At 42.2% G+C, this 288,358-nt stretch overlaps 2 protein-coding genes across 3 annotated transcripts; both read right to left on the reverse strand.

Annotated features, from left to right (window-relative positions):
- Window positions 1-3,626: 3,626 nt before the first annotated feature.
- On the reverse strand, window positions 3,627-29,244 carry ACOT12 (acyl-CoA thioesterase 12). The gene is made up of 15 exons (XM_069962866.1): window positions 28,833-29,244; window positions 26,879-26,948; window positions 23,641-23,701; window positions 22,998-23,099; window positions 21,682-21,817; window positions 20,201-20,357; window positions 19,882-20,001; window positions 19,528-19,678; window positions 15,801-15,856; window positions 10,219-10,282; window positions 9,759-9,842; window positions 7,675-7,808; window positions 6,826-6,954; window positions 6,166-6,292; window positions 3,627-4,430 (listed from the first exon to the last, which is right to left on the reverse strand). Exons 1-15 carry the CDS (start codon window positions 29,170-29,172, stop codon window positions 4,287-4,289), a joined length of 1,875 nt encoding a protein of 624 aa, XP_069818967.1. The 5' UTR covers window positions 29,173-29,244; the 3' UTR covers window positions 3,627-4,286.
- A 31,880-nt stretch (window positions 29,245-61,124) lies between these two features.
- On the reverse strand, window positions 61,125-214,156 carry SSBP2 (single stranded DNA binding protein 2). Of its 2 annotated transcripts, XM_069962867.1 has the most exons (18): window positions 214,029-214,156; window positions 165,985-166,057; window positions 154,599-154,660; window positions 149,623-149,707; window positions 86,577-86,666; window positions 76,417-76,497; window positions 72,718-72,777; window positions 72,573-72,639; window positions 71,910-71,980; window positions 69,928-69,995; window positions 69,102-69,150; window positions 68,232-68,267; window positions 66,316-66,370; window positions 66,099-66,169; window positions 65,824-65,902; window positions 65,194-65,222; window positions 62,738-62,836; window positions 61,125-61,847 (listed from the first exon to the last, which is right to left on the reverse strand). In XM_069962867.1, the coding sequence occupies exons 1-18, from the start codon at window positions 214,082-214,084 to the stop codon at window positions 61,818-61,820; spliced, it is 1,161 nt and encodes a 386-aa protein (XP_069818968.1). In that variant the 5' UTR covers window positions 214,085-214,156; the 3' UTR covers window positions 61,125-61,817. The 2 variants fall into 2 exon arrangements, with proteins under 2 accessions (XP_069818968.1, XP_069818970.1); XM_069962869.1 differs by lacking the exon at window positions 76,417-76,497.
- Between the last annotated feature and the right edge of the window lie 74,202 nt (window positions 214,157-288,358).

A 288,358-nucleotide genomic window follows, 5' to 3' on the forward strand; every position in this document is an offset into this window, starting at 1 on the left:
CTGATTTGGTTCTTTCATGCAAACAACCTGACTTCTATTATGTATCACCATGTGATTCAGATACTCTTGGTGGTCACTTGATCAGGTAAGGATGCCTTCATATAATGTTTTTAGGTCAGTACATCGGTAAAATGTTGAAAAGTATGCTGACATAGCCCAGCGTGTTAGCAAGGGGCCTATTGAGTCTTTCAGTAAATATGCATACAATTAGATATTTGGCCTATTAAAGTCTATAGGCCCATGGGGAATACTAGACATGAGTCAATGTACAGTAATGTAGCATTATTTATATTTAGTTATATTTGCAATCCGCTCATCAGCCAGCTGCCTTTAACTTACTGCCACTCCTCCCAGTGTGCTGGATCCAGTCCTGGATCTCCCAGTTTCCCAGGACTGGATGCAGCTTCTCTCAATACCCAGGGAGGAGTGTCATCGAGCCTTTCATAATCAAGTGACTGCCAAGAGTATCTGTTGTTTGCATGAAAGAACCGAATCAGTTTCAAGTATGTGTATTACAAGTATTACTGTAAATTTGCTCATCTCTAGGAAACAGGTATGCACTGTATGTCAGCATTCCTTGTGTTATCACAGCTCCTCCACTCCCTCTTGCTGTAGACGCATCATCCTCTAATGTCCGAAGAGGTTTGGCAAGATATTCTGTCTGAGCTGTAGCCTCTCTCTTATATTTAGTGAGCATGTGGTGTGTTTAGAGTACGCTGCCGAGTGATGCTACAGAAGGAGCAGACTGAGTAAATGCAACAGGTGCTGCAATAGTCTGCAGTAAAATGAGATGTCCTGGAATAGCCTTGGGTGAGGAACTTGTAGAAGTGTTGCAGGAAAATGAGGGAAAACAATGCATTTGGGAGAGTCAGTACTGAGCAATTGCTCAACCAGGAGCTCAGTCTGGTGCGTTTACACAGATTTTAGAAGCCAAAGCTAGAAATGGATTTAAAAAAAGGAGAAATCTCAGTATTTCCTTTATGACCTGATACCTGTTTATAGTCTGTTCCTGGCTTTGGCTTCAATAATCTGTCAGGTAAATCTGTGTGAACACACCATAAGGCCTTTTCACAGCAGCAGGTATTTGCTCTTGCTGCTAACCAGGCCAACTCAGTGGATCACCCTCTGACCCACTGTTACCAGCGGCTAGCAATGCTTAGTTGTTGCTAAAGCTGCCTCCTTAGCCAGTAGATGCAGTGATATCACTGAGTGACTGACTTACTGTGGTGACATCATAGGAGCCAGGACAGTTTAGACTGCTATGTGTTCACCACCCCCTGCTGGCCTTCAATTTTTCATTTTGATTGGACGACTTCTTTAAAAAAAATGTACATTTATTCCATGTTGATGTGGCTACATTTTATGTTTTGAATAAATCAATACTTCAACCCCCTTGAAAGCATTAATATAGGGGAATTAGTAAGTTATATGACAATGAAGATTCCAACTCATCCTGCAAAAAATAAAAAAAACCCAATAGGGCTGTCAGCAGAGAAAGTTCTGTCTTTCAGAGTGCAATGAAGAGAAAAAAAACTTCTCCTGAAGGTGTATAGATGTTGTTTTGGTACTCATAAACCTACAAAAACGTAACATGCCACCATACTATATTCTGCAAACTAGATGTAATATTAATAAAAGCACAGATTGTATTCACTATTGCCTGCAGAAGACAGATTATTGAAATCAAAGAGACAGAATTCTGTCCAAAAAGTGGGCAAGGACATTGTGTATATAAAGTAAGTAGCAACAATATCATAGATAACCTCACACTGTACCATGGCTTCCTCCGAATGGCTGTTCCACTTTAGAAGTACAGCTGTAGTTCTGGCTGTGAATAGAGCTCCCTTATTAGTTACAGTCCTCATTTCTTTCTGTTTGCTGCTTCAGCTACACAGGTGACAGATACCCTATAGAAAGAGAAGTCTAAGGATTTGAACATTTTTTTCATCTGGCAGAAGCACAGGGGGGGAACATAATGACCAATCACTACTCACCTTTCTCCGTGCCATTGCAGCGGTGTATTGCCACTTCAGGACCCCCACCAAGCTCCGGGTTTTCTTTCACAGCCGAAGTCATGACCCCATTGATTGGCTGCTTAGCCAGTCAGTAACTTGAGTGGGACACTGATGCAGTCACTGATTGGCTGAGCGGGCAAGCCATCCGCCAGGTGGAGCATTCCCCCACCAGAACTCGGAGGAAAATGCCCTATGGCGGGGTCCTTGTAGCCTGTGAAATGGCACTGCACAGGGAGAGGTAAGTCATGATCGTTTTGTATGTTCCCCCTGCAGTCTGAAATTGTTTAAAATCACTGGACTTCTCCTTTATAAAAAGGCATTGAGCTTTATATACAAATTTTTGCAGCTCATGATTTTTGCGCTTAAACTTTTATCTTCCACATCATAGAGTGTGTAACCAGGGCAACTGTGTGCCTAGCAGCTGCTGCCACCCCTGGCACGGTTGTGGTGCCGGTATTCCAGTCCCTGGGATAATACTATTGTCTGTCTCACAACGGGGCAGCGTTTACCTCTGGGGATGCTCAGTGTCCTGGCTACTGCCTCTATCTCCCTGCTGTAAAACTTTTGGGGGGCAATACAGTACTTAAAGGCAAAGTCCACCAGATATTTTTATAAAAGAGAACTGGGATGCCATGCCTCAGCAAATAATAAGTTGATTTGTGAACAGCATGAGGCCTTTTCAAACTTATTGGTGCTGAAGGGCACAATGACTTTGTTTGTGTTTACCCATCACTGGTTCAATAACTAAGACGAGAAAATCACCATTGCAACATCAGTGTAACGGGAACTTTTTAAGTTTATTTTAACCCACAAGCCAAAATATTCCTAACTTTTTGTGATAAGTGTATGATGTTTAATTAGAATATACTTCAGATCAACAGTGTCCACTGTGCCCCCCATATAGTAGCTAGGCCCATCTGTGCTCCCACATAGTAGATAGGCCCCCCCCATCAGGTAGTATCCACCGGATTCATTTAACGTAATGCATCAGTATAGCCCTAGTTTTCTTCATGACAATAGAGTTTGTAGGAGAACATGAGGGGGGAAAAAAAAACACTAACAAATTATGCTGTATCCGATCTGTTTGGGTAACCCTATATCTGTGATTTTCTGATATGTACTGGCATGTTATATATACGCTATAAAAAAAAAAACAAAAAAACAAAAACACTAACAAAGTTATGCAAAATCAGTAGGGTAAAAAAAAAAAAAAAATCACATGTTAAGATTCTTCAGACGCTCCGAGTCTTTGCTAACACAGGAGAACCTCCAGCAGCTGATACAACGCCATGACACTTTAGGTTATCAGATGTTAGCACTAGCGTTAACTGAATCTACAATGTGACTCACTTAACATGAGTCCGCCTTTGTTTTACAGGTACTGTGTGCAGCATCTTGTCCCATACGGTTTTATTTTACAGCCAGTATTCATCGCAGTATATCAGTTCAAAGTAATGGTTTGAAGATAAACCTATTTCTATTGACGTATTAGAATGTTTTTCTCTAAACCACTAAATAAACCCATCTTGCATTTACATTGCCATGTTTCAGTACAGTTTCTCTCTTTTCTATAGCTACTTTGGCATCACATACTAAGACATGAGGCGAAGGTATAGCAAGATTATTTTAATTACATATTACATTTTTAGAAAAATATACACAGAGCATAAGTAGGAGTGATCATGGCTGTACAAAATGCCTTGTGATCTACCAAGTCTGTACTACAGGTAATAAAGTGCATGTCTATATACATCAGTCAGACGTTCAGTGACTAATCCACAGTAATACAAGGTACATCTCTAGTCCACGCCTGTATCATGTCACATCTTTTATCTTTAAAACTTGTTTAGACACCATTACATACAGTTAGACATTTACATGGTTAAATTACAGTTTAAATCTTAATTCTATACAAGCCTTATTATACAGTAAATTCATTGTTGGTAAGTAGTGTCACTTAGTTGACATGAATAATAAAAATTAGCCTTTAAAAAGGGTTCTCTGTTCATTAATATACAGGGGAGAAGGATCAGCACCAGAGAAGTGATAGAAGTGTTTGGTGAGGGAAACAATAGTGCAAAGAGGTTGGGACATAAGTGCAATACTAGGAAACATACAAGAATATGTATGATATGGGGGGCCTCAGGATTACATATGAGCTGAGTAGGAGAAGAGTCTTCTTTGTGGATTCAGGTTATTTTCAGCTTTCGAACTTTAAATTTAGAGATTTACAATAATGAGCAATGTCTAGTTTAAGATCATGGTAGAAATTTACAATAGTGTGGTGCACACCTTGGCAGTCTCTAGAAAATGTATACATGAGGATGCAGTCTCCTGTATGGAATTGGACCAGCCAGTGAGATTCTCTTCAATGTACGGCATTATGCCAGACGTCAGCTGGTTCACATAGGTCACCTGTAAATAAAAAGTACAACATAATATAGGCGCAGGTCTAAGTTAATATGAAAAGGATTGTAAACATTGGTAATGTTGGTCTTATACTTTATATGGCACATACAGGTTCATCTAGATTACTGCATAGATTATAGTCTTTGCAATGTACAAGGATGCTTTTAGACCTCCACGGCCACAAACTAGCACCGATCAGCAAGATTTGCGGTGCCTTTATACGGCGAAGTCACATTTTTTAGAGGTTAGAGGTGTCAATCGAGACTAAACACAGATCCCTAAGGCACAAGGCCACCGATGTGTGTATAAGGCCTAAGCCACCAGACTAACTATACTAATATTTTAATGGTCTGAATATAAGTAATGTTTCAGTTGGGTACCTAAAGGGGACCTCTACTCCCTGAGGCTTTGTGCCCTAGGCATCTGTATCCATCCTTTACACAACACAATACAGCAGCCAGGCCACACAAATAATCCCTGTATCGTTTATGAGGCCATTTAAAAACGTTTTTTCGGACAGACATCTCCTGTTTACACAGGGAGATGTGCGGCGGTTAAACAATGATTTATAGGGCTGCACAAAAGATATGATTAGCTGACGAGCGTGCGTTTTTCTGCTCCTCGGCTGAGCAGTGACACTCTTACATGGGCCATTTATTGCCCGAATAAGCATTTCTAGCAATGCTCATCGCTGATAATCAGACCATGCAAAAGGGCCCTAATACAAGGATATCCTGATAGAGATGACCAGAGGGACGGGACTTTTGAGTCTTTCATAAAATGATGTATTTGGTGACAGGCTTTAGATTCCCTCTCAGCTTTGTCACCAATAACCGAAGTTTAGACTTGTGACTGGTTATACATTGGTCAATTAGTATAAAGAACCTCCTACAAGTGAATAGTACATTTTTACTAGTCCACATAATAGGAAAAATGTGTTTTATGTCTATGGACATGTGCTTTTTGTTCTACCCAAAATTGGTCCTGATCTATGTGTAGATAATACTGAACAAAATTTAGTCTACAAGCCAGATAGGAATGATTCACATAATTATCAGAGAACAGGTGCTGAGCAAGGTGGTTTAATTATTGTGGCTTCAGCAAGGAGGATCGTGGAATAGTCCAGGGTGATTTGGGGTAGTAGTCCCTTGGCAAGGTTTATAGTGATGTCACAAGTGGCTAATTCTTGTACTACTTCTGGTAAAGATTATATGATCAAATTGAAGGGTAGAGTACACCAAAGGCAGCTAGGACTAGACAGTTAAGGGCCTTTTACACAAACCAATTAATGGGCAGGAGCATTGCAAATCGCCAAAAAATCTTCCCATGTTATACCACCCTAAGTCTCCTTTGGCCAAAAATCAGCCTGTGTGAAAGGCAGAGAAATTCTTCTATCTAAAAGGACCATTACATTTTATGACTGGTTTTACAGTGATGTGACGGTCATAGTGATTAGAGATGAGTGAATTTACAGTGCATCTGCATTCTGCTCATGAGGCTGTGGGGCTCTGAAGTCTGCTCCGCTCCTTGACACTCCTCCCTTGATGCTGGGAAAAGATTGATCCAGTCCTGGGAAACTGGGAGAAATTTCCCAGGACTGGATCCAGCTTCCCCCAGCACCAGGGGAGGAGTGTCAAGGAGCGGAGCAGACTTCAAAGGCTGCAGCACTTCACTTTGTTCCTACTGTAAATTTCCTCATCTCTAATAGTGGTAATTAGGCTTTGAAGACATTGTAGATTACCTTGCATTCATCCTTGTTCTGACTGTGTATAAGAAACCCTGCACACTGCGCCTCACTTCTCAGGTACTGTACAGATGGTGGGCAGGATGCCAGCGTTACTGATCTCATTGCTATCACATAAGGATCGCTGTAGGAAAAAAATATTGCAAATATCAAACATAACTACCTATGTAACTAGAAGTATTCCTTACAGCAATAAGGCTTGGCTCTGTTCACTTCTGCTTCATAGGTTTATAATTGAAACTATAGCATTATTAATGGTGCCTGATGGAAGTGTCTGACATGTCGTAATGTTTGTCTTTTAATCATGTGTGCAGCACTGGATCTTTCTGTAAAATCTGACAAGCCTAAAGGTGGCCATATAACTTTCTCTCCCATCTGGCCCCCATCCCGCTCATACACAGAAACGGCATAGCTGAGGGTCACTTTGTTCTCTATGGAAGGGGAAAGCTGAAATTAAAAGGCCTCTGACTATGGCTTATATTTTCCAATCACGCCCAACCCCTAATCTCCACTGACATCTCTGACATGACCCTGCTCATGTCAGTATGGCATCTTCTTCTGCACTGCAGCCTTTAGTGATCATATACTAGCCTAGATAACCCCTTTTTAAAGTCCCTACTTTTTTCACATATCAATGTACAAGTCAATTTCACTCACCCATTCTTGCAGGGATACCTCCGTGACATTAGCACCACAAAATCTCTGGTCTTGCTTTGCTTTACAGGCGGACAGGTTACATAAAATATTTTATCATCATCACTGGCAGATTCAACAATCTCGCAGCTTCTACAATCAGAACATAAAAACCCTCTAAATATCAGAGCAGAAATCCATAAAATGTGGATGCTTGTGAGCTGGGTTCACATCTAGTATTGTGGTGGACCCATCTATACTGGGCCATCAACGTGGTCACAGTCAGGCAAATTAATGAATCTGGACCTGAGTTTTTCAGCCTTTGGCAAGCAAGGTCATTTATAGCCCCACATGGTGGGGGTGGATGTAGTTGCAGCTGCTTGAAGTGCCGACATAATGCACGCTGTGGGACACCTCCGTCATGTGGCAATTTAGCAGAGGCACCCCTACCAGAAATCTTTTATTTTTTCAAATGCAAGGAAAGATGTCCTTGCACTTTACAGCTGCCTGGAGAGTGTCCAGGATTTGGTAGGGGTACTAGAAATACTATCTCCAGGGGGCACCTACCTCATCGGGGATATTACCTACCGGGGGCAACTTTCATCTACTCAATTGACCTACCTTATTTGGGGAGGGGACCCCTTTTTCCCCCAGCCCACAGACCAATTGGTAGGTTCATTAGGGTACACATAATTAATATAGACTGCATTACTTGCATGGCACTTTATTCATATACAATATAGGAGACACCAACTATTGATGGGACTGATCTAGTACAGTATATTTTTCACTATGAATAAAACAACAACCTATCACTTAATTACAAGCATCTATCACTTTTGAGGACACCACAATACATTCTATTTTCCTTACAAGTAATGCATATCCCAGCGCGGTCGCAGCCCAAGGTCAGATAGCAGCAGGTAAGCCTGGCTGGCTTGAATCTTCACTTGCATCTCAATTTTTATTGTCAAGATGTCATTTTCTTCATGTGTAAATACCCTGATCTGAAAAGAGCGGGGAAAAAAGTAATGAGATTAACGATTCAATCATACAACGATTAGCCATAATGTTATCACCACTGACAAGTTAAGCGAACAACATTGATCATCCTTTCAAGGTGCAACTGTAATGAAGTGAAGTGGTAAAGAGATTAAGCCAAAACTAGGTAGGGATCATATGGAAGAAATAAAGAGCACTTTTTTAATCCACTTCTGCTTGTTAGAGTAGATGTAGCATCCATTTAATAGTTTAAAATGTTACTCATTGTGAATTCCACTTGGTTTTGGCTTCACCCGAGGGTGCTCTAACACAGTGCAGTTTTGAAGCCAAGTGAGGGTTATAATGAATTAGTTAAAACAACAGATGCTACTTCTGTTAACCATCTACTTTTTAGAATTTGTTCTTTATTTTACCTAATTCCTTATAAACCCCACTTGGTTTTGCTTCAAATATGTGGGAGCATCCCCCAGGGTGCTCTTATACCATGCATGCAGTTTTGAAGTCAAAACTAATAGCCCTATTTCACGGAATGATTACCTTTCATTCTCGCTCCAACGACCGCTCGTTAACGAGCACTTAACTAATTTTTTAAGCAAACGATAACACAATACGTGTGGGAACGTGAACGATATCTGTAGTGTAACGATTTTTTTGCGGTCGTTACATCGTTGTTTAAAACGTGGGGAAATGTAGGTAGACATTTCAAGAACGACTGAAAGATTTTTTATTCAACGAAAAGATTAGCGAATTATTGTTGAAAGACCAACGATTTTTTTTTCGACATGTTGAAAAAAAATTGTGAATGACTCATCGAACGATAATCGTTCAAAAAAGTTCCGTGGAATAGGGCCTTAAGTGAGGTTAATAATTAGAGATGAGCGAACTGGGTTTGGGTTAGAGTCCATCGGAACCCGAACGATCAGCATTTGATTAGCGGGGGCTGCTGAAAAGCTCTAAGGTTGTCTGGAAAACATGGATACAGCCAATGACTATATCCATGATTTCCACATAGCCTTAGGGTTTTATCCAACTTCAGCAGCCACCGCTAATCAAATGCCGAAAGTTCGGGTTCGGATGGACTCGAGCATGCTCCAGGTTCGCTCATCTCTATTAATAATGAATTATGCAAAATAAAAAGATGCTGAAGGTGGATAAAGCCCTAAGACTATGTAGAAAACATGGATACAGCCAATGACTATATCCATGTTTTCCAGACAACTTTAGGGCTTTATCCAACTTCTGCAGCCACCGCTTATCAAATGCCAAACGATTGGGTTCGGATGGACTTGAGCATGCTCAATATTCGCTCATCTCTAATAAGGATTTATTAGACAGTGTCCACTTTCTGAAGTAGTGTTTGATGTAGAAATCATGGAAAAGTATATCAATCTGAGAGGCTAGGAAATAAAAAATAAAAAAATTCATTTGCATCCTTATCCTTCCTCTATCTTTACTTTTGTGTCCCAATTTTAAATCAGATGCACACAAAGGGCAACTCTGCTGGGGGATCTATAGGTGTTTTTGGATAAATGCATGAGGAAGAGCACTCCTATGAACACTAGAGGGCACTGTGGAACTTTGGAATGACAATATTGACACTATCTGCTTCTTAGGCGTGAACACTTTTTCATAAATCAACCCTAAAAATGGTGAACAATAAACTTGTATTCTAGAAAGTGCAAAATGTTTAACACAATAAAGGAATAATCCAGGCAATGATGATACATGGTGCTATATGTAGAGCAGGGTCTGAGGAGGTGGTACTGGACTCGTCTCTATAGTATTCGTTGAATCACTGTTATTTTTCATTGGTTTAGTTATGAAATCTCCATTGACATAGGGATTCTGCAATGCTTGCAATGTCCTTTAGTTTAGCTTGTTGGTAAAGGAATTCACTAAATAGTGGTTATTTAGCAGAAGGACAGCAGCCATTAAAGAATATTCTGGAAGCTTACATTTTTTTTGGTGCTGGTCAATTCCCATCCATCGCTGGAGGCCAGGACAGTCAGGGTGGCAACATTATCATAACTGAGATAAGCCTGAAGTAGCACAAGAGCGGGATAGAAACAGTCAGCCAATATCCTCATTCTAGGTATAGCACAATAAAGAGGCAGGAAAAAAGTCATGTTCACACACTTTCTGGACATTTCACTTTAGAGTCCCACCAAAAAATGTTTTCAATTGATTTTAATGGAGCAGCGTCACAAAGGGGAGGGGGTTTCATCACACTGGGGGCTGGCGTGCCGCCCGGCTTCAGTGCTTCAGGCTGGGCCTGTTCCTGGTAATAGACCAACGCCGGTCTATTCATGTAAAAATATGTATCATATTTAAAAAGTCACATGGCCAAAAACCACAATACAAAACTGAGATGATTTTATGGTAAATGTGAACACTGCCTTAGTCAAAGAAACTTACCTGGTTGCATCTGTCCCAAGGAATAGAGATTGGCTTTTCTGGTTTGTTGGACAGGATGTATTTTCTATACGGGAAAAAAGCAGAAGAGGGAAAAAGTTTAAAGGGCTTTACCATAAACCATCAGAAGCAAACACATTTACAGGGCTTGTCTGGAATTATTTTCCATGGTGCTGCTGTTCTGACGCTTAGCAGGTCCCTAATGATCACTAGTGATGAGCGACTATCCCAATGTTTGGTTCAGATCCAGAACACAAAAAAATTGATCGTGTCTGGTTTGTGTCTCTCAAACAAATAACAAACGTGCAGTAAATGCGTACGTTTCAGTCTTTGCACAAGCGTACAGATCAGGTGCTAAAGCTTAAAGTACGTAATAGTGGAGCAATTACGAGGTGTGTAGCATTAGTGTCTTTTATTCGCCCGTGCGTATATAATGGCAATCACTGTTACACTGCAGAGCCAGACAGAAAGATTAATGAAAACACATACATATATACACTCACCGGCCACTTTATTAGGTACACCATGCTAGTAACGGGTTGGACCCCCTTTTGCCTTCAGAACTGCCTTAATTCTTTGTGGCATAGATACAACAAGGTGCTGGAAGCATTCCTCAGAGATTTTGGTCCATATTGACATGATGGCATCACACAGTTGCCGCAGATTTGTCGGCTGCACATCCATGATGCGAATCTCCCGTTCCACCACATCCCAAAGATGCTCTATTGGATTGAGATCTGGTGACTGTGGAGGCCATTTGAGTACAGTGAACTCATTGTCATGTTCAAGAAACCAGTCTGAGATTATTCTAGCTTTATGACATGGCGCATTATCCTGCTGAAAGTAGCCATCAGATGTTGGGTACATTGTGATCATAAAGGGATAGACATGGTCAGCAACAATACTCAGGTAGGCTGTGGCGTTGTAACGATGCTCAATTGGTACCAAGGGGCCCAAAGAGTGCCAAGAAAATATTCCCCACACCATGACACCACCACCACCAGCCTGAACCGTTGATACAAGGCAGGATGGATCCATGCTTTCGTGTTGTTGACGCCAAATTCTGACCCTACCATCCGAATGTCGCAGCAGAAATCGAGACTCATCAGACCAGGCAACGTTTTTCCAATCTTCTACTGTCCAATTTCGATGACCTTGTGCAAATTGTAGCCTCAGTTTCCTGTTCTTAGCTGAAAGGAGTGGCACCCGGTGTGGTCTTCTGCTGCTGTAGCCCATCTGCCTCAAAGTTGGACGTACTGTGCGTTCAGAGATGCTCTTCTGCCTACCTTGGTTGTAACGGTTGGCTATTTAAGTCACTGTTGCCTTTCTATCAGCTCGAACCAGTCTGGCCATTCTCCTCTGACCTCTGGCATCAACAAGGCATTTCCGCCCACAGAACTGCCGCTCACTGGATGTTTTTTCTTTTTCGGACCATTCTCTGTAAACCCTAGAGATGGATGTGCGTGAGAATCCCAGTAGATCAGCAGTTTCTGAAATACTCAGACCAGCCCTTCTGGCACCAACAACCATGCCACATTCAAAGGCACTCAAATCATCTTTCTTCCCCATACTGATGCTCGGTTTGAACTGCAGGAGATTGTCTTGACCATGTCTACATGCCTAAATGCACTGAGTTGCCGCCATGTGATCGGCTGATTAGAAATTAAGTGGTAACGTGCAGTTGGACAGGTGTACCTAATAAAGTGGCCGGTGAGTGAGTGAGTGAGTGAGTGAGTGTGTATGTATGTATAATATATATATATATATATATATATATATATATATATATATATATATATATATATATATATATATATATATATATATATACATACATACATACATACACACACACATACACACATACATACACATATACATATGTATATGTATTAGCCTTAAAAAGGCCTGTTCTTACGTTTTTTCCTAGACAACGCTTGGTCACTACAGGGTTAAGAAATGAATCCTTATATTGCTTAATGCATAATTCTGTCACCCTCCCTACACTGACAATTTCACAACGTTCTAAGCCCTATTTGGCCAGCTCTCCCTCCGTACGCTGACTAACTACCACTGGGAATACAGTGATACAGCCAATCACAGTAATGGCAGTAGTGAACATGGCTACTACATTACCTGATGTGCCCTTCCCCACACAGTTATTGGCTCTTTAAGATTGGTGGGAAGAAATTTGCCCAGTTGCGTACATCGCAAGAAACGTTCACATGTTCATGTTCGACAATCACAAACAATTAGCATCGCGTTCGTACGAACATGTTCAGTCATCACTACTGATCACCAGTTCCTGGTCCCTACTTGACACAAGGAAAATGTCTTTGTAAGCCCTGGGGACTAGTGATTGGGCATTTCCTGTGAGTGCGAGATGCCTTTATAAATGGTCAATTGAAAACTTGGCAGCACCTAAAGGAGGAGTTTGGATTGGGGGAGAGAGTGGTACGAATATGCCCAATTAAAACATGCTTTTGTAAGTCCTTCATAGTTGGAAGCGAAAACGGGTGTAGGGTGAAGTGGGAGAAAGAATTTGGAAAAATCTCAGATGTGCAATGGGAGAGAATATTAAAAAATTTAAAAATAGCGTCGGTAAATCAGAACGATCAAATGATACAACTGCACATTTTATACCGGCTATATTATACCCCACTTTTTCTGGAAAAAATAGGTAAAAGGAACACAGCAGAGTTTGTAAGATGTGGGGAGACAGTAGGCGACTGGTTACACATTTTTTGGACATGCCCGTCCCTGCGAGATCTCTGGAGGGAAGTAATGATGGCAATAGAGAAAGAACTTGAGCTAGTAATAGTACCATACCCATCGCTGATAATTTTGTGGGATGACTCCCAGTTAGTGGGAATAAACCGCAAAAAGAAAAAAATATTGGTTAAGAGATTGTTTATGGCAAGTTTGGTTAACAATTTGTAAAATATACTAAACATATAGATACACCCAGCGCAGATAATTAGTGGGTCAGTCAGAATAAGGAGGGTCAAGATTATATAGGTGACAAATACCTGTATAGAAATCCAGCTGGAAAGGTTAATATAACACTTGCCCAGATGCCGATATCAATGGAGTTCAGCCAAAGTCCACATCCAGCTTTTATGCAGTGTAGAGAAGTTGATCAATGGGAAGAAATCTTCTGAACTGGGCAGATGCTCCGGCCGGCAGCACTGCACATAAATTCACACAGTCAAGTTTTCCGTGGCAAAAAAGTGGGATCCTGAGTGACGTCACTCTCCTTAGGCATGGATTCTAGTGCAAGCCAGAAGTTATCCTATGCATTTCAGTGTACACGGACACCTTCATCAGGGATCTTCCCATTGATCAACTTCTCTACACTGCATAAAAGCTGGATGTGGACTTCGGCCGAACTCAATTGATATCGGCATCTGGGCAAGTGTTATATTCACCTTTCCAGCTGGATTTCTATACAGGTATTTGTCACTTATATAATCTTGACCCTCCTTATTCTGACTGACCCACTAATTATCTGCGCTGTGTGTATCTATATGTTTAGTTTATGATCTGTATAATTGAAAGAATATAGGGTGTCCCCCATACACCTAGCAGCATATATATATTTTTGTATACAGCGCTAGTTAGCATATCAACACATGGTGTATACTAACACAGTAAGTTGACTGCATTATCAATAATTTAAAAAATATCAAAGTGTGGTTAGATGGGAAAGATTAGGATATCAATTCAAACGACCAAAAAATTGTGAGGGTTCCTGTTCTCCCCCTCCCCCCCCCCCCCCCCCCGTATGTTTTGACCACCTGTGGGAGGGGGGGGGGTATGAAAATGCTAAAGGATTAAGTTGTTGGGGTGTGTAAACGCTAAACTATTATGATGTTATTGATTATAAAATGAATTTGTAATAAAGATTATTTAAAAAAAAAATTGTATTCAGTCAGATTTCTAGTAATAACAGATGAATGGCACAACCCACAGCTATCCCAAAGCTATAAAAATAGGTGATCCTGTAGGGGAATTTTTTTTTTCTTGGGCACTACATGTATTTACTTAAAGGGAATCTTTCACTAGGTTTATGCTGCCTTAAATGAGAGCAGCATAAACTAGTCATAAAAATACATCATTTTGTTCAGCTGTTCTCCTAATATGCAGGAGAATAGGATTCTTGATGCACCCCTCCCCCCACCTGCTGATTGACAGTTATCTACCCATGCTGTGTATAGACTGCCAATCTTCCAATCTGCAGCTAATAGGCGGAGTTTTCGGCTTCTCATGAATAGTGAGGACTACTGCATGCACATAATGGAGAGGACTACTTATTGTCCATGTTATTCAGGAGGATATTCCTGGATCAGCTGCACAGAACAATGTAAGAGATACATAATTATGTTCAACTTCTCTGTCACTAGTTTATGCTACCCTGACATAGGACACCATAAACCTACTGACAGTCTCTAAACACACAGGCCAGGAGTGGTGATAGGTCCTTTCTAAGCGCAGAATTCTCCACCTAAGACAACATTGTATTAAAGAGACTAATACTTTGTGAGAAAAGAAGTGTTGAAAGTGCAAGTTGTCATCTTTGGACATCTTCATTCTTAAAGGGGTTGTCCGGCGATAAAAATTATTCACAGAATAACACACATTACAAAGTTATACAACTTTGTAACGTATGTTATGTCTGTGAATGGCCCCCTTCCCCGTGTCCCACCACCCCCACCCGTGTACCCGGAAGTGTGGTGCGCTATACATTACCTGTCACGTGCCGACCACGGTCTCCGATCCTCAGCAGTGACGTCTTCTTTGGGAGGCCAGCGGCTCTTCCCGAGTGCCGGCCGCCCTCTGCAGCGTCATCCGAAGCTCAGCCGCGATTGGCTGAGCATAACTGTGCTCAGCCAATCGCGGCTGAGCAGCTGATGACGTGGCCGCGTCATCAGCCGCTCAGCCGCGATTGGCTGAGCACAGTTATGCTCAGCCAATCGCGGCTGAGCTTCGGATGACGCTGCAGAGGGTGGCCGGCACTCGGGAAGATCCGCCGGCCTCCCGAAGAAGACGTCACTGCTGACAATCGGAGACCGTGGACGACACGAGATGCGGTGAGTATAATGCACCACACTTCCGGGTCTAGCGTGGGTGGGGGGAAACACGGGGAAGGGGGCCATTCACAGACATAACATACATTACAAAGTTGTATAACTTTGTAATGTGTGTTATTCTGTGAATAATTTTTTTATCGCCGGACAACCCCTTTAAAAGGGACTGTCCATTGAATGCTCATATTACAGCAAAATATCCTTATGCATACTCCACACACATTTTGTTGCATTTTTCAGCTTAAACGCCACCATTTTTCTTCCTGTGCCTCTTTTTTACTGTCATTTTGTGGCATTTTCCAAATAAGTGCATTTCAGTACATACAGTTTTAGTTGGATTGTAAATTTACATCTTATATCTTCCTATTGACTACCGCTAATACTTCTTCTCAGTCTTCTTATATCAAAAACACTTCTTCTCAGTCTTCTTATATCAAAAACTCTAAGTGATAAATGGGTTTCTAAAGCAAATAGTTAAGGATAGTCTGTATACAGTACCTGGCTACGCGTATTTTCCTCCGTGCCATGGCTCCACAAAACCTTCTGATACTGTCCTGAGGTAAAGTAAACATGTTTGTAAAGTAAGGTTTGTAATAAAAGCATAAGGTGCAATAAATCCACCTTAAAAGTGCCCCCCTCTTACACACTGTGTCTGGCTTTCAATCATACAGGGAAGGTTTGGGGGACAAGGGGCATGAACCCAGACAAATAGTTAGGCCATTTTTTAAATGGCTCAGAATGGTGGAAAATACAAGACTTCGCTCAACAATCCTAGGAGTCAATGGCGTAGCTACCATGAAGGCAGGGAAGGCAGTTGCTATGGGGCCCCGCACTGCAGGGGGCCCGCCTGGCCCGTCTCCCCTGTCTTCAACGTAGCTACGCTACTGATAATAAAGCACCCTGCCAGAGACGCAGAAGGGAGCGTCTGCGATCCCCTCTGTAACACCTTCGCACCTCCCCCTGACACAAGCTCAGAGCATCCTGCACCAGTGTCCCCCTCTCCACAAGTGGAACAGTCCCGGGACGTTCCGCTAAGCCCCACCCCTATCGCGGCAAGCCCCGCCCCCAGCGCCCACCGCGGGTGGGATATTCGCTCATGGCAGAATGCACAGGGCCTGGGGAGGAGACACAGCAGGAGGATGGTAACTATCACTGCCAGCTGGAAGTAACCAGCTTCCCTGGCATCCTGTATAATGGGGTCACCAGCTTCCCTGGCATCCTGTATAATGGGGTCACCAGCTTTCCTGGCATCCTGTATAATGGGGGTCACTCAGGCTCAGCTTTCCTGGCATCCTGTATAATGGGGGTCACTCAGGCTTAGCTTCCCTGGCATCCTGTATAATGGGGGTCACTCAGGCTTAGCTTCCCTGGCATCCTGTATAATGGGGGTCACTCAGGCTTAGCTTCCCTGGTATCCTGTATAATGGGGGTCACTCAGGCTTAGCTTCCCTGGCATCCTGTATAATGGGGGTCACTCAGGCTCAGCTTTCTTGGCATCCTGTATAATGGGGGTCACTCAGCTTCCCTGGCATCCTGTATAATGGGGGTCACTCAGGCTCAGCTTCCCTAGCATCCTGTATAATGGGGGTCACTCAGGCTCAGCTTCCCTGGCATCCTGTATAATGGGGGTCACTCAGGCTCAGCTTCCCTGGCATCCTGTATAATGGGGGTCACTCAGGCTCAGCTTCCCTGGCATCCTGTATAATGGGGGTCACTCAGGCTCAGCTTCCCTGGCATCCTGTATAATGGGAGTCACTCAGGCTCAGCTTCCCTGGCATCCTGTATAATGGGGGTCACTCAGGCTCAGCTTCCCTGGCATCCTGTATAATGGGGGTCACTCAGGCTTAGCTTCCCTGGCATCCTGTATAATGGGGGTCACTCAGGCTCAGCTTCCCTGGCATCCTGTATAATGGGGGTCACTCAGGCTTAGCTTCCCTGGCATCCTGTATAATGGGGGTCACTCAGGCTCAGCTTCCCTGGCATCCTGTATAATGGGGGTCACTCAGGCTCAGCTTCCCTGGCATCCTGTATAATGGGGGTCACTCAGGCTCAGCTTCCCTGGCATCCTGTATAATGGGGGTCACTCAGGCTCAGCTTCCCTGGCATCCTGTATAATGGGGGTCACTCAGGCTCAGCTTCCCTGGCATCCTGTATAATGGGGGTGACCAGCTTCCCTAGCATCCTGTATAATGGGGGTCACCAGCTTCCCTGGTATCCTGTATAATGGGGTCACTCAGCCTCCCTGGCATCCTGTATAATGGGGTCACCCTGCTTCCCTGGTATCCTGTATAATGGGGTCACACTGCTTCCCTGGTATCCTGTATAATGGGGGTCACTCAGGCTCAGCCTCCCTGGTATCCTGTATAATGGGGTCAGTCAGCTTCCCTAGCATCCTGTATAATGGGGTCACTCAGCTTCCCTGGTATCTTGTATAATGGGGTCACCAGCTTCCCTGGCATCCTGTATAATGGGGTCACCCAGCTTCCCAGCATTCTGTATAATGGGGGTCACACAGCTTCCCTAGCATCCTGTATAATGGGGTCACTCAGCTTCCCTGGCATCCTGTATAATGGGGTCACTCAGCTTCCCTGGCATCCTGTATAATGGGGTCACATAGCTTCCCTGCATCCTTTATAATGGGGTCCCCAGCTTCCCTAACATCCTGTATAATGGGGTCACCAGCTTCCCTGGCATCCTTTTAATGGGGTCACTCAGCCTCCCTGGCATCCTGTATAATGGGGTCACCAGCTTCCCTGGCATCCTGTATAATGGGGTCACTCAGCTTTCCTGGCATCCTGTATAATGGGGTCACTCAGCTTTCCCTGCATCCTGTATAATGGGGTCACCAGCTTCCCTGGCATCCTGTATAATGGGGTTACCCAGCTTCCCTGGCATCCTATATAATGGGGTCACCAGCTTTCCTGGAATCCTGTATAATGGGGTCACTCAGCTCCCTGGCATCCTGTATAATGGGGTCACTCAGCCTCCCTAGCATCCTGTATAATGGGGTCACTCAGCTTCCATGCATCCTGAATAATGGGGTCACTCAGCCTCCCTGGCATCCTGTATAATAAGGTCACTCAGCCTCCCTGGCATCCTGTATAATAAGGTCACTCAGCCTCCCTGGCATCCTGTATAATGGGGTCACTCAGCCTCCCTGGCATCCTGTATAATGGTGGTCACTCAGCATCCCTGCATCCTGTATAATGGGGTCATCCCGCTTCCCTAGCATCCTGTATAATAGTCAGTATAATGGAGGTCACCCACCTGGACTCAGAGCTGCCCCAACCAGCAGGGACTCCGAGCGGCCTGCTACCCCCCCCCCCCCCCTTCAGCGTCTCAGAGCTGCCAAAGACAGCTCCATATCGCCGATACAGGTAATATGTTGGGGGGCCCCATACACTTTTTTGCTATGGGGCCCCATGAATCCTAGTTACGCCCCTGCTAGGAGTCTCCCTTTCCAACACTTCCCACTGGCTGCAACAGTGACCCACTATAGGATTGGCTGAAGGGATCACGTCTGCACTAAGGGCAAAGGCTGCAAGAGGCCAGAAATAATTATAAAGGCAGGCGATGGATGGGATGGTTTTCACTTTTCTTTTTGACCATTCAAAGCTTAAAAAAAAAAAATCTATTGCGCTAGATGAATGAACTCATCCTAATAAAGGAGTGTTTTTAGCATCTTAAGACCGTTTCAAGGTAGAGCTAGACACAAGTTCTCAGCAGACATCTTTATCAGTCTTGGAAGAACATTGGATTCATATCTTTACCTTTCGGAGCAAAGGTCTTAGTTCAAATGGAATAAGAAAGTTCAGATTACTTAGTATTGGGATATATTGGTGCTCAAGATCTTCCTCTGATACATAGTTGTGTATTTGCTCACAGTTATAGGTTGCATGAAGTAACAAAAAAAGCCCATCTAGTTCAACTGAGAAGATATTCTGGTCCATGGGGAGGCATGTTGATCTACCAAAATCTGTGATACATCTTCCACCCCCACCAGCACAGGGTTAGTGCCTCCTATGGACTCTGCCGCAGTAGGCTTTCTGGAGTGGGGACATGTCAAAGGCCAGCCCAGACAATCGGTGGTTGATCGGGACACTGCTGCAGCCACTGATTGGCTGAGGTTGCCTGTGATGGGACATCCAAAGCCCTGGGCCCTATAACAAAAATTAACGTTGCCTGGACAACCCCTTTAATAATTTAAGTATAAATAACTTTTTACCTTAGTAGTAGCTTTGACTCTGGGGAACATTATGTACTCTTTGTTGGCATCGAGTGCTTGGTAAATCAGGAAAGCACTATTGATGTGGCGTGGCTTTCCTTCTGTCCACTCCTCACAGTTATAGGCTTCCACGCGGACGCCGACCTCTACACTGCAAGAAAGTAACCATTATAAATGAGATATAGTACTATTGCATACCAATGTATGCCAATTGTGGGCATGATTTAATACAGTACAAGTCAATATGGACTGTCAGAGAGCCCAGAACACTTGATTTGGATGAGGTTGGATAAAGAGAAACTTCAAGTATCACTTGAGCGTTTCTTATCTGCAGCATTAAAGTGGTAGCGTTACCTTTTTTGAAACGTGTTATTCACAATCGCCCGAAACACCAGCCTGTCCCCCACAGTGGATGGACCTCTGAACTTGAACATGTCTACAGACTTCAGAATTGCATGTGTACGGCAAAGCCGGCTGTGGATGTGGAGAAAATACAAGTGCTGCTCAGAGCTGTACACTTTACTGTAAATTCTGCTGGGCTTTTACGTTAAATGGCACACACACTTAAACTATGACCTTTAACTTGAACTTTATAGAACTGTTTTAGCTAAAATGCCACACTCTTTCTAGATTTTAAGAAGTCCTACAGATCCCAAACTTTGCAGCAATTCACCTTGCAGAGATGTTGGCTACAGTTTCCATCCAGGCCATGATGTGCCCTCCAAATGTGTTTCCTTGATGGTTTGCATGGGGAGGAAGAACCAGTTCTATACTTTCTACACGAGTGCAGTCTGTAGAGATCTTGTTATTGTCATTTTCCCAATCTGCATCTGGAAATTAAAGTACAATCTTTTGACATATAAGATAAGGCAAATATATTTGAGACAGGTCTTATATTCTCATTGTCAACTGGCACACCAATTCTATGTACTGTAACTATGCACCAATCCTTCTGTAGTCTGGTCACCGTTAGATCACTTCTAGAGATGAGCGAACCTGGAGCATGCTCGAGTCCATCCGAACCTTCAGCATTTGATTAGCGGTGGCTGCTGAAGTTGGATAAAGCCCTAAGGCTATGTGGAAATCATGGATATAGTCATTGGTTGTATCCATGTTTTCCAGACAACCTTAGAGCTTTATCCAAGTTCAGCAGCCACCGCTAACAAATGCCGAACGATCGGGTTCGGATGGACTCGAACCTGGTTCGCTCATCTCTAATCACTTCTCCTGTTGGGTCATGTGACAACCCTCAACCCCAGGGTTTTCTTCATTACGTAAGTAAATTATAGAAATGTAAGTAAATTATACAAATGCATCCACTGGTCAGCTATTTAATGCCCAGGTAGCCAAACAGTCTGGACTGCAGAAGGCACCAGAGCATTCAAGCAAAACCGATATATTGCAACAGTGTCAGATTTGAGCAGCTATTTTGATGACCAAAGGGCACTGCCTGGACTGAATACAACTGCATTCTCTCCTCTCTTCATTAATAGTGATTAAGAATTTGAACAAAACCAGAACTCCCCTTAAGCTTGCATAGGGGCGGTATAATTTAATAGCACCCCCTCCACCCATGCTAACCACATACCCCATCAGCCCCTTCCCAGCTGCATCCTTCGTAGACGCCCAATGCACACAGTGTATTAAATAATGGACGTCATTTGTGCCAATGTCAAAATAACATTCATGGCAAATTTTTGCAGATTGTCTTTTGCAAACAACGGGCGCTATTCTTTTCTTTTTCCACCGTCTTTACTATCAAATTCAATGGACTTTTCAATTAAAGACACACCCAAAGGGCAATCAGTCCACCTGAACTAGAGTACCGTTCTAGCGGCTAGAATTACACTGGAACATTGTATCAAACAAAGGATAGAAAAAAAAAGTCATGTGAACTCAGCCTTAGTAGGGAGTAAGAGCCCACAAGGGATGACTGCACAGACACCCTCTGCAGCATCTTGTGTGCCCTGAGAAGTAGATAAAATATAAAATACAACTGCTCTAAGTAATTCTTCTACACTATGGTAAATAAGGTAGTGTCATTTTTGTGGTAAAACAATGGAGAACATCCATCATGCCTATCTAGACTTGGTCTCACAGGAAGCTTCATTCCTCCCCCCCCCCCCCCCCCCCAAGATACGTATTTTCACAAACCATAATGGGCAGAGGCATCTTCCATCAGATTGTTATACGCATCTTCATGATAAAGTCGTATCCGCCTCCTCTCAGCCGCCAGACTGTACTCCAGGTGATCCTGCGCAGACTGCAGCCTCACAGGTTTAAGATTAACCTGTTAAAAAAAAAAGAAATAAAAATGTGATAATTTGTGTCCTAGAACTGCAATAAAATCTACACTGATAACTAATAACTTGTTGCCTAAGGGCTTGCTGGTGCTGGTTGTTATGTGGTAGGAAGGTATGTGCTGCTGATCTCCATCCCCAGAGCAGAGTGTGTGCATACTGTATGGAGGCACTCCTTTATACCACTGAGAATACAATTATACATGATATAAATGCATCCAGCTTCTTTAACCACCGGTCATCAAATGCTGAGACTTCAAAGTTTGAATGGACTCTGGCATGCTCTAATAGCTCTCATCTCTAGTGCTAAGATGTGACAGCTAGTCAAGCAAAAGGTTAAAATTGTGCAGCTAAAAAAGTAGACTAGTTTCAAGAACAAAGCTCGTAAATGGGTTATCCAGGATAAAAAAAAGCACAGCTACTTTCTTGCAAAAACAGCATCACCCCTGTCCTCTGGTTGTGTGTGGGATTACAATTCAGCTCCATTCCCTTCCATGAACTGAGCTGCAAAATCCAAACGGAGAACATGAGTGGTGCTGTTTCTAGAAAAAAAGCAGCCATGTTTTTCTTTGCTCAGACAACCCCTTTAACCATGGCTACGACTAAGAGCTTAGGGTCCTACCCTTAAATTGTCGGCCAACGACTGCGCATCCCTACATGCAATAGCGATGCATGGCCAACGGCTGACAGTTGTGTAAAAAAAATAAATGTATACATTACCCTTTAAGCTTCTGGTATTCTTCTGCCCTCTGCCCTCTGCCCTCTGTACTGTGTCTTACATCTAACCAGGTTTGAGAATCTGTTCTAGTAGCATATAACAAGTTTTCATTGTTCACCTCAGCATCTATGACCAGGTACACATTGCATAAGACTTTGGATTTCTTCACAACCTAAGTGTCACAGTTAATGATTACAGCTCTTGTCCCTTAATAACACTTTGTAACTTTGAACACAAACTATAAAGTGAAGATGACCAGATGATAGCAAATCTCATTGACTGACCTTTACCATACTGAGATAATAGTCTAATAGGGGACTTTGGCTATTAGCCTTTTCAGACGACTATATCCTCTGAAGCAACTAATGTCAGAATGAAAAGGAGAATCTTTATGGGATCATTTTTAGAAACTTTAGATATAATTAGTTCACCCCTTATATACTGTACGCTACCTTTTTTGCTCCAAGGGGTCTGACCACATATGTTGAGAATGCAGCGCAAACATGTTTCTGGATATTTGTGAATGGATCTTCTACTGCAACCTTGATGCCAACCTGCAAATACATAATACAATGACTGATGTTTGCAGAATATGTAGCACATTCACAGATTCAGTATTACCTATTTGGGCTATGTTCTCAATTTTTTTGCTCAGTATTTTGCAGCCAAAACCAGGAGTGGATTGAAAACACAGACTATGTTGACACACTGTTAAAATTCAGTGGATGACCATCATAAAATGGGAAATTGCCATTATTTTAAAACAATGGTCGTTGTTTTAAAATAAGGTCCGCTATTTCCATTAAATGACGGCCATCCACTCATTTTCAATAGTGTGTGAACATAGTCTGTTTTCAATCCACTCCTGGTTTTGGTTGAAAAATACTGAGCAAAAATACTGTGTGGTAGCCTTGGGGATAATCAGTGAGAGACTTGTAAGTACAATGCACCAGGATTCTGGCTCTAATAGTGCTATATTGCTCATTTTTCCATCTGCAGAGCTGTATGAGTGTAATAGTTTCCTCCTAATACCACATACTGTGTGCCATGGGGTGTTAAGTGTAAAAGCCATAAACACAGAAAGCAAAAGTTTACCTCCATGCTTGTGTTGAATGCTCGGTTAACTTTTGCCCTAATGCAGATTTGCTGTCCAATTCTAAGAACAAAAAAATAAAATAAAAATCATGAATTAAAGCAGACTATACTGTACATAGAGTTACATGTATTGATATTGCATAAGATGTTTTTTGCTTAAATGCATCTACTTGGTGCATATGCTGCTATGCAGAATTAGGTCACTATGGTTGTACACTACAAATAACCCAGTGTAATTTAATATTGCAGCCAAGGTTTATTCCCAGCCCATCTGCAGTTTCCAATGGACTGCTGGTTAGGGAGGGATTGCTGCTACCCAGATCTATTAATCTTCCTAAAACCATAACAGTCTGCTTTTGACCAATCATGTCTTAGTTCCTATATCCTAAGATATGAAAGCTGAGCTGTGATTGGCTTCAGGTGGGCAAAACCAGATCTTTTTGGTTTCAGGCAGGTTGATAAATTTGGGCCCATGAATACATTATAGACATATTGGGCCTATAGAAAAATTGCAAATATCCTTTGAAGTGTACCTATCATTTCAACAAATGTATGATCTCAGTGTATGGGACTCCCGGCAATTCCATATAGCAATCGCTTTAGCTGTGTAGAGTGGAGATGAAGGGGCACGGCGCACGCACCATGATCTTTTGCCCCTCCATTCTACCAAAACAACGTTTGTGTAAAGTTCTTCCCACCACCAGCATTATAAATGACACAGGGTATGCAGGGGCCCTATCATAGATTGTGTATAAGGACCCAGGAGCTCAGTCAGAACAGTGGCCTATAACAAAGCATCCCTGGTCCACACCGGTCCATCCATACACAGTACTACACATCAGTCATTGTGCATTACACCAGCAGGTCGCAGTTCTGAGAAGAACACAGAAAACAAAGATGGAAACAAATGAACTGGGATTGTAAAGGGAATGAAGGCACCGGACCTGGAGAGACCACACGAGCTAAAGACCCTGTGAGCGCTTTATGTAATTGGCCTAGATTGGATGGTACAACGGTACTCCCTGCTAAGCCGCACAATCCATCTTAATAAAAGGAAGGCTTTTGTGCTGGAAATGTCCCTGAACATCTATTGAAGCCATTTACTTATTCCGGCTTCCATCCATTTCAAGTATTTAGCTTGTAACCCAGAACAATTCTTGTCAGGAAGATAGAGAAGGTTCCTGGACTGAAAATAGGCCAGTGCCAGGAGGAGAAGTCAGGCTGAAGTTTTCCACTCTCCCCTGCCAGGGTCCTTTAATCCCGCAGCCAAAGGACCAATGGCAGGAGGGGAGGAAACTTCATATGATCTCCTATTGAAATTCCTGACAGCATCACAGAGAAGTCTGCCAACTAAATATAGACAATAGTGACGTGACGGGAAAATGACATGACAGCTCCGTGCGACAGGAACACCTTAAGACGACCTTATAACCAAGTGTCTAGAAAGTAATAAAACGTTACCAGTGCTGGGGTATTAATATAATGCAGGGTGGCCAGCAAGGATACATACTGCCCCAAAATAAAGGCCACAGAGCGCACCTCCAGGGAAGTGACAGTCTGAACAGGGCGACTCACCTCCAAATTTAAAGGGGTGAGATGGGTATTTGGAGGTGGATTATTGATACTGCAGCTTTCTAATGGAATATGTAGAAAAGAGCTTCACTTTAAAGCCAATATACCTTTAACATGATAATTACATGGCTGCAGTTAAAGGGGTTATCCAGGATTAGAATAAGCATGGCTACTTTGTTGCAAAAACAGCGCCACCCGTTTCCAGGTTGTGTTTTGGTATTACAATTTAGCTCCATTTATGTCAATGGAACCGAGCCGCACTACCACAGAGTGGTGCTGTTTCTAAAAGAAAGCGGCCATGTTTCAAGCCTTTATATTAAATATCACACCATGACCATGATGTGAACAAGTGCCTATATGGCCCAGTGGATTGCCTGTTTTCAAAGAAAATATTACTCTAAAGTAGGAGCTCCATTCCAAATCTTGCACTGGGTGTAGGAAACCCGCACCTTTGTGTGACGTAAAGCTGTAGATAGTCTGCATGTAAAAACAAAACAAAAAAAAAAACAAAAACAGCAGTAACTAGGTTAAAAACAAACTTGCCAAAGGACCTCCCAAAGTGGGTAATAGTGGATAACATGACAAGACTAGACAAGCAACCTGGTGAGCAACAGCAGTTGACGTGTATAAAGTATAGGAGAGGCTGTTATGATCGTATGAATGGCAGATGTGCTGGTTATGCACTGAATATGGTTACCAATAACTAAACTAGAATAATTTAGTTGGCAGCACAAAATCCATATGAAAGTGTAGATTACATACAAATGTGTATCTATGGTACATAAGCAATGTGTTTAATTGGTACATACCCTCATCAGCAGTGATTTGCACTGTATAATAGGTCATCGCTCCCTCAACAAAAAATATTTAAATAGAAGGTATCTCAACGCCATTTACTGGGGTATTCCACTCAAACATAAAAGTTTCATATGTTGCTGCCCATAGCAAGACTTAACAATTCATTCCATACTTGTTATGATCTATTCAGTCTCCTTCCCCCAGTTCTCATCTGCTGCTTTCTGCTGTAGACACAAAAAAAATTGTATCTCAGTCTTCCCCTCCCATCCCAGAGTGTTCATGTAAACAATCTGCAACTTTGTAATGTCAAATATCAATCACAGCTAGTTCATCGGCAACTTGACCTTAGATTACCCTCCCAGCATCCCCAAAAAGCTTTAAAGTTGCACATACAGCCTGCCAGAGACTTGTGTACATCAGCATTCTCTGAAGGGAGGGGAGAGAGAAAGAGAAAAGCTCACACACAGTTTTTTTGTCTCTTCAGGAGAAAGCAGCAGCTCAAAACTGGGGGAAGGAGACTGAATAGATAATAAGTATGGAACAAATTGTTAAACTCACCATGAGCAGCAACATATGAAAAGTTACGTTTGAGCGGAATCAGAATCGCCTTTTTTAATACATCCAATTTTATTTTTCCAGCATTAGAATTAGCAGTGTGTGTGCAGTCAATTATAGGGTAGATGTCGCCATCTGATCCATCATTTAATAAGTTTATCAGCAGGGATTACATGGTGTCATTATATACAGTCCATTGAACAAGCATTTAACTAATTTTTTTTCAAACGAACATTGAACTTTACAGTAATAAAAGATCTAATGACAATCGCTAGGATTATAAAGTAGAGGCTTTTTCTGATAGAACCAGTACCTGGCTGTCTCTTCAATCTGTATATCATCCACAGACGCTGTAACACAGGCAACACCGGCATGTCTCTCCGCTTGAAAATCAAACATACAAACATAGTAAAATTACTAGTTTATGATAGTATGGATTATTATGAGCATTTTGAGTATATTTATTAATTTTTTTTATACAAGACAAACATCACTTTCCCTTCCATCTCCTATAGTTCCGTAGTTTTGCAGACAATTTGTCACCATGGTAACAGACTACAAACAAACCCTATATAGTGTGATCTTTTAGTTATTCTTCTGTCTGCTACTTCTCACTGAGGTTCAAGCTCAAGGAGTAGAGCCACATGAAACACAGTAGAAAATAAGGATCAGACTACACACCGTAGTTTGCAGTCTGTAACCATGGAAACACATAGGCCTGTATAGATGCAATAGACACACAGTGGTAAAGAACTTATAACTAGTTTTGATCGGATCTGTCAAAATGTTCATGTTTGGCAACATTATCCAAACCCAAATGCTCAATGTTTAATTCCCCGAGTTGGATGCCGCCCTAGGGAGTCTTGAAAAAGATGGATACAGCCATAGGCCGTGTATGGTCCGTTATTCAAACATTCGGGTTCAGATAATGCTTTCAAACCTGAACATTTTGACAGATCTACTTAACACTATTTATAACCAAATCCATTTGCAAGTTTTCATACTTTAGATTTAATGGACAGTAAAACTATTACATACATAGCCTCCAACCAGTTACCATTTTACCAACTCTAGGTTAGGTAGACATTTGGTCACTCAAATGTAACCAAGTTTATATCTGCCAGTCCGACTATGCAGCACATCCAGGATCTGGCCCAGTAAATGCAACTGCTTGCTCGGCCACAGTGGTGTCCCGCACCAGCTACTTATTGGCTGAGTGGGCAATTGTATGGACTAACCACAATCTAGAAAGTTCTGCAGAGGGTGCCTGGAACATTGATGAAAATGGCCTTGAGGTTTATCATTTTTCCATTAAGCCCCAGCCTAGGCAAAAAAAAAATATTTCCTATTGTTTATACTGAGACAGACCTTTATGAGGGTCGATGACAGAGTCTTGGGTCATTTTATAGACTTGTGCATGGACAGTCTGGTACTGTAGGAATCACTTGAATTATGGGGAGCAGCAATACCATATACAGTCCATAGACTAAGGTGGTACTGTTTCTAGAAAGAAAACCACCACTTTCCCTAATACTAGACAACCCCTTTAAGTTTAGTTTAGTACACAATCATTATTGGTTCAGAGCACAAGGCAGAACAGTTGAACAAAAATATATTTTTATAAACCCCACACCGTGAAACAGGACATTGCCCCAGTTCTACTTTACATATGAATAGAGATGAGTGAACCGGGTTCGGGTTCGAGTCGATTCGAACCCAAATGATCAGCATTTGATTGGCGGTGGCTGCTGAACTTGGATAAAGCTCTAAGTTTGTCTGGAAAACATGGATACAGCCAATGACTATATCCATGTTTTCCACATAGCCTTAGGGCTTTATCCAACTTCAGCAGCCACCACTAATCAAATGCCGAAAGTTCGGGTTCGGATCGACTCGAGCATGCTCCAGGTTCGCTCATCCCTACATATGAACTATAAAAGAAAGTAGACTTAAAGGGGTATTCCGATCTCAACTTACATAGTTAAACCTCTTGGGCACCTGCAGTTAAAGTCAGTCCAACCACTGCTTTTAGAGCAGAGTGGTTTTCGGTAACCTAGACAACAAGCTTTTAAACAGTAGGAAAAGAGCAGCATATCAGCAGCATATCAGAGTTTCCCAAAATAAAAAAATATTTACCTCGATAAACCCTACAAGCTTAACTATATTAGTCAAGTGTGTGACTATTTTAAGAAGAATTCTGCTTTTCTAATCCTCGATAAAACGTTACATTTTTTAAGAAATAATTGAGGGTAGTGATCCAGTCCTACCTGCCAGACAGGCGGTGGTGTCAATCCAGGTAAGGAGCTGTCCAGCACTCAGCTCCCCGCAGTGGTTGGAGTGCCAGGGGTACACTGTGTGGCACATCTGTACGTCACCCATCTCATATCCAGATGTCAGGGCTGTAGCCTCTCTACGTGTGTCACCTGCTGCATCAGCCAAATCTCCAGACAGCAGCATGCGGGTCACTCTCACAAACTTCTGCAGGAACTGCCTGGGGGCTGGGAGACGAGTCCTGGATCTGCGACTAGCAAGGAGATATAATGCCAAGTGTGCAGAGAACAGGAGGAGTGAGGGCAGGACCAGGCTTTGTGGGCTGATGAGTGGCATGTAATCTAATAAGATGGGAGGATACAGACACTTGTGGAGCAGGTACTGGCAGTGCACACTTTCCAGCAGGTGCCTCTCATGTCTCAGCTGATACAAAGTACACCCAGTGCGCAGCTAGGTCAGGTCACATGTGTGGACCACAGTACCAGGGTCATTATAGTTGACTGGCAGCTTTCCTGAATGGCATCTAGCCATATCTCGCCTTCAATTCTCACACCTCTGAGTCAAACCAGGCGAAGTTATTATGTCACCAAATAAAGGTATATTGTGCAAGGTCAGAGCATACTATGACAATAATACACAGCATTAGTGCAAGGTACAATATACTAGAGATAAATACTAAACTGCAACAGTGCAGTATAGACTATACAAATCCTAAACTGCAACAGAGCATTGTATAATATATAAAGCCTAAACTGCAACAGAGCATTGTATAATATATAAAGCCTAAACTGCAACAGAGCATTGTATAATATATAAAGCCTAAACTGCAACAGAGCATTGTATAATATATAAAGCCTAAACTGCAACAGAGCATTGTATAATATATAAAGCCTAAACTGCAACAGAGCATTGTATAATATATTAAGCCTAAACTGCAACAGAGCATTGTATAATATATAAAGCCTAAGATGCAGCAGTGCAGTGTATAATATATAAAGCCTAAGCTGCAACAGAGCATTGTATAATATATCAAACCTAAACTACAACAGTGCATTGTATAATATATAAAGCCTTAGCTGCAACAGGGCAGTGTATAATATACAAAGCCTAAGCTGCAACAGTGCAGTGTATAATATATAAAGCCTAAGCTGCAACAGAGCATTGTATAATATATAAAGCCTAAGCTGCAACAGAGCATTGTATAATATATAAAGCCTAAGCTGCAACAGAGCATTGTATAATATATCAAACCTAAACTGCAACAGTGCATTGTATAATATATAAAGCCTAAACTGCAACAGAGCATTGTATAATATACAAAGCCTAAACTGCAACAGTGCATTGTATAATATATAAAGCCTAAACTGCAACAGAGCATTGTATAATATATAAAGCCTAAACTGCAACAGAGCATTGTATAATATATAAAGCCTAAGATGCAGCAGTGCAGTGTATAATATATAAAGCCTAAGCTGCAACAGAGCAGTATATAATATATCAAACCTAAACTACAACAGTGCATTGTATAATATATAAAGCCTTAGCTGCAACAGTGCATTGTATAATATATAAAGCCTAAACTGCAACAGAGCATTGTATAATATATAAAGCCTAAACTGCAACAGAGCATTGTATAATATATAAAGCCTTAGCTGCAACAGGGCAGTGTATAATATATAAAGCCTAAGCTGCAACAGTGCAGTGTATAATATATAAAGCCTAAGCTGCAACAGAGCATTGTATAATATATAAAGCCCAAGCTGCAACAGAGCATTGTATAATATATCAAACCTAAACTGCAACAGTGCATAATATATAAAGCCTAAACTGCAACAGTGCATTGTATAATATATAAAGCCTAAGCTGCAACAGAGCATTGTATAATATATAAAGCCTAAGATGCAGCAGTGCAGTGTATAATATATAAAGCCTAAGCTGCAACAGAGCATTGTATATCAAACCTAAACTACAACAGTGCATTGTATAATATATAAAGCCTTAGCTGCAACAGGGCATTGTATAATATATAAAGCCTTAGCTGCAACAGTGCATTGTATAATATATAAAGCCTAAGCTGCAACAGAGCATTGTATAATATATAAAGCCTAAGCTGCAACAGAGCATTGTATAATATATAAAGCCTAAGCTGCAACAGAGCATTGTATAATATATAAAGCCTAAGCTGCAACAGTGCAGTGTATAATATATAAAGCCTAAGCTGCAACAGAGCATTGTATAATATATAAAGCCTAAGCTGCAACAGTGCAGTGTATAATATACAAAGCCTAAGCTGCAACAGAGCATTGTATAATATATAAAGCCTAAGCTGCAACAGAGCATTGTATAATATATAAAGCCTAAGCTGCAACAGAGCATTGTAAAATTTATAAATCCTAAACAGTGACAGCATTGTAGAATATACAAATCCTAAACTGCAACAGTGCAGTGTATAATATACAAAGGCTAAAATAAAAGTGTACAGTCTATACTTAGATTAAAAGATTCCTAAGGACTGCAGTGTATCCTATGTAAACCCAAAAACATGTAGTGTATGCTACAAATCTCCTAGGCTACAAGAGGGCAGGTATACCATATAAATTGTTAAATCGTATATACATACTAAACTACAAGAGTGCCTTGTAAACAATGCTGAACAGTAAATGTAAAGGGGTACTCCGGGGAAATGAAATATTTCAAATTAGCGTCAGAAAGTTATACAGGTTTGTAAATTCCTTCCATTTAAAAAAACAAACAAACATTTGAAGTCTTCTTAATATGATGTAATTGAATATGATCCTGGTTTTGGCTCCAGAACTGCACTGTGTAAGAGCAGCCACCATTATATAATGCATATTTCATGTAGCATTCATGTTTATGCCACGATTTATTCAATGTCAAGTATATATTGTTATTAGGGATGGTCCGAACCTGCCGAGGTTCGAGTTCGTACGAACCCGGACTCTCGGCAATGATTCCCGCTGTCTTAAACCTCCGTGGAAAGGGTGGATACAGCGGGAGGACCGCCTGGAAAACCGGGATACAGCCACAGCCATAGGCTGTATCCCAGTTTTCCAGGCGGTCCTCCCGCTTTATCCACCCTCTCCATTGAGGTTTAAGACAACGGGAATCATTGCCAAGAGTTCAGGTTCGTATGAACTCGAACCTCGGCAGGTTCGGACCATCCCTAATTGTTAAACATAAATCGAACAACAGTGCACTGTGTGATAAGATGTGTCATACTTAAGTATGTTGCATGATTTAGAGGTAATAATAAAACAGTACAGGTACAATTAATCCAATTCACTATTTTTTTGTATAGAGCAGACGTTTGCCCCAAGAGCTGGCACTTATCTGATGAATCCCCGGTTCTTAGATAACCAGTGTCAATTTGAAAGTATTAAGCCAGTGATTTTCAACCTTTTTTGAGCTGCGGCACACTTTTTCTACTTAAAAAATCCCGGGGCACACCACCAACCAAAATGGCACAAAAGGACACTAAAACAGTACATATTATACATATAGTTAATAATATAGATTCTAAATGTATTTATACACACTCAGTGTGAAACCTGGGCCTGTTTTCTTCTCCCCCTGTGCTTCTCTCCATAATACTTCTCCCCCCTACTTCTCTCCTGTGCTTCTCTCCCCCATGCTTCTCCCCCCTGCTTCTCTCCTGTGCTTCTCTCCCCCCTACTTCTCCCCTCTGCTTCTCTCCACCATACTTCTCTTCTGTGCTTCTCTCCCCCATGCTTCTCTCCTGTGATTCTCTCCACCATGCTTCTCTCCTGTGATTCTCTCCACCATACTTCTCCCCCGTACTTCTCTCCTGTGCTTCTCTCCCCCATACTTCTCCCCTCTGCTTCTCTCCACCATACTTCTCCCCCCATGCTTCTCTCCTGTGCTTCTCTCCACCATGCTACTCCCCCCTGATTCTCTCCTGTGCTTCTCTCCACCATACTTCTCCCCCCTGCTTCTCTCCTGTGCTTCTCTCCCCCCTACTTCTCCCCTCTGCTTCTCTCCACCATACTTCTCTTCTGTGCTTCTCTCCCCCATGCTTCTCTCCTGTGATTCTCTCCACCATGCTTCTCTCCTGTGATTCTCTCCACCATACTTCTCCCCCCCTGCTTCTCTCCCCCATACTTCTCCCCTCTGCTTCTCTCCACCATACTTCTCCCCCCTGCTTCTCTTCTGTGCTTCTCTCCCCCATGCTTCTCTCCTGTGCTTCTCTCCTCCATACTTCTCCCCCCATGCTTCTCTCCTGTGCTTCTCTCCACCATGCTACTCCCCCCTGATTCTCTCCTGTGCTTCTCTCCACCATACTTCTCCCCCCTGCTTCTCTCCTGTGCTTCTCTCCCCCCTACTTCTCCCCTCTGCTTCTCTCCACCATACTTCTCTTCTGTGCTTCTCTCCCCCATGCTTATCTCCTGTGATTCTCTCCATCATGCTTCTCTCCACCATACTTCTCCCCCCTACTTCTCCCCTCTGCTTCTCTCCACCATACTTCTCCCCCCTGCTTCTCTTCTGTGCTTCTCTCTCCCATGCTTCTCTCCCCCATGCTTCTCTCCACCATGCTACTCCCCCCTGATTCTCTCCTGTGCTTCTCTCCACCATACTTCTCCCCCCTGCGCTTCTCTCCACCATGCTTCTCTCCACCATGCTTCTCTCCACCATGCTTCTCTCCACCATGCTTCTCTCCACCATGCTTCTCTTCTGTGCTTCTCTCCCCCATACTACTCCCCCCTGATTCTCTCCTGTGCTTCTCTCCACCATACTTCTCCCCCATGCTTCTCTCCCTGCGGCACACCCGACCATGTGTCGCGGCACACTGGTTGAAAATCACTGTATTAAGCAATGCATACCTGTCACTGGCTAGCAAGATTTTTCTTGATGAACATATCTAAAAAGCAACAATAACACCTACAGGCAGGACTGTGTACTGCATCTGTGCAATACTTTAAGGAAATTAAGATTTTCATGATTTCTAGGTTAGGTAACATCAATGGAGACCCCACTTTATTGTCCAAGATGAATAGATTATTAACTGCAGCTTCATACTTTAATAGGCTGGCCTGCCATCCACTGAAATCAGTTCAACCCCCTTATAGCTGAACTCATACGAGTTTATTTAAAAAAAAAACAAAAAACAAAAAAAAACACCACAATATCCAATGGGGGTTTCTGGGTTTGTTTGTTTTTTTGTTTGTTTGTTTTTTCAGGGATGGGACAGTTTTCAGCTTTTTTAAAAAAAAAAACCAGAAAAAAAGTGTTTAGTGAAAGAGGAGAAATCTCAGTCTTTGCTTTATGACCTGATCTCCATTTATAGTCTGTTCCTGGCTTTGGCTTCAATAATCTGTCAGATAAATCTGTCTGTGTAAGCACATTATTAGGCAAATGTAGTGGTGCAGGGTGTAAATGACTATTAGTGGTGGCCCCCACCTTTCCAAAACAGATGAGAGGCGCAGGGTATGGGGCAGGTCAAGTCACAAGCCAGAAAAGTCAGGTACTTGTAAGTGATTTTGCATGAGGGAACTGCAGAGAAAATAGCAACAAAAGGGCAAATGCAGTAACCCAGCCTTAGAGTATGTGCACACAGGGAGGATATGCTGTAGTGAGGAATCTGTGGCAGGTTATTTGCTGCCCTTCTGCATTAAGACAGGAGAAGTTTTTTAATGCATTAAAAAATGCAGATTTTGGCCCTGTGTGAATGTAACCTGCCCTAAGAACAATCCAGCATTTTGGCAGAAAGTCCATAGATTGTCTATTGATTTGCCTTTTAAAAAAAACACATCCAAACATGGAAATAAAGGAACATCTAATGTGTAGAAGAACAAAACAAAAATCCACATGACCCCATGTATGTCTAACTATACATGAACATGGCTCTCCTTACCTCTCTCCCATCTGGGAATGCCTCCAGTCCATGGTCTTGTCCTCTTTTTTTTCTTTAGTTGCCACCTATTGTAGGACATGGAGAATGAGGCTGCACCATTACATAGAGATATATGCTACTTCTTCCTTTGTCATAGCGCCTCAGTTCCCACAGCAGGCCATGGTTTGGCGGTTACTCAGAGTAGAGCAACACAACCTACCAGGTATCTGAAGAGAACGCTGCAAAGCCCAAGTATGGGCCACAAGGGATCAAACCCCTGCTAGCTTCTCTGCACAGACTTATACACTTCTACCAATGCATGTGGGATAACCCAGGCCACCTGTGCGGAGCTGAGAGCCACAAGACCTGGACTAGAGTGTATGGTGGATTATACACAGCAGATTATAGGGGTTTCCCAGGCTCATTCTGGGTCTGCACTTGTGTCAGTGGTTTTGTTCAGAGCCTCTGTCACACAGTCTGTTCAGCATCTACTTTTGCCTATCCAGCACCTAGAGGAGCCTTCCTGGGGGTGGTCAGGCAGCGCATCAGTAAATATGGATGCCACACAAATGGCACACTTTAATTTTTCTTTTAAACTGACCCATTGACTTCTATGGGAGCATCTATGATGCAAAATCAGACCATAGAAGTGTTTTTTTTTTTTTTGTTTTTTTTTCATGAATCTGTTTTACAAGCAGTTGTGTAGATGACCTTATCTATGGGTCCTTTTTTTATTATTGATGTGTGGATGAAGCCATATTGTCTTAGATGGGAATACTATTTTAAATTGAAGTCAATTGATTCTCCAGTACAAGCTGCATGGCCAAAAACATTGCTGGTAAAGTTGAGCCAAGCTGTCAAAATGTGTGGTATATGGTCAGTGGGTTACATGATTTTTTAATAGGAAAAACACATCTAAAAAGTGCATTTACTAAATGCACAAAAAATTTAAAAAAAAAACACAAGAAGAGTTTAAAAAAAAAAAAATACTAGCAAGGACTGATGAGACAGGAGGCTAGTAACATGCAGAGAACTCGACATGCGACATTGACCAAGAAAAAAGAGATCTTACAGGCAAGGGACACTTCAGGATGCTGACAGTGAAAAGGTTTTGCTCTTAGGGTCCATTTACACAGAAAGATTATCTGACAGATTATCTGCCAAAGAGTTGAAGCCAAAGCCAGAAACAGACTATAAACAGAGAACAGGAAAGCCTGAGATTTCTCCTTTTTTCAAATCCATTTCTGGCTTTGGCTTCAAATCTTTGTCAGATAATCTGTCAGATAATCTTTCTGTGTAAATGGACCCTAATGGTGCGTTTACACAGACAGATTTATCTGACAGATCTTTGAAGCCAAAACCAGGAACAGACTATAAACAGGTCAGGTTCAGGTCAGACTGGGATAGACTGGGATCTATACTCTTTTCAAATCCATTCCTGGCTTTGGCTTCCAAAATCTGTCAGATAAATCTTTCCGTGTAAATGCACCCTAAAGGCCCTTTTACACAGAAAGATTATCTGACAGATTATCTGCCAAAGATTTGAAGCCAAAGCCTGAAATGGACTATAAACAGAGATCAAGTCATAAAGGAAAGCCTGAGATTTCTCCCCTTTTCAAATCCATTCCTGGTTTTGGCTTCAAATCTTTGGCAGATAATCTGTCAGATAATCTTTCTGTGTAAAAGGGCCCTTAGACTGCAGGCTGCTTTAAGGGTGTGTTCACTGCAATTTATTTAAAGTCAAGCCAGAAAAAAACACATCAGAAATGGAGGAAACGTACAAAAGAAACACTATGATTTCTCTTCTTTACAAATCAATACCTGCAATTAAAAATCTGAACATGTGAACACACCCTAAGGCGTCATTCACATGTCTGTGATATATACTGCCTGTAAGCAAGATGTGTATTATGGACTGGAACATCACCTCTTAGGTGAATCCCTGCATCATAATTCACTATGACACAGTGAAAGCACTACCCTACTGAATGGATATTGCATTGCTATACATCCAGCTTACAGACTATATATCACCTGTATTTCACAGACAAGTGAATACCGCCTAAGGGTAGCTTCACACACACCGCATCGAAGCAGATTTTCTGATTTGATCTAAATAACTGAACATCAAATCTGCACCATCAAATCTGCTGTGGATCTGCTGCAGATCCGGTGTGTGTGAAGGCACCCTAAAGGTGTGCTCACATGGAAGATGTGCTACAGACCGGAATCACAGAACTCCTGGCATCATAATTTCTTATGATGCCAGGAGCTCAGAAACAGTTGGCTATGTTTCCACTACGTACTGAGAAGTGCTAACAACAACAGCTGGAACTAATGTTCATGATCATTAATTCAGGCCGTTGTTTTACGTTGGTTTAGCGTTAAACAACAGCTGGTAAGTAAAGAGTGGTCGTTGTTGGTACGCAGTGGGAACATAGCCTTTCTGTGTTTATAATCCACGCCTGGTTTTGGATGCAAAATACTGATTAAAATACTGACCAAAAATACTGTGTGTGAACATAGCCTAAATGTTTGCGCTATTGTACTTACAACTACAAGCCTGCAAACTACAATGGATTGGGTGGAACTGTGGATGTATTTTTTTTCTTTTTGCCACTAATACAGGCATTAACAATTGGTGTTAAAAGGGTTATCCTGTTAGGTAAAATACATGTTGAATCATACCCCTCCTAGAGACTAACAATTTGTTTCATACTTCATATCTTCTCAGTCTCCTGCTCCCAGTTCTGAGCTGCTGCTTTCTGCTGAAGACACAGAAAACTGTGTGAGCTGTTCACTCCATTTCCACTCTGAACCCCCTCTGTTCCGAGATGGCTTATGTAAATAGCATCTTTTGCTGTCTTTGCACTCTGTGATGCTGGGAGGGTTAATTACAGTGAGATCACCATCAACCTGACCTCTGATTAACCTTTCCTGCATTACAGAGAGCAGAAACAGCTGGCCAGGGACACTTTTTACATGAGCCATCTTGAGGGTTTGCTGTGTTTTCAGCAGAAAGCAGCAGCTCAGAACGAGGGGAAAGAACACTTACAAGATAATAATATGAAACGAATTGTTAGTCTCTAGGAGGAGGAATGATTCAACATGTATGACCCCTTTTATTATGGTGTTGGGGCACATTATGGGTAAGTGTAAAGCAGTTTGGGGGCACAGAAGAGGATCAAATAATGTGAGGAGTAATAAAAAAAAAAAATAAGCTAATTACCGTGAGAGGCAATTAGTAATGAAACAATACAGATAGGGAGTGAGGTAAGTTTCTGCAGAGGTGAATTGTGGCTGGAAGAAGTCTTAATGGCAGCCTGGGCTGGCTGGAGAAGATGACAAATGAGGATGACTCCAATCAGAGAAGATATCGGCTGAATGTCACTGGATGTAACTATACTCTATGGTCTGTAGAGATGGATGAGCTGGACATCATTTTCCATGGGAGGACTGAATACTAATGCTCTGGCCATTGACTGGATACAAAGCCTCATGAAACAGAAGCCATAATATGTCCCATTGTCATGTCAGTTTGCTGTTCACTGACTATTACGTTACAGCACACCTTGTCCAGAGAATCCACATTTACATATTGTTCTCCTGTTCTGTAACACAATGATCCTTACTAGCTGGAATCCTATTATCAATTGCTTTAAGAATAGGAGCTGGTGATATCATCCATAGAAGTTAAACTCTTAGGTCACTTTCAGGTTATGGCCACAGGTACCATCAATACTGCAGCAGAAAATCAACAGTGTTTTTACACAGAAGACCATGGCTGTAAATCTGCACCAAGACATATGATTTTTGGTGCTGATTTGCCACCAGGTACATTCACTTTAAGTATTACTGATATATAGAATGGCGCCGGTGCTGCAGTCCTTTTTATAAACCGTGGCCTGGTTCTCTTGTATGGCGCTGTTCTATTTATGGGTACCGGGCCTGGGGTGAAGCACTGGAGGTTGAGCCGGCCCACCCCCAGTGGGAGGCAACACCCTCCCCTCTATGACACGGCTCCATTAGAATCAATGGAGCTGCGTCATTGAGGAGCGGAGGTTTCCCCCAGTGGGGGTGGGCCAGCCCGACCTCCAGTTTTTCACCCCAGACCCGGTACCCATAAATAGAACAGCGCCATACAAGAGAACCAGGCCACGGTTCAAAAAAACCCCACAGGACAGCTTCCCCGATCTGACAGGGGAGGAGGTGGCTGAGGGCAACAACGTCCACTCACCTCCCCTGTTCCGGTGGCGTGTCCCGTATCACGGCGCTCCGGTCCCCACTGCCCGGCCGCTTCCTGGTGTCTGACGTGGGCTCGAGACATGACATTTCAAGGGATCCTGCCTTTGTCAGTGACTGGCTGAGCGGACTTAAAACGTCATGTCTCTAGCCCACGTCAGAGACCAGAAAGTGGCCAGGCAGCATGGACCGGAGCGCCACGATACGGGACCCGCCACTGGAACCAGGGAGGTGAGTGGACGTCATTGCCCTCAGCCACCTCCTCCCTGGCCAGATCGGTAAAAAAACCCCCGCCGGAGTACCCCTTTAAAGCAAATGTACCTGAGAGTACATTCGCTTTAAAGAGGAATCTGCTGGCATGGAAATCTCTGGATACACCTACACTGTCACAATGGAAGTCCTTGGTCGATTCTAACATTCCCCTGTATAGGGTGCTCTACCAAAAGAGGAACTGTCCTAAAAAGTTTGACAAGGTTTCATTGCAGTGGCTGGTGTGGTGTAGCTCCATTGTGAGGCACAACCGGTCACTTGCTAGATGGTGCTGTGTAACTCCACTAGTGTAGTAGGTGGTCGAGATACAGCTTAGCCAGATGTTATGCTGTTGTGACGCCAGTGAAGGTTGGGCACACAGGTATGGAGGCACACCTGCTTTTATTTTAGTGAGGCTGGCTATACCCTTTCCCCTGTGGCTAGTAACCTGCCAGGCTGTTTGGGGGTTACTTGGGCATTTATCACGGTGGTCCGGAGTGGGGTTGTGACCCACCCGGACTATTGGTACCGCCACCCACAGAAAGGGGAGATGAACCAAGAAAAGTGCAATGACTGTGTAGGTGCTTAGATAAGAGTCCTGCTACAATAAATAAACTCTTGTTTACTGCAGGAATACTTGATACAATGATGCACAATAGACTTTTGCCTTGATAACATACTTTGGACTTGACAAACAAGACTTGTGCTGCGCTCTTAAAAGGTAGTCGTGCTGGCTTGGTTGCATGCTGAGAAGTAGAGTAAGTTCAGAGATTTACAGAGGAGGATGTCGAGAGAGTCCCAACCCAAAGTAGTACTGTGCTCTGCCGGAACTTTAGAAGTAGAATAGATAGAATACTTAAGATTAGATAGAATACTTGTGCCTGTGTTTTGACTCCTTGGTCTTTGCACCACCTTTTGCCCACCAGTGCCAGGTGACCCATCCTAGAGGGTGAAACAAGCCCCAGACCTTGTTACCTGGGATGAGCAGAGTGTAACCAGAATTTTCTGGTTACACCCGCGCTGCAACATAGATATGTATGCTTCTAGCAACTTTGCTCTATCCGGATCAGTTCCTCCTTCTTTAGGATACTGTCTTGCACCTTTAGACTTGTTTACGGCATGGGCTGGGCTGATCCCTGACTTTGTCCTCTTTGTGAGTGTTTAGCACTGCATAGTGTGTACAAGTGCTACTTTCAAGAAACGAGTGTCCCCATGTGCGTCTGTTCTATACCACACCTCAGACTACTCTAGACTCTAACAAGGGACCTGGCATAAGCCAGGGCCCAGCTTGACTGCTGTAGGGACCATTCTGGCTTGCCTCCTTCCTCTACAGAAAGCAGAGTAAGGGCCCTATTCCACAGTAACGATATTCGGCCAGATCGGCCCCATTTGGCCCGATTCGGCCGATTATCGTTCAGTGAAATAAAGAGAATGATCAGCTGATGATCGTGTCATCAGCTGATCGTTCACTTAGGGCCAGACCTAAAATTATCGTTCATCGCTACGGTTGAATAGCGGTACGTGGCGGGCGACCGACGATTTGACAAGCAGCAGCATCATACATTACCTGTCCAGGCTTCTTCTCCGCGCTATCTTCATCCCCGGGTCCCGCACGCTCTATCTTCAGAATGGCCGGTCAGCTGACTGAGCGCTCAGCCAATCACAGGCCGAGACCGCCACGGCCTGTGATTGGCTGAGTGTGGCCTGTCAGCTGACCGGCCATTCTGAAGATAGAGAGCGCGGGACCCGGGGATGAAGACAGAAGAAGCCTGGACAGGTAATGTATGATGCTGCAAGGGCTGCAAGGACATCGGTAACGATGTCCTTGCAGCCCTCGCTTAACGATCATCGGGTCGTGGAAGAGGCCCAGTAAACGAGCAGCGATCTAGCAGATCGCCGCTCGTTTACATCATTGATCGGGCCCTCCTCGGCCCGTGGAATAGGACCCTTAAACTCACTTAGTGTGGCTACACTTCATCTCCCCACAACTTCCTACAGCATATGTAACGTGCTGTAAGCTGATCTCGCACGGTAAACGGCGTAAGCGCAAAAAAATACCAAAGTGCAAAATTGCGCATTTTTGGTCGCATCAAATCCAGAAAAATTTTAATAAAAAGCGATCAATAGGGGGCGTGGTCTAGGAATGGCGCTGAGCGGTCCCATGTTCTAAGCACTCCGCTCCCTCTGCCCGACACCAGGCTCATCAGCAGCTCCAAAGCCGCACCACATGTCACAGCGCACCTTCTCCGGCACCGGCAAGCCACGCAGGACAAAGCGGACGGCTGTGATCCCGGCTACAGGGGCTATCCTGCGCTACCTCAGAAGCACAGGGGTGAGTACAACGGTCTCCTCGCCGACATTACGCTGCAGCAGCTTCTCCCCTGTCACAGCCACAGCTGCAGGGTCCGCAAGTGTCCCGGTAGCCTCCACAAGTGTTCGCACGCCCACATCACCGGCTCCCTCTTGTCCCCCGAGCCCGCCGGACACCAGCCACATAAGTGAGGCTCCACTGAGCCGAGCACCTACGTGTCCTCCTACGACCCTGCAGCCGCCATTACAGGTCTCCTCACAACCTGCACACACAGACGCTGGCATACCTGTCTCCACGGTGAGACACAGGGACTCTCCTGCCTCAGGGACTCTTTCCCCTTCCTCACAGGCACAGTGTGCCCCTCTGACCAATCTGTCCCTCTCCGTCTCTGACCCCCACACACCTGTAATAATGGGGGATGATATGAAAGAGCTTAAGCAGCAAATGGCTGCCATGCCTACGAAAGAGGACATGGAAAGATATATAAAGCGCCTGGAATCCACTTACAAATCAGAAATAAAGGCGCTTTCAGCTAATCTTTCTCAACTAACTGATCGAGTGCATAGGATAGAGGAAGACATTGTCACTATATCTGCCACTCAATCCACCCAACAGGTTGTGCAATCAGATCAACAGGACACATTGGCCCGACATACTCAGCAAATTCACTCCCTGTTCAACCTGGTGGACGATCAGGAAAATCGAAACCGCCACAATAACATACAGCTCAGGGGGGTTCCGGAAACAATTGACACCCCGGCATTGCTTCCTAAGTTGCAGTCATTCTTTAATGCTATACTGGAGCGCCCAGATGATGATGAGATAGAAATAGACCGGGCACACCGTGCTCTCGGGCCTCGCAATCCTGATGTGGATAAACCACGCGACGTGATCTGTCGCATTCACTTCTATCGGATAAAAGAGGAGATAATGCGCAGAGCCCGGGATAAAGAGACCCTGGTCATAGATGGTCACCGTGTACAACTGCTAGCTGATCTCTCCCGCTTCACTCTAGCAAAGAGACATGCCCTTAAGCCACTCCTGGATTCACTCCGTGCCAAGAATATTGTTTACTCATGGGGTCACCCATTTCAACTTCAAGTGCGCAAACATGGCCGTCTTTACTCGCTATTGACACCGGCTGATGTTGACTCATTCTGCGAATCCCTGGACATTCTAATAGCTCAGGTCACTGATTGGCCGTACGCCACCCCTCCTCTCCCGCATCGCCAACCTCGTCGCAGAGATCGGAGGAATCGCGCCCCGCCAGGAGATGTGGAACACCCGCAGGAGGCAGTGGTGGATTGAATGACTCAACGGACTTGAAGTGATGAGTACTTCTTCACAACAGTTATGTCTCTGGTTTCCTGTTTTGCATAAGTTCGGCCCTATGAGACACCTGTCCTTTACATCCCTAGTGAACAGTTTTTGCCATAGGACAGTTGTTGGTTTATTAAGAGGCTAAATGTCTGTATGTTTTAAGTGTATAATGCCCAATGTTAAGTGCTCCACCTTACAAGCCTGTATAGGCAAGTTATGAAGGTTTGCTGTTACTTTGCCATATATCATATTCAGAGTTATTGAGGCCATTGACCCGAGGCTTCGGTAAGTTACTGCCATTACCATCTTACGTTATGTTTGGGGCCAGTTATAAGTAGCCTTTGCCCCCAGATGCAGACAGACTAATCTCGATTAGTGGCAATAAGTAACAATGTTATACTCGGTTATTGTGGTTTTTTGGTTAAACCGTTTATTGTATAAGACTACCTGGTGCCGGGTGAGAGGGTTCGTTGGCCCTAACTAGGCAACTCTCCCACCTTAGGTCTGACCGCTCTAATAGTGGTCCTTACTGTTACTCTTCTCTACCTCCCAGTTTAGTTGCTGGGAGGTCAGCCGAAAGGCACGCTTTTCTTTTTTTACCTACTCCTCTCCTTTCCTTGTCCCATTCCCTCCCTTCCCTCTCTCCCCCTCCCCTTTTTTTTAATTTTTTTTTTATTTTTACTTTTGTGCTGTCTTTAATCTTTCATCCAGTCTCTCTTCTGCTTCCCTATCCTTCCCCTCCCTGTCCAGGATGGCGGCATCTCTTAAACTATGTACCCTAAACGTTAGAGGTTTCAACACCCCTGAAAAAAGGTCGCAAATCTGCTATAACATGCCTCTTTTTGCAGGAGACCCATTTTAAAACACATCACATACCCCAGTTCTCCAATAGGTACTACCCCACGTGGCACCATAGCTCTAATTCTGAATCTAAATCTAGGGGAGCAAGTATAGGTATTCACAGATCACTCCGTCATGAGCTCCTTGACGCTCAGGTCGACACGGAGGGGAGATATGTGTTCTTAAAATTATCTGTCCAGTCAAAGATTTTCACGCTTGCATGTCTCTATCTCTCTAATCAGGACCAAGTAAAAACATGTCAGCGCTACCTGCGTCTGCTGGAGAGCTTTGCGGAGGGCCTTCTGATTGTTGGCGGAGATTTCAACTTCGTCTTTGCTCCAGCATTAGAGTCCTCATCAGGGGGCGGGCAACAGCCGGTATCCCATATGCACCGGCTGACATCCACTCTTCATTCCCTTCAGCTGGTGGACATATGGAGAATCCTACACCCCAATGACCGTGACTACACTCTCTATTCACCTCTACATGCCTCATACAGTCGCATAGACTTCTTTCTGGTAAGTCACCATTTGCTCACATGGCAGCCGCACTCACAGATTGGCTCGGTGGTTTGGTCAGATCACGCACCTGTGTTCTGCACGCTGGCGATTCCTGGCTCGGCCTCCGCTTTTCAGTCATGGAGGCTGAATGAGAATCTCCTAAGAGATCAGCCGTGCCTCTCCGCCGTGCAGAACACCATAACAGATTTCATTACCAACCATACACACGACGACACTGCCCTCCCCTTCCAATGGGAAGCCTTAAAGTGCGTGATCCGTGGCACGCTAATAAAACATGAAACCTGATAGAAAAAGGACCGTGCAGCGACAATATCTCGCCTGCTAACACAGATACACGATCTAGAGATGGCTCATAAGTCCTCTCTAGCTACCCAAATATTGGCCGACTTGACGACAGCGAGAGACAAATTAAAGACCCTATTAAGCCAGACGTACACTAGGTTTAGAGATAGAATGAAACAGTACTCCTGTGAGAATGCAGATAAATGTGGCAGGGCACTGGCGAAGCTGCTCCACCCTCGCAATAATACTGTCTATATTCCCAAGCTCCATACTCCACAGGGACCTCCAATTCATGACCCAAAACTTATCTCAGACGCATTTCAAGACTATTGAAAAGATTTGTATGATATTCGAGGTCACTTCCATGACGCCCAGCCAACAACTCTTCACAATGCCATAAGTGAATATATCTTTGATACTCCCCTGCCCGCTCTCTCTGAGGAGGCGATTAATTCGCTGGAAGCGGACTTTTCGGAAGTTGAGATTTCCGAGGCCATCAAGTGCCTTCCTACGGGAAAGAGCCCTGGCCCGGACGGCTATACTACCCGTTTTTATAAAATCCTTACCCCATTTCTCACCCCATTCCTCACGAAAGTGTTTAATGTTGTCACAGTAAACTCTCCATTCCCACCGCAGGCTATGGAGGCCCACATTACGGTGCTGCCGAAACCTGGGAAGGAGCCGAATGTTTGCCCTAACTTTCGCCCTATTTCCCTAATTAATATCGATATCAAACTGTATTCCAAGCTATTGCAAATCGCCTCTCTCTTCTTCTCCCTTCTATTATTTCCAATGATCAAGTAGGTTTTGTTAAAGCTAGAGAGGCGAGAGATAATACGAATAAAACACTACTCCTTATCTCACTTGCCCAAAAGAGACGGGTACCTATGTGCCTGGTCTCGGTCGATGCCGAAAAGGCATTTGACAGAGTGCACTGGTCCTTTATGGAGCATTCTCTCCGTCAAATTGGAATGGGCCCCCTTATGTTATCGCGGATCATGGCGTTATATTGCAACCCCTCGGCGAAAGTTGGGGCAAACGGGATCTTGTCTGCACCCTTCCCTATTCATAATGGCACCCGACAGGGGTGTCCCTTATCACCTCTCCTTTATACCATAGTCATGGAGCACTTAGCTGTTGCCATACGCAAAAATCCAGACATACACGGTATTACCCTGGGCCCAGACCATTATAAGCTAGCGTTATATGCTGACGATCTTTTATTATATGTCACCAACCCCCATATATCTTTCCCATCCCTCATTTCAGAAATGGATAAATTTGGTAAAGTGAGCAATTTCAAAGTAAATTACACTAAAACTAAGGCGCTCAATATATCGCTCCCTCCCTCCATACTGCAGACTCTGAAATCCAATTTCTCCTTTAAATGGGAATCCACTGCTATTAAATACCTGGGTACTTACATCCCTACCAATCTCTTCTCACTATTTAAACTAAACTATGAACCTCTCCTCCACAAAACGAAAGCATCCCTTCAAGAATATAATCTCAAAATGCTCTCATGGTTCGGGCTTATAAACGTGGTCAAGATGGATATTTTGCCACGTTTTCTATACATATTTCAAGCGCTGCCTATCCAAGTCCCTAATGTATTCTTCACACAACTGAACAAAGCACTGAGCAAATTCATTTGGGGCTCTACGCGACCCCATGTGAGGTTTAAAACCCTTTGCCAATCTAAACAGACTGGAGGAGCGGGTCTCCCGGATTTTAAAGCCTATCATAAAGCATCTATTCTCATGCGAGTGGTGGATTGGCATAGGTCTCGTGACCTTAAACAATGGGTCATGATAGAGGAACACTTGTCCCCTTGGGCTTTACGCTCCCTCCCATGGATTGATAAAAGACATTACGTGGGCTCCCAGGCTCTTCCTTTTCTGACACGGCAGTTTCTTGCTGTGTGGGATAGGACCAGGGCCGGCTCCAGCTTTTTGTGGGCCCTTGGGCGACAGAGCCTCGGCGGGCCCCTTTGAGGAGCAAATCATGGAGAGACAGGCGAGGAAAGATTTGCAGCAGAAGAAACATGCGGCTGCTGCATATCTTTCTCCTCCTGTATCTCCTGATCTCTGCAGTAGTCAGGACTCTGGAGGAGTCAGACACAGTGACAGGAATATATATATATATATCATGCTGGTGCTGCTAGTTCTCTAGTATACAGCTCCTTCTGTGTGTGTGTGTATATACATACACACAGAGCAGGAGCTGTATACTAGAGAACTAGCAGCACCAGCATTATATATATATATATATATATATATATATATATATATATATTTATAATATGAACATGGTGAGACCTCTAGTTCTCCTATATACAGGCCCTGCAGTGATATACAGTGTGTGTGTATATATATATATAGACACACACACACACACACACACACACACACACTGTATATCACTGCAGGGCCTGAATATAGGAGAACTAGAGGTCTCACCATGTTCATATGATAGATAGGAGATAGGGAAATAGATAGATAGATATATAGATAGATAGATAGATAGATAGATAGAGAAATAGATAGATAGATAGGAGATACAGATATCTAGTTGTTTTGTGTATAGAGGTCCTGCTGTAATATATATATATAATATATATATATATGTAATATATATATATATATATATATATATATATATATATCCTGCTGTAATAGATATAGATATATTACAGCAGGACCTCTATACACAAAACAAGTAGAAGAACCAGCACATACAGGACACTTAGTTTGCAGAGCCTACCTGCTGCCCTCTATCAGGTCATGTGTCCGATCACATGACCCGTGACATCATCAAAGGTCCTTCAGACTCAAAGGTCCTCTTTCCTACTCGGCTGTAGGGAAGATTTGTGATGGAAGACAGGTGCTCGGGGGCCCCAGTATGGATCGGCGGGCCCCTAACTGTCACATGCGGCCTCTAGGGGCCCAGTCCCCTTTGTTACTACACTTTTTTTTCTTTTTTACTAACAAAAAAAATGTAGTAACAAACGGGAGTGGGCCCCTAGAGGAGCTGTGGGCCCGGCATTTGCCCTACTTAGCCGGGTGCTGACGCCGGCCCTGGATAGGACGATCTCCTCATGTGACATTTCTCACAACCCGGGACCGCTGACACCTCTGTTTGGTAACCCTGACTTCATCCCAGCATTCCAACAGAGTAGGTTCCTAGCGTGGGACAGAGACTCCTTCCCGAGACTGACACACGCCACAGCAGGCCAGTCCATCATACCTACATTCACACAACTCAAAAATCTTTACCAAGACAGTCACATTTCTTGGATGGGGTATTTCCAGCTGCGGTCTTTCCTGAATTCTTTTTCACAACCACAGGCTCTTGTTAGGAATATGACTTTGCGCTCCTCGGTCCGTGCCGGGCGGTCGAGGAAGCGCTGAGTTTGTCTGTGTTTTTCTTTTTACTCTGTCTGAATTGTGTTGTATTTGCCAGCCACACCCGCTTTTCCTGGCAGACTCCTGGCAGTGCAGGGGTTACTGCTCTGCTTGATCTTCTCAGCTGAACTTGCTGCTGGGATCAGGGCTGGTCCAATCATCTGCTGGACTTAGTCTCTGATCTCAGATAAAAAGCAGCAAGTTTCTCCCTTCCCTGCTGACTATTAGAGTTCACTCACCTGCTCAGCTCCCTGTTTAGTTACACTGATCTCTGTATTCTGGACCTTCTGCATTTGACCTCGACTATTCTCCTGTTTGCTGTTTTTGTACTTCGCCGCTCGACTGTTGCTGACCTGGTTTGTCTGACACCTCTTATTGTGTTTTGTTTGTCTGTCCGTGCTCTGTGTGTCGCACCTATTCAGTGTAGGGACCGACTCCGTGGTTGTCCGGGCCGTTTAGGGCCGTCCGTGGCAATTAGGCAGGGTCAGTGGGTGGGGTCAGCTCAGGACTCACTGTCCGTGTCTTGTCAGACTGCCTTTGCCATACTGACCATAACAGCTCTACATCAGGATCTCACTGATTTTGAAGCGTTGATAACGCAGTTGGGCCCTCCGCAGAGACTCCTCTCAGACGTATACATTATCCTAGGCTCCCTCACACGGTCTACTTCCTTATGCTTCATGCAGGCATGGGAAAGGGAACTTGGGATCCAAATCAGTGTTACTGACTGGGACAAATGTTTCTTGTTTACGCACAAACTACCGATGGCGTGTCATGCTCAGGGAAAAAAACTACAAAATCTTGACACGGTGGTACCGCTATCCAACTTTCCTGCACTCTATTTTCCCCTCTGTGTCGGACCTGTGCTGGTGATGCTCCTCTGCATCCGGGACTATGCTACACATTTGGTGGAGCTGCCCATCACTGAATGGATACTGGCCCAAAATCTTCGCTGTATACAACACTTTGACAGTTGCCTCGGTACCGATTACCCCTCAGATTGGCCTCCTCTCCATGATCCCTGGCTCCATCTCCTCAGCTAAGAAGGACCTTCTCAGGCACTTTCTGACTGCTGCTAGAGTGGTGCTTCCCCGTCATTGGAGGTCCTCCACAGCTCCTTCTTTCGCAGAATGGGTAACCGAGGTCAATTATCTCATGCGAATGGAGGAGATGATGGCGGAGGATGCCAATCGTAATGCTCAGTTCAATCGCACTTGGATGACCTGGCTGACGTTTCGCGATGGTCCTGATCTGGGCTCCTGGCTAGCCACCCCCTAGATTTCGACCTCACCTTTAGCCTCTGACTTATGGTTGCCACCCTCTGCCCCTCTTCCCCTACTCCCTTGGTTTCATGTCACATTTTGTTTTCTCTCTTTCCTTCTTCTTTTCCATTTAAATCTTAAATAATTTCCTTGCCTTATACCAATGGCAGTCCGCTTATAGAATTACTTCAATGTTCATTTATTTTTCTGCTATCGGATTATAGGTCAATACAATAGCGGAATATTTATGCTGACAACACTTTACTTCAGGCTGTAAACATTATTATTGATGTTCTTTCTATGTTCTCTTGGATGGACGCTCTTACCACACTGTATGTTGTGACTTCCAGGTTTCATGATGTGCACAACTCTGTGAGCGAGCTTTGTACTTCATGCAATGATGTGGAGAATGCTACTCTATTATGTGTTGTTCAGTTCTTTCTTTCAATAAAAACTTTATAATGAAAAAAAAAAGCGATCAATAAGTCGCATATGCGCAATCAAGGTACCGATAAAAAAAGAACACATCATGGCCCAAAAAATGACACCTCACACAGCCCCATAGACCAAAGGATAAAAGCGCTATAAGCCTGGGAATAGAGCGATTTTAAGGAACATATATTTGTTAACAATGGTTTGAATTTTTTTACAAGCCATCAAATAAAATAAAAGTTATACATGTTACATATTGTTGTAATCGTACCAACTTGAGGAACATATATAACATGTCAGTTTTTCCATAGGACACACGGCGTACAAACCAATCCCCCCCCAAAAAAGAATTGCGTTTTTTATTCAATTTCACTGCGCATAAGCCTGTCATTGCAAAGTACAATTTGTGACGCAAAAAATAAGGGCTCATGTGGGTCTGTAGGTGTAAAAATACAAGTGCTATGGCCTTTTAAGCACAAGGAGGAAAAAAAACGAAAACGCAAAAACGAAAATTAGCCTGGTCCCGAAAAGTCTGTAGTTACTAAGGCCTCCTATCTGGGGGCCCAGGCATCAGGTTGCTGCTAATGTCCTATAGTCCTTCCTGCTAGGTGTTAGTTGCCAGGTGTTAGTTAGAGTAGGGCCACCAAATTGTTGACTCTATGTTGGCGTTCATATGGACTTTTGGGACTCATGTTTTCTTACCCTAAGTACACTTACTGATTGGATTGGATCTACCAACTGGCCTACTATTATGTAACTTGATGTCTGTGTGATTCTTTGTTTGTTTTGTTGTGGTTTGACTTGAAATGAAAAAATTGCATAAATAAAACATTTTTTTTTTTTTTTAAAGGGGGAATCTGCCAATATTGTTTAAAATCTGAAGTTGCATATTTGTCTGCAGATCCACTACAGCTTTGGATGTAATAAGAGTAGAGATGAGCGAGCCTCTAGCATGCTCGAGTCTATCCGAAGCCGATTGTTCGGCATTTGATTAGCGGTGGCTGCTGAACTTGGATAAAGCCCTAAGGCTACGTGGAAATCATGGATATAGTCACTGGCTGTATCCATGTTTTCCAGAGCTTTATCCAACTTCAGCAGCCACCGCTAATCAAATGCCGAATGATCGGGTTCGGATGGACTCGAGCATGCTCCAGGTTCGCTCACCTCTAATTGTGAGCCATGTCTGACTATTAACACATTGGGCCCAAACATTTATTTATTTTGTGATACTAAATAACGTGGCTGTCTGTGTTTTTCAGTCCTGCAAAATATGCATATAGACTGAGAAAATAGGCGCTGTGTGTCACTACTACTGGGCCATGTTTGGCCAATTAACCTGAACAGCCCATTGTCCATATGCTGTAGTATATGACATTGTGACTTTTTTGACATGGTGTTGACTTCCAACAGGGAAAACACAATGTGAATTTGCGCCAGCAGTTTCAGGCACATTAGCAGCTAAAGTAGGAATATGAATGATCTGTTTAGCTCGGAGATAAGGGAAACTTGCTGGTTGTGGGTTAATGCACATTGGCCCTGATATATTAATCTGCCAGGAATTTATGGTGCGTTTACACAAAGAGATTTATCTGACAGATTTTTGAAGCCAAAGCCAGGAATGGATTTTAAATAGGAGAAATCCCAGTTTTTCCTTTATGACAGGAATGGGAGGCCCTCGGTCCTCCAGCTGTTGCAAAACTACAATTCCCATCATGCTTGGCCAGCCATTTGCAACAGCTGGAGGGCCGAAGGTTCCCCATCACTGCTTTATCACCTGATCTCTGTTTATAGTCTGTTCCTGGCTTTGGCTTTAAAAATATGTAAAATAAATCTGTGTAAATGTACCATTACACAGCTCTGAAGAGACTAATAAATCTTGGCCAGTGTCCTGTTATTATAGAAGCCTCAACATACTTTCCATAGAAACAATGCTTGTATTGACATGGCTGCTTGTTCTGCAGAGGAAAAATGTTCCAGAGTTTTATCCACGTAATACACCAAGGTGACCTCCTGCATCATAAGAAAACTTTCCACGCAGATCAGATTTCATTGCCTCCTCAGCCTTTGAGATTGTGAAATCTAAGCTTATTCAATATGCTATGTACTTTGAGATACAAGTAAAGTGGTTTACATGTAATCTGGTTGATGGGTTAAATAATCCTCACCCTATTGGGTTATCATTGTATGTTATGCAGCTGGATGATATGTGACCAAAGAGTAGTCAAAACCTATAAGACATCTGCACCAGGTCAGAGTATATACCATGATTCAGAGGAGATACAGTGCTAAGGTGATTCATTGTATAAATTATATCTCCTTAAAGGGGTTATCCTATTAGGGACATCATGGCAGCTAACATTGCTGCTGGCATATGCAGACCTTGGCACACATGCTCATGATCAGCGTAAATCTCGAGATGTGAATATAAGGCATTAAAGGAAAAGTCCCATGAAACTGAAAAAAAAATGACAGAGGCAGAAGAGTGCAAAAATATAATAAACAAAGTATACTTACCTATCCTTGTGCCCTGTAGTGTGCTCCAGGGTCTCGCTGACAGCTGCCAGCCTCCTGCAGCTCCTCCAGCTGCAGAGTCAAATACACAGCTGGTGAACTGCCAGCTCAGCCAGTCATTGACTGGGCAGGACACCGCCTCAGTCACTGACTGGCCATGCGGGCAATCAATCAGCTGGGCTGTGACATTTCAGCTGAAAGAGTGGGGTATGTGACGTATCAAGATACCGTCCGAAAATGACATCTGGCGGCATAAGTATACTTTGTTGTCATCCGGCAGAACAAAAGGGTTAATAGCTCCTCCTAATTACTGAAAGGCCGAACATTAACCAATGCAGAAGAAGTACATGTCATCAATATGCAAACAGTCTTTGTGGGGGTTTTTAAGTGAGAAATTCCCACTTGCCTTTGCCTCCCTTTAGCATGTTTATTTATGTATTTTTCTATTTGTTTCAGGATGGGCAAGTGCATGACCCTGCCAACAACATGACCAGCTTTATGGCTAGGTCCTTGAGAGCGTTGTGTTGTTGGTTTAAGGAAGCGGACTTCTCATAGGCATCGGTCACCCGGGGTCCTGATCATGCTGGCGAGGTCCACCATGAGCAGGTAACCATCTCTGATGGTTTGTAGCTGAAATCTTGAAGATTGGAAGGATCATATGAAGACTTGTCTTCTTCCAATACTACTTCTGATTCCTCAGATTCAAATGAACCTGTTACGGAGGGCTACTATCTCTTAAAAAAAAGAAAGAAAAAAAAAAAAAAAAAGAGTATGCTGAAAAGTTTATTACATCTGTAAAGGAAATTATGGAAGTTAAGAAGGATAAACCTTCCTCTCAGGATAAAGAAAGCCTTTACTACTTCCCCCCCAAAAGTCAAGATTTCTGCCAGGACAGAGCAGTAATCGAAGAAACCCGACAAATGTCTTGAGCTATAGGGAACCCGATTAAGGGTACAAACCCACTTGACGTATTTGCTGCGTGAATCAGTCTTAAAAATAAGCAGGCAAAACACAGGTTGGCTTTATACAATTGTTCTGCGTTAAAATACGCAATTGTTGTTAGCAAAGCATCAGTTGTTAACAACCTGTGCAAAAAACGCATGTAGCTTCACGCTTCAAAAATATGCAATTGCGTATTTTAACGCAGAACAATTGTATAAAGCCAACCTGCGTTTTGCCTGCTTATTTTTAAGACTGATTCACGCAGCAAATACGTCAAGTGGTTTTGTACCCTTAAAGACGTTTATAAAGCATCTTATTTTCTTTTGATGACTCCTGATACCTCTGATGCCATGAACAGAAAATCTGTTATGCTATTAAAAAGGGCATATTCTGCAGTAAGTGTTGGGAGTACTCTTCTTGAGCTTTTTTAAGAGGGTGGAGAAAGCGATCAGTGGTGTTTACCTGGTACTGTTCTTGAGCTAACTCTACTCGCAGCTTCAGCTCCATTTCCTCCCGTACAAATTTTTTCTTAGTATATGCAATTTCCCTGATAAGCAATCCTCTCACAAAGGCAGAGGCAGAACCGCGGTTTCGTTCCCAGAATTCCTTAATCTCAACACCCAACCTATTATCCTTATCAGTAAGCGTCAGCCAATGTGCGTTGAGGTTAAAATTATTTCTATTATTTCCGGGTCCAACCCCACCACCGCAATTTATGGAAAGTATTACCGGGGCGTGATCGGATAGTGCTCTAGGTTCATAAACCATATTCCGAACCCTAGCAAGACCAGATCTATTTGCCAGAGCTATATCTATCCGGGATGCAGTTGAATAGGAAGTGCTAAAACATGAAAAGCAGCGCTTACTTGGATGAATAGACCTCCACACATCCTCCCAACCGACCTCCTGGGCAAAATTCGCCAGGGGGGACGGAGAGGAGGCCGTACCCCCAGACCTATCCAACCCAGCGTTCATTACTGCATTGAAGTCCCCAACTACATAGACCGGTATATCCATCTTATCCTTGACAAATGATAACAGTTTGATCAAGACAGCCTGTGAGAAAGGAGGGGGGATGTAGACTGCAGCAATAATTAGTTCTAAGTCATAAAAGCGCCCATGTAGGAAGATATACCTCCCCCTATGGTCTATCTCCTCCCGTAAACAAGTAAATTTAATATTTTTATGGATCAGCACCGATACTCCAGCAGTGTAATTTGAAAATACCGTATGTGATTCATATTGTGCCCATTGTTTCTTGAGCCTACCAACAGTCTCCTCTACCAGGTGCGTCTCAGTCAGGCAGACCACTGCAGGGAGATGTCTTCCGATCAAATCAAACATAGCTTTTCTTTTAATTCTGTCTGCAGTCCCCCTCACATTAAAAAAGGCAACCTCTCCCCCCCCACCCCCCCACTCCTTGGCCTATACACATGATACAGGCCTCTACCACGGATCCCACAACACCCCCCAACCCCACTGCGTCCATGAACCCAAACCCAACAGAATATTAGTAAACAGATATACACTCCCCTTTACTATCTGTAAGTCAGCAGGTTAACCACCCTTAGCCAGCAGGATCATCAACTATTATGGAAGGCCCTGTTGCTCTAGCCATTTATTAATCTCCGGAGCTGACTGGAAAAAGTAAGATTTATCCTTGTATACCACTCGCATCTTAGAGGGGAACAAGAGGGAGAATGGTATGTTCAGTGTATGTAGCCTCTTTTTAACTTCCTTAAATGACTCCCTTTTCTTCTGCGTGGCCCGTGAATAGTCAGGAAAAAAGGCTATTCTGGCCCCATTATACATAATGTCCCCTTTAACCCTAGCTGCCTGCAGGATTTTATCTCTATCTCCAGACAGCAGAGTTTTAAAAAGAAAAGTTCTAGGTGGAGCTCCAGGCTGGGGTTTCTTAAATGGAACACGGTGAGCCCTTTCAATTGCAAAGTTAGAGGATACATTATCTGCTCCCAGTATTTGTGTGACCCAATCTGTACAGAACTGTGTAGGGTGGTCCCCCTCTGTGCCCTCAGGCAAGCCCACCACCCTGACATTGGCACGACGCAAGCGATCCTCCATGTCCGTCAATCTATACTCTAGTAACGCATAATTTTTCTTATACGAACCCAATTCTAGTGAAACTGATTTCCTCTGGGTTTCCAGCTGAGGGACAGTTTTCTCCATCTCCCTCATCCTGGTGCGTATCTTATTAATGTCCTCTCGAATAAGGGAAACATCTGTAGCGAGGCCTCCCATCTGAGCCTTTACTTCTGAGAGACCGGCATTGCATTTTTGCACCTCTTGAAGGATCTGACTGAGAGTCAAGCTAAATGTCTCTTCCCCCTCCTCCTCCTCATCAGCGGAGCCTGGCTCTGTATCCTGCACAGTCTGTTTAGTGGCTTTTGTGCGCTCCTTGGTCTTACTCTGCGCGGGGCTCTTATTCGATTTTGGTTTATTAGCTGCCATAGGTGACTTCAAAAATCTCTCTATTTTAGACGCTTGTGACAGATCTTGCGCACCCCCAGACTTCCTTGAAGATAGTTTAGGTGGCATTAATATAGTTTAATCTGGCAGGGTACTGAGGCGGTTCGCTGTGGCCTCCGAACCTTCAATATAGATAGTAGAAAATAGAGACAGGAGGTCCCAGAGAAAACCTGCAACCAAAACGGGGGGAGAGTTACCTCTAGTTCCAGATCGGCAGTGTACAGTGCATAAACTGACCATGGCTCATATCAAACACAGCAGCTACCTGAGCAGGAGAGGAATAGCAATCAACGAGTGCAGCCCAGCGTGGTTGTTCAACTCACTGGAGCCAGGGGCTGAAATTAATCAACAATAAAGTGTCATGCGCAGAGTACAGAGATTCATGGCACTTGCATAGGCTGCAAAGGCAGCTGTATATAACCCCCACTCTCCACCTTGTGTTACGAGGACGTAACTGCAATTAGTTCAGCCTGCCAGGTGCAATCGCTTATATGCAGGGTGCAACACAAATATCCATAGCCCATACCTGGGCCTAAGTCCTTGGGAGGGATCCGGCCGCTTAGGAGGGGAAGCCCCAGGGGTCCACATAGTATACCACAGCGCCTGGCACCAAGAAGCCCAAAGTCACTGGAGCATTCCCCACAGAGACAAACAGCACCCAGATTACTTCATACCTTCAACCTCCATGAGTGGCCCAAATGTCCAGTGCTGTGTTACGGCTGCCGCCTCGCCGGCGTGCCTCAGCAGTCTCATCCGATACCAGCCGGAGAAAGAAGTTCAGGAGGAGGAGGGTTCTTGAGCAGTCGGCGGAGGGATACGGCAAAATGCTTCAGTGCCGCGAGATCCAGCCACTCCGCGCAGACCGCACAGGCTAGGTGGGCGCTCACGCTCCGGCCATATCCCCGGGTGCCCTGACCATCCCGGACCGTGCTCCAAACGGGGAAGCAGACGTCTATCAGGTCACCAGGTCCACGCTTAACCCGCAGCTCCTCCATCTTCCGCTGTAACCTGCCGCGTCCACCACTCACAGACCCGCCCGGTCACGTGGAAGCATGCCTGGGGAGAGTCAATCTAATGGGTCCCTGGACGCCATGGAGCTAGGAGGTGCGAGAGCAGCAGCTAGCACATGCTGCTACGTGAAGTCTTTGTAGAACTGTACCACCTTTTCTACCTAAAGTAGCAGTCTCTGGAATCAGTCAATGCTCTGACATGTTAGGTAGAGTTAAGGACTTTTGCCAAGAAGAAAATATTTTGCTCCAGTTCTCTAGTGCAGGTAAAGGGAAGTCAGCAAGGCTAACAGCCACCTTTTCCACTCAAGGATCATTCTTTGTCATGGACAAAGAGAACACACGTACCCCTGCAAGATATCTGTAATGCTGTCTCATGGTCCTCGAGTTCTACATTCATAAAACATTATAGGCCTGACATCCAAAACAGGGATCCAGCCTTCAGCACTGGAGTTTTAAGTACTGCAGTTTAACTCCCTCCTCTTTTTTGTTGCTATTAAGCTCCCTTCTGTGCTGCCAGGCGACTATGTGGAAAGCAAAAAGTTTCACTTACCATAATTTTGCTTTCCCTAAGTAAAACAGCAGCTCCACGGACCCCTTTTTTTGCATATTTAAATATAATGGTGAGCAATGTATAAATGGAGATTGAGGTGAGTACTTCATTGGAATTTTTTCACTGATCTCCCTGAGCTAAGTGATTGCTGTGTTTTCTTTGTCTACTTTTCATTGTCCCCATTAGCAAGAATCCTGCTCCACATTGACGAGGGACAAATACCCCGAAACAGCTGTAATTCCATTCCTGGCTTTTGACTTCAAATCTTTAGCAGACAATCTGTCAGATAATCTTTCTGTGTAAATGGATCCTTAGACTTTGATGCAAAAGGGGCCATCCTGGTATTTCCCTATTTATGTTTCAATACTCACTGAGTGGGACTTAAGGGGCTATGTATCAGGGTGGTTTGGTGATCTCCCCACTGGGAGGCACCTTGGCAACAGGCTTTCCTTCCCTGGAGGGATATCTGGCTATTCCTGTGTTTTGAGACTAGCAACTGAGGCTGCAAGGTCCCCTTTTTTGAATTTATAGTGGGCAATGTATCAATGGAGACTCTTGGGTGGGTACTTTTTTCACTGATCTCCCTGAGCTCAGTGATTGCTGTGTTTTGTACATATATGACCTCCCCAAAAAATTTTTTTCTTTAGGCATCAGTTAAATCTTTTCATTCTACACAAAGGCTGCTGTTTCTGATGCATATTCATGATATGCACTTGCTTTGCATTGTTTCATCAGTAGCTGCCTTCTGACTTGAGAAAAGCATTTTTTTTTTTGCTACAAAAATGGCTGAAAAAAATAATGTATCAACATAGCCCTTCATTTCTCTGTAAAAAGGTTTATGTTGGATCCTATGGCCGCCAGGGCCTGCAGCTCCCCTACTCTCTTGGCAGATATCTTTATTTGTAAGCTTAATTTTAAGGAGAGAAAATTTGGTCTTTTTGACTCGTATCACACACAGCAGTTTTTTTTATTCTTTAGAAAATTGCCACTGCAGTTTTTGTGCCTAAACCAGAAGAGGATCCAACTGTCAGTACTAAAAAAACAAACAAAAAAAAACCAGTAGTGTGTGTTTCCAGCCTTCTAGAAATTCAATGAAAGGAGCAGAACATTGTACTTAGAGCAAAACCTAGAGACAGTGACCACAAACATCAATGGCCTGGTTCTGTAGAAGACGGATCTCCAGGAACACAGATACCTCTGAGTCGCTCTGATTTTAATTGGCAATCATGAAGATGTAAGGATCATTCGGGCAGCTCCCCTGCTCGCTGTCTGCGTGTGAAAGCCCCATATTGCTTTGTGCTTTGGCCTTCAACCAAACTTCTTTGCCCTCAGTGCACAAACACTAATTCTCATAGCTGAAATTGGACTGATCTGGTTGCCTGCCCAAGAATTCATATTAAAGGGGTTATCCAGCGCTAAAAAAAAACATGTCCACTTTCCCCCTGTCGTTGTCTCCAGATTGGGTGGGGTTTTGAAGCTCAGTTCCATTAAAGTAAATGTAGCTTAATTGCAAACCGCACCTGAACTATGGACAACAGTAGGGGGAAAAGAGGCAATGTTTTTGTAGCATTGGATAACCCCTTTAAAAAAAAGGCATAGACAGTCACCATTCTAGTGCAGAACTCCACTCCCACCCACAAAGCCATACAGACAACTGGGATCAGCAGTGGAGTCACATGTCATGCAGAAAAAAGTGAAGTTTGGTGGCAGGAACAGTTTTATAGGAGATTAACTTACTTTTTTAAATTTATTTTCATAAAAACATTTCTCAAAAGACAAAATCAATAAATTATGGCCTGTTTGAGTATGCAAAAAATTTATTAAAACCAATCGAAACTAAGATTTATCAAACATGGTGTAAAGTGAAACTGGCTCAGTTGCCCCTAGCAACCAATCAGATTCCACCTTTCATTCCTCATAAACTCTTTGGAAAATGAAAGGTGGAATCTGATTGGTTGCTAGGGGCAACTGAGCCAGTTTCACTTTACACCATGTTTGATAATTCCCCCTATGACTAAAGCGAATTAGGCCTATGCCGAAACATGCAAAGACATTAAACATGAAATTTGGCTGGTGTCTAAATGATAATGCAGATGGTAAGGTATTCAAGATTTATAGCTAAACTTTTTCACAACTGTCCCATTCATCAAAACATAGCAAAATTCTGCTCTGTATGGAGATATGTTAATAGCGCTAACAGAAATCCAGCCACTATAGGATGTATTTAGCAAGCAAGGTTCTTATGTATGTTCAGTGTTGTCCTAGTAGAGACTCCAAATCCCCATTCAGTATTTTATGTCTTAAAATTACAATCCAGGTGAAGGGAATGAGATAGTTTGCGGCATGACTGTGTCCCTGCAGACATCATACTTCTTTACTATGGATTATAATGACTCTGCAGTGTCGCAGTAATGAGCCACAAAGCGCTCAGAGGAGGAGGAGGAAAGCACAAAATGTGCCATAGATGCTTCACGCGGGTTTCCAGGTTTGGTGCTGTTGCCAAGTCGATAAGTTTATACAACTGGAATCCAACTGTTATAGGTTCACATTCTATGTACTAGACAAATGCTGGTGTGTTGTGCCAAGTGTGAGTTAATGGAAGGACATCATTTCCATTTGGCCACATTTACCAGAGTGGATGCTATCAGGTTATTCACTGCAGCAAAAATATGTTAAAATACCTTATGTAGGTATACGGTCTGTGTTTAGAGGCTACTCGTGATGTCTCTAAGGCAGGGTTCACACTACGTTATTGCAATCAGTCTTCTTTCATTAGTTTTTGCAAAAAAAACATCAAAAGACGGATACAAGATATTAACACAGTTATGTGTCTGTTTTCATTATTAATAGGAGTCCCGGCACTCACAAAGTTAAATTAAGGGTACAAACACACTTGACTTATTTGCTGCGTGAATCAGTCTTAAAAATAAGCAGGCAAAACGCAGGTTGGCTTTATACAATTGTTCTGCGTTAAAATACGCAATTGCGTATTTTTGAAGCGTGAAGCTACATGCATTTTTTGCACAGGTTGTTAACAACTGATGCTTTGCTAACAACAAGCTTCACGCTTCAAAAATACGCAATTGCGTATTTTAACGCAGAACAATCGTATAAAGCCAACCTGCGTTTTGCCTGCTTATTTTTAAGACTGATTCACGCAGCAAATACGTCAAGTGGGTTTGTACCCTAAGCCTGTTTACTCAGCTCTGAAGGCTGATGAAGGCTATATGCCGAAACGCGTCCTCCTGTATCTTATGATTAGAGATGAGCGAACTGGGTTCGGGTTTGAGTCGATCCGAACCCGAACGTTCGGTATTTGATTAGCGGGGGCTGCTGAACTTGGATAAAGCTCTAAGGTTGTCTGGAAAACATGGATACAGCCAATAACTAAATCCATGATTTCCACATAGCCTTAGGGCTTTATCCAAGTTCAGCAGCCACCGCTAATCAAATGCCGAATTCGGATCAACTCGAGCATGCTCCAGGTTCGCTCATCTCTACTTATGATGTTTTTGCACTGAACAAACAAGGGTAATTTAATTTGGTGAGGGACGGGACTCCTATTGCTATTTTTGGATTAACCACTCCTTTTCTCCGCCCAACATCATCTGTAAGGGTAGAGTCTGGAGGCCACATACACATTAGATCAGGGATGGCGAACCTTTAGCCCTCCAGCTGTTGCAAAACTACAATTCCCATCATGCCTGGACAGCTGAAGCTAAAAGCTTCGGCTGTCCAGGCATTATGAGAATTGTAGTTTTGCAGCAGCTGGAGGGCCGAAGGTTCCCCATTCCTGCATTAGATGGTCAGCTGGCCCTGCTAAAGTAGGGATTTGATAAATAATTTGCATGGTTCTTTGTATATAAATAAAAAATATTTTAGGTTTTTAAATATTTAGGTATCCATGGCCAGTATAGGTTTTACACTGTAATAAGAAAATAAGTTGCTTTATTTGTGTTTGTTATAACTGAAATATTAACAACCGAGAACAACTCCGAGAATGGAAAAAAATTTAAAATGGCTTCAAAGCACTAAAATAATCAAGTCCTTGTGTCATTCTTGGTTTTCATTTTTTATATACAAAATTGCACCTTTACACAAGTCTCTCAAATGACATAATTGAATTTCCCAGACCCATCAGTCAGTTATTCATAGGATAACTTGTATCAAAAGCAATTTAATAAAAGCACTCATAAGCATTTTATTCCTATCCATGATTGCAGACATTTACAAAAACCAGAACAACATTTGAGTTTACCTTAAAAAATAACTTATTAAGCAGTGATATACACAGCACAAAATAGTTCAGGGAGAAAATGCGACAATTTAGAAGTCAAAAATGTAAACGTGAAAATAAAAACGAAAAAAAAAAAAAAAAATGGAACAGAAGTCTCTATGTCTCGCTACTTAAAATGGCATGTGATAATATCCTTTTACAATGTCCTGTGGGAATATATATATATTTATATATATATATTTATATATATGTACAGATGATAAATTGCAGTTCTGTTTAGGGCAATTTTTTTTTTTTTACATATGCCGCTCTTTACAGACGCTTGAGTTTACGCTTGGACCCGCTTCTTCACAAACAGGGTAAATGGCAAGATATAGAAAAAAAAAAAAGTTTTGTGTGACGGGGACCAGGATCCTTAAGTTAAATGGCATGGTGATGAATGGTTCTTCTCAAGGGCAGATCTGTGAAGAGGGCTAACTCACTGCAGTCTTCATGACGAGACATATGATGACTCACACACTCATTGTCATGCTAGGCGAATACTGCACAGAGAGAAAAAATAAATAAATGAAGAGTTAGCATTACATGTTATTTATATAGGACATTATGCACTGTATGATATACAGGGCATTGTTCTCTCCGGAGGAGAACACTGTGGTGCAGGAAGGGGTTAACCCCTTCATGACCGAGGTCATTGGTGTCAGGATGTCCGTTTTTTTTGCACTATGATCTCTAGTTTTTATTAGTATGATGCTGGTGTAAAAGAAAAATTTGGATTGCTTTTTATTAATTTTTTTTCTGATATATAAATAAAAAAAAAAATCAGCAATCCTGGTGGGTTTACACCGTTCACAGTGCGGGAGCAATAATGTTATATTTTAAAAGAGCAGACAATTCCGCAAGCTTCAATATGTAATGTTTATATGTTACATATTTTATATTTTTAATGGGCACGGAGGTATTTTACCCCCGCCCGTCATTACAAGCGAATGGGACCCCTGCAGCCAGTGACAGGTACTTAACCTGTCACTGACTTCCTTAAATGCTGTGATCGCTATACATCCCAACGTTTAAGAGGCTAATGGCAGGCAGTTGCGGGATGGCAGCTGCCTGTCATTATCTCCGGCCCCAGCCACACTGCAGCATCAAAAGCTCCTTAGATCTCAAACTTTTTATTAGAAAGACAGAGCTCCATAATGCATACCCACAAATGGACTTTAGGGATGGTAACATGTCCCTACATAAAAAATGTCTTCATATGTGATATATATAATTTTTTTTATAATTTCCACTATCATTCAAGACCTCAATCAGGGGAATAATTTAGAAACCAGTGGTTAACAATCATGAGGCTTTTATGGGTGATCTACAGTCATTTTCATATATCTATAAAGTAGTCAGAATTATCCGAAATGGGGCATAAGACACTTACGCTTTCGCTCTGAAAGGGGTTTAAGAAGTTTCCACCCATCTCTCCGTCATCTCGTGGTGTGCCTGGCTGGTTACTCAGGCTCATGTTGTTCGGAGAGTTCTGTGTGTGGGATTGAAATATAAAAGTTATGTAAGGCAGCAGATCCATGTATAGGCATATGTGCGATGGAGGAAGGGAAACAATTACCAGTCTCCAGCTAATCCGTATGAGTCAGTTATGTATACTAATGCTTCATCGGAATCGAATGGTACCATAATATTCACATTTCTATAGGATCTATTATAAGGGTGGGTTCACACTACGGAATTCTCGCCAGCTGTCCGCCTTTCCACCGGCCCCATAGACACCATTCTATGGGCCGGCGTATTCCGCTAAACGCTGAAAGAAGTGTCATGTCACTTCATTCAGCGGATCGCGGAATACGCCGGCCCATAGAATGGTGTCTATGGGGCCGGTTGAAAGGCGCGCGCCCGTGCGCGCGGACACACGACGGAATTCCGCGGACATTGTCCGCGAGAATTCCGTAGTGTGAACCCACCCTAAGTGTCTTCTAGGTGGGGCCCCACCTCTGGGAGTCAAATCTATCAGCTCCTATTCTGCCAGTCAAGGTGGTTGTAAACAAAAGTAATAACTCCTTATGTTACAGAAATATTATTTTGTTAGAAAAAGAATATGCAAAAAAAGTTTTCCCATATTTTAACCCCATGGTCACTATACCTGTGTCAGGGATTAAACATAACAGGTAAAAAGTGGAAGTCCACAGCTCCAAGTAAAATGTAAAGTCTTTATTTAGAAATCCTCTTAAAATCCAAACATAACAATAAAAAACACGCCGACGCGTTTCAGGACACTGGTCCCTTAATCATGGCAAATTTATACTGAATATTACAAGCTTTTATAAGAGGATATGACCAGTATGTTACAAGGGATACGCCCCCCAAAAGGGAGGAGATTTTTTTTAAAAAAAAAATTTTGAAATTTTTTTTATTTTTTTTTTTGCATTTGTAAATTTTTTTTTTTTTTTTAAATTTTTTTTTTTTTTTTGCATTTGTAAATTTTTTTTTTTTTTTTTTTTTTGGGCATTTGTAATTTACTCTTGTATATATTTATATTGTATATAAGTTGTATAAATATGTTTAATTCAACTATTAGCACACACCTGTTAGCATCATGTGATGTTTTTCTTCTCCTCCCTTTTGGGGGGCGTATCCCTTGTAACATACTGGTCATATCCTCTTATAAAAGCTTGTAATATTCAGTATAAATTTGCCATGATTAAGGGACCAGTGTCCTGAAACGTGTCGGCGTGTTTTTTATTGTTATGTTTGGATTTTAAGAGGATTTCTAAATAAAGACTTTACATTTTACTTGGAGCTGTGGACTTCCACTTTTTACCTATTGCCACCGGAAAATGGCCCGGATCTCTGTTTCCTTCCACCTGCTCCAGACGTAATTGAGGACCAGCACCACTGACTATTGCACACATGGTGAGCTGATTTGCCTTTCTACATTCCCATTAAACATAACACTGTATTGGTCTTAAAGGGGTCCCTGTAAAACTGTGTGTGTGTTTTTGTGTGGTGTCACCCTACTGGTCATACACCCACAATCTCTTCGTTAAGTCCTAGTTAGAGCATAGCTCCTTCACATGGGAAAACCCCTTTAACTGATTCTTTCAAATCAACTGGTACCAGAAAGTACCAAAGATTTGTTATTTACTTCTATTAAAAATCTAGACTTCCAGTACGTATCAGATGCTGTATGTCCTGCTGGAAGTGATGTATTCTTTTCAGTCTGGAGTGTAGGAGAGGTTTTCTATGGGGATTTGCTGCTTCTCTGGACAGTTCCTGTCACGGACAGAGGTGGCAGCAGAGAGCACTGTGTCAGACTGGAAGGAATAAAAGGGGCAGCGATCAGCAAACCCCCGCGCTTTGGCTGAACTGATCTTTTGTGCGGCCTTAAAAATCATTGTCGGACAGCACAACTCTCTGCGTAAACAGGAGATGTGCGGCCCATAACAATGCATTTTGATGGCTGTATGAACAATTCAGCTATTGTTTGTGCACGCTGGCCTTGCAATTACTTGTGACTTGTAAAGGTACTGTAAGCGAGAGTCAATGTCACTGAACGTACACGGCTGCATATCTGGCCGTGTGAAAGGGAGCCTCAAAGAGGCCATGCCTCACGATTTATAGGATTTTTTGCTAAAGTGTTAAAGCCATATACCCCAGGAGCCCAGGCTTTGATAGGTATTTTGGTGGCACAAGGTGGATCTACACAATATTATGAACGTAATGTTAATGTTACAGTTGATAGATGTATAATAATACAGATGTTCTCTTTGGCTTAGGGCCAATAGATTATGTGATATTTGTTTTCCATCGGTTATAACGTTTACACGTAAGAGAACAGGTCTCATCATTGGACATTCCATGGCATTTAGCACATGGACTTACCTTGGAAATACTGTCCATGTCCCCTGAACCTATAAAACATGACAACAATTAGTTATATTTCAAACAAAGAGAGACAACAGAGGTAACATCAGCCTTCAACAATACTTGAAGCAATAGAATTTACATTTACCGTCATGTATAAGTGGCCATTGCTCTCAGATCTGATAAATGGTACTTTATAATAATGCAACCACAGGGTATTAGAGGGATGTAGTATTAAACAGGCTACAACTAAATCCATGCACGGAGTACACCTTTACACATGTGCAATAAAACACATGAGTCAAATAACTAGTTATTTATTCATGTAAATCTCTGCCTATACTGTAGATAAGTAGCCATGTGGGAGGTCCTAATCAGTGATTGATAGCTTTCCACAAACACACTTATAGTAAGACCACCCACTTGACTATCTAGCCCAAAATAAGTAACACAGTCAAGGTGGGAGTCCCACTCAGTAACTGATAGCTATCTGTGTGTGCAAGTGTTCTAGTAGAGAGCGGTCAATTATAAGTAGCGGTCAATCCACAAACGGCAGTTCTCTGAATGGACACTCAAGTCATGTGGGTACAGTAAGCTGGCTGTCAATAGCTATTATATGTTTATATCATAGATAAATACAAAACATACCTAAGGAGCCATTTATATGGTGTGGTTCCATCCCGCCTAATCCACTCATTGGGCCATCTGATCCAGGCCCCATAGGAAACTGGTAGAAGAAACAAAAAAAACAAAAAACAAAAACAAACTGTACTGTTAGTCTTCATTGCTGTAACAATCCCTTGCTATTTCTAATTACACTGCTTAGGAATTAAGTACATCCAAAATGCAACTTTTACACTCAAAGCTGAATACTATGTTTCAAGCTAAACATCTAATAACCCCCTGTATTCATCCCAACTTACGTTAGGTCTGTTGGCGCCAGGAGGTACTGCATTCATTAATGTGTACATATTGTCTCCAGAGTTTGTTGAATCTGAAACAGAGGGATACAAATAAAGTATAACATGTGGGTATGGTCTTCTATACAACAGACATCAAATGAGTGCATATTACTAGACATACAACACCCATGGAAAACACTGAATGCAGCTTTATATCAACTAATTTATACAAACCTACCTGCTGGACTGGGCATAATTGGTGTGCCCGGGGGTCCGCCACCACCAGGAGGACCCTGTAGAGATAAATGTATGAAATGGTTCATACTGACTGACAAAACGGTATAAAGACTTTACGGTCAGCACAACTATTTAGGCCTGAAGACACAACTGCATAGTAAACAGCCTGGTTAATAGATACAGTGCAAATGCGGCTTCTTTAGCCAAGGGAGCAAAAGCTTGGTTCTGTATTGAAACCAATCAGTGGAAGCATTCAGAGCATACCTTTAATACTTGTTTCTTTGTTTTTAATTTATGTGAATAGTGTCAAAGAGTTGGAGCCTATTATTTCCTGGGCCATAGCACCACTATTCCTCACTGTGCTGTATGCACTGTGTATGTTGCTGATTATGTAAGGGGCGGACATACAGCACAGTGAGGAGTAGCAGTGGTAGGGTCCAGGGAATAACAGGCTCCACCTCTTTGACACCAGAGAATCTGTCACCTAAACTTTCTCTTACTGATGCTATCTACCTACTGGTGTCACAAGACAGTGTAAAGCTGTACAGATCCCTTTAAAGCAGACTCCTCTTATCACTACAGACACAACAGCAAGTCTCAGCTTAAGGCCCTATTTCATGGGCCGACAGTGAGGAGCAAACGAGCGATATCACCGCTCACTTGCTCCTCGTTCCCCGCTCGCTGCCGCCGCTATTCCGCGCGGCGGCAGAGAGCGGGTAAGTGCGGGAGGGGCCTCGGGGAGCTGCCCGGGTGATCGCTAGATCATCCGGGCAGCCCATAGAGGATAGTGGCGGTCTGCCGACGCCGCTCCTGTTCCACAGAGCGACGGCAGCAGATCGTTGCTATTTTGGTCGTTTGTTTTTCAACATGTTTGAAAAACGAAGGACGCAACGATCAGCCAACATGAACGATGCCGGCTGATCATTGCCTTCTATTCCACGGGACGATTATTGCCCGATAATAGTTCAGTGGAATAGGTCCTTCAGTTTTAGCCTCGGTGGTATGAAAAAAAAAAAAAAACACTGCAAGATTTACGGATTATTTTAAAATGTAGATAGAAAAATGGAAAATTTGAAAACATTTTAATAAAAAAATCTTAAAAAATATGTTTAGCATAAAAACATTATTTAAAGCAGAATTCATTTTCTGAGGACACATTCCTTTTAAAGAAAATAAAAACAAAGACACAGGCACCAAAGATTTGTACTGAATGATAGCTCTCCAGCGGTGCTGGCAGCTCAGTGGCCAGTCAGGGAGCTACTGTAAATGCTAATGCAGAAATTCCACATGGAAAATTTGCAGCCTATATGCCATACATGTTCGTCCCCCCTACCAAATTTCATAAAATACATTGGAAAAGTTATTCTTGAAGGTTCCGTGAAACTTTCATCACCTTATTTGATGGTAAAAAGTTGCTATAGCACTTCCAACAACTAATCTCTTATGAAACAATTGGTTAAATGCTACTTTAAAAAAAGGAGACATTCAAGTTATACAAGCGGAACGTATACTGTTGCTTTGTGTGGTTTCTACGCCAGCAGTTTTACGGCTTCTCCATAAACTGACCACATTAGCGTAGATACCTCTCCTGCAAACGGCAGAGATAATCAATGGATTCTGATATCCTCATCGCTGCAAACGATTGCGAAGCAGCTTTTAAGAGTCACATGCCTGGGCTGGATGTGGTTATGGAGGGAAGCCTGGCTCTCCCTGCATCTGTGCGCAGATTGGTAACGGTTCTTCAAACGAATATCAACATATGCACATTAAACGTCAGACAAAACACTGGAACACGGCTCAGATGTTCACTCCGCACACAATACTCAAGGGCTCCTCTTAACATCTGGATAACTATTTCTTTGACTAAATAAAATGTAACATCAATTCCAATGAGCAAACAAAACCAGATGAACTTACAACATAATTCCCGGGAGACGCGGACGAGTAGGGTATCTAAAAGCAAATAAAAATCAAAGTTACTCTTATTGTTCAGAGAGAACATCTATTGATTGCCTTCCTTGTTGGGGAAATTCTGCCTGCAGGACAAATTGTTCTCTTTAGTTAGATTAGTCCGGCTTGTGCCACACAGATCCTACATAACAGGGAGGTGGACACCTGTCACTCATACGAGCAGCGTACAAATAGAGAGAAGAATGGCAGGAACGGTCTACAATGTAATGTGTATGCGGGTGTGCAGAGCAGGATCTGGTAAGTTCAATATCAATATTCTGATCCATCATCTTCATGGGAGATATGCCAGTGACAGAAGTGTCTGGCAGCGGCCTATTCCTCTATTCCTACAGAGAACATATGCATGTTCTGCTGAGTTTGTATGAGCGAATTGGAGGGAACAGCTAATAAAGGCAAATGGGCCCTATAAAGAGGTAAGCAAGGCATTTACATTTTTTTTTTGCATATTGAAAATAAACATCCTATTCTTACTTAATCTCAGTATAAATGGCCGGACTACACCTTTAAATTTAAACTGGCAAGTATAATTATGCAGGTAGTAGAACAGAAACAGGTGAAAGAACTATCTACTAGGATCATGTATTATGGCTTCTATTTTGCTATAATGGATCTAAAAAATTCCAATAAAGGAGTCTGAAAGAAGTGCATGCTGTATTATATAGGTCTGTCTGTATAATGATGGTCTTGTGTGAACCCAGTTTCCAGTAGAGTATTGCTGCACTTCTTAGGTAAGAAGACCGTATTAATTCTTAAGCTCCTACTTTTAAGTTGTCAAAAGTAAATAGCAAAAATAATTATTATCCAATATATACTTACTGAATTTGCACTGCCAGGGTTAGGCCATGGTCTTCCACCACCCGGACCCCTAAGTAGTGAAATAATCATGATCATCAAACCCATCTAAACTAAATATATCAGTACATAGAACAACACCAAAAGGTTAAAACAATGTGCAAGGTCTACGAGATCCCCACTGATCATAAGAATAAAGGAAAAAGAGTCTCCAAAGGAGTGTTTGGTGCACACACATGCATTTGGGGGACAATTTTCCCTTGTTCCTTTGATCAGTGGGGGAGTTCTTGTGGTCAGACCCCACCGATCATCAGCTTGTTACCCCCGATCCTGTGGATTGTGGATAACTTTGCGAGTTGGGAATACCCCAATAAACTGCAGTGTCATGTCATTTGCACAAGCAGCTCTGTTCTGCAATAGTTACATTTACCACAAGATGGAATCAAAAACTTCAAGAGGGAAGTTTTCAAACTAGACTAGCCCCACTGCTTAAATTATCGGTTCTGAAAGTAAAATTTTTCTAAGAATACATATATGTTCCCAAATGTTCCATTTATGCAATTAAAAATAGGGAACTCCAATGGAGAGGGTTGGGTAGGCAAGCAACCACATTTATCTCAAGAACAATTGGATCCAATTTTGTAGCTGCTGAACTACTACAGAATTTTATTGGCAGATTTAATCAACATGCAAATTGTTGGAAAACCACTATTATTAGGTAATGCTGTTCACATTCAATCAGGAAAGGCCTGGAAACAACCCCACTGGAGCTGTGATAAGCCATGACCAGCACATTACCACATTAATGGGATGGTTGCCCAGCTCTGATATACTCCTAAAGTCCACTTACATATTCATGCCAGGCATCCCCGGACCACCAAGTGCGTTCAGTGGCGGTCGCATCCCACCTCCGTAGCTCTGTAATGATAACCAAGGGTCAGACTACCACAAAACAAAAAAACAAAACCAAAGAGGAAAGGAGAAAGAAAGGACAGCACATTAATGGCAGCCCTACAGATGTCTGCTGACAGTGCCTGAACACACAACAAACAGCAACAAAAGGCTGTCAAAAACTATACAAGAGTATCAATAGAGTGGCGAATCCTTGGGTTAAACTGTCCACTCTTCTTGTTTATCTCAATATTTAGAGGGGTAGTACAAAGTTAGGGGTTAAAAAACAAACTTATATTACATTTGACCTCTTTTACAATAAAGCTAGAATGAAAGTTGTCCAGGTGCAAAAAATACATTTCTATATGTATAGGAACAGTGTAAAAATAATTAATCTTCATACTCCCAGTTCCTGGTGATGTGTTGTCCCGGGAGGAAATGCCCTGATCAGCCAATCACTGGCCACAGCAGTGTTCCACCTCAGTCAGTGATTGGCCGAATGAGCAGTCCTTGCGGGTCATCAGGAACCAGGAAGTACCTGTGAGGAGCAGGGACTGGGAGTGTTGGTGCAGCAGCTGTGGGGGAAGGGGTGGCAAAATATCAAGTCCTTATTTTTACACTACCCCATGCCATATATAAATTTGTTTAACACCCAGACAACTCCTAATAATTTGTGAATGAAGATCTTCTGTGGGCTGTTATATCCACTTTCTTCTGCAAGCCCTTCTGGTAGATATTCATATCCTGGGACATCACTACATGGACCATCTGCAGAGCTACACATTAAAACCTCCTAGGAATACTCAGAAAAAGTCAACTTAGCAGATCTATATTTCTATTACTAGCTTATTGACTTGCAATTCATACTGGACTTTTGGGGTATTTGCAAAACCAATATGTTGATTTCTTCAATCGATTTGCCAATAGGGACTATTTAAGGGGTTGGAAGAGAGCTTTGTGAGGATTATTGAATGACATTGCTGCTTTCTGTATGGCAAGGTGAGAACCAGTATCACATCAGAGGTTGTTGCGATGGGGAAATCTAAATTATGGAACCAAAAACACAAGACATTTGCAACTTTAACTATTTTGTTGTATTTTAATCTATATATTATTATTAGAAAAAAAATGATGATGTGATCATAAAAACATAATCAGTATCACCAATATCAATCTATTTCATGGCGGAGATCCTGTATAACAATTATTTTACATTTACAGATACATTTGCAGTTAGTTTTATTTGTTGAGAAATGTAAGAGCATGATCAGATTGGTCATTTGCTTTTGTACATTAGCCAATAATCCTACAGCAAAGGTATCATAGCTCTGAGATAAACTAAAGAACAAGCCAATAAAATCCTGACCCTGGAAGACCTTACAAATTGCAGCTTACAACCTAAAAGATTGTAAAGCTGGAAAAAAACTTTTAAAAGGGGTCAGCCAAATTAGCTTCCACTCAGATCCTCCCATAAACATGCACACTTGGCTTGGCAGCTGCCAGCTTGTTTGCCCCAAAATCTGCCATCAAGGAGGAAGTCAGGAGTAGTGTTGAAATGACCTGTCAAACTGTTATGGTTCGGCAATGTTCTTCAAACCCTACCGCTCAATATCTGTATGCAGCTCTAGGGCTGCCACGAAAACATTGATACAACGTATGGCTGTATCCATGTTTTCCAGGACTCCCAAGCATGGCATCCATCTTCTTTAGCCATGAGAAATGAAATGCAGAGCGTTCAGGTTCAGAAGAGTATAGCCAAACCCAAAGAGTTTGACATGTCCGCTCAACACTAGTCAGGAGGTCACCCTGGTTGGCAGGGTGGGGAGCCATATGTATGTCTATCTTAAGGAGATCACATAGAACCTGCCCTAAGGTTCACACAACCAGATCCATCCTACAGCCAGATCCAGAAATACAACTAGTAAAACATAGGTTACATACCTGTGGGCCAAGAGGAACCATTCCGCGGGGACCGCTCATTCTCTGCATTGGCCCACCCATGTTTGGATGCCCTATAGAGAAAAGAAAAAAATATATAACATATGATACAACAAGAAGCCAGACTTCATAATGATGGAGACAGGTCAGACCGGTCAAAATGTATGCTAGCAGTGGTTGGCAGAATCATCACTTTGGATGAAGAAGAACCAGCAAAGTGGTGACGGTATGATGATGTGATTTACATACTGCACCGCCAGCAATGATAAAAGACAAAAATTCCCTTCTTATAACCATTCATTTCCTGGAAGCTGGCACAACAAGAGCAAGCGGCACCAGCGTATTTATGATAAATCACCACCTAAGTTACTTCTCATGAACATTTTACTAAATGTCACCATTGTAACTTTGAATTATTACGCTAATTTTTATTACGCTAAGTTTCACTGGCATGGTGAGAAAAGAATACAGATGTTTCTACATATGTGGTCAGAATGTCTTCTAAATACATTGCAATTTGATGGTACCTGGACCTGCCATGTCACATGAGGTGTAACTAGAGAACATCTGGGACAATAATTCCATACAAATGCTGTATGGAAAAAAAAACCAGTGCTGTGCCAAATGACAAACCCAGCTCAGCTAAATCAAACAAAGTTCTATTACCTTGTTGTCTTGAAGGATCCATGCCACTGGGAAGTAATGTCTGGCTTCCAGGAACGCCCCCAAGTCCCTAGAGAAACAAACACCTTTTTTACAGACGGATGGCAACAGAGATAGGAGACAATATCAGTCACAGTAAATAGGTTACCTGATTGGGTATTCTTAATGGAGGCCGCGGACCACCTGGATATCGAGGGGACATGAAAGGCTGGAAAGGCAAAAACATATATATATATATATATATATATATATATATATATATATATATATATATATATATATATATATATATATATATATTATAGCGTGCAGGTAGAACATCTTTGTTAATAAACTATCATTTTTAAACAAGGTGGATCCAGGTTTAATAAAATAAAATAAAAAGTAGATTTAAACAACACGTCATTTTCTAATGACACTTTCCCTTAAAGGGGTACTCTGGTGATTTTTTTTTTTCTTTCAAATGAACGGATTTGTAATTTATTCTATTTAAAAATTCTCAAGTCTTCCAGTACTTATCAGCTGCTGTATCTCCTGTAGGAAGTGGTGTATTCTTTCCAGTCCGACACAGTGCTCACTGCTGCCACCTCTGTCCATGACAGGAACTGTCCAGAGCAGCAGCAAATCCCCATAGAAAACCTCTAATTTTATATCTATATAACATACCGAATGTTATTCCTGTTGTTTCTAAACATTAACTATACTGTTGGCACTAAAGTCAGTGCTTATAGATTTTCTCTTTTGTAATTTGTTCTTAAAAAACCTAATAAAAACATAGAACTAGAAAACCTCTACTGCTCTCAGCAGTTCCTGATATGGACAGGGGTGGCAGCAGAGAGCACTGTGTCAGACTGGAAAGAAAACACTTCCTGCATGACATACAGCAGCTGAGACTTGAGATTTTTTTAACAGAAGTAAATTACAAATTTATATAACTTTCTGACACCAGTTGATCTGAAAGAAAAACATTTCTGTCAAAGTCCCCCTTCTTCAAAGAGTCATAAAACATATTGTACAGTTATCGTATAACAGCAGCTCTGTATAGTGTATAGCAGATTTTACATATTGTGGCCAGAGGTTTTTGTTTTTTTCAGCTTTTTTAACATTGTCAAGACAAACACAAAACAGACTTGAGATCTAGCACTGCAGAAGACTGGGGTGTCCATTCTGCGGCCCTACAGCTCTTTCAAAAATACAATTCTCATCACTGTCCAGGCTTGATAGGAACTGCAGTTTTGCAACAGCTGGAGAGCTGCAGGTTTGACATTTATCCCCAAGTGTAATATGTGATATGACTTTAGGAACCATGTTTTAGCTTTTCACATGACACAAAGCACATAGACACCTTTCATGTAACATAAACTTCAATGGCACTAAAAGGAGTTCAGCAGATAGAAGTAGAATAAACAACTGTATTGATTTCATAAAGTATAGGAGGTTTCTACAGTGACTTTCTAGTGGCAATGTTATAACTGTAGACACATAAGGCCAGAAGCGGCTCCCCTGACTATCATATATATTTAGTATCCCCATATCATATGCAGCAGAGGTACCCTTTATCCCCCTTCAGGATCCAGGACCACGTGTGAACTGTACAAAGGTTGCTTGGACGTGAATTACTATGCTACAAAATGATGTTTTAGACTTTTACATGATTCTGGGACAAGGGAGATGACTTCTAAATGACTAGTTATTACAAAAAAGAATGTTGAGGAAGAAATATTCACCAGAGGACATCTCTAATATAATTATCATTTTACAACTTCAAACCTGCTGTCTACAGATGGGCAACTTTGCCTTATGGGAAACATTCTGGCTTGGCTATTAAAGGGGTTATCCAGTGCTACAAAAACATGGCCACTTTCTTTCAGAGACAACACGACTCTTGTCTCCAGTTCAGGTGCAGTTTGCAATTAAACTCCATTCATTTCAATGGAACTGAGCAGCTAAACAGCATGGGAGACAAGCGTGGGGCTGTCTCCGGAAGAAAGTGGCCATGTTTTTGTAGTGCTGGATAAACCCTTTAAAGGAGAAGTAAGGCGAAAATTTTTATTAAGGTATTGTATTGCCCCCAAAAGTTATGCAAATCACCAATATACACTTATTACGGGAAATGCTTATAAAGTGCTTTTTTCCCTGCACTTACTACTGCATCAAGGCTTCACTTCCTGGATAAAATGGTGATGTCACGACCCGACTCCCAGAGCTGTGCGGGCTGTGGCTGCTGGAGAGGATGATGGCAGAGGGATGCTCAGTGTTCCTTCAGTGCCCTGTTTCCCTCAGTGTCCCCCTGCCATCATCCTCTCCAGCAGCCACAGCCCTGGGAGTCGGGTCGTGACATCACCATGTTATCCAGGAAGTGAAGCCTTGGTGCAGTAGTAAGTGCAGGGAAAAAAGCACTTTATAAGCATTTCCTGTAATAGTCTATATTGGTGACTTGTATAACTTTAGGGGGACAATACAATACTTTATTAAAAATTTGCGCTAGACTTCTCCTTTAAGTCAAACACTGACTTGCAGGAATGTGACCTCCAATAAGTGCACCAGAGAGCTACTTTGCATATCAATACAATAAATATGTGATGTTACCTAATAGATGGCTAACATTACAGGACAATATTTTTAGCCTATGCACAGTGGCAGATTACATTATGTCAGTGCTGAGCAGCCAGCCAGAACCCTAATAAAATGGACATATACTTTGTGTGCTGCTAGGTATCTCAGTTGTGATTTTGAGGAGGCAGTGTATCAAAGGAATGGGGGATTTTTAGCCTGATCTGGGGTGCGAATACCTTTTGGGGTATAATGTCTGTATTTAGTAGCTGAGGTCTGAAGTAATTTTGTGGTTTGATTTGGGAAGGTGCATTATTTTATACTAATCCCTTAGTGATACACCAAGGACTAAAGATATGTAGTTAAAAAAAAGCCTTTTTTCTCACAGAACCTTTTACATAATTTTTTTTTACTCAATTGGTATGACTGCATGTGGAAACATCTGAACTATGTACATATATTGGCATTTATCCTGCACGGTGAATGGCACTTTAGTGCTGCTATAGTAATAGTTGGGGCCCATATTTTGTGGACGGCCTGGGGCCTATGGTACATATAACTGATGGCTGCCTATGCATCATGAATTTATTTAAGAGCTGTATTGAATCTTCCATAAAGTGAACACAAAGACACCCCAGCAATATATGTATTCAGTGTTGAATAGAAAATGACTACTTTTAATGTTTTTCCTATGCTCTCTCTCCTAAAATCTTTTCCCCCTGTGGGGGGTAATGGGCGCCCAGCAGCTCTCAGCATGTCCTGTAATAGCAGCCAGATAACTGCCTCCACAAGGACATTCTCTGGAATAGAGAGGTGCAGTCTGGCCCTGGGATCCCTGACCCTCCGCAAGGCTCACACAGATGGTGTGACCTACTAATGTTCGGTCCCCATTCCTTTATCGTTTCGTCTAGCAATCTCCACTTCTCCTTCCTCTGTCCTATAAATCTCTCCTATTCCAATAACTCAGCTGCTATCAGATGTGGAGGTAAATAACTTTTACTATATCACGTTATATGTATTATTCTAAGATTGTTATCCCAACATGACTCTGCACTGAAGTATACATTGTGAATTTATAGATTTCTTAATCAATTCTTTAACAACTGCTATAGAAGAAAAGGATGAAGGAGACTATAGGAGTCAAGTCAACCACTCCAGGGGCCAGCTATAAGAATAACCATAGAAAAGAAAAGCACAAAGTAAAAAGTTTAAATCTGCAACAAAAAGTTTGAGGGCACTGGCCACCCAGTAGCATGTCCTTCCAATCCAAGAGAAATGCTATGTGACCTCCTACCTGACCGTGGGGTCCTATCATGGCACTGCTGAGGTTGTGAGGTAGGTGATGTGCGTGTGGTGATGACTGTGAACCTGGACCCTAGAGGGTAATAAGATCACGGACACAATTAGACAGGGACTTTATTATTGGTAACAGGAAAACAGGAACGATGACAATTACATGTATTCAGCCCAGTTATAGGCTCTAAGTTTTTTCCCCATGTACAGTTACATTGAATAGGGCATAAGTATATGATCACAGGAGGGCTGACTGCTGGGACCCTGTCATTCTGAGAACAGGACATGGAGAGCCTGTGTCTGAATGAAACGGCAGTGTGCATACTCCACTGATTGTCTATGGGAGCAATAATAGCATTGTCTGCAGCATTATATTTCCTGTCCATCAATGCTCTCTCCCAGGTGAACGGGTTTTGTATTATACAAAGCACAGTATAAATAGCAACTTGTCAATTAAACCACTGCTCACAAAATTAGACAAAAATAAATACTTTTTTAAAACATCCCTTACTGGCTTTTTGTGTAATTTGATTAATTTCATGTCCTTTTCCCGTTCTCATTTTTCTCATATATACAAGACCTACGTTACCACCCATACTCCTGAATAATTGGAAAGCAACAGAATTGAAAACTTAAAAGGGAATCTATCACTTGGCTGAAAATGAAGGCAACATAAATTAGTGTCAGAAATGCTAAACAAAACCGTGTATTACTCATAGCATTCTCTACAGCCATTTTCCTACAGGCAGTCACTAACTCCGCCCCCAGATGCTGAATGACAGCTGTCAACCTATACAGAGTATAGATAAACAACTGCCAGAATGTGCTGGTGCTCATGAATATCCAGGACTACAAAGCACATATAGTGAAGAGGACTAATTATTGTCCTTGTTATTCATTCAGGAGGATATTGCCGAATCAGATGAACAGAACAATGTAAGTGATACATCATTCCGTTCAGCTTCTCTGTCACTAGTTTATGGTACCCTTACCAATAGATAGTCTCTTCAATTAAAAAAAAAATAAAACATATCTGTCACTAAAATGAACTTTTACCATGTCATCAGACATGTCAAAAGTTATTGAACAGAGTGGGTCTCACTGCTGAGACCAGCTCTGAGCAGAAGATATAGCTGGGGAAAGATCACGGCAAAGCAATGCAATCTCCGGCAGGCGTCACAGTCCATTAATATTCAAAATGGAAGTCTATGGGAAATTATAGACAGACTGAGCAGTTGGCTGGGGAGAGGATTACGCTACTGTGATCTTTTCCCAGCTATATCTTCTGATCAGAGCGGGTCTCAGCAGTGGGACCTGATGTGATCAATAACTTTTGACATGTCTGATCACATGTCAAAAGTACATTTTTTACTGTATTTCTTTAAAAAACAAACAAAACAAAAAACCACAACTGCACAAGATCACAATATCTTGCATTGTCTTGTAGATCAACAAAGTCACATTTAGGGTACAAACACACTTGCCGGATCCGCAGCCAGAGAGACTTGCTGCGGATCCCGGCCCTATACTTTCAATGCCAGACAAACTCGCAGCAGGGATGTACATCCCTGCTGCGAGTTTGTCCGCAGACCGCCCCGTTAACCCCCCGCCGGCTGGACACTGTACATTACCGGGTCCTCGCTCCTGCTTGCTTCGGGGCTCCAGGTGTCTGCACATCCCGCTGGGCCAATCCGTGTGCTGCGGCGGGGCAGCGCACTGATTGGCCGGGCGGGACGTGCCGGGAACCAAGCAGGAGCGGGGACCCGGTAATGTATAGTGTCCAGCCAGCGGGGGGTTAACGGGGCGGGCTGCGGACAAACTCGCAGCAGGGATGTACATCCCTGCTGCGAGTTTGTCTGGCATTGAAAGTATAGGGCCGGGATCCGCAGCAAGTCTCGCTGCAAATACGCAGCCAGGGGACTCGCTGCAGATCCGGCAAGTGTGTTTGTACCCTTAACAAAGATACATAATATATGCATAACATACATACAGTACACACAATTTTTACCACTCCTCCCCCCTCTCCGCCCCAATATCTACCCCCACCCTTTTTCAAGGTCGCAAAAAGAAAGAAAAAAAACTTCAACATTACCAATTATTCTACTTTTTCTTACATTTTTTCTTCCTTTTTTAAATTTCCCTTTGCTGAAATCCATTCATATTTCCTGATCAAGTTGACCGGGTTCACCCAATCCTCCACCACAATAGTTGAAGTACCCATCCATTTTCTAAGAATTACCAATCTGGCACAAAACACTTTGCTTGCCAAAATAAACCCCAATATTGCCCTCTCCAATGTGAGGGGCAAAAGTTAACTTATTGACAGTGCCCATTTAAGGCAATGTTTACACCTGTCAGATTTGGGACACTGGGGGAGATTTATCAAACATGGTGTAAAGTGAAACTAGCTCAAATGCCCCTAGCAACCAGATTCCACCTTTCATTTTCCAGAGAGTCTGTGAGGAATGAAAAGTGGAATCTGATTGGTTGCTAGGGGCAACTGAGCAAGTTTCACTTTACACCATGTTTGATAAATCTCCCCCACTGTGTCGAATCTGACACAAGTCCTGTTGACAGGCATCAGAAAAGATCATTGGGCAGATTCTCGCTTCTAGGATAAAAAAAAAACATTGTGGAAATAAGGGTCACTTATTTTTAAAGGAAAAAAAGGATTAGATCCACTGAGAATCTGCAGCACCTTGGAGAACGCTGATGTGTGAACATACCCTACAATAGATAACCTTTTCTTTTATGATCAGGTCATGCCAATCATGGCATACAGATGACTAAATGTAAGGTTTCTAGAAGTCTGGATACTACTAAAAGCATGAAATACTTCAACTTCACCAATGATCTGAAACAGCATATAGAAAAGGTAGTCAAAATCTATGAAGCATCCCTAAATTTAAAATAGATGAGTCTTGTCAAGCCAAGGGAAGAACACTTTGTTCAAAGCAATTTCCTTATGAATACAAAAATTTTAGTCATAAAATATAAACCACTCACACAAATCTAATCTTTGACAGTAGGGAATGTTCCCTGTTCCATATTACAATAATGACTATTACTACTTGATTTGACTTTTACTAATTTATTTTTGCATATTTGCTGTGCCGCAATTACCAATTCATTCCACTAGATGGCAATGTAGACACAGATAAAATAAAAACATTGCTCTACTTCCCGTTCTTTTTAACCTTGTCGCTTATTTTTCAGTTTGAAATATAGTGTTTAATTTTTTTTTTTAGGTTATAAAGTCCTCTTTTTATAAACACCAGGTCAAGTGCTGTGTTTCTCAGCTGAGATTATTTAACGAAAACGGATCACTTTAAAATGGACTTAAAAGAATGAGAGCCTCCGTATCATTTTAAGATACTTACAGAATTTTTCTATATAAAAACCTAAATTAAGGACGGATGTCTACTGTCTAGCCTTATGACTTAACAAAACCATGTCAAATGTTGTTGGGGAAATGAATGCTGAATTTACAGTTCAGGTAAGTCCTAGCCTGTCCTAGCATGCCACATTTGGCTAGGCACAGTGCAGCACATGCAATTTCTGTGGCACCAGAATACTGGTCCTTTAAATCCCTGTGTCATGCATGCTCCCTACCCAGGATCCTGCACAAAGCACAATACAATGAATCACTGTTGACCAGAAGGTTTTAGGTCTCTGCAATGAATTTCGACCATTGCAGAATTGCAGTGTAGAGTCTACAGAGTAGGATACCATCTTAGTGAATAGGGTTGTAACAAAACCCAAGCATACACAGTGGGGGAAAAAGGTACAGATTCTAGGCATAATGCAGATGAACACAAAAGGGTTTCATTTTGGATTGCAAGATCCTTTCAACATTTAATTATTTTTTTAACACTTTTTTTTTTAAGGTGTTATCCAGTGCTACAAAAACATGGCCACTTTTCCCCCTACTGTTGTCTCCAGTTCAGGTGCAGTTTGCAATTAAGCTCCATTTACTTCAATGGAACTGAGTTTCAAAACCCCACCCAAACTGGAGACAACAGTAGGGGGAAAGTGGCCATGTTTTTGTAGCGCTGGATAACCCCTTTAGGTCTTCAACTTTTTGTGCCTTAAAGGGGTTGTCTGGGAAGCAGAGAAGGTCATACCTGATCTGCTCCAGTCACTCCCAGCTTAGAGGAGGGTGGCGGCACATTGCAAGCATTGTGTGTGGGCAAAACCACATCCACCGATGGTGTGGCAACTAGCTATCAGACACCCTCTGTGGGGGCGGTTTAACCTGCATACAATTTTGACGACATGCGTCTTCTCTGCCTCTCGGACAACTCCTTGTTAAAGTAAAGAATTAAGAGAGAAACAAGAAGAAAAAAAAAGAGCAAATGATGTAAGAAAATAAAATAATGAATAAACAAACAAAACAGATATAGAAACTAAATAAAACGTCTCTCTCTCTAAAAATGCACTGCCAATCCAGCACAGCAGTCTTTGTTTACAAGCTGCCAGCAATGAGATGCTGAGCTGTCATGTGACCTCTGTTATCCACCAATCGGTGGTCTCAATGGTCATGTCTGTAACCAAAGGCCATATTACATGGCCCAATTCTCAGTGTAAGCGAGGGCCAAGCTGCTAGATGAGCCTAATAGATGGCTCGATAATCATGCAGCTGAGGCTTTGGGAACATGGTTAGCAATGTCTGTGCAGGCCTTGCTTTCATGAGCAGTCATCATGCATCACCTACTATATGAAGCCATGCATGATTGATCTTTAAACATGTTGAAAGACAGCGATCAGCCGGCGAGCAAATGATTGTTGGCTCCTCGGCTGATTGTTGCCTTTATTACATGGGGAGATATCTGCCTGATTCGGCATCTTATCGCTCCGTGTAATAGGCCTTTACTTATCACTCACTGAACTCGGGGATTGGAAAGGTGAGGGGTCACAACAGACATATAAAAAGGTATGAAATCCAAGCTGCGATTGGCTGCTATGGGAAAACCAGTTTATTTTTCAAATGTTTTTACTTTTACTTTCAAAAGTATTTAAAAAGAACCTGAATGGTGACTAGGGGGTTTTGGACCTTTTCGGCCCCTCCATGGTGCACAGCTATTTTTCAGGGAATGGGACCAGAGCTCAGCTGTTTTTCAGCAGTACTAAGCAGTTACTATCTTCCCCTAACTTGTCTGGCCAGTTACATGAAAGAACCTACTTGTAATCCCTCCTTCTCTGGTATGCCATGATGGAAAAACCGGCTGGCACTGGGCTGGATGATTAACAGAATAGTACTGTATATGGCCAAAGAGGGGGAAATTTGATATACTGGGCTTGCAAAGTGCTAAGTAAGCAGAAAGTAACCGAACAGTAGCAGCAGGGTCATAGCAAGGAAAGGGTTACATCAGAAAAGCAGCTCTGGTCTAAGCAGCAATAAGCTGCAGCTGACCATGATGATGGTGACAAATTAAACTGATGGGGAGGTAGTTTTTCAGGACCATATACTAGGTCTGCAATCCGCACAAAATGTATCTGTATTGCTTCCGTAGTCCGTATTTTTTTAATTTTGGTGAAAATTAAATTAAGGTGATACATATTTTTGGCAGACCTTGCTTCTGTAAAATTTACGGATCCGTAAGAATTACGGATCTGTAAAAATTACATACGCTACCATAGACTATGGGTGAATCAGGATTGCGGATAAGTAAAACTACAGACATTGTGAATAGCAGATCCGCATTTAGGGTAGCTTCCCACGTACCATATCGCAGCGGATCCGCAGCAGATTTGATCTGAATAACTGAACACAGTATCAAATCTGCACCATCAAATCTGCTGCGGATCCTGGATGTGTAAACGCACCCTTAAAAGATAAACTCATTTTTAACATGTGACCAAGGCCCTTAGGCACAGCACAAAGACTCTAGAAAAGGAAAATAAGCTGAGGATGCATACACTTAGGGGCCTATTCCACGGAGTGATAATTGGCCGATTCGGCCGATTATCACTCTGTGGAATAGAGAGAACGTTCAGCAGATGATCGTGTCATCAGCTGATCGTTCATTTATGTTCATACCTAAAATCATCGGTCGCCACCCGCGCATTGCTACATGGAATAGTGGGCGCGAAAGGCGACCGACGATTACACATACATCATACATTACCTGTCCAGGCGCAGGTCTTCTCCCGTTCTCGCGCGGCAGCATCAGCTTCGTAGCAGCCTGTCTGAACTGACCAGTGATTGGCTGAGCGTTCTGTCAGTTCAGACAGACTGCTCCAAAGCCGATGCTGCGCCTGGACAGGTAATGTATGAAACAAGGGCTGCAAGGACAATGGTAACGATGTCCCTGCAGCCCTTGCTAACGATTGTCGGGCCATAGAATAGGCCCAGTAAACGAGCGCCGATCTGGCAGATCGGCGCTCGCTTACATTGTTGATCGGGCCCCCATCGGCCCGTGGAATAGGACCCTTAGTCCAGACTCTCTTATGGTGCGTTTACACAGTGTTTCCTTTGTGACCTGTTCTTTGTTTATAGTCTGTTCCTGGTTTTGACTTAAAAAATCTGTCTGAGATTTCTCCTCTTTTCTAATCCATTCCTGGCTTTGGCTTAAAAAAATCTGTCAGATAAATCTGTCTGTGTAAACGCACCATCACATCCATAACACTATCTAGACCCTGCCCCCACTTCCTGTGTTCTGTCTTGGTCTTTCTGTTGCACAGAATCATGACTCCTAGTGGTCAGGAGCTTTTTATTTGTAAATTAGGGGTACTATAACAAGAATCAATTATCGTCCGTACTTGGCTGATTACTGGTCATTCCAAGGGATAATCGTTTTGTGTAATAGCTCATGCAGAAAGGCAACAAGATGGTTGCCTTTCTGCCTGAAGCAAAATCCCGGCCATCGCTGCGTGTAATAGGAGCGGCGGCAACAGACCGTCGCTAACCTTTATAGGCTACCCAGACAATCTACACATCATCCAGGAAGCCCCTTCTGCATCTCCAGGTCGGTGCTTGCTTGCTCCTAAATATTTTTAGCATAAGAAGTGGTTTACAGGCATGTTGGAATTCACATAGGCTTCACAGTCACATCAGATGGAGGCAAGTTATTTGACACAACAGTGGCCATTTAAAAAATACAAGCACTACAACCACAGTGGTGGTAGATGGCAGTAAAGTCCAAAGGAAAAAATATAATCCATTATAAATATCTATTTTGACAGATGGTGGTGATAAACTCTTCCCAGTTTCTGCTGATGAGCATCTTGCATGTAACGTTCATATTACACAGCAGAGCAAAACACAATTGTTCTGTGCCTGTAGAAAAGTGCTGAGTCTTGAAATACGATTTATGCAACTCTTCAATTACTATATGAAGTTCCCCATGGAGAATATGTGACTCCCATTAAATTTTCCATTAGGTGGCGTTCCAACTGCATACATAAAACACAAACCAGGAACGGATATTTTGGGAAACGTCAGAGGAGGAGACATCAATTATTGTACGAGAGTAAACACCCTTATGATGGTGCACACCCATGTGCTGCAATACACTCCACCAAGTGGCCAAGGAGCCAGACATGATGGCATGGAAGTGGTACTGCTATAGTATAGTATAGTAATGAGCATAAAATACAATGTGTACTATGCTGAACATTTGATAACTTGTGAATATAACCATGCCAGGACATGAGTCATGGGTCAGGAGAAGAAGGAGTTCAGTACTTTAGGTTATGTAGGTACCTCCTTTAAGCTTTCTAGCATGTAAGCGCAGCATGTTCGGAAATAGCTGTCACTAAATGAAGAACTGTCAATCACGTCTGTGAGAGATGATATGTTAATTGCAGCGTAGTCTGAATTGGCTCATAAAAATGTAATAACTGAAGCTCCTGTCATGCCAAGCAGAGGAGGTAACAGTGACACCTAAACACTTAAACACTAGTTATGTGCTAAACTAAGAGAATGACTATAATCGAGGAGGGAATGGAACTAATGTAGCAACCATGGCTCTGAATAAAGTCAGTTTTTTGTAACCCAGTCTGCTCTTGTTAAGTCAGTCACATCTAGGTATGCACTAGCCATAGAGATAAATAGAGAACTGCAGGCTATAGGGCAACGGGTCAATACAAGATTGCAAGAACATATCTGACATAGCCAACAGGGAGTGTTCACATACGAATGTAGACAAAAAACACAAACACACACTACTAGCACAATCATCATATATGTTCAGGGATGGCCATACTGTGTGCAGCTGGTTCAGCAGAGGTGGGAGAAGCCTGCCAGTCAATAGAAAGTTTAGGGATAGGCGGGACATGTCAGCGTTGCTCCCACAAAATTGAAAAAAAAGGCAGGCAGGGGGGTGAGGGGGAAAAAACAAAGTAAACTTACCTGTCCTCATGCCTACGTTGCGCTGCTCCCGGGTGCTGTTGACGGCTGCAGGCTGTCTTCTTCGGCTGGAATCTGAGTACATAACGTACCTCCTCTTTAAGCTGTAACGTCATGGAGGCTCAGCTCAGCGATGGCCCACTCAGCCAGTCAGTAACTTGGGCAGTGTTTCGTCTCAGTAACTGATTGGCTGATCGGGCAATCACTAAGCCGAGTATGTGATGTTGCAGTTGTATGTGATGTTGAAGAGCTGCAGGACACAGTCGGCTGTCAATGTACCCGGGAGCGGTGCTATAGGGCATAAGCACAGCTAAGTTTACTTTTATTATTTTCCCACACCCCCTTGCTGGCCTTTTTAAAGTTTTGTGGGACTTTACCAATCACGCCATGGCCAGGGCTTTTAAGAGAAGGAGTGTTTTAGGTCATGTCATGCTTCCCAAGCCTCATCTGTCTACAAAGAAAGCTTGAGGTTTGTAGTTTGGGTGTATAGTATATGTATCAGTTATGTCTGTATGAAGCATGTTTCCAGTATTTAGTAGCATGTGCTCAGTTTGTTAGATGCTGGTGCACAGAAAACGCTGGAAACTGTGTGTGTTTAATGTGTTGGTGGCATGTGTGAAGTGTGGTTGAATGTTTCACCAAGATACCGCAATTATACACAAACACACATATACAGACACACACACTATATATATATATATATATATATATATATATATATATATATATATATATATGTGGAGGCCATCCCCTCCAGGAACACTGAGCAAGGACATCGGTGGGGTTCTGAACAACCTGACACAAACATGTCAAAAGTTTATTAAAATCAATAGAAGAAACAGATACGGCACTCACCAATACAGCTGTCTTTATTCAGGCACTATACACACTTGGGGTAGCGTGCGCCCGCACCTCCACCTGTCCTTCCTTCCCCGCTGTGAATATTGCCTGAATAAAGACTTCGTCTGTATTGGTGAGTGCCTGTCTCTGTTTCTTTTATTGCTACTGCATTCATCCATCTTACTTACGGAGCACCCCATTGGATCTATTCAGTTGTCGTTGCTTCATTTGCTTGCACAGCGCTTGTGGTGCCGACCACTACCTTGCTTTTGAGATTATTAAAATCAATATTTAGTATGTCCATGCACTCAGGATGTTGGTGCTGGTTGAATATTAGTCAAATGGATTTTCCCTTATGTATCTCGAGGCCACTTGTTGTCCTATAAAGAAGCCCCCTAAGGTGATGTCAAGTTTTCATCCCAGATGATGACGTAGTTGATACATCTCTGTTGTGGCCAGTGGCTGGTCACTGGACCAATAATAAAAGAAGCCTATGGCATCAGCCAAGTGATGGCAAACACAGACAGAGTGTCATTTTTATTTGCTATTTGCAACCTATGGCGATTGAGAAATATTGCGTCCATAATACGTGTAATTCTATAGTGAGATACCAGCCAAAGCTGTACAAGTACACAGCTACCCATCGATATGCTACGAATTTTGCTGCAAAAAATGACAACAAACAGCTATTCTACTGAACAGAATGTATAACCTTAATATATAGAATTTATTGCTCCGCTGACTTCCTGCTGAGACGGCCTGTAAATCACGTCGGCGTATGCTTTATGAGTAATGTAATATGAGGTGGATGAGGTGAACTTCCCACGTTAGACGTATTATTAGGCATCACAATAGAGACGCTCCATGAGAGGTTCTCCTGGCAGCTTCTAACAAGAGATTGTGTTGTATGCAGAATGAAATGAAGGATCTGCAGTCAGCGGCCTTCGTGTTGATGTTTAGTCTGTGCATACCTGAAAGAATCCAGGAGGAACTGGACCCACTGGCATTCCATCCCCTGGGGGCATGTTTCCTAGAACAGGACTGGGTGCAGCTGCAGCGCTCTGCAAGGAAAGAAAACGCTGCCATTAATGTCACTCTTATCTATATCGCATGACACCAGAATAAACACACATGGGGGGCTCCATCCCATCGTCTATACAGAGGGCACATATACTACACGTTTCACATATGTCACTGCAAACAGGTTATCAGAGGGGATCAATGTGATAGATAAAGAGGCTCCATGATTCGCCAAAACTTGGACTCTTCTGCTATTTGAACTCTAAGTCCATACACATTAGATAAAAGTAGGTTGATGGCTGGACAAACAATTGCCTGGCAGACGATTGTATCGCAAGTGCAGAGTTTCAGATTGGACACATATGGCCAATGACCCTGGGTGAAAACAAATGATCTTTCTGGGATGTAAATCTTGTGGAGGGTGTTAATGATACAGGTGGGTAATCTAGCAATGACAACCTCCATAAACTGTATATATGGGCTGTGATATAGAGTTATCGATAAATATAAGAGTTCTCATTGAAAGTCACATTTGACTACTAACAAATATTTCAGTAGATCCCATTAAAGAGGCTCCAGGATCTTCCAGGACCCCCCCCCCCCCCCCCCATCTTATAGTTGATTGGGGGGGTAGTGCAGTTCTTGGCCAATCAGCGATTAAATGACGTGGTTGTGGTGCCCTGGAGATCGATGTAGTCGTTTTATTTCCTATTAGGGACAGCACTGTACATTCAGTAGTGGCGGTACCTGGTATTGCATGCTGCTTATTCTATTCACTTCAACTGGACAAACTCCAGCACCAGGTACAGCCCCTTCTGAAAATAAAGAGCTGTGCCTGGTAGGAAATGATGAGGCTGCAGCACTTCCAAGAATACCAAGGGCCGTTCAAACAGCTTATGTGGGGAGAGCTGAGCCCCACATATTGCATATTGATGTCCTATTCTAAGAATAGGCCATTGAAAAAACTAACAAAAAAACTAAACTAAACAAACTAAAAACTAAACAAAAAACAAACATCTTTCATATACTTAATGCTAAAGTAACTCTCCACTGGTAGGACTGCTATAGAGAAGAATAACTCTGCTAAAGAGAGAAACCTGTTCTCACTTCCATGCTGCCTCAACCATGAGGATGGTGTCTGGTGGCTTCTCCCCATCCCATCAGCCTAGACTGAGAGATCGCTCTCTGTTTGGTAATAGATCTCTTCCAATCAATCGAGGCTGGTGCAGTTAGGAGAAGCCCCCGAGGACCACCCCCATAGAGAATAATGATAATACTAGGGCCGGGTTCATGCTGTGTTTTGTATGTACATTTACCATCCACTTTTATAGTATTTCCATTTGTCTATCTTACTCCCACTGGTTTCGGTTTCACTATTTATTTTTTACTGTATATTGTACTATTGTGTCCAGCAAACATATGCTGTATGTTGCATTGCATTTTTTTGACAATGTAGGAAATGGATTCCTCTGCCTGGTATATAGAAGAATCAGTTTGTAGCATCCACTTAACGTACATGTTTTTATCCTTTCAAACGGTATAAAAACCCTGTACGTTAAACATAAAAAAGCTTCTGCCTTATAATAAATCTATCAATGAAATCTGTAATTCTGAAGCCTGCTCTGCAGATGTCAGCAGACTCCCGACTGCTCTACAGCAGCCAAACTCTGCTACTTGATCTTACAGGGCGACCCATGAACGTGTCAAATGTTCGGCATTTTTATTACCAGAGTTTCTATTTATGCAGTTCGCCAATACAGTCCATAAATCCCTTTACATAAATAGAGAAAATTACATGTATCCCAATAGCCCTATAATTTTAGTCATCACCAAGAACTTTTCTAAGTAGCATAAAGTTCTGGAATATGTCAAGGAGAAATGATGCATTGCACTGGATTATTAACCCTTCGGTCTCCCCTTGCTGTATATAGATGCATCTGTATCTAAAGCGGAGGTCTTCTATCTCCATACATTCCTATATTGACAGGTAGGCATTATGTCATGGGTATGTTACACCAGAGCTTTGCATTCCACAGAGAGAACGCATGGAGGAAAAAAAGAGAAATCATTGATCCCTCTGGGGCTTTTCTCAAGAACATGTGGGCTTATGCTGCGTAGAAGAAAAGCCGCATGGATCATGGTTCTATTAACTGGCACAGCGGGCTGGATGTTGTCGCTGGCTAACAACTGGAGAGCCACAGGTTAACAGCACACAGAGTTTAATGTGCCAACAAACAGGCAATAAGGCTGAAAGTATGCCAACAAGTTCTAAATAAAGCCAAGTCATTAACACGTAGGGGAAACGGATTCCGACGTCTTCCAGATACAACACTACGACGGCATAAAAACAGAGAATAACACGTAATGCTTGCCTAGACTAACATTAATATTCAGATGAGATTACAGGGAGGTTTCAATAAACAGATCGAGAACAATATACTTAATATTTTATTACACATATTAAAATATTCATCAGCAGTTATGGGGTCTTCCATTACGGAAGGATGACAGGACGACAGCATCCGCATCTGTTGACAAATACACATCCTGATTAGAGAATATACGTGGTGGCCAAGGCATTCTGCATCTATAGGGAAAGGGACGAAAATGGTCACAAGAGATGCTCTACCTAAGAAGAGGGGTAAACTGGAACTTCTTATATATATCACTACCGTTGTTATTAGATATTCTTATGGCTTATGACTTTTATGCCTGACCCGGTCACTCAGTAAGGTGCTAATTCTCACACAGGCCCCATTATGCACTCAACTGGTAAGACAGACAGCTAAGTATAACAGATCTGCCAACAGCAGCTTGTTGATGGTTTCCAGGTAGTACTGGCATAAGACCTTATTCAAATGTTCTGTAAAATTATGGACACATTTAGGCCACATTGATTTAAATTGGGCTGTTCACATCGCCTGTAGTTTACAATCTACAATCTGTAGCGCAAAAAGGTTGAACATGGGCCATAACTACGGCACAGATTAAACCATAGAAGTCTATATGCGAGTCTGCAATTTTTGCAGAAGAAAAGAGAGGAAAAAAATTATATCTATCTATCTATCTATCTATCTCTTATATATATTTAAGCTATCACCTTCCCGTTTTTTGCAGATACGGACTGCGGATGTACTAATATAAATAATATGCGTCCTAAAAAACTACTGAACCTGTAATCAAGGCCTACATTTCTAAGGTGAATATGCACAAAGAATAAAAACAACAAATCAATTAATACCCTGAAAAAGGAAAAGGTGATGTATTACAAAGATGAAGACTACACAGAGGAAACAAAACAGAACATACAAGAACAACTCAAGGTTGATCGGTGTAATGCCATACTCTGCACACAATGCGACTGTCAAGAACAGAAAGCATTAGTTTATATAAAGATTATTCTGCTAGTTCACATGTATTATCATACCCTTTGTCAAACGGCACCCCACTTTAATAGGGTTAACCAGGAATAGAAAAACAAAGCTACTTCTTCCAAAAACATCAGCGCCACTCCTGCCCTTAGCTTGGGTGAGGTATTTCAGGACAATAGAGTATAATCCAGCAACCAATTGGTTAAAAGCTTGAGCTTTATTTAATAAAATCCATAAAATACAAAAGATTCAGTCTCACAAAGGTTTGCTTGACGCATTTCGGACGGTGTGCGGCCTTGATCCCAGCAAGCTTTTAACCGATTGGTTGCTGGATTATCCTTCCTTTTATCCTGCATTGAAGATCCCTGACCTGTCTCAGGTGACTATACCTTGCAATGCTCAGTGGACTCACAAACCCAAGGTACTTTATTCTGTGCATAATTACAGTTAAAGCAGCTTATCACCTTTTGTGAACCTTCTTTGCTAGTATGGTATTGCAGCTCAGTTCCATTGAAGTGAATGGAGCAGTGTAGTAATACCAGGTATAACCTGACGACAGGTGGGGCCCTGTTTTTCAGGGGTGCGCAGCTTTTTGTGCGCTGTATAACCTTCTTTAAGAAATGCTTATAACCTGTTTATATGTCTTTCATCCAAAGGCTAGCAGGGCATGATGGGAGCTAGGGTTTTGCAATAGCTGGAAAGTGAAAGGTTGCAGAATACTGCTATACTGTAACTTGACTAAATATAACAGCAAAGGCCGACACAGTGCTTTCCAGCCACCTCTGTCTCCGGGCATTTCCTGACATGGACAGAGGTGGCAGCAGAGAGCACTGTGTCAGACTGGAAAGAATACACCACTTCCTGCAGGACATACAGCAGCTGATAAGTACTGGGGTTTTTTAAAGTAATTCATACATCTGTATAACTTTCTGGCACCAGCTGAAATTTTGTTTCCCCAGAGTACCCCTTTAATATAGTGGGCATGTATTGTTACATTTACTCTGTTGCCGACCACCGGGAGTAGCTGAATTTGCTTCTCTCTGCACATACAAGACACATTGATGGATGTTAATAGCTGCCAAGTATATTATGCGCTGATACAAGTGACCGATCCTCCAGGTGATCACATATCATAGCAAAGCACTGGTCTGGTCCGTGTCTTACTCATCCAGAAGTTTAGTGTAGACCGCCGCAGTCACTGTAACGGCTCCGTGAAGATGGAGGGGGCTCCAGATAAATAAGTACAAAACCTTGCAATATATTAGCAATGACATTACTTGCACAGCGTGAGCGGTAATGGCAGGCGCGGCATATCTCTTCCGCACAGAGCAGGGGACCTAAAATTTATTGATGCAATTATCAATGGTTTTGTTTGCTACACCTGTAATTTCGCGGCTTCCCTCCTTCTCTTTTATACTATAGACAATTTAATTTGCTCAATATTTTATAAATAAAGCACATTGATGTAGCATCAAGAAGTCATTATACTAATGGGGTTTCAATAGGTGAGTGGCACTGCAATGTGAGCACTGATGTCTCTCCATTGTCTGGTGATTGTTTTAGAGAATACAACTCATTAACCGTGCCGACAAAAACAACTCTGCTATTTACACTTTAATATACTTCTAGCACTGTAAAAAGACCGCCATTGTCTCTTTTAAGTGCCACCCAGTTAGACAACTTAAGATGCATGGGTGTATTTCATTCCATATGGATTCTTACTGCCCAGTGCTCAACGTCACAAGGCATTCTGGATGATTTCAGCACTGTGTTACCACGTGCTTTACTAGACTCTCAGAAACACTATATGTAGCATTGCATTTGTTTTTTAAGAGCAGCTCACTGGTTTATCTCAGCATTACAGACAACAATGCCTCCTACCCCACCATGACATTAACTAGACATTAAAACGACTCTGTACCCACTGTGCAGCCCCCCCAAAAAACTACTTATACCTTTGTGTAGCTGCAGTGAAGTCCTTTCTGATGGTCTTTTCAAAAATGCTGGTGCTGCTTCAGTAGGCCAAAAATCCAATTTTTGTTGGGGTCTAGCCGTGTCGAAGAGGCGGCGCCTAAAGTGCTCATGCCCTAAGCCAGCACTGCCTATGTGGCATTGCTCTCCGCCCCCCCTGCCGACGGCACTGTGTAAGCCGTCACTGCGCTTGCGCCACTGTTCTCCCCCAGCGTGCATCTGCAGTGACGTTGCCAGTCCCACGCTGCCTATGTGGTGTCCCCCGCCCCATGGCAGTAACGCGCCTGGCCATGCACCGCCTCTCTCACCGCACCCCTGCATACCATAGTGACTGGCTGGATCTGCATCATCTCTCCTTTACACATATGCCGTTGTGACCCGATCCGGCGCAGGCGCAGTAATGCGGCGGGCCTTCTCCTTCTAGTGTCACTGCGTGCGTCACTGCGCCTGCGCCGGATCGGGTCGCAACGGTGTATGTGTAAAGGAGAAAGGACGCAGATCCAGCCAGAGGGTGTCACTATGGTATGCGGGGGCGCGGCAACAGGCGGTGCTGTCCTAGGGTATGAGCGCTCTAGGCCCTGCCTCTTTGACACAGCTAGACCCCAATAAAAGTTGGATTTTTGGCTTCACTAAAGCAGCACCAGCGTTTTTGAAAAGACCACCAGAAAGGACTTCACTGCAGCTACACAAAGGTATGAATAGTTTTGGGGGGGGGGGGGGGGGGGCTGCACAGTGGGTACAGAGTCGCTTTAAATATATAGACAGAAGGAAATTTAAGAGACTGTCAGTGGTAATTCATGTTCCAAACTGCTGACACTGCTAGGTCAAGGTGACACAAAATACTTCTCATACATCTGTCTGTGCTTCCATAATGGAGTTTTTCCAAGCTACTGAGTATTGGGGGCTGGGGCTCCTCTCTCCCCCTCCCGCCCTTATCTCTGCTTGATTGACAGTGGGCCTCCTTTTCAACGCTCCTTCCTGTGTATACAAATCGTGTGGAGATGTGAGAACTGGATGCAGGGCTCGGCTGCCAGTTGACAGTCAAGCAGGTATGGCGGGAGCGAGAAAGGGTTACTGCCCTCAGCAGTTTAGGGGATAAGCCTTTTTGACACTTAGAAAAATACTTTAATTCTCTGGTTCCATGTCAAGGAAGCACATATGGATATATGACAAGGGACCATCTGTCTCCTTGCCCTATCAGTGTCAGTCCACCAAATGTTTATTATTGGCTGTAAATTATGCAAAGATATTATTGTTTGTTTATTGAATTTGTTTACTGCATGGGCTCCGTATAGGCCCATTGTTGTTAAAAATTGTTAAAATGCAATAAAATTTAAATTTAAAAAAAAAGAACAAGAACTGCAGATGACAGAGTCACGATTTTCAAAGGCCGTTGATCGATACTCAAAGTAACGGCCGTTGTTCTGAGTTCCAAACAACAGCCGTGGTTCAGCATGTTCTAACGACCGTCATTGCAATAACGGCTGTTGGAACATTATTCTAGTTCAAAGTCAAGGGTGGCCCTTTTAGGAGTGTCTTTAATTAAAAGATCCAATGATTTTAATACAAACCATGGTGAAAAAAAAAGTACTATGTGTGAATAACTTAAAATAACGGCCCCTGTTTGCACAATACCAGATACAAACTACAAACATTCAATTTAATGGTCACCGTGAACAGCAGACGTTAATTTTATACATTGTATGTACCAACACTCGTCGATTCCATAGATTTCAATAAAAATCATTGAAGAAAGAAAACACTGGCCGTTATTTTAAATTGAAATGGCGACTGTTATTTTACAATATGTGAAAGGTGAAATACCCTACTAGATAATGGTCAGCCTTGAGTCATGGATGGGTCTAATTTTACTACCATAGCGTCAATGTTTATCAGATTCTTAATATCCTAAACCTCACTAACTATAGATCAAGTAAGACAATACCCTTTTTTTTTTTTTTTTTACAATTCACTATCATTGCCACTCATCTTGGACCCAACTGTGAACCCCAAAATATACCTGTTATAACTTGTACACATTTATATTTCCTAATGGGGCTTGAAACTTGTCAGGTGTCAATCACAGCTGCACCATACAAGGTTAACATTAGAGAGCTGAAGCCCACTCTCAAACTCAGCCCATATGTGCTTCACCAGACCATTCTAATGGATAGGTACACTTACATGTCTTACATTTACAAGGCTATGTCCACACACTGGTTTTGGCTTTTGATCAATTTTTTTTAGCAGGTTACAGTTCAGAATGAGGATAAAAAAATGGTGCTTCATACACAGGATTTTGGTCAGTATTTTAAGCCAAAAACGCTGAAAAAGGTGCAAATTTTTCCATGACAGATTTTCTCTGCGTCAGTTCCACTCCTGGTTTCGGATAACCATTCTGACCAATATACTATGGGTTAAACCAGCCTTTTACAGTAAGGTTTAGATTTTCCAGCTTACATGGAAATGAAGCCAAGCAGACTGTATTAGGAATTGGCTGTCCTCCTTGGCCCAGGGGTGGTACGCTTTAGCTAAATGACATAACGAATGACATAACTGATGACATACGATAATAGTATAAAGCGTACAAGAGCTCCTTAAGTTGGACGACACCTATAAAGTGTACAATAATAATATATTATTATGAATATATAATAGAATAATGTATAAATATATAATAAAATAACATTTGTGTATATTACCAAACCAAGAAGAGTTATCTGGGCACAACAGATAACCATGCTACTACGTTACAATACAACACGAAAGCTGGACTGTTCTTAAAGAAACCCACAAATTAGAGCGACTTATGGCTTGTTCTCAGGGCATTCGCATCATCCAAGATGATGATGATGATACTAACAACAACAAAAACTATCAAGACTGGTTCTAGTAATATACAAGCATCGTACAAGTTTTCATCCAATAAGACCAGAAGTATTGGTGATTTGTACATACAAGCAATGATCATTGTACGAAACAATGGTATCTGCATACACATATAATTACAAAGAGGTTCCCACAAGATTTATACTTTTAGCAGGACCCCATGTATCACAGCTAGTTCACCCAATGTATCTTTATAACCCATATTATATGACAATATAAAAGGGGCATGACCACCTATACCTATGACCTATATTATACCTGTACCAATAGTTCAGCGCTGTATGACTTTCATTACTTAAGTATGGAATAGTGTGACAGATGAAGTTGTAGCCACTGGAGAAAAATTAATCAACCTGCAAATGCTATGTTGACTATGCAGATCTTATAAAATAGTATACTCTTCAAACTCTCCCAACATATGATTAATGTACAGAATATCCATCATCATGATTACATAAAATACCATACACATAGGTGAGCCGTGCCTTCCCTGTGTTCAGTCCATGTGTATGAAAATGACGTCCAATTCCCATAATCTCCAATAGGGGTCACTCTCAATCTCCGTATTAATGCATATTATGAAAGCGGTCAAAAGAAAAAAATAAAATAAAATACTTTTGTTGTCAAAGGGACAGGGAATAAACTCTGCTGGAGACTAACTGACATATTCCTACTTTTCTCGGAAACCGCAAGACACAGTTTATCTACTTTGGGTTAGCTGGAAAATAACATCTGCAACAAAGGGCTAGGTTAGACGAGAGCGAGTCTCCTGAATATTTCTAGCCGTAACTGGCTTGTCCTTGGCACAGCTCTGAGCAATAGCACCAGCAGGCTGCATTACCTGGTGACCGGACGTCATTTATATATAAACAACCAATATCTGAAAAACACTAAATATGAAAAAGAAAATAAAAATGTAAATGTAAATTAACAATAGAAGCTTCACTAAAAAAAAAAAAAAAAAACATGTTCATCTTTTGTGGCTACAATGTGGCAATAGACAGGGAACCATTCTATGTAGAATGTAACCATTAGGTGTAACTTTATTAATCTGAAGTAAAGAAATAAGGATAACATAAAATTATAATAACTGGAGTTCTAGAGCATTAAACTCAACAATAATTTAGATAAGCTTTGGTGAATAGGGAATAGGTAATATAGGAACTGCTTAATATATCCAGAATTTCTGACCTCCCTAGTGATACCTTCCACCATCAGACTACAGACCAACATAGCCACGTTGTCCTTACTGATCAGCAGACAACGCCCTTCAGAGGACAATGCCACCACAATCTAATACATAAAGAACAAGAAAAAAAACAATGATGAAAACAATGTAAGGCCATGTTCGTACACAGTATGAGGGCAGTCTCAACGGCCGGTCTCCGAAAAGATCATCCCGGCAGGTACTGCAGTACCGGCCGGATGATCTTTAGGGCCGCAGAGTTCTGATGCAGGCGCATCCGTGTGCACCCTCATTAGAACTCTCTGTTGCGCACTATGGAGCGAGCTGCCGGAGCTGCTTGCTCCACAGTGTGCACTGACTGGGTTTCCTGTGGACGCTATTCAATGAATAGTGGCCACAGAAAACTGACATGTCAGTTGTTTTCTGCGCCGCTAGGGATACCGGCCAGAGTGTATACCATGTGTATACACTCCGGCCGCAATTCTATAGGTGGCAACGGCACATATATTTTCGTATTAATCACGGCCGTTGTTGCAATCGGCAACAATAGCTAGCTCTAGTTATGCGAAAATATACGTTGTGTGAACATAGCCTAAAAATGTATATACTCTCAAAATCCAGGTAGCCATACTGGTGAGAGTGCTATCTACTCCTTGGGTGCCCTACTAGAGCAGCACAGAGTGCTCTACTGCTTGAATTACACAGCCCGATCAGTATAGTAAACGAATGCTGATCTGCTAGATCGGCACTCATTTAACTAAGCCTATTAGATTGCTCGATTATCGAGCAGCAAGGACTGCACAGAGATACTTTAAGGCTGTGTTCACACTACGTATATTTCAGTCAGTATATGTATATTTCAGTCAGTATTGCAACCAAAACCAGGAGTGGATTAAAAACACAAAAAGGATCTGTTCACACAATGTTGAAATTGAGTGGATGGCCGCCATTTAATGGCAAATATTTGCTGTTATTTTAGAACAACGGCTCTTATATTGAAATAATGGCCGTTATTTACTGTTATATGGCGGCCATCCACTCAATTTCAACATTGTGTGAACAGATCCTTTCTGTGTTTTTAATCCACTCCTGGTTTTGGTTGCAATACTGACTGAAATATACTGACTAAAATATACGTAGTGTGAACATAGCCTTTAAAGGTGTAATGAGCGGCTTGTCATTTTAGAGATGGCACTGAAGTTTCACCGGGGAACCTGGAGAAGACAGGAAGGGATTGATAATGTATGAACTTTATTTTTTATTTATATTTCTTTTCTTTACACTATCAGCAGCCGATAGTGATATCACTATCAGCTGTGCATCACTATCACACGTAGTGATTCGTGCCCAACAACGGATGATTTTAGGTCAAGACCTAAAGACACGATCAGCCGATGATCACTGTCTTTACTTCAGGTAGCGATAATCTGCCAAATCGGCCTGATTCGTCAGATTATCGCTCCGTGTAATAGGGCCCTAACAAAAAGTAATATAGTAACTGTTCATACAGGCGTTTAATGACAGTTATTGGCCCATTTGAAGGGTCTATTAATTGAACCTGTATATAGTCCATAAGCCCTCATATTGGGCAGCCACCTACCTCTCTATATGGCTGCCCGTTTTAGATTTACAGATAAGTAGCAATCTAAAGAATGGGAATGGACCAATCTATGGTCTGTATAGCTGGGCTTACACACACAAATGTCTATTGCATGGACTGATTATCAGGCAAATAAACATTAGTAGGGATAAGTGTTGCTGATAACTGGCCTATGTAAAAGGGAGATGAGCGAGAAAACACTTGTTTATTGGCTGATGGCATCCTCTGCACAGCCACATATTGGCAGCTCATTGCCCTGTATAAGTGTATGTCCTACAATAGAAGAGAAACAGACTGAACTCCTTCAGCTCTCATAAAATCTTTAAACTTTATTTCTGCAATTTCATAAAAAACAGCCAGTTGTATGTCCTACAATGTGTGGCTGCAAGAAAGATCCAGCACTTGTTTTTGGGGGGGTGGCTGCACATTCATCAAACCTTATAGGGGTTCAGCAAATGAGCGCTGATTCCAGAGATTGGCGCTCATTATTTTAATCTGAGCCATCTACAAGGGCCGTTACACCTACACATATTGTGTCATGAGGTTCGTTCTGTTTCTATCATGGAGTTTTCTATCAGATGCTGCTTACACACTACAAACATCATGCACACAGGTTGTTAAGAATGTCACATCAGGTTTATGGCAGATGAGAGATTGTAATGAGATCAATTGGTTATTTCTATAATTAAAAGAGTAAAGTAATAAACTAGTCAGATATCAATACCCGTAAAGGTAGCCTCAATACAAGCCTAAACTACCTTGGCATTTAGAGTGGAAGCCCACTCCTCCATTCTTGGTCTTGTCTGCCAAATGCTACACTTAAATGTTCTTAGAACTTCCTTCATTCTAGATTCTTACTAACTATATGACGTTACAATTAATTAAGAAATGATTAGGTTTCTATTAACAGAAGAGGATTATTGATTGGAGATCATCTCTCAGTCTTCATTGTGGTCTTTGATGATCTATATACATGCTGAAGCTGCCAATGTCTCACCGCTACGCAGATGTTTCTCCTCTGCCACCATTGCATATCAATACGCAACTGGAACTATTAAATCACACACCTTTAAAGGAGTTGGATAAGATTAGATAAACGTGGCCGCTATTTTTCCAACACAACACTTTACATAGGTTGTGTCTGCATTGTAGTGAATGTAGCGGAGCTAGAATACCACCCAATATGTAGACGGACGCATCACAGCCATGTTTTTGACAACACCTTTACATTACTGTAGATGAGGAGCAGCTAAAGATGGCCATACACTTTCATGTTCAGCCAACAGCTATGTCTCCTGATCTTACTATACACAACGTTCAGCACCGTCAAGCGTCCATGTGTTCTCTCCATAAAGAGAGGAAGGATAAGCTGCTGTCAGAGAGTTCTGACAATGACTTATCTCTCTAAGAACAAAAAGGTCAGGTAGTTGAAATCCAACATGCGTGATCCTCCATTCCTCCCACATTATGTGTCAGGAGAGTCTGGAGGCCGCCATGTTTGACAGTCAGATGACCCCACAAAGTAGGTTTGGCCTAGCGTTGCCTATAAAGCCTCCATTGGGTGAATAACGTCTATGCATATGTTTGCTGTATGCACTAGTAAATTTGGGAGAGTACATGGGATAGTTAGAAGGGATAGCTATTGAAGATGTATGGTCTCCTTAAGCAGCCAGGCAGCTCCAGGGCTATAACAGTTGATAAGTAAATCTATCCATCACTTTTATTCTTAGATCAGCCAACAATGGGAATTCGACAGGGTCCATAGTCATAAAGATTAGAATCATGAGACTCATCTGATGTTCTATAGGTGTAAGATGAGACTTGTACACTGTAATACCAATCCAGGGTACAGAAGCTGAACGGACATTGTCTGAAGCCAAACGAAAAAAAACTTTTACAAATTAGGAAAAAAATAAGGGCTAGTGTTTACATAAAGCCGAAAGACGGGAGCAAGGAACTACGTGTTAAACAGCATTCAGCCTGACTTACAACATTAAGATCAACTAGATTGCACAAATGGAGGAAATGTATTTGCATCTCTGCTCCTGGATAGCTTGATAAATAACTAAATGAAAATGTGATTCAGTTGGCTTCACACGGCAGTAATGATTTAGTACAAGGACCTGAATGAGAAACAAGGCTGTAACAATCTCACGGACCCAGGAAACAAGATGGAATTTGCACTGTGTTTTACTAAAACAAGAAGAAAAAAATAAGTAACTGAAGAAAATATATGCAAGATCCAGAATAGATTAAAGCATGGGGCGTATATTGACCAAGCTATGGGGACTATTGATGCCAAGCTACTGAAAATAAAACTAAATAACATAGAAGTAGAATTAAACTGTATGAGACATTTGCTGCCTCATTTTACAATCTCATCATCTCCTAATGACCACGTTAACATTAGAACCTGCGGAGAAGGCAGAGAATACAAATCTTTTAATCCCTTGGTTGGAGGGAGAGCGCTCTAATGTGGTGACATCCTAGAATGAGGGACGGCTAAACTTTATTGGAATATGTATGACACTGTTTAGAATTCATTTGCAAAGTAATAAAACATGTACGAAATGCAACAATTTATATATATATATATATATATTTATTTATAAAAAAAATTGTATATGATTTTTTTAATACCTGTCTACTAGCCTGGGAAGGTGTAAAAGCAACCTGTGAGATACAACCATTAGGGATCTGGCCTTTAAGTATTTCTTTCATTATGCAAATGAAGCTCAAGTGCCCAGGGGGCGTTCCCCAACATGGCCAGAGCCAGGTGGATGCAAGGCTGGGTGAAAGTGCCCAAGAGGGCATGGGCTGTACTTACCAGGGATTGTGCAATGCTAGGTTACACCCCTTAGGGACGTAAGCCTCATTTGCATACTTACAAAAAGGATGATATATTTCCCCAATGCAAAGCTATTGAAGAAAAAAAAAGGTAAGTCCATCCTCATGATGGCTATTCCTATCCAGCCATGGGCTTAGTTATGCCCAATGCTGATAGGTTCACTTTAATGGCCGTTTTAAGGTGATGAAAATATAGCAATACAAAGACAAAAGCTTATTCTGCAAGTCCTTTAAAAGCCATTATTACACTTCCATAAAATGTCTTGCTTGGGAAATTCTGTTCCATGAAGTCCTTATAACAGATTGCTATAAAACACAGCCTACAGTCTGTAGTTGAATATGCAACACAAACATAGACATAGTCTACAGAGGGATTAATTATGAATAATTATGAGGAGAGACTCTTTCCCAATATCAAAGTGTAATGCCTCCTCGACGTATTAAAGTTGGAGGATGTAGACATGGACTGACTAGGTTTTTTAAACCATGAGAATTATTAAAAAAAAAAAAAAAAAAAGGGTGTCAAAACAACACAAGAGTAAAGGAACTAGCCTCCACCCTGGAAACATCACAGAAAAAGGAATTCCCAACCAATCACATTCACTGTAAAAATCGAGAATAAACCTCCAAAAAGGAAGATGACGCACCTCTCCTACTGTCACCCTCCATGCGATTTATTATATCGATATAAATAAGAAAAAGGTAATATATCTTCACCTTGTAATATGCAGGGAAGCCCTGCTTTATATGGAGCGATACTACTGAAAATCCACAGGAGTGTGAAGCTCAAGTGGTATCATTTGCTGTTGCCAGTGCTTGTAGCTAGGCAGTCGTCCAAACTTATTCAAGTGCCACATAGTAAGGGAAGCTATTGCCAAAATTATTCATTAGAGACTATAATGGATAAACAAAATGAGACGGCAGTTTCCCTTTAAGACACTAAAAATGTTTATGACACTATTTCCTTGGGACACAATGGATAGACAGAAGAATATAATACAGTTTTACTAGTAGATTTTAAATGCCACCTTTGTTATTTGATATCTGCCATGTGGGTAAGTTGTATAATCAAAGAAAAAAAAAAGTCTCTATAAAGATACAAAGATGGTCAAAAAATAAATAAATCACTGTATATATTGCGCATGTTAAATTGTTGAGAAACCATGACATGTCTCAGACAGATGCCATGTCCATTCATAGAATAGAAAGGGAGCATGAAGAAAAAAAAAAAAAGATATTTCCTTATTTTTATCTATTTTCATTAGTGTGTAATATTTATTTTAGCCATTAATAAGGACCAAAACGCGTTGGAGTTTCTCTACTCTTTTAACATGTGCAATAAAGAGTAATACAGGTTATCTGGAGCTAACACTTCTCTTTCTTTAAACATTTGACGGGGCCTTAGGACCCAAAGTTGGTCTTACCTGCTCTATTATATCAAATATATGAACAAAAAGAAGACATAACCTACAAGGTAGCAGTTCTGGGCTTACTAACTATATGGATAGGCTGTCACGCAGTTTGGGGCATGGTATCCTTGCGACTAGAAAATAATAACAGTGCTTTTGTCCCTGTAAGAAACATGACTGCAATTCAAGTCTTTATGGTTAGATGCACAAAGCGGCATATATAGAAACACTGAGGTCAAGGCCTAAGCCTATGTGGAAATACAGGGACATAAGACCATAGGTAAATCATACAGAGTCGTCTGAAAGACTCCTGGCCCAGAGGCTGTGGTCTGAAGAAAGTTATCCACTGCTCCACGCTATGAATAGTACTCCAAAAACTGAGAGAAAATAAAGCGGCAGCCAGAGCTAATGGGACTGGCTGTCATTTACAGCAGCTTTCAAGGGTCTACTGTGGATTTACTCTTGCCGGCCAAGCCAATGATTTCTCCATGTACAGCTCAATACAAAGCGGCTGCTTTAACTTTCCAAAAGATCAATTTGGAAGTGGAATAATGTGCAGATACTGAAGTGTCAAGACTGTGGAGCAGTAAAGGCGTCAGAAAGCTGTGATTCTGCGAGCCGTGCTGGACTGTAAAGTATACTCAGAGATGCAGCTCAAGACAAGCTGCAAGGTGCCAGGGCCACCACAAGACTTATCACCCGCAGAACGTATCAGCTTGTATAAATTCACCCTGCCACAGACACTGGAGATAAATCAAGCCGACCAATGAACGCTTGTTGGTAGCAATAACCTTACTGAGCACTGAAGGAAACAATCAATCCCGCACACTGCCTAAAACGGATCAGGTATAGCGGAAAGCATAAAAAAGGTGAAGCTCTCCACTCAGAGCCACTATAATAAAAATAATAATAGGGAAGTGCATAAATAAAAATTCCTTCGTACAGCTATCAGCTAGGCTAGGGAAGGGTGCACACTCTTCATGCTGGGTCTACTACGATTTTAGCTTAACTGGTCCTTTAAAAGGCAAATTATGGTAAAGATTTCTTTAAATGTTATGCATAACATTATGTTGGCATGGCAACGCTGAGCGCAAATTACGAGAGTTCAATTTTAGAACATTTAGGCGGCCAGTATTTTTCCCGTACATTTGATGAGCAGGCATTAAACATTGCTAATGTCACCCGCAATTTACAACAACACAAACATCCCCAAGACTTCAAGCATTGCAAATTAAGTGAGGAAAAAGGACTGCAAATGTTACCAAACTAAAATTCGGCTTAGATTATGTCTGTTTCATCCTCAAACTAAGCAAAGTATATGGTGAAAAAAATGTAATGTAAAACATTAAAGAGAATTTACTATCAGATAAGATACATCACTTTTATTTTATTATTTTTTTTAACATGAATGGATCGGCGACAGAGCAGGGATGCCACGACGTGGCCCTTTTTGTAAAAAAATGTTTTGAACCACCTCCCGATTCCTCTGCATTGCATTCTTCTAATCCTGAGCACCGGCCCAGAACAAAGCACTGGGGGCGGGCCCACCGGCCCCCCGTGTGGCAAAAACTCTCCCCTCTGTGACACCGCTCCACTGACTTAATAGATCCATTCATGTAAAAAAAGAAAAACAAAGTGATGTGCCTGATGGTATATTCGCTTTAAAATAAATACTTGGGTTAAATGTGCAAAAATATCTATGTTCTTCAGTACAATTAAAGGGGTTTGCAAGTGGTCACATGTGGGTAGTCAGTCTACAATGGGGACCACAACACCCAGTACCATGGCATATGTGATGAGCCCGAATCTGTCACGTGTCATAAATGTCAGACATATAACTGAACACCTAAATCTGGCAGGGAACCCATTTATGGATGATGGATGACCTCAGTGTATCTCTGAGGTGTGGTTTAAAGGGAATGTACCAATAGGTACATTTGCTTTAATTTGACCCACAATAGATCGGGGGGAAGCCGGTGCCGCGTCCATTTACTTTGTGGTTCACTAACTTTACTTAGATAGGTGGGACCTTTATTTCAAAATGGGGTGTGACTGCTGGGCTCAGGGGACGTGATTAGGTGCTTTATGGTTATGTCCCCTCAACATGATTTGTATTTCCCACCTGTTTCACATCCACTTTCTATTTTTTGCCCAGAAGACACCTATCAGTATTTACCATACAGAAATATGGATGAAATACCAAAGCAACACTGATGCCATTTACATCAGAATTATGTATCCATATTACACATGTATTGGTATAAAAAAAAAAAACACTATTTAACATTAAATCATAAAATCTCTCAAGGGGCTACAATGTCACATAATCAACATGGAGGATCCCCTATAGTAGTGTTATTTTTCTTTCGAGAACCGTAGCCAACTACGATACAAGACAACAATGATAAACATGCCAATAAAAGGCACAGCAATGTTAATTTTTTTTAATCCCTTAAAATGAGCATTTCCCCATGACCTAAACATTCAACTTCATGGAAGGAGAAGGAATGTACAGAACATGGAGAACGCTACAGTAGATAATCAATAGTCCAATTTAGACAAAGCCTTCTCCAGCCACTACTTAGCAAATCTAAAGCCTGCATCCCTGCCAATTTCTGCAACATTTTCAACACATAAAAATGCTCTTGTCTCATTCAAGGTTGAATAGCAACGAAAAAGTTTTTGCACAGGCAAGCATTTTCTTTTTGTCGTAGATTCTGGCTGAGGACACAGTTACGGCAGGAAATAAAAATTACACTGCTCAGGAAGGAAGCTAATGAGCTCCCCTCCTCCAAGTGCCATTAGACGACTTCCTGAATACATGAGAAGCATATCAGTAGAAAAGATAGGCAAACTCAGGCCATGCACATTTCATCACATCGCACATTGCGTGCTCACAGGCACACATGCCAGGCTTCTAAGCCCAACACAGGAGCCTGTAAAATATATACTTATACTCCCCACTACAAGTATGACACATGCATGTAGTATACACTGTATATACCATCACTCCAGACTAGACATATGTTTGCCATTATGCAGGCTGGATTTGAAAACGATGACCTTGGAGTAATTCCTTGAGCTCCGTTGCGTGGCTCAGATGCTGCCATCACTGATACCCTTGAAGGTTATGTATGACATTATTTCATCCTCTCCTGCAGTATGTCTAATACAATGCTAAGGAAGGCACGACTGGCTTCTAGAGCTGAAATATATATTTTGGGCTTCTGAAATATGTTCAGGAAAATAGAAAAATGATGACTACATTAAATATAGAGAGTTAAAAATTAGAAAATATAAAACAACATTGGTTAAGATCTTAAAATTGTTACTAAGGTAGATGGAGATTTTTGGTCAAATTTTTCATTACAGTAATCTCATCCTCTAAGGGCATGAAGATTTGAATTTCATGGGGTTTGGGCAATAAAACCAAATGGAAATTTGTGGTTTTTAAAATGGAGACTTTAGACAGGTTATATTAGGATTTTCAAATTCATATTGACAAACTGAAAAACCTAATCAAGAACTAACGTTGAAACAAATGTTAAATCTTTATATTAAGATTTCATGAGGTTTTTATTGTAGGAGCCATGGTTAAAAAAAACCTTACTAAGAACATGCCTCAACACTAAAAGGGGCTGTCTGGTGAGTTTTTTTCCCCAATGTATTTTTAACACACACTTATTTTATTTTAAAAAGCAATATTGGAGATGCACACTTTTCCTGTATAACAGGGTGTATGTCTTCTATAATGGTTGAAAATAGGAGTTAACCAAAATTTCAGAGGTCCAACCCCTTCCCTTAGACACAAGAGAGATAATTTATTTTTATAAAACGCCAACATATTCAAAAGCTTTACAACTCTGGGGGTATGTATAAATACACACATACAATCAGACAAAAAGTCAAAGATTATGAGTGAGGGCCCTGCTTGCAAGAGCTTACAGTCTATGAGATGCAATCAAAGCCTTAAGCCCCTATTACATGGGTCGATCTGGGGGAGCCAGACCATCAGATGAGGGCTTGCTCCTATTTCCCCATGTAATAGCGCTGGCAGCCTGTGAATATACTATCACTATCCTATCCTATCTAGAAGTACAAGAGAGCTGACCTTGCCCACTTTCTACTGATAATTACATACCTTTTCTCATTCTGTCCTAGTCTATACAGCAAAGCCAGGAACAGACTATAAACAGAGATCAGGTAATGAAGGAAAGATTGAGATTTCTCCTCTTTTCAAATCCATTCCTGGCTTTGGCTTCAATCTGTCAGATAATTCTCTCTGTGTAAACACACCATTACAGATATAGCACCTTTAAAATGTGCTGAATAAAAACAAAATAAAATACATTTCCAGAATATGATCCAGACTTTTATGTTCACCTATGGTTTTGCCATTAGGAGACAAAGAAATTATGCAGAACCAAGTAGCAAAATTCTCAATTTTAGAAGTCTAATTTTGTACTCCCTAGTTGCTATATACCTTCAATAACTTGCCAGGAGGGTTCAGCTGACAGCTGTATAAAGTGTTTGGGGACCTTTAGTGCTACTGAGTAATGCTCTTCACCCAATATCATGCATGTTCTAAAGCATGGACCCCAACTAGTACATGTACAGCACCCCAAGTCTGATCCTGAACGTTAGGGTCTTTGAATTCCTGTTGAAAACGTTCTCCAGGTGGGTTGCATATGATAAACTGGGTTAGTTACAGATATCGCTCTCTGCAATCAATGGACACGTTAAGAATCAAAGCACAAGAGGGAAAAGGTCAGACTGCCCTAAATCAACAAGAATACAAAAGTGTGTCAAAAGGCATCTTAAGATTCCTGGAGAATTGCAACACACATCAACATGACTTGTCTCTCCAAAGAGAACTAGCTTCTGGCAAATATAGACCGCAGACCTCCATGTGGTCTCTGAACGGGAATCCAGTGTTTACAAGGTCTACACATCAGGATCCACATGCTTGAAAAAAGCCGAGCACTACTTCACTACTCTTTATTACCCAAGCCATGTGTGTCAGTTATCCCAAGGGTCCGAAAGTCAAGGTTGGGGCACCAGAGCTGCACATTTACCTGGCTCTGTAACAGAAGGTTCCCAATGCATCACCATTTGTGTGCTGACTTGCATCCCAAAGAGAGAGGGAACACATCAAAAGCAAATTGTATGCAATTACATTCAATGCACAGTCGTCTGTAGATATTTACCTTTAGGGTAGCTTCCCACGTACCGAATCGCTGCGTTTTTTACATGCAAGTTTTTATTTTTACATGAAAATCATGTGAAAATCAAAACGCGCATGTAAAAATCGCACCAAAAACGCAGCGATAAAAACGCAGCGATACGGTATGTGTGAAGGCACCTTAAAGGGGATTTAAACACGCGAGGACATACATAACATTTTTTTGAGTGAATTAAAGGGGCACACCATAGAAAATTAATAGTTTCTAAATCAGCTGTTGCCAGAAAGTTATACAGATTTGTAAATTACTTTTATTTAAAGATCTGAAGTCTTCCTGTACTTATCAGCTGATGTATGTCCTGCAGGAAGTGGTGTATTCTTTCCAGTCTTACACAGTGCTCTCTGCTGCCACCTGTCTGTGACCAAAATGGTGCAGGGCAGTATATGTTTTCTACATGTTTTTCTATGTTTTGCTACTGCTCTGGACAGTTCCTAACATGGACAGAGGTGGCAGCAGAGAGCACAAAGCTGACACCAGTTGATTTAAATACAATGGTGTAAAGTAAAACTGTCTCAGTTGCCCCTAGCAACCAATTCGATTCCACCTTTCATTTTCCAAAGAATCTGTGAGGAATAAAAGGTGGAATCTGATTGGTTGCTAGGGAGAACTAAGACAATTCTACTTTACATCAGTTTGATAAATTTCCCCCAATTTGTTTTCTCACGAGTATCCACATGTCATAATTTAAACTGTCAAAACCCCGGCTAGATTCTCAGAACCAGTTCCCATTCTTTGGTGTAGCACAATGTAATACGTCTTGTAATCATTTATATATTAATAATCCATGATCGCAATGTTCTTGCTTCTTTGTTTATGGAAATAAATGAAGACGCCGGTGAGCAAACAAACAAATCCTCTTTACAAAGTTCATAAAAGACTGATCCGCGTTGTTTATACATCGCATCACATCCGCCATATAGAGCTAATTCTAAACCTCAAATAGCACATTTAAGCAAACAAGCACATACAAACAGAACCAATACAGCCGCGGTATTTGCCGAAATGAATTGGTGTAGGAAGCCATAAAATGCTTAATAAACAATTGTATTAACTTTTTTAATCTATTTAAATGGAATAGCACCTTTAAGAGAAAAGAGGGTCAGAGATTCAATTAAAAAGTATGTATTGATTTCATTTCCCTGCATTAGTGTGTAGATTGCAAACTCCTCTCAGCATGTCAGCGCTCCAGCACACAGATCGGGAAATCTACCGCTCTCAGACACAAAGCTGGAAAAACTAAACAAACAAGAAGAACAATAGAAAAGATTCCAGTTGTAGTTAAAATGTTCAACATTTAGGGAATGGGTCAGAGCAGGATTACAGCACAGGAATAATATTAAGGACATACTAGATTATTAGTGATGAATACATTATAAGGCTATGTTCACACTGCGTATGATTCCGTCCGTAGTGCGAACCGCGAATATACTCACGTAGTTTTGAGGTTGATGCGTTCGCTTGGAAATATACTATATACGCCCGCACAATGCACACTATGTATGAGCTTACGGGTGGATCGTATACGCCGCCGTGAAAAATGAACAAGACCATTGTTTGAGGACGGAAATGTTCCAACTCCCGGCCGTGGATTTCCATGCGGTCCCGTACGAAGTACTTATTTCAGCCAAATTGAACTTGATTTTTCGATCCAAAAGGTTCTGTGTGGTTTACGGGGCTGGGCGAAGATTTCCAAGTAAATGACCTGCCTCAGATCGCTTCGAATCAAGCTAGGGAAGCATAACTGTACTACAGGCGTATGTTCGCGGTTCGTACGCATCCGGCCGCATGTCAATTTTTCCCACGCCCGTAGTTTCAGCCACACATGTACGGCGGCGTACGATCTACGGACGGAATCATACGCAGTGTGAACAAAGCCTAAGGATGTATACATTTTTGGAAGAGGTTAGGCTATGCTCCCACAGTAGATCTTTCTACTGGAAATATCAGCCACACAAAGGAGTCCAACTGATCAAAACTTCTGACACATTAAAAGTTTTTTTTATACTGACAATGACACTTTTAAAAGGGTTTTCCAGTACTAGGTCAGTGATTGGCTATGTTCAAACAACTTTTTTTTCAGCTCTGTTTAAAATGACGTCCGTTATTTTGAGTCTAAAATAATGGACATCATTTAGCTGTCTGGCCTCCCCGGATGTTGGTACATTATTCTAGTTTGGGTTACTAATTGGCCTCTGGATGTGGCTTAATTGGAAAGTCCATCAAAAGTTATAGTAAAAACAGAAAAAGAATGGTGACAAAAGAAAAACTGTGTGTAATAAAGAACGTCTGCTGTTTGCAAAAGACGTCCGAAAATAATGATCATGTTCATTATTTTGCCGTCCGTGGTAATAACATCCGTTATTCAATACATTGTGTGCATTGGATGTCCATCTATCCATTGACTTCAATGCATTGCCATTGCAGTCAGTTAAATTGCAGCAATAACGGATGTTTTTTTAAATATCAAAATCGGCCGCCTTTTCTCAATTTTTGACGTTGTGTGAACATAGCCATTGGCTGCAGCGTCAGATACTCAAGGCAAAGGAAACTATTACAAGCCTTCCGAGGCGAGGGGGGACCTGAAGTAGCAGTGGCAGCACGCTGAGTAAACGGCGTATTACACAGGAAAACTAGCGTTTGAAAAATCGTTAGATCAGATTTAAACGATAATCGTTTCGTGTAATATCAGGCAACAATTTAACGACGATCGAGAAATCATTGATCGGTTGATAGAATCTGGACCTCTTTTCATTGTTGATTGTTCACAAATCGTTTGGTGCAATAACATGACTTTTCCTGGTCTATCAGCCAGGAAAGGACGAGCACAAGAATGACCGTAAGAAACGATCATCGTCCTGTGTAATAGGGTGAACGATGTAAGGTTGTTTGTCATAGCAGTGTTTTGAGATTGTTTATGGCCGAAAAATCATCCCATGTAATACCACCCTAAGAGTTCCTGTAAATCTGTTCATACGTTATGACAGTGTGCAGTCTGAATACTATTCATAGAATACAGGCTGCCGTAAAAGCTTTTATAGTCTCAAACCATGTTCCTGCAGAGCTTTATGGTACGTATTTTGGTTCGCACTGTACATGAAAAACAGGTCAAATACGCATCCTATTGTAGTCAATGGAAATGTGTTGCTCACATTGAACTGTAGCACATATATTTTTGGAATACGGCACAAATTAGCACAATTAAATGGGATTAAACCCCATGTTAAACTGCTATGCGGTGTGTAAAAAAAAAAAAAAAGTGAAATACACAAAATAAACCCTGATGGGTATTTAGCAGAATGTACACTTGTAAGCAATTCACATAAGGCTATATAAGAGAATTTTACCTAATTTTAACTTCTATAAAGGATTTTAGGAAGCACACTAATCCTATTGTATATTATTTGTTTCCTTAGATGGAAATATCACGTCTCTCGTACCTTACAAAAACGGTTTGCAAAAACGCAGTGTGAACCCACCCTAACATTCTTGGCAGCTTTCCAGGACTTCCATAGATATTAGTGGAAAAGTAGAGCAATGGTGTATATTATATATATATATATATATATTATATATATATATATATATATATATACACAGCATTGCTCTACTTTTCCACTAATATCTATGGAAGTCCTGGAAAGCTGCCAAGAATGTTAGGGTGGGTTCACACTGCGTTTTTGCAATCCGTTTAACGGATCCGTTTTTTAAACGGTCAAAAAAGTAGTGTCAACAGAACTTTATTGTGCTTAAAAAAAAACGCATCTGTTTTGATTCGTTTTTATAATGGAAGTCAATGGAAAAATGGATCAAAAACGGATGCACACAAATGCATCCGTTTTTTGCAATCCGTTTTTTGCAAAAAACAGATCTGTTAAACGGATGCTGAAAACGCAGTGTGAACCTAGCCTTACCAAACAGAATGCTGCTTTAATGTGGAACTCTAGAATTTGGAAATTCTAACAATCTAGAACACAGAATAGAACTACAAATTGATCTGGAACCTTACTAGACCAGAAGGCAGACCATAGATTTACGTTAGCATTAGAATTGAGCAAACTTCGAACACGCTTGGGTTTGTCCAAACAAGAGCGTGCTGCATTTGCTTACCGGTGGCTGCAAAAGCTGGATGTAGTCCTAGGGAGTCCTGGGAAACATGGATAGAGCCATAGGCCATAGTCAAGACCATAGTACCGGAAAACATGGATACAGCCATAGGCCATAGTACCGGGAAACATGGATAGAGCCATAGTACCGGGAAACATGGATAGAGCCATAGGCCATAGTACTGGGAAAAATGGATAGAGCCATAGGCCATAGTACTGGGAAAAATGGATAGAGCCATAGGCCATAGTACCGGGAAACATGGATACAGCCATAGGCCATAGTACCGGGAAACATGGATACAGCCATAGGCCATAGTACCGGGAAACATGGATACAGCCATAGGCCATAGTACCGGGAAAAATGGATACAGCCATGATTTCCAGGACTCCTTAGGGCTGCATCCAACTTCAGCAGCCACAGGTAATCAAATGGTGGCTGCTCAGGTTTGGACGAACCAAAGCTTGCTGGAAGTTTGCTCAGCTCTAGTTAGCATGTTATCCTTTCTTCATGTAGCTTCTCTCTCACTATGTCACTTGTGAATCCAAAATGTGTCAGCTCCTGGTAGGTCCAGATTAAAGGAATGTAGGCATCTTGTATGTAATGGCACAAATGGCAAAAAAAAAAAGCAATATCTAGGACTATATCTTGCTGATTTTTAGAGCTAATCCAAATTTTAAGATAAATTCTCTGCCACCTTTTATTTAACTAATGTTTAATCAACTTACCAGATCAGATCTCCCTATTCATGCCTTGTAAATGAATCTAAAAACTTAAGTACAGTAATCCTGCGGTGTGGAAGCAGAGTGCTTTGCCATTCTAGACGAAGAGACACATTAAATGAAAATGTCCTCAGTAGTGCAAATATTTTCCTAGAAAATGTGAGCATACCAAACTGTGCGTGTCACTACAGCAACGCAGAGTGCGACTACAACGTCGCCTTCATACTCAAGGATCAAGAAAAGTTCAGCACACAATGAAAGGAGCATTATACATATATAATGAAGTTTCTTTAAATAACTGATCCCATAAGATTCTCCCTATTATTGTAACATACACACTTTCACATTTGCTAGCGTGGGAGTCAAAAACACTCACATTTAACAGCTAGCAAAATGGTCTAAAAGGGATACTAAAGTAACTTAAAAATATCTATAAATATATGATTTGGCAGCTACATACTATTAAAAAAAGCCTTTTGTGTACCCCTAGGGTCATCCACCATACACCCCTCTACATACACTATTACAAAAACACCAGACTTCTTCCAGAATTACTGGCAAAAAACAGGTATACATGCTTTCTACCATATTATGGGGGTGGGGGTTAATAAAAAAAAGCATCTCACACACCCCTGCCAGCATCTCAGGTTACCATTGTTAGGCGTTGGCCACACCCCTCTCATGATGTCACCCGGGACATTGGACCCAGCTCTGCCCATCTGGCAAACTCTGGGTTAACTGTCAAAAAGTCCTTTTTTTTTTTTTTTTAAATATGCTGCAGGGATGAGGCACTTTTGCACCCTACTCAAAGGGGTGTGGCTAAGTGGGGAAGAGGTGTGGCTAGCAAGACTTGTAGTCAACTCCATGCATCAAAAATTGGCCCAAAGGTTTGGAATAAAATTATCTTTCTATACTATGACTAGTCAATGTGCCCAATTTACCAAAACAGCAAGAGCCAGCTGTCATCACTTTCACACAGCCTCTACTAGGAGTCAATGGGGCTGTCTCTGGCAGCTTCTCCCGCCTCACCAGCCTAAATTGATAAATCTTTCCCAAGAACAAAAAAGGAACAGATCTATGGAGTAAGGTTGGTGAAAGGGACAAAAGCTACAAGGGACTACCCGATTACTTATGGTTCAGGCAGCGTGAAAGTGGTAACAGGTTCCTGCTAGTGGTTACCTGAGTTTTATTATTTAACGCTATGACTATGCTGGAAATTTGCAAGTCTGAATCAGAGCTACAAAGAAATATTCATATTTTTTTTTTATTTAAGAAAAAAAAAAATCAGGTTTCAAGGTCAGACATTCAGAAATAAAAAGGTACGGTTTAATTTTTAGTCAGACAAACCCTTCAAGGACTTTTTTTTCCTCCCTTGATTGAGAAGAAGCTCTCTCTCATGCACTGCTCTGTTACCAATGGAGACCAAGTCATCTAAGCTTCAGGCCTTTGTCTCAGCCAAAGGTGATAGTATGTCCACCATGATCCAGAACTGCAGTACCACAAAGACAATTAACACACATACATAAAACTATGCCAAAACTGGGAAGAGAGATGAAAGTCTATGCGAGGTCCAAACAGGTAATCCCTTCCAACTACAGATCTGAGCACAGCAATGCAGCACATGGCTCCTGTTTACCGAGCAGCATTAGCCGCTTTAGTAAATAACCAGCGGGTATAATGCGCTCTTATGTGATGCATTATACATTGCATTTTCTTTCACTAAATAACTCTGCTAGTATAATGTTAATAGAGTCTGACTATAATCTTCCAAGACTGCGTTCTCCAAGAAGAATGTATTGCCTTAGGTATATAGAGACTTCATTGAGCTCAGAACTCTAAACTACGACAATATAAAAACGTCAATAGGAGCACTGCAGGGAGAGGGGTTTCTAACGTTACAAATAGCTATACAACGGGGAAAAAAATGACAACGACGTATTCAAGCACCATATTTTCTCAATGGAGGATTAGGCTTGGGTTAAATTAAGTGAATACACAGTGGAGAATAAGTATGTTTAATAGAGAGTGGATGTTAACTCATTCAGTGTCGACTGCGCAAAATAGCAATTTAGCTTGTGTTTCCATGAGGTTAATGTACAACTTACAGCTAACAGCATGGGAATATAGGAATACGGAAATACAAACTGCTTCAGGCTAAGGATGGAGAACAGAGTGGTTTTATATGCCTAAAAGCTGTTAAAAATAATAAAATTCACACTTTGATCAGAACTTTTCTGCCAGGTTTCTGTTGCTTAACAGTCTGAATACACAAGTACTCTAGCCTATTTAGATAAAATTGGTCCATGTTGTATCCGTAAGAGACCCAAGCTTGTTTTTAAACCAGAGTCAGTTAAAAAATGCATTATAACTAGAGATGAGCGAACCAGGTTCGAGTCCATCCGAACCCGATCGTTCGGTATTTGATAAGCTGGGGCTGCTAAACTTGGATAAAGCTCTAAGGTTTTCTGGAAAACATGGATACAGCCAATGACTATATCCATGTTTTCCACATAGCCTTAGGACTTTATCCAACTTCAGCAGTCACCGCTAATCAAATGCCGAAAGTTCGGGTTCGGATGGACTCGAGCATGCTCAAGGTTCGCTCATCTCTAATTATAACAGATCATACTTGATTCCTGTAAAGATGGAACTATGATCATCAAATAAACATGGTCCAACCCCACTTTCGGGGGGACGGGGACAAACAAACAAACTGATGGCCTTTTGTGTATGGGGAGTACCAGCTCATCCCTGACTATAGATGTCTGGGTAAAGAAGGATTGGGAATTTTTGGAATTTAACATGGCCAATTCTTTGTTCTTAAGATCGATAAGCCACTGCCACTAGCAACAGTTTATTGGCCTTCCCCCATTGAGAATAAAAGCACACGTCTGGTGGTTTAAAGGACACCTATTGAGTCTATAGGTGTGCTCTACAAATCTATAAGCAGCCACTGATCTCTCATCCGATTTATCATGCTCAGGACTACACCAGCTTTCTTTTTGCTGGGGCCTCATCGGCAAGAATGTCACCTAGGCCTCACTAAAGGTCGAAGTAAATGCCAAAATACAATAATTTTACCTAATTTAAAGCCATCTTGCTGAGAGTAGAGAAAGATTTTTAGATCAGGAGAGATCAGCACATGAACAAATCTATAACTTTTCCTTGGCCACGCGCTCCACCGAACAGTGAAGGGCCTCACCGGGTGAAGACAACTGACCAAGAGGACAACTACAGGGAACCTGATTTTTTTAAATTTTTTATCACGCTTGCTTTTATTGAGATACCCACGCATTCAAGCAATTCTTCTGTATGTTCTGTAGCATTAATTTAAGGCTTCGGTGACATGACGTCTTTGTCACATTGATCCCGAAAATCAAAAGGTGGTATGGTAATGACCAAATGATCCTGAAGATTATGTAGTGGCCAGAAATACATCTAAACAGTCCAGTTAATATTCAGAGCGGCTCTATATATGAACACAAGTGCTATGGGTTATAAAACGTACAGTAATAGTGGAGGAAATAAATTATGCACAGAAGCTACACATTTTAATAGATTGCGTTTATCACAAAGGCCAGTTCATCTCTGCATAAAATACAGCTTCCAGTTGAGCCTTTGAATAGCTGGGAAAACCTCCAATTCTTAAGAAAAATGATATCGTCAAGTTAAAAACAATGCATTAAATTCAGGTTCAGAGTCCAAAATAATTCTCCATCTGCTGACAATCAAGTGAGTTATGACTGGACAGCACCATTTGGAGAACTCTATATTTTATTCCACCTTACTATATTGTAAACGTGTAAAAATCCGCAAATTATGCAATTATCTGCGGACAATCACGAGGTTACTCAATGCCTGGAAATAGCAGCATTGAATAGGAATGTGCCTAACCAGGCTTATCCAGACAAGAAGGTAGGCATATTGCAGTGATCACTGAGCTTTTATTAGGTAGAATGGTAAGTGCTAAGGTCGCATTAAATCAATGTCGCCTGAAGCCACCATCAGTGTCCGATGGATAAATCTTGATTTGTTGAATTCCTGGAAAACGCTACCTACTGGGATGCAAAGGATGCATAGTGCCTAAGGTACAATTTGGTGGAGTACTGATAATGGTATGGAGCCGATCCTCAAAGGTTGGCCTTGGCTCGATTTTCCCATTGAAGGGCAATATTGATGTTGCAACAAAGGTATTTTAGACAACTGTATGCTTCCAACTTTGTGACAGCAGTTTGGGGTACGTTCCTGTTTCAGCATACCTGTTCCCAAAGCGAGGTCCATACAGAAATGTAGTGACGAGTTTAGTGTAGAGGAGCTTAAAAGATTATGGTGAGCAGTTGGGACAGCACATCATCAAAATAGCAGTGTTGGGGAACTGAGGTAGGTGAGATCAGCTTTATTTATTTCATTCTTTACTGCACTGTTCTACCCACTCTGGAAATCCCTTGTAATGCACCATGAGGCTATGTTCACACTACGTAAAACTACGGCCGTTGTTGTCGATGGCAACAACGGCCGTGGTTTTTGTGCAGTGAACACAGCCTTATTAAGCAATGGCATCCCGGCCGGAGCGTACACACATCGTATACGCTCCGACCGGGATCTGTGCGACCCCGCAAATAACTGACAGGTCCGCAGGTGCCGCAGAAAGACCTGTCAGTTCACACAGTGAAGTGAGCGCCTCTGGCCGCTCACTTCACTGTGTGCTATGGTAAGCTCTGATGCGGACGCACGCTGATGCGCCCGCATCAGAGCTCTGCGGCCGGAAAGATCATCCGGCCGATACTTAAGTACCGGCCGAGATGATCCGGCCAGAGACCGGCCGTTCCATGACCCGGCCGGGGTCACGGAACGGCCGGTCTCATACGTAGTGTGAACATAGCCTGAAACATGATTAATGCCCTCCAAGCAGTCAACAAAATACTTGTATATTTACAATATTCTCCATCTTTATGCACAGTGTCCAAGATAGCAATAAATACAATGCTGCAGAAATATTAAAAGACCACATACAGTGATCACCAAAAATACCCTAAAGACAAAACAGGAAACATCTCATAACTTGTCTGGCTTTCCAGTTAAATGGCCAGTTCTTGGGCTAAACCAGTTGGTCATTCTAGGACCCCATTATTCTGCCAAGCTAGTGACTTGGACTGGCATTCAATGGGAAACCAAAACACAGTACCACAAGGATTGAAAAAAGTTGCCATTTTTGAAGTGATTGGCACCTCAATTCACAGGAACAAATTTGGCCAGATAACGCCACGTTCAACCTTACTAGATGGCATACCATACAAGTGTGAAAGACACCGATGTCTTTTTTTCTGAATTATTGGACATGATGGAAGCGACTCGTCCTTTCACGTTCTGCATTAATTCTGGGTGATTTTTATGTATGTACTGTAACTGTCTTTTCAATTTGTATTTCGGCAGCCACTGATGGCTAGAGAAAGGCCAGAGTAACCAGGCTTAATCGATATTGAAGAAACAGACTTCTGTCAGTCATGTGTAGCCTCATTTCACAAAATTAAGAACGCAAAGTGTTGCCATGGCAGCCAGTCTGCCCCTAAGGTACAGTACTTCACACGAGCCTCGATGTGTCTGAAAGTCATATTAAGCCACAGCATGCTGGTGATGCACACTGCCGGGTTTTCTGCTGCTCTGAAATAAACCTATAGAGGAGGATGGGAGGACTGTGGGGGCTAAACTAAACATCACATTAACCTTTCCATCTCTCCCTACAATAGCAGTGACTTGGATATATATATATACACACACACACACACACATATTATATATATATATATATATATATATATATATATATATATATATATATATATATATATGTACACACACACACACACACATAATATATATATATATATATGTACACACACACACACTATATATATATATATATATATATATATATATTTGTATATTCTACTATACGATCTAGTTTGGTAGACATGGACTGACTGCGTAGGTAAGGACACAAGTCATCTCAGAATAGAATCATGGTTTCTGAATGATGGCTCCTATGGATGTAACTTCTTGAGTCATCGCTACCGATCGTGAGAGCTATCAAAAAAGCATTAAGAAGGAGTTATTGGAATCGAATGAAACTGTTCAGTTAAAAGGAGGCTCTAGTACTTGTTGGGTCCCCTCTAGCCTGGATACAAGAGGAGATACGGTTGAGCATGGAGGCATCCTGCGGCACATCTGCCTACAGATATTGCAGCTGGGCCTGTAGATTGTTCTAACTTGACAAAGTTGGGGTCTTGGTTTGTACAGTAAATGACTCATTGGTGATATAGATTAGGGATGGTCCGAACCTGCCGAGGTTCGGGTTCGTATGAACCTGAACGCTCGGCAGCAGATTCCCGCTGTCTGCCCGCTCCGTGCAGCGGGCGGATCCAGCGGGAGTAACGCCCTGAAAACTAGGATACAGCATATGGCTATGGCTGTATCCCATTTTTCCAGGCGGTCCCCCCGCTGGATCCGCCCGCTCCACGGAGCGGGCAGACAGCGGGGATCATTACCGAGGGTTCGGGTTCGTACGAACCCGAACCGAACTCGGTTCGGACCATCCCTAATATATATTATATTACATATACATATACACACACACATATACACACACTCTTGCCTCAGTTTAGGAGATACACTCTCCCATGTGTCTCGATTAATCAAAATTGGGAAAGAATCCCAGCATAAAAAGAGGCAAAAAATCCCTGAGGAAAATGTTTGAGAATGTTTTCTTCCTTCAGCTGGGATGCATTCCCATTTTTGATGAAAAAAAAAAAGATCCCAAATGTAGCGTGAATGAAATCTTAGTTAAATTTATAGCATCCTGAAATCCAATTTAAAGACCCCCAATAGCTTATACTGTATGTTTGTCATTATCTTGGCAATAAAAAAAATATTGGGAAAAGCACAGGGAATTTGGTCAGCTCTGTAGCCCTGCAGCAGATATTGATCCAACAGCTAAAGCAGTTTTAGTAAGTTGCTTAAAGGAAATCTGTCACCAAAGTAAAAAGAAAGAAAAATAAAATGCAGCTTCATACTGATCAGAAAATAAAGAGGCTTAGTATAATGTTCCTCCGCGGCTTCATCTTGATCAAATGTGCTCTTTAACCTCCAACCCCAGTGAGGAGTCAAAGAGGCGTTCTTCCTGACTGGAAAGTCTCTCATCCCTTTAAATAGTCATCCTTCTCGAGCTCCCTGCCTCTCAGTCTTTGACTAGGAGGCAGGTCCTACAGGTCCCTCAATTGTGCAGTGAGCCAGTGAGGCCTCAGGGGAGTTAGGAAGGGTGGCAATTTCAAGTGGTGGCAAGTATTGCACCATGGGGAGTACTTCAATACCCACACACGCCTCTTTGACTCTTCACTGGTGTGGAATAAAAAGACACTTATCAAGAAGAAGCCACAGAGGAACATTATACAGTTACCTTGCATCTCTGTACTGATTTCACCTGCAGTATCATAGTGATGTTTTAGGTGCCAGATTCCCTTTAAAGCATAACTGTACTTGTAGGTAACTTTTAGTAGCACTATTCTTATATATGAAGTAAATTGTATATGACATCTTACTCTATTTTTTTTTTTTTTTACTACTTTTCTAAGCTCTATCTTAAATATTCAATTGTCCCTGATCTAGTGGGAAGAGGAGACAAGCTGCTATAATGGCTTCTAAACATGGCACACACTCCCTTGTAGCTCTATAACTCTCTCTAAGAAGTGGCAGCAGCATAGAGGACTTTCTGTGCCAGCTATGTGCACTACAAATCAAGAATCCCCACCCTCCACTCTTTTTTTAAGCTTTACAAGGGAGGTGCAAAGCTGCAAAAAGTTGCCAATTTCTATGCAAATATTGTGTGCATTAAAACCTGCATTTTTCTTTTTTATGGCAGAAAGCCAATGGCACAGCTGTTGATAATTTCCCCTTAAGTGCCTAGTATGTCTGGTGCCTAGTATGTAACAATCCCTTCCTTGGTACAGGTCCCCAAACAGCTAGCTAATCATGAAGGTCCTTGGTTGTGAACCTAAGCTCAATTCTGCAACAGGAACACCGCACCTGACAACAACACAATATTCTAAAGGGGAATTTTTATAAACAGTTCCATTAATATTTAACATAGCAAAAACAATGTATCCAGACTGTGGCTATGTTCACACTGGGTAAAATAATGGCGGTTTATTTTGAGGCCAAAACTATGGCCGTTGTTTAATTTTGATTCCTAGCAGGTTTATAAGCGGGATGAAACAGGTCATTTACTTTAAATACTGCGTCCAGCCCGAGAAACCACTCAGAATTTTTTTTACATCAAAATCAAGTTTAATTCGGCAGATATAAGTTTTACGTTCGCGGCCGCATTGAAATCCACGGCCGTTGTTGCAGTATTACCGTCCGGAAATAATTGACATGTTCATTTCTCACGGGGCCGTATTAACAAGGGCCGTTATCTGATACGTAGTGTGAATTCAACGGCCGTAGTTACATTGCATTGCAGTCATTATAGGAAACCTCAAAACAATGGCCATAGTTTTGCGGCGCGGACAACGGCCGTTATTTTACGTACTGTGAACATAGCCTGTAGGTGTAAAAAGCGTCCTCTGTTCTACATAACAGGTAATTTGATCACTGTAAATGGCCAAAATCTGGCTACTAGAACGGACCTGTTATAAAGCATTTACTGTCGGAATTATTCATGGTAAACATTTTTACATGCCAAAGACAAGTGCTGTAAACTGCTCACACTAATGCAGGAAGGGTTTTCATTTTCCTCTAAAATATAAAAAAATAAAAGTATTCAAGTGCTTGGTAGGCAAGATCTTAATATATTACAACCACAGAATCGCGACGTAAACTAACAGCTTCTTTCCTGGCCGCCCTGCATCCTGCCTGTGCCAGCTGGTGAATCGATATGTGTAAGTGATCTGATGCTATAGCTGAAATATACAAGATAAGGCACTTTCAATGAGCTCTCCAAGAAACATGATGTAGCAAATAAACGGTATATGACTACAGGAGTAGTTATTAGCAGAGGAACGCCACAGCCATATATTACATCTATACATCTACATTCAAAAGCTGGTGCTTTTGCATGTGGATGTATAGTGGCAAAAATAATCAATTTTGCAACTTTTTTGGCCAGGAAAAATTTAAAGGGGTTATCCAGCACTACAAAAGCATGGCCACTTTTCCCCCTACTGTGGTCTCCAGTTAAGGTGCAGTTTGCAATTAAGCTCCATTTACTTCAATGGAACGGAGTTTCAAAACCCCACCCAAACTGGAGACAACTGTAGGGGGAAAGTGGCCATGTTTTTGTAGCGCTGGATAACCCCTTTAGGCACCACCTACATTGTCAGCCATATTAGCTCTTATAAGGTTAACTTCTCTGCCAACTGGTCACCCAGAGGGTCTTTCTTCTTTACTATCAAATCAATTCCAGGAAGAGAATTCTTCCTCTCCCATTGTGCAGACACATACTAGACTAAATGACTGTAGAGCGTTAAACAGGGTTTGGCATCAGTGACTAAATATTTTTTCAGACAGACAAGCACACTAAGTTAGAAGACAAGTGAATTGTACTTAAAATGTACCTATCATGACATACCCCCCCCCCCCAGCAAATACATAATTAATGTTTGCCTTATGTATTCTATTGGTTTTCATTAGTCATTTCAAAAAAACTTTTGACATATTAGAGACATTGTACAGACCCTGACCGATCATAAGAGCGAGCAAGAAGAGGAAAGTGCTGATGTGCAGTCCGCTACCCTCTCTGTGTCAGTGAATACAGTCAGGCTAATAGACTAAAGGCCCTATTCCACGGAACGATTATCGGCCATGTTCGGCCGATAATCGTCCCGTGGAATAAAAGGCAACGATCAGCCGACATGAACGATCGTTGCAGTCGTTTGTCTTTCAACCATGTTGAAAAACAAACGACTGTGATAGCAGTGATCTGCTGCCGTCGCTCCGTGGAATAGGAGCGGCAGCAGCAGACCGCCACTATCCTTTATGGGCTGCCCAGATGATCTAGCGATCACCTGGACAGCCCCTCCGCAGAAGATACTTGTGGATACTCGACTAATCATGTGACACACAGCCGGAAGAGGAATTAGATGCACACTGACTTCAGTGACACTAAGTAACAGTAACCGTTTAAGTAGGAAATCTATCAAGACTGGCAATGCATTCTCATTGTCTGTGCACTAGTGGCTGAAATCTATAAATGCTTTGAGCTAACGAGGATTTTAGGCATAAAAGTATAGAAACTCTACTGGAGCCCTTTTATCATATTTTTTTTCCCCAAAAAGTGGCAAGGTCTGTGATAAAAAAAAATAAAAAAATAAATTAAGCTTTTTTGCAAACTGAGGCTTACACAAACATTTTAGACAAGTATCCGGCATAAATCCTCACTGCCCCTGATATCACATCGAATCCATGCTGAGGCCAATGACTGCAATGGTCACATCACACACAGCATGCCCTGATGCCAGTTACCTTACTGTACTGCAATTTCAACACTGCTCAAATAACCTTCTTTAAATGGGTTGGCCACAATTGCAAAAATATGGCTGCTTTCTTAAAGAAACAGTGTCACATTTGTCCATGTAGGGTACTGATATTGGGAAATGAATTGAGCTGCAATATCCACTAAAGGACAATGGTTTCTAGAAGAAAGATGCTGTAAAAAAAAAAATTCTAGGAAGAAAATTAAAAAAGTGAATGAGGTAGATGATTGTACTTCAGGTTAAGCCTGCCTGTCACTAATAAGTGACTGCTGCAACATAATAGAGCGCGAGACGGCCGAGGACACCCTGAATGAAGAGTCCTCCTGGCTCCAGACGAGATCCCTCTATTCTGATCAGCAGCATCTACTTATTAATCCAGACAGGTGTTGAATAGATGTTTACCGCCAAGTTGTAGATTTTCATACTGAATTGTTTTCACTGTCTTGGCTGACTGATCTCATTCTACTTAGTGCTGTCAAAGATACGGACTCCATTCTAGGCTGCTCCAGGGAGAAGGAATGCTCCATACATGCCGAACTCACATGAATAAAACTCATTTAGTGGATGTAAGAACATATATATTGTATAGGCTTTATTGTTCTCAAGCAGATCTTGGAAGGAAGAAGCTGCGTCATCATGGCCTGCTATGTCGTCTAATACAGGTTACAATGTTTGCTCCCTAAACAGATGAGTTTTATGTAAATAGTGAAACTCATTCTCCGGGCCATGGTGCCACACCACAATACGGCGCCTGTCTTGACAGTTCACCTAAGGAGAGACCATATGACATCACACATTTCTCTGAAGCCACACAGCATAGTCACAAGACTGGCTCCTTCTAAAGCATACTTCAATATATGTCAACATTTCACTGAAGCCTGGATTGGGAAACCTATTGAGTAGCAATGTCATGAGGTAGGATCATTAAGAAAAGGACTGCCATTATCTATGTAAGCAAAGCAAACTCAGAACAGGGCAGCAAGGGGTAATTCAGTTTCTAAAGAAATGCTGCTGTATTGTTCTGCATTAGGCCGTGCTTATATCCACACTTGACTGAAGAGGAGGGGAGGTTTGTTAGACCCAGCAAGAGTGCTTCTGAATCAGGGTATGTGCACACTACGGAATTAAGCAAGAAATTTCAAGCGGGTTCCGCCTGTCCCATTGACTCAATGTGATTTTGCACTTGAGAAACCACACTGTCAATGGGAAAGGTGGAACTTCAAGCGGAACCCGATACGCAGACACAGCTTGAAGTTCCTCGCTTAATTCGGAGTGTGCACATACCCTGAGCCAAGTGACAATCTGCTACATCGGTGCTAGTTTACAGGAAAGGATCAGTCAGTGTAAAAGGGCTTATTGTCACATCAGGTAAACGATAATGCAGAAGCATATAGCATGGCTTACAAGTCTTCCCCAGCTCACCAAAGACCCATTTGTTATGTATTTGTGGGTCTGTAAGGACTGTATTACACGGCCAGATCATCAATGTAAATGAGTGCTGATCTGCTAGACTGACGCTCATTTACTGAGGCTATTACTGGGGAGTTGGAGACAATACCACATTGTGTAATTTTTTTCCGTTTTCAACTTTTTGTTAGGGTTAAATCAAGCAAGAAAATGCCAAGGCCAGTACTATTAGTAATAACACCATATTAGTAAGTTATACAATTTAATATTAGAATACCCTTTTAGGACTTATTTCACAATCTGTAAGATCGGTCTGATTGATGTATTATCGATACGTTGGGTCCACTCTTGGACTATGATGCTACTTATCTGTAAATATGATCAAATCTGTTTGCGCTCTCTAAAATGACATTTTATGTGTAGTGTTGACATCTGTTCACATATTCCCATGTTTCAAGATCCTTATTGAATGGTTTGAAATATATATATGTTGTATGAACATGTCCCTCAAAATTGTACACGCATAATGAGTCCAGAGAGGGGAACACTTCTGGAGGCGGCTTATCTCCCAGAGAAGAAAAGGATAAGGCAATTAAAACACAATATGCTTGGCCTTTCCCTTCCCTGACATTTGCTGTTGGGGCGGGGAGAGAGAGGAGGCCCCCAGTACATATTAAAAGCTTGGCTATACCACTAAAATGGGCATGTGGGACTATTCAGCAATTGTTGGTGTTGCCCTACCTGCACCAACTATAAAGAATGGATCTTCTTGGTTGCCGTTCCCATCGAGCAAAAATCTGTCCATTTAATACAAGCCTAAAGGACACCACCCGCTGAACATGGCCTTTAGACTGAGAAGGGGGCTAGAAATGACCACAACTCGAGCATGCTTGAGTCTGATCGATACCAGTGAATACCAGTGGCTAAAAAAGTTGGAAGCATGGCTGTATCCATGTTTTTCTGGACTCTTCAGGGCCGAATCCAGCTTCTTTAGCTACCAGTATTCAAATGGCGAACAATCAGACTCAAGAATGCTTGAGGTGCCCTCATCTGTAAAGGGTGCTCATGTGGACGATAGGTAGTTGCTTCTCTTTTTGAACATATATAATAAAAAAAAGGAAATGTCTGGTGCACAAACAAGCTGAACCTACAAGAGAAAGACTGCACACAGTTTATGCTGCCCAACCAAGCTGCTGGATTTCTAGCTGTAGGCCCACTAAGTTTATAGCGACAATACTACTTATTACTATATGAGATTATATTATGGTTTGTTGGTTATATTGTTAAGCATGTGCAAAGGCAGACATACCATAAAAGCTAACTTGGGCACATACTGCTCCATTACTGGACTGAGACAAATCAAGACCAAAATACTTTTTACTTTCTCTTATTCCGGTTGGCCAGTCCCCACAATCCTTGTGTTTATGTGGTTATTGGTCAGCCGCATTAAATGGTGATTGGTGGGTTTTGGCTGAACTACCGTGTGATGCTTCCTGTACTGGCAGCCACATCCATTGCTAAACTGGACATCTAGTGGTCAGGACAAGCGTCTATGACCAATTTATGTAGAAATATAGTGGACAAGCAATTGATAGATCACTGTGCCAAGAGAATGTTGATTTAAAAAATAGTAGTAGCAACACCATGCAATAATATTATAACAAAGATATCAAAAGTCAAGGCTACCATAAGTGTATTTCTTCTGGAAAACTAAGCTGCTTACATCCACAGGGTCAAAAGTTAGGTACTGAATTGTCCAGAATTTACCATTGCAATGGTTGTGGAAGAAAAAAAAAAGTTGCAGCTGTAGGTATTCGGCTAAATAGTATCCAACAAAATAACCAAACATGTGCAGAGTAATAAGGACTGAGTAATGATATTTCAAGTGATCTATTCCTTCAGTCCATCAAAAACCGCCACTCATGATCATGATCTTAAACTCTTATGACCAATGGGACAAAACATTCCCAATACTCCCTGATGAAACCACCTACCAAAGTTTGTAGGAAACGTGTCGGAAATGTAATGTGACTCAACCAATTATGAGGAATAAAAACCTAACATATCATTAACTGGAGAAGTGTTTTTGTATATATCTCTGTATTCTTTTTTGACTACTAGATAGGACATCTTACTGACCATGTGCAATACCTAGTGACTGGTTCACACTCTACATCAGGGGTGGGGAACCTTTTCCATGTCGAGGGCCGGTCGGGGCTTAATAAAATCATTTGAGGGCCGCACTCAATGTTATACCGTGCGCGGCAGTTAGTAGCGGGGGTTTGCAGCACCCAAACAAGGCAAAGTATTGTGCCCCTAATGCCCCTGCTATTGTAGTTAACCCTCTGTGATGCCCCTTGTACCTGATTTGAATCCTTAGTGATGCCCCTGGTAGTCTAGTTAACCCCCCAGCCATGTCCCTTGTGGCCTAGTTAACCCCCCAGTCATGTCCCTGGTAGCCTAGTTAACCCCCCAGTCATGTCCCTGGTGGCCTAGTTAACCCCCCAGTCATGTCCCTGGTGGCCTAGTTAACCCAACCAGTCATGTCCCTGGTGGCCTAGTTAACCCCCCCAGTCATGTCCCTGGTGGCCTAGTTAACCCCCCAGTCATGTCCCTTGTGGCCTAGTTAACCCCCCAGTCATGTCCCTTGTGGCCTAGTTAACCCCCCAGTCATGTCCCTTGTGGCCTAGTTAACCCCCCAGTCATGTCCCTGGTAGCCTAGTTACCCCCCCCCCCCCCAGTCATGTCCCTGGTGGCCTAGTTAACCCCCAGTGTCTGCCCCAAATGAAAAAAATAAACATCCCATTCACCTTTCCTCCGCTCCCACGCTGTCCAGGTCCTCTTCTGGTGAGGCAGGAGCCGGCATACAACACATCTTCCTGTGTCTGTGCCAGCTCCTGCCTCACCAGCGCGGCGCACGTCACAGGAGGGCAGGAGACAGAAGATGTGCACCGCTCTGAGGGGAAGGAGCCGGCACTCACAGCATCCTCCTGGCAGCTGTCACAGACACAGGAAGATGCCGTGTGTGTCGGCTCCTTCTCCTCCAGAGCGGCGCATGTCACAGGGGAGCCGCGGGCCACATCCGGAGGTGTCAGGGGCCGGATGCGGCCCGCGGGCCGGAGGTTCCCCACCCCTGCTCTACATCTAGAAAATAATCTATTTCTATCCTTCTCTTTAACGGATGACTACTAAGTGCAGGGCAGAATTTGGTAGGGGACAGCTGACCAAGGTGGTTTAGAGTCTACAGGTAGGGCATTACAGGACTATGTATCTCCACTGAATAAAGCTTATATTATCTTTCATGGAGCTCTCTACCACGTATGTCATTTTCTATGTTTCTAGTAGATACCACAGAGACACGTGTAGTCAATCCACCTACAATCTTCTACCTACACAATAAAAGTATCACAATGGGGTCTTCCATTTTCTGTGCGCGGGTATTTGTTTAGCTAGGATAAGTGTGATACAGGCCTGGCATTGTACTGGTTATACGCTGTTGAGGTCTTGGCATCACCCTGGGTTGGCTAGTGAGGCCAAGGTAGAAAACATTTGAGAAGCTCTGCTCTATACACTTCAGACATTTCCTGGTATTACTAGTCTCGGTGGTGATAAAGTTAATCATTAGGAGAGAGCCTTGTACAACAAGTCTTTAGAACAAGAGAAGTATTGTATAGGTCAGTCAGTGTTTCGCCATCTGTGTAAACCGTAAAGTTTTTTCTTCATTTTCCTTATATGAATACCTTGAACAGGTTTGTTTTAAGAGGAAATCTTCAAAAACAAGAAATATTTGGTCCAACTGGTTTCCGCAGAGGGAAATGCCATGTACTATTAGAGGTCAAGTTTACACTTGGATGAGAGGGGGCACATTATTCCTTTTCATAGGCACCCAACCACTAATAAACCTCTTGGCAATAGAAATGGAGGTTCCATACCAATTCAGTTTGGCAGACTTTTCTATAATGTACAGGGGCCACTTGAACAGGTCCTCTCCAGCTTGGCCACAACTCGCGCAGTCCACCAACATTGTATAAAAGTATTATAAACACTCTTTATTGCATACATATTACTGCACGTTCACTAAACATTCGCCTCCACCGCTCAGCTGTCGCCACGGCAGTACACCCAGCAGTGTCACAGTTAAATTATTTTAATGTGTTTCTCCCATTTCCAAGTATAATTCAACATCACATTACACAGAATGTAGGGCACAAGCCCAGGACACAGTGTCAGTGCTCCTGCTCGGTGCGACCGATTAGTGTGAACTGGCAGCGAGGGACAGAGCAGCCTGCAAGAATGGACTTTGGCTCTTATGGTATACAGTTACTTTTGTTCTACTTGGCGGAGGTGAAGTTGCTGTTGACTTTACCACCTGACCTGCAGTCATATTTACAGATAGTTAAGGAGTGTTCCTGTACCTTGGCTGCGAAGTGCATGGATCATATAAATAACGTGTGCAGACTGATCACAGAGGCAAACCTATACAATAGCTGTGCTGTTTCCAGAGTCTTATTTCTAGCACTGGTGAGGTAATGGAGGATATAGTGCAGCGCTGGTGTCCTAAAACTTTAAGCTGCTTTACAAGGCTGATTCCTGAAAATACCCTGTTCCCATGACATCTGAATCACGCATCACTGTCACTGGTCTGATCTTACTCCCTAAAGACTAATCACGTCTGAGCCGACACGGCTCACCTGGGCCCCGTATAACCGTACATGGGAAATGATAAGGCTTATTATATATATCACTTAATGTATAAGTAGTAGAAATATAGCTCCTGAATATCATGGTTAAAGGGGTGCTCTGGTAAAAAAAAAAAAGAATTTTTTTTTTAAATCAACACATCTCAGAACGTTATACAGATTTGTAAATTACTTCTATTACTTATCAGCTGCTGTATGTCCTGCAGGAAGTGGAGTCTTCCTTCCAGTCTGACATGGTGCTCTCTGCTGCCACTACTGAGAGCGTCAAGCACAGTCAGGCTACAAAACAGCACTTCCTGCAGGACATACAGCAGCTGATAAGTAATGGAAGACTTCAGATTTTCAAATAGAAGTAATTTACAAATCTTTATAAAACTTTCTGACACCAGTTGATTGGAAAACATTTTTTCCCACCAGAGTACCCCTTTAATGGTCCATTGATACGGAGCGATAATTTGCGCAATTGAACAATTAACAATTTCGAAGTAATGATGTGTTTTTTTTTTATAATGACCTGTGTTTAGATGGAATGATAAATCGTTTGACAAATTTGTTATTACGATCGTTTTAAAATCTCTTAAAGGAGAAGTCCGACAAAATTTTTTATTAAAGTATTGTATTGTCCTCCAAAAAGTTATACAAATCACCAATATACACTTATTATGGGAAATGCTTATAAAGTGTTTTTTCCCTGCACTTACTACTGCATCAAGGCTTCACTTCCTGGATAACATGGTGATGTCTCGACCCGACTTCCAGAGCTGTGCGGGCTGTGGCTGCTGGAGAGGATGATGGCAGAGGGACACAGGGCACTGGAGGAACACTGAGCATCCCCCTGCCATCATCCTCTCCAGCAGCCACAGCCCGCACAGCTCTGGGAGTCGGGTCGTGACATCACCATTTTATCCAGAAAGTGAAGCCTTGATGCAGTAGTAAGTGCAGGGAAAAAAGTACTTTATAAGCATTTCCCGTAATAAGTGTATATTGGTGATTTGTATAACTTTTTGGGGGCAATACAATACTTTAATAAAAACTTTCGCTGGACTTCTCCTTTAAGTCCATCTGACACATATGGTGAATCGTTGAAAGATTGAAGTGATCTGCTAATTTTCTGAGCACGACCAAAGACGATTTTAGAACATGTTGAAAGATCAAAATGAACGATTTCTCGTTCGTCGCTTGATTGTACGCTGTGTTTACACAAGCCGATTAGCGCTCAAATGTGATCGTTATCACGAAAATTTTAATGATAATCGCTCCCTGTAAAGGGACCATTAGTCCTCTTTATCATTAGGAGCCACCATAGACTGATGCACAACACTACTTTGAGGGAAAAAAAAGAAGACTGGACACCAACACCCAAACCTTATCTCATCTGTGAAACGTCATGGTTTGGGGGTTACCGTACTGCCTCAGGGCCTGGATGTTGTGCGATCATAGAGGATAGAGTGAATTGGAAGGCGTTATCAGAACATTATTAACTTAGATAGGTTGCTTCTGTCTATAATAACTTTGATATTAATCAAAACCACAGTTTATTAGTAATCAATGCAGAAATCCATGTGATTCCAAAGGGTTCACTTACTTTATCCTGCACTTGTACATATGGAATCTGAATGCGGTCACTGCACAAAACACCACCTAGAAACCTTCATGTGCGCACTGTAACCTAAGTGTATACATCGATTAGTTACAGGCGCTGAAAGCCAACAATTACCGTAACAAAGCTGACAAGAAAATCCCTCGTATTTACAGTATATGAAGTACATAATATATATACAATTAACATCAAAGCCAAACAGATGAAAGCAGAACCCATCTATAGAAAACAAAACAAAACCGTACAATTAAAGCGAGCAAATGTGGAAATTGTCACTTGCGTCTTTAATCCAGCACTTATCGGCGGTGGAGTCTACAGAGGCTGCTCCTATCAATGAATCACCTGCCATTCACAATCAGTCAGCTACTCGACAAGAAACAAAAGGAAGATCACTTCAAGCATTCAAATGGATTTCATGACAGCGCCATACAAGATGCAGACATGTGATAAAGAATTTTACATTATTAATACCGATCTGGATGTACAGAATAATTGCCTGAAGTATTCATAGCACTTCGGTATTTGCATGAATAAGTGAAAAGTTTATTTTGACAAAGTGATATACGGTATTTTTACTCCGACCATACATAGGAAGTTTAAGGCATGAGACCAGGTCTCATGCCTTAAACTTCCTATGTATGGTCGGAGTAAAAATACCGTATATCACTTTGTCAAAATAAACTTTTCACTTATTCATGCAAATACCGAAGTGCCGTGGTTCCTTTCGATACATGATCCTTGGGTGAAGAACCCATTTACCACAGAGCACCGGCTTCCACATTTAAGGCAGAGGTGTGCAGCACTGACCCCACACAGCTGAAGTATTCATAGCGTGACAGGCATTGGGGAGAAAATATAAAGACGATTACGGTATCAAGATCTACGCGGATGGCTGCAAATAGCGTTCAGGGATCTGGATAAGGAGCGTGGTGTGCTAGGATTTCCACTATTGTCAAGTATTCCACCATACTTCAGGTTTTTAGAAGAGTCGGGCGACAACCAATATGGTCGACATATCCGTTTTTATCCCCGTTGCCAGACGCGTGAATGACACACTAGTCATTGTGGTATTACAGTTGATTTGTTATTGAGGACTGTAGGAAATCTTGGTGACTTTTTCTCTATGAGCCGTAATACTTTTCACGTTACAAATCACCAGCTTAATATCCTAAATAGATGGCGGAACCACAGATACTTTGTATATATAAACAGCTCTATGGTCAAGTTATATCAGGCTAGATGTTCAGCCTGGCTAAACAAGAACACATTGTGCCGACAGACATGGAATTATGTAGAATGCAGTTTACGTAATAATTCTATGTCTCCTAGTACAATGTGTTCTTTACTATATATATTGGCAAGGAAATAATTCTCTCATCTTATACTCTGAAGGTAAGTTCACATGGTAGAGATGCTCGAGATTTTAGCCACAAGTAAAGTCCACAGCTGATTCGACATGCTACAGATTTTTGGAAACTGACTGGCAGTGCAGATTGTTAAAGGGGTACTCCAGAGGGGAAAAAATACTTTCAAATCAACTGGTGTGAGAAAGTTATACAGATTTGTAAATTACTTCTATTAAAAAAAAATCACAAGTCTTCTAGTACTTATCAGCTGTTGTATGACCTGCAGGAAGTGGTGTATTCTTTCCAGTCTGACACAGTGCTCTCTGCTGCCACCCCTGTCTGTAAAGGCCCTATTCCATGGAACGATTATCGTCCGTACTCGGCCGATATCGGCCGCTACGGACGATAATTGTCCCGTGGAATAGAGTGCAACGATAAGCCAACATTGTTCATGTCGGCTGATCATTGTAGTCACTTGTTTTTCAACATGTTGAAAAACAAGCGACTGATACAGCAACGATCTGCTGCCGTCACTCCGTTGAATAGGAGCATCGGCAGCAGACGCTGCTGTATCCTATGGGCTGCCCGGACGATCAGCGATCACCCGGGCCGCCCCCCCCCCCCCCCCCCCCCCCGCTCACTGCAGCCGCGTTGAAAAGCGGCAGCAGCAAGCGGGGAACGAGGAGCTGAGAGCGCTCGTTTTCTCCTCTAAAACGACCCGTGAAATAGGGGCTTTACAGGAACTGTCCAGAGCAGTAGAAAATCCCCATAGAAAACCTGTTCAGCTCTGGACAGTTCCTGACATAGACAGAGGTGGCAGCAGAGAGCCGTGTGACAGAGTGGAAAGAATACACAGCAGGTCAAACATTCATTCAGCTACTCTTGGTGATCCAGCATTGATGAGTGAGGTGATGCGAGTCATACTATAAGGGTTCACACTGAACAAATGTGGCGGAATCTCGCCTGACTCAGTGTCAAACAGTGTCTCCGTGGGAGGGATCATGTGCCTCCACTCAAAGAATTGACATGTCAATTCTTTGAGCGGAGGCACACAAGACCTCCCATAGAGACGCCATTCTACACATTTGCTCAGTGTGAACATGCACTAACCCCATACACAGCACGGTGTAATCCTGAAATCTGGCAGCCTGTTTAGCGGGCACATTTGCTATCCACTATCTGTATTGTAAAGTGCATCTGACTATATGAAATCTCCATATTTATTAAGATATTGCTGGCAACTTTAATATGCAGGCAGACCCAACAGGGCATCACCTTTTATGATCTTCTCTGCTAGAGGTGATACATTTTCTAATTTTTACATTAGGAATAGATTACCCATGCTCTTTTGATAGACTGCAGCAAGTAAGGAAAAGTCCTAGTGAATTCTAAAACTGAATGACTGATTCCTGTACTATACATGCATTCAGATGGAAACCACTACAAGCCACAAGCTGCGAGTGTAAAGTGAAGACATATAGTAACAGCACAGTACTATATCCTTTATAGGCATCTGATCACACAGAGCTGGTTCCATAAAGAATTTCAGCACAGTGACCACTCAGTTGATCATAGATGCGTTTATCACCTTTACTAATGTGACTTGACATACAATGGCAAATAAACCTAGTGATTAACATGTCATAGGTATAGAATATCTCTTGGTGGATCCAATGCATTTTACAATATAGAGAATAAGAGTAGTGGTACATGTCTAATGCTGCGGTTACACGAAGCGATAATTCACCCAATCGATCGTTTAACGATTTTGAAGCAACGATTTGGTTTTTATAACGATCAGCGTTTAGACGAATAGATCGTTAGAAAAATCGTAAGAAAATTCGTTTTTAAGATCGCTTAAGCCCATCTTTTACATAGGGTGAATCTTTGAAAGACTGTTTACACGAAGCGAACAGTGAATTTTTAGCGAACGATGAATGATGATTTGTGAACATGTTGAAAGATCAAAATGAACGATTTTTCGCTCGTCGCTTGATCGTTTGCTTTGTTTACACTGAACGATTATCGCTCAAATGTGATCGTTATAGCGAAAATTTTAACGATAATAGTTCCATGTAAATGCAGCATAAGGGTCCTATTAGACGAAATAATTTTTAACGATCGCAAACGAGATTGTTTGTCGTTAACCTAAAATCGTTCATCATATTACACAGAACGATAGTCGTCACAACGATCATTACTACGATTATTTACTCCATCTTATCTTAGCAAAAGCAGGAACAATTTTGAATTGCGCTGAATGATGTGAACGAATGCGGGATTACAGCGAACAGTTAATGATTTTAGGGTCAGATCTAAATCAACGGTCAACAACACTCAAATAATTTTTCTATCGTTGTCTGCAATTACACAAGACGACCATTGTTTAAATTCAAATGATAACAATTTTCCGTGCGATAATTGTCCCATGTAATAGGGCCCTAATACCGTTCTGTTCCCCAGAGATGAATAGAGGCTGAGATGGAGCCACTTATTATCAAACTTTTATTAAAATAAAGGCTAGGTTCATCCTAGAATAATACAGATGCATTTTGCAGCCCTATTAGGGCCACTTCACACTGAGCAAACACAAAGCAATCCCTCCGCGGGAGAGCTCTCCGCCACGGAATCCCTCCGCGCTCAGTGTCCTGCTTTGAGTGAATGGGAGAGCGCGCACCTGTCCGCTGTCGCCGCTCTCCACTCAAAGAACTAACACGTTCATTCTTTGAGCGGAGAGCAGCGGCAGCGGACAGGCACGCGCTCTCCCATTCACTCAAAGCAGGACACTGAGCGCGGCAGGATTCGTATGAATGGTGGTTATTTGAAGTATATTGGCGGCCATTTTATGCGTCAGTCTCCATTTCACATCTTTAAAGGTCCTTCACTGATGGATGACCCAGATGACTGTATACATGAGACTTCTAGGTCATCCAAAAAAGTTTGAGGAAGGCTTTTACTGATTCAATGGAGATAGTTTGCAGAGCCAACAGAACGTTTGACCAGCCTCAGTGATTTAACAGAATATAGTATAGCGCATAGTATCATCTAAACAAGAAAACCTCATATAATTGCTTTAGGATTAATTTGTGCATTGTCCCATTGTGTGAGTATTGTCCTCTTAAGGATTAGAACTGGCCATTCTATTCAACGTGAGGTAATACAAACAAGACAGAGACCAGTGTATTCTAAACTTAGGGCAGCACTAAAGTGTATGAAGTTATTGATTCTAACTGTGTATAAAACCTGAGAGCTGCAGCCATCTGGTAGAGAGGTTTGGACCTTTGGTAAGGACGCTTCCATAGTGTAGGCCCAGGACTTGGTCTCTGTCAGATCGCTGGAAGCCTCTCCACAGTTGAAGTTCTATGACAGATGAAGTATCGTTATGTTCCTGGTAGTGATTTGTTCTGTCCTGCGCCGATTTGCGGCTGATGTTTGGTTTTGGCCACTTGCGGCTTTGCTTGTAGCTAATGCTTGAAGGACAGATGATGTAACTATACACTAATGATATTGTAAGTACTTAACCTTTGTATTCATATCTATGCAAAAGTGTATGCAATCTCATACTAAGAACACCTGGTTATTATATTTCTGATATACCATCTGTATATAATCCTTTCATAGATTTTTTATCATCTTTTTAATCATCGGTTTAATAAAATTGCGTTGTATCTTAATTGGTCGCCTTTTCTAAATACGTATCTGAACCTTTTGCTCAAGAGTTATCAAAACAGCGGCGGAGAGCTCCGCCGCGAAATTGCGCCGTGTTTGCTCAGTGTGAACTGGCCCTTCGGGTGACAAGTCCCCCACTGACAAACCTGGTTCCTTTATAAGGGTAATAAGCTAGGAGCCACTAAGGTATTAGACTTTCCTTCTAAAGAAGAGAATTGCACTTTATAACCAACAAGATTTAGTGCAAAGATTGTCTGGACCTTTCAGGCTCCGATGTTCGACACTAAAATGTAAAGTTTCTGTTTCTAACCATTAACCTTCTTGAGGTAAAATTTTTCATTTTGCTTCTCTTAGAAAATGATACTTTTTTTTTTATATAATTTAAAAATTATTGCAAAGCTCTCATTTCTTTTTATAACTCCTTCAGAATAAAGACATTTCAGAGGTATTACGGGGAGGCGTTAAACAGCCCGGCTTGGAGAGCCTCCAACAAGATTAAGAGATCTCAACAGCGTCTCAAACGTGACTATTCGTTGCTGAACTACTGATTAACGGATCTCGGTAACCAAAATGAATAGGATTCTGTCCATATAGTGGGGATGTATACAAATGTAGAGACTGTGTACACAAGAAAACTGAAAAAGATGGGTTTTGGACACACTCCTTATTTCTGGAAGCCCCTTCGTCCTTTTTGATGTGTCGATGAATGTAGCATCCAGCTTATGGGACCAAAGTTACCATCACTCGCACTCGCACCCCCCATTATATCACAATTTTGTAGAACAATGGTGGATCACACGTAGGCACCAAAACCCTTTTTGAAAACCAGGTTCAGATCTCCCAAATTAGAAAAAGACTCTGTCGGGCTCTTTGCAGATTAGTATTCTTCTTTATTGTATAGATGTGACGCGTTTCGGGGGTACCCCCCCCCCCACACACACACACGCTTCATCAGACATCTGACGACCACAACAGGTGAGCGTGCACTTGTGATGGCCAAAAATGGCCAAATGCTCTGGTAATATAGATGTGCACATGCAGCACCATTTTTCTTTCTTTGTGCACCCCCCCCCCCATTATATACATCTTTCTACAAATTAGTCCTTCTATGCTTATACAAGTTTAGTTAGTCTACGCCCATATGGCAAGTATTATCCCCATCACCACTTCGCTGACAGGGTACAGTATTAGGCCCCGGTTCTGTATATAGCAGGCCTGGAGGCCACAACAGCCTATCCAATAAGGGTGACATAGGGTGCTGCAGTGAGCATGACATCTAGAGGGATAAACGGCCCAGACTAAACTGGAACTTGGGTGCCACAAGAACCTTGAACCCTTGCTCCACCTGACATATGTGCATTACTGCCTCTTCAGTGGCTGCCATAACAACGTGTATTGTGGCCACACTAAGGGGTTAAGACCGAAGAACCTATAAACCATTCCACACACACAAACACATACAGTAGTAGTAGCTAGGATACAACAAGAGCTTGTCACACATCCAAATACACCACAGAGATAAGTGAACATCTGTGAGAAGTATATATCCATGAATGCAATGCTGCTGGGGTAAAGGGAAGCTCAATCCCATTCTCTCTGGAATTATAGTAAAACCAGTCAGCGAATTACATCTAAATAAAAAAAAAATAAAAACTTTTTAAAAGTTTTTGTTTAGCACTGTATTGGTTGATATGGTCATGTGCCTAAAATAAATATATATATATATATATATATATATATATATATATATATATGCAAAAAAGGGGTCCATGGAGCCTCAGTTAAGAGTCTCAAAACACGGGAATAGCCAGATATCCCTCTCTCCAGAGAAGGAAGCCCATTGCCAAGGGGTGCCTCCTAGTGGGGAGAGCACCAAACCACCCTGATACGTAGTCCCTCAGGTCCTCACTCTGTAGCGAGCTTTGGGACCAAAGCTTTGTTTTATATATATATATATATATATATATATATATATATATATATATATATATAGCATTACGTGTATGGGTGAATAAATTATCACGCATTTTTTCACTATTGGAGTGTCGTCTTCCCATCTTTTATTACTTATGCTGTGGAGTCAGGGGTCGACTACCTGAGAGACATGCACCCACTGGCTGGAAGCCGCTTTGACTAGAAGTCTGCACAGTGCCGCTCTGCTACTGTTTTTTTGATTATATATATATATATATATATATATATATATATATATATATATATATATTTTTTTTTTCCTTTCACAATCCAGGTCACCTTATTTGTGTTTGTTAAAGTGTGAGAATCGTCCTGGCAGTAAAACGGTTAAACGCGCATTCCGATCTTGTAATGTTAAGACATATCATTAGCATATGTCATAACCAGATCGGTGGAGGTCAGGCGCCTGAGAACTCGCTGATCCAGAACATTGCCTGGAGTTCCCTATAAAACCTTAGCTGCCTGTATAGCAGTCGGTGTGATGGTGCTGTGTTTCAGCCTGCACACCCACTGCAGAGAGTGAATCCCAGATACTTACATTACTGACATTAAGTTTATTTGTAAGACACAAACTAGGACTTACTAAACCTGAAAAGTCAGCTGCTGGGACACAGGCAGCAGGGAGGAGAAAGTAAATAAGGATTAAGTCTTGAACATCCATCATTCTTGCAGAAAACATTGCAAATCCTGGCGAGCGAGAATACGAAGACACAGAATGCCTTGTCAAAATGCTGACTAAAACCAACCATTTCAGAACAATAGGAATGTGAACGAAACCAAGGATCTTATCCAATCTGCAGAACTGGACGTGTGTTAGTTATCCTCAGCAATTTCAGCAGGACTGGCTGACTATCTAATGCAGGGACAGGGAACTTTCGGCCCTCCAGCTGTTGCAAAACTACAACTCCCATCATGCATGGGCAGTCAAAGCCAAGTTTTGGCTGTCCAGGGTTGATGGGAATGGTAGTTTTGCAACAGATGGAGGGCCACAGGTTTCCCATCCCTGATCTATGGAAGTGTCCAAACTCTTTCTGAAGGATCAGGAATGTTTGAATTTAATTGCCCGCTTCTTTTGTTCTCAAGGAGATCATTTGCAATAGCGGCTTATAGCCCTATTTCACGGAACAATTATCGTTCATAGACTCGCTCCAATGACCGCTCGTTAACGAGCACTTAACGATTTTTTTAAGCCAACAATAACACATAATACAAGTGGGAACGTGAACGATATCTGTAGTGTAACGATTTTTTTTTGCGGTTGTTACATCGTTACATGGTCGTTTAAAACGTGGGGAAATTTAGGTAGACATTTCAAGAACGACTGAAAGATTTTTTATTCAAGAAAAGATTAGCAAATTGTTGAAAGACCAACGATTTTTTATCGACATGTTGAAAAAAAATAGTGAACGACTCAACGACGATTTCGCTGTTGTCGTTCGCTCGTTTACAGCTATTCCACAGAACGAATATCGTTAACGAGCGGTTGTTTGAACGATTTTATGAACGATAATCGTTCGAAAAAGTTCCGTGGAATAGGGCCTTTACTCCTTCTCCCTCCAATCAAGCTGAGTGTTCAAGAGTATGGGCCGTTTCACAAAAGATGGCCCCTTAACCGATCAAGCTTATTCAGCCATTAACAACTATCCTACGTGTATGGCCCGTGAGCTTCAGCTCAGACGTTACACTATGATGCAACGCAAAGCACAGGGGTTTGCAAACTTTAAAGTGGGCCCTAAGCAACCATAAATTAAAGGGGTTTTATGGGAAATCTTAAACATGTATTTAGAGGGAGCCTACTGGCCAGGACCACTACTTATCTGAGGAATACACGGCCCTTTTTCCAGTTGCGTGGGGAGAAGACTAAGCATGCTCATCTACACTTGAATTCCCAAGATATAACTATTCTGGACCATTTATGCCACAATGTACTGCTCCTCTGTTAATCCGATCGGAAATGTAAAAAGAACAACAAAAAACTTCCTCTTGTGTATCCCTACACAATCTGAAATGGTCAACATTAGAGATGAGCGCAATTCTAGCAAGCTTGAGTCTGACCGTTCGGCATTTGAATACCGGATGCACCTACAGGCTGGGTTCACACTACGTATATTTGAGGCTGTATTTTTGAGGCTGTATAGAAACCAAAACAAGGAGTGGATTGAAAACACAGAAAGGCTCTGTTCACATAATGTTGTAATTGAGTGGATGGCCGTCATTTAATGGCAAATATTTGCTGTTATTTTAAAACAACGGCCGTTGTATTGAAATAATGGAAGTTATTTACTGTTATATGGCGGCCATCCACTTAATTACATCATTATGCGAACAGATCCTTTCTGTGTTTTTAATCCACTCCTGGTTTTGGTTGCTATGAGGACCTGACATGAGGACCAAATACAGCCTCAAATATACATAGTGTGAACCCAGCACAGACTGTATCCATGCTTTCCAGGACTCCCTAGGGCTGCATCCAACTTCTGCAGCCACCAGTAATCAAATGCTGCACGCTCAGGTTTTTCCAAACCAGAGCGTGCTAGAGGTTCACCCATCTCTAGTTAGGACTAGAGATGAGCGAACCTTGAGCATGCTCGAGTCCATCCGAACCAGAGCATTTGGCATAGCGGGGGCTGCTGAACTTTGATAAAGCCCTAAGGCTTTGTGGAAAACATATCCATCTATTAATGTTTTCCAGACAACCTTAGAGCTTTATCCAACTTAAGCAGCCCCCACTATGCCAAATGCTTGGGTTCGGATGGACTCAAGCATGCTCGAGGTTCGCTCATCTCTAGTTAGGACACATCCTATAGCCAGAAGTAACACCCAGATATCAATTGAGTTAAATATTTCCAGGAAAGTAACAGAAATGACACAATGCTGATATAAAACAAGTCCAGAATCATCGTAACATCACAGTAGTTACTAAAGTAGACCTGTCAGCAGAGTTCTAAGTATCTGTTGTGAAATGTATATTTTTAGTGTATAAATCATACTGTGCCGCGAAGAGTCTGAAAATACCACAATCTGTTATCCAAGATGATTTTGTTTTGTTCCCCGTAGGAAGTGATCTTTAATATTTACACTGAAAAACCTTTTGTGAATCTTTTTATAACACAGACACAACTGAATGTTGTTACTGTGAAGAAATAGTAGAGAAATACAAGCGTCTAGATGCGGCTGGCACGCTTCGGATAAAAAACGGCTTCTTCATGGTAAATCAATGTGTGCTTGAGCCGTAGATTTCCTTTAAGGGTGTGGGAGGTAACGGCATCAAGTCCTGATTAATCAGCCTCTATTGTGTACAGTTTCTACGTCTCCAATCCGAACCTAATAGATGCACAAGAAGCAAATTGCACTGGCTTATAGGAATTAACTTTTTAATAGAAGTGGAAATTTTGTCCAAGTAGTTTTTAGAGGAGGGGTTAATTCTTTACCTATTGGCATGTTGAGTCAATGGCATTGCTTATACATATCTTCGGAGTAGCAGTCAAGCACTTCAATAGAGTTTCCCAGCATTTTAAAAGGAACCTGTCATATTGAAAATAGAGTCTTATCCAAAGACACCATGTTGAGAGCCAAATGAGCTGAGTAGATTAAAATTCTATTGATATGTATATCAAACTTATCTAATTGAACCTTAGGAGTCCAGTGGGCGGCCTACTTAGTGACTGAATCTGTGTATGCAAATCCAGTTGTACGGAATCTTTACCCACATACATGTACAGTATATCAATTCCCTCAGCTCAATGTGCTCAAAAAGGACCTCTTCACATTTCAGGAAAATCGATCCGGCTTTTTTATCAGGAAATCCAGATAGATTTTCTGACACATTGGGCACCCGTGTGATGTCACTTATGTGCTTGCAAAGTCCAAAAAGACTTTGAAGCCAGAGGTGATCACCGCTGCAGCAGGTGAATATGCCCTCCCTCCCACATTTCTAAAGTCAGGAAACACTGATGGTTTCCTGAAGCCCCCATAAAAGCTTCCTGATCAGCGTTTCCTAGCGGTAAAACAGTAAAGGGGGGCCCAAACATAGTGCCCACAGGGTTGACTGTATTTTCAGCATGTTGCGTTCCCCTAAAATACCTAAAGTCTCCCTATAAGTTCTGCAGCAGACACAGACAATGACCTATAAACATACACTGATGGGGCAGCTGTAGAGAAGATAAAAATTCCCATAGCCTTGCATGTTCATGTCAGAATGTTGTGCTATGGAGTTCATGCAATAGCTCCATGGTAGGCTTTCACTTTTGGCTGGGTTCACACTACGTATATTTCAGTCAGTATTAGGGATGCACGATGCACCGAAATATCGATACTACTATCGATATTTCGGGCAAAAAAAACGGTTCGATACCAGGATTTCCTGGTATCGAAACTTTAAGTTAAGCTGAGAACACGGTGGGCGGCTAGCTGAGCGCCGGCCGTGTTCTCTATGTGCCTCCCCCTGCCCCCTGCAGTCTCCTCCTCTGCTCTCCCTCCCTCCGCTCCCATTGGCGCCAATTTCAAATAGCCGGCACTTAGCTATTGCTAGTGTCGGCTATTTAAGTATATAGATGCCGCTGTCACATTGACAGCGGCATCTGAGCCCGCTCCATATACAGCGGGGGTCGGCTACTGTGTGTAACAGACCCCCGCTGCTGGTGTTTCTCTGATAACAGAGTCCGGCTCCGCCAGACTCTGTTATCAGAGAGATGATTTATGCAGAGGAGTCGGAGCTGCACGGAGAGCGGCTGGAGAGGGAGAGGCTGGAGGGAGAGCGGGAGGTCCGGGAGAGAGGACGGAGGAGAAGGCTGGAGGGAGAGCGGGAGGTCTGGGAGAGAGGACGGAGGAGATGGAGAGCGGGAGGTCCGGGAGAGGAGCCGGAGCTGCACAGAAGAGAGCGGCTGGAGAGGGAGAGAGGGAGGTCACGGAGAGAGGAGGACGGAGAAGGCTGGAGGTGGGGAGGATGAAGAGGGAGAGCGGGGGTCTGTGAGATCCGGGGGAAGTGCAGCACATGTGAGGATCCAGCCGGCTGGCAGGTGGGGGAGGTGGCCGGGGCTGAGAGGAGCAGATAAGATCGGCTGTAGTGTGTGGGATCCTGTCTAACCTCCTCTTCTCTTCCTCCGCAATCTTGGTAACTGGTGCAGTAGAGCTGTCTTAGTGATGGGTGGTGCAGCAGAGCTGTCTTAGTGTTATCTGATGCAGCAGAGCTGTCTTAGTGTTATCTGATGCAGCAGCGCTGTCTTAGTGATGGGTGGTGCAGCAGAGCTGTCTTAGTGTTATCTGATGCAGCAGATCTGTCTTAGTGATAGCTGATGCTGCAGAGCTGTCTAAGTGATAGCTGATGCAGCAGAGCTGTCTAAGTGATAGCTGATGCAGCAGAGCTGTCTTAGTGATAGCTGATGCAGCAGAGCTGTCTTAGTGATAGCTGATGTAGCAGAGCTGTCTTAGTGATAGCTGATGTAGCAGAGCTGTCTTAGTGATAGCTGATGTAGCAGAGCTGTCTTAGTGATAGCTGATGTAGCAGAGCTGTCTTAGTGATAGCTGATGTAGCAGAGCTGTCTTAGTGATAGCTGATGTAGCAGAGCTGTCTTAGTGATAGCTGATGTAGCAGAGCTGTCTTCGTGATAGCTGATGCAGCAGAGCTGTCTTCGTGATAGCTGATGCAGCAGAGCTGTCTTCGTGATAGCTGATGCAGCAGAGCTGTCTTCGTGATAGCTGATGCAGCAGAGCTGTCTTCGTGATAGCTGATGCAGCAGAGCTGTCTTCGTGATAGCTGATGCAGCAGAGCTGTCTTAGTGATATCGGATGTAGCAGAGCTGTCTTAGTGATAGCTGATGCAGCAGAGCTGTCTTAGACAGATATCACTAACTTTATTTTTAACACAATAAAATAAAAATAGTCCAAAAATTGGTATCACTGTAATAGTGCAGGGGTATTATATTTCTACCACTGTATTTTGTTTTGTTTTTTTATACTTTACTAAGTATCGAACTGGTATTGAGTATCGAAATAAAAAAGTTAGTATCGGTATCGAACTCAAAATTCTGGTATCGTGACATCACTAGTCAGTATTGTGGTCCTCATATTGCAACCAAAACCAGGAGTGGATTAAAAACACAGAAAGGATCTGTTCACACAATGGTGAAATTGAGTGGATGGCCGCCATATAACAGTAAATAACGGCCATTATTTCAATATAACGGCCGTTGTTTTAAAATAACAGCAAATATTTGCCATTAAATGGCGGCCATCTACTCAATTTCAACATTGTGTGAACAGAGCCTCTGTGTTTTTAATCCACTCCTGGTTTTGGTTGCAATATGAGGACCACAATACTGACTGAAATATACGTAGTGTGAACCCAGCTTTAAGGGAATTTATGAGCAGGATAGAAGAATCTAACCTGCCGATACGCACCAGACGCTAAGGATGAAGGTAAGTTTTTACTTCTAACCTGCTGATAGTTTGCCTTATGATGTTATCCATCATTTCAATTTTTTTTAATACAATGCTGCACTTCTGAGAAACATAACAAACATGTTATGCTTACCTCTTCACGCTCCTCCCGTGTCCTTATGTGACCTCTCCAATGTCCCTCGCTGACTGCACCTCTACTACTAGTCTCAGGAGTGACAGCCTGCTTAGCCAGTCACTAGCCACGACACTGGCCTGTCTAACCCAGTAATTGGGGAAGCGCAGAGAGGTAAGCATAACATGTTTATTAGGTTTTAAAAATTTTTAGATACTGATGCTCTGTTGGTAAACATTGGATTACCCTTTAAAGCCTTTTGTTGTCAGGACACACTAGGAGTTTAAGGTCGTTTTTTTTATATAAACTGGATAGCCATAAGTTGGAAAACACATTTAAAAAGATATAAGTGTTTAACCCAGACTTTGCTCAGAGCAACACATCAGATGTGTCAATGACAACCAATACTGTCGCCCATGACCTGTCCCCAGGTTGTGTGTGGTATTACAACTCAGCACCATTCCCGTCAATGTAACAGAGCTGAAATACCATTTAGACCCGAAGGTTGCGCCGTTTCTGAAAGAAAGAAACCATGTTCATTTTAACCCTGGATAACCCCTTTACTATGTTATAATTCACACTGGGAGAAATGATCCATAATTCTGTTTTATAATAATTACACTAGAGTAGAAAACAAGAAGATCCCAATTTGTGTTCTTATAAGGAATGAATACAGTGACTGTCAAGTGTATATATCCCCCTTGTGTACACTCTTATATAGTCGGGAGACCGACCACAACAACTGCGCCTTGCAGTTGCTGCATACAGATCACAGGCCGGACGTGACTTGAAAAGGATTTGCGTTAACAAGATTCAGTAGCCGATATTAACCTAATCTTCCTATGCCAAAGTGATCACCATAATCTCTTGACGTCACACTGATCCACGTCTTGATAAAAAGCAAAAATATAGAGGCCCAGCAAAAACACAGCCTCCAGGAGGTTATAATAGTATGCGTCACTCCATTAACATTATCTTGCCGACGTGGCCAGTAGATGCACGGCATACCTATAGAGGAGGCTTTAGCAGATCTACAACATGGAACGACACCTGCAAGTTTTGGGAAAGTCTGCTAACCACGTAAAAGTACAATGATTTGCATTGTAGCCTGAAAGTTGCTATTAGAAACTAGTTTCCAGCTCTAATATTCTTTTTCAGAAGCCCCTTGTTGCTATGGCAACTTCCACTTTTCCATTTCACTAATAAATCTCCCCCCAGTGTTTCCAGCTCCAACGCATTTTGAGCCTCCTGTACCAAAACTTGACTGATCTAAACGGAACTAAAAATACCATGTGATAAGTGGATTCTGGTTAAGAAGACAAAAATGCAATTGGGTTGCTGTGGGTAACTAGGTTTCGGAGACAATCGCGATGCTCTTATGTTCTAAAGACACAGGAATGTGACGGATACATTGCAACCAAATATTCAGCCCTTATTTCTGTTGCCATGAGAATGAATCACTTATAAGCGCTGCTTTTGAGAAACACCAGGCTGTTCTGCATATTCTTTTTGTAATGCGCTTTTCTAGAAGGAAATACTAGAGATTTATAAGATAGTCGAGGATTCAATCTGTGTTTTTATTTTTATTATTATATTATTACAACTTTTCTTTAATGTCATGGTAGTATTACAATGTTACTATAAAACCCAGGCTCCTCCACCTCACCACGAAGCTCCACCAGGACATGCCAATATACTTAATTATTGCTCTATTTAAGCAATTGTTTGACTGCTTACATACAAAAATGCTATATACAAGCATTGCTCTATTCTATCTGCTTTCAGAGCCTGCCATGGGCTGGCTATGAACAGATTGTGTCATAGCAGCCTCTGAGGCCAAGAAAAAGCTTTAGGCTGCTGAGACAACCAACTGGAAACCAACAACTACATTGCAGGGGTGACAATCAGATCCCTGGGCACCATGGATGAGACAAACTGTTTAAATGCATCTACTGCGACTGGCTGCAGCATGTAAACAGTTAACTAACCTACAAAGGAGTAGTGTGGGCTCAGTTGTAGCCATGCTGCCTTATCCGACACAAGATGTACATGTAGATCATGGGCTGGAAAGAGGTTAAAGGATAACTCCCACAATTTTTTTTTTTAGCTTATTCAACACACATTACAAAGTTATATAACTTCCGTCTGGCACCTTTCCCCCACTTTCTGACCCCCCCCCGACCGGAGGTTGAATAAAGTATGCATACTTTACCAATTACTGTCAACACCATCCTCTTCTTCCGGGCGCCATCAGAGCCGGGGGTGGGGGTGGGGGAGCCGTACCAGGGCTTCTCCTCTGCGTCTTCTGCTGAAGTGAATGGGAGACGAAAAGGCTGCTGGTGCACTTGGGCACCAGCAGCCTTTTCATTGGCTGGAGCGCATCACATGGCTTCCAGTTTGCTCAGCCCTGATTGGCTGAGCTTTTCTCTCCCATGGACCCAGAAGTGAGAGAGATAGCAGGGTGGCGGTCAGAGGTGACGGAGACGCGGACAGCAGGTGATTTAAGTGGCGATTGTCACCGGAGGGATGGTGAGTATGGTGTGTGTGTGTTTTTGTTTGTTTTTTTTTTTTTTTGCAGGTCCCGTGGGAGTTGTCCTTTAAACAGCCTGCAGTGCTTTTAGGGCCCTGGTGCATTTGTAGAACATTTAGGCTAAGCAAAGAATTAGACACCTAAAGAGGTAGTCCTAGAGTTTTCAATAAACTAACACTACATTGACTTCTGTGGGTGTTCTATATTCTATATTCACTTTAATTTATATTTAGAGCACTTGTGTTCTCAGACTCAATCAAATGACCACTCTGGCTGCAATTTCTTTACGTCCTGTGATGTCACCCTTTCTATAGGTTTCCTGTTCCAGCAAGTCATTAGGTCGGTGGGGCATGCATCTGCATTGATTTAGCCCCACCCCTGTAGGTGGAGCTAACACCTGAGCCCAGTAGAAAATGCAGCAGTAAGGGCAGCATGACATGGAGGATAGCCGGAGAGGATAGCTGTATTGTGGGGAGCACAGAGGTTAGCCATGTTGCTTTGTAGTGTTGGGGTCCTGGGATTACAGCAGCATGTATGCACCGCCATGTTTGCATGGATTTTATCACACTCTCCAAAACATTGTGAGCCCCACTGGAGGCAGAGACCAATATGAGTGACTACAATCTCTGTACAGCACTGCAGAATAGGTTGGAGCTATATAAATTAAGGAACAATATTATTTTTGTACTGTAAAAATGTGCAGTGGCGGGGCAGTGTAATATAGAAAGGAGAGAGGCTACTACACCTCATGTCAAACAAAAATCCAAAACAGAGGATGCCCGGGGACACAGAGGCGGAAAAAAAGTTGATGAAACAACTAAGGGAAAGGGACAGATTGCAAATGATTCTCTATTCCAATAAGAAAAAATGGCTGGACAACCTCTTTAATTATTCCCCTCAACATTCATCTGGTCCCCAGGACCTGAAAGGACTAGATAACAAGCTGGGGAATGCCATCACTTCTCTTGAATACGGCAATTCCGCTGCGTTCCTGCCTAGTCTGTGGCTAGGATGCCACAGTACAGAACAAACATCACAGGAACCATATAGTTACTTCATTCTTACGATCCCAGAATAATAAGGTTGGAACCCCAGTGATCATAAGATTATGGCATAACCATAAATTCTGGATAACCCCTTTAAGGCACATAAGAAAAAGGTAAAATGTCTCATATGTTAATAAAGAAGTATAAACAACCCAGATGGAAAAATCCAAATCCAAAAATGCTTGAGAGAAGAGGAGGACTCCAGTTGTTATATTTCTGTGTCTTTTTACTTTCACTTTGAGAGTGTCTTGCAGCCCGTAGTGGGAACAGATGGTCACTAACTTATTTATATCCAGCTTTTTGGAGGTCAGTTTACCCAACCTTTCAATTATACCACTAGAAACGATGAGAGCGGATATACGTTTAATTAAACTTATGCATAGTAAATGAGAGAGTCTTAAAGAGACTCTCAACAGAAAAGGAGCATCACAAGGACCTCTTGATGTCAAGCTCAGTATTTCAGGAAAGCGATAGATAAAAACTGAGTATGTATATAATGTTGGCTTTTAAACAGACTATTATAACGCAGCTCTTCAGCTGACAAAACGTCTACAAGGCGCAGAGAGTCAATAGAGAATCTATGACATGCAATTGTTAATAATGCATAGACATTTAAGCAGGTCATTTATAAATACATGGCATTACTGACTTTCTATTAACTCTAGTTAAAGGTTTTATTACACCTGCCTTTGGATCCTGTTCACTGTATTCAAGGACAGCCAGCAGAACTGTAATTGCTGCTCTGGAGAATAATACAGCACAAAATAAGTCATGTACTCAGCTTTTTATGTAGGAGTCCATCTAGTCTGTCTTTATATTTCCTTTTCAGGACTGGCCAACCACATCTGCTGTACATTTGTTCCAAGCATCTACTACTCTTTCAGTATAGTAATATATTCTGACAATCGCTTCTGATAAGGTTGCAGCTAAATCATCAATAATACACAGGATTGGCAAACGTGAATAATTCAGGAGGCTGATTCTCCTTTTCCACTGTTCCATGATTTAGTACTAAACACCAAAAATAACTCTGGTAACTTGTACAACATTGTAAAACACTTCATGTACAAGCCGAACAAAGACATTTGCATGCAATGAGACATGTGCTCGGCACATTATGTTTACACCACTTTGCTATAATAAAATGACCTGAAGATAGAGTAAACCATGTTCTTTGTAATAAAAACTACACAAAAGCGACTCCATCACTGACTATTATAGAGAACCTATAAGACGCTCAGAGTAACGTCCTTTAGCATGCATTGAACGATGCCTGAAACGCTTTACAGCATTAATTATGGAGCTTTAGCCTGACTGGCTACAAATGTCTATGTGGTCATGGCCACTAAACGTGTGCCCAAAAAAGTCAAGCCCTGACCACATGGTGCCCCACAGTCCATCAGGCCAGGAGGTATCAGAATTGATTTTTGTTTAATTTTTTTTTTAAGCGCTATACTGAAGTACCCAATAACAGATCCCATATAGATCTAATGCACAAAGCAGAATTATCATGGGGTAGACAGTCTGTCATTAATCCTAATGAAAAATACATCCTTACAACTCTCTGGAGCTTGAAATCAATGCTGAAATCAACAGATTGTACTTAATGGCACAGGAAATAAAGACACAATGAAATGTAGGTGTTAGGCAGCCTGTCGTACTGGACATGGAGTCCAATCTGCCAGCAATACTTTATAAAGCAAAACAGCTGAGCAGTTTTATATACAGATTATCTATCTACCTAGTTTTGTGGTGAAAGATTCCATATACACTTGAAATGTTTTCATTTAAACCTCTGATCATTCTGGGCCGTTCTTCTCTCATCATTCTGGGCTTAGGAGTCTAGTGGGCGGTTCTTCTCAGTGATTGACAGCACTGTATGCATACTTCTACAGAGAAGGCTGTCAATCTCTAATTAGTGCCGCCCACTGGACTCCAAGTCCAGAATAAGCAGGGATGTAAATTAATAAGTTACAGAGTATAAAAGTAACACAGAAACTTTTCCTACAACACTATACATTAAATTTGCTTAGCTCCTTCTGGACTAAAATATGATGCCTGCAGACTGAATCTTCTTAGTGCCAGACCAAGTATAAATTTATCTAAACACATTACTACCTAGCTGTAAGCAGTCATCACACCCCTGATGTGCATACAGTGTAACAACACATAGCAAACAATGACACTAGGCACTGCACAAATGTTACATGCAGCTGAAAAAGGGTGTCCAATGTCTGAAGCAACCAATCTACTACAATCCTATGGTCCACAACGCCTCCTTACAGCACTACAATCTCAAACACGATAACTGGTTAAGAATATGAGTAGTATTAAGCGTCAGCCACTTACATAATCATGAAAAGCCTTTGCTTCACTTGAATGTTCACAGGTTTCACGTCTCTCTGGAGCAGCACAGTACAGATCCCAAAACACGCTGAAAAAAAGTAAAATTAGGAATAAATAGCCTAATAACATGTTAATATACAAATAAAACAAGTAAAATGAAACATCCCTTTTTATCATGCTTTCCAATGTCCTCATAGAGCACTCTGGGAGAAAATTATTGAGTATTAGGACGCCTAAAGGTCCTATTACACTAAATAATTATCGGCCTTACTCGGCCAATTACAGTCTGTTCAGGACGATAACAGTTTAGTGTAATAGTGCATGTTAAAAGCAACGATCATCCAACAGGCACGATGGCAGCTGATTGTGTTGAAAGATCACAGTTATGCCAGAGACAGGCAGCTGCATGCCACTGACTTCAACAGGCCGCCCAAATGTTCAACTGGCCATTTGGGTGGCCCCTCTCGCTCCTCCCTACTTGATGTCAGCGTATGTAATAGCACATGCAGCTACGGGGAACGAGAGGAAAGCAAGCATTGAGCTGTGCTCGCACAGGTAGTGAGCCGGGAATGAGAGGGAAGAAAACGCAAAAATAATAACGCAGAGTAATATAGCCTTAAAGGTGGCCATGCATTTAAAATAGCTGTTGGCCAAACAAGTACTGTATATCTTTCCATCTTCTCATGTAAAGAATGTTTGATATGGCCAATTGTTCATGTGAGGTGTGATTCTTCTCTTTCGCATCATCATCTTGTCAGGGTAAGCATCAGGAGGCCTCATACATTTTAGATTGTTGGTGGGTTTGGCCAACTTTGACTATGATTTAAGGGGACCTTTATACCCCAATTAAGTGGACTGTAAATGCTTACAGATTATGTTCTACCTAAAGATCCCTTTACACAAAGTTTGTACCGTGTTCCTTGTTTCTGACTTGTCCCTCCTAGCAACACATGCTGAGTGCTTTCATATATAATACAGCTCTATGCCTGAACACATTTCTTCTCCTACCTCCTACTGGATCACCACTTTGATCCAGTACAGTCTGTGTGATCTGTTCTTATTAAAGACCTGGATGCTTTGCCCTTTTCCACCGTGTATAACCTTGTGCCCTTCCATGCTGCTAGGCCGGACATTGACAGAAGAGAGGAAAAGAGCCAAAAAAGCCAGGAGCAGTGTGCTGTCAGATGCATCAGCACTACCAGATAGGTAAAGTAGTTGAACAGGCTCTATAGGAGAAACCTGGTAGGACATTGTAGCAGAAAAGAGTTTAGACTGATCAAAAATAAAAAAGAGAACAACATGTACGTAGCAATGAGGAAATTGAATAGATTTGCTGCCCAGGAGCTGGTAAAGCTTGAAAACAACCCCATATGGTAGCCACATTGGTTTTCACACTGTTGTAGCTGTCCTGTATTGTCAGGATGTACAAGACTTATGTTAACCTGTAGATTCCAAGGGGAAATCCACAATAAAAAAAACTATTAAGGTCCATCTAATATGGCACACATGGAGTTTAACATTATACACATTACAATAAATGTCTATTCGCAAAGCTAGGGGAAAAAAAAAAGTCTTGTAACAAAAATATTCTGCATGCAATAGATAATGTAGGATGACCTCACAGTCTCCCATGGGGTTTCATTGGCCATCTTGATTTTCCATTCTGTTGAACAATGTCCAGATTTTTACCCTCTAGGATGGGACAGAAGCTGTAAAATGGCTACTAAAGCTGAGAACCTAAAATATTAATGACAATCTTGCCATCTAGACTGTTTGTTCTGTGCTTGTTGGAGCCAATGTGCTCAGACACACGCTGCTGAAGATGATTAATAGTAGTTCTTGAGAGGCTCCATAAAAGCTTTAGACGTGCACTTATTGGTGGGGCTCCTGATTTTGGAACCAGGACAGATATGGCAATCAATGAGTATTGAGAAAAGTCATTACAGTGACTACACATGTACTGCAATGTGAATAAGTACCAGCAGGATCAGAGGGAGAGTGGTCATCCAGCTAGCTTATCGCTCAGTTTTCTGTATTAGAAAAAGACAATCTACAGAAAATGTAAATTACACAGTCATTGTGTGACCACTTTCTCTTGTCTCCCATAGAGTGTTTTCTCTCTCCCTTGTCTGTCATAGACCTCTCTCTCTTCCCCTCACTTCTCCCATAGTCTGTTATCTCTCACCCCCTCCTATCCCATAGACCACTCTCTCTTTCCCTCCTCGCCCACAGACTGCTCCCTCTACCCCCCTCTCTTATAGACCTCTGTCTCCCCTTCCTTTCCTATAAACTGCCACTTCCTCTCCTCTACCAGACTGCTCTCACTCCCTCCTCTCCCGCAGACCTCTGTCCTTTCCCTTCCTATAAACTGCTCTCTTCCCCTTTCCTCTCCTCTCCCATAGGCTGCTCTCTCCTCCTCTCCTATAGACCACTCTCTCCCCCCTCCCATAGGACTACTCTCTCCTCCTCTCCAATAGACAGCTCTCTTTCCCCTCCCTCGCTCATGCTACCTCATATCACATAGCATGTTGAGCTGAGCGTACATGTTTATTCCACAGTGAAACCTTTAAAAAAGACCACCCAAAACTGCAGTGAAAAAATTGTTTTCAAGTGGGTCTTGAGCAAGCTCTCCACAGCATTTATATACCCTTAGCAGAAAGACAGAGGTTGTCCTCGCAGAACATTTTCACTTGGTATTTTAACTTTTACAGCATACCTGTCACAACTCAGCATTTGAAGTGTCGCAGCTGAAGGCCGCAGTTTGGGTTGCCGTGGAAACGTCCCCCATTTTAGAGAGTTTGCTGACCCATTAGTGAACTCACTCATGGGACATTTCTTAGACAACCTGAACTTCCACCCTCAGAGCTGTGTCTGCACAGGGAAAATGGCCACTTTCTTCCAAAAACAGCGTCACACCTGCCATTCTAGGTGTGTGGTTTCACATCTCAGCTTCATATACTTCGATGGCACTGAGCTGCAATACCACACTTAAACTGAGGACAAGAGCGGTGTTGTTTTAGGAAGAAAGCAAACCCTATAGCTAACTGTTCTGCCTTGCATAATAAATTGGAATCTATGAAGCACGTGTTAAGGGGAATCTGTCAGCTGTAATTCATGATTCAGACACTGTTAGATAGCTGTTAGGTCAGAGAGGCATATGGTTCCTTTCATATATCCAGCTGTGCTTCCAGGATGTATAAAAATGCTTTTATTCTTTGGTGCAAAAATCAGGGTCAGGTATGGGAGGGCGGAGTAAGGAGGTGTTACAGCTTGCTGCACTTCTTAAAAGGAGAAGTCCGGCCAAAATTATTTTTTGATATGTTATTACTTATGGAAAGTTAGACAAATTTCTAATGTACATTAATTATGGGAAATGCACATATAGGGCTATTTCCCTTAATTTAGTAGATCATGGAGTGTTAGAATTCTCTCAGAAACAGTGACGTCACGACGAACTCTATATGTAGAAGTCTATGGGACTTCTATGGGTGTCTATGTAAAGTAATGTAATGTAGTGTACAGTATGCTTTATTGAATGAATACATCTATGGAATACTTTGGGGTGCAAGTGTCCTTGCTCCCCAAAGTATTCCATAAAGGAATTCAATCAGTACATTAGAAGGGCACCGAGCAGGGAGGGAGAGACGTCCCGATGCATCTACCTCCCCCCTCCCTCCCTGCTCGGTGTTGCTGCTGCCACATATACACGGTACTATTCCCCCATCATCTGCTCATAGTATGAGCAGATTATGGGGTAATAGTATCAGGGCCGATCTCCATCATTGCCGATCCATCATCGCCGATCCACGGCCGCTGCACTGGACTGGACTATATACACTGAACTACTGCTCCCATCATCTTCTCATAATATGAGCAGGTGATGGGAGCAGTAGCTGGATTATCGCTATCACATGCCTGATGCCGCCGGGCGCAGGGGGAGCCGCTCATCACACAGGAGCAATCATGTCCCCTCCGCTCTCACATACAGACTCTCGGTGCTTGGGAGCCTGTATGTGAGAGCGGCGGCCAGGCGGGAGTCAGCAGTGGGATAGGGAGAAGTTTAACGGACACCGGAAGAAGGAGGAGGGGGGAGCAGAGGGGGCATTATGGCTCCTGTGTGATGAGCGGCTCCCCCTGCGCCCAGTGGCATCAGGCATGTGATAGCAATAATCCAGCTACTGCTCCCATCACCTGCTCATATTATAAGCAGATAATGGGAGTAGTAGTTCAGTGTATATAGTCCAGTCCAGTGCGGCGGCGGATCGGTGATGATGGATCAGCAATGATGGAGACCGGCCCTGGTACTATTACCCCATCATCTGCTCATACTATGAGCAAATGATGAGGGAATAGTACTGTCCATATGTGGCGGCAGCAGCACCGAGCAGGGAGGGAGGGGGGAGGTAGATGCATCGGGACGTCTCTCCCTCCCTGCTCGGTGCCCTTCTAATGTACTGATTGAATTCATTTATGGAATACTTTGGGGAGCAAGGACACTTGCTCCCCAAAGTATTCCATAGATGTATTCATTCAATAAAGCATACTGTACACTACATTACATTACTTTACATAGACACCCATAGAAACAATAAAGTCCCATAGACTTCTACATATAGAGCGCCCCCTGCTGGACACTCCATAGGAATTACACCGTTCGTCGTGACGTCACTGTTTAGTACACTGCATGTACTAAATTAAGGGAAATAGCCCTATATGTGCATTTCCCATAATTAATGTACATTAAAAATTTGTCTAACTTTCCATAAGTAATAACATATCAAAAAATAATTTTGGCCGGACTTCTCCTTTAAGCTCAGGAAAAATGTTTTCTACATCCTGGAATCACAGACAGATATATGAAATGTACCATGTGTCTCTCTGAACTAACAGCCATCCAACAGTGTCAGCAGTTTGGAATGTGAATTGCAGCTGACAGATTCCCTAAAATTTGAATCCATTAAGAAAAGACAGAAACTTACCACCACCAAGAGTGTAGGAATCCTGGGGGCTCGCCCAATGTGATATTTTTCTCCCATCTTATCTGGAATAAAAAAAAGAACATCTAGGTATTAAATCCAAATGCCAAAGCTTAGGTAAAAAGGAAAGCAAAGTCATCAGTGCTTCAGCAGTTAACTTGAAAGGAGCAGCAATAATAAGTGACAAGTGAGCAAGCACTGGGTTATGGACTAAAAGCACAATAAAGAATACATTGAGTACCTCGATACATTCAACCAGCGGAGGGGGAATCAGGCTGCTAAGAAAAACAGGAGATTATATATATATATATATATATATATATATATATATATATATAATCTAATGTGCGTGTATATATAAAATCGTGTAATGCCTGCTTGCACCAATGCTACATTTTAGCAGCTCTGATGAAGTAATAAAGAAAACTGGCTTCTTGCCATGCTTGGATATACTGTCATTTTTTACTCCATTCATATATGAAATACTTTTGGCAGCTTTATATCACTACAATTGTGGGCTTGAGACGACCATAAATCTCCTCTCTAATTGGGACCAGAACCAAATGACTGGTGAATGAATGCACAAGACTGCACGGCATCACTGAAAACCAGCATGAATACAGAGTAACGCAACATCTACTCATTTAGCCCCTCACCCAGCCAACACATTCAGCTCCGTACATCTACAGCCAAAGCCGACTAACACGACTGCATGACTTTTGGACAGGTATGTTACTAAGCAAAGGGTATGATGTGATCTGGTGCTAAATAGATGCATGTGTGAATGGAAATCATTGTATAGCTTTCTTATAAGTCTACCCAAGCAGCTAGATGCCAAAATTGTTAAAATTGGGTCTCAAATAATACCAAGTGATTATGCTGAACATTGGGGCTGACCGAACCCAAATGCTTGGCATTTGACCCCCGGCAGCTTCAGATGTTGGATGCAGCTCTAGTCTAATGGTGGCTTTACACGGAACGATTATTGTTCAAATTTGCACGATAACGATCGCATTTGAGCGATAATTGTTCCGTGTAATCACAGCCAACGATCAATCGCCGAGCGAGAAATCATTCATTTTGATCTTTCAACAAGTTCTCAAATCATTGCTGGTCGTCCGCAAAAAATTTGCAGATCGTTCCATGTAAACAGTCTTTCACCAATTTAAACTGTGTGTGAGATAGGCTTAAACGATCGCAAAACGATTTTTCCATACGATATATTGTTCCGTCTAAACGCGGATCGTTCTGAAAAACACATCGTTCATTCGGAATCGTAATCATGCGAATTATCGCTCCGTGTAAAAGTACCATAAGGCTATAACCATAATTTCCAGGATTCCCTAGGGCTGCATATAACCTCTCCAGCGGCTGGGAATCACGTGGGAATCTAAAACTGAAGTCTTAGAAGTTGGGAGAATGTTCTAGACATGTACTGTGAATTAGTGGCCTTTTGCAGCCAATGGGCATTGGCAATCACTGAGGAAAACCTCTGAAGTGATACAAGTAAGGAGCAAAGGCACAGACTGCTGTGAAGAATGGGTTTTTATCTAACAATTACACCCAAGCCACTCTACATCCCAAGAGTCATAACCAATAAGTGTCACCTTGCAGCTTTTATACAAGCGAATAACCAAGTCACCCAATGAAAAACAAATGGTGATCTTCTATAAATCCAAAATTTTGAAATTTATCCAGACACCCCAAAGTATATATTAGCAATAGAATGTACCGTACTGATATACAACAGACATCTATAGTAAGTGTTTTATGAGGTTATGAAATCCCTCTTTATTGAACACATTTACAAGCCTCAAAACAGCCAGAAAAGATTGTTTTCTGTATTCAAAAAGAGAAAGGACGATAAATCACATGGAGCCTGTCAATGCCGCAGCACTCTTACAGTAAACTCTGGAAGGGGGTACGGGGAAAGTGCTCCAATTGTACAGCCATGACTTAATAGGTTAGATGGCTAAAAGATACTAGAACATCCTGAGTGGGAGGTTATGAAAATATAACAAAGACGACATCTACAACGATGAGTCACTGGGGAGGTAAGGACTGTTCCGGGAAGCATAGAAGAGGTAGACAAAAAGGACATACCGAATCCATGACAAACTTCATCATGATCACCAATTATTTCATTCTGTATCTTACAGTAAAAGGTTATTTTTATCTTCAGGATATATCTACAGGAAAGGCCACATGTCTGATAGACGTAGGTCCCACCACTGGACCTGCATCAATTTTCACAACTGGTGTCCCCTGACCTAAAAGCAGCCACAACCAGACCAGGGTGGAGCAGAGAGGAGCCCAGGAACAGCTAGCTAGCTGTTCCATAACCCCTATTCATTCCTTTGAGAGTTGTGGACATGGTGGTGGACACGGAGGTCAGTCGTTTCTTTACCCTCTCTGTTCAGACCCTGCCACGATGCAGCGGTTGATTATAGAAATAGGTGGAACCCGAATTTATCATTTATGGCAAATCTCTTGGCTCTGCCATACAGTACATGTCCAAGAATACCATAATATTAATATAATATCTAAAGAGGCACTTCAGGAACAAAGGTGTTTTTTTGCCCTCCTTTCATAAGGCTATTCAGGCTGCCCCGTTACCCCTATTTATTGGGCACTCAGTTTCCCAGTTATGGTGCCGGTTCCAGTCCCTGCTGCAGTGCCTGTACACAGTGCTAGTTGTGTGATAAGGATGTAACTTGCCCTATGAAAGTTTATGAGATGCTTATAGACTTACATTAGGAAAGTGACTTTCAGACCATCCACAAATGCTCAGTGTGAATAGGCTAGTTACAATGGGCATCAGTGGGGACTGGAAGTGGCACTTGAACAGAGGAACAGAATGCACCATCAAAGCGTGGAGAGCAGGGCAGCCATTTACATTCACCAGCCGTATGCTGGAAAGGTAAAAAAAAAAAATGTTTATTGGTGAAGTGTTCCATTTCAGGGGTACTCAAAAAAATGTTTTGTTTTGTTTTTTTAGTTAAATGGAACAATAAAGTTATACAGATTTGTAAATTACTTATACTGTATTACAAAAAAAAGAAAAAAAAAAAAACCTCAAGCCTTTCAGTATTTAAAGTGTATTTGTCATTGTGGCGAGTTTGAAACTTCCTCGTGTAGACGCACATAATGCCGGAAGTTTGTGTTGCCATGTAAATGTCCCACATCCTGGGAAATTCTGTGCACGAGCCCTATTGTAACTTAATAGTTTAAACAGTTGCAATATGCCCAGAAGCACGTCAAGTAGTGTTTCCAGCCTCCAGAATGTCTGGAACTGTCCGGAGAAGTAGCAAATTCTCATAAAAATCCTCTGGTGGACCTGCCCACTTTGCGGAAAAGCCTCACTCACCTTTTGTGGTGGGCATGATGTAACGTAAAGCAGAAAAAAAGTAATGTAAAGTTAAAAAAAAAAAAGACAAAAAAAATTAAAAAATTTGGAGAAACCTTTTTTTGTAACACAAAAAACTGTTGTTTTTACAATAATAAACCACCCCCTAAGATGCAAAGTAAAAAGATCTGCCCCCTCCCCTTTTTCTAGACATGTTTTCTATGGATCTTCCTCATGTTGGAATGCATTCACAGGATCATGGCGGCTCCACCATCCTATAAATCTTCTTATAAATAATACAGAGCCGCTCTATACTATAGGCATGTGTTTAATGGTACTTTAAAATTCCTCTGTACTTAAAGTGTGAAATAGATGGTACCGCTGCCCAGAAAGTGCTGCCTGCTTATGAATATGGACTACAGATAGTGACATAAAGGCACGGGGAAGATCATAAAGTGCTCGGATTATTGGAGGCGGCAGCGATGATTATTCAACCTCACTGTTAATAACTCATAAACCACTTTTCCCAACTTATGTATTTTCAGCACTTCTAAACGCTCTCTTGTAGAACACAAACCTCGATGTGCTCTCCCATGGGCTGACCCATCTGCCATGAAGCAGGAAAAGCAAGCTGTAAGCAAAAGTTAAAGACGCATGCTAAAACGAACTGGTTAGGAAAATATCAGCATGTGAGAGCTGGAGAACGGATGGTAAAAACAAAGGCTTTAGACTATGCTGTATATATCATGTATATAATGCAGCACATAAATCTATAACCAGAAAAGGGGCATGCACATCTACATCTAGTCCAACAAGAGTTTAATGTAAAAAAGGAGAAAAAGAAAAACTTATATCTAAACACATTAAAGCCATGTGCCTGGCGCTACACAATACAATAGACTGCCCGACTAGTGATATTACCGGGTAAATTAAAAAATAATTAACTAAAAAAAACAAAACCACTTGATGATTTTCTTATTGGGATGTCACAGGTTCGTGTAGACTTCCGGTGTTCTGGGTAATATAAGAAGTGTACACTTACAGTCCATATAACTTAAAACATGAAATCTGTACAAAAAGTTGAATTTCCTTTATAGAAAAAAACAGGGGAAAAAAAACAAAAAACACAGCCCTGGAGGTTTCAGCAAGGAAATGCTGCAAAGAGATAACATGGAATATATACCCCTTCAAAGAATTAACTTTTATTTGTTTAGCTAAAATCCATAACTTTGTAAAAGTTGATTAACATCACAATCAAACACCAATGTGTCAGTATTGAACAAATACAAATCGTTCTCCACCCAGGGCTACAATAATTCCAAGACCCTATTATGTATTATACTGATGAAATTATAAAGTATTATGCTGCGTTTACACGGAACGATCGTGTGAATTTGCACGTTAACGATCGCATTTGAGCGATAATTGTTCCGTGTACACACAGCGAACGATCAAGCGATCAAACGATCTTACAACATGTTCTTAAAAAATTTGCAGATCGTTCCGTGTAAACAGTATTTCACAGATTCACCCTATGTGTTAGATAGGCTTAAGCGATCGTAAAACGATCGCAATGTGATTTTCCTATAAGATATATCGTTCCTTCTAAACGCTGATAGTTCTAAAAAACACACCGTTCCTTCGAAATCGATAATCGTACGATTTATCGCTCCATGTAAACGCAGCATAAGCATGTAGAATGGACTCTACATGACTCCCAAGTCTGTCCCTATGCTCACCCTACATCTGTCGCTTAGTGGAGGGCCACAATCTAACCTGCACCATACCCGCGGTTAACCCAGTTTCATGAAACAAATGGAAGCGAACATACAGCAATGGTCCACTGATGATTTCCTCTATACATTGAAAAAAATGAATTTGGACAACTAATAGTGTGCACAAAAGGTGGGTTTGAAAGCATAATAGAGAAAGTTTTCAGGGTCGCCCTTGTAAGGGGCAGATGTAGAGTGAGGCAGAGGGAGAAGTCAAGTACGGACTATTCTACAAGTTAACAGGATCAAACTGAATTGAACTGTGTAAGATCATTCATATACAGTATATCAGGCAAGCCAACCACTTCTTCCCGCAAGCTACCCGAGAAGACAGGATGAGATTGCGATGTCTACCTAACTGAACCAGGAAAATATCCTGTCATACACAAGTGACAGAATATACAAAAAGTTGAAGTGGTGAGTCATTTAAAGAAGCAGTTCACTTTTTATTTTTTTCGCCCCCCCGGGTAGCCGCTGTCAAGTATACTTACAGAAGATGATCGGTGTCCCATTCCCGTCGGTCAGTTCAGTCCCGCGGTGCCGTTCACATCGGGCGCGCGCTCACTTCCGCCGGCGCTGTGACTCCTCTTCTCTCCCTTGTCATTTGAACGCCGGAAGTCACGCGCTTCCATAGAGAATGCATGGAATCGAGTGACTTCCGGCGTATAATCACTGGGCAGAGAAGAGGACTCGCAGCAGCCGGCGGAAGTGAGCGCGCGCCCGATGTGAACGGCACCACGGGACGGAACTGACCGACGGGAACGGGACACCGATCATCTTCTGTAAGTATACTTGACAGCGGCTACCCGGGGGGGCGAAAAAAATTAAAAGTGAACTGCTTCTTTAAGCACTTCAACTTTATAATTATATCAGTATAAAAGGGTCTTGGAAATACTGTACCCCCGGTGGAGAACCAGTTGCTTTTGTTCAATACTGACACACTGGTGTTCGATTGTGATGCTGATGATTTTTTACTAAATTCTGGATTTTAGCTAAACAACTAAAATTTTATTTTTAAAAGGGGTTTATATTCTAGGAGATTAGTTGTTGAACTCTATATCTCAGTGTTTCTCAACCTTTTCAAGTCAAGTACCCCCATGTTATAAGATGCTCCAGCCAAATACCCCCAAAGTACGATTGGAAACGTTGCGGAAATCAACCTGCTGCCATAGATTCTGTATAAGTCTCTGTCAGCAATTGATTCCCAGATCAGATCCCACCATGACATGTGATTGATCTGTATGTCCCAGTAATAATGCCCCCAGTAGTCAGTATTAATACCCCCTACCCCAATAATAAATCCTCCTTTCCTAGTAATAATGTCCCCTGTAGCCATTATTAATGCCCCGTTCATAATAATATTAAACAGTAATAATGCCCTCACTGTAGCTAGATGCACTGCTTCTTGTAGCCAGATATGTTCCCTTTAGACAGAAAGGCCTCATGTAGCCAGATATGTTCACTTCAGCCAGGTATGTAAAATACAACCAAGTATGCCCACTGCAGCCAGATATGTCCCTTGTTGCTAGGTATGCCCACTTGCAGCCTGATATGCCCCCTGGAGTAAGATATGCCTCTTGCAGCCAGATATGCTGCCTGTAGATGGATATGCCACTTTCTGCTAGGTATGGCCCTTGCAGTCAGTTATGTCCCTTGATGCCAGGTATGCAGCCACGTATGCCCCTCGCCAAGTATGCCCACTGGAGCCAAATATGCCCCTAGCCGGGTATGTCCACTGTAGCTGAATATGCCTCTTGCAGCCACACATGTCCCCTCGCATTCAGTTGGGTCTCCAAGCAGCCACATATTTCCCCATGTAGCTAGCTACCTCTCCCTTGCAGATAGATACATGTGCCCTTGCAGCCATATACCTCCTCCTTGTAGCCAGATATATGTTCCCATACCCTCCCCGCCCTTTGCAGCCAGATACATGTCTCCTTGCGGAAAGATCCCCCCCCCCCATATACCCCTGTCCCCCTAAGCCAGAAACAGGTCATCTTAGCAATGTCCCAGCGCCAAAATGTATGTACGTTACTTCTATGCACTGTTAGCACTTTATACATCTATTCATTCATGAATATGGATGTATGTAAGTTAGTTTGCACCATATAAATATAAACCATTGACCATCATGCATTGATTGAAAATGGCTGAAACATTATTTCCTTTGGATGGAATCAATCACTAGGGGGGAGATTTATGGCCCAGTCATAGAGTAGGAATGTCTGTTGTTGCCCATAGCAACCAATCCCAGCTGAGCGCTTATCACTGACTGTAAGCTTGGTACATAAACAACAGCGGCAGTTATGATGACATCACAAGCACACGGCTCGTGATGTCACACATGGTGCAGAATATACAGTTGTAGAGCTGAGGCTTCTGCTGTAAGTTACAGGTTGGCAGCTTAGGGAAGACGCGTCCAGGTTGGGAACTCTTCACTGAGGCCTCGTTCACACATGCAGCTAAAAGGAGTTTATTAAACACATCTGGGCACATATGGGAACCTGATCTTAAAGGTTTTTGCCAGGGAAAGTTGAGTTATGGTCTATGCACAGGATTGGCCAACCCTTTTAAAATGGCTGCTCTTAGGTAGACACCCCCTCTCTGTTGTATGTCTGCTGTGTGTGTGGCAGAATGTAGGTTGTATATTAGATTGTAAGCTCCTGCGGGGAGCAGGGCCACTGCACATGTAGCCTGTGTTACCATGAAATGCTTTGTCACGTTCATGTTAACATTGGCGGCATTGGTATCGTACATTGCAACGCAAGCTCTAAGGAGTGGGGTATTGTAGTGTACATTAGATTGTAAGCTTTTCGGTTTAGACATGTTGTTATGTATCAGCCACTAAGCTCTAAAGAAGAGGGCCTCTATTAGTATATTGTACTATATATTAGAGTGTAAGCTCTGTGAGCAGGACATGTATTGTATATTAGCGTGTAAGCTCTGTGAGCAGGACATGTATTGTGAATATTAGCTTGTAAACTCTTAAGGGCAGGTCTCCCAAACCAGATAGATTGTAAGCTCTTAGGAGCAGGACATGTAAGGTATATAAGATGGATGTATATGTAATAATAATAATAATAATAATAACAACAACAACAATAACAATAACAGTTATTTCTATAGGGACAACATATTGTGCAGCATTAATGTCTCTGTCTTTCATTGGGTACAGGGTGAAGTCTCCTGATCCTATGTGATCTATACAGCTGTATGCAGCAGGCTAGTTGTGATCCAGGGAAATCAGATCCGATCGCCAATTGTGGGGTCAGGAAGGAATTTTTTACCCCCCTAGGGTAGAAGCCTCCGGGGGGTTTCTTCGTCTTCCTCTGGATCTTTAGGTCCGGTGATTCTCAGATCAGGATAAGAGTGGACGGGTGGGAATGACTGCGGCATGTTCCGCGGTCTCCACCAGACCTGACCTGAGAGTCACCGGATCAACTATTCAATAAAGGGCCGGTAATATTTCATTACAATGTTGCATATTGCTATTTTTTTAAAACAATAAAGAATTGTAATTTATGTTGTTGCTTCTTGTCCGCATTTGTATTCCCTATGATCACCATGATCACAGCGATCGCTGCCTCTCGGCTTAAGAATGTGTACAATGAACTGGATTTAGATTATTATGACTAATAACAATAATAATGAAATAAAGAATATTTTTAAGGTTTTTATTTATGAATAATCTTATGTGCAGATTAATACTATTAGAAAAAACACCTATAATAAGATAAAACCATTAGACCACACACAGGTGGTTCCAAATTTCTTTAGTCAAGTATTCAGGCCCCTTTGCTCCTACACTGTATGAGGAACACTGGGTAAACTTGTGCGCTATCAAAGTAATAGAAGAGAAGAATACTACAGCTATGGAGATATGGATGTATGCACAACAGCTCCTTTTAAGGGTAAAACAACATCGTTTCTCTCTCACTCTCTCTATAATTTACTGTATTTTCCTGTGTATAAGACAACTTTTAAACCCAGGAAAATCTTCTCAAAAGTCAGGGGTTGTCTTGTACGCCGGGTGTCTTCTTATAAAGAATCCCAGTGTACGGTGGGGGGAGCTCAAAAATGGGCGCATCCCGGCCGTATGCATTGACCATATGAAGGGCAGAGCAAGCTGCAGGCGTACGGGGTATAAAAAAAGGCATACGGTAGAGAGGCGCTGTGCCCAGAAAAACACACCTCTTTCACCCGTCTGGGCTGCCCTTGTATCTTACTGGTATCACTGTACCTCCTTTTCTGCCTCTCAGACCTCACTGCTGTCTAACAATACATACATTTTTAATTATTTTTATAGCGTAGTAATAATCTGATGTGATGGCTATATTGTGTCACAAGATGCCAACATAAAGTGGACTTTTTGTAGCTGTAAATAAAAAAGAAATTCAGTTTTTCACAAAAAAAACCAAACAAAACAAAACTAAGTATCGACCAAAATTTACCACTAATAAGTCACAAATAAGGGCAAAAAAAAAAAAAAAAAAAATCTCAGGATCACTAGGATAATTAAAAGCACTCTTTTGCTCCTTTTCAGTCTATGAAGGATAAGAGTTAGATCTTTAGACAGCGGATGAGTGGAGCGCACTGCTTTATTCTCTCTTCCCAGCTGTACTTCTACACCGCAGCAGGTCTTAGCAGTGAGACCCACTATGATCAATGACTTGATTGCAAAAAGTGTTTTGGTGCAAAAGGTGTTTAAGGGGTTAAGGATGATATTGCACTTTAACATCTACAAAAAACTGTAAAAATCTGAATAGATAAGTTAAGTTAAGTGAGCAATGGCTCTGCTTGAGCACCACAACTCTGGTACAACATATGCTGCTATGTAAGACTGCATGCATTCACAGGACTACACCACCTTAAATATCAACTCACTTTGTGGTTTACCGAATATTTGCATACTTTCACTCTAACAATTTGTTTGCTGTGGTGTGAGCACTTTATTCTAAGACGACTATATCATTACAGCTACAGTAAGTGGAGAGTTACCATCAAGATATTAGGATGACAGAAAAGTCACAGTAGTCACTAAATAAACTTGTACCCATGGGAATTCCTCCAGGAGACCATAAACGTCCAGTAATGAATGTCTAGCTGCTGTAGTAATGTCATCTGCTTATAGACATCACTATCTGGTCCAATGAGCTGGCAACGTAAGGCCGTGTCAGAGCTACGTGCAGCAGCCCATGCACTACTATGTGAAGATCAGAAGCGGAGGTATATTGTCCCCAAGAATCACTAAATGCTCGGACGCCTCCTTTTTCATGGAGGGATTAGAATGGTTAAGTCTGTCATCCCAGACTTCTTTTTGTAATATTAGATTGAAGCAATTGTCCTGTTTAGAAACCCCATTTTCTTATACCTTTATCATGGCATTCTGACTTCGAAGGAAATACACATGTTCAGAGTGGAGAGCATTTGTAAAGAGCGTGTCTTGCTCTGGAGGACTTTACCTGTCCTATATTTAAGTGTGTTTAGACTATGGAATAGGGGTGGATCGCCCCCGCTCACATCTCCACCTGTGCCATAGACTCCATTCTATGGTCAGGATAATTCCGCTGTCCTCTGAAAGAACGGACATGTAAATTCTTTCGTCGGACAGCGGAATCCGCCCAACCATAGAATGGAGTCTATGGCACAAGCAGAGATGTCAGAGAGTCCGCGGTGGGTTATCCGCCCGGATTGTGTAATCTGAACGCACCCATATATATATACACACACACACACAACTCCTTTATTTCCCCTGTTGTGGCGCTGTAGGGAAATTAAACACTTCCCGCCACAATTTCCTGCGGATTAGAGTCCCAGGACATTTAGTGACTAGCTTATTGTAGAAACTCTCTAAAAACAGACAACCGTTTCAGCCAACATCCCTTTAAGAGGGAAACTGTCAGCTACAAGAGACGCCCCAAACTGCTAACATGGCTAGAGACTATCAAGCCTGATAAAGGCCCAATAGAAAAATCTATCTTTTTACATTGATGCAATAATTTCTTAGTAAAGTCTGATTGGAGTGCTGCCTCCTACACTTTAGATTAGTAATAAAGCACCTCCCCCCCCTGCCCCCCCCCCCCCCCCCCCCAGACAGGTATTACAGCCTCGAACGGCTACAATAAAGGCATGGATAGTCTCACAGCTTACCTAGCTATGTAGCCATGTAAGTAGCTTGGAATGGCTTTACTAGCGGACCGTTTCCCTTTAATCCTCAATTGTAAAAACAGCATACATTCTATAACGTGTTGCATTTAGAGACATTACTCACCTCTGACAAAAACGTTTGAGCGGACTTCTGTGCCCCCACGTGTAGCAGGTATTCATACACATATAGCGCTAATCTGGGGAAATAAAAAAGAGACATGGACATTATTAAAGTGATCAAACTTTGCACTATGAAGCAGAAAATAGAATATAGGGATCTACAGTTGAATCTGCCTACAAACCAACCACTAAATTCCCTAGAGAACTAGTATGGCCTCCACCATAAAATCAGATGGATCAAATAGCTTTTTTCCCCCTTAAAAAAAGCCAGCAATATACATGGGGACGTGGTGGCCCTTTACGAGAAGACCTGGTCCCATTTGGTTTACTTCCTCCTATGTCACGGATATTTCCTACTATATTTCCATGTGATCCCCAATCGCCCTTCCCCTCTCCGCACGACATATATCATTTGTTTTGTATGTGTACATGACATGGTACCTGGATTTTCTTTTTCTGTTGTTTTACTTTTGTAATTTTTTATGTTTTCTGAAAGTTGGCCATGTAGGCCACTCATTGCTGTATTTGCTTTTCTGGATTTTAAATAAACTTAATATGTTTGACACTAAAAAAAAAGACAGCAAGGTGATCAGCTGATCATTTCCAGTTCAGCTTCAGTTGGGCTGTCATTGCCAATGAAAGTTGCAGTAGCTGCATGCAAGTAATATAGTTTGTCCAGATGTGCCAGTCTGCCAAAGCAGGAGCCACTGGTATTTAAAAGGCCACCATAATGTTTAGGTAGCAAACAGCTATTATGCTATATACTTGCAGCTCAGCGTGCAAATGTTGTTACCAGAGGAAAGAATACAATACTGCCAGGCAGTAGCTTATCTACCACGAGAAAAAAGGATGGGAATGTTAAAGGGTACTTTTAAAAAAATATATATCTTTTAAATCAACTGGTGTCCAAAAGTTATACAGATTAGTAAATTTGCTGCTGTAGGGCCTGTGGAAATGGTGTATTCTTTTCCAGTCTGTCACTGCGCTCTGTGCTGCCAGTAGAAAATCCGCATAGAAAGCCTTTCTTGCCCTGGACAGTTCCTGACATGGACAGAGGTGGCAGCAGAAAGCAGTGTGTCAGACTGGACAGAATACACCGCTTCCTGCAGGACATATGTCCTGTTGTAGGCCAGAATAGAATTTAATAGAGTACATGGAAAAGGAATTGTCTTACAGCTCCTAAATTTAAAAAATAGATTTCAACAGGACTAGACAACCGCCTCACAGATACGGGGGCCTCCTGACTCTTTTCCAATAGATTATATTAGGGAAGAAAAGGATCGGGCACATAGATTTCAATCCTTTTTTCTCCAGGGCATGAGCCACTGCTAGAAGTATCACAACACATGAACACTTGGCAGAGTGTATCGGGTAAATGTGGGAGACAGCTGTTGGCCAAAGGAAAAGTAGGCTGAGTGTTTGACATTCTAAGGCCACCTTTAATAGAACTCTTTCTTAAAAATTAAAAAAAGTGTACCTGTCAAAATTGAAATGTGCAAGATTGGGGAGTCTGGGTGTTCAGACCCCCACCAATTGTTAGAACCAGCAGCTGAGCACTTTCCTTCCCAGTCCCACTTCTAGACAATCAGTGGGGGGGGAGAAGGAGCTTAGTGAGCGCTTCTTTCAGCTCATTTGATCAATCTGGTAAAGGGGACTTTTTTGATCATTTCCACATTAGAACATAAATATGGTGCTGAATGAAGTGTTAAAAGACTCTCCATAAAAACTATTAGAACTGCAACAAGCTAGATAGCCCAAGGCTAAAACCACTATAAGAAAAGCAACAGACTCCTTATCAAACACCTCTAGCCAATAATTCTTAAGGCCCTATTACACCAAGCGATTATAGGCCGTATTCGGTTGATTATCGGCCCTTACAGCAGACAATCTCTTGGTGTAATAGCTACTGTTAAAAGGAAACGATCAGCCAACATGCACAATGTATTTCGATAGGTTGAAAAAAATTAAACGATAACAACGTCGCCAATATCTCTAAAGATTGTCTGGGAGCCCCTCCTGCAGCTCCTTAGGACACCCCCTGCTCTGACCCTCTGGCTGTTGACACGTGTAATAGCGCTGGCAGCCAGCGAGTGCTGTTCTGAAAGGTCAGCGCTCGATTGCTCCTCCTGATCGGCCCGTGTAAAAGGGCCTTTGGGTCTCCAATCGCGGCAGCACTAAAGAGGAGTAAGAGAAGAAAGCCAAACTGATCGATATATGGAAAGACTGAGCAGGTAGAAAAAGAGCCTATGAGGCATGGCAGTGATTCAGTATCTATATCCTTCAAGCATCTTCTAGTCGTACATAGAAATATCTCCCTTACAACACGCTTGTTAAACCGCAACTAATCTCAAGACCTGAAAACACCCTACATAGAAGAGCATTAAAAATGTATGGAGAAGGACTGCTGAGGCAGCACTCTGAGCAGAGCCAGAGGGAACGAGAAATAAAAATAAATAAAATACAGCAGCATTAGCAATACACGTCCCCAGAAGAATGCTTGACTAATCCGTACAGAACGCCAAAAACATTTACTGTAGTCCTACAACACCATCTCACTCCCAGATCTTCTGCTGTAGCTCGGTTCATGTTAATATACTTACAAAGTGCAAGCAGAAATCTGAGCTATAGGACTCCCATGTGATGCTGTCCAACTGGTTCCAAGTGTGAGCATTGAGCATATATCCTGCCCAGCAGCACGTACATACATACATACACATCTTCCCTATCCTTTCTGGTTGATGTATGGGGTTCAGTACTGAAAACTAAGTAAAATGGGTGAGAGAGGGAGGGAGGAGGCATGCATGCTCCCTGCATGCTGCAGCTCAGCCCAGCCTCTCTGATACTTGAGCTTGGAAGGAAAATGCAACTTTATAATTTTACAAAAGGGGTCCTCTCCTATCTATATACATCACTGTCTGAGGGCGTGAAATTCGAATTTACCTACCTGTATAAACATGTGTCAGTATATGAAAATGCTGTAGTGTGATTTTCACACATAAAGTAGTCGTAAAGCTTTACAATTTATTTATAGGTATCATTATAAATTAAGTATGTTATATAATATGTACAGTATAGCACTTTCAATCAGTTTATGAAACTCCATACCAGTCCGGGTCATCAGACCTGCAGTCAGGCGGGAACGTACATCCATATTGAGGATATGAAATTGTGCATGTAATATGTTCATCTGTAGGGAGCCCAAGTGTATAATATATTGGAGTCTTATAGAAGGATATTTATAGTCACATACAAGAGCTTCAGAAAGGTCCCTTATTTAACATACACAATATTTAACCACATGAACCCAAGTCTCGCCTGCTTCACTAGAAGTATGCACACTGAAAAGCCAGCCAAAAGATAAAGAGAATATATTACTTCTGATTACAAGATTAGACTTGATTACATCCTACAGGTGCAGACTACGCAAACATATCACACGTTACATTCTCCATGCAAATAGTAGGAGCCGACTCCTGGACTAAATACGATGAAGACCCTAAACTGAGAACAATGACAAACACAGCTCTGTGCGGGACGTGATAAAAACGACATTAAAAAATTGGGAGCAACCCTCCCCCCACCCCCTTCCACCAAGCAGTCTCAGGATGGAGGACCCAAGTCTTTCAGAATGGAGCGGCGGGATGTGTATGCGCATCCCCATCCCCATTCCATTAAGGGGGTTAAAATTTAAAAAAAAATAATAAAAAAAAAGTTTCTTTCATATTAACTTGGGTCAGAAAGACAAATATATAATATACTATTCATAAATCTTAAGGAGTAGTCAGACAACAGGAAAAAAAATTCAAACAGCAGGGGCAGGGAGGAACATAAACTACTCCCCGTGCCTCTCCAGTGCTGCAGGACATACAGCAGCTGATAAGTACTAAAGGACTTAAGATTTAGGAACAGAAGTAAATGATATATCTATACAGCTTTCTGACACCAGCTGATTTTAAAAGAAAACATTTTTCTCCAGAGAACCCCTTTAATTCTTTTTGCATGTTTCTGCAGCCCTCATACAGAAGTAATGGATCAGTGACAAAATGCATAGCCCGCTACTCTATTCTAGAAGACGACTTGGGTTCAAGATCAGAGAGTTATTCCCCATTTTGAAAGAAGTGGATCACACCTTTAAAAAAGGGACAGGTCGCCTAGATTTTTTTTTTTTTTACTCCGAGCCACATAATGAAATCTTTTGCTTTTCTTACCCAATTTGATTTTCCCAACTGTAACTAAACATTTCTTTAAATATTTTCTGTACATTATTATGTGTGCGGCCATATTGCCTGTGCTTCTGCTCTGCTCTGTTAAAGGGGTTATCTAGTGCTACAAAAACATGGCCACTTTTCCCCCTCTCTTGTCTTCAGATTGGGTGGGGTTTGGGATTCTATTGAAGTAAATGGAACTTAATTGCAAACCACACCTGAACTGGAGACAAGATAGGGGAAAAGTGGCCATGTTTTTGTAGCGCTGGATAACCCCTTTAACAGCATTTTAAGACATGCTTTACAAACACTATACGGACATAGGAAACAAAACTACAATGAGAGTATAAATGTGAATGCACAGAAAGTTTCAATGGCCATGAAAGCAGAAAACAGAGCGATTATTAGACGCTCCTAAAGATAACTGCCCGGAGTAATAGAGCATTTATAGTTTATTATTAATTAGCACGCTGGTAATTCAGGAATAAAAGAGAAGGCTTGGCACGGCAGCTCCTCTGTACAATAATCAATGGTATCAGTTATGGTCCCAATGCAACACTTACATGGCAATAAGAGCACACACAGACTTCACAATTACTTCTACGGATGCTAATTCATTATACAAAGTGCTGGAAGCTATTAACAAATGGTAAATAAACACAAAGATTTCTCATTAGTTGTTAAAAATATATACTTTAGCCTGCTGTCAGAAAATGAAAATCCTTGGAAGAGGCCTTGATGTTTTTGACATATCAGCCATATGTCCCTTCTCCCTTGTCATGGGGTCCTACATGGAAACCACATACACCCAAGCTAGAGGTGAGCGCAACTGGAGCACGCTCAAGTACCATCATCTGGCATTTGAATAGCGGTGGCTGAAGAAGTTGTATGCAACCCTAGGGAGTCAAGGAAAACATGGAATATACTGTATATATACTGCTCAAGAGAGGGAATGTGGATAATAAGCAGATGGATAGAGATACCTCCACAAATCCAGGTAATGGGAAAAAAACGGTCTGCAGAATGACCTTAAAGGGGTTATCCAGGGCTACAAAAACATGGCCACTTTTCCCCCTCGTCTCCAGATTAGGTGGGGTTTCAAATTGAAGTAAATGGAGCTTAATTGCAAGCCACTCCTGAACTGGAGACAAGGGAGGGGGGAAAGTGGCCATGTTTTTGCAGCACTGAATAACCCCTTTAACATACTGCACACGTGCGGCCAGTGCTCCATTCATTTGCTATGGGTGTTCTCAGCAGGTTTCAAAACACCATAAAGAATTAAAAGGACAATTTCGATGCATTTGTAATACTAACTGTTCATTCCAGGAGACATTTGGAAACCCAGCAATTATCTTATAGATGGAGGATTACAACTGGAGATGGGAATACCCTTTTACCTTCTCAACTGATTAAGGGCTATATCAAAAGACTTAAGACCCTATTATACGGAGTGGTTCTGCAGATTATCGCTCCATGTAATAAAGACAATGATTACCTGAGAACCAGACTGGCTGATCATTGTCTTTAAACATGTTGAAAAATCATAGACCACGCCAATCAACGTATAATAGCAATGCGCAACCTATGACTAATTAAAGTGTAGGAAAAAAAAAAATTATACATACCTGTCCAGGCTTCTCAAATGTCCTTCTAGCTTCTGTTCCCTGCCCACCCCGCCGCTGGCACTGCTGAAGCCGTCTCTGAACTAATAGTCTGTTTGACCAATCACTGGCCCCAGCTCGGTCCTGTCTCGTCCAACGATTGGCTTGGCAGCCTGTCACTTCAGAGACTCAGAAGTTCCATAATAATTAAAAGAAATCCAAAAAGAAACCTTTTCCAAAAGGCGTCCATAGCTTTTAAGTGGATAAATCTGTCAACACCATAATATATATATATTTTGCTATGCAGTTCACATTTGACTATGTTTGAAGGGGGAGGGGGGGGGGGGGGTGGCAACCAGGAATGAGAAGGGGGGAAAAAATTCTCAGAGACCGTAATCTACAAAGCGTATCTCAAGAGAGCGCACATTTTCAAATAGATTGCTTAGACAGATTACGGGGAACTATTACAAAATGCCACTGCAATATGCAGGCTCCTATCAGGCAGATGATTTATATCTATACCTTGAAAAATTGGCAGAGTTTGTTTTTCCAACAATGCTTAGTGAATAGAAGTCAGGACAATGATTCAATTACGGGATAAATGATACACCGATTCAGATGTGCTGACATTATTTACACAGCAATGCCAGCCGAATTAAAGTGTCACTGTCGTGATTTTTTTTTTTGCAGAAATCAATAGTCCAGGCGATTTTAAGAAACTTTGTAATTGGGTTTATTATCCGAAAAATGCATTTTTATCATGAAAAAGCAGTTTGAAGCTCTCCCCCCTGTCTTCATTGTTCTCCTATGGAGAGAGCTAAAGAAAAGACCAAAACAGGACAACAAAGAGTTAATCTACAAATCCCTCACCCGTTATCTGTTCTGACCATCACCAGTGACCTGTGTGAGCTCGGATTACAGCTGTCACCCAGCTCCTGCCTGTAATCCTCTGTTATCTGCTTTCTGCTGTCAGCTAACTCCCTCCTTCCTCCTCCCCCCTCCCCTCTCCCTAGAGCAGACAGGGTACGTCTCCTGCAACAAGTCACAATTTTCAGATTTTTCAGAGTGGATGAAAAAGAGGAAGGAGGGGGGGACCTGGGAAAAGGCTTTTTACATGCAGATAATGGCAGATTTGGCTAATAAACCCAATTACAAAGTTTCTTAAAATCGCCTGGACTATTGATTTCTGCAAAAAAAAAAAAAAAAATACGACAGTGACTCTTTAACTCCTATCATGTTCTGTGTAGACTGGTAGCAAAAAACTCGACAGAACCATGCTCGTTTTCAGGTTACCCGTCACTTGCCACTTATTGTGTTGTAGTATGACAGTTTGGTCAATAAGCAAATAAGTGTACTTATTTGGAATCTGGAATGTTATTAATGTGTCAATTTACCAATACTGATCAAGAAGTTGTCTCATTGTAGACAACCCCCAACATAAAGCAGCAGGGACACGCTGATCATTGCGGCTCCATTTCCTGGCACACAGCGGCTTTAACTGGGTAAGTCTTGTCTGGCCAGGCATTTCCTTTGCTGCAGAAGATGAGCAAGTCTTAAGGTACTATCACACAAGGTGATTATTGGCCATACTTGGTCGATTAATGGCTGTTCCAGTCAATAATCGTTTCATGTAATAGGTCGTGTGTTAAATCAATGATCAGCCAACATGCACGATCTTGGCTTATTGTTGATGTAAAACAGGAACTAAAATCAGACAGATAGTGATGGTCTGCTGGCTGTCGCCCCATGTAATAGAGGAGATGGGTCCATCTTATCACTTGAAGTCGGTGGACCCGTGGACTTCTATTGGTGAATATGTTCTGCAATTATGGTCCTTACAGGGACATTTCCTTTTTTTTTTCCCGGTACAGATTGCAGATCCGTAAAGCTATGGACAGTGTGTGAATAGCCATATAGAAGTTATTCAGCACTAATTTTGATTAGGGAACACAAGAATAAGGCCTTAAACAACAGCCTTGTTCTGGCACATAGAAGGGGTCCCCCAAAATCATCTATGTTCCCTAATAAGTCATATGAAGACATTTAAATGATGCCACTGTGGGGAAATTGCTGTTTCTTGCGCTATTGGTTATTGTATAAAAGTACATTGCCACAGTATATTCAGACACCTAATAATCTAAATTAAAATACTGTCCGAAATACAGACCCCCATCTGAATGTGGACTTTTGTTAAAATTATAAAATGCTTGGTCACATTGCAATACACTGCCATTGTATTTGTATTTGACATGGACCCAGTACACAACAGGAAAACTGGTATCCTCTTCATTTTGACATAAAGAGAAAAAAACTGACTGATTCATGAAATTTTCATGGGAATAAGATGTATGAAGCCATGCATTTGTTTCCATAAGGATGTGCTGTTTCCGATTCCAAGATCCAAAAACCACAACATTTCATATGGAAGAGAATAAGAAATAGCAATAGAATAGTTTGGTTTATCTCTATCAAATGTAGAATATAGAGACATGTAATAAACCAGAAACAACTTCAAGGAACTAAACTCGGTGGTGTAAATATAGGAGGTTGGACCAGTAACCATTGTAACCAAGGAGTCCTAAAGTCCCATTTGAACCCAATACATATGGTCCCAACTGCTTTCAAGCTTCAGAAGGTTGTGTTCAGTGGTACCAAGGCTCTCTGTATGACTAGGGGAAAGGAAGCGTTGGGGGGAAAGGCCAGCAAACTGTTCTGTTTGTGCTACTGCCCAGAGGATAGAGAAGTGAACTTGTCGAAAGTTTGGTAACGCTTGAACTAGAATGATCAGCATTTAAGTCGCACTGCCTGGAGAAGGTGGATGCAGCCTGAGGACTGCCTGGAAAACATGAATACAGGCAGGCTGTATCTATGTTCTACAAGCACCACCTTTTCCAGGCAGCGGGGCTCAAATGCTGATTATTCTGGTTCAAGCGAAACCGAACTTTCGGCCAGTTTACTTATCTCTACCAGAGGGCGCTGCAGAGTCCTGACTGTCTCTTGCTGTATAGCCTCACCTCTACCAATCCTCAGTCACAATCTGAAAAGACTGGTCTGGTTATGCTGGTTTGTAATGACAACTACTATACACTATATAAGAAATGTTCTTTTTTTTTTTTTTTTGTTCAACAATTAGTGTGAATTCTTCTTCGCAGAAAAACAAGACATCCCCTGAAAATAAGACATAGCGCATCTTAAGACACGGTCTTATTTTTGGGGAAACAGGGTAGTTACAGCCCTGTTCACACTGTTTACCTGCTTTTAGATGGATCTTATATTAAAATATCTCTGCAACCAAGCATTAACATAGGATTAGTATGGCTGGTTTCACACTATTAGTGGTGTCTATCAGATGTATACATTAGGGGGGCTCAAACCCCAAACCCCACAGATACAACCTGGAAAAAACGGCTAAAATGACACACCACACCTTTCTACATGGGGGACTATGGGTCACCCCTGTGTTATTTGGCCCATCTGCTTTGAAGGCTATGAGTTTTTTGTAGTGTATCCTGAAGTGTAAAATGTTTTTTTCCTATTGAATTACAGTGATCTCAATGATTGTTAATTTTTTTAAATGATCATCCAATGACAGTAAATGGTACTTGTTTTGGACATAATTTGAACGTTCTTTCCTCTATTTTGTTGAAATTGGCAAGCAGAGATTGATCTGCATAAAGATAAAAAAAAGGTTAAAATGCACAATACATTTGAAAAATAAATAAAAAAAGTTTTATTTTATGTATATCTGAGCCTTAAATTTCACCACGTGAACATAGGCTTAGAGGCGTCTATCAAAATAAGAAAACTCATAGAAACACCTGCTCTGAGAGAGTAGGCTCCTTGTAAGCTCTTGAGTAGTCAAGTTCTCCTTTTCTTCTTCAAGGATGCTTGGGAATCATGGCCGAGAGCCTTGTGTATAAGCCCTGCAGGTGCTGCCATGCTTTTAATACAGGACTTTCTCCCCCCTCTCACTCATGTTGGTGTTGGCTACAACCGTTTCATGATCTAAGAATTTGTTTGTTACTTGAAAACCCCTCTGCTGCTCACAACAGTAACAACTTATAATTAAACATTGGCAGAACACAAGTCACTGGCGCAGATGCCAAAATTTACAAATCTTCCCGTACAAAACAAGTCATTATTAAGTCAGTGCTTCCCAAAGCTCCTGACACTGGGAGCATCCCGTACATAAGTGCTGGGAACACTTATTCCTCCAAGGCTGGCTTCACAACAACCACACTGCATGGCATTGTTCCGCTCGGTAAATTAAGCCAACAATAAAAAAATAAATAAATAAACAACAGCAGTACCAGATCACTTGTACACTAGACACCGACATAACCCATTGCCTTTAATAGGATCCGCCTGGGCTCCAGCATTTTACCAGATGAAATAGTGCAGCAAGCTGCACTACTTTGTCCAAGAGTTTTTATCGAAATCTGCAATGGAAGGTCAGACTGAAATGTGAACCTAAAGCAGAGACTGCAACCCGTAGCCCTTCAGCTATCGTGCAACCACAAATGTATGACCTGAAAGCAGTATTTAAGAAAACACATTGTAGTAGAGTGTTACAGGGCTTGACCAGCTCAACAAAGTGTTTAGTAGTGAGGGCAATACGCAAATAAGGGGAAAAAAAAAAAAAAAAAAAAGATACTCACCTGCCCTAATCGCCCCCCACATCTATCTGCTTTGCTCTTTCCTGGCTAAGTAGCGCTTCTGCTGACCATGACTACTGATTGGCTGAACAAGATTTTCCAATGTTTACAAATAAAAAGCTGAAAGTGGTCCTCACTTGGGAACCAGGACCATAGTGGGGGATCTAAGCAGGTGTGTATACTCCCCCCACCCCCACCCCATGCTTAGGCCAGCTTGAACTTAGACTAAAAAAAAATCAATAATAATAATAATAATAATGGGATACTTGCTAACAGAAAAGTATGATGGACCCATTATAAATTATGGTCCAAGTCACAATGAACTCCATCCCAAGTAAGAAACGTATGGGCTGAAGCAGGCGATTGCTCTCCAGCCGTTGCAACTACTCCCAAAGTTTCTATTATGGCATGCTGGGAGTTCTAGTTTTGCAAAAGTTGGAGAGCTATAGGTTGGGGGATCATTGGGGAAAAAGTAAAAAGAACCTATTGTATGCACATAGTATATTGAAGAAGTCAAAACATACAAGATTTGGGTACATTCCCAGGTGGCAGATTTGTTGCAGAGCTGCCACTTTAAATCCATTCCATTCATCTGAATTGGATTGTTTTGGTAGCAAGTACATGCATTTTAGCAAGCCATAGAAATGTCTGCAACCAATCCACTGTGTGTGAACATACCCTTAGGAAGCCCTCACATTCTAACATAAATTTAGCTTATCAGACGTAAATGAAGCAGTAAAGTCTCGTAAATAATGGCTGCGACTATCGCTTGTGACCTTAATCATGGCTGAACGGCAAAAAAATTGGATTTCAGAAATGCTAAATTCAAACAGATGGCCACATTTAGGTAGATAAGAGCAGGTCTTCACATACAGAGATGTACATGCTGTGCTTTCTAATGTTTTCTACATCTAAAGGCTGAAATGCCAGAAATGTACGCTAGCAAAAACAGAAAATAACAGTTCAAATAGGCAAAGCTAACCAGCCTGGAAAACACATATTTATCAGCATTTACATCCGCATAGAATGCCCTCGGCTGGGTTCACACCACGTTCTGCCAAACGTATGCCCCAGACATATGCCTATATAGATTCTAACATCTGCCGCTGACTATCTCATAGTATGGGAATCTATTTTTTGCATATGGTTTTATCAAGAAGTGTGGCTGCGACAATATACACATTTCAGTACAGTTGAAGCATAGATAGTCTGTAACAAAAATAACTCTATAATGGGGCCCAAACCCCTTCAAGGGTGGCAGCTGAGCATTCATTCAGCTGACAATCCTTACACATGAATGTCGCTTGACCAGATGTTCATGTCTTGTGAAGGGGAAGTACGCCACTGGGAGACAGCACTGGTAGCTGCTTATTCCCCCCACCCCCCACCCCACCCCCAAGAGGAAAAAACAAACAAAAAAAAGAAGTTGAACAACTGAAATCCAACATGGCTGACTCTTCCATCCTGCCATCATCTATCGGTGGAGATCTGAGAGACCCTATACACATCAGATGGCCAGATGGTCCAGCAAGTTTTTCACAAATAGAGACCTTTGGTATAAGCTGTAAAGTTACAAACTATTGATAAGGTTAAACCTTAGAAATGAAAGAACCTCTTTCCGTGAAACAATATATAGTGATATGTACCCCCGACTTCTACTTGATACAGTGGCTGTTTATTTCATGTTTATATCAATTTATATGTAAATGCTTTCTGTAACATGATGGCCCTGCTTTGGCTTGTTCAAACAAAAGAAATTTTAGAACCTCATCCATGCTTGGGTTTGTCCAAACCTGAAAACCTGAAAAAAAACACGGATAATGCCATAGGCCAGGTTCACACTTCGTGTAACGCCCGCCGTTCTGTGACCCGGTACGGCCGGTGTTACTAAAGATCATCCCCGGCCGGTACTGCAGATAATCTAATTTCTGATGAATTTGGATGCGGGCGTACCAATGTAAGCCCGCATCCGAATTCCCCGCTGCACACAACGGAGCGTGCGGCCGAAGCCGCACGCTCCATTATGTGAACAGACAGGTTCTCTGCAGCTGCTATTCAATGAAGAGCGGCCTCAGTTTTTCGTGCGGCCGGATGGAATTACGGTTGGAGCGTATACTATGGGGGACATTTATTAAGTCCGGCGTTTTCTGCGCCGGATTTAAAAATGTCCTCGCAGCTCCGACACTACGGAGATTTATGTAGAGGCGCACTGCCTCTACATAAATCCTGTGCACGTGCCAGGAAACCCACGCCAGCTCATAGCTGGGGTAGGTTTCCTGACTATTTTTAAGTGGAACAAATGATGAACAGAGCGGACTCTGAGTCCGTGGCCCTGTTCCGCCCCCTCCAAACCCCTTTCCCACCCCCCTGGCGGAAAATTTCCAGATGCAAATATTTTATTCGCAAAACGGCCATCTGGCCACTTTCCACCCGGTACGCCAGGGGGGTGGGAAGGGGGCGGAATGGGGGGCGCAGACTCAGAGTCCGCTCTATTCATCATTTGTTCCGCTTAAAAATAAATAGTCAGAAAAAAACTACTCCAGCTCTGAGCTGGCGTAGGTTTCCTGGCGCGCGCACTGGTGCGCACAGGATTTACATAGAGGCAGTGCGCCTCTACATAAATCTCCATAGTGTCGGAGCTGCGGGGATCCAAACTGATCACAGATCACTATGGTTTTTGGAGGGGGCAAAAGTCCTATTTAATGGCCATAGACTTATATTTAACAAGGTGAGAGTGACAAGTGAGCAAGGACGTATTACAGATTATGATAAGATCCCAGAAGTAGATTTCATATGATTAATAGTGTTCTTGTTGCTTCCACTTCGGTATATTAGCCTTCCTCTTCAGCTTGCAGTTAGTTTTATCATAGGGTGGTTGGGGTCAGATGTGAGAGTAGAACTACGTACACACAGATACACAATAGCAATTCTGTTCCTGTGATTAGGAAGAATAGAATCACATCTTTATCTATAGAAGCTGTTTACCTTTGTTAATTAGAACTTGGCTCCCATTATCTCGGTACAAGGAGATTACTCCGCACTTTCATTACCCACTTCACTTTAACAACATGTACTTCCATATTTTTCTCTCTATATGCTGTTCGACATAGGTGCAATGTCAACAATTCCTCATTTATTCAAACATTATATTCCCGATTTTTATTTAAAATCTGACAATCCAATGATTAAGAAAATACTGGGACAAACAGCTAAACATACCTTCTTATGGCCGTCAATGCCTTTTTATTTTGTCCTGTAATAAGATTTAGAGTGGGTTAACTTATGAATCTGCGCGGAAACGTTACCGTAGATTTCGTCACTCGTCCCCGCTTGCATCTCCGGCTGTGCCATAGACTATGCACAGGCGGATTCTGCTGTACGCCAAAAGAAATGACGTGTCAATTCTTTCAGTGGACTTTGCCTGGTCATAGAATTGAGTCTACAAAATGGGCAGAAATGCGCACGTGGATTACTCAGTGTGAACCCACCCTTAGGGCGGTTTGATGTGTGCATAATACAGATGCATTCTTGCATCTGTATTATGGCTAAAGGTTTAAGAGCCATAACAAAATGCATATATATTTACTTTTTAAGAATAGGGGCTGGCACTTTCTCAGTTGTACATTATACAGTACAAGTCTATGGGTCTAATCTGCACATCCATAACCTAAAACCCCCAAGAGGAGTAGCCTTATCCATGTGCGTAAGAGCTTTCCGATATTGTATTGCAGCCATGGAAATGTCCATCAGAATCTGGGATGCAAACATGTTGCCATAATATTCCCATAACAATCTTTCATTCCTTTACAATTCACCAACACATAACCCAGAGATGGCAATGAAATTAAATGTTCTAAAAACAGACAGACATCCTTTATGGCTATTGAATTTAATTAAATTGAGAGGGGAGTTCAACTAAAGTCAGGATTCCTGTTCTCCAAGAATTCATATTTCTACACGCAAATGTCATAAAACTGCAAAGAAAAGAAAAAAAAACAACAATGTATCAGATCTGTTAATCTACAAACTAAATGACCAGATTAGGATACGCTTTACTCTTAGGATCCATTTACACGGAAAGATTATCTGACAGATTATTTACCAAAGATTTGAAGCAAAAACCAGGAACAGACTATAAACAGAGATCAGGTCATAAAGGAAAGACTGAGATTTCTCCTCGCTTCAAATCCATTCTTGGCTTTGGCTTCAAATCTTTGGCAGATAATCTGTCAGATAATCTCTCTGTGTAAATGGACCCTCAGGGGGTCAATAGCAAAATCGTTCACCATATTACACAGAACAATAGTCGTTAGTCACGATCGTTACTACGGTTGTTATTCCGATTGTTACTATGATCGTTTACTCCTTCTGAACCCAGCAAAACAATGAACAATGTGCAATTACACTGAACGATTAGTGAACAAACGCAGAACTTGAGGGAATGAAGGTGGAATTACAGCGAATGATTAACGATAATTTTAGGTTCAGATCTAAATCAACGATCAATGACATATGAGTGATTTTGCCTACAATTACACAGAACGATTATTGTTTAAAGTGTCACTGTCTTTAACATTTCTTTGCAGAAATCAATAGTCCAGGCAATTTTACGAAACTTTGTAATTGAATTTATTAGGCAAATATGCCATTATCTGCATTTAAAAAGACTTTTCCCAGCCCCCCCCCCCCCTCCTCTCCTTTCTGTCATCCACTCCTCATTATTAGGAAATCTCAACAGTTTTTTAATCAGTGGGATCCTGTCTGAGCTGTGGAGAGGGGAGGGGGGAAGGAGGGAGATTAGTCGGCAACAGAGAGCAGAGAACAAAGGATCACACAGCGGGGGAGCTATTCAGAGTGCTATTCAGAGGTCAGAGGGGTCAGTGGTGATAGTAGCTGTAAATTAACTCTTTGTTGTCCTGTTTTGGTGCCTCATCTCCCTCTCACCATAGGAAAACCATGAAGACAGAGGAAGAGCTTTAAACTGCTTTATCATGACAAAAAAATCATTTTTCGGCTAATAAATTCAATTACAAAGTTTCTTAAAATCGCCTGTACTATTGATTTCTGCAAAAAAATTTTTAACAGTGACACTTTAACCCCTTAGGGACCAAGCCTATTTGGGCCTTAATGACCAGGCTCATTTTTCAAAATCTGACCTGTCTCACTTTATGCGCTTATAGCTCAGTGATGCTTTATTGTATGCTAGCGATTCTGAGATTGTTTTTTCGTAACATATGGTACTTGTTATGTGTTATATATGTTATATGTTAGTGGCAAAACTTGGTCACGGTCTTGTGTGTTTTTTGTGAAAAACATCAAAATATAATGAAAAATGTGAAAATTTTGCACTTTACGAACTTTGAAATTCTTTGCTTCTAAAAAAAGAAAGTCACATGACAAAAATTAGTTAGTAAGTCACATTATCAATATGTCCTCTTTATTCTGGCTTCATTTCGTAAACATATTTAACTTTTTTAGAGTGTTACGGGGCTTAGAAATGTATCAGCAAATTATAAAATTTTCATGAAATTTCCAAAACTGATTTTTTTAGGGACCAGTTCTTTTTTTAAGTTGATTAGGAGGCTTGTATACTGGAAACCCCCATAAGTGGTTGTGACGGGCAATCTGGGGTGGTTGCGAGCAATCTGGGGTGGTTGCGAGCAATCTGGGGTGGAGACGGGCAATCTGGGGTGGAGACGGGCAATCTGGGGTGGAGACGGGCAATCTGGGGTAGTTACAGGTAATCTGGGGTGGTTACAGGTAATCCAGGGCACTTGACTTTGGTGACAGGCGTAAAAAAGTGCTGGCACCATTTGGAACAAGCGACCAGTGGTATATAGTATATACCGCTGATCACTTGTACTGGGACCACTTGGGATCTTGGGACTACTGGGATCTTGGATCAGATGGCCGCCCTAGGGTTATTTCTGGGGACAGGGGGGGGGGGGGGGGACATGTTCTCATCTCCTCTCACTGTGCATTCACGGTGAGAAGAGATGAAAGCGTTCAGCTGCGCTGGCAATGTCCGTTACCGATGGTCGCCGCTATACTGATAACGGCGATCGCCGGTGAGGGGACTTGCCGGGACTAACCCCACACTCTGCCCCAAGCCCTCAGCTACCTCCGGTAGCTGAGAGGAGGGGGCTGCGGGCATTACCGGCGCCGCTGCACTATTCTGCACCATCGCCATAAAGACCTGATGGCAGCAGAATAGAGCCCATTAGTGATCGCCGTAAAAATCCGTATCGGCGGTCAATAATAACATAATACATGCATTCTCTGGGTCACTACGGTTACGGCGATACCACATTTGTATAGGTTTTTTTAACTATTATCACTTTGGCGCAATAGAAACTATCTTCCTAGCAAAAACCCACAAAAACTGTCGCCACATTGCAAGATCCATAGCGTTCTCATCTTTTGCGTGAAAGAGCTGGTTTTGGGCTTATTTTTTGCGGGAAGATCTGTAGTTTCTATGGATACCAAGTTTTATATGTATATGACTTTTTGATCTCTTTTATGACGTATTTTCTAAAGTGAATTGATAAAATAAAGCTATTCCGGTACTGTTTTTTTATTATTTTTTTTACAGCGTGTTGTGCGGTATAGCTATTGATATAGTTTTATAGATTGGGTCGTTACGGACGTGGCGATACCAAATATGTATAGGATTTGTGTTTTTGATCACTTTTATGTAACGTTTTATAGTGTAGGGGAATGTAAAGCATTTTTATTATTGGGGGGGCTGGGGGGTGTTTTGTGTGTTTGGTGCACGTTTTTTTTTTCACTTTTACACTAGTGTACATTACTGTACACTAGTGTAATACTGATCAGTGATCATTGATCACTGATACTCAATACACTGCATTACTATTGTAATGCAGTGTATTGAAGTATGTGTCAGCTACTCGCTGACAGGCATCTGATTGGCCATACCTCTGTATGGCTGAGCAGAGGCATCTCCATGGTGACCCCGGGGACCTTCATTAGGACCCCGGGATCACCATGGAGACCGTCGAGGGACCGGACTTCGCTGCCGGACTTCTGATTAGGTCAGTATACCCGCGGCGCCGACCGGAACCCGTTAGATGCCGCTGTCATGCAACGGGTTAAACTGCCCGAACATATTTGACAGTTACAGGAGGGGGTCAGCTGTCACACTGACAGCTGATCCCCCACACTGCTGCCGTCGCCAGGCGGCAATTCATTACGATGCGTACGCTGTTAAAAGGCGTACGCATCGGAATAAAGCCCATTAGTGACCACCGTGAAAAGGCAGCATGGCGGTCACTAAGGGGTTAAATTCAAACGATATAACGATTTTTCGCATGATAATGGTCACGTGTAATAGGGCCCTTAGAATGGCTATGCAGTCTTTGCTGGCACGTGGGCGGAAGTACTGAAGAGGAGAACTGCATTGGAGACTGGGTGGTCAGGAAAGTGACAGTGGAGGGGTAGCAGACCAAGTAAGTATGACTTTAAAATTTTGTATTGGCAATATTGTATATTACCAGTAAAACAACTACAAGACTAATAACCAGTAAGGATGCACACTGTCCAATCACGGAGACTGCAGTGGGTTCGGAATGTCATGTGACCAACTGTCATTCAGTTGGAGAACCCTTTTAAAAACCCACTTTAAAACCCTTTGAGGACCAGGCCCAAAATGACCCAGTGGACCGCGCAAATTTTGATCTTAGTGTTTCCGTTTTTCCCTCCTCCCCTTCTAAGAGCTCTAGCACTCTCAGTTTTCTATCTACAAGCCATGTAAGTGCTTGTTTGTTACAGGAATAGTTGTACTTTGTAATGGCGTCTTTCATTTTCCCATAACATGTATGATGGAATTCCAAATATATTATTTATGAAGATATAAATAGGTGAAATCGTAAGAAAGAATGCAATATGGTAACGTTTGGGGGGTTCCTGTGTCTACGTAATGCACTATATGGTAACAGCGACATGACACTATTATTCTATAGGTCAGTCCGAACACAACCATATGCAGGTTACACAGATTCTCTAATGTTATATATATTTTTTTTTATGAAATCCTTTTTTTTGGCAATTAAATATTAATAAAATGGGCCTATTGTGACGCTTATAACGGTTTTATTTTTTCACCTATGGGCCTGTACGGGGTGTCATTTTTTCCGCCATGATCTCTAGTTTTTATTAATACCATATTTGCGAAGATCGGACGTTTTGATCACTTTTTATAGATTTTTTTCAATATATAATGTAACATAAAATCGGTAATCTGCGCACTTTTTCCCCTCTTTTCGTGTACGCCGTTTACCGGTCGCAATGACGCTTGTTATATTTTAATAGATCGGACAATTACGCACGCTACGGTATATGTTTATCTATTTATTCATTTCTATAGGTTTTATTTATATAATGGGAAAGGGGGGTGATTTAGACTTTTATTGGGGGAGGGGTTTTGGGGTAGTGTGTTAGTGTTTTGAACTTTTTTTTTTTTTACACTTTTGAAGTCCCTTTGGGGGACTTCTACATACATTACTTTGATTTCTACACTGATGAATGCTATGCATAGGCATAGCATTGATCAGTGTTATCGGCGATCTGCTCATTGAGCCTGCCTGTGCAGGCTCAGTGTAGCAGATCGCCGATCGGACCGCACGGAGGCAGGTAAGAGACCTCCGGCAGTCCGTTTCAACGATCGGGACCCCCGCAGTCACACTGCGGGGATCCCGATCGGTAAGTGACAGGGGACTCCCCCTGTCACTTATACTTAAACGCCGCGGCGTTTAAGGGGTTAATGACACGCGGCAGCGCGATCGCTGCAGCGTGTCATTACCGGTGAGGTCCCGGCTGCTGATTGCAGCCGGCCCCCACCTGCTATGAAGCGCGCTCCGCTCCGGAGCGCGCTTCATAGCGGGAAAAACACCCAGGACGTAAGGTTACGTCATGGGTCGTCTGGGGGTTAAAGACAACAAAAATTCAAGTGGATCTAAAAAAATAAATAAAAATAATTTATATATATATATATATATATATATATATATATATATATGGGGGGGGGGGTTAAATAAGTTAACTCTAAATCTTAACACCTGCCACAATTTATTGACATTTATGATATAGGGGCATATTAAAATCTGTTTCTATACCAGGTTTAAAAAATTTTGGGGGGAAACACCTGTTTCTTCTGCTCACCCAATTACGACCCTAACAGATTTTCTCCTGCTAATATTATAGTCTTTGCCATGTGAATAAATAAACGTGGAAAGGTTCAAGCAGAGTTAAAAGCAGATCTTGCCAATGAAAACTTAAAATTTTAGCCATATAAAAATCTATGTATTTCACTATAACATTCATGTCACAAAACTGTAAGATAATCAGGACTGACCAGACCAACAAATGGAAAAAATAAATATCATCATCAATAACAATAAAATTAACCATTAGGCTATGTTCCCACAATGTAAAAATAAGGGCAAATAATAGCCGCTGTTGTGGGGAAAAATGCACCATTAGGCTATGTTCCCATTTTGCAAGAGACCAGGCGTTCCGTGACCCGGCCGCGTTACGGAGCGCCCGGTCTCAGAACAGATCATCCCGGACGATACTGCAGGGCGGATGGTCTTTAGCGCCGGTGAATTCTGATGCGGGTGCATCCGTGTGCGCCTGCATCAGAATTCACCACTGCTCACAATGGAGCGTGTGGCAGGAGCTGCACTCTCAATTGTGAACACTGTGTGTGTTTTCTGCGACTGCTATTCAATGAAAAGCAGGCAGCAGAAAATTGACATGTCAGTTTCTCGCGGCGCCGCCATGTGTTTTTCATCCGCCTATACAAAAAAAAATAAAAAAAAATGGAAAAACGGATGCATTTGTGTGCATCCGTTTGGGGATCTGTTTTTCCACTGACTTCTATTTAAAAATAAAAAAAAAGCAAAAATCGCATGTTTTTTTGGTTTTTTAACACACAAAAAACATGTTTGACCACATTTTGAGCCATATATATATATATATATATATATATATATATATATATATATATATATATATAATGGAAGCCAACGGAAAAACGGATGCACCCATTTTTCGCTTATCTCTAACTTAGAACACCTGCACACTTATAGCCCTATTACACGGTACTATAATCAGTTGTTACAGCCAATTATTGCCCTGTGTAATAGAACACAACCATCAGCCGACATGAACGATGTCTGTTGATCGTTGTAGTCGTTTGTGTTTCAACATGTTGAAAGGCAAACGACTCATATAGCAGCGATCTGCTGCCGTCACTCCGCGGAACAGGAGCGGCAGCAGCAGACTACTGCTTACTGCTATGGGTTGATTGGCCGATCTAGGGATCACCCGGGCAGCTCCCCCCCCCCCACACTTACTCTCATCAGCTCACTGCCACCGGGTGTAGTACACGCGGTGGCAGCAAGCGGAGAACAAGGAGCAAACTATCGCTGACAGCGCTCATTTGCTCCTCACAGACACCCCGTGTAATAGGGGCTTTAGCCAAAAGTGCATGTGTATTGAACAACCAGAGGACACAGTTTTTATTGGATATCTAAAGTTTATGGCTGGCTTTAAACCCCTGATCAGCAGAATGGTAGTGTTGCATCCCCACTGTTACAAAAGCTTAAAAGTGTACAAATCTACAAAATATAGTATACAAACTAACAGCTTAGCGTTGAGGCTATGTTAAAAACAATTTTGAGACTCAAAAAACACGTGTTTTTGAGAAAGATCTAAAGTTTCCATTTCTCTTTTATTAGCCTTATTTTGAGGATAATTTTTTTTTGCGCCATAGAAAAAAGGTATAGCCCACAAAAACTGCCCATTTTACTATAGAGCTAAAAAAATTAAAAAAAAAAAAAAAAAAAAAAGTACAATTTACAAAATTACAGCTGAACTGTGATTGGTTTCTATGAGAAAACCAAACAGTATTTATCTTAGTAAACCTGAGCTGGGGTGTGTGTGTACATAGCCTAAAGAGACTGTAATCAACAGAACCTATTGTTTAGGGTGGGTTCACACACACTGTATCCGCAGCAGATTTCACGCTGCGAGTTTGCAGCAAAATCTGCTGCGGATACCTTCACTGTCACTTCAATGAGATTCCGCTGCGAGTATGTAAAAGTCAGCCCCCTCAACCCCCTGCCGCCCGGTACATAGATTACAGGGTGTATGCTCCAGCTTTCTTCAGGGGCTCCCGGCACTCAGCCAATCAGTGCGCTGCCCCGCCGCAGAAATCCGCTGCGGATAAGTTATGTGTGAACCCACCCTTGTTTTTTTTTTTTATATGTGACACATAAAAGGAATAAAACCTTTAGGCTACGTTCACACAGAGCAAAAGGGGCGGATTACGCGAGGAAATATTTCCGCCTGAAATCAACTGACACTGAATTCCGAGCAGAATATAAGCAGAATGTAAGCAGAATCCCTGCGTATTCCGCTAGGAAATTGTTCAGCTCGTAATCAGCTCTTGACAAATTCAGCGCGGAATACTCGAGGAATCCGCACTGAATCCGCATGCATTCAGCGCTGAAATTCAGCGAGTAAACTAGACTATACCAGAATATATACTAGAATCCTCCTCCCCCCTTTTTTCCCCCCATTTCCGCGCTGATTCAGCGCATAATTTCCGCTTGTATTACGCTTGCATTCCGCACTGATTACGCACGTATTCCGCGCTGAAACAGAAAATCAGAGCCCCATTGATTTGTATAGGCTTCCGCTAGCGGAAGAATGAACATGTTCATTCTTCTGGCGGAAAGCGGATTAGTTCAGTGCGGAAATTCCACCGTGTGAACTGCAGAGCAGAATTTCCATTCAACACAATGGAAATTAGCTCTGCACCTATTTTAACGGCTGAAATTTCAGCGCTGATTCAGCGCAGAAATTCAGCTGCTTTTGCTCTGTGTGAATGAGCCCTTAGTCACTTACATTACAGGTTTACATTTTCTTTTTTCCTCACATTTAAAAAAATAAAATAAAATAAAGGATTTAGATTGCGACATGTCCATTCTCTTGTATAGCACAACGCATGTACAAAGTGCGCCCTTTGTGTGTACATTGTGATTAGAATAAGTCTCCTTTTTTACAAAGTACGCAAAAGTGTGGTCGACCAAGAAGGATGTAAGATTCGAACATTTTTTTGTAACATTGCTGTCTATGGGCAATGTGTACACAACATATACGTCAAAAGAAAGAAGGTGTGTGGAATACAAATTTTGGAACTTCTTTTATTGGAGACGCTGACAAATACTGCCACTCTATGACAAAAAACGAGATGTGAACCTAGCCCAACACTTCCTTTAGCACAAGAAAACATTACTAAAAATAACTAGAGATGAGCGAACCTTGAGCATGCTCGAGTCCATCCAAACCCGAACTTTCGGCATTTGATTAGCGGTGGCTGCTGAAGTTGGATAAAGCCCTAAGGCTACGTGGAAAACATGGATATAGTCATTGGCTGTATCCATGTTTTCCAGACAACCTTAGAGCTTTATCCAAGTTCAGCAGCCCTAGCTAATCAAATACCGAACGTTCGGGTTAGGATCGACTCGAACCCGAACCCGGTTCGCTCATCTCTAAAAATAACAGTTCATCAAAGTATGAATCCACTGACCCTAAAATGCACCTTTCATAAGAAAAAAAAAATCCAAAAAGTTACAGGAAAGCAATGATAATGTCCCTTCAAGGCGATGTTCACACAATGCTGTACACATAGCTGTATCCATGTTTCCCAGGCGGTGCCCTCCCTCTGCATAGAGCCAGCAGCCTAATGGATAAGAGCACAGATCAGTTTTGCTTCAGCCGTTGTTTTGAGTCTAAACCAACGGCCATCATTCACCATACTTTGGTGGCTGTCACTGCAATGACGGCTGTATGTTTAGCTTCTAAATGGCCGCTTTTTAACACCCTTTTGGGTGTGTTATTTGTTAAGATACATTAAATGTTGTTTATAAGACTGTGAAAGGACGGTCAAAAAATAAATTGTGTGTGAACATAAAATATAGACCACTGTTCGCTAAATAATGGCCACAAATAAACATCCTGAACGTTAATTTAATGGTCGCTGTGAACCATGGGCATTATCGAATACAGTGTGAGAACTGACAGCCGTTGTTTGCATTCACTTCAGTGGAGATCCCTGAAATCAGTAAACGCCAGTTATTTTAAATTAATTTTGCAGCCATTACTTTACTTAAAAAACCGTTGTGCGAACAAAGCCCAAATATGACGCCAGAAGCTGGATAACAACGATCCAGGGCGCTATACAGTTTATGGCGCTACATGCTGAAATAACAGCTCGGATTTAGACAAATATGTTTACTGAGCAGATGTTTCACGCACAAAAAGAATATTTCAGTAACCAGCAGAAGCCTCCAAAGATTTTAAAATATTTAAGCACAATGATCGCTTCAGACAAGAGCGAGACAAACAGCGTATTCATGAGAGAGACAGGGGACTGCCACTTTAACTGGGACTTTCAGCACCATTAATCACATACATATGGTACCGCTTTACAAGGAATGTACTTTAGAGGCAGGAGCGGAGCCTTGGAAGACAACAAAAATGACCCCTCAGGCAGATTGGCACTGCAAGCACCCGGATGGCTGGAAAAAGCTCTTACAATAACTTATGTAAAACAGTTGCCTAGTGGGCCCCTCTGCCTATTCATGGGCTTAGGGTAGGTTATAGTCAGTCTGGTGAGAACCAATAATATAATATACAATAACGAGTTAATAATGTACATTTATTGTATTATTAGTTATAATGTCTGTATGTCAGGAGAGACTACTTTTTATTTCTTTTTATTGCAGTGTAGTCTGCAACAGTTTTTGGGAGGGGCATTCACAGACATATCCCCCATGATGTATAATGACAACACAAAGATACAATGTGAATACAAAGCGACTGTATGTTATTAGTCCAAAAGCAAAACACAAAAGGTGGAGATTTATCAAACTGGTATAAAGTAGAATTGTCTTAGTTGCCCCTAGCAACCAATCAGATTCCACCTTTCATTTTTCAAAGAATCTGTGAGGAATGAAAAGTGGAATCTGATTGGTTGCTAGGGGCAACTGAGCCAGTTTCACTTTACACCAGTTTGATAAATCTCCCCCAGAGTGCTAAAAAGTTACTAATATTAGGATCAGTTTACAATGTACTAACTTTTTCTCTTTTTTTTGTTACAGCTATAGGCAGCACGACTGCAGAATATATTTATATCAAGTACTCTGGAATTTAACAAACTTTTGATATAATGCGGCATTTATATAGAAAATAATAAAGTTGGTGTTCTTACCTCTCCACCCTCCCCCTGGTGTCCTCCTGAGGAGTCTTTGGATCCTCTGCTGACCACTGGCGTAGGAGGACCAGGGGGAGGGTAACAACACCATCTTTATTATTTTTATATAAATGCAACATTTTTATTAAGTTTTAAAGGGGTTCTCCGACCAAGCTTCCATTAAATGCAGCTCTGCTGCCGGAAGGGTGACTTCACAGCAAAGGGCCACCATTCTGTGCCGTAACATCAGCTCCAGAGGGCGTCCCTTATTCCAGGCTGCATTGCCCTCCTCTTCAGACACAGCGCTGTGCTGTACTGTCACAAAAAGCTAGAGTACGGCTCTACTCTGTCAGCTGTACTCTCACTTATCGCGTGTGTATGGCACATAGTCGCTTCTGAAGAGGGCGGCACAGCCTGGAGCAAGGGACGCCCTCTGAAGTTGACATTATGGCATAGAATTACGGCGCTAAAATGCAAAAATTTTCTAAGCAAAATTCTTCTATACACTTCCATCAGATGTGTGAATCGGATGGCCATCTACACTGCTATCTAAAGACAACATGAGTGAGTGGCTGAAGAAGATAGTGTTATGTGCTGCTCAGGTTACTGGGGTGGGCACTGGTAGCAGGTCGACATGATGAACTCAGGCACCTTATACGGGCACTGCCAGGTGCCCTTTAGGGTCTGTTCACACGTACAAACTCGCTGCGTATTTATCGATGTGAGTTTCTCGCACATAAATCCACAGTGATACTGATTGCTATCAAGTCAATGTATGTGAATTCTCGCTGCGTGTTTGGTGCGATTTTTACATGATTTTCACAGGCAAGTTCAACACCACAAAAAACGCAGCTACTTTCATGCGAGTTCTGTGCGAGTTTTACGCAGCGAGTCTGTACGTGTGAACAGACCCTAAAAATGCAGATAACTAGCAACACTTTACGTCTTTCCTTATAGCATCAATCGCATATTCTCTAGTGATCACAGCTAATTTTCCTCCGTTTCGGAACATAAATGTGGCACTGGGATGAGTCTATCACTAGCACATTGGAGTAGTGTGGAGGGTTCGGAGACAAGGGTGGTTCACACCTGCGGTAAAAATAAACCATTTATTTACAGCAAGTTCATCCCATGGTTCTGCAAGTCAGCTGCTGGTATAAATATACTATACTTGCCCGAATTTAGACACAGATTTATTTCAGGACTACATTCAGTTTGGAGCCACTTTATATACAGTGTGGGACAACGGCATAAATAGCAATTTCCTAATATAGTGTTATTCAAGGAATCACTTTTAGGCGGGCAACCGAAATAAGTGGCGATGGGATCGCCATGCACCATGTACTGCGAGAATGCAAGTCATTCAGCTGACCCACTTTCTACATTCATACTTGAAAGTATGTTGCTAAGAAACTTCTCAGTCAAATGTTGCTAAAAATAGAGAAATAAATCTAATTCAAAAACATGAAAACAGAAATTTTCAGTTTACATTTCTCAGTTTTACCTTTTATGTTACAAACAAAACATGGTGCGGCAGGAGAAAGGACGCTCTTTTGGCATCTGTTTAATTAGTTTATGGTGCTCTCTGGATATTTTCACTATGGCAGAAATAGCTTGCAAAGACACACACATTTGGTGTGAATAAGGTCTTAATCTGCTATACATGTAGAGTTCTTATTCCCACACACACAGTATTATATCCGCACATCTTACAGTCACCCAACATGACTAATTCACCTTTAGCAGCCGAACGGTTAATGGCAGAGCCAGTAAAAACCAGTGGTCAGAGGGGAAGGAGATGGATGACTGATAATCCCTTCAGTTTCCTCTTCCTCTGGGAGACTTCAAAGCTGACTTATTTGTTAGCCGATGATTTACATAGAATCTACAAGGAGGTCACTAGGGTTAGACTTCCGTCTATGAACCAAAACCGTGGTACTCAAGAACGAGTATTACTATAGAGGGCAACGACGAAGGCAGAACAAAGCTATGACTGTACAAGGGCCAGCACACACAGCCCAGTGTTATCTATGGGAGGGGGGTCCCTGGTCACCTGCAGCAGGTTGGACTCCACAGTTGACCTGCCGCAAACTTAAAGAGACTCTGTCAGTAGGTTTATGCTGTCCTATCTGAGGGTAGCATGAACTAGTGACAGAGAAGCTGACCAGAATGATGTATCACTTACATTGTTCTGTGCAGCTGATCCGGAGATATCTCCCTAAATAACATGGACAATAAGTAGTCCTCTCCATTATGTGCAGTAGTCCTGAATATTCATGAGAAGTAGAAAACTCCACCCACCAGCTGCTGGTTGACAGTTACTGCCTATAGACAGCATGGATAGATAACTGTCAATTAGTCGCTGGAGGGTGGGCAAGGGGTGTGGCAACAATCCTATTCTCCTGCATATTAGGAGAACGGCTGAACAAAATAATGTAAGTAATACACCACTCTGTACAGCATTTCTCTCACTAGTCTATGCTGCCGTTTTTTAAGGTGGCAGAAACTTAGTGACATATTGCCTTTCAAATCAAAAGTTTCCCTTTAAAATTAAAAGTCTATGTGGCAATCACTGCAGAAAATATGTGTGGTCCTACCTGTATAGGTATTGTATAAATTGAAGTAATATTCGCAGCTTTGATAAACTATAATACCATACAAATTAAGAGAGCATATATGTTCTCTATTCAGGGTAGTAAGGAGTAGAGATGAATGAACTTACAGTAAGTTTGCATTCGCACAACTCTGAACACTCTGCATTTGGCTGCATACATCTTCTCTAGCCCCCGAGATTTAAATGCAGATTGTTCAGGTGCAAACCCAAACTTACTGTAAGTTCGCTCACTTCTAGTGAGGAATTGGCAGAGGTACCCTGGCGCAGTATTATTATTGGCATGTAATAGGTGGGTATGGTGATTGTGGGTGGGATTAGAAATTTTGCACTGGGCCCGTTACACCACCAGCTAAAAAAGGGTCTCAGGTAAGTCACCAAATGCATTAAAAATAGATAATATCCACTTGATGGTGTAAATAGATGCAATTGTTATATACCAAGACCACCATCCTAATAAATAAAACAGTGATGCTTTGAGGCAAATGCTTGCTTTATAGTATCAGGACACATCATAAAGCCCACTTTATACTGACCACTCGCTACTTCTATTTGTCAGTAAGAAAATGAAACCTTCCCTGTGTAGAAACAGCTTAACACAAGAAAACACAGCACACACGGGCGCTGAGAATTCCCTAACCTGGAGGCTGTTCCCCAGGAGATAAACATGTATTGGCTTTCTGTTCCGGTGACTGTCATGGCAGCAGGAGGTCATCATCTGCCTGTTTGGCTAGTGCCGTGCGGGGCGACCTATTGTGTGTCACGCGATCTGCTCAGGAACTCCCCAGAACATTGGATTTAATTACCAAACCTGACTGAAAAGCGAAAGGTCCCCCCCCTTAATATTCCTAAGGTTGAAAGTCTATATAACCCAGCAGAACAGAGTGAAATTTCTCGTAAGATTCCTGCCAGAGACACAGGCTCCAAGTAATAGAGATAACAATGGAGGAGGGGGAGGGGAGGGTATTTTTAACTGTGTGCCATTACAGAATGGCCGCACAGCTTCATAGAACGGAAAAAAATAAGTATTATGTGTGCAAGGTATAGACAAGTACAGGGGACACATCTGAGCTTCACAGCATCGAAACACAGAGGAACAGATGGAGGCCTTTGTAGGCCCAAGTTATACATTTACATCTAAATTAAATAGAAAGTGAAAGCAAACAGGATTAAAAACAAAAGAAAAAAAACTTGTTTACAGGAGAATACATGGAAAAGACCATAAAAAAAATACAAAACACACAGAACTGCAGAAAATTACACAGGGTGCGGCATATCGAAGAGGTAACACTATACAGCACTGCCGGCCATACACAACCCCCAGCATGAGCTGACAGCTACGTTCTGCCAATGTTTAGATTTCATGTATGGTTTAAGGCCAGAGCTACACGCACGTTTCCTGTGGCATGAAGAACGCAATGCTGCCCAGCAAAAATCGCATCCAGTGATGTGTCTAGGTTGCATCACAACCATATTGTGAAACAGTCCTATAAAATGCAACTTTGATGGATGTTTGGTCACAAAAGACTATGCTGCAAATTTCAAAATACACAACGAAAGTCAATATTCAGGTTGAAAATTTCTTTGGCAAGTGAGTGAAAAAAAAAAAAAAAAAAAATTGTAAAATTTTCTTTTTATGCAGTGTACTGTGATCTGCTGAGATTATACAAGTGCAAAAACACAGGTAAAACCACAATGTGTGGGATCTAGTCAGTGTTTTAGACAAAACTAGGGATGAGCAAATTTACAAAGCAAATTCATTTGCTTATCTCTTTAGTTAGCTCATCAGCCTGCTGCCTTTTTTAACTCTGTGATGATCCGTGCCGTTGTGGGTGCCAGGAAATGCTGGGTCCAGTCTTGGGAAACTGGGAGAAGTTATCCAGGACTGAACCCAGCTTTTGCCGGCATCCAAAGCAGCTGACTGCCAAGATAAAGTGATTTGCTATTACTGTGAATTCGATCATCCGTAGCCAAAACCATAGAAGGCCTCAATTATTTCCAATTGTTTTTTTTTCCTCTTTGTTGGTTTCACTCTTGGTTTTGGTTAAAAATGCCCAAATGAGGACTGAATACTAAGCTAAATACTACATGTGCGCCTTAAAGCGACTCTGTACCCATTATCTGTCCCCCTCAAATCCCCAGGCAGGATTTCTGCTACTCATCACCCGTATGAACACTGCACATGTGTTTGATCGGTATGACACCTGTACAGTGTTCAGACAGGTGATGAACAGGAGAAATGCTGTCCAGGGGCGTTCCTAATGGTGAAGAGGGTAACTGGCTGGCAGTTCACACACCATACACAATGGCTGTAATTCAGTACGGATGTAAAAACAATTACTTAATTTTGTAAAATACTGTTTTTTTTTTACACCTGTTCCTACATGTTTTATTTTCAGTCAAAATTACAGCCAAATTTTGGTATCATTTTACTGTGTGAACTGGGTTCACACTACATTTTTGCAATCCGTTTTTGCAAAAAACAGATGAAAACGGATGCATGTGTGCGCGCATCCCTTTTACCGTTGACTTCCATTATAAAAAATAAAAAAAAAAATATCAAAAACGGACCCGTTTTTTTTTATATCAGACGCAAAAATGAGGTCGACCAAGTTTTTGTGTACGCTTAAAAAAAAAAAAAAAAAAAGGCTCATTTTTTTCATGGAAGTCAATGGAAAAACAGATGCACAGAGTTGCAACCGTTTTTTTCATCAGTTTTTCATCCTTTTTTTTTTGCAAAAACTGATGAAAAAAAAAAAAACAGATTGAAAAAACGTAGTGTGAACCCAGCCTTAGGATGCAGTTACATGAGTGATATATGATGTGAATTATAATGTAGAAAATACGCAGCATATTACACTTCATGTGATGTAAATGAGATTTTAAGAAATTTCTTTCGCATGGTATATGGAAAAATCTGCACCTAGAATGACCGATCACTTGATTTTTCTTTAATAGAAAACGATAATAATGCAAAAATACAAAGTATAATCCCGCCAATGGCCTAGCTAAGAAATAAACAATTTTCACCCCCTGTCTATAACTCTCATAATTATGTTCATCTCAGGAGTCCAAAAAAACAATATAAACTTGTTGGAAAAATAAAGTGCTTAACATCTGGAAACGTTAGGGATGATGGTTTCAACATCCTTGGAACTGACCCTGATGCAACATGACAATTCTATACTATACATATACACATCCAGGTTGTATGAGAAAAGTTACATCGTCTATATAGCGGCCCCATGATCAGTAAATCAGATTGTAAGCTCCACTGGATCACAGACATAAGGGGAAAGAAATTCTCAGCAGATTGCTGCCAAATATGTCAGAGCTCTATAAATAAAGTAGGATGATGACAATAATGGAGTCTGAAAATACTAATGCAGCTTCTAAGATTCCTTAAATTGTGAAACAGTTATAACATTGTGTCTATAGATGAAGTGGCAAGAAGAACATTAAGAAAAATCAAAAGCAATGTAAAAAAAACTTTACTTGGCATGATACCCAATTCATGGCAATACAGAAAGCAGACTGGAATAGTGTGCCGTGTAACGTCCCAAACCCCAGTGCATCTATCTCTTCATAATAGACAATACATCAATGTATAACAGAGCTGGAGCAAAAAAAGAGTACGCAGCAGACTTAAAGAGGTTATCTGGTAAAAAGACAGGCTTGATGCAGGGTTGAGGAGTTATGCAACAATAAAATGTTCTCTACTCGCCTCCTCTGGTCCACCCATAGCCATAGCCTCCGAATAAACTAACTGATCTCCGCTTCTTCTGGGTTCTGTGCGATAGTGACTGACTAAGGCGAGACACCACTGTGTGGTCTTGTGAGGTCTGGATGACGGAACCTGGGAGAAGTGGAAACCAGTGGTGGACTGGGAACGTTGGCACAGCAGCTACAGGGGAACCAGAGAAGGGGAGTATAGTATGCAGTGGTACCTTGGTTTAAGAGTAACTTGGTTTAAGAGCTCACAGTTTTTCAAAATTGTGACTTGGTTTAAGTGCATTGCTTTGGTTTAAGAGCTCCCTGTACTGGGTGGGAGGGGGAGTGGAGGAGGGGCATGGTCTGCATAGCTGGGTCTACAGCACTGTACTCTGACCCAGGTAGTCTCCCTCACCTTTGAAATCATAGCACATCCACTTCAGGCTGGGGCTTACATCAGGGGACAGGTCTGTGGAGGTAATCTCTCCATAGCTCTAACCCCTCTCTCCCCGGACAGAGAGCGCTGTATGTATGTGCCCACATCTGTCCTGCTCATTCCTTCATGCTCCCTGAAGTCTCTGTCCGCCCTGGTGTTTCCCATCCTCTCCATTACTGTACAGTAACTTATAATATCACATATTCTGCTGTTTCTGAATGTTTGTTCCACCTGTTTTACATGTTACTCATTATTTTTGGAGTGTGGAACCAACTGTCTGCATTTCTATGTTTTCTTATTGGAAAATTCGCTTTGGTTAAAGAGTGGATTTGGATTACAAGCACGGTCCCAGAACAAATTATGCTCGTAATCCAAGGCACCACTGTATTTATTACTTTTACCCTAGCCATGGAGCGAATTTTTGTTTTCCCTGGACAACCCCTTTAAGCTGGCCATAGGTCAGCTGATGAAAAAGAGATAATTGCTTGGTCATAGGGTAATAATACCTCAAATTTACCCTGATGTTAGTGTAAACTAATTGTTTTATATTACAGTACAGAACAGGCATACTAACATCATCATTCACCCTATAAAAACATAAAACATTTAACATTCTTCCTACATGGTTATTACATAAAATTATGACCATATACAATTACTACAGTAAATATGTCCCCAGAATAATCCAGAGTTGTGAATGAGCCTGGACGGTGGAGAAATCCTTTGGTTCAATCACTTTAATGAAGCAACACATCATAGTAACAGGTTGTATATGTCAAAATGTAATCCACCAACAGGTCAGTGCGTCTTACGACGCAGTCTGTAAAGTAGTAACATAGTTGTACAGACCTGGATTAGAGTGATGAAGACAGGGCACATATACAGATAAAGAGGAGGGTGGATTATAGGAAAGCAAACGGAAGGAGGAGGAAGAGGGGGAGTTCGGAGGGATACACCAAGTGGGAGATCAGAATGCAACTGGGGAAGTGAAGGAAGCGCTGGATTTTTACAGTGTGCTTGTAAAGTCAGCTAGACGACAAAGACAGAGGAAAGTCATGCTGCCCAACTGAGCGAGTACAGAGTATACTACAGACACATGTACACAGAGAGCAGCCAACAAGAAATTCTGCAGCAAAAATGTTTACTATGTAGTATATGCGTCCTACAAAGGATGTTTAAAGGGGTACTCCAGACCCAGAACTGAAAAAATACAAACAAAAATTCATTGTTATAAACATAACCCTTCAAGGCAGTGTGCAACTATGAGGGTAAAGAATCCATTCAGATTAGGGTGGTCATTCACCTTTAATAACCGTTGTCCAAACAATTGTTTGCCAGACCGTTCTCTCTACCATCCTCCCCATACACAGAAACGTTCAGCATGGCCAAATGTACCCCTGAGTGCAGCAGCCAAACATCACGCCTACGCCAACATTAACTAAAAGTGAAGTGTCAGTAGAGCCCTATACACTTTATACTGACAGACACTTTCCAACACAAAAAAAAAGTCAAACCCACCCATTTCCTAACGTGTATGGCTCTTTTGAGTCCATCTTGGGAGCGGTGGTGGAAGCATAAAGCAGGTGACCCGAAGAGGATGCCGGAAGACCCCAAGGGGGCATGGTAAGGTGAGAATAGCATGTTTATTATGTTCTACAGAAGGGCAGCAATATAAAACAAGTTTTCCATGGCCAAAGTACCCCTTTATAAGTCAGGACTACAGTGGGACTTTTTATGGGGCTAGAGAAAGATTTTAACTAATGATTGACAGCTGCAATCCAAAAAATTGAACAAAACTCACTGTACTGCTTTGGTTGCAGTTATAGGCGGATAGTTAAAATCAATTGTTAGCGCTAAAAAAGTTCTAACCTAAGGCCTCATTCACACGATCCGTACCGAGATGACCGGAGGAGGATCGCGGCACGGATCCCCCAAAGTGCAACATTCCCCCCACCCAGCACCAGAGATGACAGGAGCGCAGAAGACAAATATTTGCACTGGCTGGCTCACATGTTCACCGGCACAGGGGGAGTAGGAGAGTAGTGCCCTCCTGTCATCTCAGCTGGGCAGCGGCAGCAGGGGGATCCATGCAGCGATCTGCATTAGGACATGTCCTATTTTTTCGCAGAGCGGATCACGGCTGGGGTCACGGCAGGATTGTGTGGCTGCAATAAAATCTGCAGCATATCTGCCACGTGTGAACATGCACCAAGTGTGAGGTCTCCTCTAACAAGCTGTGCACCTGTATCAGCTATTATACCAAGTTAGTGGACAAAAACAAGACTGTAACCAGTTCACTGACATCATGCAAGTGGAAAATAAGAGCAATAAGTAACATTTCATTGCATGTACATAAACTAGAAACCCCCTTTAATCTCACACCAGGGGTCTTTTGTATTGGTCACTTTGTCAAAGCTTGCTTTTTTTCCCTCTCTCTCTCTCTATGCCACCAGATCCATAAGGGAGACTATGGAGAATGTACAGCAGCTATTATTATCTATGAGCAAAAGGCTGAAAAAGAGCAAGGCCATATGAGGTACCAGGGTGGTGCCGGCTCAGTGCGGTTATAGGGGTGGGGTGGGAGGGTCAAAATTAGGAATTTGTATGACTGGAAATAGATGTGCCAATGTGGTGTCACAGCAGATAAAATTAGAACCGGTTTCTTGATGCTACTACACAGGCGAGGATAGGCATTGTCAGGGGTTAAACAGGGAAGAGTCACCATCTGAAATCATTCTTTCCCACATAGATTGTTTCCATAGCAACATGAATTCTGGGTGGAGTTTTACTTGTTTTATATCTACCCTTGTGCACAAGACTGGCAAGCAGCCGTCACCAACCTTACCATGTGTTTCTTGCCAGCAATAGGCAACCATGACAGCACGACATCACCAATGAAGTCACTACTATGATATATGCAATATGTTCTACTCCATATATAAAATGGTACACACTTACTGATGCCGGGGGGTACTACCACATACTACTGAACAATGCCAGGAATTTCAGCAATTGAAAAGTTTTGACCGGTTGTAATGTGGGTGTTCAGTTCTCTCCCATTGGACTCTTTGCCATGGAGTGAAGCACTTAGCCTTGTGATTCTCCCTGCTCTATCTAGCAATTCATGGCAGTATAACATCCAGATCTCAACCAATTCTAACTTAACTTTTGACACATCTGTGTGACACATTTACAGATTTTTATTTTTTTTAAAGGGAATCTGTCACCGCGGACACAGGCACAGAGACCGTCCGACCCCCCGGTGTAGCCCCCGGGTACTTACCCTTTCCGGCGAGTCCCGCTCCTGGAGCCGATCCCAGGACCAAGATATCAGCGCCCGAAGACTGCTCCATTCATTCTGTATGGGCATTGGACTCATCTCAGGTAATTTGCATACAGCGTGCGCACGGCTTCAGGCGCCAATATCTTCGTCCTGGGACCGGCTCCGGGAGCAGGACTCACCGGAAAGAGTAAGTATCCGGGGGCTGCACGGGGGGGTTGGGGGGGGGGGGGGCTTCCCTTTAAGTGACAGGGACACTTTAAAGGGGTTATCCAGCACTACAAAAACATGGCCACTTTTCCCTCTCTCGTCTCCATATCAGGTGTGGTTTGCAATTAAGCTCCATTTACTTCAATGGAATGGAGTTTGAAACCCCACCCAATCTGGAGACGAGAGGGGGAAAGTGGCCATGTTTTCGTAGCGCTGGATAACCCCTTTAATATTACCTTTAGGGCTTTAAATTAGCCTCAACCTCTGCATTTTATGAAGCAAAAACCTTATGCTATTCTCTAAATCTATATAGTACAACTCTTATCCATAGGCTGTAATCTATAGCCAGGCATTGAATACAGACAGAGGAAGAACCCCTGCTTGCTACAGCGCTCTGTTCTGGATCAGAGAGAAGAGCTGTGCAGGGTTACCTTCAGGCTATTAGAGTTAATAAGCAGGCATTTACAGACCTGAGCACTTCTCCCTCGAAACTAGATGATCCCAATCCAGTGTACAGAGGCAAATTATTAGCCAGGGTATCAAACAGGTTTATGATACACCTCTGAGGTCTATGACACACAAGGAATAAAGGCCCTATTACACGTAACGATTATCGTCCGTATTCAGCCAATAATCGTTCCATGTAATAGAAGGCAACGATCAGCCGACATGTCGGCTTATCGTTGCAGTTGTTTGTCTTTCAACATGTTGAAAGACTAACTACTCATATAGCAACAATCCGCTGCCGTCCCTCCGTGGAATAGGAGCAATGGCAGCAGACCGCCGCTATCCCCTATGGGCTGTCCAGACGTTCAGCGATCACCTGGGCAGCCCCCCTCCCTGCAGCCCCCTCTGTACTCACCCGCTCACTGCTGCCGCATGTAATAGCAGCGGCAGCAAACGGGGAAAGCGCTGACAGCGCTCCTTTGCTCTTCTAGTGGCACTGTGTAATAGGGGCTGAAGTCTACATCCCCCAATAGCTTAAGGCACAGAAAAGGATAAGTCAAAACCCCTAGTGGTCAAGGGCTGCAAAGATCCCTGGGGGTCAAGGTTAATAAAAAAATGTTATGTCAAACTCTCTGGTGGTCTAGGGGCACAAAAAGTCTATATAAATATCACTAGTGGTTTAGGAAACTCCTGTGTGGTTTAGGAAACTCCTTATAGCAGAAAGGTACAGATTCCACTATTGACCTAGGTACAGTATATGGGTATGTTCACACTGTGAAAAATCGGCGGACAGCTCCGCCGCGGAATCTCGCCTGCCTCAGTGTCCCACAATCTCTCTATGTGCGCGCCTCCGCTCCCACCGCTCTTCGCACAAAGAATTGACATGAGTGTATGATCACACACAGAGGCGTCTACAGGTAAGTCGGCCCTGCTGACAGCATTGTCTTTCATTCCTATTTATTACTATGTAAAAATGTTTTTATATTGAAAGAAAACATTTTGGAAGTATCTAATTGGTCTCAAAAGACAAAAAACAATCTATATTTCTTGTTGTGAGTACATAACCCCCAAATGTCTCTTCTTTCAGAAGCTAATAAATCTGTTGTGTAAAATATCAGACACGTCATTGACTCCTTATTGGAAACAAACTTGGTTCTGTTACTCAGTGCCAAGCCGTCTTAGTCATTGTAAGCCACAAGTTGTAAAGTGTGTCTTTTATTCATAGGATATTCCAAGTATTTGCCACTGGTAATCATTAACTTGTCGTGACTATTTATCTAGACGGCGAACTCCTGGGGCATATAAATGAACTCTACAAGGAACCGGATCTTATAACAAGGCAAATGGATTGAGGGCTTGTGCACATGGCCACGATGCCTGATATTTATTTCCCTATGATCTGCCATCAGCTCAGCTAATAGGGCAGAGCTGTGATCTGCGTCTACAGCTTAGCTACAGTTGGTCTGAGACATGTCTCCACATTGGGTCACGCCTCTACTCCACCTCCCCCCAGGAAGTCTCCATCACCTTCCAAATCACAGCAGATCCACTTCAGGCTGGGGCTTGCATCGGGGGACTGGACTGTGGAGGTAATCTCTCCATAGCTGTAACCCCTCTCTCCCCAAACAGAGTGCCACATTTATCGCTAAGTTATGCTCAGCCAATCGCGGCTGAGCAGCTGATGACGCGGCCGACACTCGGGAAGATCTGAGGTGTTCGGGCCGGCCGGCCGAAGATGACGTTTGGCACAAGATGGCGGACGCGTGTCGGCACGGATCAGGTATGTATAATGCACTACACTTCCAGGTACACGGATGGGGGTGGTGGGACACGGGGAAGGGGGCCATTCACAGACATAACATACATTACAAAGTTGTATAACTTTGTAATGTGTGTTATTCTGTGAATAATTTTTTACCGCCGCACTACTCCTTTAAGAGTGATTTAGATCACAAGCGCAGTCCCGGAATAAGTTATTCTTGTAATCCAGGGCACCACTATATTATACATATTACAGACTAAACCCTCTTCTGCATAACTCATGTAAAAGGCTTATTGCTGGCAGCAATACAAGGCGGGGGGAGAGGAGGCGAGCATGCTGCTGCTCAGTCTGGCCTCTACAACCCTTAAGTTTATAATAAAAATATCATATTGCAAATTTAAGTATAATTTTTTGTTTTATCTGCAGCTCTGAGTATTACAAGCGTTGACAGATCCCCTTTGAACTGGCCACACATATCCATGTATCAACTGAACCCACTGGGGATCACTTTAAATGGCAACAAGATAGATGACCTGTTAGCAGACACACACACACACACCGTCTGAAAAGGCTTTATGGTGACTACAAGCTGCTGAGCAGGATCCAAATGAAGATTTCAAGTTACTGTTTAAAGCCTGGGAATCTCAGAACCAGGGCAGGCAGTAATCCTGATATCACTTCCTTCCTAATGTGTCTTATAGTTCTCATTAAATTAACACATTTTCTATTTTGTACTATTTGTACCACTGAAAACCTTATCACCATGCACGATAGATTTATGGTCACATGTGGAAATTCAGCAGAAACCACCATCTGACGGAATTGCTTCCATTCAGGTGACAGACGATGTAGCGCAGTGCTGGATGAATGCGAGGCCAATGAATGAACTCAATGAAGGGACCACTGGGCGAATACAGAAAATCCGTGGAGCAAAGGATGATTAAAGCAAATGAAAATTAACTATTTAACCAAAATGATGGTCCGTCAGGTAAAGTTCAACAACAAATGATTGTGTTAACTGACTGATAATACCCGAGCTGCTATGGAATGCATCACCTAGGAATGTCAGACTGATATCATCTGAAAAGGCAGTCATGTTGGACAAGAAAAGAAAAAAAAAAAAAAATCAGGAAGTAACATGCTCAGAATATTCTTACAGTGTTCCATGCACATGATCCTCCAGCATGTATGATCTGCTAAGTGATGATCGTTTGTTCAAGGGTTACTGGGTTTATTTAAGGGTTAACCATCAAACTATGTGGTTGGCCACCTTAAGAGATCTTTACCAGCGATGAGCAAACTGACCAAAACGTTCAGGAACACTCAGCATTTGTCTCCCGGTGGCTGCAGCCCTAGGGAGTCCTAAAGAAAACATGGATACAGTCATAGGCTGTATCCCCGTTTATAGTTAAATCACTCATCACTAATCTTATCCAACTGCAGGCAAGGACACAAGTATCAATCAATAACAAATCCAAAAGTTTTCACATGTCAACAGTAATACAGGGGCTTGTGAGCAATCCTGAGTGGGTACACCAGAAGTGTATTTTACAGTCATTTCTACAGTCATTTCTCTATAGGAGTGACATAAGCCTTTGCTGTCTACAAAGGACCGATACTAATAACACCGATATGAAGGAAATAATTTTCTGCATCCTGTATCCAATGAATATTGTCTCGTCGTCATCAGGTATAGAGCACCTTGCATCAGGGTAACCTTTCTCCTATAGTTACATGTCCAGACTGCAATGGTTTGCAAAGTTACAAAACCAAGAGCTTTATCCTATGGAACTACATGGAGAGGGATCCTAATCCTTCCAGCAAGAATCAGCTGAGTATCATAGGTGCTGTGTAGTGCAGCCTGTATTCTGTCACAAAAATTTACACACATACTACATAAAGTATATATATATATATATTTTTTTTTTTAATAAAGCAATGCCAATTGGTCCTGGATTAGATGCACATGATGTGCACAGACTATGATCAGCTCCTGCATCAGCTCATTGTGACAAGTGACAAAATTTAATTTTAAAATTTATTTTAAATACTACTGGTAATTTTTAGGCTATGTTCCCACTACGTAAAACTATGGCCGTTGTTGCCATTTTTGCAGGGTGGAACAATGCCTTAGCTTCAATGGGATTCGGGCTGCAGCATATACACATGGTACACATCAATGAATTGTGGCCGTAAGAAACCCTGTCAGTTCACACTATGAAGGGAGCGGCTCCGGCCGCTCGCTCAATAGTGTGCAGGGGAAAGCTCTGATGCGGGTGCGCGCTGATGCGCCCGCATCAGAGCTCTGCGACCGGACAGATCATCCATCCGGTACTTAAGTACTGGCCGCGATGATCCGGGCAGAGACAGGCTGTTCCGTGACTCGGCTGGGGTCACGGAACGGCCGGATGTTCATGTTGTGTGAACATAGCCTTAAACACTAATACAAATTTTAAAACTGTAATTTAAATTTTATAATGTTATATATATAACAGTTTTACCACAGGGTGAACAGTGTAAACACAAGACCTCCCAAGATGGAGGGGCGGAAGCTTTTGGTGTGTTTTGGGGGTTTTTTTCAACTTCACTACACCAATTCTTTTTTTTTCAGTTTGGCAGCATATTTAAAAGTAAAATTGGTGTGGCAAAAAAATTAGAGCTCATCTTGATCTGTAGGAACCTTTTAAACATGAGGAGGAAAAAAACAGAAGTGCCAAAATAAAATATGGCCGTCCTTAAGGGGTTTTTCCAGAACATGCAGAAGCCACAGGTACAGCAAACAGCTGATCAGTGGGTGTGGCAGGTGACAGACCCCCACTGATCAGATACTGAAGATAGTTACATAGTTAATACGGTTGAAAAAAGACACATGTCCATCAAGTTCAACCAAGGAGGGAATGGATATGGGAAGGGGGAGGGGGTGATAGGTTCTATACATATGCATTTATATTATTTTGGTCTAAGAACTTGTCTAGGCCGGTTTTGAAGCCCTCTACTCTACCTGGAACATCTTTTTCCCATATTTCTTGTAGGGGCCATTTATATATTTAAATAAATTAATCATATCTCCCCTTAAACGTCTCTTCTGCAGACTAAACAAATGTAATTCTTTTAATCTCTCCTCATAACTAAGATGCTCCATTCCCCTTATTAGTTTAGTTGCCCATCTTTGTACCCTCTCCAGCTCTAGAATGTCCTTTTTATGAATCGGGTTCCAAAACTGGAAAGCATACTCCATACTCCAGATACTGATGGCTTTCAACAGTTAAATGTACCAGAATATCCCCTTCAGGGTGGGTTTAACACATAACTTATAACATATCCGCAGCGGATTTCACGCTGTGAGTTTGCAGTGAAATCCGCTGTTGATCCCTTCACTGTCAATACGATTACGTACTCGCAGCAGAATGGTCATCCCGCTAGAGTATGTAAAAGGCAGCACCCCTTAACCCGGTACATACATTACAGGTCCACGCTCCGGCTTGCTTTGGCGGTTGCTGCCACCTGGACGTCCCACTCAGCCAATCAGCGGCTGCGGGGGTTGGGGGGGCAACACACTGATTGGCTGAGCGGGACATCCAGACCCCAGGAGCCGCCAGAGAGCGGACCGGTAATGTACAGATGTAGCCAGGGTTAACTTGATCACAATGACGCATTTAACTCGACATTCTAATAGCATAGCTCCCTGACGCAATTGTTGGGTCAGGGAGCTATGCTATTAGAATGTCGAGTTAAATGCGTCATTGTGATCAAGTTAACCCTGGCTACATCTGTATGTACCGGACTGCGGGGGGTTAAGGGGGCTGCCGTTTACATACTCGCAGCGGGCTGACAATTCCGCTGCGAGTATGTAATCGTATTGACAGTGAAGGAATCCACTGCACATACATTATGTGTGGACCCACCCTAAGGCTATGTTGCCGCAATGTAAAAATAAGGCATGAAAAGGCAATTATTTATGATCATGAACATAAATAACGGCCGTTGTTTTGCAACAACTGCCGTTATTTACCCTTATTTTTACATTGTGGGAAGGAACATTGCCTAAATCTGTAATATACAGATATAAAGGAAATAGAGTTACAGCACAAGTATGATAAAGAGGTCTGTTTTCCTCAGGGTTCATGCACACAGTATAGCCATGTGCTCGGAGCATGTATCGAGGCACACGGGGTCCCTGCGGCTCTCCCTATCATTTTCTCAGCATCTTTAATCAATAACAAAATAACAGTTTTACCGACAAACGCTGAGAAGCAAATTGAGAAGTGACATGGCAATATGGCCGCACTTCCGGCTGTCACTTAAAAAGAAAAAAAAAAAAAATGAATTAAAACTTTCAATGGTGAACAATCACCTCTCTCATCCTGGCAGAGAAGATGCACATATATCCAGGTCTGAGGAGAGTAAAACTACACTCCAAGCTAAAACCATATAGGAAGCCTGGGTACTCTGGAGGGTGAAGTAGCGATCATTTTCTAGATACTGTAGGGGTGGGTTCACACTGAGAAATAGGTGAGGAGTTGAAGAGGAATCTTCAGCTTGAAATTCCTCTCATAAAATATGAACAGAGCAATGTCCCATTGTGTTCAATGAGATTTCCCTTCTGTTGTTTACACTGCAGAATTTCCATGCAGAATTTGCTGCTGCAGATCTGCACGGATAAGTTCCGGCGGATTCTGGCGCGCATATCCACGTGTCCCATAGACTGAATCTTATGGGCGGGCGTCAGCGGATGGTGGAATTTACCCGCCCATAGAAGAGTGTCTATGGGATGGGCGGAAATGCGCGCCGACGTGAGCGGGTACGAGCGACGGAATCCGCCAGAATCGTAGTGTGAACACACCCTAAGGGTATGTTCACACTGAGGAATAGGCGAGTATTCAGCGAGGAAATGAAGAGGAAAGTTTTTTGCTTGAAATTCCTCAGCCCTCAAGCAGAATTCAAGCCCCATTGAGTTATATAGGATTGCTTTAGTAAAAACCGCCTAAAGAATTGACAAGTCAATACTACAGGTGGAAATTGGTCTGATCTGCAGCAGAAAATTCTGCTCGGAAATTCTGCAGTGTGAACAACAGAACGGAAATCACATAAAACACAAAGGGATATTGCTCTGTTCATATTTTGCGGGAGAAATTTCAAGCAGAAATAAGAGTGGATTCCTCTTTAACTCCTCCCCTATTCCTTAGTGTGAACATACCCCTATTCAACTCTGGCAGAATTCGAGCCCCATTGACCTCTATAGGATTCCTCTAGCGGAATCCACCCAAAGAATTGACAGGTCAATTCTTAGGGCAAAAAGCGGATCCGCGGTGGAACATTCTGCAGAGTGGGAATCCCATTGAACACAATGCGACATTACTCTGTTGAAATGCTCGCATTTATTTTAGCCATAAAGTAGTCACCCACTGCTGTACTGTACAGGACTGGAGTGTGCATCTCCAACATGGCAACAGGAGCTTGGAGTGGGAAGGACCAGGAAATATTCATTAAGTGTTGCCATCAAAATAAACAGATAAAATGTCTAAAGTTTTGCTTGGTTGTTGTGTGGTTGTTCAGACCACACTGATCGCTATAATAAGCAGGAAGAAACTCTCAGCTAAGCCCTTCTCTCATCACAGGAAATGGGTTCCATAGACTTCCAATAGAATCTGTGTCCTGCAACCATGAGAGGAGGGGAGAAGCACTTAGCTGATCCTTGCTCCCCACTCATTCTAGCAATCAGGGGTGAAGGTCTCAGCACCCAGACTACGAATGATCAAAACTTTTTACATGTCTCTATGATCTGTCAAAAGGAACACTAATTTATTGTGGGGGACTGGTTGGCGGCTTGTAATTAATTTTGGCATCTGGTCTGAGATGCAGTTAATTTTAGGATCTAATCTTGGGTCCAGGATCTGAATTTGCTGCTTTATAGATTGAAAATGGCTTCAAAAGCGCGGGGTTAAAGATGTCAGCAGCAAATGTCAGAAGTAGTCATCATAGTTGGAGTCAGAGAAGACGTCACTTGTGAGTCACTGGATTAATACAAGAGCTGCCATCTCTACTGACACGTCTATTATAGCAAGTCCTTGTACCCCCCCCCCCCATGATGTTTCTCTGTAAGGTATTACATGGGCCGAGCAGGGCCCGATAATACCTGTAAACGAGCAGCGATCTGCTAGATCGCCGCTCGTTTACTGGGCCTATTACACGGCCCGATAATCCTTAAACAAGGGCTGCAAGGACATTGTTACCGATATCCTTGCAGCCCTTGCATAACTATATACATTACCCATCCACGTTCCAGGGCTGCTGCTGTGGTCTTCTTCTCCCCGGGATCGCCGCGGCCTGTGATTGGCCGGGCGGCCTGTCAGCTGACAGGCCACTCTGACGTTACAGTGCGTGGGACCCGGGGAGAAGACTGCAGCAGCAGCCCTGGAACGTGGATGGGTAATGTATATCGTTAGTCGCCGCTCGCGCACCGCTATTACACGTAGCGGTGCGCGGTTGGCGCCCGACAAAAATAGGTCTAAACCTATATCAACGATCAGCCGATGATCGTTGTCATCTGCTGATCGTTGTATTTATTGCATGGAGCGATGATTGGCAGAATCGGGCCGATTATTGTTCCATGTAATAGTACCCTTAGGATGGGTTCACACTACAGAATCCGCGCAGATAAGTTCCGGCGTATTACGTAGCTCGTACCCACTCGCGGCGGCCGGCCTCTCCACCGGTTTCATAGACCCCATTCTATGGCCGGGCCGATTCCGCTGCCCACCAAAAGATTTGACATGTCAGTTCTTTCGGTGGAAAGCGGAATCAACCTGGCCATAGAATGGTGTCTATGGCACGGGCAGAGAGGCACGCCGCCGCGAACGAGCGGTGGAATGCGCCTGAACTTAGCTGGGTGGATTCCGTAGTGTGAACCTACCCTAAGGTGGCTTGAAATTCCTCTCCTTTTCTGCTCTAGCAGAATAGCAGAAGAATTTCAGTAGAATTTCTAGCAGAATTTAGGCCCCATTGACTTCTATAGGATTTCTCTAACGGACATGTCAATTCTTCAGGTGGAAAGCAGATACGCAGCGGAATTTTCAGCGCGGAAATTCTGCAGTGTGAACAAAGAAGCGGAAAGCCCATTCAACACAACAGAAAAATGAAATGTTCATTTTTTTACGGGCGGAATTTCGAGTGGAATCCACTCGAAATTTCGCTAGATTTCCTCAATGTGAACCCTTCCTAATACTACTGGAAGTGTATAGGTAAGACCTGGCCTAGATGGAGAATTTTAATAACTTGACAATGGCGCTACATTCACTGGACCGGGACTATGATGTGACCTGGCGTCCCATCTTCCTTCTGGTACAGATGGTGCGATTGGTTTACATATTGGGACCCCATGTATGGCAGATGCCACTAAGTGTAACGTATCACATATACATAGGGGGACTCCCTCAATGTATACAGACACTGTTAATGCAGTGTGAATCTTGCATCGTAGTTATTACGAGTTTCAGGTGCATGGCCCAAAAATGTACCAAAGCTTTGCCGCAAGCAAATCAATAGCAGACACTCTAAAGATGCGCCAAATATATCAACCAGCTTCAGCCTCTGATCAATCTAATGCATATAAAGACAGTCCAAGTTTTCACTGTGTTAGTAAATACTCCTCTGGCTTCTGGCTATGGCATTACCACAAGAGAACCCCATGAAACAATTACTTCTTCCTAAGGTGGTTCATTCGACGAAAAAGGGTATGATCGGATTTGGGCAGAACGGATGAGGAAAAAATCCCACAAGGAAATGTCTTTGTAGTACAAGATTCTATCCTTCCATAATGAAAAGGCAATGAGCTGACCCGCCAAGTCCAAAGAGTCCGATCATTCAGCATTTATATAAAGGTGGCTAAAGAAGTTGGATAGGCCTTACCCATGTTTTCCCAGACTCCCTGGGGCTGCATCCAACTTCTTTAGACAATGGTATTCAAATGCTGAAGCATCATACTCAAGTATGCACGAATAGTCAGTAATAGTAGGCATACTTTCTGATGGTCTCCAGAAAGCAGAGACCTACTTACACAGCAAGGCACATATCATACATTCTGCTCCTGCACAATTCTCTAGGTTATATAGAGATCCAAGAAAGAGATCAGGATTGGATCCATTCAGCATATTACTGTCCACAGACGCTGCACGGACGCTCGTCTAAACAATAAGCGTCCAAAAATGTATAGTGTCATCTAAAAAAGCCTAAACAAAAACTACTAAGAAAGACAAAAATTCTTTAATTTTGTCTCTTTTTTCTTTTGCTCAATGAATTTCCAGACATAAAAAAAAAAAAAAAAAAAAAGCTAGGTGCCATTTAAGGCCAAAAATACAGACCAAAAATCCCAGTGTGCACACAGCCTTAGAGTAAACTTACATGCAGCATTGTGAGCAATACACAGAAAGGCTATGTTCAGACGCTGTAAGAGACCGTCTGTTCCTTGACCTGGCCGGTCTCAGAAAAGATCAACTTGTGGCCAGAGCCGCTTGCTCCATTGTGTGAACGGACAGGACTTTCTGCGGCCACTATTCATTGAATAGCGGCCACAGAAAACGGACATGTCAGTTTCTTGCGGAGCCGCTAGGGATCCTGGCCGGAGTTTATACCATGTGTATACACTCCTCCCAGGATTCCCTCAGTCTGTAGCACTACGTAAGTTTCGTACTAATCACAGCCGTTGCAACAATGGCCGTGATTACTGCGGAACTTAGGTTGTGTGAACATGGCCAAAAGGAGCAAATTTGCGCATCACAATTTTTTTCTGTGTCCGTTCCATGCCTGGTTTTGGCTAAAAATAATATGTGTGAACTAGGCCATAGGATGAGGAAGAGATCTCTTCCACCATCCACATCATCTGAATGGGTCTTCATGTGTTTGCTACCAAAACAACCCTGCTCAGCTGAATGGGACCGATACCAGTCACAGCAATTTCCTGCAACAAATCTGCCTTGTGTGAATTCACCTTTATAACATGTGAAAAGCAGCATCACAACAGACTTTATGTTTATTTACCAACATCTACCAACACTTTGCATTAGCCAAGAGTGCAAACATACTAAATAGAGTGCTTTACTATACGCCAATGTCTGTCAATATGAGGCTCTCTGGCTGTTTCAAAACTACACGCTGAGAGTTGTAGTTTTGCAGCGTTTAGCTGTCAGTGCATGGTGGGAGTTATAGTTTTGCAACATTTAGCCATCCGGGCATGCTGGGGGTTGTAGTTTTGAAACAGCTGGAGAGGTCGAGGGCCACCATTATAGGCTGAATACAATCTATTGTTCCCTGTCAGCAGCCAGTCCAGACTGTGCAGACTATGGTGTCCTCCAGTGTTACTGCTCACAACAAACCAGAACAAGCCTCAGCTTTCTCGCTCCTAAAAGCTGTGGAGTCTGTAAGACTTTGGGAAGTTATGCAGCCCATCCATGCAGCTGCAGGTAACAATCCCTCGCACTTTCTCCTAAGACGGCTCTGCTGCCCCTTCCTCCCCTCTCCAGCTCCTAGGATTCCTCTTCTTCTTTCCCTCCAAGCATCGCAACAAAAGAGGCGGCTGATCCTTCCTGGGCTCCGGCTGCAGCACAGATGGGACCTGTCTATAGCCAGAGAGCCGGCGGTAGTACGGGGAAGGATGAGCGTCTCCTGTGCACCTGAGACCACCGAACGCACAATGGCACAGAGGGAAACTTTACCAGAGATGGGTGTCCGTCCACACCGGATCCCATCGTCCACGTATGGAGGATATTACAACATGCACAGACTATACTACCACAACATACACAGACTATAGTACCACAACATACATACACAGACTATAGTACCACACCATACTCACATACATACATAGACTATAGTACCACACCATACTCACATACATACATAGACTATAGTACCACACCATACACACATACATACACAGACTATAGTACCACTACATACATAGACTATAGTACCACTACATACACAGACTATAGTACCACTACATACATACATAGGCTATACTACCACTACATACATAGACTATAGTACCACAACATACATAGGCTATACTACCACTACACACACAGACTATAGTACCACTACATACATACATAGACTATAGTACCACACCATACATAGGCTATACTACCACTACATACACAGATTATAGTACCACAACATACATAGGCAATACTACCACTACACACACAGACTATAGTACCACTACATACATAGGCTATACTACCACTACATACACAGACTATAGTACCACTACATACATAGGCTATACTACCACTACATACACAGACTATAGTACCACTACATACACAGGCTATACTACCACTACATACACACATAGGCTATACTACCACTACATACACAGACTATAGTACCACTACATACATAGGCTATACTACCACTACATACACAGACTATAGTACCACTACATACATAGGCTATACTACCACTACATACACAGACTATAGTACCACTACATACATAGAATACAGTATAGAATTGGAAGTTGGTTGCACAAATGACACATTTTGCTCCATCTTCCCCCAGATCTGACAGCAAGGACAAAAGTTTTGCAGATTGGGCTCTGTTGGGCTGCCCCCCCCACACACACACAGGTGAGCACAGGGGTCTGCACGGAGCTCGGCCCCCCCGGACACCCCACTACATGATGGGGAGGCTGCACCCGCCGAGCACTCACCTCTCTGCCCCAAACTTACTTTCCCCCAGCCCCGGTGCACACAACACACAGAGGGGGGAGGAAGTTTGAGGAAGCCCCAGCCTGTGCCCCCCGTGTCCCCGCACACGTCCCCCACCTCCAGGGCCCGGCGCCACTTACTTCTCCCTGGCCTGGCTGTCGGACGGTACGCTGTTACTCTTGCCTTTGGCGTACATGCTTGCAGAAAGCTCCGATTGTCACACACCTGTCAACCGATCACAGCCTCCCCGGGAACAACCCCGTCACCATGGCGACACCAGCAGCGCCCACCCTGATAGGCCCGCCCGGTGCACGGCCCCGCCCACTCGCTATGGCAACCAGTTTGATGGACACGCGCTTCCCCCTCCCCTCTGTGTGGTGCTGCTCCCTCCTCCTCCTCAGCAGGACGGGCTCACAGGCTGCCTCAGCCTCCTCCTCCTCTGCCTCCTCCTCCTCCTGCTTCTTCTTCTTTCCTCGGAGCTGGGAGGGGGGAGGAGGGGGAATTTGAAACCGTTCTAGAAGGATTTTTAAACAACTGGCTGTTCCGTGTAACCGTCAGCACGCCCGCCGCGCGGCTCACAGGAGGGGGCCGGCCGGGCGGGGGGAAAGTGTGGTCTGGATTGAGGACGGATCACACTGTGCGGCCCCGGAGCTGGCGCTGCTGCGGTATATGGAGGCTCCATCATAAGTATATCACAGGGACAATGGAGGCTGCTGTATAAGCCATGGTTATTATTACACAGGACGTGTAGTCTATATGCGCCTTCCCCATAGTGATGGCGCCAACATATACCATAGCTCAGTGTCCCCAACCCTCTCCAGCTGCTGCAGAACTACAACTCCCATCATGCCTCTGCATCCATCTGCCCCTCATAGCATACGGAGGGCTGACAGGTTCTCTCTATACCAATAGCACCAACATATACCATAGCTCAGTGTCCCCAACCCTCTCCAGCTGTTACAGAACTACAACTCCCATCATGCCTCTGCACCCATCTGCCCCTCATACAGAGGGCTGACAGGTTCTCTCTATACCAATAGCACCAACATATACCATAGCTCAGTGTCCCCAACCCTCTCCAGCTGCTGCAGAACTACAACTCCCATCATCCGGCTCAGGATGATTATGAAACAGGAGAGAGACATTGTATAGCTGACCATCATCTGTACAATCAGGGGAGCTGCGTACCTGCAACGGGAACCTCATTACATAAATATTTACATTTAAAAGGAGAACGGGAAAGCTTACTGTTAAAAGGGGGGCTTATTTAGAATTTTCCAAAAGACAAAAATGTATCTATAATTCTTTTGCGGCAACTCTGTCGTCTGCCGCTGTGACATCACATACATTTCCCATGTGATTTTGCAGCCAATCACTGGCCTCGGTTGTCTTTTTAGGGTATATACACATGGAGTAAATTGCCGAAAACTCAGTACGGAATCCGCTGCTCGTTCCCCGCGCTCCCACTTCCCTCTCCGCAGGCCCCATAGATTCCATTCTATGGTCGGGCAGATTCAGCTCTCCGCCCAAAGAACTGACATCAGAAGACACCCGAGCATAGAATGGAGACTATGTGACGAGCTGAACTTCGAGTGGGAGCGTGGGGAACGAGCAGCGGATTCCACACAGAGTTTTAAGCGAGATTTACTCTGTGTGCATATACCCTTATGCTTCATTTATTAAAAAAATCCTGGATAACCCCTTCAAGGTTAGTTCACACACTACAGATTAGCTGCAGAAATGTTTGTGACTGACCAGTCCATTCATATGAATGGGAACATTTCCAACAAATGGGACCGCTACAGAGTTTTCTAGAGCAAATCTGCCACCTGTAGAGTATAGAGTATGTTCACACCTGAGAATGAATCCATAGGGTATGTTCACATAGGACTGAAGAGCGGCAGCACCAAGGTTTTCTAAATTCCATGCGCAAAAAGGTGTTGTGCTCTTAGTACAACCCGACCAGGTGAGCACATTCCTCGCCACTTTCCTTTTGTCATTATTGTGAAACTGATTCACCCAGGGAGCGCCTTTTTCTTGTGTTTCCAGCACTCGCTTTACTATTAACTTCAATGGGAAAGTTAACATTTTCAACAAATCTGCAATTCTGGGACTTTAATGGTGGTGGCCTATCCTTACCACAAACCATCAATATCTGATTGGTAAAGGTCTACTGTGGGACACCAACAGCAAACCTTGTTTACCAGCCACAGCGCCAAACACTTTGTAGTGGTTGTGCCTGGTACTGCAGCTCTGTGCCGTTTGGTTCCAGTGAATGGGACTGAGTTGCATTACTACAGCAAAAAGGAGAATTCCAGCACCAGGAAAGTCCATATCAAATTCTTTATTGTGACATCCGTATAAAACAATAAAACCTGACGATAGCTTGGCAGTATCTGACGTGTTTCGATCTATACAGATCTTAATCTTGCTTCGATCTGTATAGATCGAAACGCGTCAGCTACTGCCAAGCTACCGTCAGGTTTTATTGTTTTATACGGATGTCACAATAAAGAATTTGATATGGACTTTCCTGGTGCTGGAATTCTCCTTTTTGCTGTTCTGAACTGGTGAGGCCCACACCTCCGTGCACCTGATGAGGAGAAATTACATGCAGGTGCGGTGAGCTGGACTACCTATACTTGAGTTATGGTACTTTTACACGGGACGATTGATCGTTCGTTTTTGCACGATAACGGTCGAATTCGAACAATAATCGTACGTGTAAACGCAGCGAACGATCAAACGACCAGCAAAAAATCATTCATTTTGATCTTTCAACATGTTCTTAAATCATTGTTGATCGTTCGCAAAAAATTCGCAGATCGTTCCGTGTAAACATTCTTTCAGCGATTTCACCTTAGGCTTAAACGATCGCAAAACGATCGCATCGCGAATTTTCCGTACGATGTATCGTTTCGTCTAAACGCTGATCGTTATAAAAAAACATCGTTCATTCAAAATCGTTTATTCAGCCACTGCAAAATATATGGCGCTGTGGTGTCTGGTGAATAAGGGACTGCTGCAAATGCTAGAGGTAGTCTGCTGACTAGTGAGGGATATACCTGTAGGTATGTATTTCAATGACCGCAGGAACGATACAGGAAACGTTCATGTAGTCTGGGCACTTGATTAAATGCGCGTTGTAAAGGTAAAGTGCTGATTGGCCCACATATAAGACGAGTAGAAAAGAACCCTAATTCTGGCATAACATAAAGGCTTTGTGTAAGCATACCCTAAGTACTGGGTATTCTCATCTCACCTTGTTATCCCCTACCCATAAAATAGGGGATAACAAGCTGATCGGTGGGAGTGCAACCGCTGGGACCCCACTCATCCTGGGAACAGGGACACACTCATTCCTGGAATACATGGAGCACCTAGCGGTCAGACCCTCAGCGATCAGCTTCTTATGTCCCGTCTTATGGATAGAGGATAATAAGCTGAGATGGGAATACCCCTTTAGGCTATGTTCACACAAAGTATGTTTTGTATAAGGCCTTAAGCCCCTATTCCACGGGTCGTTTAAAGGAGCAATATCGTTCGTATTCGGCCAATATCGGCCGCTACGAACGATATTCGTCCCGTGGAATAGAGTGCAACAATCAGCCGACATCGTTCATGTCGGCTGATCGTTGCAGTCGCTTGTTTTTCAACATGTTGAAAAACAAGCGACTGATATAGCAGCGATCTGCTGCCGTCGCTCCGTTGAATAGGAGCATCGGCAGCAGGCGCTGCTATATCCTATGGGCTGCCCGGACGATCAGCGATCCCCCGGGCAGCCCCCCCGCAGCTCCCCGGGGAACGAGGAGCAGCGAGCGGGGAACGAGGAGCAAACGAGCGCTAATAGCGCTCGTTTGCTCCTCCAAACGACTCGTGGAATAGGGGCATTATTCACACGTCCAGTGAAATTGTCCATGTTCGCGGATCCGCAACCACAGACAATTTTAGGGACCATTGAAGTGAATGTTGCCATTCACATGATCCGTGCTGCGACCCGCATTACGAAAAATAGGGCATGTAGTGCGGATCGCGACACGGATCATCCCCCGCCGCCCGGCCGCATAGATGACAGGAGGGCATGATGTGCTCTCCTGTCATCTCATTTACGACTTACCTACTCTCAGCGCTGACCGGCTTCATGTTGACCAGAAGTAGCCTGGCAGCTTAGTCCAGGCCACCTCCGGTGAGCGCTTGTAGCTGGTCAGCGCGGGGAGTAGATGAATAGTAGATGAGATGACAGGAGAGCACATCATGCCCTCCTGTCATGTCTGCGGCCGGGGGGGGGGGGGGGGGTATCAGTGCCGGGCGGCAGTGGGGGCAGCGGCTAGGTGATCCGTGGCGCGATCCTTACCCGGATTGTGGCACGGATAGTGTGACTGAGCCCTAAATTACAGCTGTTGTTGCAATTTGCAACAACGGCCGTGATTTATACAAAACATACGTTATATGTGAATGAATGGAATCCCAGCCGGAGCGTATACACATAGTATACTCTCCGGCCAGGATTCAATCCGACCGCACAAAAACTGACATGTCACTTTTCTGCAGCTGCTATTCATTGAATAGCGGCCGTACAGAACAATACATGTCAGTTCACACAATGGAGCGTACGGCTCCATTGTGTGCAGCGGTGAATTGGGATGCGGGCGCGTCCGTGCGCATCCGAATTCACCAGAAATGAAGATTGTCCGGCCAGTACTGCAGTACCGGCTCTGATGATCTTCAGTAACACCAGCTGTTCTGTGACCCGGCCTGGTCACCGAATGGCCGATGTTATACGTAGTGTGAACCCGTCCTTAAACTACTTAAAGTACTGATTTTGGAGCGCTTTATGCGCCTTTTTGATGTTCTCTCAGCAAAAAGTGTTTTTTTTGTTTTTTTTTTAAGTACTGATTGTATAGATCTAAGGGTCCTGTTCCACAAAGCGATTTTTTGACGATTAACAATAAACAATCTCAAATGACTGCTATGGCGAACAACCTGAAATCGTTCACCCAATTTGCAAAGGATCAATAATAAAAATTGATCCAAATTTCGATTTCTCGATTATCGTTCAGTTACGAACGATCCAATGATTTTTCGAATGATAATCGTCCCGTGGAATAGAGCCCTAAATAAATTGGCAGGAACACCCATTACTAAAGCTCATTTGCCTAAGTATATATGTGATCATCTTCTTTTCTGTATGGATGGTTTAGTAGTGTGATAATCATTCTGTCCTTGCTCTAACATCTCCCCATGCAGTGACGTCTTGAGGAGCTGGTGATAGACTTGTGTTTATACAGAGCACATCTAGTAAGTGTGCTATAACCCAGGACTAGACATACATTGTGAGATGTCATAATAAAACCAGTGGCTCTTAGACCCTTGTGCTGCTACCATGGTGGGATTTCATCTTGTCTATATAAAAAGGAAGAATTGAGCCATTGCAAGGGAAATCTTTAGCCATGTTGAGAACTTTTTGCAATATGGAGCTCATTGAAAACTTCAAACAATATATTTTTTCTCTAAGAATGAGATACAAGGAGTGGGGTCCCTAACAGGAGCAAGGAGCCTGTATTAGACTTCACTCCCATATGATTCCAAAACGTTGCCGTGTGGTTCAAGTCTGAAGAAGGGTTTCCTCTATGTAACTATTATGAATATGTATTGGGCACTCTGCAGTGATAAGCGCCAGAGTGACGTCACTTCAGAGCACCAGATGATTATTCATGAGGAGGGCGGATCTTTGCTGTAGCCCCGCCCCCACTGCACCAAACCACCTATTTCACACATTAAACTGGAGAGTTAAAGATAACAGCCAGTCACTTTCCTTTTAAATAAAGGGTCTGGTAATATTCTTTACCATACTGAAACTACTACTACTTTTCTAAATTTTAAATACATTTCAGCCTACAGCTATCTCTCCCGATTTCAATATGCAGGCTCAGGTCTCATATTCCGAATGGGTAGAAGAGTGACAGTCGCTGCCATGGCATAGGGTTACCTCTCTGAAAACAAAGGGATCAGGTATGTTGAAATCCAACATGTCCAACCCTTCTCTGCACTATACATATTAGATGGTTGGCTGACCACTCTATGCTGACAGACTAGATGACAATAATTTATAGGCAGTTTTAAGGTCCACCATCAATAACAGACCATCAGTTTCTCCCCCCCCCCCCCCCCCTCCTATTCAGGAACTATTGTCGTGGCTGCGGCTTATTACTTTTAGAACAAAGGGGTTGCACAGTGATTTTTAATGACATGATTATTTCTACTAAGATCATCTGTCGGTGGTCATTTGAGAGCCTCATACACCATATACTGATGGCTGGAAGTGTAGAATATATAGGGACCTTTAGCGTCCATAAGACCAGCTATATATTGTACACAGATTCCACTTTCAGCTGCAGTCTCTATACTCTGTACAGGACACACAGCGTCCTACATGTACTGCCATATGGTGCCTTCTGGTGCATATTGTCAGAATAATTTTTCTCGCAAACTCATATGGAATCAATGAAAAAAAAAATCCCTATGTGTGCCTCCATATAAAACCAGAGGCACGTGGAGTATTGGGCCCATAGAATGCCATAGGCATCATATTACAAGTCTGTATGAGCCATTTTATAAGATTGTGAAGGATTAGAAGAAAAGATTCTCCTTTATGCCATGAACAGTGCCACTCCTGTCTACAGGCCGTATCTGATGCCGCTCAAAGCTACAATGCCAGGCGCGGGCTCTGAACAAGAGCGCGGCTGCTTCTGGAATAAAGGCACAATATTCTTTGTGTTCGTGAATAACCCTTTGCAAGACAAAAGATTCAGATGCAATGTTTCCTTTACTCTGCACTTTGAAATATATATATATATATATATATATATATATATATATATATATATACTACACACACACACATATATATATATATATATATATATATATTATATACATTATGTATATACGTTACTATATAGGTGCTTGCGCCATTTTTTGCTGATGTAAAACTATAGGTACAATAACTATATAGTAAATCACCTAGCGAACAGTCGGTTCAGATGCTTATATAGGGATGTGAGATGACTGAAAGAGTAGTATAGTTCTAGGAAGAGAAGGGTTAAGGAAGGACAGGAAACAAGCTACTGTCTGCGCCTCTGCCTGGGAAAAGGAGACTTTCTAAATAGAAAGGCTGCAGAATCTCTCCTCCAATATATGTCTATATTACATACCTTGGGAGGGGGCAGTTATAGCAGAAGCCTTCACACCCATCCTGTCTACAAACATACCATAGCATGCTATTCCCCAGACCCTCCCCTCTTCACTATTAACCCTTGATTATGTCACATTTTGCTATGTAACAAATAATAATAATAATTCCATGTATGCTGTAATACTATAGCATTATAAGACCGACATGATGAGTATTATACATGTCATTGAATGTCTACACATCAGCAGATTGTACATCTGTACAGCACACATAGGAACAGACCCCATGTGACTTGACACTGCAATTGTTGTGTTTTGTTTAGTCTTCACCTACAAGTCCCCCCAGGGTCCCCACCCCTGTGGGAGTGAGACTTTAGCTGATAGTATCTCAGCAGGCCCCTGGCTTCCTTGCTTTGTTGTTGCTGTTTCAAGCCTGGCTGGTTTTATATCCCTTCTCCCAACAGTAAGCGGCTATAACATAGGAGTCCGCTAAATAAGAGGTGGGGGAAGATGTGATGGACAGTTTGGGAATATCATGTCACAGTCACTAGTGTTTTGTTAACATGTAAAATGCAGGTATAGAATCTGTCATCTGGAAAGCCTTTGGCTTAGAGCTTTCTTGTACGGAGCCTCCTCTACAGCTAAGGGCACCATGACTAGAATTTCTGAGATGTAATAAGTCACCTTAAAATCCGCCTTGTACAAGTTGCCTGCAGCCGACATTTCTTTATTGTAAGGATAGCTCCACATGAAATACCTTGGATTACGAGCATAATCCGTTCTGAGACCGTGCTTGTAATCCAAATCACTCCAAATTTTCCCATAAGAAATTATTGATATGCAGACAATTGGTTCCACACCCCAAAATAATGATTTTTTATTCTAAATAACATGTAAAATAAATGAAACAAACATTTAGAAACAGCTGAATATGTCATATTATAAACAGTATAGCACTCAGCATGTGGAGTATAATGTATAGGAAGAGTGCATAAACCTGAAGAAACTGCAGCAGTTTGTAGATAAAGGATGGAGCTGCAGATCCTCATAATGCAGTAGCGTAGTACAACAGGTTAGAATAGAGAAGCAGGGCTGCTGTCAGAGTGTGTTCAGCATGGACCAATCAGGAAATGAGAATCACAGAGCCGTGCAGGAGGACAGTGACAGAAACAGCAGTGTGCATAGCTGAATGTAAGTGCAGGCACATTATAGCAGCAGTGTGTATAGCTGAGTGTGAGTGCATGCACATTATAGCAGCAGTGTGTATAGCTGAGTGTAAGTGTCTGAAATGGATCTGCTATGATTTGGAAGGGGTACGGTGCTGTAGACCATGCCACTCCCCCTCCCACCCAGTACAGTGAGCTCTTAAACCAAAGCAATGCTCTTAAACCAAGTTAGAATTTTGAAAAACTGTGAGCTCTTCTACTAAAGCGCTCTCAATCCAAGTTACTCTTAAACCGAGGTACCACTGTATTCTGCACTAGCCACGGATGTGCTGCCCCCATTATTTGCTGTGCTTTAACAGATCCACAGTTACCTTTTATAGGGGCTGTGTCATGACTGGGTACAAAAATTACTGGGTACAAAATGACTGGCTAACCTGCTGATATGTCCCTGATATGTCCCACACAGGAACCTGAGCATGAAGGTAATTATAGTGCTTGACTCCATTCAAACTGCGTTATGAAGCCCTCGGCGGCGACAGGTGGGCTATCTATTTTTGGTTTCCATTGGAATTGTCATTTTTTTAAAGAAATTTACGTTTAAAAACCCCTAATTTCACATAGGAAATAATGGCTCATGGGAAATACTGACCACACTGTAAACGCTAACAGACAATCACAGCACATATGCAATAGAAATTCTAAGGTCTTGTCAGTCAATGCCTGACAACATCCACTAAGTCACATGTTCACTATTGGCCAGTAGAAGATGGAAGGTCCTTAACAATTTTCTCTCACTGACATGAGTGAGATTGTCATGGTAACCGGGCAATGTTCTTTACCATTAGGTGGTCAGTGAAGTAGCAGAGGTCAATCAGTGATGTAGCAGAGGTTAGTCAGTGATGTGGCAGAACTGATACCCGCATGACACAGCAGAGCTTAGTCTGTGTTGTAGCAGAGCTGATACCCCCATGACACAGCAGATCTGAGTCAGTGTTGTAGCAGAGCTGTTACCTCCATGACACAACAGAGGTGAGTCGGTGATGTAGCAGAGCTGATACCCCCTCTTAAAAGCACGGTACCAAAGTAGCTTTTAAAAAGACAGTACCAAAGTCACTCTTAAAGGGACAGTACATAAGTCACTTTTAAAGGGACAGTACATAAGTCACTCTTAAAGGGACGGTACATAAGTCACTCTTAAAGGGACGGTACATAAGTCACTCTTAAAGGCACAGTACTAAAATCACTTTTAAAGGGACAGTATTATTTGTTCTTAAAGGGCCGGGGCCAAAGTCACTCTTAAAGGGACAGCACTAAAGTTGTTCTTCAAAGGGTGGCACCTAAGTCGCTTTTAAAGGGACAGTACATAAACTGGTCTTAAAGGGACAGTATATAGGTCACTCTTAAAGGGTTGGCACCAAAGTTGCTCCTTAAGGGACTGTACCAAAGTAGCTTTTAAAAAGACAGTACCAAAGTCACTCTTAAAGGGACAGTACATAAGTCACTTTTAAAGGGACAGTACATAAGTCACTCTTAAAGGGACGGTACATAAGTCACTCTTAAAGGGACGGTACATAAGTCACTCTTAAAGGCACAGTACTAAAATCACTTTTAAAGGGACAGTATTATTTGTTCTTAAAGGGCCGGGGCCAAAGTCACTCTTAAAGGGACAGCACTAAAGTTGTTCTTCAAAGGGTGGCACCTAAGTCGCTTTTAAAGGGACAGTACATAAACTGGTCTTAAAGGGACAGTATATAGGTCACTCTTAAAGGGTTGGCACCAAAGTTGCTCCTTAAGGGACTGTACCAAAGTAGCTCTTAAAGGGAAACTACCAAAGTCGCTCTTACAGGAAGGGGAATCAAGAAAGCAAAAAGTTTGTATTTGTTGGCATAAAACGGTCAGATGCGACTTAATTTATTCGCAAATGGCCTTTTTGCAAATAAAATATTCGCATCTGGCCATTGTACGCCACCTTCGCCAGTGAGGCGGGGAGGGGGTGTGGAGGATTGGGGGGCGCGGACTCTAGGTCCGCTGAATTTATCATTTTTCACGGCAAAAAATGATACTGAAACCTACGCCAGCTCTGAGCTGGCATAGGTTTCAACATTTTCCCATCGAGAGGCTCTGTGAAATCGGGATTTATGTTGAGGCAATGCGCCTCTACATAAATACCCTGAGCTCCGGAGCTGCGGGGACATTTTTACGCCCTGGTGGAAAAAAGTGACTTATAGGACACCTCTGCGATCACTGACTGGCTGTGCGGGTAGTCTCTGCCAGGCCTTGAGAACACAAGAAGCCAGGATAAACAGGAGACCAGAGGCTGACTATGAGTGGTGTCGTTGCAGGGGCACGGGGGAAGGTAAGTATGATTGTTTTGTTCCCATGCCCTCCAACAATTTTTACATCTGCCAGAAATTCTCCATTAAGGCTGACAGGTGTTTCTACTGCAATAAAATGTTTACAAATTTTACATATTTTCCTTTTCAAAACCACAAGATATGGTGAAGAACAGGAATCCTCCCTAGCATGGGGAGTGCTAAGTCAGCACTGTGAAAACAAAGATGCAGGAGGGGGTGGGTAAGAATTGTAATCTGCGGTAGATGACACAACGTAGGAGGAAAAGTATCACAACAAGAAGATGTTAACAAGGTAATAGAGGTCAGGAGTGGGATAAGGTCCCCCGGGTGGGGGAGAGAGAAAGAGAAGGAGGAAGAAAAGAAAATGGTTGGGGGAAGCAAGTGAAGAAGATAGACAAGGGGGAGGCTGACGGTAATCTAGGTGATCCAGAGCGAAGGAAATTCTAGCCAGTAATGTCAGGCTCTAAGGATTTTTTCTTCGATTTCTTTCAATGTTATTGTAAGGTCCCCCATCCTCTTGATCCCCTGTAATTTGGTAATAGTGACATTTTGTTTATTATTTTTTTTCTATATGCAAATTTTATATGCATATTTCTATATGCCTTTTTAAGTTCCTAAAGAGGAATGCAATTAAAAAAAATTAGACATACTATTTTTATAATAAAACCATCACGAAAACACAGGCCTAATAAAATGCTTACAGATATCCATGTTTTTTTTTTAGTAAACATCTGGCTGCAGAATTTTCAGAGCTTTAAAAAAATATATTCCCTCCCCCCCCCTAAAAACACAAAACATATCTGCGAAAGGAAAGCTTTATATTTCTAATCTTTATTTGATCCAGTCCTTAATTTGGTTAAAAAAAACAAACAAAAAAAACTATAAGATATTATAAATCTGCATGATGTTACAGGTCATATATTATTAAAGCAATACTGTATAGCCGGACTTCTCTTGGTAGATTTGTGATATGTCTGTGTGTTTGAGAGTAATACTGTAATGTCAGGCAACATGACGGCCCAAGTATATCTATTCCATGGTCCATATTCAATTAGCATTTGCTACATAGATGGCCACTAGTGGGATAAGAGGAACAATTTACATGTCTATGGCAACCATCCCCAATTGTCTATGCCAACCATCCCCAATTAAACATAAGTTTACACACAGTACTATAGAAGTAAAATACAACTGTATTGCTGTATTTTTGCTAAAGCAGGTCGTAAATAATGAGTATATACATTATCTGGATAGTCATAATAAAATGTTATTATTATTATTCTATACAGTGTTTGCACTGCCATCTAACTTCCTATTGACTTCAATAGAATGCGTTATTATATTCAATAGGGAAGTATTTTTACCCCAAAATTATGGTTGCATTTTACCCTTATTTTACGGAATGGAAACATAATCTAAAGATTAATGTCCTTGTTTTATGACTGTGTACTGTGAGGTGTGATATATCCATATAATGATGCATCCAAAATTTTGTGTCTGGTCTTTAAAGGGATACTACAGAGAAACAAAATGTTTTCAAATCAACTTGTGCCAGAGGGTTATAGAGATTTGTAAATTACTTCTATTTAAAAATATTAGCTGCTGTATGTCCTGCAGGAAGTGGTGTATTCTTTCCATTCTGACACAGTGCTCTCTGCTGCCACCTCTGTCCATGTCAGGAACTGCCTAGAACTGTGACAAATCCCCATAGAAAACATCTGCTGCTCTGCACATTTCCTGTTCATGGACAGAGGGGGCAGCAGAGAGCACTGTGTCTGGAAAGAAAACTGGAGACTGGAAAGAAAACACCATTAGCTGATAAGTACTTGAAGACTTGACATTTTTAATTATAAGTAGTTTACATTTTTTGACAACAGTTGATTTTAAACCATGTTTTTTTCTCTGGAGTTCACCTTTAATATTTTTTTAATTATAAAATGTTTCCTGAGAGAACATATTAAAGAGGCACACATATCCTTCCTGAATTGCCTAGATAGACATTGCAGTAGGTTGTATATGCCTTCTAATTTACAGGTAGATAGATTAAAAAAAAAAAAGTATCATTGACCTTTACAGTCTTTAGGAAGTGATATAATACAGACCCCATCCCTAGTGACTAGAGAATTACAGGGGAGATACATGTGGATAGTCAAGGGTCCTTCTGATTTTTATAGTCCTGTCCTTCATTTATCCTCATATGAGGAAGGGGGGTCACATTTCCCCTCCTCTCCTTAGAACTTAATCATAACGAGGAGGAAAACAGGAGAATTCTTTCTGCTGTTTGGTAACTCCCCATAGACTGCAATAAAGAAAGCCACACACGTTTGCCTGACTCTCCCTTTCCTTTTTCATCCTTGGTTTATAAGGAATAACAGGCAGCTCAGGACTTTTAGTCTCCCAATATACCATAATCATTTCAGTTTCACTGCCAATGAATATTTTGCACCTCTAGCAGCCCGGACAATCCTCAGACTTCTGACATGGACAAATAAAACTGAAATTATTCTACTAAAAATAAAAGCCTGTGAAGTTGTATGGTTAATATATGCCTCTACTGCATAGAATAGCCAGGACTGAAATACAAAGTAACAACCTAAGAAAATAAAGATTATAGACTCTCAAAAGACTCTTGAACCTTATACATTTCCTACAGTTACTTGTCTTGATTGCCATGCTCGCCTTTATATAACTGAGTGCATCATAGAGGCATGTCTGGCAGTCAAGGATTAGTACCAAGAGATACACCGCCAAACAGTAGCCTCTGAGACAACACCTGTATTCATTGACATAACTGCCTAGTAAATATTTGAAATTCGTGTGCGCCTGGTCCAGACCACCAAGACGTTACAAAATTTTGTGCAAAGCCCCATCTTACACAAAAACTGCACACATTTTTCACCCCATTGGCCATGTGGGTGGGCGCAGTAACATCACGCAGTCGTGTCCATTGTCCCCTACCTACTGCAGTTCGCTCTTTTGCTCTGAGTTGGCCTCCTGGAGGATTGGGCTCCCTCTAATGGCAGACATGCGCCTGTTCACCTGTATTTATAGCTCAGCCAACAGGTTGTGGAGAATTCTAGCCTGTTCACCTGAGGGTAATATAGCCACCACCTCCACACCTCTTTGCTCAGTTGTTAGTGTGTTTCACTCAGCAAACCATGTCTGTGTTACCTGACTATTTGCCACTTCCTTGCTTCCTATCGTCCTTCTAGCTGTTTGGATCTTGTTCCATTTCTGATTCTCAGCTCCAGTCTGAACAGCGCCTTCTCATCATATTTTGAAGAGTGACTGCAGAAGACGAGCATCTAGTTCCAGGCTCCTTCACTTCCATCAGTCGGGGGTCACCAGACACCTTCTCTGAGGGTAGCGATCCCAGAGTTTCCTGCAGCAAAGCCCATTCCACCAAATTCCAGTGTATTATCATTCTTGCCTCATTTTGGTGAAAATTAGGTATAAAATCTTGAGTGTAATCTAGATGAATAGGATTCAGGAAAAACATGCACCTATTGATACAGGGCCGATTCTAGGTTTTCTGCTGCCTGAGGCGAGAATTGAAATGTGCGGGGGCACATTAACAATTAGTAGTTAAGAAATCTAGGTAACCAACCACATCAGTTATATACATATATAGATATATACTAGCAGCAATATACAGCACATATATACCAATAATGAATACATTGCACGGATATATTCTTTTTACGGCGTTCACCATGCAGAGAAGTAATGCCGTTTTCATTTAGTTCATATATTTCTATAGATATATATAGTTTCTATAGTTCACACTATGGAATACGCTCAAAAATTTCAGTCAATGGGACAGGTGGAACTTCAAGGGGAGTGTGCCGCACTGTCCCCGCTTGAAATTTCCGTGCGTATTCCATACGTGTGAACATACACTCATAGTTATATATATTCTTGTTTAAATTTTTTTATTTGAAAAATAGGGAAAAGTAGTGATTTGCATTTTTTACACAGTGGATTCATTTTTAGGCTATGTTCACCCTACGTAAAACTGCGGCCGTAGTTCTCCGCTCCGCGGCCGGAAAGATCACCCGGCTGGTACTTAAGTACCGGCCGAGATCATCCGGCCAGAGACCGGCCGTTCCGTGACCTGGTCTGATACAGTGTGTGAACATAGCCTTACAGTACACTGCACTAATAATGTAAGTAGTGTATACTAATCCTTATGGTATTATTACAGTGTGCGGCTATAACTATGGATTCTAAAGGTTTCCTATTGCTTCCTCAGCAAGGTGAATATGTGTACAGGCTCGCTGTGGGGGCTCTAATAACACAACAGAATGCCAGTCACTGGTGACAGATAGCAGCGGACAACCCTGGCATAGACTGGGCTGAGCTACTGAAATCACTCCATACTTATACAGGGCACATCTGCTGTACATACAGGGCAGATTAGATACACACACATACATATATATATATATATATATATATATATATATATATATATATATACACACACACACACACACACACACATATACTGTATACATACACACACACACACACACTAACCTCCTGTGTCTGTCTCCTCTCTAGAAGATGTCACACCCCAGGCCAGCAGTGAAGGGGTCAGGAGATCAGGCTGTATGGGAGGGGGCAGGGCACACTGCTGTGGTGCTGGGCCTTCCTCCCCTTCCTCTCTGCTCCGACACAGACAGCAAGCAGCTAGGAGACAGTTGCCCCCAGTGACTGGGCTGTCCATCTCTGAGCTAGGGAGAGGGGGCCTGAGGAGGAGGCCGAGGGGTTTGAAGAGGCAGAGGTGCCTGGAGCTGTGCTTGCAGACCGGATGCAAGCTGAAAGGGATTGTGCCGCCCCCTAGTGGAGGAAAGAATCTGCCATCTGAGGCAGAAAGCTCACTCTGCCTCATGGCAGAAACGGCCCTGTATTTATAAATCCAGCGGCGCAGATGCTGGGGAAATTTAGAATTAGAGTGCCACACAAAATGCATCTCTTAATACAATCCCCCTAAATGGATATAGAGGGGGGGGGAAAGAAGAGGGGGAGCAGGACTTAGAGACCATTATAGAGAATTTAGCGTGCTTTGCTTAAGAGCGAAATCTCACCAGGTAGGAAAGGTGGGACCTGATGTATGCAAGGTCCCTGACATATTTGAATAAACTCCTGTTTGTCAACATTTTGAAGACATTTTGTTCAATTAACATACTCTGAGATGGGACGCATCGCTGATCTGGGAAAAGAGGATCAAATGGCCCAGCTGTACAATCTGTGAGCAAATATGCTGCAGGGTGCCATACGGAACCTGTATTCACTGTGATCAACCAAACCTCATTTTGTATCAAGGCAGCACAACAAAATACTTTTTTACTCTTCCTTAATAACTTACCCTTTCAATCTAGTATTATAATTATTTACATATATCATAACTACTAAACGAAGTGATGCATTATTTGGCTTTCATTTACAAATGTGATAGAAGTCTATAGTGTGCACCTCAGCTACTATGCTACCAGAATCTGTATATTTTTAAAAAACAAAAAGTTCAGCATAAAGGAGAACTCCAGGTAAAGGTAAAAAAAAAAAAAACCTCTTCTGTATTTTGTATTTCGTTCTGTATTTTGCCCCTCTACTTCCTGGTTGAGCAGTACTACAGGTTCCAGAATGCATTGCTTTCCCTCAGCTGTTGATCACAGTCCTCCACCCTACCCATTCCCCGCCCAAATCTGTTGCAGAACATCTAGGCTGTGTTCACACTTTATCATTTAATTGTGGTCCCCCCCACACAGCGCACTGTTACTCCCTGTAACACCGATATTGGAATAAAATTTAGAACTTTTTATATTAAATTTAAGTTTTTCTTTTCATCTCCACGCACACATATTATGATTGAGCATCTTTTATCTTTGAAGTTGAGCCCCACAATAAGGACTTTATCCGATATTATCTTACATGGAATATACGGTTTATGCCTTGTTTTTTGTCCCGGTGGGATTGGCAGTGCCGGCTCTGATCCTCTGGTGCTGTTAAGCAACTGTGTTACTGCATAATTTTTGTGAAGATGCTGCAGTACTGCAATAAGGCCCAAACATGTGTGAACATAGCTCTAATTTCACTGCAAACTTTTGCACAATTAGTGAAGTTGCAGCAGCTACCTCTGTCACTTATTGCCTGTTTAGGTGTAGACTAGAGAGGTTGGTCAGAGATGGTGAATCACTCAGGGGGTGGGAGACAAGATCCAGCCAAGCCTCCTGTGACATCACACCCTGCCCCCTTTCACGTCTGCATCATCAGCCTGTGCTCAGCAAACAAACTCATGTTTGCATTTAACCTCTGTCTTCTAAGGGGGGGAGGGGGTGCAGAGGGAGCAGGAGACAATGTGGATTTGCACAGAGACCAGTTTTCTTCACTTCCTGTATGTGAATCAACTAGCAGTGTGGCGAAACCGCACAGATATGGTAATAAGTTATATAGACACATCTATATAATTTTTAATGTACTTTTAATTAAAAAATTTTTACCCAACCTGAAATTCCTTTTTAAAATGGTTGTCCAGGTAGAACTCTTTTTAGCTTTATGCCCGTGGAGGAATGAAAAAACAAAACAAAACACATACTTACCTTCCTAGCTCTGGTCTGCATTGTGTTTTCACTTCCGGGTTTTAGAGTGTGATTTATCAGGCCTGCTGAGCCAATCAGTGGCTGTAGCAGTGTCCCACCCACCCACATCACGTCCTTGAACCCATCAGGGGCTGCACATCAGAGACTAGGATGGCATACCGAGAGCAGTATAGGAGCCAGGGAGATAAGTACATGTTATTTTTTTAATTCACTCCACCCACACAGACATACAGCTTGAAGAATAGTGCAGTGACAACCTTTTTAATAAGTTATATAGTTAACAACCTTCATGCAACTTTGCATCAAGCAATAATTATTTGCAGAAATTGAACAAACATTCAGGAAGGCATCGGATACATTAACAAATGTGAAAAAAAAAACCTGTTAGACATGATAAGCTCATTCATATGACAAGAATCTGCATTCACTGGGGGTGCATAAATTAAACTGGAAAATCTTTAATTACATTGTTTAGTGTTGGAATAAAAAAAAAAAAATCCCAACTTTTTTGTTTAATTTTTACAACATCCATTGTGCAGTATAAAGAACCATCAAATGTTGCAATCATTCTGCTAGTGTATTTACAGCAGTTTTTTTTATGTTTTAATACTTTTGCACACGGTGGTATTACAAGAATCCTATGGGCCCCAGACAAAACTTCAGACAGCACATTTTTCCAAAAATAGCAGCGTCTTCTACCCCAGTAGCATACAGTCAGCTGTGCATGCTCTGTTCCTATACCCCCAGGCTTCTGAAGGCGCAGCATACAGTCACCAAGCTGGTTTAAGCAGCCAGCATACTTTATACAAACAGGAAACAAGAGTGCTGCTGTGCTGCTTTTGTTTGATGGGGGCAGGACTTGTAGCAGCATGGTTCCCTGTTACCAGCCCTCCAGTGGAACAGCTATTTCACATACATGCATGGTCCTCCATTGGTCAGCCCTGTATCTGAGCATGTAAGCAAGGTGAGACTGAAGATGGCTGATGCCTCTAGGGCTGCCATTTGGAATTTCTAGGCCACAAACAGCAAAGAAGTCTGAGCCCCTAGGCCCTTCCTTTGTTATCAGCAAGGCCTAATAGAGCTACAAAGATGGCAGACCCAGGAGCCTTCATTAGGCTCTAGGTGGTTTTCTGTGATGGAAAATGTAGCACCTTAACTCCGTCTAACCACTTAGAGCCATGGGCGTTATTGGGTTAAACTGGCTGGAATTGGAGTTATCCTCTATTCCAGCTCTTTGATCAGAGTGTGAGCCATAATTTACAGCTGTCTTTTGCTGCTAATGGCATTGGCTTAGGTTCCAAGCCCGTGTCATCACATGACAAATGTACAGTAGGTTGAGGAAAGTACTTCTGGACAGGCCTATGGCTGAAGTGGTTGAAGTAATACTCTTGAGGCTATAGTTGTAATACATCCCCAGCCCGAGCCTTTAGTATCAGAAATAATATTACTTTTGTATAGCAGTGCACAGAACCAGGTCAGATGAGAAACCCTACAGGTGCCGTGTATGCTCCAGAGGCATAAACATATGTATGCAAATATACAGTACAGACCAAAAGTTTGGACACACCTTCTTATTCAAAGAGTTTTCTGTATTTTTATGACTATGAAAATTGTAGATTCACACTCAAGGCATCAAAACTATGAATTAACACATGTGGAATTATATACTTATCAAAAAATCAACTGAAAATATGTCTTATATTCTAGGTTCTTCGAAGTAGCCACCTTTTGCTTTGATTACTGCTTTGCACACTCTTGGCATTCTCTTAATGAGCTTCAAGCGGTAGTCACCAGAAATGTTTTTCACTTCACAGGTGTGCCCTGTCAGGTTTTTTTTTATTTTTTTTACATACTTTTTTACATTTTATAAAAACAGCCAACAATTACAGTATGACATTAGCATCAAATCTTCCAAAAAAAGAAGTAAATCATCCCATTTTCCCAATAGTCCTCTTATCCACTAAAACCATGGATCAGTATAAAAGACCTGTTGTTCCCATGGAGTCATCTCCGCGGGGCACCCGCTAACCCCGATAACAATCTCGGGAGAACTCACCACTACCTCCACACCACCTCCCTCTTACTAATAATAGCTACAGTCACTAGCCCCGCGTAGGGGAACACCCCGCCCGCCCACGCGAGAACCACCCCCGGCCCGGGCCCCACTGGACCTTTGTCCATCCAATATATGTAAATATCATCCAAAATTATATAAAGTAACTTAGTGATACGGATCTCAGCTCCCTTCCCGGCAACACAGAAACAGATCCAGCCCCAGCATCCCTACACAGCCACTCAACAACCATACTCAACAGCGATGTGATAACCTGTGACGGTCACACACCTTTACCAGATGAGAATTCAATCACAGGTCTGCACACCGAGTCCATTAATAGTCTAGCACGAAACCTTCCCAGACTCGCAGGAGAAGTCTCGTACCGACTCAATCTTCCTGGTAGCCAGCCGGACCATTGGTATGCCTCGCTCTGCCACCTCGGATGAGCAAATTCCATTCACATCATACTCAAGGGATGCATCTAGCCAGGACCCAGCAACGGTCGCCAGATAGGAGAGGACCCCCCTCCATTCTCCATACGTATAACCATATACATATCCTATCTATCCGAACCAGTCCCGACCCCGGCGACAGTCCCCACCCGAGCGGGCACCAGCGACCCCCACGCGAGGCAAACCCAACACTATACCCATAGCAATATAACAAGACTCAGGTGCCCTGCGCGTACTCCACCGGTCACAAATATATCGAATAGACCCTCTTTCAACAAACGGTGTTATTCCTATAATACAAACTCTGTCATCATCTTGGGTCAAAAAGAAACTCAGTAAATAACATAACTATCCATAGTCAATAGCAATAACCTCACCCACACACCCCCATCTCTCCCAGCCCCCGATGCATAAATAACTACAAAAGAGAAAAATAAGAAAGAAAAAACAAATACAAAGTTGCCTTCCCTTTTTCCTATCCCCCTACTCCCCCCCTCCCTCCTTTCCCAATCGTTGACCCATTGGCCATTTCCCCCAAATCTTCTTAAACATATGAATGTTGTTATTTTTTTTTTTTTGCTTTTATATAATCCATTGCTATTACATGGTTTACAGCTTTTTTCCACATATTAATTTCTGGGGCGGACGTCTTAATCCATAACCTCAGAATACAATTCCTGGCAGCGAAAAGGGTTCTAGCAAGCATTATCTTTGTATAAGACGAACACTTTATATCTACAAAAATACCCAGTATAAGGCTGGGTTCACACTACGTATATTTCACCGTCTGCCCAAAGAATTGACATGACCCTAGAATGAAGCCTATGGGATAGCCAGATGTTCAAGCCGGAGCGCACGCGGAATCTGCTGGAGGTTATCCGAATGATTTCCGTTGTGTGCAAGGACCCTTATTTGGACGTTGTCTTCTGCAATCCGAGTCCGTGTGAGTGCAAGTGAATGCCATTCCGGGTAGTGAAAAAAAATTACTAAGACGACAGCCATTACATTGCATATATAGATTATAAGAATAAAATGACCCACTCCACATGCACTTTGCAAGTAGGGTTAGTGCTGGAATTTTTACAGATATGCTCCATAAGCCTTGTCTGCAATCTTCCCTTACTATGTTTTTAATGTTGATGGAACCCAGTGTTATCGCGGCTGGCAGTGTGGCATTACCCAGCATGCAATCACCAGGTTCCAACACTGTTAATACACTGGGAGCATTAAGCAGTTTGGGGCTTCAATTTCTAAGCCCTCTCATATAATTCAGTGAATATTACCAGCGCTATAGCTAGAGCACCATTGTTAACTCTATCAGTGCTGGATTTTGTATTCTGACACAAGGAAAAGGGGTCATCACCATTCTGGCATTCATGGCTTATGTAAGACAATTATTGCCTGAAAAGTAAATTGAATAATAATAATGGTAATAACAGTATTTCACCATCTGTTGCTCTGCCATTGTGTGCGCTTCTGTATAACAGCACAGTCATGGAGACACACTATTTGACTGCTTGTAATTTGCAGCAAAGTATAATATACTCTAAATTAAACAGACCATTGTATCTTTTATATGCGAGACCTACAGGTGACAGCTATTCATATTATTCATCTGCGTTGACATAAAATGGTGTAGCTCCTGTGGCAGCGAGTTCATATTCTCCCAGTCGTTTTCATCTAGACGATATTAGGCATCATGATTGTGCCAAATGGTAGTCCATTCAAATAATGTTTTCCAAATGCAATGATGAATGTCATTTGTTTGGCTCTGACCGGCTGCAAGGACTCCTGCCAAATATCCAACTGCAATGTTAAGCAATAAACATAATTGTGATCCTGCTCATTGTAGGAGGACAGCATCCAGCGCTGGATGGACATTTTTCTCATGCTGAAATGTTTTGCTTAATTATTTAAGATCAACATGTTTCCTGACAGCGCCATTTTTCTTCCATCCTGGGCTTACAGCTTAAAAACTTCTTAAGCGTTTAGTTTCATATATTTTAGCATCACTAAAGGAGCCATATTAACCTTAAAGACTCTGTCCACCTTTCCTAAAAATTGTTTTTATTGTTCATTTTGTTTTTGTATAAAGCTCCTTTGCTGGCCTATGTGTCTCCATGTTTACAGTCTACAAACCCTGTGCAGTTTGCTCTTTAAGGGGTACTCTGGAGAAAAAAACAATGTTTTCAAAGTTATACAGATTTAAAAATTACTCAAGTCTTCCAGTACTTATCAACTGCTGTATGGCCTGAAGGAAGTGGTGTTTTCTCTCCAGTCTGACACAGTGCTCTCTGCTGCCACCTCTGTCCATGACAGGAGAGGTTTTCTTTTGGCAGAGAGTGCTGTGACAGACTGGAAAGAATACACTACTTCCTGCAGAAGTATCTTACCAATCTGTATAACTTTCTGACACCAGTTGATTGCTAGAATGCATTCTGTAAGTTAGCTAGAAGGGGGCAGATGAAAGTAGTATGACTACAAGATCAGGCTACATAAGGCTTTTTTGTAGTCTTTAAAGTGTCACTGCTGTTATAACTTTCCAAATTTAAATTAACAGTAGATGTGATATATAGCAAGTTTGCAAAATACATTCATTATTTTTTTTTTGTTGTTATCATGCTGTAAAACAAAGCTATACTTACCAGAAATCCAGGTCCAGTCTCCTGAAGGCAGATTTTCTGACAGGAATTCCAGCCAGTACAGAGAGTCACGGCTCAATGTGTCCAACAGTCACATAACTGCCTTTTCTGCGAGCGCTCAGGTGGCCTGGGATACACAGGACTTCCTGTTTTCTGACTGTTTTCTGTTTTTTATATCACATCTCCTGTTGATTTTGATTTTAAAAGTTATAACGACAGTGACACTTTAACAACAGAGACATATAGGAGTTCATAGAAGCTGTAAACCCCTAATGGTTGAAACCACTTTTTAATAAGGTTTATATGCACAGATGCTTTAGGTTTTACCAAAACACTGCTCTTTAAGCACAATAAAACAATTACTTTTTGACACACCAGTGTCTACTATATGATTTAACATACTTTCTTTTTATTCAAAGGTTTTATTTTTATATTATATAGAAATAATTATTTTATATGTTTACTATATCACATGCATGCAAAAAGTCTAGTATTATATGTCACTGAATGGCTTAAATACATCCTAAGGGCCCTATTCCACGACACGATTATCGTTCGCATAACCGTTAACGTTAAACGAACCAAACGACCGCTTTTGCAAAAGACCTGAAATCGTTCATCCATTTACACGGAACGATAATCGTTACTTATGATCGTTCTTGCGGTCGTCTTGTCGTTGCTATTGCGTTTGTCACTACTGCGAACGACCGAACAACTGCTTACTCAATGCGAACGAACAACGATGAAAATAGGTCCAGGTCTTAAACGATCAACGATTTCCCATTCGGTCGTTAATCGTTAACTGCTATTCAAACGGACGATTATCGTTTAGATTTAAATGATTTAACGATAATCTTAACGATAATCGTCCCGTGGAATAGGGCCCTAAGGCTTTGTTCACACGCTGTATAAACAACGGACGTTATTTGGCACTCAAAACAACAGTATCAAACAACGGTCATTGTTTCAAATGCAAATTGCATTGATCTATGGACAATGACCGGAAATAATTGACATGCTCATTATTTCGACAGCCGTAGCAAACAACGGTGGTACAATACATTGTGTGACCAATGGCCGTTGTTTGCATTGACTTCAATAAAAATCATTTTATCAGCTGACGTTCTTTTCATAAAAAGTACATTGTGTGAACATAGACTAATATTGAGTCTTAGGGATTGTTTACACGTACCGGATCCGCAGCGGATTTCTCGCTGCGAATTCGCATCGAGACCCGCTGCGGATCCCTGCCTAGTAAAGTCTATGGGCAGACAAACCTCGAAGCAGGATGCAGCCCGCCCCGTTAACCCCCCGGCCGCCGGAGCGTATACTTCCCCTGGTCCCCGCTCCGGCTTGCTTCTTGGGTTCTTGGCACGTACTGCTCGGCCAAGCAGTGCGCTGCGTCGCAGTAGCGCACTGATTGGCTAAGCGGGATGTGAAGACATCAGGAGCCCCGAAGCAAGCCGGAGCAGGGACCAGGGGATGTATACGCTCCGGCAGCTGGGGGGTTAACGGGGCGGGCTGCGGACAAACTTGCGGTGGGATGTGCATCCTGCTGCAAGTTTATCTGCCCATAGACTTTACTGGGCAGGGATCCGCAGCGGGTCTCGCTGCGAATTGGCAGTGAGAAATCCGCTGCGGATCTTGTACGTGTGAATGTACCCTTAGGCTATATTCACAAATAGTATTTTCTCTTTTTCAATATTTTCATAAAGATTTTCATATGACATAAGATCAGGTTTTTTTTAATCAAAATCAGGAGTGGGTCAAAAACACAGAAAAGGTGATTATTTTTTACATTCTATCTTTGTTCCACTCCTGGTTTTGGCTAAAAATACTGACCAAAATATAGTGTGTGAACTATCCCTGGCCCAGTGACACTATGAGTAGGGCTTTAGGCCATGAGTAAGGGGTTGCACCCACACATTTCGGAGCTGGAGACACAGTTTTCTACACAGTTGCTTGCAATTACCGGGGATCTGGCTTGGCTATTTATGTCTACCGTATTCTGTGGGTCAATGCACATGACCAAGCCTGCCACAATTGGTGCATTTGCTCAAAAATTGGGCTTCTATACTTCCATCAAATGCACAGTCTGCCCACAGACAACATGTAACTAGTAATTAGAAATGAGTGAGCCAGGTCGGGGTTCGGGTTCGTACGAACCTGAACCATCGGCATTTGAATCCTGCTGTTCGTCTGCTCTGTGGGGAAGGTGGAGACAGCCTGGAAAACATGGATACAGCCTAGGTTATAGGCTGCATCCCTGTTTTCCAGGTGGGACTCGGGCTATCTCCACCTTCCCCATGGACCGGGAAGACAGCAAGATTTAAATGCCGATGGTTCAGATTCGTACAAACTCAAACCTTGTCTCAGCTTGCTCATCTCTACAAGTAATGTAACTTTATTAAAGGGGTAGTGCGGCATTTAACTTTTATTCACTAAATAACACACATTACAAAGTTATACAACTTTGTAATGTGTGTTATTTAAAGGGGTTGGCCACTTTTTTAGTAAAATAGGTCAGTACAAGGTATTAGTAAGTGTGCTCAATGTATATGCTGACAGCAGCTCCATGTTTACCTCATAGAGCTAAAATCAGACTCCCCTCCTCCAGGCTGGGCTGCCCTGCTCTGTTTTGTTTCAGTCCATAAAATGGCCGACATGGAGGAGCATGTGACATGCCCTGTCCCCTGTGTTCTCCATAGACATATACAAGCTCAGTGGTGGACACTGGGGGGGCGGGGCCTGGTCACATGCTCCTCCATGTAAGCAATCTTATGGACAGAATCACCACAGAGCAGGACAGCCCAGCCTGGAGGAGAGGAGTCTGATTTTAGCTCTATGAGGTACGCAGGGAGCTGCTGTCAGTATATATATTGAGTACACTTTCTGATATTGTACACTGAGCAATTTTACTATAAAGTGGCCAACCCCTTTAAGTGAATGGCCCCCTTTACGGGGTTCCCGTTTTCAATGCTATGCCAATATACACACTGTATGTATAGGCATTGCATTGAAGATTCACCACATAGCAATAGTAAGCACTAGTGGTTGCATACAATACATAATCCTACTAGAGTACATTAAATTAATAGACAGAGGTTCATTGTAGCCACTGCAATGGATCCTCATTGACTTCAGTAACCTCCATTATAATATGTTTCCCTGCTGCATTGCTGAAAGTTAAACTAGCATTTTTATTGAGATTCCCCATGATAAGCAGACAGGGGGACCCACTGTATAAGAAGAAATTGTCAAATGTGCACAATCCGTTTATGTTCCATGGTGTCATGATCTCACACTTCATTCAATGATATAGTATCCAACTCATATAGCCCTGGGAACTGTAAATTGGATGGCTGCAGCTTAATCTGTAAAAACTGTTCCTCCAGGTCCTAGCAAATAAAGTTTTATAGATGACATTGAAAAGATAAAAAACAACTAATGTACATTGTGTTCCAGATCTGTTTCTTCACTCTAGTAATATATATATATATATATATATATATATATATATATATATATATAATTATTATTATAGTAGATGCAAACATATAATGCTAAAGTTAAAACTTGGGGAACATGAGACGGAGCCCCCTTAACGTAAAACCCAACCTTATTATGAATTTAAAGAAGCAGTTCAGTTTTGTTTTTTTTCCGGCCCCGCGGGTAGCCGCTGTCATGTATACTTACAGAAGATGATCGGTGTCCCGTTCCCGTCGGTCAGTTCCCGTCCCGCGGTGCCGTTCAAATCGGGCGTGCTCACTTCTGCCGGCTGCTGCGAGTCCTCTTCTCTGACCAGTGATTATACGCCGGAAGTCACTCGCTTCCATGCATTCGCTATGGAAGCGCGTGGCTTCTGGGGTTTAAATTACAAGGCCAAGAAGAGGAGTCACAGCGCCGGCGGAAGTGAGCCCGCCCGATTTGAACGGCACCGCGGGACGGGAACTGACTGACGGGAACGGGACACCGATCATCTTCTGTAAGTATACATGACAGCGGCTACCCGTGGGGCCGGAAAAAAAAAAACTGAACTGCTTCTTTAAGACAAATTAGAGGAAGCTTCTGCAAAAAGTTTGTGGTGTAGTATGGTATGGTGGGGGTGCTTAGGGATATTAATTATTTGCAACTTTATAAAATGATGCTCCGTTTTTGTGCAAATTTATCATTTGTGACTTTTTTTTTTACTAATTTTTCGTTCGAGCTGCCTGTTTTTGTTGTGTGGATTTTATGCCATCCATCAAGTGTAGTGAATTTGCAACCAAAATGTTGTGACTTTAAAAAGTCCCAATTAATAAATGTGATTAAAATGCTAAAAAATTTAAACCACACCCCTCTTAAGCCAACAAACATACAAAAACAATTACCCAAATGCTTAAAGGGGTTGTCCGGCGATAAAAAATTATTCACAGAATAACACACATTACAAAGTTATACAACTTTGTAATGTATGTTATGTCTGTGAATGGCCCCCTTCCCCGTGTCCCACCACCCCCCACCCGTGTACCCGGACATGGCCGCGTCATCAGTCGCTCAGCCGCGATTGGCTGAGCACAGTTATGCTCAGCCAATCGCGGCTGAGCTTCGGATGACGCTGCAGAGGGTGGCCGGCACTCGGGAAGATCCGCCGGCCTCCCGAAGAAGACGTCACTGCTGACGATCGGAGACCATGGACGACACGAGATGCGGTGAGTATAATGCACCACACTTCCGGGTCTAGCGTGGGTGGGGGGAAACATGGGGAAGGGGGCCATTCACAGACATAACATACATTACAAAGTTGTATAACTTTGTAATGTGTGTTATTCTGTGAATAATTTTTTATCGCCGGACAACCCCTTTAATGTGTTTACAAAGTGACAAAGACAGAAAAGTATGTTGCAAACTGTACATAAAAACAGGTGCGAAAGCCTTTGTTTTTTCATTAACTGGTATCAGATGTTTATACAAGATTTGTAAATTACTTCAATTAAAAAATCTCAAATTCCCCAATACTTATCAGCTGCTGTATGCCCTGCAGGAAGTTGAGTATTCTTTTCAATGTGACCCAGTGCTCTTTGCTTCCTGCCACCTCTATCCGTGACATGACTTGTCCAGAGCAGGAGAGGTTTTCTATGGGGATTTGCTGCTGCTCTGGACAGTTCCTTTCACAGACAGATAGCACTGTGTCAGACTAGAAAGATTGCACTACTTCCTGCAGAACATCCAGCAGCTGATAAGTACTGGAAGGCTTGAGTTTATTTTTTTTTTTAAATAAAAGTAATTTATATATCTGTATAGCTCTCTGGCCCCAGTTGATTCTTTCTCCAGGGTACTCCTTTAATAATTTCCCCTAATGAAGACATGGAGATCCACAATTCAAAAAAGTACATTGAAAGATCTGTCAAATTGATTGCACATTATCCAACAATAGTAAATATAGTGTATAGTGCCATAGGGGGAAAGTGCATGCTAAAAAGTGAGACAAGACTTCTCTCATATAGTGCTCTAGGGCCTGGCTATGGTGGAAACCTCTGCACCCAAATGGTTTATGCTGGTAGTAATGTGATTATATTCTTTGAAGGCCCTTTTACATCTCTGCATATTTTACAGAAGTGAGCAAAGACCTGTTAGGTTGGTGCCCAAATGATCTTTAGATTGTTTGGCACCCCACTAAAGTCAGCGGTGGTCTGCTGCTGCCACTCCTATTACATGGAACAGTCTTCCCTGATGTATAAACATGTTAAAAGACCATAATTAGCCAACATGGCGCATGGCGGGTGATCATTACCTTTCATCATGCTATTACACTGAATGATTATCAACCTGAATGGTTGGTACAAGGCCAAGTATGGCAGATTATCGTTCAGTAGGTCCTTAACCCTTAGCTGTAAAATGATGACCTGGCTCGTCATGTAAAGCAGTTTGTTTGCGCATCATGATGAGCTGGCACGTCATAATGTGCAGGAGCTCTTTGAAACAAGCTCAGGAGCGCGAGGATCGGTTGTTATCGCGTGGCTGCTTGCCATTAACCCCTTAAACGCTGCATCGCAAGCCCCACCCCGAATAAAAGTTTAAATCACCCCCTCCTTTTCTATTTTAAAAATAAAACACATATGAATAAGCATGTTCTATATCGTAGCGTGTGTGAAGGTTCAATCTAGTAAAATATAACATTATTCCCTTACAGTAATCAACGTAAACAGAAAGAGGAAAAAAAAAGTTAGGTTTGATGATTTTTTTGTCGCATTATCTATCAGAAAAAAAAAAAGAATTTCCATCTACACAAATATGATACTAATATAATCTAGAGACAGTGGCACAAAAAATTATATTCCCACCAGCGCTGTAGGTGAAAAATAAAATGGCTATGGCTGGGGAAAAAAGCAAAAATGTGAAAATGATTGTCTGGTCATTAAGGCCAAAATAGGCGGAAGAGACCCCGCCCCCTCGACAGCTATTAAAACAGGCCGGCCTAAAGCTCTAAGCCCCACCCCCTCTAGGTCAGCCCATACCAATGGGGCTATTTGGCGATAACGTCATGTAGGGGCGGGGCCTACATTAGCAATGTGGGTGGAGCTAAGTGCCACTGCAGCTGTGAAGCAGGTAGCATAATCTGCAGATGATAAAAGATCACTTTTTACTGAATCAAGCACCATGACGTATAATATAAAATAAGGTATGAAAACTGCAAAATTTACCCTTTACACCTGTGTAGAAAAGTCATAATGCAATAAGGGGGTGACAGTGTCACTTTAAGCCATAGGCTTCCTGCTCTCCAACTTGCCAATCATATGATCGCCAGGTGCCAAGTTGCAGCATTGGCTTAGCAGATGAACCCCCCCCCCCCTGTTTTAAAGAGGTTAAATAACCTGGTCTAGAGTCTTAAAGAAAGACTGCTGTATTCTCCCCCAAATAAAGCCCTTCCCCCAGTATGTCACTAGCCCATATACTTATTGGTCATGTCACCTGTTACTAAGCAACTGCCTGAACAGTACGAGATGCTACATAATAAGTAAGGTGAGTAAAAATATAATCAGAGATGTTAAAATGAATAATTACAATAGGAAGCTACAGTTTCTACTGGAGTGTCCCTTTAATACGATTATAAATTGACAAGAAACAGGGCCCAAATTACACCGTGATAGAGCTTTGTTAAGGAATCCTGTATTGTGCCGCAGGATGCAGTCTAGACATATCATTTAAACATTGATTCAAGTTCTCTTTCCCTTATATCAAACTGGTACAATGTTCTTAAGAAGCATGGTCTAGCTCTGGATATAAGCTTCACAGAAAACCGCTAACATAAAGCTACAGAAGCAAAACCCACGCTAAATTAAAGATAAAAAAAATCCACATTTAGATCTGTGTTACAGAATACTTAAAGGGTGACTAAAGTTTGAAAAAACTTCTGACATGTTGGAAGATTTATGTTGGTCCCTGTCCTCAGTTTGGAGAGCAGCAACTTTTCATCATGCATGGAAACACCCAGTTGTCATCATACATGGAAACACCCAATCGTCAATAGATTAAAAAATTTCTAGGAATAATACTAGATAAACATCACATTAGTATTTCATAAAATATACAAGTGAATAGTTAATCAGACATGCCAGCATTGGTGACAGGTTCTCTGTAAATGGAAACTGTCATTTGATTGACATTGATTGATGTTCAATGTTTTTTTGTTTTTTCTTCAGATATGTTATGGTTATTCCTGCTTTTTGGTGTTTTTTTCTGGCTTTTTCTCATTTTAGTGTAAATTACTATAGACATTTTTATCTCTGAGTTTTATCCCCTGTGTGATTCTTTATCATGTGATCCAAGTTGACAGCTGCATCTGAATCCTTTATGCAGCCTCATCCCTGGTGTCTAGTAGGATGGATAGCCCCCCCGGGATGTTGTCCCGGAGGAGCGATCCACACATCCTGCTCGGGCCGGGGTCTGCTCCGTAATGGCGCTGATCCTGGCTCGGCACTCGATTGCTTCTGGCTGCAGCAGCCAGAAGCAATCGAGTGCCTATCTCATTGATCTACGTGTATAACTATATATGTGTAAAAGTAAAAAAAAAAGTGTCATTATTAATAAAGAAACCCCCCCTAATAAAAGTTTGAATCACCCCACTTTTTCCATGTTATAAATAAAAATAAATAAATAAACATGTTTGGTATTGCCGCGTGTGTAATCGCCCAAACCATTAATTTATTTCATTCCTCATTTTGCACGGTAAACGGCGTAAGCGTAAAAAATCCCAAAGTGGAAACTGCGCTTTTTTGGTTGCATCAAATCCAGAAAAATTGTAATAAAAAGCGATAAAAAAGTTGCCTTTGTGCAAACAAGGTATTGATAGAAAGAACACATCATGGCCCAAAAAATGACACCTCACATAGCCCCATAGACCAAAGGATAAAAGCGTTATAAGCCTGGGAATAGAGCGATTTTAAGGAACATATATTTGTTAACAATGGTTTGAATTTTTTACAAGCCATCACATAATATAAAAGTTATACATGTTACATATTATTGTAATCAAAACGACTTGAGGAACATATATAACATGTCAGTTTTTCCTCAGGGCGAAAATTGTAAAAACAAACAGCCCCCAAATAAACAGAATGCGTTTTTTTTTTTTATTTCACCACACATTTTTTTTTCTGGTTTTGCAGTGTACTTTATGAAAAAATTCAGCCTGTCATTGCAAAGTACAATTAGTGGCGCAGAAAATAAGGGCTCATGTGGGTTTCTAGGTGAAAAAACTTTGGGGTTTTTCACTCATAGGGTGGGTTTACACTGAGGAATTCTCGCGGTTAAATTTCGTGGAATTCCGTTGGGTGTACGCGCGCATGGCCGCGCGCCACTCCGCCCGTGCCATAGACACCATTTTATGCAGGGGCGGATCCCGCATTCTGCCGAAAGAATTGACACGTCAATTCTTTCGGCGGAATGCCGAATCAGCCGGCCCATAGAATGGTGTCTATGGAGCCCGTGGAAAGGCGCGCGGCCGTGCGCGCGTACAGCCAACGGAACTCCGCGGAATTTATCCGCGAGAATTCCTCAGTGTGAACCCACCCAATGAGTGAAAAACCCCAAAGTTTCTTGAAAAAAACACCCAAATTCATAGGCTGCTGTGATTCTACAAATGACCTGATGATGAAATTCTTCTTCTTCATACTGACACAAGTTTTCAAGCCTCTCATTCTGGCACTGCTTGCGCATAGTTACAAGAACGCTGCCAATTACAATTAGAGATATTTCAATTACCCAAGACGTTAATAAGCCATGTCCGCTCTGCCCATGTCACAGCCATATTATTTAATGCCAATCTTCTCCAAAGTTTCTGTCAGTGGTCGAGTTTTGCTTTTCTGCATAAAAATAATACTGGTCCTATATACAGTGTTACGTTACTATATACAGCACTCATTTTTTATTACTAGCGAACATAATTATTATTCGGGGAGCAATAAATTCCTCACCAGAATCACATTAGCATAAACTGTTTCCTGTCCATTAAATCCATCTTTGATAAATGTATTTTACCTGTTATCTCTTGAAGTATTATCTTCATACATGCACAACTCGTATGAATCTCAATAGGACTTGCAGAAATCCGTACAACGTCTGCAGAAACCATTGCATTCTCTTGTAGAGATGATTTTTTTCAGTCACAGAAATTTTCCCTATAAATCTACCACATGAGAACATATGTTTCTCTCCACCATATGTTTTTTTCTATATAGTTTTCTTGCAGTTTTCTTTCCTTTTTTCAATGCAGTTACATGTAACATGGTATTCCCTTCATTAAAATGATGGGAGAACCTAACAGTTCTACAAATACTTTACTTCTTTTCACAGAGCACAAATGCCATAGTGGTTGCATAATTCCAATAAAAGCATAATGCATGCTTAATAGGTACAGTAACACAGTGGTACAATGCACTTTATGGCTGCAGAACAATTTAAGGTTGTCCATGAAAAATTCACTTTTTTCCCTATATCCGGATAGGGGAAAAGTAGAAGGCTAATCTCCATAACAGGCCCGCCGGTGTACTCATCTCTTTCCGCCGCTCTATAATGAATAGCGCCACGGGTCATGTGCCGGACGCGCAGCTCTATTCATTCTTATGGAGCAGCGGAAAGAGAAGAGTACACTGGAAGAACAATATGTGGCTCTATTCCTAACAGAGCCGACGGGGCCCTATACGGAGATCGGCGGGGGGTACAGCAGTCAGACCCCCCGCAACCTCCTACTTTTCCCCTATCCTGTGGATAGAGGAAAAGGGATTTTTTTTCCTGGACAACTTCTTTAAGATTATGAATGGTTTGTAACATAGGCAGGGGAGTAGCGCAATTCTCAATGTGATGGCTCAGAGTGGCTTATGGCATTTGTCTGTCTTAAAGGGGTAGTCCACCAAAAAAATTTTTCTTTCAAATCAACTGCTACCATGAAGTGCCAGAGATTTGTAATTTACTTCTATTAAAAAATCTCAATCCTTCCAGTACTTATCAGCTGCTGTATGCCCAACAGGAAGTTGTATTATTTCCAGTCTGGAGAGCAGGAGAGGTTTTCTATGGGGATTTGCTCCTGCTTCGGACAGTTCCTGACATAGACAGAGGAGGCAACAGAGAGCACTGGGTCAGACAGGAAAGAAAGCACCACTTCCTGCTGGACACACAGCAGCTGATAAGTACTGGAAGACTTAAAATTTTTTAATAGAAGTGAATTACAAATCTCTGGCACTTTATGGCACCAGTTGATTTGAAAGAAAAAATTTTTTGGTGGACTACCCCTTTAAAAGGTCACTGTTCATCTCTACACCAGCCACTTACTATAGATTTGTCTTGTGCCCCCTTGGGTTTTCTCAAGGTCATTAGTGCTAGTGTGCAAACATGCATCTCCCACAACACTTCTCCAAAGGCTACATTTTTAAGACTGGTAATCTTTCTCTTGCAACAGCAGCAGTACAGGAGAACAGTTGTAAAAGTAGTCCTGGAAGATCATCTTAGTCTTCACTTAGGTTTCTAACTTTAAGGACCACTGTATAACTTCCTCCAAGGCACAGCATTAAATATTTAAAAAGCCTACAAGCCTGCCATAATCCTACAAACTGGGCATGCTGATGCATAGAGAGCAGAGGCCATTCTAGATTTTCTGCTTCCTGAAGCAAAACCTGAAATGGCAACCCCCCTCCCCCCCAAGCCTATTGAATATCATAAGGGCCTTATTACACGGAAATATTATCGTGTGAAAAATCACTATCATCATTAAGCGATAATGGTAACGACTAACGGAAATTTGTTCCATTGTCGCTGATCGCATCTTTTGGACTGAACATAAAATCATTGTTAAAGAGGTTGGTTACTTTATAGTAAAATTGTCTTGTGTGTAGTATTAGTAAATGTATTCACATCACTTACTGACAGCAGCTTCCTGTGTACCTCATAGAGCTAAAATCAGGCCTTCCTCCTCCAGGCTGTACTCTGTCATGAGTTTTTCCACAATATGGCTGACATAGAGGAGCATGTGACCATTCCCTGCCTCCAGTGTCCTCCATAGGCATATACAGGTTCAGTGGTGGACACTGGGGGGCGGGGCATGGTCACATGCTCCTCCATGTCTGCCATCCTATGGACAGACTCACCACAGAGCAGGGCAGCCCAGCCTGGAGGAGGGGGATCTGATTTTAGATCTATGAGGTACGCAGGGAGCTGCTCTAAGTAAGTACAGTTACTAATACTGTACACTGAACAATTTTACCATAAAGTGGCCAACAGCTTTAATCATTTACAAATCTTTCAGCATATGTAAACATTGTTTGTTTGTTATTATGATTATATTATTTATGATTGTAAATAACCACTGTCGTTCCATGTACTATGGTTAATGATTTCTAGACGTCCACAAAACCGCTAGTTTGCAATCATTAATTGTTATCGTTAATCAGACATAATGAAAAATTGCTTTGTCTAATAGGACCTTAAGTAAGGGATGTGCAGAAAATCTGCAGCATATAACAATAGGTGCATACACGCAATCCAGGTCAAACAGAAATGACCCTGTTCAAACACTACCTTCCATCCTTGGTGAAGACAAGACAGAAGTTTAAAGTTTCCAATTCCACAAATGTGTATACAATTCTTTGATCTTTATTGCTTCTCCAAAAATGAAACCTGACATATTCAAGAGTCCATGCGTTTTAACTTGGTGATCTTATTTATGGTCATACTACCATTACACCTTGTTTCCCGTCCTGACTTCCTTGCATTCTTCTTCTACATCCAGCTATCATTTGCAGCTCATGGGGTCAATGAAGTCAGTGGTGTAGAGAACAGTATTATTTATCGCCACCCTATAGAACATGGGGCCCCTCCGATGTACTGTAAATCTGCTGCCTGAGGCAATAAACACACTTGGCCTAATGACAGGGACAAACAACCCTCTACCTAACTCAAGAATACAATGGAGAAGACTACTTAGATTCTTTCATTTGTGGGCTTATAGAAAGATAAAAATCCCAAATTCAGAATATATCTACTGATAACTTAGGTTTAGGGGGTGTTTTGGAGGTGACAGGAGTTCCAGCAATAACGGCTGATCTCCCATATTAGAGGCACAGCAGCATTAGGGGATTGACAGCCCCTTAAAATATCTCTTGCATCCACCCCTACTATAAGCTTTCAAAGATATCTAATCATCTCCTTTCTCTTATACCGATTATGAATTGTAGAGCACCATGGAAGAAATTGGCTCTATATAAGAATATTGCGATTACTTTGTATTTTATATCCATTTTGCCAAAGGCCATTGTTATCTGAAAAGCCAGAATTTATACTGTGGATAGATGTGTCAGAATTGAATATAACATAAACCAATCTACATGTTGGAAACACCAGACATTAGGACCATTTTACTCATACGTTGACACTATAGCTGTGACGGTAAATTTACATCAACCAGCATTATTTCTGCTGGAGTATAGGGGAAAATTATATTAGTACAATTAATGCATTTATAGAGACTTTTCAAGGAGGAACTGAAGAAACAGGATAACATGTTGCCAATATATAGTCCCAAAGGAAAAGGAGGTGTTTCCTGTGAGCAACCAAAGGAAAATGCAATGCATGCTTGATTATATTTTTACAAGCCAGGGGAAAATATAAGCAAATCTAAGTAATATACACACACAATGTATACACTGTATGAGTATGTGTAAAGTATATTCATTATATTCTATTGCATATTCACATATCGTTTGGATGATACATAGATAGTAAAAACATAGATAGTAAAAACTTTTTCTAACTTTCTCTTATTATTTTGTGTCTTTAACAGGAATAAATATTTAGCAAAAGGTTAATTAACTGAAACTCCTTGGAAATGGTCAGGCTGTCCATCACTACCTCCGTCCACAGGACCTCAGTGTCACATTCCTACCGACTCCTACTGTCCTGATTCAGAGCATTATAGAAGTCACTTGTAGCCGCTTAGGTAATGTCTGCCCTTACACTTTATCTGGAAATTTCCTGCCAAAGCAATGCACCTAGCTTTTGCCAAATATCACCATTTCATAAATAAAGATAAAAAGATAATTGTATACTATGGTTTATGTGTTTATTGATTATTTTCTAATTTTAATTTAATAAAATGAAGGGCCCTATGAGATGAGACGATATTCAGGAGCAAGCGAGCTGTCAGGTCAGCACTGGCTTGCTCCTTGTTCCCCACTCACAGTCTGTACTAATACACGCACATATATCAAGTGGGTAAGGGAAACAGAGAGCTGTGCGATGATCTAAAGATCATCCAGGTTCCCCATAGAAGATAGTGGCGGTTTGCTGCCTATTACTTGGAACAACAGCCAGCAGACCATCACTATCATTCTCGTTTAAATAGAACATGTTTTAAGACAACAATGTGTGTTTTCTTAAAACATGCTCTATTACACCAAACCATTGTCGGACAGAATGGCCAGTAGTCAGCCAAGTACATTATTTGGTGTAATAGGGCCCTAAGTTGTTTCACATACTGATATTTAATGGTGATGCATACTTTTAGGATGGGGATGGCATGCCGTTCATGTTGGCATTATTTAAGTGTGAGTGCTCACCAGAAGCGTCTACAGTTAACTATTAGCAGGTGCTATTACTGTGTGTAGACAAAAAGGGGAGGATCTACAATTGTGTGGGGAAACTAAGAAGACCTTGCCACTGGGTAAGGGAAACCATTACTGTGTTGAGGTTACTAAAGAAACACTATGAGGCCATCTTTCCACTGCGTAAGACACCGGCCAATCCGTGACACCGGTCGGGGTCAGAGAAGATTATCCCTGGAAGGTATAATCACCAATGCACACAATTATCCAGGCAGGTATAATATACCAATGCACACAATGGAGCATGCGGCCGGAGCCGCATGCTCCATTGTGTGAACTGACAGGTTTTCTGTGGCCGCTATTCGTTGAATAGCGGCCGCAGAAAACTAACACGTCAGTTTCTTGCGTTGCTGCTAGGGATCCCGGCCGTAGTGTATACTATGTGTATACACTCCGGCTGGGATTCCTTAGAAGGCAGCACTACGTAAGTTCCATAGTAATCACAGCTGTTGTTACAATGGCCGTGAATATTACGAAACTTAAGTAGTGTGAACATAGCCTTACTGTGTAGGGCACTATTATTGCATAGAACACTAAGGGGGACACTATTTTGTGTGATACACTACAACCATTGGGGACACTTTCTGCTTGGCATAATTTTTGTAGGGTACCTGTCGTTTTTAAGGTGCTGGCCAATCACAGGCACAATACTGGGGGTAGCAGCATAATATTACTGTTAAAGGCACAACAGGAAGGGAAGTTTGTGTATAGAGTGGGGAATGGGTGCTATAAGAGTGAGAATTCAAATACAGAGGAAACTTAGCAGAGATGAGTCATAGCCAAGAGAAGTCTTCATGGTGGTCTGAGTCAGATTAAGAAATGAAGGGAAAGTATATCTGTGAGTCACTGGATTTATCTGCCCTGCCATTGTTTATATGGTCTGCAGAGTGTTCATGTATAACTTGTATCTACTACTATATGGGCACTACATGGTGGTGATATTGGCCTCTGTATAGTATTTTTTATTCAGTAATAGTATGGTAGCATTATTTGGTCACTATGCAGTGATAATATGGTTATCCTGAAGGTAAAATTTGGTACCATTTTGAAGTGTTAATAGGACTGTGGAGGTAGTAGCGGATTAAATTGGCTCATTTTGGGCAGTAGCCCGGAGCCCTGAGCTCCTGGGGGGCCCATGGCCACGCAAACTGACTCATACCTTCAGTGGTGTATTATTTCTTAATTTTCCATGATTTTCAAAAAAATCACTGCTTTTTACAGCGATTTTGCACAAATCAGGGAAAAACCACAATCAGGAGACAGTTCGGTAACATTAGAGAACATAGTGAAGGACCTAAACATGTGACTATGATGTCACCACAGATCCTGTACAGTCTGCACTATGGAGAAGGAATACTAAAGCTACAGGAATACTAAAGAAAATGGCAAAAATGCAAGAAAAACACCAAGTGTGAATGCAACTTTTTACAAAGAATGGGGTTGATTACTTAAGCTTTCTAATGGTAAGGTTCTCTGTGTTGCCCATAGCAACTAGTCACAGCTTAGCTTTCATGTTCCCAGAGCGATGTGAGAAACGAAAGCTGAGCTGTGTTTGGTTGCTATGGGTCTCTTGCTATAAGACAGCACAATAAATTTCCTTTGCTGTCCTTAGTAGTCCATAGCAACCAATCAGAGCTCCCCTTTCACTTTACCAGGACAAATAACATGTGAAAGCTAGGCTGTGATTGGTTTCCTCTTTACATGCTTAGACAATAACGGTGTGTACTGCAGGTCAGCCATGTTTGAGGGGAGGAGCAGAGCTGACACGTACAGAGTAAGAAAAGTGGCGTATGGTGTTTATTATCATATATAAAATTCTGGTTATAATAAGAAGTACACATTTTTTGACAAATAAAACGATTATTTAACTTTCTAAATAATTTGCTGTCGGCGGTAGGGATGCCCCTCGGAGCGTGGTGTGGTGGTGGTGTCGGGAAAGCCACTGAGCACATCCTTGAAGATGGTAGAGAGGCATCTTCTCAGCTCCTTGGTACTGGTTAAGCATCCTAGAATCAGTCTGATGCTCTGTAGGACGCCGATCAGCATCCTGCTGGTGGTGTTGATCCAGGTCAGTGTCTCACTTGCAGTTATCAGCCGGGAGCACCCGTTGCAGCCGCCTGTCACCCAAGTGTGTAGCTGAATCCACAATCCACACTAGCTTCTCACTGATTTTGCTCATCATGGCTAGCAGGTCGCTGGTGGTGATGGTAAAAATCCATGTTAGCATCTCACCGGTGGTAGTGGTGGTGGTCCAGCTGGGTATGGTTGACCAGATCTTCAGGAAGCTGCTAAGGGTGAGGGTGGTGCTCCAGATTATCAGGATACTGGTGCTGCAGATCCAAGTCATTAAACCACTGGTGGTGGGGAAAAAATCTCCAAGTTGCAGGTGACTGGTGGTACACATTCAACTGAGCACATAGCTAACAGCACTGATTCAGCTAAGCAGGCCAATGAAGGAGGTTGCCACATTCTGCAGATGGATGGTGATGGAGATTAGGCTGATCTGGTCACCGGTGGTTATATTCCAGCATATTTGAGCAGGTCTTCAATGGAGGTGTTTGGACTCTGCATCTTAAAGGTGCTGGAGTTGCTACACTGCAGGTTTCTGGCAGTGAAATCGGGCCTCTGCAGTTTGGTGGTGGTAATGTTTCAGCTGGGCTGGTCTCTGATGGTAGTGTTCAGCCTCTGCAGGCCCCTAGTGGTGTTGTCCCAGCTGAGCAGGTCACTGATGGAGTTGCCCTAGCTCAGCGGGTTGCTGAAGGTTTCAATGAAGATGAGTGGGTGTCTGGTGGAGAGACAGTCCACCTGGATTGTAACCGCATAACACATGAGGTTGCCAAAAATGGCAAGATCCCTGTCAATCCTTTCCTCTCTGTCCATGTTCTGACAAAAATCAGAAGCAATAGAAACAAACTGACAGTATGCATGGGCAGTACAGACAATGTGGTCACTAGTGTGGAGCCCCTCAGGACAGAGAGTCTGGGGCTCTGCACCTTCTTTTCTAGGGCCCTGGGATGATATCACCAATGATGTCACTTACTTTATGTCACTGCTTGTTGTATTCTGATGTCATGAGCATGTCCTGACAGGTTGTCAGGGCATGATGGAAGTTGTTGTTTCAGGTTGGGGCCCATTGCACTGCAGTCTTAACCATGTCACCCACTATACAATATCACAATGTGAAATAGGCTTTTATGGCCTCTCAGAATGATATAGGGTAAGTTCAAATATAGATGATATGTTGCAGATTTTTACAGCCCAATACAAGGGACTAGCGGATGTACAACCATGTTCAGGGGCATAGCTAAAGGCTGATGGGCCCTGGTGCAAAATTGTAGGTACCCCCCCCCCCCCCATCCTATGAGGCACAGAGGCCAAAAAAAACCATTATATCCAATTACTCTAAGGTGATGCCTCTTAGCTTATTTTGAGGATGTAAATTGTGTACAGTGCTGCAGAAGATATTGGTACCATATAAGCAGTTGAAAATAATCTTCACTAGTGTTGATCGAACTGGCTGAACTGTTCAGATTCGGCAACGTTCTCTGAAGCCAAACATTCGGCATTTGACTCCCGTCGGCTGAAGAAGCTGGATGCTGCCCTAGGCCTGCCAGGAAAACATGATACAGCCTATGGCTCTGTCCATATATTCTAGGACTCCCTAAGACAGTATCCACCTTTCCAGCCAATGGGAGTCAAATCGTAATGTTCGGGTTCAGAGAACGTCGCAGAATCAGAACACCTCTGCAACCAATATGAGTTGAGAATGAGTTGACATTTCCATTCATTATAACAACAACATGTTATACATCCTGCAGTGTATTATAACATCTAGATTTGTGTTTGGATTGTCCTATGCAATGCTGTACAGACAAGTACAATCGTGTTTATTTCTCACTCCTTGGCTGCATTAGGGAGGCATTAAGTTTTTCCTTTTGTTTTTAGTATATGACGTCAGAGAGGGAGAGAACTGAAGTAGATTTGACCTGCCACATAAATGTAAGTGCTGACATAGAAAGTAATTACTAGTGCAGCACCATGTTTAGACCGCAGAATATAATATTCTTCAGCAAATGGTTTCCTTGGTTACTGCTTTTAGAGCTGATGTGGTGCAACTTTCCCCTAAGTTTATTGTCTCAGGCGCAGCATCTGGATCCTTGAGCCCTGCTCTATTTGAAGCACACAACACAATATTTATGGTTATTTTTTTATAAAACAACCACAGAGAATAATATCAAGCCAAAAAGCAAAATAGGAAGAAATGTATAAATAGCAAAGTAGTGTTGTTTACTTGATGTTGCCGATCAGCTGTAGTAGATAGTCTTAGTCCGAGAAGTGAGTGTTTTGAGTCCAGACATTTACCTGCCTAGGAGGTCCTTCAGGTACCTGTGCCATGCTATGGTGATCTGCAGCTCTTTCACCTCTTATAGGGGTCTGGTATTTGCCACTCAATGCCTGTGCCTAAGGCAGCTTGCAGTTAAAGTGTCACTGTCATTATAACTTTCAAAATGTACATCAACAGTAGATGTGATATAGCTAAAATCTAGTTACAAAGCTAGTTTGCAATTTACATTCATTATTATTTATTTTTTTATCATGGAAAACAGGGCACTTCCTGTTTTCTGACTTTTTTTTCTCAAAGAGTCATAAAACAGAAAGTCCTGTGTATCCCAGGCCATCTGAGCGCTCACAGAGAAGGCAGTCATGTGATTGCTGGACACATTGAGCCGTGACTCTCTGTACTGGCCGGAATTCCTGTTTTTAGTTTGTTTTTTTCAACCAGTACAAGTCAGAAAATCTGCCTTCAGGAGACTGGACCTGGATTTCTGGTAAGTTCAGCTTTGTCTTACAGCATAATAACAACAAAAAAAATAATAATAATAAACTTATATTACAAACTTGCCTTATTTCACATCTACTGTTGACTTTGATTTTTGAAATTCATAACCAGTGACACTTTAAGGGTTGGCACTTAAAGAGGTATTCCCATCTCAACTAAAACTGTTACTGGGGGCTCGGCAGGAATCGGGAATGGCTGGAAACACTAGGCAGGATACACGGGCAGGAATATACAGGCAGAATACAGGGCAGGATACACAGGCTGGATACAGCAGAGCTGGGCCACACACTAATGAGAAGCATTTAGAGGTTCCAACAGGGAATGTGAGCACAGATGCAGCTTTATAGGCAGGTTATTATGTGCACACCCAATTAGGGATACACTGGCCCTTTAAGCTTAAGCAGAGCCAGTGCGCGCTCTGCTTAAACGCGCGCTTTTACAGTAAACCCCCCCCCCCCCCTTTGGCCTCCCCTTCTTTCTTGCCTGAAGGAATTTCTTGATGAGATCCTGATCCAGGATGTTGGCTCCCAGGATCTCTCTTCAGGACCAAAACCTTTCCAGTCGACCAAAAAGAAGCGTCTTCCCCTAACATTCTTCTTCACCAGGATGTCCTTAACGGTGTAGATGTCATTGCAGACTGCTTGCAGAGGAGAAGGAGAGGACTTACTAGAAAAACAGTTGAGGACCACTGGCTTCAGGAGGGAGACATTGAAGGAGTTTGGGATTCGCATGGTGGGAGGCAGGAGGAGCTTGTAAGCGACTGGGTTGATGCGCCTCAGCACTGTGAATGGTCCAAGGAACCGTGGGCCCAACTTGTAACTTGGAATTTTGAGTCAGACATACTTGGCAGAAAGCCACACTTTGTCACCGGGAGCGAAGGTTACAGCAGGTCTCCTTCTCTTGTCTGCCTGGGCCTTCATCTGACTGGTAGCATGAATTAGAGATTGTCAATCCTGTTCCCAGATGGACTTAAAGTCTGTTACCAGTTTGTCCACAGCTGGTACCTCAGATAATGAGGGAAGAGGTAATGGCGGACAAGGGTGTTGACCATAGACAACATAGAATGGTGACTTGTCAGTGGAACTTGAGTCCAGATGGTTATAAGAGAACTTGGCCCAGGGAAGCAGATTGGACCAGTTGTCTTGACGAGCGGATACAAAATGCCGGAGATAATTTCCCAGGACCTGATTGACCCTCTTGCCCATTTGTCTCAGGATGATAGGCCAAAGAAAAGAGACGGGTACGCCAAAACCTGGAAAAAAAATGTGGTTCTCTATCCAAGACAATATGTAGAGGGAGCCCATGAAGCCGGAAGATGTGTTGGAAAAACAAATTGGCCAGATGAGGAGTAGAAGGCAGACCAGGAAGGGCCACAAACTGGGGCATTTTAGAAAAACGGTCTGTAACCACCCAGATGGCTGTGTTTCCTGCTGATGAGGGCAGGTCGGTGACAAAGTCCATGCCAATGTGGGTCCAAGGGTGGTCTGGAACTGGCAACGGCTGGAGCAGACCAGCAGGTCTTAGTCAAGAGGTCTTATTCTGAGCACAGGTGACGCAAGAATACACATATTCCCTGACATCCCTGGACAGGCTAGGCCACCAATAGTAACGGGAGATTAGCTGCAGGGATTTATGGGCTCCAAGATGTCCGGCGACCAAAGAGGAATGTCCACATTTTAAAATCCTTCTTCTAAGTGCTGGGTGCATATAGGTCTTGCCAGGAGGGAGACTTCGAAGGGCTGAGGTCGCCACTGGCATCAGACAGTCTGGCGGTATAATATGGCAAGGAGCATCCTCCTGACCAACAAAATCAGATGTACAAAGAGAGCACATTGACTTTCACGTTCTTCTCTGCTGGTTGACAGTGGATGACAAAATTAAACCGGGAGAAGAATAGGGACCACCTGGCCTGCCTGGGATTAAGTCGCTGGACCAACTGGAGATAAAGAAGATTCTTGTGGTCAGTGAAGATGTTAACTGCGTGCCTTGCCCCCTCCAGAAGGTGACGCCACTCCTTAAGAGCCAACTTGATCGCCAGTAGCTCCCGGTCTCCTATTGTATAATTTCTCTCGGCCAGAGAAAAGGTCTTAAAGAAGAAACCACAAGTTCGAATCCTCCCTGATGAGTCCTTCTGGGTAAGGACTGCCCCGGCCCCAACTGAAGAGGCGTCAACCTCCAAGGAGAATGTCCTGGTGGGATCTGGGCGAGACAGTACAGGAGAAGAAGCAAAGGCCGACTTTAGCTTAGCAAAAGCTTGTTCTGCTTCAATGGGCCACTGCTTGGTATCAGCACCCTTTCTTGTAAGGGCCACAATTGAAGAGACCACGGTGGAAAAGTGGGGTGTAAACTGCCGGTAGTAGTTGGCAAATCCCAGAAATCTTTGTATGGCTAGAAGTCCGATGGGGCGTGGCCACTGGAGAACTGCTGACTGCTTGGCCAGATCTATCTGCAGACCACGGTCAGAAATAGTGTAGCCGAGGAACGGAAGGTTGGACTGATAGAAAAAAGGCACTTCTGTAACTTGGCGTATAGGCGATTGGCTCTTAGACGTCGCAGCAATTCTCGTACATGACCTACATGGGTCTGCAGATCTGGGGAGTAGATCAAGATATCGTCCAGATAGACCACGACACAGATGTACAGAAGGTCCCGGAAGATGTCATTGACAAACTCCTGGAAGACCGCTGGGGGGTTACATAGGCCAAAGGGCATAACCAGATACTCGAAGTGCCCATCTCTGGTGTTGAAAGTGGTCTTCCATTCGTCGCCCTCATGAATTCTGATCAGGTAGTAAGCTTACCTCAGATCGAGCTTTGAGAAGATGCGAAGAGAGGCGATCAAAGAGCTCCGAAATCAAGGGCAGTGGATAACGATTTTTAACTGTCACCTTGTTAAGGCCCCAGTAATCGATGCATGGACGGAGGGACCCGTCCTTCTTCTGAACGAAGAAGAATCCAGCACCGGCTGGGGTCGTGGACTTGCCAATGAAGCCTTTTTGCAGATTCTCTTTGATGTATGCAGCCATAGCTTCAGTCTCTGTAACAGAAAGCGGGTATACTCTACCACGAGGAGGCACAGCAGATCTATGGGACAATCACACGGCCTATGAGGTGGTCAGCCTCCTTTTCAGAGAAAACATCTGCCAGGTCTTGATATTCAGTTGGAAGGCCAGGTAGCGACTTGGAGGAACCTGGAGGAGACAGAGAAAACCAGTCCTGGGGGGTCTTCAGATAGCGGCCAGAGCATTCTGGACCCCAACGTAAGATTTCACCGGTCTTCCAATCTAGGTTGGGAGCATGGAGCTGCAGTGGCGGAAATGACCGGAACCAGCACAGTAGAGGCAGAGATGCTGCTTCAGGCGACGTATTCTCTCCTCGGGAGTCGGGCACACTCTCTCCACCTGCATAGGCTCTTCCGATACAGGCGAGGGCTCAGGAGCGGAAGGCCTCTGAAAAGCTGGAGCCAGGCACAACGCGTGGTGAAGACGATTTAGCAGTCGTTCTTGCCGAAGCTCCTCCTCGCGCTGAGAGAACCGTACATCGATCCGGGTAGCCAGGTGGATCAGGTCATTTAACAAAGATGGGAGGTCTCGGCCGGAAAGCACGTCCTTCACTCGACTGGAAAGGCCCTTCTTGAAGGTGGCCACTAGGGCGGCGTTATTCCAGTCTAGTTCAGCAGCCAGAGTGCGGAACTGTACCGCATACTCCCCAACAGAGGAGTTCCCCTGTTGCAGGTTGAGGAAAGCATTCTCCGCAGATGAGGCTCGAGCTGGCTGCCAGGAAGGTCCGGGGGTTAGCTTGCCCAGGCCAGGGCTTTCTCCTCCAAGAGGCTGGTAACGAATGCCACCTTGGAACGCTCAGTGGTAAACTGGTTTGCCAGGAGCTTAATGTGCATGGCGCACTGAGTGGTGAGGTGCAGCTGGAGACTAGTAGGCAGGAGGCTCGGCTGGAACTGAGACAGCAGTCAGATGGCAGGAACCGGGAATGGCTGGAAACACTAGGCAGGATACACGGGCAGGAATATACAGGCAGGATACAGGGCGGGATACACAGGCTGGATACAGGAGAGCTGGGCCACACACTAATGGGAACCATGTAGAGGCTCCAACAGGGAATGTGAGCACAGGTGCAGCTTTATAGGCAGGTGATTATGTGCACACCCAATTAGGGATGCACTGGCCCTTTAAGTTTAATCAGAGACGGCCCGTGCGCTCCCTAGGAGACGGGGATGCACACGCAGGACCATGCGGGAGGAGCAGACTGAGGAACGTGCCCGGCTGCCGCCACTGAAGGCAGCGCGGCCACGGGAAGAGGTATGTGCCGCGACTGTTACAGTGTTATGGCTCTTAGAAACTGAAGAGGAACATTGCTTCAATTTGACCCAGACATCCGGGCATCAAGGGGTTAAAAGTAAAATTGCAAAAAAATCACTGAAAATGTTTCAAAATATGTAAAACATTAAAACAATAGGTAACTTTCTGATGACACATTCCCTTTAATTTACAATGACTTTTTCTTTTTGTGCATAATAGTTAATGTGGCTATACAGCGCAACACATCCAGCCACACTTGCTATGAGACATTAAAAAATTTGTTGCCAGGATTTTCTTTTTTCTGTAATTGCCATCTCTACATACACCATATTAGTGCTGTAGTGGAGAGTCCATCATCTTAATACAAATACCAGTGAGGCTCTTTTCACATTTTGTTTTGTCTTTTTATATTTCTTTACAGTCTATACCCTGGGGATGCTCATGGCACATACATGGTATACTGTATTTATCAGCCCCTATTCATCTTAGTGTTCTTTTAGCCTCTGTTGCACTAGTAGTATTTTTTTATGGACACGTCATAGAACCATGTGTTTCTATGGGTTTGAGTAGTGCTGAGGAAATTTGTTGAATTGTTCACATTTGGCAGCGTTCTCTAAAATTGTATGCTTGGAATTTGGCCTCCAGTGGCTAGAGAAGTTGGATTCTGCCCTAGGGATTTCTGGAAAGCATGGATACAGCCAGGAAAAGTGCATGCTAGGTGCATTCTTTCGGCAGCTCTGTGCATGTGACAAAAATACACTCCTTAAAGGGGTTGACCACTTTATTGTAAAATAGGTCAGTACAAAGTATTAGTAAGTGTACTCACTGTATATACTGACAGCAGCTCCCTGTGTACCTCCTAGAGCTAAAATCAGACTCTCCTTCACCAGGCTGGGCTGCCCTGCTCTGTTTTGTTTCTGTCCATAAAATGGCCGACATGGAGGAGCATGTGACCAGGCCCTGTCCCCTGTGTCCTCCATAGACATATACAGGCTCGGTGGTGGACAATGGGGGGCGGGGCATGGTCACATGATCCTCCATGTCAGCAATCATACGGACCAAAACACCACAGAGCAGGACAGCCCAGCCTGGAGGAGAGGAGTCTGATTTTAGCTGTATGAGGTACACAGGGAGCTGCTGTCAGTATATACAGTGAGTAGACCTACTAATACTGTACACTAAACTATTTTATTATAAAGTGGCCAACCCCTTTAAGTTCTAGCAATCGTTAGGGGTCTGTTTATCCAGACCCCCACCAATCATAACTTTTGATATGTCTCTACAGCATGTAAAAAGTTTTTTTTTGTAGTAGCAAGTACACTGTAACATTGGGGTCAAATGAAACCTATGCCAGTATATGGCAATACAGTAACATATGTTGGAAACATATCAGAAAATAACCCTTATTCATATGTCTTATAGAAGGCCGGGGCCTGATATGGATTTGACTGATGCTCATCTAATATATGCAACCATGTATAACAGGTTAAAGTGGTTAAGTTATTTTAGTTTCATTAAGTAGATGTAAGTCTGTAAGGCTTCGTTCACATGGAGTAAAACTGTCTCATACTGGAAGTCTATGGAAGGCTCGCGCGCCTCCTCTCTCTGCGCTGAAGAATTGACATATTCATTCTCCAGCGTGGAGAGAGGAGGCGCGTGAGCCTTCCATAGACTCCCAGTATAACATAGAGGCTGGCGGAATTCCGCAGAAGAGATTTCCACCGCGGAACTCCGCCAGTTTTACTCCATGTGAACGGAGCCTAAAGGAGAAATAATGTTTATTATGCTTTTAAAAAGTAGTTATTTCTAGTTATAAACTTTCATGGGTGTAAATTGGAAGACACTTCCTGCCTGCATTGTCTGCATAGTTTTTGCTGTGGGGTGGGGGTGCCTAATGAATAAAAACTAATTGGCAGGGTACTGTCAGTGGACTAGAAAAGTCTCCACAGAGTGTTGGAGAATAGTCCCCCCCCCACACACACACAGTGGTAGGGAAAAAGCATAGTCAGTATTAATTTAATGCGCCTTGCTTTCTGCTGACTCTGTCCCAGTCTCCTCAGCAAAGCTGATAATGTGTGCTGATAATGCTATGTGTGCTACAGTGGTGAAAATTAAAAGTATATATTACTTGTGAATAAGATACTTTCTTTCAGTTTACTTAAAGCTATAATGAGTGGATCTTACCATGTTACCTCTCATATAAGTCGGTGTAATGCTGCTTTCGATGGCAGTAATGTGGCCATAGTTTAATATTACTCTCACAACACCTCGACCTCCTGTGGTTGAAATAAACTGAACTGAAATGACTAAAGAACAATACTGACGTCTGCTTCAGTAGAACTGTGGGAAGTCCGCTTATTGTGGCCATAATATGGACTGTAAAATGCACCAATTTTATGACCATCTAAAGGAGCCTTTACTTCATATTAACTTTCTAATTTAGCAGTCAATGGGAAGTAATCAATGCAAAAAGATTACCATGGTGCAAGAAAGCTTGGTGCAGACCATAAACTGCTCCCCACTGTCTTCTGTGTGATCAGAGTGCAAAGTCTGATCCATCTTCAGGTCAGGTGCAAAGTTATTACATACACACAGTCATCTTTGTTTGCTAAGCTAGCAGGCCCATTCCCTACAAGAAATATTCTACTCATAGCAAAGTAACAGCAAAAATAAGTGTAATGGAATCATACAATTTGAAATTATTCCTGTGTTACCAATCCTTCAGTTCCTCTTAACGATCCTTCAGTATGCTGTGTTTTTCTGTCATTGCAGGGAAACACATGAACATGGGTGCTAATTACAGGACACAATCTTGATGCATCACCAATAGTGATGGCCCTTCAACAATTGGTTGTCATGTGTTAAATAGTTTAGAGATATTCTGTGGCATATATCTTTTATTTTAAAGCGACTCTGTACCCACAATCTGCCCCCTCCAAACTGCTGTACTGTCGGGTAGCTGCTTTTAGTCCAAGATCTGTCCTGTGGTCCATTCTGCATTTGATGCAATTATTGTCCTAAAAAACAACTATTTAAACTTGCAGTCCTGTATGGCCTAGAGTGTCTGTGCCCTAGGCATGCAACAACCTCTCCTCCCTGCCCTCTTCATCATTAGGAACACCCCTAGAAGGATTTCTCCTAATCATTACTTGTCTAAACACTGCATATGTACTTGATCTTTAAGGCACCTGTGCACTGTTCAGACAAGTGATGAGTAGAAGAAATTCTGCCCAGGGGCATTTCTAATGATGCGGAGAGCGGGAAGGATTGACACAAAAGGCCACACCAATTTGACACAGCTCTGCAAGTTTAAAAGTTGTTTTTTTAGGACAAATGCATCACCCGATGAAAGGACCCCAGGAGAGATCTTCGATTAAAAGCAGCTATCCGACAGTACAAGCGGCTTGAGGGGAGGGGGGCAGATTGTGGATACAGAATCACTTTAACCCCTTGCTGTAAAGCAGGTAGTTCCTACAACATGACGTTTCCCAAACGTCATGCTTTCCCTGCCTCCCCCCGCTGTCCCTAATTGAGATCGAGCAGCAGAAGGAGGCTGTGTCACATTGCCTCCTCCCGCCTCCACTGCCTGATCCTCCCCCTGGCCCCCCTTCGGTCTCCCCCGTCGGCCTGTTCCCCCTCCCGGATGTGCGTCCCCTCCCTCCCCACAGATCTCTCTCCCCGCACTTTGCGCTTCCGATGTGTGCGCTCAGCTCCCCCCCCCCTCTATCTCACCTGAAGAGTAAAAAAAAAACAAAAAAACATACACACACATAAATACATAAATAATTGATTAAAACAAGTAAATTTAATAATAAAATAAATGAATACATGAATAAATAAATAAATAATTAAAATAAATATAAATAAATAAATAAATACAGTGGTACCTTGGTTTAAGAGCGTTTTGGTTTAAGAGCTCACAGTTTTTCAAAATTGTGACTTGGTTTAAGAGCATTGCTTTGGTTTAAGAGCTCCCTATACTGGGTTGGAGGGGGAGTAGGGGAGGGGCAGGGTCTGCATAACGGGGTCTACAGCTCTGTACTCTGACCCAGGAAGTCTCCCTCAACTTCCAATCATAGCAGATCCACCTCAGGCTGGGGCTCACATCAGGGGACAGGACTGTGGAGGTAATCTCTCCAAAGCTGTAACCCCTCTCTCCCCAGACAGAGAGTGCTGCATTTATGTGCCAACAAAACACAGTAATCACTGAACTCAAGGCGAACAGCGAAAAAAAAATTCCAATGAAGTACTCAATCAAGAGTCTCCACTGATGCCCCCAAAAATTTAAATATGCAAAACAAGAGTCCGTGGAGCCTCAGTTACGAGTCTCAAAACACAAGATAGCCAGATATCTCTAGCCTGTTGCCAACGGGGTGCCTCCATGATAGGGAGAGCACCACACCACCCTGATAAATAACCCCTTAAGTCCCACTCGGTTGCGAGTATTGGAACATAGACAGGGAAACAACAGGGTGGCCCCTTTTGTCAATGTCTAACTCAAGGTGCGAGTATTGCGATCATGACAAGGGCTTGCAAAGGCAGGCCTCCACCCACAGACAGCTGTTTCAGGGTATTTGCCCCTCGTCAGTGTGGGGTAGGATTCTGGCTCGTTGGGGCAATGACAAATCAACCAACAAAACACAGTAATCACTGAACTCAAGGCGAACAGCGAAAAAAAATTCCAATGAAGTACTCAATCAAGAGTCTCCACTGATGCCCCCAAAAATTTAAATATGCAAAACAAGAGTCCGTGGAGCCTCAGTTACAAGTCTCAAAACACGGGATAGCCAGATATCTCTAGCCTGTTGCCAACGGGGTGCCTCCATGATAGGGAGAGCACCACACCACCCTGATAAATAACCCCTTAAGTCCCACTCGGTTGCGAGTATTGGAACATAGACAGGGAAACAACAGGGTGGCCCCTTTTGTCAATGTCTAACTCAAGGTGCGAGTATTGCGATCATGACAAGGGCTTGCAAAGGCAGGCCTCCACCCACAGACAGCTGTTTCGGGGTATTTGCCCCTCGTCAGTGTGGAGTAGGATTCTGGCTCGTTGGGGCAATGACAAATCAACCAACAAAACACAGTAATCACTGAACTCAAGGTGAACAGCGAAAAAAAATTCCAATGAAGTACTCAATCAAGAGTCTCCACTGATGCCCCCAAAAATTTAAATATGCAAAACAAGAGTCCGTGGAGCCTCAGTTACGAGTCTCAAAACACGGGGTAGCCAGATATCTCTAGCCTGTTGCCAACGGGGTGCCTCCATGATAGGAAGAGCACCACACCACCCTGATAAATAACCCCTTAAGTCCCACTCGGTTGCGAGTATTGAGTTAGACATTGACAAAAGGGGCCACCCTGTTGTTTCCCTGTTTATGTTCCAATACTCGCAACCGAGTGGGACTTAAGGGGTTATTTATCAGGGTGGTGTGGTGCTCTCCCTATCATGGAGGCACCCCGTACTCTTGATTGAGTACTTCATTGGAATTTTTTTTCGCTGTTCTCCTTGAGTTCAGTGATTACTGTGTTTTGTTGGTTGATTTGTCATTGCCCCAACTAGCCAGAATCCTACTCCACACTGACGAGGGGCAAATACCCCGAAACAGCTGTCTGTGGGTGGAGGCCTGCCTTTGCAAGCCCTTGTCATGATCGCAATACTCGCACCTTGAGTTAGACATTGACAAAAGGGGCCACCCTGTTGTTTCCCTGTCTATGTTCCAATACTCGCAACCGAGTGGGACTTAAGGGGTTATTTATCAGGGTGGTGTGGTGCTCTCCCTATCATGGAGGCACCCCGTTGGCAACAGGCTAGAGATATCTGGCTATCCCGTGTTTTGAGACTCGTAACTGAGGCTCCACGGACTCTTGTTGTGCTGCATTTATGTGCCCACATCTGTCCTGCACATTCCTTCATGCTCCCTGCAGTCTCTGTCAGTCCTTGTGTTTCCCCTCCTCTCCATTACTGTACAGAAACTTATAATGTTACAGATTCTGCTGTTTCTGAATGCTTGTTTCATCTGTTTTACATGTTATTCAGAATAATAAATAATTATTTTTGGGGTGTGGAACCAATTGTCTGCATTTCTATAATGTCTTATGGGACAATTTGCTTTGGTTTAAGAGTGGATTTGTATTACAAACGGAACGAATTATGCTCATAATCCAAGGCACCACTGTATACACATTCCCCATCCCCATTTTATAAATGATCCCCTATAAATAAAGTACACATATTTGGTATTGCCGCGTTCGTAATGACCCCGTCTATTAACCTGTTACATTAATTATACCCCCCGATTAATGTCATAAAAAAAATACTAACCAAAATGCAATTTTTGTTAATCTAAAAATATAGAAAAAAGCTATGGTACAGATTGGTACAGATGGAAACGTCAACTTGTCTTACACAAATATTTTGGCACCGCAAGGCCTCTGTGACATGGTATAATTGCTATAAAAAACCTAAAATGAGAAAAGACCCCAAAAATACACAAGGCTTCTGTCAGGTCTGAGGCCTGTGGTTGAGTCAGGGGATGCACTGCGGCCACATATGGAGAATTTCTAGGAACATTTAAACATGGGGAATAAATATTGAGTTCCATTTCTCAGTTAGTATTTGCTGTGTTAGAGAAAAAAAAATGGTTTAAAATGGAATATCTGCCAAAAAAAATGAAAATTTTTAATTTCTCCTCCAACTTGCTTAAATTTCTGTGAAACACCTAAAGGGTTAATACACTTATGAAATTCTACTTTTGATACTTTGAGGGGTGCAGTTTTTACAGTGGAGGGATTGATGGGGGTAACTTACATACAGGCTGCACAAATCCACTTCAGAACTGAACTGGTCCCTAATAAAATCAGAATTTGAAATTTTTAAAAAAATTTGAAAAATCGCTGCAAAATTTCGAAGCCCTCTAACATCCTAAAAAGTAAAAGGACGTTCACCAAATGACGTAATCATAAAGCAGACATGTTGTAGATTGTAGATGTTGAAGTAATAATAAATTCATGTGACATAACTATTTTTCTCAGAAAAAGAGAATTTTGAATATAAAGGATTGTAAATTTTTCCAATTTTTGCGCAAATGTTTTTTTTTTTTACAAAAAACTACTGAGTGTATCAGCCAAAGTATACCACTATCATAAAGAGGAATATGTCACGAAAAAACAATCTCAGAAAAACTGCGATAGTTAAAAGCACTACAGAGTTATCACTACATAAAGAAAGACAGGTCAGATTGAAAAATAGGCCACGGGCATTAGGGGCAAAACAGGCTCAAGAGGCAAGGGTTTAAAGGGCTGAAAATAGAAAAGAGAGAACCTCTTAAAATTCATTTTGGGAGGATTTCATCAAATCGGATTTGATTTAACATCCAATTAGGAGTTATACAGGTGCAGGGACTCCTGTCAAATGACAGGTGACTGCTCGTGTACATTGAGGGACGAGGCATACACAGTGTCACTCGTTGTCCCTGGCTAATCTCTAGTTTGAAAGCTAAACCGTTCTTAACCTATTTACATTTACACCCATTAAACCTGTTAAATTTTACATTTTTCCTTATTATTATTTTCTCATTTTTTCATAGCTTGAAATCATTTATGTTAACATTGTCTGTTACCTTGGGCTAACCAGAACTGTGTGTTCAATTGATGTCTGAAAATTACTTTTTTTGTGCATTAAACCTACACTGTTATTTTTCCCCCACTGTTCTTACCATTAGTTTTTTGTTTTTTTGTTTTTTGTCTGGGTCTCCTTTGAAATGCAGCAATTCAATGCAACTTCTTTGTGGGTTGTTTTTATGAAGACCTGTTTTTCTGATTCAATAATTTGTTTATTGAAAACTTCAAAAAAATTATTTGCTAAACACAAACAATTTGCACTTTCTTTTCCATTTCTTGCCCATTTCTGCTTGTAAACTTGTCTAGTAATTCAATCTTTCTTGTTGAATTAATGAGGCATCGTGCACGTTGAGATGATGGTACATTGATTAAACGTGCCGAAGATCATTATGTAAAGTGACATCAGGCTGAAAAGTAAACAGAGATCATGATAATAAACGGATACATTTCAATAACTGATACCATACGTTTGGGAAGAAAACATGAAATAGTTTTCTAATGTGTTATTAATTGGTGGATTGTTTTTTGTATTATTGAAAATTGAATGTCATTTTAAGGTTTGGATAAACATATCAGACTAATTAAACACTTCATGGAGTAGATCTCAACAGCTTATAATGGAAACAATCTTGTTATTTGCAAATATATTAAAATATATGAACACCTACAAATCCAGCGACAACACACATATGCAAATTAACAAATTAATCAAACACCTACAAATACCCCTAAACACTAAGTAAGACAAAAACATCCATATGTAATGCAATGAATCTTTATTGACTTTTGTTTTAATGTTGCAGAAGCATCTTAATATTTTTTTTGTATTCTTAAATACATCTTAAAATGTATTGTATTCTATATTATCATGAAATTATAATCAAGTTTGAGATCCCATGACTTTGTATGTTCGCTTTCTAGACCAGGAACTCTAAAGTAGTAGACCATGAAAATGTCCAAGAATCTAGAGCTTCCAATCCATAAAAAACAGACTTCTGTATAGAAATGAGCATGCTGTAGTCCAATCATTTGGCATTTGAATACCGGTGGCTGAAGAAATTGGATGGAGTCCTAAGGCTGCCTAAAAAACATGGATACAGCCTATGGCCTATGGCTGTATTCATGTTTTCCTAGACTCTGTCTGTATTCAACTTCTTCAGCCACCGGTATTCAAATGCCGAACAATCAGACTGGAGAAAGATTAAGGTATGCTCATCTCTACTTCTGTATCAAAAAGAATGAAAAAGACATTGTCCACCTTGAATTTGTCAAGTCATTAAGTTCAGGCCTTTGCTATTAAAACATTGATGGACTATCCAAAGGACAGGCTGTAAGGGGTTGTCCTACAACATGTGTCACAACACAAAGGGCTAAGCTCGGCCCTCAGAGTAACAGGTAACCTAACAGGTGTTCTACAAATTTACATATCCTTGTCCCAAACACTACAAGTGGTGGGCACTTTCACCAAATAAGCAACAAATTCCCCACCGTATCACCACACTGCCAAAATAATGGGGGACACATTAGGAAAAATCTGTGCAAGCCTATACGGGGTCATATACCACCTGTAACTTACGTGACGATTCTAAGTGACCTATACAGTGGGATACCTTTGTTGCTAGTCCATTTGGATTAGACCATTGTTGCTGTGTAAACAAATGTTTCAGATCTGTTTCCCATTTGGACACAAACCCTTAATTCTCCTATTGCATAAATAAAGTTCTATATGCTAAGGTAAAGGCCCTATTACACGGAACAATTATCAGCCATATTCCTGCCAATACCGGCCTCTTCGGACGACAGTTGTCCTGTGTAGCAGAAGGCAACGATCAGCCGACATGAACGATGTCAGCTGATCGTTGCATGTCGAAAGACAAACGACTTATATAGCAATGATCTGCTGCCATTGCTCCGTGGAATAGGACCGGCGGCCGCAGACTGCTGCTATATGCTATGGGCTGCCCGTACGGTCAAGAGATCTCCAGGACTTCCCTGCCACAGGACCGTTAAGTCTTTGAAGGCAATGCCTTAGCTGCAAAAATTTATAGAAATCCCTGTTAGAGATACCATAATTGGTGGCTAGGTCAGAACAAGCGTTTTAACTGCAGCATATCATATAGGGCACCTAAGGTCATAATCCCTTTAGATATCCAACCAGTGAAGTCTGAATCTTAAATGAGATGATGCATAACATAAAGAGGGACTTTATGCAGTCATGTAGGTACCAGAGTATGTCTGATGAGTTCCTTATTAAACACTCTAATGCTGCGTTTACACAAAACAATTATTGTGCGAATTCGCACAATAACGATCGAATTCGAATGATAGTCATACGTGTAAACGCTGCGAACGATCAAACGACGAACGAGAAATCGTTCATTTTCATCTTACAACATGTTCCAAAATCGTCGTTCGTCGTCCGCAAAAAATTGGCAGATCGTTCCGTGTAAACAGTCGTTCGCCGATTTAACCAATGTGTGAGATAGGCTTAAGCGATTGCTAAACCATCGCAGAGCGAATTTCCGTACGATATATCATACCGTCTAAACGCTGACTGTTGTGAAAAAAAATCGTTACTCCGACATAGTTAATCGTACGATCGGGCCAATTATCGTTTCTTGCAAACGCAGCATTATACCCGCTGCAAGGGTAGGTGGTAGTGCCTGTGTAGGACCCGAGGTTAATCTAGAGTGCAACCAAAGTGTAAGTCACCACCAGGTATAAGGGCTTCCTCTAACTTTTGTTACTCTTAACCCACCACTGTTTTAGCCGATTTAGTATGGCAAAAAGATAATACAAAGCTATATAAGGGCATCCCAGAATGCTGGCCACTCTGGCCTGACCACACATAGCAGCTTATAGCTGACTGGATGCGGTGTAACATGGTCTGTGAAAAGTGAATGGGCAGGTTCCTAAAATAATACAACACCTTAGGCAACAGCATTATTTTGGACGTGGATATGCTATGTTGTCATTAAGGTCTTGAAATTCGTAGGCGCTAATTTAGCTGTCAGGTATGTAAGGGTTATACCCAAATACTGAATTGATCCTTCAGCCCATTGAAAAGGGAATTCTACTATTAGTTTTATTACTGTTGTGTCACGAAGGCCCATGTCTAGGATCAGGGACTTGATGAATTGATTTTACAATACCTCACCTGTCCAAATGCGGACAAGGTGTCCATTACTGAATGTAAGGAGATTTCAGGGTCAGTCATGGATAGAATTATATCATCTGTGAAGAGAGTGATGCGCTGCTCTCTGCTCTTTACTACTATTCCTCTAATTCTCTGTTCAGACCTAATTCTTTGGGCCAGTGGCTCGATTGCCATAACAAATATTGTGAGGGGACAGGGGACACCCCTGACTTGTTCTGTTTGTTATTACACAACAGGGTGCCAGCTGAGTAAATCTGGGCCGCAGGGTCAGTGTGCAAGGCCATAATTGCTTTAAGAATTGGCCCTGTGTCACAACATTGTGGTGACTCCAAAAAGATAGCTGGGTACCACTTTAATGTAAAAAACAGTATTCTTTTTAAAGGAAAAAAATATTTGTTACACACTATTAACACCTACAGGAGACAATTTTGATCAGATCCGTTTTCAAAAGAATGAACTGAAAAGCTTAACAGATGCCTTGTCAAGCTTCAATTTTACACAATTCTTTCACAGACTTTTATTTTAAACAGGAAGGAAAAATCCACAGGATAGGTGATAAGTATCTGATGAGTGGTCAACCACTGTCTCTAAGTGAATGAGCCAGTAGTGTGCATGCTCAGTAGCTACTTCATTAACATTGTACAAGGCTATTAAAGAGATAAGTGGTCCAGATCAGATTTATCTCCAATCCTGGGCATTGCATTTGCATATTGGCTGTATATTACAGCTGGCAACAGTGTGGATATAGCTCTAGTGCCATCAACTAGACACACCAGTATGCCCTATAGCAATTAGAAGACCACCATTAGGACATACGTAATGATTAGGGATGGTCCGAATCGAGTTCGGTTCGAGTTCGTACGAACCCGAACCCTTGGTAATGATCCCCGCTGTCTGCCCGCTCCGTGGAGCAGGCGGATCCAGCGGGAGGACCGCCTGGAAAACTGGGATACAGCCATAGCCATAGGCTGTATCCCAGTTTTCCAGGCGTTACTCCCGCTATATCCGCCCGCTCCACGGAGTGGGCAGACAGTGGGAATCTGCTGCCGAGCGTTCGGGTTCATACGAACCCGAACCTCGGCAGGTTCGGACCATCCCTAGTAATGATATACCCTATTCCAAACATTGTTTTTATGATATCAAAGTGAACCGAATGTTTCATGTTCTTTGTGTCTGTCTGTGTTTCTCATGTTCCTCAGGACTTCTTTTCGAGTCTTTTTGGCTGTTGTTTAGGCATGCATCAACATTTTTCTTAAAATCTGTCACTCATTTCTCTGTGTCCTCAGCATCTAATTACGCAATCAGAAGTCAATGTTCTGTATTATCTGTTGTCACATGTCGGGACGCGTTGCTCTGCTGTATTGTACATAATGCATAAAGCCAAGCACCGCACCCTTCTGTAAGAGGGAAAAAAGATGTGTTTGAGTGAGGGCATCTCACTCACTTAACCCTTCCCCTGTCAGTGCATTCAATGGGAACATAAAACAAGATTTACTGAATTTGTTTTGTTGCTGAATTTGATAGACATGGGAAAGTGGGCAGCAATGACTTTAATAAACAATGATTCAAAATCATCCGCTGCTTAAGTTCAGTTTCAAAATATGAAAAGGTTTTTTCCCCGTAGTATTTTATATTTCGTTAACTTAGTTTTTTCCGCAAAAATGCTTATTTACTTAGCCCTTATATTAATATATCTAAGGAAATACTATTAAGTAAATAGTCTAGATTCAGGTTCATTAGTCTATTATAGCTATAAATAATAGAATTTTTTAAAAATTTTTGTCAAATCTAAGCTGGTCATAGAATTGACAAATCTTGTCTGAATGTAACTATTATAATTAACTGATACTTGTTACACATGTGGATAACCATACCTTTCCATTAGTTAAGGGTTGCACTTCTCATGCAACCAGTTCAGCACAATGTTGACATGTTATGTAAGCACTGAAAAGACTCCATTTACATAACAATCACTGGGTGTCCACCCATAGACAGATATATCTCTTGTCAAAGAGTCACTAGAGTGAAATGTTTATAATCTCACACTACATATCTCAGGATACGTTTAATTTAGAGATAAAGGGTCCTATTACACAGGGAAATAATTGGCCAAATAAGGCTGATTCAGCAATTATTGCTATGTTTAATAGAGATCCTGATGAAACAATCATCGGCTGATTGTTCTTTAGGCCCAGACCTAAAATCATCGGGCGTCAGGTGCGCATCACTAATAGCAATGTAATAGCAATGCACAGCTAACAGCTGGTGACTGTGTAAAAAAAATAAAATAAACTCCTACATACCTGCCCATGCTCCCTGATATCCTGCTTGCTCTGGTCTGCTCCTGGTACTGTCTGTAGTCACAGGACAGCGCAGTGACACTATTATCGGGCAGTGTATGAGCTTGTTAAGTGAGCGCTGATCTACGAGATCAGCGCCCACTTACAGAAAGTGATGTCGGTCCATTTATTTGGGTGTAATATGTTGGCCAGCCGTGTGAGCTATAGTTTTTGGTAATGAAGTATGTATTGTACCTAGAGTAACTGCTTTGTGCGGCACTTTAGACTAGTACCATATCTCTAGATATAGATGCCTCAATTAACCCGAATCTTGAGGACATATATAGCAAATTGTTTATGAAAGTGCAGCTCCCTAGGCTATCTGCTGAGTAAAGACAATTACTTGAGGCACCAATAACCTTGGCGAACTACAGTCCACTTTGACGTCTACATACGGTAACTTGGCCCCGGGGCTGGATGACCTCTCCTATGAATTTTATCTTGGGTTTTCTGGCGTGGTCCTTCCCATTCTGCCTGAAGTGCTAAATGCTTCTTGCCGAGATGGGGCACTCTCTAGATCAATGGAAGGTGCTTCCATCATATTATTCAAATAAAAAGGCAAAGACCCGCTAGAAATGGAGGCATATCGCCCCATTTAGTTACTTTATACTGATTACAAGATCTTCTCGGGATTACTGGCATGGAGACTTACAAGGGTAATAAACAATCTTATCTGAAATGATCAGAGTGGCTTTATGCCCAGTCATACAGTTTGCCATAACATTAAGCGCACATATCTTAACATACAAGTAGGGGAAGGTTCCAACCATGCTTTGGTTGCACTAGATGCAACTAAGGCATTCAACTGAGTCCTATCTGTGGAAAACTTTGAGCAGCTTTGGACTGGGTCAGGGATATATGGGTATGGTTCAGGCCTTGTACAAGGCACTTCAGGCTAGAGTGATTGGGATTGGGGTAAATGGGAGGGCCTCCAACCCAGCTCCCATGTGGCTGTAGATAAACTGGACCAAGTCATCAGTATTACCCCCGAACAGAGCTATGGCTGAACTGGAAAGTGGTCTTAAAGTTCTTTTCCCTGAGGAAGGGCTAGGGTATCTTGGAATGCAGGTCACAACAAATCCTCTAGATTTCACTAAGTATAATCTCCTTCCAATGCTGAAAAAAATGGAAAGTAAAGTTAAAATATGGGGGAAAATGGTACTATTGATGGCTGGCAGATTAGTATTGATCAAGATGATAGTACTCCCCCAGATCAACTTTTTTATATGCAGCGCCAATTTGGTTATGCCATCAGTTGTTTAAAACAATCGAGCGCCTATAAATGATCTGGAAAGGAAGAGGGTCAGGCTAAAGTATTTGCAATTCTGCCCACATGTTAAAAAGGAAGGGTTTTTGCTGCCAGATTTAAGGCTTTATTATCTCGGCTCCCAACTATCATTTATGCTCTCTCAAAAGGGGGAGCACTGGATGCATTTGCAATGTTAAAATAATAATAATAATAATATTTATTTGTATAGCGCCAATAAATTCCACAGCGCTTTTTTTAAAATATATAACTACAAAACAGGTAATATTTATAATACATTATGCAATAAATAAAATAAAATAATGATACAAACAGAGATGTGCTCACAAGAGCTTACAGACTAGGATGACTGGAGGTGACACAAGAGGCATTAAGTGCTTAATTTTTCCAATGTTTCAGTCATTGTACATAGTTGCAAAGTGCCTGTAGGTGATTGGGCGTGCCTGTCAAACGCCGTTGTCTTGTTTCAGGTAGAAAGTAAGTACATGGCACCATGGAGAAGGGATAGTAGAGAGGAAGACAAAATTAGGGAATGTTATAAACGCGCCTAAAGAGATGTGTCTTTAGAGCTCGCTTGAAACTGTTGGAGTTGGAGATAAGTCTAAAGCCTTTTGGTAAAGCATTCCAAAGAACTGGTGCAGCACGAGAGAAGTCTTGGAGGCGGGATTGTGAGGTTCTGATTATGGAAGATGTTAGCGTTAGGTCATTACGCAGAGCACGGGAAGGATGGTAGGTGGAGATGAGGGAGGAGATGTATGGAGGGGCAGAGTTGTGGAGAACTTTATTGGTGAGGGTGAGGAGTTTGAACTGTATTTAATGGGTAACCAGTGCAGTGACTGGCACGGGGGGAGACGTCAGTGTAACGGCTTGAGAGGAAGATAAGCCTGAATGTAGCATTCAGGATAGACTGGAGAGGGGTATTTAAAAAATATTTTCTATCCAAGGTTGAGTTAAGTTTATCCTACAATTAGAAGTTATCCTCTATCCTCGGGAGTTATATCTCCTGTGCTCTCAAGAACAGGGACTAGATTCTCCTGCTGAAACGAAGTGGCAAACAGGTGTGTTAGTTTTCTGTAGATGCTGTGAAAGACTGAGTAGAGCACTTGAGTATTTGGTGGCTTCCCTAGAGAATACATGGAGCAGTGGTAATGCCTGTGCACTGCCACACTATTCTCACTAGAGACTCTCCCTTTCTTGAGCCTGCAGGGGCTCCCAGCAGTCCAACTACCTGTAATCAAATAGGTACCCCCTATCCTGAAGATAGTGGATAACTTATAATGGTGGGGCAACCTATTTATACATAATGGTGCACACCTGACAACTAACAATTAAATAAAAAAAAAAAAAAAAAAAAAGGAAAGCACCATGACATAGGAAGCTACAGTATGTCTCATGGGGATAACAGCCTTGAACTGTAACAATGTAGATACTACACTGCAACAATGGATAGAGGAAACAATACAACGAAAAAAACACATACAAACATAATGATGGGTTTTTAATTTTTTTCCATTATATGCTTTTTGTCACAGATATAGAGCATGTTATATAAGAAGTCTAATGAAATATAACCGAATACCATTCTATAACAGATTGAAGTCTCATTTCCCCCCAAAACTTTACAAAATACCAGTTGTATAGCAGCACATCTATATATTCTCAGAAAACTTTGTTGCTTTTGTTGCTATTTCATCGTTTATAACTATTACAGCTTTCTATAGATTTATGTGATAACAATGGAGTGTTGTAAATTCATCTTGGCGTCTTTCTTTTTAAAAAGCAGCATACTTATTGAAAGCCAAGGGGCCACTAATGGGCAACATTCAAGAATGTGCCATAGAAAGTACAAAGGACCATAAAATGACTTTATAAGAGACGGATACCATTCTTAAAGAAATTGTGACACGAAACAATACTACAAGTGAATATTGTGTTCTTAGTGTTTTTAAATCTGGTCTTTGTGCTTCACAGGATCTTTTTATATAAGTTACTTTGTTGGTTTGGTAGGTCCAAGATGTATCTTGATAGAAAGCTATAATTAATATGAAGGCCTACTTGGCAGATGATGTGAATCCCCTGGATTGCTACAAGTTTGGGTTGGGCAAGATTGAGGAGCAGAGTCTAAGCAACCCTCTGTTTTTACCCGTGAACAGGCATCTGGACTTCACTGCAGGGAATCCTTAAGTTTCTACCTTCTGAGACGTCTCTGCTGGCAAAATCTGCTGTATCCAAGCACAATTACTTAAGGAGTAGGAAAGTGGCGTAGTCCAAGGGTGTCAAACTTGCGGCCCTCCAGCTGTTGCAAAACTACAATTCCCATCATGTCTGGACAGCCAAAGCCAATTGTAGTTTTGCAAAAGCTGAAGGGACACAGGTAGACCTATGGCATAGACAAACATGCCAAGGTCCTGTTCTCAAACATATGTGCATTTTGTGCAGGACTAAAAAACGTGACCAGCCCATTAAAGTCTATGGGCCTAGCAACAACCCCTCTGCCTATACATTGGTATTTATTCTTTACAGAATGCATAGAATTTATAGCACAATGTAATTGTAAAGACTGGAGTCATGGATCCACCAGACCAACGCTAGTGGAGTGGAGTCTAAGGGGCCGCTGGTCTTTCCCAGAGCCTGCCGCAAAGCGGGATGGACTTGCTGCAGCAGGCAAACCCCAGGTCGCTACCCCTGGCTTGCTAGCAGACGTGGGCAAGGTGCAGCTGGATACATGTAGACAGGACAGCAGACAGGCACACAGCAGGAAGCACCGGCAGGGCCCACGGACTGAAAGCAGGAACCATGGGCAGGAGTCACGTGTAGGAATCGCAAGCAGGAGAGCTAGGACCACAACACTAGGAGTTAGCATACAGAGGCTTCAACAGGGAATTCTGGTGCATGCTTCTTAAAATAGGAAACCGCTGCAGCCTGCAGCCAGTTAAGGGCACACTGGTCTTTTAAATCTAGAGCACCCAGCGTGCCTGCGGCCTAGGAGGTGGGACTCTGCTGTGCAGAGGAACAGGAGAATGGGGCAGGGAAAGGTGAGGCACTTGGGGGGGTCGGAAAGCACTGGGCCCCTGCACGTGGACTCAAGCATCCGCCTGAGAATTAGGGCTAGAGAAGTGGGTGAGGTGGTGGCCAAGAGCACGGTTCACCACCATAGCTGTGACAGTAATTCTAATAATGTGAATGTAGCATAGAATATATAGAAACATGATCTGACATGAACAAGGGTAAATACATTACTCAGGAAATGAACAAGCAACATACATATAATGTAATCTCTTCCATATCCGTAACTTTTGGACACAAACAGCTTTGCCTTATTGCCAGATGAAAATAGTACAAACAGTTAATAGATAGCTAATGTAACAATAGTAAAACACTATGAAATTCATGTTGATTTCCTCACTGAGAACCAAACTCTTCGACTTTGGCATCCAGCATTTTGTGACATTAGGGTCTATAAAAGTAGTTCTGCCCATCTGCGTATGATGATCAAAGGAGCAATCTGTCTTACATCGAATGCCAGTGATCTATAGCTGACATCTGCCATTTAAACACCTACTCAAAATTTACTAACTGATGGTTTGTTCATAACTATTATTGTAGATTGCACATAGCAATTCTGTAATAGTAACATACCATCCTCTGTATTATACCTGGAATGTAGTTAATGCAACACAAGCAGGAAAGCAGGAATCATATGGAAACAGAAAAGATTGTTGGTACAAAAAGACCACCTGATCCATTTAGTCTACTCTGCTATTATTTTCTGTATTACAGTCTTAGGATAGCTATATGTTTATCCCAGGCAGGTTTACGTTCACTTACTGTAGATCTGACCCCCAAAACCACTTGTACCTTTGGATAGCTGCTTTCAATCCAAGATCTGTCCTGGGGTCCGTTCGGCAGGTGAGGAAGTCAATCTCCTAAAAACAACTTTTAATCCTACAGCGCTGTGTCTAACGGCCAGGGCTTACATTTGTATATGCATTAGGCTGGCACCACCTCTCCGTCCTTCCTCCCCACCCTCATCATTAGGAATGATCCAGGAACATTTACTGCTGTTTGAGCTTTGCACAGGTGTCTTAACGATCCAGCCCATGTTCATTATGCACACAGGTGGGGAATAGGAAGCAATCTGCCTGGAGCATTCGAGCATTCCTAATGATAAGGAGGGAGGGGAGGAGGGTCAGAAAGGTAGTGCCAGCCTAATGCATATACAAATGTAAGCCCCGACCGTTAGACACAGCGCTGTAGGATTAAAAGTAAATTTTTAGCACAATAACTGCATCACCTGCCAAACGGACCCCAGGACAGATCTTGGATTAAAAGCAGCTATCTGAAGGTACAAGTGGTTTGGGGGGTCAGATTGTGGGTACAGAGTCGCTTTAAGAAACTTCGTAATTGGGTTTATTAGCCAAATATGCCATTATCTGCATGTAAAAAGCCTTTTCCCATGTCCCCCCCCCCCTCCTCTCCTTTCTGTCATCCACTGCTCAGAATCAGGAAATCTCGATTGTTTTTTTCATTAGTCTGATCTGTCTGGTCTATGGAGAGGGGGAAGGAGCGAGATTAGCGGGCAGCTGAGAGCGGAGAACTAAGGATTGCTTAGCGTGGGAGCTATTCACAGTGCTATTCAGAGGTCAGAGAGGTCAGTGGGGACTGTCAGAGAAGAGAGCCTGTGATGTGAATGTAAATTAACTCTTTATTGTCCTGTTTTGCTGGCTCTACTTTCTCTCTCCATAGGAAAACCATAAAGACAGAGCGAGATCTTAAAACTGCTTTTTCATGATAGAAATAAATACTGCAGTTTTCATTGTTTTGACCACTTATCTAGTAAAGCTAAATCATTTTCCATATTACTGACACCTCCAGGAATATCAACCCTATTGCACACTTTTGCACAAAGGATACTCTGCAACAGGACACTGGGGGGAGCACGGACAGGTAAGCTTTTCCATCATTTTTACTACTACAGTTGTTAAGCCAACTGGCCTGTAGTTACTGGGCTCTTCTCTACTACCCTTCTTGTGGATGGATAGAACATTGGCCATTCTCCAATTATCAGGAACATCTCCTGTTATACAGATCCGTCACAGGGGCAACAATTACAGATCAGAGTTCTTTAAAAACAATAGGATGGACACCATCTGAACCCATTGCCTATTCAACTTCAAATGGGCATGTTCTTCAGAAACATCAGTCTCTGAAGACATTAGAACTGAAGATTTACAAAATGTGAATTCTTAAAAATATATATTAAACATGAAAACTTGATTTAAACTATAGGTCATTTTCTGATGACATGGGCAATGCTCTGATATAAATATCCCGACAACCACATATGGTTGAATACTCCCTGTAAATGTACCTTTTTAGCTGGCTTTTTCATAATTTCATGTTTGTATGAAAAGAGGTTTGTAGCTGTATATCTTGTATTGGCCAAATGCATGCCAGAGGAATGTACTTTTGTCAGATGTCTGACATTTAAACAACTGGTAATTTTTTATGCCTCAATCTTAAGGCCTGTAATGCTATTTAGCCCTGTAAAAAAGAAAACAGGATCCTGGAGGAAGCATTATTTGTTACACTCAATGGCAGATGGATCCAAACATATGGGTATATGTCTGCACAATGCATGTTTGTATCTTTTAGATGAGGGGAAAAAGGAAAAATGCTTAATAATGGAAAGAGATATATCAAATAGATCATAACTTATTAAAAAAAAAACTCTGCACACCTTGGCAGTTATCAGCTTTTTCTTTTCTTTTTTTCAAGCCAGTCATCTGAAAAAGAAGGGCTAGTAGAGGGGTAGAAAAGAACAAGGAAGAAGGAAGAAGGAAGGAGGGAAGAAAAAGTGGGAGGGAAGAGTTGTGGAGGGAAGGGAGATGAAAGGAGTGGGGATAGAGAGGGTAAAGGAGAGGTGTCACCTGTGGGCCAAGATGACATCAAGGTCTTGTATTCATTCACATATTGCACTTAAGAAAGTATTATTGTGTTCATACAGTTGGGCAGTCAGATCCTCAGATGTCTTTGACCTTCTAAAACCTTCCAATTAATTAGGCAGCAAAGTTAAGCCCCTATTACACTGAGCAATCTCCGGGAGCAAGTAAGCACCAACCTGTTCACCGCTTCACTATTACACAAGCCCATAAAAGATAGCGGCGGTCTGCCGCTGCTGCTCCAATTACACATAGCGACGGCAGCAGATCTTTGCTCTCCACCTTGTTTGACTTTCAACATGTTGAAAGACAACGATCAGCTGACTCATGTCGGTTGATCGTTGCCTTTTATTACAAAAAGCAATTATGTGCCATAATGGGCGATAATCGCTTTGTGTTATAGGGCCTTTAAGGAAGAGTTGAAGGGAGTGTTTAGTTATCCATACACTTTATACTACAGTCCGCTGGACATGGCACCAGAGCTGTCTGGCAGCAGTTTACCCCAACGTGAAGGGGAGGGGACATATAACTGCTGCCATTATTAAAGGTGTATAGGCACCTTTAAGTGGAATGCCACAGAGGAGGGTGCTGGATTGGCCCAAGTGGGAGATGATGAGGGCATGTATACATACTATGCATATACACTTCATTTCACACTTTTACAAATGTTTTGTTACATTTGTTTTATGTGCCCAAGATCCATCATATGTATTTTTTCTTTTTATTTTCTTTCGAATCTATTTTACCAGTCCTTGAAGTGAATGCGAAGACTGATATTTGCAAAGCACTAAGGTTTAATGTTGATAAGTAGAGATGAATCTACAGTATTAGCAAAGCAAAGTGCTTTGTTGCGCTCGGCCATTGGCTTGTCAGGTGACTGCCTTTGAACTTTGCTGCGCTCTGGGTGCCAGGAAAAGCTGGATACAATCCTGGGAAAGTTCTCCCAGGGCTGCATGCACCTTTTCCATGGACCCAGAGCAAAGCTCAAAGGCAGCCACCTGACAAGCCAATGGCCGAGCGTAACAAAGCACTTTGCTTTGCTAATACTGTAGATTGGCTCATCTCTATTGATAAGATATCCTACTTCTGCACCCACCATTACATAGAGGGCACCTTTTTGAAACTGCAGCAGCCAACAAAGCCATAAACTCACACATGTGAGTTACTGTCAGATACCTCTGGGGGAGAAAGGTTCAGTCATGTTTAATTTCAACATTACCACTAATCCTCTTCCTTGGTGGCAAACAGTTAGGATCGTTGGGTTGCCCCTATAAACACTAGATCATTTATGGTGTCAGTTAACGCAGTATTAGCATTTTGAAAATACAACTTTTTTATTGTGATAAGATTGTTTGAAGACTTTTTAAAAGTTATTACTGGTTTTAACTGAAAAACAAATTACTAAATGTAAACTGTGTGAAGGTGGAAATATGGACTTCATTCCTATATCACAGGGGCTTCTGGTCCAGTTATCTTATAAAGCCACTATTGGGTGCTGACAGTTTTTACCACAAGCTCCAAAATGTGATTAATTATGAAAGAGTTACTGTCATTAAAAACATATGACATTTCATATTAGCCACAGCAGTGTGCAACCTTTGGTGATCAACTAAACAGTCATGATGAAGTGCTGGCCATTTTTTTTTTAACTTTTTGTCTGATATGTTGGGCGTGTGGCCACCTCCTGCTGGCTTGCACGCCACCCATCTCCAGTGGGTGTTTTTTTTTAACAAAGTATGGTTGGATCCTTTAAGCCACGTTTTGCAGGCTTAGTATTAGCCGAAAATAGGCCAGTGTTAGGAACCATCTCTCTGATGTCACCTTAACATGGCAAGGTAGTAGACTCTATTTGATCAAATGGTTTGCTAAGAACCTTATTTTTAAGAATCTTTAGAACAGGTTTTTATCATGTGTACAACAGGCGGAGTATATACGATAAGGCCTGCCACTTGCATGTTGCTGTAGCATTTTTCTGTTTTTGTCTGTATATTAGCCTCGCATTGAACCTGCACAGTATAAACAGTGGTACTGGAGTGCTGGCCATTTTTTGCTTTTTATGTCATCAGGCATGTCAACAGTTATTAATCGAAGCAGGACTCACTGCAGAGACACACTGTGATAAGGAGATATAGTTGGGGAGAAAGCGAGACATCAACGTGATGTACTCCCTGGCTGTCCACTAATTCCGACAACGTAGCCTGATAGACTTCCATCGTCGGAATTAGTCATTACGGAGATATAGCCAGGGAATGCATTGCTGTCTCCCAAACTATATCTCCTGATCACAGTGGGTCTCTGAAGTGAGACCCGCTGTGATCAATAACTTTTGACGTGCCTGATGACACAAACAGAAAAAGCGCAACAGCAACCTGCAAGTGCCCGGATTAGGTTCTTCGCAAACCACTTGATCTAATAGAAAGTATTATCTCACCATGTTAAGGTGACCTTAGAAAGAGATGGTTCCGAACACTGGCCTTTCTTGGGCTAAGACTAAGCCTTCAACTGGACATAAAGGGTCCAACTAAACCCTGTTTAAAAGACCCACAGGAGATGGGTGGGGTGTGAGCCAAAACTTAGATCTTCTTGTAACATATCATAGTGCCAGTTGTTTCTAGTATTATAACAATCTATATACCGCTGCTCTGCTGTTGATCTGTTGCCGCTGTTGATCTGTTAATAATCTACAAAGCGTTACTGAATCTAGAATAGTTTGCGTAGCTAATTTAAGGCTTTCAGGAAAATAGCTTACAAAATGCATGTATTCCTGACACATCATTGTACTAATTCTCCTAGAAAACAATACTGATAGGGTGCTTCGCTTTCTATGACATTGGCCAGAGAGTGTGTCTCTCTGGCCATTAGAATGCATGGCCCATTGGGGACAGGGACTGATGTGAATGGTGGCAATTTACTGAGGAATATGCTGGCAACCTATATAGCAAGGGGAAATAAATGCATAATGAAACCAGTAGACAAAGTAAAAAAAATGCCAATGTCAGGAGGTTATTGAGGACTATAAATCAATATGCATTTTTTTAACAGAGTAACTCTTGTCGCTGTGTTTGGCATTGCAGATCTTAATTAATTCACTTGAATAAACATGAATTGAATATTAGATGCAGCCCATGGACAGTAGTTGTACTTTTTATTGAAACATTTTTTTTTTCTTTTTTTATAATCCAGAACAACATCAGGAATTTAAGTTATTGCATCAGGGTCAAACATGAAGATGGAAGCATTGTAAATCGTCATTAACTACAAGTACATAGATAACTGTTACAGAAAGAGAGAGGACCCTGTCCACAAGGGTTTACACTCTAAAGAATAGGGGAATGAAGACAGAGGGACACAACTGGTCATATCCCTTGCTGGAAGGGAGAGGCCAAGGAAGAGATGAATTAAACGCACAGCAGATTGAAGGATGGTGCAATAGTGTTGGATGGCAGGCCACAGAGAAGGATGTTAAAGTAGTCCCTGTTGGGGATCATAAGGGAATACACTAACATTTTTGTTGAATCAAAGTTCAGAAAAGAGCAGATTCAAGAATTTTTGGGGGAAGTGGAGGCAGCAGATGGTGGCAAGGGCTTGGATTGGTGGTTTGGGCAGAGTCATAAGTTATCCTAAAGTACTGGACTTATGGAACTGGAGAAAGGCTATAATTGATCATTGGGGTTGGCAAGTTGAGAACGATGTGGGGATATGATGAATTAGGCTTTTTTCATGTGGAATTTTAGAAAGTCGGAGGTAAAGAAGAAGGACATTGGCATGGCGAGCAGAGAGGTGACATTTGGACTGAAGAGGTAAATTTGAGTGTCATTAGAGTAAAGGGGAAACTTAAAGTTGTAGGATTCTATGGTTTGTTCCAAGTATAGATAAAGAAGAATATGGGTGAAAAGACTGTCAGTAAGAGTACATTGTGTCAATGGGAGAAACCAATGTTAGGTTGGTGGGGTATGAAAGGATACACAAGAGTGCCAAGTCTACAATGCCAACAGAAGAAAGAGTATTGTGGCTAGGTTTTTGCAGTTAGTAGATCATTGGTGGCTTTGGTTAAGGTTGTGTCAGTAAAGTGGTGGTGTGGAAGCCCGATTATAGCTGGTTGGAAAGGTAGTTGGATGAGAGCAGGTCCCTTCCCCCTAGATCATCAGCACTTTGAAGCTGCACAACTTTACCCATCTTTCACGGTTCTACCAAACCTTAACCACTGGCAAGGTATTGGTGTATAGGAGAAGGGTGGTCCTGGGTGGTCTGTTTTTTGACATCCGTCCTATTGTGTCATAGGGACAATGGCAACTTTTCTGCCCTACCCTATTATCACTGCTGTTCATAAAAGCAATAATGGTAATAGTAGAATATTAGGGAATTGCTGTACATGTACATGTAATATAGAAGCATAGGGTCACTGAAGGTGAGCCTGCTCTTTATGATCAGCATATGAATTCCATCCATAAAGCAAAAATGACTTTTAAATGATCTTATTACATTGGGGACATGACTTTTAAAAGCACTGTGATATAAAATTAAATAACGCCAGAACTACATAATGTGCTTAAGATATATGACAACTATAGACTAAAGACGCCTTCAACCATGATTGTCTAATTATAATAGACCGGCACAGTAGTCCTCCGCTCCAGTTAACCATACTATTTCTTTGTTACCTGTGTTCTGTAAGATTTACTACGTCCACTACAGAATGATTTTATGTATTTACCGACCATTTACATTACGCTGCCCTAGGGCTCAGCATTAAAGTCTTGACTCTTTACACTGCAGCTTTTTATTTCAGTAAGAAAAAAAAAATGTTAAGCTTTGCATTTTGTTAAAAAGTCTCCTGGTAAAATATGCAAATTGAGAGCTTAGGCTCATTTCCCTGTGCTGTCATTTAGCATATTCATATGACTGTTTCCCATATTCATGTGTCAGTGTGTGCCAATTAAATCTGCATCCTCAGCCACATCAATATGCATGTGTCTATGTACCCAGACACACACAGATGGGCAAGGGTATATAGATATATGAACACATCTAGGCTAGATCAAAGGAAGATAGATTGATTCTCTTGCAAACATAAAAAATATAAAAGTTATTAACTTAAACATTTTGACCAGGCAAAGCCTCACGGTCTGTCTATAGCAGGATAGGCCTATGTCTTTATGTACTGACAGTGTATCTACTCTCTAGTCATCTGTGAATTGCTGAACCTGACCTATCAAGGTTTTAACTATCCCCCACACATATAATGAAAATGTCCTACAAAGAGAGAGAAGGATAGTGCACATTAAGACTGTCCTGGACCAATGGGCAATATAGAAACAAAAACTCATCATTAATTAAAAATAATTGCCATGTGTGAACACAGCCTCACACAAAGCAATGATCAGGCCAATATTAGCTGATCATTGGCCCTATGAAGAAAGTAAACAAATTCTCCTTTATTCGTTGATTGTCTTGATGGGCGGACAGGGGTGGTTTGGAGGGGGGGGGGCACTGTCTCCTCCCGTGCCTCATTTATCATGATTTACACCTGCTTGCAGGGTCAGGTGCATGGCCAGTTGGATTCACTAAGAGGGGCGCACCTCTTAGTGAGTTTGGCCAGGGAGAAGGGGGCCTAATTTATGATCTGTGTATGAGTATGCCAGTCTAAGTAAAAGTGCCCCATAGTGTTGAAGTTAACTGGGTGTGCACTACCCTATGCACAGAATATATATAGAAAGGTGAAAGCAGTACGCAGTCTAAAACACTAATGTTAACAGCCCATACATATATAAAGTGGTCCCTCAACTTACAATGGCCTCAGGATACAATATTTTCAACATACAATGTTCCTATTTGGACCATGGTAACTTGAGACCAGACTCAACATACAATGCTACAGACAGTCAGGATCTGCAGGGAATGTGAATAAGTACATGATTGATCAATAAAAGTGGCCATTTTACTGGTAAAACCTCAGTATTAGTGACATGCACGCTGTGATTGGCTGCCTAGTGTTGCCTCTCTCTACAGTATAGTGTGATACTACATGTCCTGTGCTGCTGTGTGTGTCTAGAGCTGCCTTTCTGCAGTACAGTGTGATACTACATGTCCTGTACTGCTGTGTGTGTCTAGTATCTCCTCTCTACAGTACAGTGTGATACTACATGTCCTGTACTGCTGTATGTGTCTAGTATCTCCTCTCTACAGTACAGTGTGATACTACATGCCCTGTACTGCTGTGTGTCTGGTATCTCCTCTCTACAATACAGTGTGATACTACATGTCCTGTACTGCTGTGTGTGTCGCATTTCTTCTCTACAGTATAGTGTGTTACTACATGTCCTGTACTGCTGTGTGTGTTTAGAGCTGCCTCTCTACAGTATAATGTGATACTACATGTCCTGTACTGCACCTTCCCTATGCCAGGATGAGTTGCTCCTTTGAGCACCAGTTGAAGGCAACTTGATTTTATTTTTCTGGGGCCCTGTGTGATCTGTACAGGACCCTGTAAACACTCCATTCTTCTACATAGAAAATATTTTACAGCTTCCAGTAGTTCTTTCTGACTGTTGAATGTAAGGACTTGCTTTATCTATCTATAGGATGATATTGCAGCTTCAGAACCAATTACCAGTTTTCCATAGCGTTATGGCTATACAATACAATACAACATACAATGGTTTCAACATACAATGGTCGTCTCAGAACCAATTAATAGTGTATGTTGAGGGGCCACTGTATATATTTCTTATAGATACAGAAAAAGGTAATCAAATAGTAATGATAAAAATGCTAAAATCACAGGGCCCTTGTGGAGGAAACCAGAAAAGGGACCCATGAGCGATCGTGCGTCCCTCCCTGTGTGTTTGTAGAGCCTTTTTATAGGCTCTTTACACAAGCGCCGATTTATGTTGTAAGAAAATCAGGCAGTGCTTAATTATAAAACATCCAAAATCAACATATATAAGTATAACAAAGGTATGGTTTTAAGTAGAGATCCTTTAAAAAGCATTGAGGTCATGGAAGATTGGTGTGAAGCTTCTACCGAGAATTTTACTTCAGGTCATACAAAAGAAAAAAAAATCATCAAGAGAAGCATTATGGAGCAGGAAGCAGGACGTGAACTGCATGATAAGTAGGCTTTCCTTATTATTTAATGAGAACATTAAAGGAAAACGAAATACCCTCTAACAGTTTCCATACAGGTGCAATACACCAGGGCCATATGCTTTGGAATTTGTTTTTAGGAGATTCATCAGCAAAGTCACGAATGCATGGCTGTGACAGCACATGTTATACACGCATTCACTTAGCAGGCACAACACACTCAGATCTACAGTGTGCCCAGAATTTGCTGCAATTTAATCCACTGGTTTTGGGTCAAAATAAATCAACCAAGTCAGAATCCAGTCTCTGTTGGCAAAGGCTGAAATCCTTAGTGAAAATACAACATAACTAACATGCTCAAATTTCATTTTTATTTATATGTTTTCAGTCATTTTATTTATTACATTCTTACATGGTCAGGATCAATAGAATTTTAAAGCGAATGTACCAGAGGTACATTGCTTTTCTGTTTTTAACATGAATAGACTGATCCTTTTTTTAAACCACGGCCCAGTCCCCGTGCATAGTGCTGGTCTATTACCGGCCGGTCCTCAGTGGGAGAAGAACCCCTCCCCTCTATGACCTGGCTCCATTGATTCTAAGTACATATATATATTTTATGCAGTCTGCATGCATTTCTGAATTTGGAAGGACAATTGTTGTTATCTTATGTATATGGGTCCTTTTACAGAGATTTATCTGACCAAAGCCAGGAACAGACCATAAACAGAGCAGGTTGTAAAGGGAGGACTGAGATTTCTCCTATTTTCAAATCCACTCCTGGCTTTGATGTAAAAAATCTGACAGATAATCTGTGTGTGTAATAGGGCCTTATGGCTAGCTAAGCCTTAGGGTTTATAACATTGATGACCTATCCACAGGATATCAGCTGTTTAGAATTGTGCTATAACCCTCTAGCGTCCACTGGGTAGTGTTGGAAGCTGAGCTGCAGTAGCCAGTGCCCCCGGGACCAGGACCAGTGCTTCCCGGACCATTCACTGTGTATTGGTGGGAGTATAGCGGCTCCTCTGAACAGCTGATTACTAGGGTGCCAGGTATAAAACCAGAGAAAAACCTTAACTCCCTTCCTAAATGATATCTGACCATAGATACTGCTATATCAGATCCGCACCTCATTAGGCTACATTTTTTCTCATTACAAATATTCACTGTTTATATGACTTGCTATGCTTTCTGAGCTTTTCACTTTTTAAGGTTTTGAGAAATCCTATGCAGATGTTCATGAACAGTATGATGTAGGAGTAGTCATGAGAAGACTCAAACGGGAACCCCCCTGTAGTACAAT

Source organism: Dendropsophus ebraccatus, chromosome 3 (assembly GCF_027789765.1).
Source record: "Dendropsophus ebraccatus isolate aDenEbr1 chromosome 3, aDenEbr1.pat, whole genome shotgun sequence".
In the NCBI taxonomy this organism is placed as follows: domain Eukaryota; kingdom Metazoa; phylum Chordata; class Amphibia; order Anura; family Hylidae; genus Dendropsophus; species Dendropsophus ebraccatus.

Coding starts and splice junctions, on each gene's coding strand:
- ACOT12 (XM_069962866.1), bottom strand. CDS start 29,172: ATGCCACTCATCAGCCCACAAAGCCTGGTCCTGCCCTCACTCCTCCTG. Junction 21,818..22,997: donor GACCCCTTGGAGCAAAAAAG/GTAGCGTACAGT, acceptor TTTTTTTAACAG/GTTAATCTTAAACCTGTGAG. Junction 6,955..7,674: donor CGCTGGGATATGCATTACTT/GTAAGGAAAATA, acceptor TTCTGATTGTAG/AAGCTGCGAGATTGTTGAAT.
- SSBP2 (XM_069962867.1), bottom strand. CDS start 214,084: ATGTACGCCAAAGGCAAGAGTAACAGCGTACCGTCCGACAGCCAGGCC. Junction 86,667..149,622: donor CAAAGGCTTTTCATGATTAT/GTAAGTGGCTGA, acceptor CTTTCCTTGCAG/AGCGCTGCAGCTGCACCCAG. Junction 62,837..65,193: donor ACATGGACAGTATTTCCAAG/GTAAGTCCATGT, acceptor TCCCACACACAG/AACTCTCCGAACAACATGAG.